Consider the following 237,750-nt stretch of genomic DNA (forward strand, 5'->3'; position numbering starts at 1 on the left):
ATGATATTCCAATTCATTATGAAGCAAGCAGTCAGTAATTAATAGTTACTTCAAATGCTCACAATATTTTATAATCATGGTTGGATTCAATTACAAGAGACATAAAGGGGATTACTGTACTTCTTTTTTTTCCCTGATGGCATAATGAAGTCAAGATCCATAAGTACTGGAGAACAGACAAGTTACTGCATATATAATAGAAATTGGTTTTTTCAGCTGCCTGGATGTGTAGTGTCTTCCTTCCATTTGAGCAGTGACTGGTCCTATGAACCTGTAAGAATACAGCTTGGTAATATGGTGTGATTGCTTCTGATCCAGTAGAAACAAAGAGAATTTCTCTTGGCAGTGTATTTGAATGCCCTGTTCAGCATTAACTGGATATTTCATGGTGGTTCCACATGATTCTTTTGTCATGACACTGGACTGCCTATTTCAGGGTGCAAGTCCCAAAGGCAGTCAGGAGGAGTGTGACTTGTAGGGGAGCATTTTCCCCATTGTTCTGGGCAACAGTATTTCAAATGCAGGGATTTGTCCCTTCTGGTTGCTACTTAAAGGCCTGGAAGGAGGAAAAGGAGACACAAAGAGCTGGATTCCCAGCAGAATCCTGTCCAGATGCTCCCATGCCAGATGCCACAGAGAAATATATATTTTTTTCTATTTTTATCTCTTCTTTTATAAAAAAGTCATTCCGTGTTTATTATTTATTAGCTCATCTCATGGGGAGAGGAGTCTTTCCTTTGCTTTTAGTCTTCTCATCATCTGCATTTTTACTGGTAACAGTCAACTTTTGCCATCCCATCATTCATTTCTTTTTTGTTTTGCCTTTTTTCCTACCAAATTCCACTGACTGTAAATTGATTTTGCCCAGCAGCCATTTTGTAGGTGTGTTTTAAAAATGCTGAAAGAAGGAAAATTTGCAGCAAACTGAGTGTTTTGGTTAAACTTTTGAAATACAATGTATCTGTTCTTCTCTGGGATGAATAACGTTGCTTTCACCATCAGGAAAATGATGAATGGAAAACCAAATGTGCACTGAAGAAGCTGATGCTTTTTTTAAAGGGCTACTGCCCAAGTATGTCATCCAGTGGAGGAAAGTTGGTAGCTGCATTGTTTTTTGTACGACAGCTACCCAGACGGTGATGTGATACCTTTTACTGGGCTAACCAAAGTTAAAATTAGAACTGAGAAAATAAATCCCAATGACTAACAGAGTTTTGTACATTTAACCTTTCTTGCTTCTCAGCAAGATCAACTTTTTCAAGCCTAGCCACTGGTTTTTGGCTTCCAGGTTACATAATGCTGAGAGATGCTAAGACTGGTGAGCTCTCTACCTTCAGCTTGACAACTTGATTGCACAAAAATACAGTCTGGTCCGACTTGTTCAGGATCACCGCACTGGCCAGAAAAACAACTACAAATGCTCTTCCACTTCACTGTCATGTAGAGATATCCAGTACAGAAATCTGAACCCTGAAGCATTTAGCTGAATTAGGTTTCTTACATCTCAAGCCAGTGGGCATGTCCATACCTTGGGGGCTGATCTAAGAAGTGAGTTCAGGCATTTATCTGTATATTTGTTTACTTGGATTGCTGTAGTAGAGTTGGGGGAGGCTTTGTGATAACATTTATGGAAATCCACATGCACTGTGACTTTTTATATAGGGGTTCTTTACCAAATCATTTCCAGACTGACTTTTGATTTGAAAATTCTAGTCTCTTTCTGGTGATTGTCCTCATTACTGCAAATTTTTATTAACCACGTTTAAAGACAAATTATTCTCCATATCACTTTTACTCCTGGCTGCCCATCCTTCAAAACTGGTTGTGCACAACTGCAAGCAGAGAGACCAGCACAGCAGAGATAAGTGGGTGAAACTTCCCATAAATAGCAAAGTTGTATAACTCTCCCTGATTCACCATTCCACGGGTGTGGCAGAGCAGCTCCCAAAATGGTAAACTTACTCACCAATGTGGCCAGGGGACATTTTTGTTCAGAAAAAACCCCAGCCATAGGGTATAAGCAAAATGAGCACCCTTCTCCCTCTTAATTTTTTGTGCCTACTTCATCGTTGCTCGAGGCTAGACTGTTAGTCATGTGGCTTCTATGGTGAACAGATTGTGGGTTTTAGTCTCAGCTAGGACAAACCAAATCTGGGTTCAGTCAAGGCTCAGACAGTGTCCCTGTGCAGCCCAGAGCTGTGCAGTAGCCCTTTTTCCCCTTCCCCACATAAACACAGAGTCTGCTGTGCTCCTGAGCAGAGCAGAAGCAGAAAGGCTCAGTTTTACTTCTCAAGGGTAAATCTCCTGCTCCTGGAGAGGGTAAATCTGGAGCACACAACTCCAGCAGAGGCTGTGCGAGCATCCCTTCCAACTCATCATGGATTCCTCCAGCTCTGTGCCTTCACCTGGTTCATGTCAGAGGTGTATTCTGGCTCCCCTTTATGTATTTTCCACCTTCTGTAAACTACAGCACCAAGTGGTGCTTAGAAAATACTCATAAACTGGTGTTAGAGTTTTTTGCCTCTCCTTACAGTTTTCTACATCTTCACTGTGTGCCTATGGGAATACTATAGGGTTACTGTACCACACTCTGCTAGGTTTGGCTCAGTCCCTGTCCTTTCCCTTGCTAAGGCCTGCATTATCAAAACTAACCAATAATTCGAATTGCACTCATTTTTTAATTAAATTTGAGGCCTGTGTGGGAATCCAGAAAGTGAGAGTACAGATTTGGAGAAATTGGTTGTGTGAGAATAGAGCTATTGTTTGGCTGCTCCCAGCTCATACCTTTGCAATCTGGCTGGATCCTGCTATCTGTAAAAAAAATACTTAGTCTGCATTACCCCCATTCTAGGACAAAACAAAGTATAGTTTTCAGAGACATCTTTTCTTCCTGGTTCTTCTAGTTTGCATCATGTAAATTCAAACTGTCTTGCCTTAATCCTTTTCTGCACTTGGGCCAGCAGCTGAAAGCTTGTGAAAGCATGTGCATTTTATCCTCTATGTGCTCTGCAGAAACAGCTTTACAAACCACAGAGACTATTTTAAATTAAATGGCCATTTTTTGAAATCCTATCATTACAAAGCTGAGGCTTGATTGTTGTCCTCAGTGTGCTTCATGGCAGCAAAATTCCTGCCTTTTGGGAATTGTACTGCCTATTCATTCAGTTGAAGTGGATCCAAAAGCAAAGGGTGAAACCGTTGCAAGCACTGGCTGGTGCTCACAATATTACTTTCTCTAATAGATGGCCTGTATTGTCATTTTGTGAAATGCTCAGATGTCAAGTCATCATCATTTGGATCATGAGGTTGATTTTTTTTTAAATACAGATGCACAGAAATGGTCTTTTAATAAGTCCAGTTGTTTTCTTTACTGCTGGCACAGCAGAACTGAAAGCAGCTCTGCTGTGGGACAGAGAAACCCTCAATTCTGTAATTTATTATTTGGTATTTTTCTTTTTACACAGGAGCATTTATGAAGGTAAACACCTACTTAAAAATGAATCCATCTAAGAAAGTAAATGTGAAAGTTAAGAAATGCCATCCTGGGTGATCTCTGGTGAAAGGCTGAGGTCTCCATCTTGCAGGTGTCCCACACAAGCCATTTTAGTGATGCCTGAGGGCAGCTGTCATGCAGCTTGCATGGTGTAGTCTGTAAACACAAAGCAATCTCACATCTTTTCTCCAGAGGTTTCTAGTTGGACTTTCGGGTTTCTTTCTGTCTAGTTTCCATGAAACCACTGTGTCCCAGGGAAGCCTGGGAGACCCTAGGCACCAACAGCTGCTTAGTTGAGTTTGTGGATTACTTTAGGCCAGTTGCCAGCTGGACTGTGAGGGATAACTAAACGGAGTGGAGTGTCCTCAGTAGCTTCTGGACCATGATCATGTATCCCCTGGCCAGAGGTGTGCCTGGCTGGCTGGCTGGCTGGGTGGCTGCACAGCACTCACTGCTGCCATTTTTAGAGGACTATGGACCCAAATTTCTACTGCTGGGGGCTTCAGGGCTCCCATGGAAGAAGAGACACATTTCTTGGGTAATCCAAAAAAAGTGAACTGTGAACATAGGGGCACCCTGATGCTGCAGTCACCCCACTTTTGAATGGAGTTGTCCTGGCTTCCTCAGGGCACCTGCTGCAAGTGCCTGCAGGAGAGGACCTTCTGCCCATGACAGGATTATTCACATTGACCTGAATTGGACTACTCTAATGTGTGACTATTTCCAAGGAAAAGGTCTAAATTATGTAGTCTATTACCATGGTGAGCAGTTTCCAAAATACTTTCAACACCATAATTTTCTCTGTTTAGTAATAGCTGTCTTTATTATCTGACTTCCATACTGATACAAGCTACCCTACAGCCATACAAAGTGACTTAAATTTAATCCAAACATAAGAATAATAAAGATAATTTGATCAATATTAAAATAATATTCAACAATATTAAAACCAATTAGAATTTAAAGTAACTTGATGAAGAGGCAGCCCTGGGTTGTTTTTCAAGCTAGCTTAATTAAAACCCCAAATCCCCCTAAGCCACAAATTCTGTTCTGTCTGAAAATAGTTTATCACCAAACAGCCTCTCACAAGATGTTTTTTATGTTGGAAGATCTGCCAGCTACCACCTTGAGACTTCAGAGTCTAGGTTTAAAGATACTTAAAATAAATAGCATACACCACATGTAAATACATATTTAAAATCCTGTGAAGCCTTAAAACTGTTGATTAATTGTTCTCTTTGGTCACAAGTAATTCAGCTGCCTCTCCTGGGTTTAACCTGCTAATATATACAAGACATGTGACTGATACTTTCCCAGAGTAAACACTATTCCCTGTCTCTGTTCACCTCATGCTTCTAAATGATGTATTTGGAAGTATGCTACTGTCAGACAACTCAGGGATTTGGCAGAAACTCCCTGCAGATTTGTGTAATGACACCAAAAGCCCACCTCTGGCACATTTAATGTTGCTCTCATCTCTTGAAAGAGCCTTAGATAGCTGAGAGGCAGGTAGATGAATTACACTGCCTTCTGGAAGTACATTTTTTCTCTTGCCCAAGTGGCTCTGTGTTTTCTTTTTGGTGAAAGTCTGAGATTAATCTGACCTGGGTAAATCAGTAGCAAAATAAGATGGGTTTTTAATGAATTTCTGCTTTGTTGCTAGTTTACTTGATTATTTCTGCCCTATTTCTTTTTTTTTTTTTTTTTTTGGTGGGGGGGGGTGTGTGTACACATCTACTTGGTTTAAACGTATGCAGATTATCCAGGCTTTAATTAAACCAGTAAGAGTGTTGGGCAGTTCAGTATAATTATAATATCTTGCAGAATTGCTTCTTTAATAATGGCTATATTACTCATCACGAAACTGCATAACTTGCAGAAATTTCAATGGATCAGTGCAGGATTACCCCAGTTTGCTCAGGTGCATTACTTGAACATATCCTGATGGATGGAGCTTTACAACGCTGCTTATGATTGTCGGATCATTGCTTTCTATATGTGTGGTATTGTCAGTCAGCAGGACAGATCAGGTATTATTGTTTAATTAAGTGCGCTTCACATAAATTAGAAGCCAAGAGGAAAGAGTAGAGAGGAATTCTTACCTATACCAGCTGTAATGTTGTATAGCTAATATACTGAAGATAAAAAGTAATCAGTAAATTGATTAAGCTTTGTCTTTGGAAGATAACAATAAATAGAGGTTCTTTGTAAAAATATCTTTTGTTTCTGGATAAAATAATGCATGTTGTGCTAATTGCAGGGACAGCAACAGCGAATGTCCTTTACAGCCAAAGCCATAGGAATGAAAAGCAAAGCCACATGCCGAGAACAAGCCGAGAGAGCTCTCGGCTGGCTGGGAGCAAGCCGCGGTGCCCCATGGATTCACTCATTCCCTGTCCCCAGCTCCCGCCGCTCGCCTTCATCCCCAAACCTTCTCCCGCTCTCCCAACGGCGCCACCTGCCGGCAGCGCGCCGCACAGCGCCCGCCCCGCGCCCGCCCGGCCAGCGGCGCCTTTGGCTGCGGGGCTGGGAGTTGATGTCCCTGAGCCTCCTCCCGCTCCCTCGGGTGTGAATGAGCGCACCGCGAGAAGGAAAGGAGGCTCCCACCCCTCGTGTTTTGTTCCTCAGACCTCTCCTCTGAGTTTTTAAGCGTTTAGTTGTTAAAAAAAACCCGAAGCCCTATGAGAAATTCTGCTGTGAAAGGAGAGCAGCAGCAAGAGGAATGAACTCACGGGGTACACTCTTAGTAGATGAAGTGATGATCTTATAGGATGCATGACGTGGAGACTTGTCTTTTAGCAAAAATGCAAGCGTTTGTCTTTCTGTGCTGGGTAGAGGCAGCTGGTTCGCAACTGGACCATGGCTGGAGGGAACAATCTTCTGTCACAATGAGCTTATCTTGTCTTTTGCAGGGGCAGGAGGTGGGATGAAGAATCGCTCTAGTACAGAGAGGGTCCATCCTCATCTACAATCAGTCAATTAATCAACCTTCCATTTTACAGAATGTTTCTTGGGTACTCCTTGTTTGTTGCACTCATCAGGCAGTAGAACAGACGGGCAAAACGCAGGGTTTGGTTTGTCTCACAAATTGAAAACAAAGCAGTACTTCATGTGTGCCACTCTTCCTGTGATTTCATTAGCTCTTATCCTTTATCAGGCACAGCAGATGTTCAAGGGTAAGTGGAACAAAACCCCACATAACTCACACACAATAATTTTTATTATCTATGGGAGGCAAGCTATTTACAGCAGCAAAGTAACAGAAAGGAGTACCAGCATATGCCACTTTACTCTGTTTGCTTGGCCTGTGGCCTCTGGAATAGCTTCTGCTGGGAATCCCATCGTTAGGATGGCCTCAGCATTTCTGCTGTAATTTACTTCTTTTGGTGTTGTTTTAGCATATTTGATATGGACTATTACAACAGTCTATTGTCTCCATATTGGAGCCATATTTTCTGCTGCATACAAGCATTTTCCAGTTTGAGGTACTGCTGGCGTTTGTATCCAGTTTAGTTTATGTTGTTTGTTTGGTTTGCTTTTCTATGAATACAGATGATGAGGATAATTTTGAATACTTTTGCAATCAGAAGCTCCCTTTTTAAAGTTTTTTTTTTTTTTAGTTCTTAGAAAATATAATTTAAACAATGGAAGTATGTAAGTATGACTGTGCCAGGACATTCTATGTTAATAAACTTTTAAAATGTTACTCATTATCTTTATCTTGCCACAAATAAATTAAATGCTTTGTATGTTCCAGGGGTTTATGGAAAACTGTCAAAATTATGAGTTGTTTGATAAAATTTATAAACATTTATTCAAGTAAGTCTCGCTGTAAATTTTAGATACTTTCTTGTACTTTCCTTTTATTTAAAGACTTTAACCATATGTGATTCTTAATGCTGCTACAGTTTTGAAACCTCTTGGTGTGGTCTCCAGACCTTGCTTAAATCCATTTAAGTTTTCTGAATATTTTACAGAAGGGGAACTCTGTCAGGAGCACCTCTTTGACACAAGCAGGCCAGTATTGAGGTTTATTAACATAATCTCCTAGAGGAGAAATGGCCATGCAAGAAATACTGTTTGCCCACACTGGTAGCTACTTTGAACTTTAAAACAGGATTTAGCACTGAAATTAATGAATATGCAAAAGCATTTCGAAGGCTGCAGCCGACTTGGTATTGAGGAATGAACTGTAATCTCCCAACTGCTCTCCTGCAGGAAAATGCCATGTCTTCATCAAAATCCTATGAGTTACTACTGAGCTTCTGAATTGCTGTGTGCTGATGCACCACGGTAGTAAAACACTTCCCCAAATTACAGGTCTCTCTGCAAGAATTTTCAGGGCTGAAGCTAATCAGACCCATGCCTCCAACTACAGCAAATGTGCTCGACCTGACCTTTGTTTTGAAGGTGTAAGTTACTGGATCGAGAGTTCCTTATCTTTTGCAAGTTGTTAATAACAATAGAAATGTGTAAGCTTGATCTGATATGTAAACCACCTTCGGTACCTTGTAAATGCATAGTTGTTTAGCAAGCCAGAACTGGAAACACCAAGTTGTGCCAATTTACAGAGGCTGCAATACAGTTTATATCTGGGTGATATTTTCTTCTTTATGCCAAGAATCTCATAAATACAAAGAAACTCTGTTAAAATAATGTATAATGACATAAAAGTAATAAAAGCAGGGACGCTCACAGTGTTGATGTACATGTAGCATGCTTATTGCATGCTTTCTTGCATGGTAGGGAAACCCTAGGATGACCTGTGCCCAAGACCTACAAAAGCGACTTCCTCCCTCAGGAAAAAGAAAATATATGAGAATTCTAATGACACATTGCCTTCTGCCACTTCTGGAAGAATTCCCTAGCCCATGAAGGATGGGCCTCCCAGCGATTTTGACTTGCCGGTAAAAGATAATCATGAAGAGAAATGTGAATGTGATCACTGTCTTCTTCTTCACTGTTGCTATTGTTAACTGTAAAGCTTTGTTTTTCTTTTCTGGTGGGTGCTGGGTGACCAGGTAATGTATGACATTCCTTTATGGCTGACCACTGGGAAAGCATCCCTGGAGAAGGAGCTGAGTTACACACAAAGTGGTAATTGTGAACAGCTACTGCTCCATCAACTGGATGAGCCCAGGCCGACCACTAAACAGAACTAATGAACATGTCCTTTCAATAACAACTGATACCATGTGGTGCTTATACAAAAGAGGTAAGTGGTTTGATGACATGACTTCTGTTTTAACTGCTGGCATACAACAAGGTCTCTGTACATATCTGGTAGCAGGATACTGTTTTCAGTGTGACCCTCTGATTTTGCTGAAATGACCACAGCTTTGAATGTTGCTTGGGAAAATAAGTACCTCTTCAAACAGAGATGCAAAAGGGAAAAAAAATAGCCAACCCACCTTGAAACTTAAGACAACATTACAACCAAAAAGGATGCTGATGCCTGATAAGGCAGGCTTGGGAGAGAGGGTAAGGGAGAGATAAAAAGCCAAGACAAACCTGTAGCACTGAGTGGTTGAAGTGAAGGTGGGGGAGGATTAAGATGGCATATTTCCCTCCCAGGCTGGGTTTTACTTCATGAGAGCTTTAAATGAGTGATCTTCCCCTGTGACATGTCACCATTATCAATATCAAGGAAGCAACAAAGGTTGCTGCTAAGGATGAGTGTCTCTCTCATCTCCCCTCTTCCCCGATGACAGAGGAGATAGAGAACCAGGGAGGCTCAGAGGCAGCATCAGTCCTCAGCATCCTCTTCCACTGGACAGCAAGAGGCAGTGAAGTGTGGAGTAGGCATGGTACAGGGAGACCTAAAGACCCTTTTCAGGACATGCTACAAGCAAGGAAGACAGGCAGATTCCTCACTTCAGCACTGCTGCTGCCACAGAAGATGCACGATGCACTGATGCAGTGAGCTCACCCCCTGGAAAATGTTTTCATGTTGCACATGGTCAAAGGTAAGTTTCAGGCCTAATAAGTGTGTTAAAGGTGCTTAAGTGATGATCACAATGGTTTCTTTCCATGGGAAAAGGAAAATCACGTAGCAAATCTGTACCTATTGCTTTGTGACTGCCCTGCCTTAGGTATGATTTCATGAAGTATTTGCCAAGTGAATGAATTATGGCAGGGATTGAGTGTGGTGCTCAGTTGTTGTCAGCTCTTGTCTTCATTTTGTAAAGAACTTTCCTCTTTGCATTTTCCAGACTATTTTAGCAAGTTCCCTGCTGTTACTTGGATGCCTGGATTGTTATTTGATGCCCTCATTGTGATTTGTATGTTTCTCACACCAGGTGATGTTAATATTTAATGAATATTAGACCAGCACAAAGAGAAGATTCGATGCATTTGATAATATGAGTACTCTCCTGTGGTAGTTGTCACTTAAGAAATGATTAGAGTAGATTTATTTTTCCTATGGCTGTTGCTTTAGAAAGGCTGTGGCTGCACTGTAATTAGAAAAGGGAAATGTAACCACTGATTACAGATAGAGAAGTAAGAAAAAGCCAGTTTACCAGAAGATTCAATACATTTTTTTCAATGAGAAAAACATTTGGATGTGTGAAAATCTATTCTGGAGTAGTGCATAATAATATGTACATCTACAGACTTATCTTTGTTTAAAATGCATGGAAATGTGAAAAAGACATTTTCCAGAAACAAAAATCCAGGTTACATGCAGTATGTTTATATACTGAGTTTGTTATGTATTCTACACAGCACGGAGAAAGCTTTGGACTTCACTTGTATTTTTAGGGAATATAAAACCCTTTTAATGGCATCTAAATTCTGCTATGTGCCTATGTAGCTTCAACCTGTACAGACGGAGGGTGAAACAAAAAAGTAGGTTTCCTTTTCTCAGGGAGAGGGATATTGCTAGTGATGTCTAAAAGGTGATTGGTATCAGTTTTCTGTAGTCCCTCCCATAGGTGCCATTTCAGCTGTTTTAGGACTTTTGCTTTCTACCCTAAAGGTAGGTGACAAGCTGTGTTGGAAATGAGGAGTACGTATCTTGCAGTTTAGAACAAAGGTGTAGATTTACAGAGGTCTTGGCTTTTGTATTTTCCTCTCAAAATGAACTTGCAAATCTAGTTGTCTTGCATCTTACTGGGAAGTAAAATGTATTTGAAGCAGTCCTGTATACACCAGCCCACCATGCACCTGATGTGCCTTTACTTGTAAGCATTTTGGAAATCGCAGCTCACATGAAGCCCCAAAGAAATAAAATAGGAACGTACAGAAATATGAAAGCATTTTCCAGCTCGTTGTCAGACCAGTTTATTTCAGAGAGTGTTCATTTCCCCAAATGAAACATCACAGTTTGAAAACAATCGATTTGCGGAACAGGCTCGGGAAGATGTGTCACAGCAAAGCCTCTCGCCACACGCCACAAGTGTCATCCCGCCCAGACCCCGCGCCTGCTTGGGAGCGCAAAAGCTGGGTGTCAGCGATGTCTATGGCTAACACTGCCCGTGTTTACACCTGGGATGACAAAACGTGGACCTGCAAATGGCAAGTGTCAAGGAGGAGCTGCGAAGGCTACAGCGTTTAGCGGCGGGCCGCGGGAGCCGCTCGGCGGGCCGGGCTCGGGGAGGAGCAGCGCGGCCCCGGGAGCTGCCCGGGCTGCTCCCCAGCCCTTCGGCCGAGCCCCGAGCGTGCCGAGCGCAGGGAGCCCCGAGGGGAGAGGCAGCCCCGGAGCTGGGTGGGGTGGGGAGGAGGGAGCCCTTTCGGGGGGCAGCGGCCCCGGGGAGCGGCTGGCTGCGGCTGCGGCTGCGGAGCGAGAGGGAGGCGAGGGGAGCTGGGCGGCCCCCGCCGGGCGGGCAGCCGGGGAGCAGAGCCCCGCCGCGGAGTTCCCGGCGGACAGCCTCCGGTCCCTCGCTCTCTCCCTTTCCTTCCTTCCCTCCTTCCCTCTCCCCGCTCGCTGGCTGCCGGCAAAACCTGCCCGCGGCACGAAGGGCACCGGCGCAAGCGGGGGACGAGCCCGCCGGAGGCAGCCGGCGCCGCCGCGCTCTGCCCAGGTACCCCGGCCCTGTCCGAGGATCCACGTTTCCTCCCCTGCTACTCGTCTTTTACCTTTTCCTCCTCTTCTTCTTTCCTCCTCTTCTCCTCGATCCCTTTCCCCCGCCCCTCCCGGCGAGCGGCCGCGGGCGCAGCCCCCCGACGCCGCTGCCGGGCCGGGCGGTGCTCGGCGGGGCCAGGAGGGAGTGGCCGGGCATCTCCCGGCAGGGAAACGGGGTCTGGGGCTGGCAGCCTGTCTGTGCGTGTGTGCGCCGGGGGGGAGGGAGGCATGGGGGCCGGGGGGTGCCGGAGGAGGGACTATGGGGAGAGGAAGGTATAAGAAGGGATGCGGGTAGGGAAGGGGGGTGATGGAAAGAGGGGGTGCGGGGCCGAGGGGCAGGCGCTGACAGCCGCTTTCCCCGCACCCGCAGTCCCCTCCCCCGGTGCCGCCGTGGGGTGGGACTCCCCGGCGGGCCGCGGTCTCCCGTCCTGCTCCCACCCCCCCGCCGCTGCCCGGCGCCGGGGGTCGGTGCTGGGGCGGGCGTGCCGGGGGTGGGCGGGCTCCGACACCCGACGGCGCGTCCCGGACGCTGCCCCGCAGCCGGCGGGTGGGCAGCGGCACCCCCGGGACGATGCCGCGGCTCGGCGGGGGCTGGCCGACGGCCCCGCGCCTCTCCCCGGCCTCCGCCGCCGTCCTGCTGGGCGTGCTGTGCCTGCCCGGGGCTCCTGCCTCCTCGCTGCTCACAGGTACGGCGGGGCGCGGGGCCCACCTGCCGGGTGGCATTGCGCGGGTAGGGCGCCCGAGGTGTAACCGCGTGGGTTGGGGCAGGTGAGCACAGTGGCCGTACCTCTCTCCCCCAAAAAAACGGTTTTCGTGTTCTTTTTCTCCCCCCTCCCCATGCTCTCTGCTTCCCCTCGAGGGTTTTTTTTCCTGAGATCTGGGGCATGGAGGGAAACGCTGAATCAAATTCTAAAGCGAGCGAGGAGCCATTAGACTTTGAGGAATGTTTCCAACATGACAGAATACCGGCTAATCAGCTCCAGGGCCGTAAAGGGTTTTCTAATTTGATTCCGTTTGACAGCCTGCTAATTTTGACTCATTTGCCAAGTGGTTGCCGTGCATTAAAAGGATGCTTGGTTTAGGGCTTGTACTGTGCTCCTGGTCCAAGCTGTCAGAGTGCAATGGACAGCTGATTGCAGAGAGCTCTGGATCTATCGTTATAGACGTATCCTGCTTTGCATGGAGTACTCGTTATGCTCCACACGTCATCTGAGAGAAGAAAAAGCGTCCTTCTTTGCTACAACTGGGGCACAAAGAAAGTCTAGGTTTGTGCGGCAATGAAAGGCCACTCATTTCCCTGTTCTCTTTAGAATCTTGCAGAAGCGCTGAACATCCTTGCCTGCTTAAATTGGGCAAATTCAGGCAGGATTTAAAATCGAGGGCTAGGAATGGAGCAAGAGTTAAAGGTGTGATGAGGACAGTTTCCAAAACTGTCAGGGTGAAATGAAATATGCTAGTATTTTAAAATTTTTATTTCTATTTCAGGATCGGTTGCAAAATGTGAAAATGAAGGGGAAATTCTGCAGATACCTTTTATCACAGACAACCCTTGTATAATGTGTATTTGCCTGGTAAGTTTGTATTTCAGCTAGTAAGAACATTGAGAGGTGTACTAAACGTAATTGCACAGAGCGGGGGGGGGGGGGAATGTTTCACATAATCAAATCTTGGGTGACTCTGTTGCCTTTATGTAACACAAGGTTATCTCAGAGCTGAGCTAATGGAAAGTAACCCAATACATGATCTGGCGATCATTTCTTTGACTTTAGAACCCGGGCACAAAGTTGTGCATGACTTTATTTCATGGCATTGTGAAACTGCGTTTACCATGTGAATCTGGGGGGAGAGCTGCTTTCACAGAGTTGGGGGTGCAACCAGAAGTCTTCGCTTGTAGCTCAGCAAAGAGAAGGAAAGGTAAGGTTTGGAAACATTGCTGCTGCTGCTTTGAGCTCCCACATGCTCCCTGTCACAATCCCAGGGGGTGAGGAGCTCCACGAGGGTGCAAGGTGAAGGCAGCAGTGTGACTGTGTGTGCTGCAATAACATGACAGTGAAAGCACAAGGGATGCTTTCGTCAGAGTGCTTTGCCTGCCATACTGGGAATTCAGTGGTTAACAATGGTGCTAACTGATACACATTTGGGGGAGAAACATTCCGCTTCCTTGTCGTTCTGCTTCGGAGTTAAGCGTTTTTGGGAGCAGTTCAGTTGGACAAGCCAAGGCTTAGTAGTTATTGTAAAACAGTCATTCTAAATAAAACTTCCTATGATATTTTTAAAAGAAAGCCATAAACGTTAATTTGCTGTTGAATGCGAAGAAAAGTATAGACTAGAAAGCTCTGTGTTTTACATTTTGGAATTTACAGAGTAGCTGAATGTACAGAATGTGTTCTACTTTAGGATTGAAATATCAACACACCCTCTCCCCGTCATACTATTGCTATTATTATTATTATAAATCTATAAAAGATGTAAAGAATTATTTCAGACGGCAATTTTGGCAACTGTAGGACCAAGATCGTCTTGAGCCTCTCCAGGTTGATACCTGTTGCTGCACTGAGTTCTGTAGATTTTAAGTGAGACTCACTGTTAACTTTTTGGGTAATATTGATAAAGAATATTATGTTATTGATTTCTTATGAGTAGAGTCAGATGGGAAAAAGAGGAGCATGGGATGTGGCGAGTAAAGAAATCAAAGGGAAAACAAAAAAGAGACGAAGCTGTGTTTTATCATGGATCACCTTCCCAAATATGTCTGCCACCACTTTTGCTAATGGAAGCTGGTGTTAACCAGCGAGGAAGCAATTTATCTGCAAAGGAGCAGAAGTTCAGTCTTGGGCATCAGGGCAATAATGCATGAGGGTAAAACACTTGTATTTATAGATCTCTCTAGACCTTGGCTTTATTAAATCAATGAGCACCCTTTTAGTGCATGAGCATGAAGAACTGCAAAAAGCATTGGATGTAAGAACTCTAAATCCCTGTGGTTTGCAGGGCTTACTTTAGTGAAATGGCAACTGAGGGCATTTGGCTCGCTTCTGTGCCAGGAGAACACTACGTTTTATTAAGTGCGCAGATGCCTAGTGAGTTACTGCAGTTACCTGCCCTGGCGACACTCTGTTTTATTTCTGCCAAAGGATAAAGCAATCTCTGTTTCTTGAGCTGGAAGCTGGGAGACTTGGTAGAAGAGAAGGAAACCAGTCTGGAGGTACTGGCTTTAACTCTGTGCAACATCCAAAGCATTGACTTATTGGACAGCCCGTTGCTGAAATCTTTGTTTAGGCCTGCCACAAGGGAAAAGATCAATTTTGAAAGGTCTGGGGAGAGCAGAAACAAAAGAAACAATGGGCTGATTTGTGACCAGGAGGGAAGAGAAAACCAGATTGCCTTACATTCAACTAGAAATATTGATTGTTTAATAACAATTCAGTGAGGAACTTTCTCTGGAAGAGTGATCACACTCTTCAAGGGCAAACCTGAAGATGTTCATACTGTTAGAAGGGAGCAATTAAAAAGAAAACTTGATCAGCTGTTACAGAAAGGAAGCAATTGCTCTTTAGGAGAGGACAGAAAATTCAACAGAGGGCACATGTATTAAAAACACCAGTAAAGAGAGTCCCTGAAATTGCAGATTGGATTATGGCATGTCTTCCTTAGTGGGGATGCATTTCCATGACTACAGGTTGCCATAAATAACAACAGTTACGGAAATCTGAACAGCTCTGGCATGAAGAGGAATATCTAAATAACCCTGGATGCCCCAACCCTGGCAGTGTCCAAGGCCAGGCTGGATGGGGTCCTGACCAATCCGATCTAGTGGTTGGCGTCCCTGTCCATGGTGGGGGTTTTGGAACTAGGTGAACTTTAGGGTCCTTCTTAATCCAAACCATTCCATGATTCCATGACCTCCCTTCCAGGACTTTGCCCGTCTCGCAAATGAGAGGACACAGAATTGAAATACAGGAACTGAATGATCAGGTGTTGGACAGAACTTTGCAGATTGTCCTGTGGAGCATGTGGATGCATCCTAGCAAGAGGGAAAGAGAGAGGCAGCCTAAGCAAAATGATCTCTGGCTTTGCCTTAACAGCCTAAATTGTTTTGTAGGGTAAACCAGCAGGTAGTATTCTAGGAACAAATGTGGTAAAAATTGGAAGCTCATGGATTATGAGTATGCAATAATGAAACAAAGACTGCAAAGAGCAATCACAAAAACAATTTCTTTTACACCACTGGAAAGTCTTGGTAGGTAGACCAAAATGAAAAGTTGTCTTTTCTCATTGATATAACAGAGACAGGGTGGACTGATCATCATGGCAGGAATGTGAGCAGAAACAATGCAGATAGATCACAGACTGCTGTCTGGGGGCACTGCTTTGGTGGAAGCTTCTGGTTCTTGTTGTAGAGTTTTATTGGTAGCATAAACCCCCAAATCTTGAATACAAGAGGGATGCTGGTGGGGATCTCCTAAAGATAGCCAAGTTTAGCTACCAAGCCAGATCTGTTCATTCTTGAGCACCTGCTCTAACATGTGAAAGGAGAAGTTGTGGGTATATGGGAGTTCACATGGAAGGTCATGTGCTGCAGGTTTCATATGTGGTGTGTAGTAAGCCATTTGCTTATGGAATGTAGACAATGCTTTCTAATAAAATTGCACTGCACTCATAATGAAATAGCTCTGCTTTGGATGTCCCTACTTGTCAAAATGAAATGTGTTGGAGTGTGTGGAAGAGCTCTGATGCTTGCCTTTAATACAAGGAAACAGGTAGGACCAGGGGTGTGTAGGTGTGTCTGTGTCCATATACACTGTAGTGCTCTGCGTGCAAGAACAATCAGCAGAGTAAGCCACTGTGGGTAAAATCTCAAGTTCCCTAATTTGTAATTTATATGTCTCTACTTAATGGTCTTAATAATGCCATAAAAATGGTAATTTTTAATATCTCTAAGACAATAGTTTCAATGTGAGCTTTTACAATTACCACACTTTAGCAATGGTATAAATGGTATGAGTGAATTTGATCCTCAAAGAACTAGTCATTAATTACAGCTGACTGCAAGAAATGGCCATTTTATTTTTGTCCTTTCAGAGGAAAACATCAAAGTCAAAGAACAGAATGTGGTTTATCCACAAGGAATTTCTTGTAGGACTGTGATGAAAGCTCAGGTCTCCTAACTCCTGGTCTAATGGTTTGACTACAAAGACGTCCCTTTTCACTTCATGCACTTCCACTTTACAAGTGGATGTGGGTGATACAGTCACAATCTGAACATACATTTCTCTGACAACAGGCAGGCTGCACAGATGCCAGGCTTTTTGTGTGTCAGCTCTCCTGAGCTGCTTCTGAGGTGTGGATGGCCAAAAGACAAATTAAAGCCGTCTTCATAATCCAGAGGTTTGGGAGAGTGTGCTTTATGTCTTGCCATTGCTATCTGCAAAATACTGTTAGAGCCATTGTGCTTTGGTGTGCTGCCCAATTCCACTCCGAGTATCTTGTGGCTCTGCATCTCCAAGGAAATGCACTGTCTTTGGAAAGCTAACATCCTACCTTGCTTTCCATAGGATTTGAGATACTGGAAAAGGGCAAAGAAGGCTAAAGGCAACTTGAAGTAGCTGCTTTCAAATGTATTCACCTTATATACTGTTAAACACAGACACTGGAGAAAGTACTTAGAGCTGATGGGTAAAACAGATATATAGAAGTTGCAGTGGAAAATTGTTCTGATTGTGGCATGGCTGAGCATCCCTCTGCAACTCTGTTTATAGCTAAAGACTTTTCTGATGAAAGGATGGGAAATGCTCTCATCTGCATTCATCATCAAGTTCTGTATCTTGATGATGAAGGTAAACAGTGAAAGGAAATGCTGGATGTGATGGGCATCCAGCATGAATGGATGAAGAAAAACCCTATGAAGAAAAGATATTGTCAAAAAAAGGGAAACTATTATTTCAGATAATGATATGGCCCCTGACAGTACAAAAAACAAGTGAGTGAACATATGATTGTGACATTATCTTATGCTTAATGGTCAATCGTAAAAGTATCTTAAGTGCTGCTGGCTTCTGAAATTCAAAGTAGTGAAACTGTGGGTTATGAAGCTGACTGAAAAAAATTTGTGTTTTAAAGAACTTGTCTGAATTGGCAGTGATGATTATAGGTAAAAATACATAGTTTTCATGGCATTCATAATGGAGTTATATTGATTCACTTTGAGAAATTGATTCCAGTTATTAAAAGCTTTATGACTGCAAGTGATTATAGCTACACTACCTAATGCAAAAATTATCTTCTAAAATTATCCTCCCACATCTGTGGAAAAATGATTTTTTTTTTAATCCATAGGAGCAGTTTGCACATCTTGTGCAGTTTGAGGAGCCCAAACATGTTGTGTATGACAATTTCAGATCTTTCTGTTTTAGATGTGAAATTTTTGCGCTGAAGGTAGTGGAGGCATAAGTAAATTTCTGTTAGTAGAACCAAACAAGAATTCTTCAATAGGAAAGTTTACCACACTTTGTTAAGTTTGGGACTTCTTGGATATTGAGGATTACAAAATGTTGGGGGAAAACGCTATTAACCCCCTCAGACTACCGAGGGAATTTTTGATTAGATTTCTTTTATATGAGTGTCAGCATTCAAAACAGGCATGGAATATTTAAGTTCAGCTCTGGTACAAGTACGGTAAATGATCAAATACAGGAGAGTTTTTGTTGGTACAGCTTTTTGGCTGGAAGGTATCTAACACTCAAAATAGAAGTAGGCTCACAACTGATATTATGGCATTTGCTTTCAAGAAATACATGCTTCAACGTACACGTGGAAAAGACATAAAAATGCTACAGTCCGTCGGAAATAGGTGAAACGAGAGCCTGTGCATAATTATAGGGCGAGAATGTAAAAGAGCACAGAATTAACTTAGTCTGAGTTAAAGTTCTGAGTGTTGAGTTTTTTGAAGGTGAGATGAGCTCAGCAGTGACAACGATGACAGGTGGTGGTGCCAGCAGTGGTGTGGAGAGCCGTGTCATTTCATGCTCATTTGTCATCGTCTCCATGGACCCTGAACACCTTGCCAGAAGTAAGCAGAGATCCAAGAATAATGTATCCATTGGCCAGTGGTGTATGTAGTTTCAAAATTAATGCACCAAAAATGCCAGCTGAAAAGGACAGGGTAGAAGTGAGGAACTGCAAGGAAATAGATAAGTATACCTTAGCTAATGGTGGCCTTGACATTGCAAGAGGTTTTAGAATTTTTTTGAAGAGAATGAATGATTTCAGTTTTTGTATGGTTTTTGTGGGGAGAAAAGGTCTTTTATTATCTTTTTTTTTTTCCAACATACTTTAGAACAAAGTGAGCTGTGTCAAGAAACAGCTGATAAAAGCCAGTAGTGATCTTGACAAACCACATCTAAACCAGAGCCATTTCCCCCCACCTTTTCCCCTCCCCACTTCCCTCATTCTTGTGCCTCAAACTTGCCAGTTGCACCTGAGGAGTGGTAATCATATGTCTCAACCTTTTATCACCTAAATCCAGACCAGAGGGAAGTAAATGTGAGCCAGAATGGGTAACCAAGTGTTGGAAATCTGAGAAAAGTTTGGAGACAGGAGCTCAGGAAACTAGAAATCAGAGCTTTGATTGCCATAAGTTTTATTCAGCACGAAACATCATTCTGTAGTTTAAATTTCCGCTTTTAAATCCAAAAGCATAGTGTAGAATTTGACCTTTGCTCATAAAAAATTACGTTAAATTTGTCATTATAAGACCTAGTGTTCTGCCTAGCCTGAACTAATAAATTGGCGAAACCAAGTGCAAGCAAACCAAAAAACAGAAATAATTTTGACATTAGTTCCCTCCTGCATGCACGCACCCCAAGCCAAAAAGAAGCCCAATCCTAAAAAGCATGTCCTCATTGCAGACCAAAGCAAAAAAGCTACGAGATGTGCTGGGATTCTTTACCTAAAGCTGAGCTGATTTCTGTGGCACAGAGTACAAGTTAAAAGCACATAGCTAGCCTGAGAGCAAGTGTTTGACACATGTTCAGTGAAGATGGCTGTGTTCTAGTACATGAGGATTCAATTGTTGTTGCGTCAAGGTATAATGCAGCCCAGATGACTTTTAGTGGAGTAGTGCATATTAAAAAACAACAAAAAAAAATCATCAAACAATTCTTTCATACCTATTTTATTTAATTTAATTTCGATAGTTTACATACATCAACTACAGAGTCTACCAAGACTGCATCTTCTTTCAATTTAAATATTCTTGGTCTTTATTACTGTATAATACAATCAGCTTTCTCTTCACCCACAAAAATAATAAACAGAGAGACAAAAAAGCCTGTGATACAGTAGTATACTGATAGTTTTCACCCCCATGTTACTCCGAAAGAGAATGTTTTTCTGATCGGTGCAGGAAGGATTCCTGAAACACAAACATGCTCCAACATGATGAAAGTTTTATTAGTTTTTTCCAATTACAGATGTATATGCCATCTCTTAAATGAAAAAACCCAACACCCCCCACCCAAAAAACAAACCCTGAAAACAAAAAGCAGACATAACGCCATGTCTGGTGCAGCAGGGTGTCCCATATGTGCTTTGTCATAGAAACTAAAGAAATGTATGTATGAATATGTGTGTACATAGATTTAGTATATATATTTATATATATAAAAATGAGGTCTTGCAAGAGAGAAGTGACTTGGATCAAGACCCAGGGCTGGTTAATTGCTTTGGTAGGCTCTGCTGAAGGATGATTCTGGCAGTTTCAGCTGTACTTGTTCTTAATTCATGCAAAACACCATGAGACAAGACTTTGACCTGCCTGAGAATGAAACACAAACTCATTACAGCAGGGCATGGTTACTCTGGCTTGATCCTTAAAGTTTTCATCAGGAGTTCTGAGGAAGGTTCAAGTCAGTTTAGTCCCATATACAGGTATGCCCACCCTGGTCAAGCAGTGCCACATCCAACATCTCATCTAATTTCCTCCTCTGGGGAATGAGCATGGGTTGTTTAGCTGTTTGTTGCCTCTGTTCCATCTGGACCTTTTGAAGTCCACTTTCTGCACTTCATATCCAAGAGCTGCCTCAGACTGTGGCAGATGCCTGCACAGGTATGTTGGCCTTCAGGTCACTAAGCTTTGTCGTGACAGTGAGTTTGGGGATGTGGTACACAGTCATGTGTAACAGCTTACGATGAAGCCTTTCGGGAAATCTGCAGGCTGGGAGAAGCTATTTCATGTTGTTCTCAGACCACATGGGATAGTGAAGAGTTCACTACTTGCACATTTCTAACATAGTCAGCTGCACTGAGCAAATACACATATGCACACAGTGCTGAACTGATTATAGGTCTTGGCAAAACCCTCCTGGAAGAGAGCTGGTGATATGTCACTGTAGCGATGATGAAGATCCAATCCATCAAGTATGAAAATGAGATTCTCTTTGGTGTAATTAAAGGATCAGATAACTCAAATACAAAAGAATATGTATAAATAATACATGGAAAAGTAAGAAGGGCACAAAAATGCCATAAACTAAATGGAAAAATGTAATATAACTTGCAAATGTCTTTGGAATGCGTCTACATTAAGTACAAAATGGATCAGTCTAAGTTAAGACTCTTTTTTATTGCCAATAAGAAAAACATTATTAAAGAGCTGGTCCAATATCAAAATGGCATTTTAAAAGCATACGGTTACCTGTATATAGTTTTTATTAGCTTTCAAGTTTCTTCCATTGAGTTGTTAACGGTCCTTTTAAGAATTATGGTCCTGTAAGAGAATGGCTCACAGTGTCAGTACTTCTGCTGTTCCGCTTTGTGCTGCTGTATAAAAATAGATATTTTTTCTCAACCAATATCTGGTTTTATTTCCCCATCATGTTTTAATAGAAAATTTTGAGGGAAGAAAAGTATTAAACAATGACCAAAAAAATCAAATGAAAGTACAGCCTTTTTATACTGAGCTTATGGTCAAATAAAAGGCCATTGTGAAGAAAAAAACCCAATATTACATAAAAGCTTTTACCTGTATTACTACTTTTAAAATGACTATCATACTGGTACTTGCTTATAGTGTACCTAATAACTGCTGTGATTACTTCCTCTGAGGCCTCTTGGCCTCTTCATCTTATGCATTAACCTGCAGCTAAAAAATTCCTAGTCTGACTGTTTGTCCAATTGAGCTCTGTGCAGCGTTTTGCATCCAGCTGACTCAAGCGCTGAGCTTGGGGTCTGAGCTGACCTTGTGTGCTGACACCTGAATTTCATATACTTCTTGTCTGTTTCTCCCATTTATTTATTAGATTTTTTTCCTGGCCTTTTTTCCCATTCCCCTTCTGTGTCTAGAATCCACTTGCTCTAGATAGTTGTCCATAATTGGGTGTTAAAGTAGGACTGTGTACCATCACCTCACTGAGAAAATAATGTGTCTTCATGCATTGTCTATGATTTGCATCGTTCTTACTTGTTTTGTCATCCATTCTACACATCAACCTCCTAGCTATACTTTTCATTTTCTGTATTGTATCCCAGATTTTTCAGAGAGGCAAGCATTGCACATGTGTGCTGTGAAGTGCTATGGCAAAAGGCAGTGCTGTGAAACAACATTAGAGCTGAGATATATTTGTTCTTGTGAGCACTAGGGATGGGAATGTGATAAAATGCCATTTGGAAAAACGATGCCAAAGACCTGATGTTTTTCCCTGGCAAATTGTGGTGCCTTTTTTGGTTTTTTTTGAGTCCCCATTTTAAGTAAACCTTTGCATGAACCTTCAATATTAGAGGCTGAATCAGGTCATCTTGAACTCTGCCTTAGAGCTCTGCTTACCTGGTGGCACTGCATTTTGCTCCAGAGCTGTTCTAGTTCACACAGGGTATCTGCAGTCAATCCCCTGGCAGCAGTGCAGCCTTAGGTGTGTGTAAACCTCAGCATGCAGTACTGAAACTTCCTCTAAGACTTGAGAAGTTGAAGATTTGCACTTCTACTTCACACTGGAAAGCAGGTATTGCTCAGCCCTGGGCAGCTCAGGTGTGCTCAGTGTAACCCCAGGCTGCTCTGTTGGCTGCAGGATCAGCTGCCCCTTTCTCCAGACAGCCATGGTTTGTCTCATCTCCTCTCTCATAGCTGAAGATCTTGCTTGAGGCATGGCAGCAGCACCTTGCACTCCTCCATAACCAAGGGGATGCAAGCCAATATGTTGTGGAACCCTGTCCAGGAAAATCGGATTTCTGACAGCTCATAGGCTAGAAGTCTATATGTTTTGGATTGTGTTTTCTTGCTTGCCTTTTTTTTTTTTCTTTTTTTTTAATTTTATTTTTAAACTGCTCCTGACATGTTTATATTCAGTTATATTAAGCGGCTTTGATAGGAAATGGAGTTTCCCCAAGGTTTGGAATCAACAAAATGTATTCTGATGGCCAGCTAGAGTCATGCACTTGCATCTGTTTTTCTGTTTTGTCTTAGGATTTATTAGTGGATGAAGGAAAACAGACCTTGCTTGTCCTGAGATTGTCTCCTTGTTCTTTTTTATGTCTGGATGTACAGTTGAGGTATGGTTTGGGAGAGATGGAGAAGAGCTGATAAATGACAGCTCTAGGGCTGTGTAGTGGTTATGATCTCATTGTGCCAGTTAGTGAAACATATTGAGGTTGTGTCACCCAGAAACCATTGGGGCAGGAAGGAGCCAGGCAGGGTGGCTGGGTTTGAGATAAGGCCTGTAAGACCTAAAATACTGATAAGAGCAGAAGGCTCTCCTGCCACAGGGAGGCTGTTGATCATTTGCTTGTGACAGAGAATATTTTTTTTTCCGTATATGACACTGCACAGATGATAATTTTCATATGTAGCACTTTACTCTTCTATCCAAACAGTCAGTTCTGGGGATAGGTGACTTGTGATTCAATCTGGAAAATCCTTTTGCTTCAAATAAATGAATAAAATTATTCTGGCAGACAGAATGCATTCTGTTCTGTTCATTAGCGTGTAAACCAAGGGTTGGTGGATGGGTTGTTTGTAAGTGCAGTGGATAAAAAGTGCTAGAAAATTCAAATTACTACACGTTAAAATGTTGAGGGTCTGGTAGTGTGAGAGACCTTTTTAACAGATGCATGTTTGAGGCATAATCCGTCTATGATCTATAGACACAAAGCATTTCTGGAGGGAATTGCTGATGTGGACATTTAAGATGCAGCAGAATGCACTGATATGGAACCAGAACTTGTTTAACATGAAAATGTGGAGGAAACTGAAGAAGGCTGCAATTTGTATGGCTTCTGGAAAAATGTCAGTGTATGTTCATTTTAACTTGGCATGGTTTTCAATCCCCAAGCAAAAATCATTTGACCCAAAAATCAATCTGAAGTTGAAATTTACAAAATATCTAGAACTTGAGGTTATGACAGTAAGAAATTTGAATGGTTTAATGCACTTGTTGTTATGTGAAAGGTACATATTTGCTGCCTAAGACTTTGTATAATCATTTTAGTGTAAAAGGAGTGTCTTTGATATTATTTTTTTTTAAATAAATAAACCAGTCCACATACAGAAACACACAAAGGTGGGAACCAAAAAAGGGAAAAAGAAAGCAAATCACATACCAGAAAAGGGAGTTTCACTGGAAGTCAGCCATCTGGAGAGATAAGTAGGCAGCTCCAGCCCAGTCAGTGGGCACCAGAACTGCTGGTGGGAGAGGAGGATGTGATGTGACTTCAAGAAAGCTATGCATGACTCTGGAACCAGAGGTCTAGAAGGGTTTGAAGTATCTTCTGGAGAATTGATACAACTACTGTGTGTTTGTAGACAACTTGGACTGTGGCCACAAGGTACTGTTCCCATCAGAGGATTTGGGTTAACCCACTGAGTGGTGCTGAGGTTGGGCTGTTGGCCCAGGCAGGCCATGCTTACTGTCTTGTCTCCTCTGTTGAGAAGACAGCACCAAACAGATACTATAGCTGACATGCTGAGCAGAGAGCTGACAGCAGTTGCTGAGAACAAGGCCTTTCCCTAAACCCCCCTCTGTGTTCTGGGGCCAAGCACCTCATGCTGTGCCATTCAGGGTTCACTGCTCTGACCTGGGTGACAGGAGCATCTGCTTCTGTATCACAGAGCTTAGTTGGAGGCTGAGGGAGAACAGCAGTTTTTTGTATAAAGCAGTATGTCCAGAGTCACTGATGAAGAGATCAGTGATCTCATCTTGGTCAGGATATTTCCCTCTCTTCTCCAGGGTAGAGAAGTATGTTTCAATTGCCCATGTAAAATGCATCAGTTGTGGATGGGCTGAATGAAACAGTCTTTCTCTTCCAGCCCAGACCAGGCTGTGATTTGGCAATAAGGACTTTCTCTAATTGCAGAAGAAGGTACAGTTAATACAAAATTAAGTTTCCAAGACCTCAAGTGGTTAGTTTTGGTTTTTCTCTGTTCAGCCCTGGGTTCTCTGTTTTACGCAGCACTTGAGTCTCTCATCATAAAGAGCCCTTCTTGTGCTAAAGGTGTGAAACTTTTGAATTTCAGATCATCTTTCTGCCTCCCCTAGCTGTCCAGGTAGAAAGATCACTGCTTGAATCCTTGCTCAAAGAGAACAGTGCTGTCCCACACAATGAAATCATCTCTGTCTGCCTGCAGAGGACTGTGGACTTTGAGCCAGGCATAATCTCTTTCCTGACATTTGAGTCTCATTAATTGGGTTAACAAGATGCTATCTGTGCTCCATACTTATGTAAATAGAACCTGCTAGCAAAGATCTTAATGGCACCTGATATATCACACTGCCTTTACATCTATCAAGAGGTACCACTGCGGGAGTCACTTCCAAAAGCAGGTTGTGTTCTTGGTCCCCTGGGTCCCTTTATAAGCTGTAAGAAATGCTGGTGGTCAAGGCCAACTGTTCAGATGTCTTTCAAGTGTCCCACTGGTGACCAAATCTCACTTTGTCAAGATGACAAATGACTTGTGCATGCCCCGTTCACCTTCGAGCTTCGCTCCAATGTCAGCTCCATTTACTTGTCAGAAACAGGTATTTTTTTTACTTCCCGCAGTGCAAGTGGGGCAGGGGAAAGGAAGGAGTGAAGGGAACACAGGCTGAGGAAAAATCTGCTTGTATGGCTTCTATTCAATATATTACTATAATTGAGATTTGCAAGCTTTGGACATACCAGAATCTGTTTGTTTGTACATGTGCAAAACAGAAAGAAGGGAATTTGCTTTTCAGAAGTGAGAACTGTCCCTGCAGGGCTAAGATTATGCAAAAACATGTTTTAACCACTGGATTTTTCAAGAAGAAAGTGGTTGTGCAAGATGAGTTTCTTATTTTGGACAACAAATTTTTTCCAGAGCAGCACTTAAAAATAAGTGTTCAATTAGCAGGGTCTACCCAGAGCATAGGCATTGTGCATGTGTCTGCACTGAAGAGCTCAACTCAAACCTCTGAGCTCTCATGGGTGGTTTCATTGACTGCAGTGGTATTGTTATGTGGCTGAGTGATCGCTGCTGTGATTGAGGGCTGTTACATCTCACCCAAAAGCAGCCATGGCCAGGCCACAAAATATGGTCAAAGTCAGCTCAAGGACTGTGAAAGTGACATTGACAGCTTTGGCTTTTAGTTTCTTCTCAATGACTTCCATATCATTTTTGCTTAGTCCACAAGTCAAAAAACACTTTTTCTCCTATTAGCTACAGCGCTGGCTGAAGTTTTGAAAGTCAAAAGTTTTAATTTGGCAGTGTGATTAATCACAACAAAGGAAAGTTTATTCCACCTTTCTTCGTTACATCTGATGCAAAGCATTTTGAGTAGATATGAAGTAGAAACACACAGAAGTGAGATGTGTCAAGTTAAACATCATGGTGTCATAAGCTTTTCTGACTAATTCTCCCATGACCTTGTGCCTTCCTTTGCTGGCAGCAGCTGGATGCAGACAGCTTGAGGATGATGCCTGCCACGAGCTGCCCATGACCTGGGATTACTGTGGCCCCTACGAGATTTTATGAGCAAGCAGCAGTTGCAGCAAAAATGAGTGAGCCTTTGCGAGTTGAAGGCAGCATTAAAAGACCCTGAAATATTTTGCCCCCTCTGTGGAATCCTGCCTGAAACGCTCCTTTTCCTTGTCTCTTCCCACTCTTCTCTATACTGACTGACAAGCTGGGGGCTGCACCTTCTCTTGGCAGACTGCTGTGAATAACCTTTTTTTATTTTCTAATACCACTGAGTAGCACAGGCAAGATCACGTATGAAAACAAATGCAGGGTCAGTGCTCAGTTTTCTTGCAAGTTCATTAAAACAGCAGTGTCTGGAGGCCTTTTGCCTAAATAATTTCGTAATAGGAAACAGACTCTCGTTGCTTCTTTCTTTTTGAGCTACTATTTTTATTTGGTTGTTGTTCCTCAAGCGTTTTGGTCCTATTTCAAAACTTGCTTCAATTAAATGAAGAGAGTGGTTTTTTTGGTGCTTTCCAGTTTAAAAGCTGTACTGCAAAACTTCTAGGAGTCCTCTGGATTATGAAGCTAGGATTGACAAGGATTTTCCTCTCAAAATAACATTTAAAAACCCCAATGTGTAGCTTAGACATTTGAAAGAAAATAAAAAAACCCCTCCCCTTTCTGTCCCCTAGCTGAGATCTCCTGTTGCTGCTTCTGGCATGCATCACATCTTTGAGGATACAGTATCATGAGAAAACTGTCACTTGGTGATGTATTAGGGTAATATATCATGAGAGCATCGTTTCTGTGGAGGATATGGGCAGTAAAAGACATGCTTCTGGCCAGACAGAGCAGCAGGGGACCCTGCTCTTTTTCTTTCCTTTTCTTTAATCTAGCCCTGTTTTCGTATTGTACAGAAGTGAGTTTCTTCATGGGATATGACTTGTTGCAGAGTAAGTTAGGAGGCCCACTGGGCTTTTTAAAGTCTTTAAGAAGTACATGGCCTTAAGGGCTTCTTTGTGCAAAGTTTTTAGAATAGACTGAAGCCCAAAACTGGAGTATCTGCCACCACTGAAGTCTACAGTATAAAGACTGAGTAAGCAGGCTTCAGACAGAGAAGGGAATAAAGATGCAATGACAGGTAACTGTTGTTTGGATAATATATTTGTAAATTTAGCCTATCAAAGCCTATCATCGATTTTGATGTACTTTGATGTACTTAATTATTGTTTTCCTCTCATTGACAGTATCTGCTGGAAAATAAACAACAATGTATACTACTGGGATGACATTAGTTAAGAAACAAAAGCAGACTATTATTGTTAGGGCACTCTTTTGACAAGCTTGGTTAATTTTTGAGATGAGCCAGAACACACCATGGCTTGATCTAAAATTTGATGAATTCAAATGATTTAATGATTTATTTTAAACCTTTGGTGTAATCTGTTTTGCCTTCTATGAAATCAGCTTGAAAATTATTGAGCATCATCTTCAACAATTTTTAGGACTAGAAGTTAGTTAGGAAGTTTTCAGACCAATTTATCTTGGCAAACTTCTTCTCCAAGCCATCCTGGCATGGCAGTTAAGGGGGAGCAGTGTGTTCCAGGAGCTAATACGCTCAGGGCAGCAATGCTGTTCCACATTTGCTGACTTCAGCTGCGTTTGGGTGGATCAAGCTCAGGTAGTGGAAGCTTTTATGGCCCTCAATTGCCTGTCACTTCTGTGGGAGAATGGATTCTCCAACACCTTCAGCCAGGGTAAACCAGACTAGGCTGGACCATGCCTTGAAGATCAGTCATTTAGCTCAAAATACATTGGGCAGTGATCATCCAAAAGGCTTTGCTGACTAATCTGAGTAGCTGAGAACATCCAGCAAGGTGTAGATCATAAACTCACAGGGCTGGGTCAGTGAGCTGTAACCTTTTGCAACAGCAGGGGTACAGGTTTGGCCCAGAGCTTCAAATTGACAGGTTTTGCCTGTGACTACTTTTATCTTAGTTATTGTCATCAGATTTAGGTAACTGATAATTAATACAAATTCTTTATTGACAAAGTAGAAATACCATCCTGTGAATTAAAACTCACAGGAAAATATGTGCATTTTAAAAGTGTGCATCTCATGAAATGTGAAGGTGTGGTCTCCCACAAGAATCCCAATGCATAATCCTTCCTTGAAATCTGGCTCCTGGATTACTATGAGTATTTTTTTTTACTACAGTATGAACTGCTGGGAACTTGTGAAGAGCCTGTCTCTTATTGCTAGAAGAGTGCCAGACTATTCTGTTGACAGGTAAAGGGTGTTGCCTATAACTGTGCAGCTGAAGAACTCTAATCTGAAGCAGCACTTGGAGGTTGAGGTGGAGACAGGGAGGCTGAGAGCTACACGGTCTGGATCCTCCTCTGGCTTTCTCACTGACTCACTCTTCAGTTACAGTAATTTTGTCTGGCTATGTCTACTTTGTCCATAAGATCACTGGAGCAGGGATGTGCTACTACAGTGTCTGATGTTCTGGGACTCTAACCCCAGATGCTGCCTTAGCATTAAGGCAAACAAATGTAGGAGGAAGAGACAGTGCTCTCTTTTCACCAAATACTGGTGCAGACAGCCGCTGTTGGGGAGTGCTGGGATTGCATCAGGCCACTGAGGTGACTTTCCTGGTGCTGGTGAATATCATCAAGCACAGAAAAAAAAAAAAAGGGGTTGTGAATGATTTGTCCTGAATCACTTATACATACTCATGTCTTCCTCACAGCAGTGGGGAATACTCATTTGAAGTGAAATTTGGTTTCATCTTTCAGCAGGGCCTTTTTTTAATCATCTTTCCTAGGGAGCGGGGAGAGCTTGAATTATGAAGGGAGGTGGTTCATGCTGGCTGAGCATCACCACAGGGAGAGCTGCAGCCTCCTCCCTGCTTACCCTTAGAGGCCAGATAAGCTAAACAGATTACAGGGATGAGGGGGCAAATCGGAGGCTACTGAGTGCTCTGCTCAAAAAAGGAAAGAGAGACTGAACTGAACGAAAATACTGTCGTTTGTATCTAATGCAACTCATGCTGAAATCACAGTCATGTTGTGTCATGGGCAAGGACCTAATGCTGAAGGTTCTGAAGCATATGTTTGACTTCACTCCTGTGAGTTTTCCCATTACAACTGAAGACATGCTTAAAATAACAGGACCTTTCCCTCTCTTGGTGAATCATATGCCTTGGTGTTTGTAGGTTTATGTGGACAAATGGAGAGAACTCTATCATTTTGCAGAGAACAGAGATTGTTTCATAGGGAAATATTTTTTCCACCTTGAATTTAAAAATGCATTTAGTGTGCTGAACTGTTTTGGTTATTGTACCCACAAAATTTGTTTTGCAAGGAAAAAAAACCCCAGCAGATAATTGGAGGGGAACAAGGGAAATGAGACCTTATCCTCATCTCCCTTGACAGTGGTTCAAAGTGTCTGCAAACATCTCTCCTTGGGGAGTGGTGTCTCCTCCCTGAAGCCAAATTTTGAGGCTCTTGCTCAGGTAGACAAATGCTTATGGAAGAGAGCAGTCCCACAGTTTCAGCAGGGATCTCTTGCTTGCATCAACTCTGCCAATTAAAGGGAGGTTTGTAAATCGGACCCGAGACGGCGAGTTCCAGGCAGGAGTGCCAAAGAAGCAAGGGTACTATTTTCAGAAAGAGCCTCGGGATTTGTCTAGACCAGGAGTTACGCATGTGTCTGAGCCTGTTCTTGAGTTCAAGTTGGCCCAGCATCGGGATTGTTTGCACATAAACATAGGTGCAGGCACAGGCTTGGGAGCACGGTGCTCCTGAGCTCTGCTGAGGGATGGAGCCTGTGCCAGCCCAAACCTTTGCTCTCATGGCCTGTGTGGTGTGAATGTGGCTTCTTGTGCGTTTGAGAGGATGCTCTGGCCGGGTGCAGAGAGCCCAGCAGCATGGCTTAAGAACATGGGGATCATGGTGGCAGGAGCCTGTGTTTGAGCCTGCCCTTTGCCTTGCTGTGGAAAGGTTGCCTGTGTGAATTGAATACACTTGTTTCATTAATTTTAAATGACTCTTCTCCTAAGGTCCCATGTGCATACTTGAACGCTGCAAATCCCAAACTGCCCCGGGGTAACTTTTGCCATTGTTTGAAAATGGTTATTGTTTTCATGGGTGATTCCACAGGCTTCTCCTAGCAGAAACTTAAGGACACCCTGAACTACTTGGTGAGGAGTCCTACCAGAATTACCAGTGGGACTGTGATGAATAATGGTAAAAAATGAATGTTTTCAGGATTAGTCATTAATGGTAGTCGGTATTTCTACCTAATCTGTCTCTCTTGCTTTTATTATTTTCTCTCCACAGCATTTTTTTCGTTAAATGAAAGTTTAAGCAACATTTTCCCCATTCAGTATAAATAATTAACAACTTCAGGATATCAGAAATGCAGTGCAAGCTTCCTAAAAGCATTTTCAATACATAAAAAGAAAGGAAAAAAGGCCCAACCCCAGACCATCACTATGGACATCTGGCCCCCTGAGAAACCACATCTGCAATGTCTTCTGCAGCCAGCTGTGACAGCACAGGAGTGGGCTCGGGGTACCACTGATGGAGGCACTCCTTGCTACAGTCCTGAATGAATAAAGCAGGCTCCTATTTTTCTTTTTTACCCTCTTGAAGCCAAATCCAGGTTGAAAAGAGCCATCCTCCTGGTGGCTGCTGTGAGCCGGCAGGAGTCCAGTGGGGAACCCTGGAGAAAGTTGGCTGTGTCTTCCAAGCTGTGGTTTGGCACATTTCCTCTCCAAGATCTCTGCCAAATATTCAGACTCCTTTTTAGCTTTTTTTTCTTCTTTTCATGTTGGCATTTTATTTAACTGAACCATATGAGTTTAAGGCTGCTAGTTTGATATAATTTGTCGCCAGAATGGGGTATTTTGTGTGGAGTTCTTTGATGGAGGGTAAAAAATATGAGGTGTATGTAGAAGGTGAACAAATGGTGTTGAGAGGAGGTTGTAGTAAAGGTAACATGAAGCAGTAACAGTGATATTGGGTCTGGTTAGTGTATCTCTCCTGTGTGGGAATTTTACATCACATTTGCATGCCAAGTTAAGGAGACCCTTGGTTCTCACTGGCAAAGTGTGGGAGAGGGGAGAAACATGGACACCCAACAGACTTTCTGATCTTTCCCCAAAGGCATTAAAACATGAGTTCTCCAGCAGCTGGGCTTGGTGAGTGCAGTGAGGAGTCCAGGGTGATCCTCCAGCACTTCCCTAAATTTTGCTTTCCAAGGGAGTCTGAGATTCCAGAGTGAACACTTTGCTGAGCTGAGCGCTGACTGGGGAGTTGCGTCAGATGCAGCAGCATTGTTCTGGATCAGCCTGACCTCTTTTAAAAAAATACGCATTTTTCCAACACTAATAGAAACCTTAGCTGAGGTTCTCTCCCTTTCTGTGTGTGTGCCTGAGCACTAAATTAAAAAAAAAAAAACCAACCCAGATGTGAATCTATAAACCATCTGTTTAAAATAACTATTGTGCAGGACTGTAATTAAAAGTTATTTATTATGAATCTTGGGATCCTATTATGGATTTGACTGACTCCCAGGTTTCTGACTTAGCAAACGGTTTATGTATTTATGAGCCATGTGTCTCTTCCGCACTTCTTGGTGCCAGAGTGCATGTCCTTTAAACAAAGGAAAAAAAATCCCCTACCCTCCCATAACTGTTGGCTTCTGATTGTTGGCCCTCTAAAAAGTTTCCTCCTAAGAACAGCAAAATTCAAAGTATCTGAGAGCTTTCAACAGATTCATAGACACTGTTGACAGCACAGATGGAGGTTTGGTAATACAGCTCTCCTGCATGCAGCTACTTAGCGACTTTCTAAATGTATGTCTGGGACAAGTAATGAAATGTTGTGATTACTGGGGGAGGGAGGGGACATAATTGGAAGGAAAGGCTTTGTTGCTTAAGTCCCATTTGCTCTCAGCCTCCACTTTGCCCTTGTGAAATGGGAGGGAAAGAGGCAGCAAAATTGAAGCAAGCAGATGGACAGTAGACATTAAAAGCAGTGTTTTGGGCAACTGGGTGAAGGAAAAAACCCAAGCTCCCAATGACAATTACTCTTTGTTTTATTTTTGTACTTTTACACCCAGTGGGCCCAGGAGATCTGCACTGGATAATGCCTGACTGCAATAGACTAAACAATGATTTACCAGCCCTGTTTTATCTGCAGCAGGCCTATGATGGATCAGCATGGTGCATTAACCCTTTCCTCCCCATCTGTTGGCCTAGTTTTCCACAAGAGATGCAGCATTGAGATAAAAGAGCAGGACTTTCTGAAAAGAATTTTAGGATAATAGCAATAGTAGTAGTGGAGGCATTAGGAGGTATTTGGATGCCCTTCCCTGGACTTACATTCATCTCTCCTTAGTTCAAGAGGGATTTTGCCATGAGGACTATGCCAGGGCAGCAGTATGTTGCAATTGTGGCTCTACTGTATATTTTTTCAGCAGAAGGCCGCAAAAGAAGTGGTTAGGCTGCAGCCTTGAGTGATGCTGTACCTTACACCCTGGAAGAGCAGCCCAGCCCTGGTGGCAGGGAGTTAGGCAGCTTGGGATTACATCTGAAACTGCTGGTTTTGGAGCTGTCTGGGCCTTGATAGAGAGGACTGAACATCAGCTTTGCAAATCCTACCCTGTTTAAGTGCTTAGCTGCTCTTCTTGTGTTGTAAAAGACTGGCTCTGTTTACCTGGGATACACAGAGCTGTCCTCTAAGGCAGGAGGATGCAGCTTCTCCTCCAAGGGACAGAGCTAACCTTCCTCTTTAATTTGGGAAAAAAAAAAAAGAAAAGAAAAGATGCAGTGGATGAGTGGCACTTCCTGCCCACCTTTTAGCACCGTGCTGTAGCAACTGAGCTTTGAGACAGTGATCCAGATTTGCTGCCCCTCACATCCAGAGGCAATTCGGTGACTCATCTCCTGCTTTCTCCACAAGTATCCTTGCTGTGAGAACCAGTGACTTTTGGGAGCATGAAGAACAAGCCCCTTTCTGCTGGAGCCTGGACACTGAACAGCAAATAATTCAAGGTCTACTGAGATAGAGAAAGGAAATGTGAATCTGTAGCATACTACCTAAGACACCCTCCTAGGGGGAAGGACCCTTCAGTTCCTGTCACTGCGCTCTGGGCCACTAATATTCTTCATGTGGAACAGCTGTGTAATGCAAAACAGCTCTTGCCACCAGCACATGAATTCCAAAATCTTCCCTCCCAGAAAACCTGCTAAATCAGCAACTTTGCTGGTGATAAGGAAAGAAGAGCAAGACCCAAATTTGGCTGCCCCCCGGGGTGGCTCAGTGGTACCAAGCTCATAATTGGACAGAATTTTTCTGGTTTTGGCCATGCGGGGAAAAAAGAAGGCTTCTACTTAGGAACAGCAACTAGTGAGCATCTCCTGTTTGAAATATGTGTGTCAGGTTCATCCCTAGGAATTCTTGCCTCCTTCTTGCATTGCCAGCAAGAAGAAACCATGACAGGGTGTACCTGAGGGCAGAAGGAGACAGACAGCACTCGGGAGAAATTGCCTAGGAAGCTGAGCTGCATGAGGTATTTTCCCCCGTAGTCCCCTGGGAATTAAAAAAAATACAGAGCCATGTTATTCTTCTTGTCCCTCTCGCTGCCATCTGCAAAAATAACGTCTTCCTTTGAGGAGGGAGTCCAATGGGTAGCTGCCCGCTGTCCCTGCTTACACACATCCAGCCCAGCAGGGCTGGTTCTGAAGGGCACTGTGCATGTCACTTCTCTCAGAGGTGCACGATGCGTGCTGCAGCTGGGTAAATCATGTTCTCCTCAGGAACAAACTCTTAACTGGATTTTGCCATTCCTTCACACCCACTTTCACCAAGCAGAAGATTTTCCCCCAGATAAAGGTAATGGGGCAGATAGGCTTATTAAATCTTTCCTTGTGCAAATTCATTAAAGAGAATCAGATCTTAGCAGAAAGATTTAAAATACAGACTGTAGTTGATTTGGTAAACTTGACTCTGCTGCCCTTCATCAGACTTCACGGCGGCAAAGTCAGGGGGCACCATGTCCACGTAAAGGGAGTCAAAATTTCACTGGGCGCTTTAAAAGAGGTGTTGAACCAGTTGCAATGCTGTGCCGTGGCTGCTTTGTGCCTGTCCAGAGCTACAGACCTGCCGTAAATTCAGTTTAACCTGCTGGTTAAATTGCATTTATGGTTGTTCTGCAGTGCTGGAGTGATGCAGAGCAGCCAGCAAGTAGCAGTGACCTGGCTTTTTACAGTAATCATTTGTGTTGCTGCAGCTGTGCTTTAGGGCCTGATTCTCATCTGCTGATTTCACACTGTCTTGGTGAGAGTGAGTCCTCATTTACACTGATAAGACTGAAGTGCCTTTATAGCTCTCATCAGATCAGGCAGTGACTTTGAAGTAAATAAACCTCTGATTTTAGACAAAGGGCTGGAGTGTAATAAAAGCTGTGTGTTATCCTTCACAGGCACCTTGAATAAGGCCATGAGGAGGAAAATAAAAAGACTGGAAAGAACAGCTTCTTTTTCTTTAGTTTTATGATTTACATTTTTCTAGCCCTTTGATTTTTTGGTCTCTAATTAAGTCATAAGATTGGGTGAGGTGGGTACTTGCATGTACTAGATGGCCACCTGTGTCACCTAATGAACTGCGCTGCTAATTATAGGTGGAGGTGACTTCACAGGGCTACTTTAAGTCAGGAATTTGAAGTAGCAAAATTTTGTGAAAAGAAACGCCCAAAGTATTTGTTTTCTGCGCCTATTTAATGGCAGGGATAACCAGAAGGGTTGACACCACTGGGACAAGGTAGGCAATAAATGGAGTATTTCAGCTGCCTGCTGTTGCATATCCTCTATTGACATTACTTAATGTGATCAATGTGCTCCTTGGCCTCAGGAAATCACTGGCTTTTTGCCATAGAAAGATGACACTTTAATGTACGGTGATTCTGTCTGCCCATGGTGTTTCACTGATTCTCAGCATTTTGGGGAGAAAGATGAATTACACTAGTCATCTTTTCTGGTATAGTGCATGGTAGCCTCTTTTAAAGAACCTCTAGGTGAAATTGATTTTGTGCAGTGGCAGGACTTAGTTTTCTCTGAGGTTGCCACCTCTTCCTCTGCCATTTGTCCTTCTGTCAGCGTGAGAAGTGATTCCTGAGCTGTGCAGTTCATGGGGCAGCTCCTCAAGACCCTGAGATATTTTAACAAGCACATCATGTAGGTACTTGTTCATTTAAGCAACATGGATTTCTTCAGAGCAGCCCATTTTCTGTATGAGACTGGGTAGCAGTCATGAATTACTAAGTGGGGTTTAAATGCCATTTACTTGGGCTTCTGGATTATTCAAAGACTGTTTTTTGCTGCGTTCCTTCAAGGGAGGAAAGATGTATTGAATCACAAGGACCTCTCCTGAAGCAAAAGAGCAGACTGTTGGCCCCACATTTTATTTTCTGAATTTCAAGAAATGGTAGCCTTGGGTTTGGTTTGCTTGCAATAGCTTTTGTTTTTGTTTTTGTTTTTCCAGAATAAAGAAGTGACGTGCAAAAGGGAGAAGTGTCCAGTGCTCTCCAAGGACTGTGCTCTCGTCATTAAGCAGAGAGGAGCTTGCTGTGAGCGTTGCAAAGGTGCCCTTCCCTTCCCATTGTTTTCCCTCTTTTTCAAATGTTATCAGTGCACATTTATGTTGCCAAAGAGAGGACAAAATCTGTAGCTTTGCAGCTGGGACTTGACTGTCACCAGAGGCTAGAAGAGGGCAGTAACCATAATTCAAGTATGTATCTTTAAAAAGCTAAGGGAAATGCATAAATTCACACATTTGTCCTGTAAGTATTAGTTCTTGCACAGTAACAATCCTTTAGAAATACATCTTTATTCTTCATCACTATGTTGTCAGGTTTTTTAGAGTTACCCCTGTTCTAATTTTGTCAGAAATATTTTAGGTCAACACCAGTTTGCTAGTAGTCACCAGTCAGTAAGAATCCCTTTAAGTTTTTATAAGGTTAGACAGACTACAAATAATGCTTCTGAGTAATAAAGAGCAGAGTAATTATCCATGGCTATTCCTATTTCTCCTCATACTGGAAACAAACCAAGAAAATTTTTATTCATTTTATGAAACATTTCCTGATTCAAACAATAATATCATGAACATTTTTTATGAAAGCCTAATGAGCAACAGTCTGAACATTATACATTTATTTATTAACAAATATTGTATATTCCAAGCTTTTTAAAATGAGATAATTATCAAATTAAAAAAAAAAAGTGTAAGAATTCATGGCATGTATATGGTATGTTTAACCACATGAAAAATATGCAAGTAGATGAAGTTGAAGTCTCTTTTTTAATATTGATGCAGTAGGTAATATGCTCTAAACCACTAATTGTGCTGAGGGACTGCTGACACAATCAATGATGTGGAGAATGTAAGATTCAGACAGCTTTACCTAATTTTTCCTCTATTGTTTTTAATTCTCCACTGGTGATTGTGTGGTATTGAGAAGGAGATGGGCTAGGATAAATTGTTGGGCAATAGAAGCATTTCTTGCCTCCCCAGAGGAAATACAAATGCAGGAAAACAGATTACGCTGAAATTCAAATGGAAGAGACATGATGGATGTGTATTTATCCTGGAAAGTTGCAGAGGTGTGTTAGATGCTGTGCTTATGGTTTGCTTCTGTGCTGCAGCTTTGGAATAGGTTTGGTAAGCCTTAATTGGAGGATTTGTCTAGAAACATGACACTTAAAAGGGAAGGAAACGAACTGTAAAAAAATTAAAGAATTACTGAAACAATAATGATTTGAAATTACAGATTTTACATAAATTACATGTAATTTATTTATTTTGTCAAATTGTGTTTAGTGTCAGCTTTGTAGGAAAAGGTTGCTGAGTGTCAGCTGGATTAAGATGGAGTTTGATTTTTCGTTTTCATAATGTGCTGTGTATTTGCTCAATGGTCTGAAAATTCTATATACATACATATGCATATGTGCTTACATGCATGCATGCAGAATTAAAAGAATGGATGCTTCAAAGTTAAGGATACAAACAGTGTTTTAATTCACACTCTTAAGATTTTCTGTTTATCCTGACATGGAGTGGGTACCTACAGGACATTATTGATAGGTTTGAGCATGGCATCTGCAGATTGGTGTGCTTGACATATCCAATGGGTCAATTGATAGAAACTGTTCAAAAATAGAATTAGGAGGCACATGGATGCTTGAGATAGAAGAGGAATGAGTAAGCAAGGGTCCTTTGTATCAATGGGCAGAGAGGTCCCACTAATAGACATCCAACAAGATCCCTCGCGGGGAAACTGCTAAAGAAACCAAGCAGCCCTGAGTTTGTAGAGATACTCTTCTCATCAGCAAATAAGTAACAAGTGTATGATTGTTTTCATAGTAAAAAAAAAGGTTGCCAATATATCCTTGTAAAGATCTCAACTTGTCAAAGTGCTCAGAAATGATCTAGAAAAGGGGCAAAGAGGGACAGGAGGTTTGCTGCTGCTGACGTGATCTCTATAGCATAGTAAAGCAAGAGGACTGCCTGTGAGGAGTTGCAGAAGGTTCTCAGCACACTGAGCAACTGATGACAAAGCAGCAAAGGAAGTTAACGTGGATGGCAATAAATGGGTGCACATGGGACAAAACAGTCCTAACTTTACAAATATAATACTGGGCTCTGAGTTGACAATGACTGAATGGCAACTGTTTCTGCATGTTATGAAAGATACTTCTATGGCGTGATCAACTCAACCCTCAGCGATTCTCCAAAAAGAAAATGGAATGCCGAGTTTGTTAGGAAAGGAGCAAGGTACAAACCAAAATGCTCTGTTTTCCCTCTGAGTAAGACAGGCTGCTTCTTCCTGCCCCTCTGGAGCCTAAAGTAGAGCTATGGACCTTGCTCTGTATTTTTTACACTTCCGGAGGTGTCTCTCAGTGGCTGCTATCAGACAGAAGTCTGTTGGCTGGAAGGATGCTTAGTCTGATCTAAGATGGCAGTTTCTAGGTGCTTAAAATTTAAGAACATTAAATTTCAAAGTTTAAAGAAAAAAGCTGTCAAGGACTGAATTTTCAAAGTGGATGTGAAATTTCTGAGTAAGTTTTTCTGCACTTTCTGAAAAGTAAAGCACAATATGCACCCATTTAACTCCCACAATCTTGACACCACACATTATCACCAGGTCGATCTGGTTCCAGGGGAAGAGGCCGATGGAGCCACCTCTGCCTCTGGGGAGGCTGCTTGCTCTCCCACCACTCTGGACACTGCTGAAGCTCCTGCTCTGTTCTGTGTAAGATCTAAAATGAGTGTGCTATGGGAAGTAACTGGGGAATCAAGGCTGCAAATACCAACCTGCCAGCATAGCACTTCAGCTGCTCCCTTTGGTGTCCCAGCAGCTCCCCAGCACTCCCCACACAAAGCTCAGCTGCAGTCAGGACTTGGCCCTGCAGCACTTGTTGTCAGTTACTATTTTGTCAAGCTGCCAGAGTGCCCATGGGGAATGCAAGCAGGAAAAGGGAAACAGGGATTTCTTTTTTTTTTTTTTTTTTACTAGTTGCATTTCATCTAAACTTGAACAAAATGTTACCAAGGAAAGACATCAGAACCTGATGGCTTTTTTCTTGGCTTTGTTCCCAAAGCCTGGAAGAGCTTAATCAGGCCTTACAGGCTCTTACCAGCTCTCTTTGATAGCTTCACGTCTTCCTACCTTGTGAAGAAATGAATGAATGAGTGAGTGAATGAATGAATGGCTGCTGTTGTCTGAATGCAACATCACGAGAATAACATTAAGACCAAAGGGCTTTTTCCAGAATGGGCTTGTGTAGCAAGGAAACCACCACTCATGAGTCATTTGTGACAGCTCAGTCAGTGCATTTTATTCTATCATGAGGAGCATGATAGTATTCCTTGCCCATTGCAGGGGGGTTGAACTAGATGAGCTTTAAAAGTCCCTTCCAACCCAAACTATTCTATGATTCTGTCTGCAGCAGTGCACACAGCTGAACTCTCCTATTTGGAGCTTTGCATGCAGGAGAAACTGAATTGTTGGTAGAGAACTATCTCCTGCAAATGGTTGTGTGCTGAGCATAAGTCCCTTGCTTCTGATTGGGTATTTTTCTGATATTTAGCTAATTTTTAGCACTTCTTTTCTTTCATATTTCTTAGTAAACAGAAAAAGTAAGGAACAGCAGCTCGTACAACTTTTGCAATCAGAAAATTAACTGTGGTGGAAAGTAGCACATGAGGATTTGGCCTTACTTTGTCACAGAATCACAGAATATCCTGAGTTGGAAGGATCCCACAAGCATCACCAATTTCTGACTCCAGGCCCTGCACAGGACAAGAATGTGCCTGAGAGCATTGTCCAAACACTACTTGAACTCTGTCAGTCTCGGTGCTCTGACAACTTCCCTGGCGAGCCTTTTCCTGTTCTTCTCTCTGCGTGAAGAACCTTTTCCTGATATCCAATCTAAACCTTCTGACAGCTCCATCCCCTCAGGTCCTGTCACTGGTCACCACAGAGAAGAGATCTGTGCCTGCCCCTCTCCTCCTCAGCTTCCCCTCGTGAGGAAGTTGTAGAATGCAATGAGGTCTAAGATTTAAATTAAGATTTAAAATTGAAATCCTCTAGACTAGCCTCATGTTTTAACACTATTCTTGACTTTAGGCCCATAGAACCTTGACTATGAATTCAGTGGGGCAAAGCTCACTTTTGCTGTGTGCTTGTGAAAAGTCTGGAACAGAGAATAGTGAGCCCATGTTTATGGCTCCCTGCTGCAAGGAGAATGCAGGTCACTCAGTCTAATAGGAAAAGTTTCCAGTAAGATTATTTTTTGACAGATATTTACTATAGTTTATAAGGCATACCATGTACCTCTAGCATGTTATTAATTTTGAAAATACTAAAAAATTAAGCCGTCTTATTACTTTTGCATAGGATAAATAGGCCACTTTTAATCTCTCATTTTATTTAATATATTTAATGAAAACCTATGAGCTCACCAAGATTATAGAAACAGATTTGGCAGCATTATATTATTTAGTTGGATGGAGACCTTAGATACTTAGTCACTTAGATACAGAGCTCTCTACACATCTAATAATAATTATTTGCACTCTGAAGAAGTGGTATTACTGGCTCAGGACTGCATGAAGTTTGAATTTCTAGAACTGTGCATCATGTTCTACTCTCTTTTCCTAAGAATCTGAATCTTCTATGGATGTGCAAAGACAAAGTTGCTGGGAATTTTTTTACAACAAAGAAAATACATTCAGAATTTTCTTGCACCACCAATGAACAATTTTGCATTTTCTATCCTTGTTAACTTTTGAAAATTACTGTGGTTTTTTTTTTTTAAATTTCTGTGGTTGGTTTTTTTTGGTGGTTTTTTTGTGGGTTTTTTGTTTGGGTTCTTTTTGTTTTCTTTTTAATAATTAATTAATGATCTTAGAAATTCTTGCGCTATGCTCCATTGATCTGGAATCTACCAGAGAACAGAATCACAGCCCAGGCAACAACAGTGCTAGATCCCCTGAATATTGAATATCCAAAGATATCATAGTTAATTGTGCATTTCTTGGAAAGGATATCAAATAGTATGGTTGAGGATTGTAGCCAATTTCAACTATAAGAGCTGGCTTGCAAAGGAGGTTGGAGGTTATGAGATTATCAGTGTTCTGGCTGCTCTACTAATACTCTGCAGGATCCATATGTACTTTTGGCACTTTGTTTGCCTCTGGACACCCCTAGTATGAGGTGCCTGACACCACTTTGGTGTCCTGCTGCAAGACTGACTGGGGGGACATTTTTCTGGGGCCCCAGTGGGGCCCTGTAACTTGCAGCCCACCCTTGCATGCTCTAAGGCAAGCTGTCAGAGACAAGGGATAATGTAAGGATGGTGGGGGATGGGATGTGAAAATTATATGTATTTTTTCCTACAGAAATTTCTTTCACCTTCAACTGAATAATCAAGTCCTGGCTTCTGTCAGGGACTGGCTATGGAAAGAGGTTTAAAGACATAATCAAGTATTAACTTTTCTATTGATGCTTCTTACGGCTTCTGGGTCTCTTGGTAGTGTGTTCCAGCTCTGAACCAGAAGACCTGTTCCTTGAGGCTGGAAGTACAGGTTCATCTGTTCATCTCAGTGTCCATTCGGATTTTAGCTTTGCATTTCAAGAAAAGGCAGAGGTTTTGAAGCAGAGACAAATAGCCACCAGGGACAGTACTATTCAGCATCATCACAGAACCAGCTTTGGTGATTTCTGGTTATGCCTAAGAAAAGGTCTGTATCTCTCCATCCTTTCCTTGAGCTGTCTCTTCTTACAAAGGTCTTAGCACATACATTTGATATCTGTTGAATATCTGGTGTATACTGTTGTGTTCAGTAGTGCCTCAGGTTTCAGATACTCCTATTACCTTGGTTAATACAATTTTCCATTTGTGGAAGAAACTTTTAATAACCAGACTTGTCATGTTGTCGTAAACACTTTTTCAGTCAAACATCAGTTACCCAGGTTTTCACATTGATGGTTTAACATGTTTCTCTGGAACAAAATGATAACCATTTTAGGACACATAGTACTGGAATAAGAATTTTTTTTACTGTTTAATTTTGAACGTGTAAGGTGTACTGATCATAGGCTATTTTGCTGGTGTGAGGAACTTGGGTACAAGAGCAAGTAATTGTGTCACTGAGCAACATCATTCATGACAGACCTCATAACCATGAGAGGTGACAGTTCTTCAGCTGCCAGGCTTACACTACTTACATCGAGATTCAATGTCTCAAGAGTCAATGGCAGCTCTAACTGTATGGCATTTTGGATTGCAAGGTTCCTAGGAACCCTGCAGGGCAACTTTTTTCACCGCATGCATGGAACACAAGACATTTGGGAAGGTAAAACTCAGTTCCAGTGGTGTGCAAGGGGCAAAAACAGCAGTGGGAGAAGTTGATGTCCTTATTTCTGCTGCTATTTGCTCAGTGAACGTGGGCTGCTTTGCATACTACGTGTGTGAGCTGTGTGGTCCCAGCACAGCTCACCCCCACGGCCTCTTCACTCTGCTGTGTTGGGCAGCCTTTACATGGCCTCTGTGCATCCCTTGGGTATTGTAATTGCCATGGCTCAGCTGCAAATAGGCTTGCTTGTACTTGGTTACAGAGGAAAGAGTTGGATTTTCACTGTTTAGAGCTAGACTTGATAAGCATGGGAGGTTTTGTATACATTTTCATGCTTCTGTGTTGACAAATGAAGACCAGGGTTACTCAACAGGAAGTTTAATTTTCTGGTAGCTGTCAATGGCTCTACCATAACTAAGACATGTGAAAATATATTTCATAAAAGGTATATGTGTGATTCACAGTTCTTTTATTTTGGCTAACTGATTTCATGCCAGGGAAATACTGCAGAATGTGCAAGTCAGTGGTGTTTCTTTTTTATTTTTCTTGTTTAGGGTTTTGGGGTTGGCTTTTTTTTTGGCCTAGAACTGGTATTTAGTGTTAGCATGCCTGGATACCTCCCTGAGGATTAATTTATCAAACACTAAATAAAACATGTCTTCTGACTGTTTTCTTTTTCCTAATGTTTATTTTCCATGCCAATAGAGAGGTTACGTTTTTTAAATAGAAAGTGGAGGGAAAGCAAAAAAAAAAGACTTAATAGGAGAAGAAAGATGCTGAAAAAATGAGGGATGAGGAGCCAGTGTATTGTGCACCAATCTATCACTTTCTCTTGGGAGAATAAGGAAATGACTTGTCTATAAAATTCTCATTAGACTAAAATAAGCACGAGTTTCTTCTGGAATCTAATTAGGCAATGTCAAATTGAGTAATAAAGGGTTGTTTTTTAATGAACTCCTGAGGACACTGGCTGAGCTTTAGCACTACTAAACTGTCTCTTACAGTCAATTTCCCTATCTTCATGGTACTGTTATATGCCTGAGTATCTGGGGAAGAAGGAAAAAGGGTCATTTATCAGAGTTGTAGGATTTGGAAAGACAAATGGCTTCCTGATCATCAACTTGTCCACATGCCAATAGCAAAATCTGCTATAATTTGCCTCTTTTGTTATTCCAGTCCAATTCTCTGCGAGGATGCTTGTTTTAGAATGGAATTGTTCTTTCAAATTAAATTGGCCTAAGGTTGGTTTATTAAATTTGAAACAAAGGTGTCCAAGCATAGCATGCACAACATTGAAACAAAGTAGCTAAATAAGTAAATTAGCAATTATTTAACTATTTTAGCATCCTTTTTTTTTTTTGGTGCCAGAAGGACTCAATCTGGAGGATCATTTTGCCTTTGAGAGGTGACTAGAAGGTAATTAGCATTAGTTTCCACTGCATATGCAACAATTGACCAACTTCAAAGTGTTCAGTGGTTTGGTTTGATTCAGATAAGCAACTTTAGGCTTGCATGTTTATCCAGGACTTATCTGAACTATTTGGATTGAAGGAGGTAATGGCAACAAAACCTACAACTAACTGAAAGTTAATATTTTACATTAATGAAACACCAGTTATTTTTAAAGAAAGGAGCAGGAAAGACTAAAAAATTAGGACACACTCCTTGACTGATATGAATCACTTTAGCATTTTTAAAATTGATGTCGACCACTAATATTTAACTTCCTTCCATATGTGGAATCCAAAAGGTTTTCCTTATGGGGTATGAGTCAGGATCAAATTTACTTATTAATGTGAAATCTTTCACAGACTCCTTAGAGCATTCTCAGGCTTTTTGGGTTCCCATCTTGAAAACTTCCTCTGTAGCCCTTTTAAAGTTTTCTTTTAAGTAGGTATTCAGGCAGAAGTAAGTAGATAGCATTTAAGTGATAGTTGTAAGCTCTGGTCTTTCTTGATTTATTATTTTCTTCTGCTCTTTCTTTTGAATAGTGGATGGAGACAGTAAGTTAATGTGCTAATATTTCCAAAGAGCTTTTGGGGGGAAAAAAACGCTTTAAAATGGCTTTTAGGAATTTCAAGTATCTTCCGTCATACACTGTTGTGGAAATTAACATCAGGGACTTTGCTGATGCCTTTGAACAAAAAATATTCAGTGACTTCTACTTTCCAGGCCAAATATGATGGACCTTTAACCATGGATGAGGCAGAATGGTTTGACTGAGTTGGCACATCAAATGAGGCTGGTTTGTCTCAGATGAATTTAGGTGAGGCTCACAAGTTTCCACACTATGAGTAGGGAACTAGGAAAGTCCGGCTATATGTTTGCAGGTGTCAGCTGGGAGATTTGTACTTTGAAAGTGAGGTTCAGAAAAACTAGTTGGTATGTGGGCTTTGTTTCTTTTTCCTTTTGAAGAGTGAGTAGTGGGTGTAGCTCTGGGGCGTCCAAAGGGCAGAGTGTCAGGGCACACCTCTGGTCAGAGACAGGTTAAAGCATCACCCAGAGATTGTAAAACACTCCTTTCTTACCCTTTGCAGTTTTGCCTGATATTCAGCCTTCCCCCATCTCTCTCCAAACCTGTTTGTTTTGCTGACTAACTCTCCCCATCCTTCATGCTGCTCCTTCCACTGAGCATCTGCTGAAATCCTGCATCTGCCTCGCATTGGTGTCAGATGGCTGCTGCTCTCAACCTGCTGGCCCATGCCAAAGCTGGGGAGCAGTCTTGGTGTCTCCAATGCTTCTGCAGTCTTTTCCATCCTGTCACCATTTTTAAATTTCCCTTTTAGTGCCTGCAGGCTCTCCTTTCCGTGGTTGCTTCTGGTGTGCCATCCCCTTGCTGCTTTCCACAGGGACAATGGCAGGTGCTGCAGGACAGAGGACTCTGTAGCATAGCTTGGATATGCACTTCAGCAAGAGCAGTGCTGACTGCATGGGTGCACCACCAGACTAATCCTTGAGCTGAAAATTTCAGTTTAATATGCACATCTGTACATGCAGATTAGCCCAGGGTCATTAGCTTTCTTATAGAGGAAGCATTTTACATTAAAGAACATAATTGCTGAGCAAATATGCAAGGTATTTTGCAGTTGCTGTTTTCAAACCTAGCCCTTGGTTCTGGTAAAACACACACAGAGATATTTAACAGCACAGCTCATTCCATGTTGAGTGTTCTGCACACCTGTAAACTGTTTCTCAGACTGGGACTAGTGTGACCTGGGCTTCTGCAACTTGGGGATGTTAAACATACTGAACAGGCTCTGCATTTGTCAGGGTTTGCAGCGAGCAGTAAGTGAGACTGTGCTGCAAGATTGACTCGGTGTTTTTCAGAATGGAACTTCAAAATGCATAAAAGGAGTATAGGGATTCACACTCCTCTCTTGACATGCTGACCTGCATGCATGAGAGGTCAGGGAACTGTATGTAAATGCACTGAGAACCTGAATATTTCTTAATTATCCAAAATAATTTCAGAGGGGCTTTGCTACTCAAAAAGATGAGATTCAGATGCATACTTTGTGCATTTCAATGTTTGTCAAAGTTGAAATTATCACAGCCAGCTCTGAGACTCCTGATCACCTCTTTTAAAAATATACCTGTTTCAGCCTAGGTAAGTGAAATAGCCACAGCATCTACAAATTTCTCCTGTGTTGCTTTGTATTTAGCCTGGAAAAATAATTTCTGTTTACTGCAAATCCTGAAGTACAAGTCTTCTGTTGTTTAAGAACCTAAATGGAGGCAGTTAACGCATTTGCAAATTATCTTTATATATTTTTTCATTAAATTTTGTGTTAAAATCACAATGATTTTATGGAGATTTTAAGTTCCTCTGCACTTCAGAGCTGTGTTGAGTTTTCGTTTACAATGGGCTCAAAGATTTACTGGTTTTGGGCTGATAAATTGCCTTTATTTTCAGAAGGACATAAAGTGCATCCCAAAGCAGGACAGTGCACCCTACACAGCAGAGAATGACTTAGAGTAGGTAGTGGGGTAGGGTGTGGAAAGAGAATGGTGCCGTGGGCATTGTTTGACTGATTGTAGTTTTGTGATTCTGTAGCTCTATGTGCATGTTTGTGTTTCAAAGTCTTTGGCAAGATTCCTGTTGGTTTCATGGGCTCTTTGATTGAGCTAATTTTGAGTAAAATACACTGGGGGGGGGGGGGACCTAGAAGCAATAAATGGAAAATGGGCATTTTTCCCACAGAAAATGGGGTATGTGTTATTTCCAAAATTTTTCTCAGAACCACTCTAGGTCTCCAAAGAATTATTTTTTACTTGAAACAATTTTGCATTAATAAACTAACTTTTTAAAAACAAATATTATATTTCTACTTTATAAGTATTTTCTGCTTTTGCTTCTCTGGTGAGTTATTTTATTATTTTCTTTGTGTTCTTTTTTGGTTTTCTCTTTTGAAAAATACCTGAAAATGGCAAAAGAGAAAACCTAAAAGGAAGGGAAACTAGTAGGAACATGTAATCAAAAATGTAAAAATTGACGTTTGTTTTGGTGTTTGCTTTTTTCCAAATGGGTCTGTGAAAATTTATTTTGCACAAAAGAAATGCGGGCTGATCCAGTGTAAGGGCAAACAAACCAGTTATCTGTTTGCAAAGTTGTCATATAGCACAAAGACATATAATGCCAAACTCTACGAGACTCCAAAATGTCTCCCCATGGAGATTTACCACACACACAAAAGAACTCGATGGCTTTTAGTTTATGTGGATGGTGATCCTTCCTGCCATGAACATGCAAATGCATAAAGGAGGCATAGCTTTGCCAGTGTCAGCTCATCTATGCTGAGCTGTGCTTGCTGAAGAGCTCTCCCAATGGCTTGGGTTAATGGATGAAGATAGCCTGGCCAAACTAGATGATGAATGCTTCCAGCTCTTCTTTTACCCTCTCTTCTCCCTCTCCCTCTCCCTGTTCTGGTGCTTGAGTGACTGAGTAGTTCCTGAGTGGACTGCAGAATAAGCACTGGCATCCATTTTAAAGTAAACTGTCACTGATTTTGGTTTGTCTTGGAAAGTCAAGAGTTAGTAAGGACTTTGGCCAGTTGTGCATCATCTGCAGGTGTCCAGGGCAGTGCTGCCAGTCCTCCGAGGACACAATCCTTGTTCATCCCAGCTCTCAGCTCTACCTCTTCTTTAACCCATGGGAGAAGGTGGGTTGCATTTAGGATGCTGCCCTGTGATCCTCATCAGCAGCTTCCCACAAGATTGTGTTCAGCTGAACTGATGTGCTTCTCTCTCGTCCTCTAGATTGCAGTTTTGGAGGAAATACGTACAACAGCTCCATGAAATGGCACTTCCCCAGCAATCCCTGTGTTACATACCAGTGCCAGGTAAGGATGTCATAAAAATCGTGCTAATTGAGTTGTAAGCTTTTCCCAGGAAATCCTGAGTCTTCATTTATCCAATCCAAATAACCTGAAATTTTTTATGCCCAGAGCACAATGTGGACTTTGCATTTAAAGTAATTTAAATCCACTCAGATGCAGCCAGCTATAACCAAACATTCAGAAGGATAGGTTTTAAATGACTTGAGTACCCCGATACCCAAACTTTGCTGAAGGAGAGGTACACAGCCATGCCATTTCCTGCTGTCTTGACCGTGAAGTAAGTCCTCTTCAGCATTCTAAGCCTTTTGTGACATATAAATTATTTTAGTAATTGGGCACTTCCATGTGTATGTGTCCATGGGTTTTACCTGGGGTGTTCTTTAATAGAAACCCACAGCCAAATCTTCTTTTCCTAGGCTCCTGTGCTATTAACACAGTGGTATTTTTGGTAGCTTGCCTATCTACAACCATAACATTTTCAAGATTGTCAGGCTCAAACCAAGTAATTAGTCGGCAATTTTAGCTTATATCTGTGAATAGGTCTGCCATTTTTGCTGACAATTTGATCTGGTTTGAACCGTAACACTCAGGCAGCTACTGAGAATGGCAGTTGGAAAAAAGAGATTAGTGAGTATGAGGATCTTCTACTAAGAGGAGAAAAGTTTCAAGGTGTTTTTTCTCTTTTCTATAATACTTCTGCTCTGTGAAACCAACTAATTTTTGAAAATCAGTATACTGAGAAGACTGAAGTTGGAACAGTATTTTGTATCCTTGTACTTAATAAAAAGAAACTCACTACATGAATTTAGATACACTGCATGAAATAATCAGTTTTTTATTGCCCATTTCAGTGTTTAAGTGCAAAACTGGGTGATCCTGTTTACCCTAGATCCACGCATTTAAAAAACGATTTTGCCTTGCCTCAAACAGCTGTAAGCAGAAAAAAAATGTGGCAGCTTTTATGTGGCAGCTTTTATGCATAGAGCCTCACACCCAGGTTTGTTCAGGAGGACTCTTGACTTCTCAAATAAGTACAGGAAATGTTAATTCATTAATACTTATCAGGCAAAATATCAAAGATAAGCATCTCCACTCTACAGAACAAGGTACTTTTATCTCCTTTCAGAGGCTATTTTCCTCCAGTAGGAGACGAAGGAGAATGCCTTGTGTCTGGCCTGATTTCACCAGAGCTGCATGGCAGATTACCGAGGTTAAGGATTCCTGATAAATCAGGATTCCTTTTCTTAAGAGGATGCTTGTTTTTTTTCCCTGATGCATTTTAAGGCAAATCCTGTATCTGGAGTCAGGGAGACTCAAGTGGAGCTTTTGACTGTGGATTAACCTGAATCCTGATGCCTGGCAGCAGGCACAGTAAGAAGTTTTGAAACTCAGTGCTTTGCAGCATGTGCTGGGCTTTGATTGTACTGCCAGTAATTGTGAATTTTTGCTTGTTAAAGCAACCACAATGCTAACAATGAACGTGTCTGATCTGCTTCTTTTTCAGGAAGGAGTGATAGTGGAATCAGAAGTTCAGTGTGTTGTTCATTGCAAAAACCCTTCCAAACTCAGGGGAATGTGTTGTCCTGTGTGTCCAGGTGAGATTTCATGGTTAAGATGCTGTTCCACATGTGCAACTGTATTTCTAATAATACCTATAATCACCTGGGAGGCTGCCTCTAACTTCTCTGGTATACTCGACAAGTTACTAAAATGTGGGCTGGTGACTCAAAATGCACAAAATCGCATTAGATATGTTTAATATGTTTTTGTAGAGGACATGCAGACCAGGGGATGCATAGGCAATATTCTGTACCAATATCCACAGGTGTGTTTATATAATTTTTCAGAGGATCTGTAAGGTGAATTTGCATGACTGATGACCATGATTTTGTTAGGAGGGGAAGGATAAGAGTAATCGTAAAACAAGAGATTCACTTTTTGAAGTGGAATGAGAATAGGTTGCCTTTGTGAAGCACAGTGGCAAATTACTGTGTCTTTTTAGGCTAATTTGATTTTATCAGAGGTTTCGTAGGTAAGCACTGCTTCAGTTGTAATATAATGGACTTATTATATTTTGATTAGTTATAATATCATAATATCTGCTAACAGCTAATATAAACTCGGGGAGTAAGAATGAATTAGTAAAAAGCAAACAGCCTAAAAAACTGTTTTAAAGGCACTTCTGATGGGAGACTTTGCCTAGCCTCGACTTCATTGTTGCAAATTTATCTGCTGTAGAAGGATGTTTTCTTTCCCCCTGCAGAAAAGATATTTAGGGTTTCTCAAGGATTTGTTCAGGATTTTGAAGTGATTTGTTTTCTTCTGAAGTGATTCTCTCTCTGCAACTACCTGAAAGGAGGTTATAGCAAGGTAGTCATTGATTTCTTCTCCCAGCCAGAGGACAAGAGGACACAGTCTCAAGCTGCACCAGGGAGGTTCAGCCTCCTAATGGAATGCCAGGGTATTGGAGTCACTGTCCCTGGAGGTGTTCCATATCCCAAGAAATGACTGGATGTGGCACTTAGTGCCATAGTCTACTTGACTAGGTGCTAATCAGTCAAAGGTTGGACTTGATGATCTTGGAGGTCTTTTCCAATCTAAACAATTCCATGATTCTCTATCAGAGAGGATGGTATGATTTACTTTTTGTATTGTCATATGTGGGGTGTGTTGGAGGGAAAAGGCAGCATTCTGTCTTGAGCTAAACTTATTAAAATGCTGTTTTCCAGGCTGTGTATTTGAAGGGAGACTTTACAATGAAGGAGAAGAATTTAGGCCTGAAGGAAATAAATGTACCAAGTGCTCTTGTATTGTAAGTATTTGCCTTTTGGCATTGTATCTCCCTGTATGAACTTCAAAAGGCATATTATTATTGCCATAACAAAGCAAAAAATATAAGGAATTCCACACTATTATGCATTCTTCTCTTGGAATTCAGGTCTCTCTTGAAGAATTTATGGTATTAATACATTGTATCACTCACATTCTGAGATTATAATTTTTTCTGTGTCTTTACACTGTGTACAGATGGAGCAGGTTATTTGGGAGAGAGCTGATCTGTTGAATTAGTGGTGCTTTTTTGGTGATAGGATCATGCAGGAGGAGACAGAAATCTTTTTGGCCTTCATCTATTGATGAGGATTTATTAGATGCTTCCTTAAGCCAAACTATTCCAAGGATTCCTTTCAGCTGTATGCAACAAGGGCCTTTGCTCTGAATTACTGAGTGAAAGAATGAGGGTAGCCTCCTGAGGCTGTCCCAGGTGGATTTCTGGCTTGACGCTTGATGAAAAGGTCATATCCTGGATTTTATTCTTGACTAGCAACAATATAGAGAGGAAGTAATAATTGCATCCTTTGGGTAATGAGACCAGGCTTCTTTTTCACTTCCATTAAGTTAAAAGATAATGCTGTATGAGTTGGGGCAGATATCTTTGGCTTACTTGCTGTAATCTATGAGATGAGTAAAACGCAAAGCTCAAATCACTGCTTTTGTTGCAATTTGTGGGCTAGTTATCAGCAGAATATGTTGGGCTTTGTATTTCAGTAGAATGCCAAGAAATTTGTCAGTACCAGATACAGTACCAGTTCTCCTGCATCATGAAAATAAAATAAAGGACGAGAGAAAGATAGACTTCAAAAATTAAAATATCTTTATACATATACACACATTCAGTGAAGCTGCTGCAGAGCACTTGAACTGTTTTGTGGGGGAGAACACACCAGTAATCTGCAAAATTAATTTACACTAAGTCATCACTGCTCCTGTGGAGATCAGCGAGCTCAGGTAATTCTTTTTTTCAAGTTTTAATCCTGTAATAATGAAAACATGCCATCACACATGTCACAGTGATATATGCCGTGGGCTCCTGTTCTGCTGAATACCTTCTGTCCCAGGTTGAGAACTCCCTCTGTACTTGGTGGGTCTCCCTCTCACTTCAGCTTCAGCAGTAAAACAGTAGCTTTACACTTCAGCTTTCCTTAGTTATGTTCCTCAGGGGTCGGCAGGACTGAATGGTTGAGAAGTCTGTGGAGACATGCTTGAGTCTTTCTGGGTTCTGCTTTGCTCTTTCATAAGTACTGTACAGATATTGCCTATTGCCCAGTTATTGGTGTGCCAACATCTCCTTGATCAACTTTCCTTTGTTCTCTGAATATCAAAATCTTCTGTGCCGAGAAGAGCATTGGATGTGGGAGATAACCTGGGGAGAGCAACGGAAAGAAATAAAGGAATAAGGGATCACACTGGAAAGTCTGACCTTGAGACTTAGCAGTTTTAGCTGTGTCAGAGAAGGAAACACATCAACTGTTGAGATTAAGATGTTTAAAGCCACTTAACCATCCCTTCCAAGAAAGACAGGATGATTGTTTTGGATGTTAATGACATCTGTATAAAATGTCCAGCTCTCATTCTGAATCTTTCTGACAGCTAAAGAAGGTCCATCTATTTGTAAGCCACACCAGACCTCCCTTCCCTCTCTCTGCAGAGCCTTCTTTACCCTCTTGCCAGTTTCCTCCAGAATTTGAGCCTATGATAATTCCCATGTGATTTAAATTCAAAGTAAACAAAGGGGGCATCCTCAGGGCTGTGATAGCAATTTGCTGCCTGCTTTGCATCCATTCTCTTTTGGGAATGGGTCCTCAGTGAACCTCTTATCTAAGCAGTTGGTGGATGGATGTCTTATTTGAATATACCTATCTAGTCATGCTAAGTGATGGGAACAGGCTTGTGTGTGATGTGCTGTAACTTGTGCAGGCTTTAACAGATGGAGGGAAGCTCCTCACCCCAAATTAGGTTTCTTTTGGGATTTTGGATTGTAACTAGCGAGTCTTTTGTAGAAACGTGGCATAGGAAGTAGCACAAGTTACTGCTAAGGTATTTTGGGGATGTGCATATAAGGATTCCAGCTACTCTCACTTCAGGATTAATTCTGCATTTTACTTGGGAGCAAGCTTTTCAAAAGATGGATGATTCTGGATTCCACAGGCTGTCACTGTCCCAGGGGTGGCTCAAACTTGGGGCTGCAGACATCAGTGAACAAGAGAAAAGTAAAGAGGGATGGCTGTGGTTTGTTTTCCTGGAGAGAAGTAGGGTTGATCTGCACTCGCTAAATGTAATAAAATCAGGGATTATTTAAATAAAGGAATTTTATTGTTGGACAATGATGCACCCAGAAGTCAGTGCACATCTGCAGGTCTGGACTGTGGGCCCCCATCTTGGGAAAGCACATTGGTAGTTCAGGTTTGTGGTATTTTCAGCTCCAAATGGTGCCTAATCGATACTACTGAGCTCCCAGAGAATGTGAAATGGCTGTTTAGGCATTGGGATTTCTTATTTGTTTTTAACACATTTTTTGTGCAAATGAGGACAAAACTGGGATCTTGGGAGCTGGGGGTCCCCATCTTGGTGGAATAGGCTAACCAGTTGCAGGGCTTCCTACATGCTCCATGGCCCTGAAGGGCAGAGAAAGGAATGGCATGGCTACACCTGGGCGATTCACTCGGTCCTTACCTGCCGGGTGCTTAACTCAATACGGTTCCTGTTTAACACCACTTGTGGTTCTAGTTATTGTCTACTGAAAACCAGACCTAACCCACCAAACTCATTTCGTGGAGGTCAGCGAAACAAGCCATAAGCTAATAACTTTTGGGTTGTTACGGAGCCAGGCTGTGCTCGCGGCGGCGAGGCGCAGATGAAAGGCCCTGTATTCCATTACCGCTCTCCTAAGTGAGCTGCTCCTTGGGGCGACTAAGATTTCTTGCTGAAAATGAGAATGTATCACCTCTCACTCAATGCATATTGCCTGTCAGGAGTGAACGAGCCGGCTTTTAATGACTCAGTTTCTCTGGGGAGAGGCATTTTTGTAGGAAAGGTGGATGGGATAATAAGGATCTCCTCGCACCCCGGCTGAAACCCAGCTGTCTCGCAGTAATTCATCTGTCTGGCCTGTTCCTGCTTTTCGTGATAGGCCAGTGGCCTGTTCTAGAGAAACCTTGGCTATTTTCCCTACCATAAGCACCTACTTAAATGAAGGACTGGCTTCTTTAATCAAGTGTTATTTCTCAGATACTACTTTTATGAGGTCGAGAGTGTGTTTCTGCTTGCACAGTAAGAGCACTTGGCTTACATGTTTCCTTTCCTGCAGCCTGCATTAAAATAGTCAGACTGTGATTATCGTAAATGTTTTCATTTTCTCCTTTGATGTAGCACGTTTGGGAAAAAAAAAAAATAGCGGAGGGGGAAGGAGAGAGAGCCAGGGAGGGAGGAGAGGAGGTTTGGCAGGAAAGTGACCTTGCGTGAGAGCGGTAACCATGGTGAAGCTTATCTTTAGGTGGTAGTATCCAAACTCCGAAGTAGCCCCTTTTGAGTGCTCTGAGCGCTGTTGCCCAGACCGTGGGCGCTGCGCGGTGCGGCATGCGAGGCATGCGGCCGTGCGAGGCAGCGCCACGCTGGGAGCGCGCAGCGCCATGGAGACACCGCCGCCCAGCCCGGCCTTTCTCCCACCCCTGCAGCGAGAAGGGAAGCGGACCTGCTTGGGAAATGGAGGCTGGATTACGGCATTGCTGGGATGGCTGAGAGCTGGGAGTGGGAAAGGTTGAGCTGTCTGTCTGTCCTGCAGAGAGGCGCGTCCCGGGCGCGACCATCAGCAGGTGGTTATGTGTGTTTGGTCCCCAAACAGCATCGTTTCACAAGGGCAATGCTGTCGTCTTAGCTGCTCTTCCAAAATGATTTGGAACGAGTGAAACCCAAAAAGATGGAAGCAGAGCACAGGGATTTGAGGCTCTGGGAGAGCTGGATCAAAAAGGAGCCTCTGCCCAATCTCCTTTGCATTTTCGGGGGCTTTTAAACCACTGCTCAGAGGGGCTCAAGAGGTGCCCAGCTACTCATCTGCAGGTGCACTTGTGGGTGAGTGTGTGTGTGCAGGAAATGTCACTGACATTCCTGATGCTAGGATGCAAATACTGAATAATGAAAGTTTTGCACAAAGAAAAGGAAATCACAGCGGCAAAATCTGTTTCTAAATCTACGAGTAACAGGCGTTTCAACTGAGATAAGCAATGAGGAACTACATATGTAAGTGTTTTGGAGGCTGAGGGTGGAATTAATCTTGTCTAGCTCCAGCTATTCAGAAGTAATGTGTCTGATTTGAACTACTTATCTGGGCTCCTCTTCAGTTAATGGAGAGAGAGAGAGGTGGGATGGATTACTCTCTGCAGATGCTTATCTTCCTCCACTGACTCGAGGGGGAGCCTACCGAGCTCCCTGGCCTCAGAGATGGCTGAAGATAGCTAAGCTAAGACCGATCCTGCCCCTGCAGTCAGCTGGGTGATTAAGCACCCTGATACTGCTTTAAAGGCTTGGCTTTAATCGGTATTGGGAGCTGCTGGAATACATTCCCACCACAAAAGACAGTGGGGGAGGTACGGCAGTCTACTGGGAAACTCAGGGGAACACGCAATTAAATGTATCCTCAGTGAAGGCTGAGGATAATTCAAATTCAAATTTCCATCCTTAGTGCAGTGCCAAATGCTGATCTTCCCAAATTTCCATGTACTTCAGCTGCTTTGATTCAGCTCCAAACTGCAGCAGACACTGTCTGCCCTTACTCTGGGGCTAAGAAACAGAGACAAGGAGTTGTAGTGAGGGGTAGAAAAGCAAAGAGTTGGTCTTTTGGTAGGAGCAGTGTTCACATCTTCAAAGTTAGTGACATTAGTAAAGTGGCTGGTTTATGGCTGGATGCAAATAGAGACCAGGAAGTGCTCAGAAATGGGATGTAGAGGGCTGGTCACTGTGTCTCTCTGGGAACACCCCATAGTTTTGTCTGCAGATTTTTTGCAAGGCTAGAGAGTTTGACTTTCTCAGTAGCCTAATTAAAAACCAATCTTCCAGGTAGGTGAACTATTGTTATGGAGGTAGGTGAGGAAGAGCAAGGACTTGGTATGTACTGAACTTTGGCAAGAAAAATAATGCAGCATGGAGCCATAGGCATTCTCCTGTTATTTATTTTTTCTTTATCTGATTTTCTTCAGGCTTCAAAAACTATACCTACATTAATGGGGATTGTACACTACATGGGCCAAGTCTGAAATATGAAATTCCTTTAATTTTGGAAATATGAGAGTTTAAAATAATAAATTGGACATTTAAAAAGAAAAGGTTAAAAACAGTGGGTTTTTTTTCTCTTATCAACATGCATAACTATTCTTAATCTTTCTTTTGATTTCTCTCAGAAAATATGTCTCTGAGAAGAAGTTAAGGATTATTTTAATAAAAGTCTAGAAGTAAATTAAAAATAAAAAGTAATCACAGTTTTTCTGAAATACAACTAAACTGTGGCATAGCAGTGCAAGTGGGTGTAATTCAGTGGAGTTATTCAGTGTAAATAATTTTTATTCATAAGCATTTCAAATCTCAGACTTTAGGAAGCATTTTCTTGTGTCAAGGTCTCTTTTCCTCCATCTGTGGGTATTTGACTTTCATCCTAAATCTCTCCTACCTGCAGAGCTTCCTAGCTCACCTCATCAGTGTGTTCCCAGCTCAGGCTGCAGAAACCCTTCATCGTACTTTTAAGTTTGGTGAGGATCAAATGAGTCTTTCTGTGCAGCAAGAGACTGTGCCCTGTTCAGGCATATTTCCAGGGGAATAGAGGTACTGAGCAGCTCCCTGAAGACCTAGGTTACTCTTTAAAGATCATGGGCTCAGAACACACAGTCTTTTTCTCATATCCCTTCCTTCCTTGGAGCCTTTGTTCTTGCCCCTCCTACTCCTCAGGGTTCAGCTCAAATTTGCCTTCCATGTTTCAGCATGGTCCATGTTCCTCTGGCTGTGCAGTCAGAGGGGTCTGCCTCCAGCTGTTCTTCCTTGTCCATCATTTCATAGAGGTAGCACTATCCAGTTATTATTTCTGAGATGGCATGTATGGGCAGCAGTAAAAGATGAGTGCCTGTTGTGCTTTATATCCTAAGGACATGTATTTGTGTCCCTGAGAGAAAAAAAATGTGGAAAAAGAATGTGAAGAAAGATGAAAGCGTGATTTGGCAGATTTCTGTGGGGAATTTTTCCTGTTGGAAAAGGAGGGTGGAAATGCCAAGGAATTGGAGGAAGGTGCTCTGACTTTATAAGGCTCTTGTTTAGACAGAGACTGTCTTTCCACTTTTATGATCAAAGATGGTATTGTGATAATGAATGAATTCAGTGATACTAGAAGCTATGAAAGACTTAAAGCTTCTTGGGTACCTGAAGGGCCCAAATGAATGCTGATTAGCAACACCCTGAATTGGGCATTGCAGTACAGAGAAAAAGTGTCCAGGACTTCTTGTCATTTAAAATAAATGAATGCACAAAGCAGGGTGGATTTTGCACTTCTAAAGCATATAAAGAAAACAATAATGCAGGCTGACCTCTTTTAAATGGTGATAATAAGGGCTTATACAATGAGTGCAGGTTGCTGTTGTTCCTGAGAGTAAAGGAACAGAGCTTGTGCTGTCAGGTGTCTGTCCCCTGTCTTGTTAAACTTTTCCTAATTAACAAGCTGAGATTGATTATTCTTACTGACAAAGAAGAATTAAGAACACAGAGCTTTAGCAATAAAGGAGAGCTGTTAACAGGCAGCTTCTGATGAGGGGACTATATTTTACTGGCATTGGGGTGCAATGAAGACTGCAAACATCTCTGCTGTAACTCATTCCTTGCAAAGACAAGGATCTATCTTGGAGTAAAAACAAAGCAGTAAGATGGCAGAAAACAAAGAACCTGGTTAAAGTAAGCAAACAAACAAGCAAAAAAAGAACCTGCTGTCCATCAGGGGATGAAAGGGTTGCACGTGGTTCCAGAAGTGCCCAGCGTAGACAAAGGTTTTACGAGAGAGGCTGTAGCACTTCTTGTAAGTGGCTTCGAATGGGAATGCGTGTGGCATCTCATGGGAACGCTTGTGTGCAGGATTGATTTGGGTCTAAAAGATTCCCACAAATTGTGGTAGGAAGCAGTAAAAGCAATAGCTTGTCAATTAACAGGGCCTTTGTTTGCCAAACATTTTATGGAGAGACCAGGACTCTTTTGGCTGGTGGTACAATAAAGGAAAGGCTGAAAAGAGTAGGAGTGCTTGGCTTTCATGTTTGTCATCCTTTTGGTTTAAATAAACTTGAATGTCGCAGGTTTGGGGCTTGTTATCAGATAACAATAGTTAATGATTTTAAACTTGCACACAACCCTCTGTGTCCTTAGACAAGATGGTTTAGTGTACACAATCCTGGTAAATGAATTTACATGACAGCTTAATTAACCACATAACACCTATTTGATTTCCTCTCTCTGATTTTCAAAAGCAAAAAGTAAAATATTGGAGACAATACATTGTTACATGTGGGCCTTTAGGTTTTGTTTTATCATACAGTCATAGAATTTTAAGGGGTTGGAATAGACCTGAAAGGCCCTCTAGTCCTACCTCCCCTCTTACTAGACCAGGTTGCTGAAGGCCTTACACAACCTGGTTTTGAATGAAAATGAATATTAATTCAGTTGATTGGAGCATGGTGCTAATAACACCAGGGTTGTGGGTTTGATCCTTGCATGGGCCATTTACTGAAGAGCTGGCCTCAGTGACCCTTGTGCATCCCTTCCAACACAGAATATTCTGTGATTTTCCACCTTTCTTAAGTCTGACCTCATATGACATTGGGTATTGAATTATTTTAGTTAATCATATTATTGTTGTTGACATTGTTCATATTTAATGTATTTTGTAGAAGATGTAAAGTGAAGCTTGGGATCAATAAGTTTGAATTGCTGTTGAGCTTTAGTGTGTTTGCCAAATTCTGTTTTGACTTACTGTCACTCTGCCTAAATTCTCCTTGCTCTTTCTACTGCATCCTACAGCGTTGTTTTTGCTTTCTGTCCTTGAAGCATTTTGTGTTGATAAGGGAGTAAGTTTCCAACTCTAGCTGATAAACTAGTCTCCAACTGGGATATGTGATAAACTAACATTTCTTGAAACAAACCAGTCACATTGAAAAGATAGCTAAAGCTCCTTGGATTCCATCAACTTCTTAAATGTTAGCAAAAATACTTACTGCTTTTGCCTTATTTAATGATGGGAGACAAACACATTGGATAGTCCAGGGGAGGAAAATGATACCCAACAAATTATTTTCAGGATTGTGACAGGCTGTAACTTTTTTATACAGTTTATCCTGTTAGACTGAGAGCAGAATAGGCAGAATAATTCATTGACTGTCAAAATAGGCATGAGAAACAGAAAAGGAAAAAAAAAAGAGTGCTTTGAGACATGACAGTGATTTACTGAATCTGGTTTAACCTGTCAGAAATAGAATGTGATTAGGTGCCAAACTATCATAACATCCTTGGCACTCTGCTGTGGGTACATAAATGTGCAGCAAAGTAGCAGAAATTCTTGCAGGCAGCAAAGGGTTAGGGTCAGGAGTGGGACATAAACACCCAGCTTCCGGTGTGTGTGCCTGAATATGAAAGGTGACTCCTTAAAAATGCTTTCTAACTCTAGTGACAGAAATTGCCTGAATGTCTTAGCTTTCTTCCAGGAAGTTCCACTCCCACGGTACCTAAACTTCTGTCCCAAACATGACTAGAACACCATTAAACTTAACAACTACAAGGTTCATTGAAAACCCAACAAGTTTTCAGCTCTCTGCCAGAAGCTTTGTAACGAAGCATCAAGATTTTCTACAGAAAGCAGACGTGTGTGTGTGTGTGTGTGGTTTTTTTTTTTTTTAACTGGAGTTACTGGCATTACTTGTTATTTTGTGCTAAAATCATTGGCATGGAAATTTCTTTATTGCCCCTGCTTGAGTGTCAGAGTCAATGCAATTGAAAGACCAGATTTCCAGCACTCAGATCTCATTTTTGAGGCATTGGAGACCAAAAGGATTTGAGTAGCTTGCGTGCTTTGTATCTTTCCCCTTTTTTCTTTTCCTTCTCCAGAACACAGCACCAGGAATTTTCTGAGAGTAGGACAGAAGCTTTGCCAATAGAATCCTTCTTCACAGGAAAAAACAGAGCCAGTCTCAACTCTGAGAGCATAACAATGAGGAGAGTCTTGCTCCTTTTACTACCCTCTGCCTTGCACCCAGATATTCAATATGCTCAATAAAAATTTGAAAATGAATTAATGCATGTGAAAATAATTAACTGCAAAAAGTGTAAGCATTTTGTGCTTTTCAGTGCTCAGACTGTTCTCTGTCCTCTATCCTAGTGGCAGCATAACTTTCCTTCTCCTGGATGCAGCTGAATAGCAATTCTTCCTAGCAATCTTAGTTGCTGATGTACTATTTATTCTTTCAGCAGCCAGCTGAACTGCCCTGCTCCCTGTCTTTTGAGGTCAGTTTTTTAAATTCCCAAAGGTTCCTTCAATTACCATTCCTCCTCCATCTAGATTTTTTAGTGCTGCACTTAAGCAAGTATGGGTATGTCTGGGACTATAGGAGAGAAAATCCTATGTTTATTATATCTTCTACTCCCCACTGTTTTTTGTAGTTGACAGGGACATGTAAAATCTCTTATCAGTAGTACTTGCACAGCATCTGCTACTGTGAGTATGTCTTTTTGACTGCGAGCCTGATTCTAACTTGGTGAGCATTTTATAAAGTAGCTAAGTGGGAATAGGGCCCATAAAAGTTGACACCTGATGGAAACTAAGCCAGGGAGGCATTTTCTTTCCCCGTGGTGGTGTTACATTCCTTGTGGTCTGCAGTAATAGCTCTGCCTCCTGAAGTATGGGCTGTGGAGTTTTACTCCATGTTCAAATTGCCGTCGCTTGAAGCTTTAGCATTTGTGGTATTTGGAGGACACATTTTTGCTTCCTGAATATTCAGCACAGCAGAGGTAACAGCAAGTGATTATATAAAATGCGGAGTAAGTTACAGGCTAGTTTAAGGTGTGAGGGTGATGGAGGGAGAAGAAACATGCTTGTACATCAACAGAAGTATCATCAACCTGTGTAACACATTTGCTGTCATTCTTCTGAGAACAGTATTTTGCAGTGTTTCTCTGAGTCATATAAGAGACTAATGAGGATACTATTAATATACCTAATGACCAAAGGTACTTTTTACAGTTTTCATAATGACTGCCTATTTCTATTTCTAAGTATCTTGTCTGTCTGCCTCTCATTGTTGACAGTCTCTGGGAAATCCTTTATCTCAGACTTTCTTCAAACTTATGGAGAGGTGGTAAAGTTCCCAAAGTAGGCTTGGATTTGACTTGCTTATTCCCTGATACTGCTCTTCAGACTTCAGTGTGTAGCCTTCTATACTTTGATTATAATAAACTTTTGATTCCTTGTCTGATTTTTCTTGTAGGGCAATGGGTTCCAAACAGAGAGGATGTTCCCTTCTCAGTATGTGACAAGGTTTACCAGAGCGGAGCCAAGTCATGCTTTGGGAATAATTTTCTCTTTCATTATGTGGTTGCAAAATAACGTGTGAAGCACACAGTACTGTAATGGAGCAAGCAGGGCTCAAATTGGCTGGCACCCTGGAGCTGCTACAGAAGAGAAAGGTGCTAGCATGCCCATGAAAACCCAGGGGTATCCAGACAGTACAGAGATTAAAATCTGTAATTTCCAGCTCCCCACAAAATCCTTCATCTCACCTTCATTTTGAACTCTATCTATCTTTTTCTAAATACTTACGTTTATTAAAGTGTGGAAGCATGCATAAGGTGTATCCTGAAAGTGGGCAGATGAAAGCAAAAAAGGAATTAATAATTATTTCTGATATACAGGATTTATAAGGCATTTACGCTCTTGCAAACAAAGTAAACCAGTCATGATGGGAGTAGGAGCTTTAATTTAGTGTCTTGAAAATAATTCTAAAATCTCATTTGAAGTTCATATCAACTTTGATCAGATAGAAGACTATCTCCTAGGGATGACACTTCCCTGCAGAAGGAAAACTAAAATAAAACATAGCATACCACACATGCCTAGTCAGAATAGCCTGAAATATTCCTATCTGGAATGCCAACAAGCATATTTGTGGTTCAACTACAGAATAAAAAACAATTTAATATTGTTAATTAAAAATTATTTAAGCACACAATCTCTAGGTAGTGTATAATATGAGAGGTAAAAACTCTCCTTCCCCATTTCCCCTGTGCTAAACAGTAATTTGGATAAAATTTAGTCTTCTATAATAGCTTTCAAAATTACTGGTTTAATAAATCAGAACCAGTACATTGAAAATGTGTAGGAGTTTGACAGTTTGTCTTCAACAGCCGTAATACCAGAATGAGGATGTGTCAGCCCTATGAAATATTATCAAGATGTTTCTTTGCAGTCTGTTGACAGAAATGAAGCTGCTGGAGTTTTTTTTGCATTCAGGATTTCAGCATTTCAGTGCAGAAAGGAAAGCAATGAAAAGAAACAGGATGGAAATTTTCAAACACAATAACTTCTGCTTGTGCTTTTAGTTTTGAAATATACATGCCTTCAAATAAGACATGCTGAATTCCACCACCTCATTCTCAAGTGAGGAAGTCTCCACAGCACCGGCTTTGAAATGCTGGCCCTTAGAGAAGTTTCTTGTAGTCCTTTTAAACCAAAATTCATTTAGACTTGATGTCTCCTCCTTTTATCTGAATTAAACAACACTGAACTTAAAAAGTTACAAATATTTAGAAGAATGTGGTTTTCCACGATAAAATTGAGATAACTTTGTTCATGAAAACGGAATCCGGGAGCTGGGTTGGGCGGGACAAAAATGAGGAACTAACTATGTCCACTGCATAATTTTATCACCTATTGCTAGTGAATTGTCAAAACAGCAGACTGCTGTCTTTGGAGATTACTATGAGCTATCTCTAAATTTTGAAAAACAATCTGGTTTTGTGTGATCCCATACGTCCCACGATTTCCTGGTTTAATTAGGTTCATTTCAGTGGTGCTAACTCAGAGACAGATTGAGTGCTGCATTTGTAACTTACTGTTTTGATGCTCAAGAGCAAATACTGGCAAGCTTTACTTTAACATCTTGCATAATGGCTTGGAGGCCAAATGGAACATTTCATTGAAATGGATTGTTTTGCCATATTGAGAAAAAGGGATATGAATTGGGGGGAGTGGTGGTCGTGGGGAGAGATGGCTTTTTAAGGAAAATTCCTTCTTTCATTCTTTTTCTTGTTCTTCTGTTTGTACTTTTGCTCATTCTGTTGTTCTGTCGTTCTTTCTTGGAACACCCCCAGTGGAATGGAAAAAGCGGGGTGTGCGTGGATCCCTCTCTCTGCGCACACGCGTGTGCGGTGTGTGTGTGTGCATCTGGCATGCGTGCTGCTGCTGCCTGCCCGCGCCTGAGTGTGTTTGTGCGAGGACATGCGCTGGCGTGCACGGCCCTCGGTGCCTTGGCGGCGTGTCCCCAGGGTCCCCGTGTCCCGTGGGCTCCCCGTGTCCCCTGGGATCCCCGTGTCCCCTGGATCCCTGTGGCCCCTGGATCCCCGTGTCCCCTGGATCCCCGTGTCCCCTGGGATCCCCGTGTCCCCTGGATCCCCGTGTCCCCTGGGATCCCCGTGTCCCCTGGATCCCTGTGGCCCCTGGATCCCCGTGTCCCCTGGATCCCCGTGTCCCCTGGGATCCCCGTGCCCCTGGGATCCCCGTGTCCCTGGATCCCCGTGTCCCCTGGATCCCCGTGTCCCCTGGGATCCCCGTGTCCCCTGGATCCCCGTGTCCCTGGATCCCCGTGTCCCCTGGATCCCCGTGTCCCCTGGATCCCCGTGCCCCTGGATCCCCGTGCCCCTGGATCCCGCGCCGCTCCATGGCTGGTGCGTGTCTCCGCCCCGCCGCCAGGCGGCGCTGCCGGGCGCCCGGGGCTCGGCGCTGTTGCCCAGCGCCACCTGGCGGCCGCGGGGGTAAGGCAGCCCGTGGGGGAGCAGAGCCCCGCTCCGCAGTCACGGCGCTTTTCTGAGGCGCTTTTCCACCTCAAAAAACAACATGGAAACCTGCTTGCGATGGCAGATTTTGTGAGAAAGACCAGGAGCCGTAAATTGAGAAGGCGATCAGAGCGATGAAGCTTGTTGGGTGAAGGGTGACCTGTTGCGATGGGTGACACTGACCCTGCCGGGACGCGGCAGTCACCTCAGCCGCGCCTTGCTGGCTCAGGCCGAGCCAGGGCACACATCGCACCAAGGCGCACCCAAGAGCCATCAGCAAAGAGCAGGCCGACAGGAGGCAGGGGAAACACGGAGAATGATCCCCTTGGGCCTGGTGGAGGCACTCCTGGAGGAGCCTGGGCTGTGTCGGGAGCGGAGAGGTTGAGGCTGGCCTGGCACCCAGCCTGACTGAGGAGCACTTGCCTTCCGTAGCAGCACAGCAAGCTGCAGAAGGGGAGGTTTAATGCAGTGATAAAGAAATAGTAGTTACCCCTTGTGATGTTAACTGACCAGTAGAAAGATGCTGTGAAATGCTACAACAGCCTGATGGGCTGTCCTTGAGTTCAGCAGCTCCTAAGCAGAGAAATGGCCAACTATGACTGACTGGGCAATTAATAACAGACGTTTAATAGGAGCTGTATTCACAGATTCCAGCAGCTCTGTTTCTCCATGCAGGGAAACCCTCATTTAAATATAATTCCCTAGAACCTGAAAGTACTTGACCCTTATTTTCTGTATGAGCTGACTTCCCAGCTGGTAGTGTTCCTGTGTGTCTATTTGTGCTAGTGAGGCCTTTTACGAGTGCTCCTGTTCTCTGCTTTTGTCTCTCCCCATCATCATTCCTCTGGTAATGAAACTCAGGTTAGCAGGGTAAGATTGTTGGATTTGATTTCTGGTGACAGTGCAGTTTTTGAAATAAACTTTTGCATTTGCATATACAAATTGATTAAAAGCTGGCAATACTGAAAAAAAAGGCATTAACATATAGCTTTTGGGTTTCAGCCCAATTAAAATGATAGGAAAATACAAAGGAATGAAATCTGAAGAGTTGTGCTCTGCTGAGGAATTAAAAAAGGCAGTATTGAGTTGGAGTCGGGTCAACCGTAAGTGCTAAGTTGGAATTTTTATTTAGTATCAGAATGAAGATAAATGAAATCACCAGTCATTAGCTGACAATGTGTAAAGAGCTCTGCAATGCCTTTCCACACATCCAGACTCCCAAGGGGCCACTGCAACCTCTCTGCCTCCTTGCAGCAGTTAACAGGATACAACAACTTTGCTGGAGGGTTATCCACACTTGACATATTTTCTCTGGGTTAATTTGATGTGTAAGGTGTGCCCACACAGGGAAGAAAGCTGACAACAGTGTGGGATGAGTGGGTTACTGAGCAGAGAGCTTGACTGAGGAGGTGGTGGCTGGTCAGTGGCCGCAGTCCTGCGTGGGTTAACTGGTCAGCGTTCACATTGCCACTGAGGTCACCATGTAGGGGACAATTTTAAACTGCAACTTTAAACTCAGTAATACTTGAATATTTGCAAGGCTGGGAAGGATGTAAGGGACTGGAGGCATTTGTAATCACATGAAAACAGAAAAGGGTTTCTTGGTGATGTGCCTTCGTTTCTTGGTGATGTGCCTTCTTCTTTTAGACCTTAGGGGCAGCAGTGCCAGAAGGCATTGACTCCTCTTGTTCTTTCGGGCTAGTTAGCAGGGAGATCCACCCCATGAAGTAAGTAAGTAAGTAGGAGGGCCTGTGCTACGTGCTGTTATAATTTAGAAGGAGAGGTGATCTGTGCCCTAGTAATTCCCATTCCCATTTTATTTCTGTCATCTCTGAAGTGAAGGGCCTGGGGATGGTGTAGTAGATGTGTAGAATAGAACGAGAATGTTTTATTCCTTTTTTACTTGCCTGTCTCTCCTTTTCACTCTAGCAGAGAATGCCTTGCCTATCCTGAGAAGAGACACCCATGTGAATTTCTCTAGGGGCAGCTCTGTCTGCCCTGTGCTTGACTTTTCATAGGGAGACAAGGTAGTTTTCTTTGAGTCATCAGCTGTTCACTCACAATTGACTATTTAAAAAGGAATATCTCAGCTATTTAACCAGTGCCTTTGTGTTCACTAGGACTCTTGTGGACACCTTTCCATTGTGCCTCTTGCTACATTGATCTGTTCAGGTGCTTTGTATATCTGAATCGTCTGTTTGCTTGTTTGGACATAAAGATCCACAGATTGAGGCAGAAGAATGCTTCATCTGGGCATGTGTGTTGTCTCCAGCAGTTCTTATAAGGAGGTGTTAATTTAATATTTCTCCTTATACAATATATAAAATTTTATCACAGTTTCTTTAGTTGGTTGTGAGAGATGCTGAGGCCAGGAATGTGGTAATTAAAAAGCATAGTAAAACTCTCAATTACAAAACCTTGGCTAGGCCAGGTTGACTTCATCCCTGCAGCATTACATAGAACCTCATCATGCAGTTAGCAGAAGTCAGAGGGTCAAAGGCATTTTAGGGTTGGATGTAGTTAGAAGAAATGCCATGGTTTTGGCTCTAGGCCTTCCCACTCCCCTGAGAGAGCACAGTGGAGGGTAGAGAGGAGGAGGCCAGGCTGTCTTCAGGATGCAGAGGGAGACTGGCTTGATTTAGGAGAAGTAGAAAAGGTGCCTGAAATGTTGGGACAGCTGAAGGAGGTAATTGGTTATTTACTAAAAGTTTAATCATGCTTTTGGGTTATTTGTTTTGCTCCGCTACTGCTATAGCCTGTGCTTTCAGTAGACACACTGTCTTAACCCTTGTTTTTTCTTGCTGGTAAGGTTTATTCTGACTGGTGTGGCACATATTTCCTGTACAGTGGTGTCTCTTTAACTGGGATATAAGGATGCTCTTAGTAATTACCAGCTTTCCAATGAGCTACTGCAGTGTAGCCAGAGCATGGTGGCAAGCACCTTCCTGGGTCACCTACAGGGTTGACTTTCCAAGAACAGGGAGAGGAAAAAGTGTCTCCCAGTGACTAGCAATAACTGAGAAAACTCTGGCAATATGGCATGCTTTGAAAAGCACTTATGCTTTTAAAGAGAGAATGTGACATACAGATGTTGGACTAGCATTAAATAGCTACAAATGAAAACTGGACAAACATGACAAGTTCTGGGAGTCTGCATCCTGTGAGCAGAGCACTTCCTCGTGTTGAAGGAGAGGGATTAAAAGTTATATATGAATTTTGAATTTAACTGTGGGTGATGGAACACATTTTTTGTAGCTTTTACAAATGGGATAAATGATTTTGTGATAGCTTTAATGATGAAAAATTTTGGGAAGTAGGGGAAGGTCCATATGACTCATCTACAGCTATATCCCTGGACTGGTAACACTTCTGGAGAAAATGGGCATTTGGCCAGCCAAGCTTAAGTATGAGCTCACTTTCCACTGGGACTGCCTGTCCTGCTTTCCTGAAAAGCATCTGTACGCAGGACTTATTCACAGTGCTCTTTCCTTAGTTGTGGCTCATCCTGTTGGAGACAAAAGAGGAAGCTTGATCTGGCTTCACACCTTATCCTTTCTCCCCACATGAAGGCAGGCAAAGAGCCAGCAGGAGAGCAGCAAAATACATTTCAAGCTGGAACACTTAATCTCTATGCATTTTCCCAGGAAGCGTGGCTTTTCCCTTTTCTTGCACAGTATTTTCATGATGCTGAATGTTGTCCATTAATCTGATATCCTTGAGAACTGTCAAAAATAGAACACTCATGTGAGTTGCAGGATTTATTTACCTTCTCCTGAAATGTGGAAAATTCTCAAAACACAGGAAATGTATTAGAAGAACGAATCATTATACTGAGGAATTTGGTAAAAGAATGGTACTTTTCCCCCTGCTGCTCCTCCTGCAATTCAGAGCCTTAGGAACAATGGCAGACGTGTATTTAGCCAAGCCTGGAAAAGACAGAGCACAAATGTGTTCATCTTTCTCTGTTGGTAGAAAGCACATAATTTCTGTGTAATTTGCAGTGGTGGAAAGGGATCTGAGAGATGCCCTGAGCTATGCTGTACTGAGCAGGAGGGGAGGCAGGAGGTGAACAGGCAGAATGGGAAGCTGAATGGGATTTAATAGAAGTCATAATGAAGCAGCCAGTTAGAGAAGTAGCTTCTTATGTTCTCAGGCAGGAATTCCCTCCCTAGACACAGTTGTTTGAAAACTTTGTTGGCAAATGAGAGCAAGAGAGTCTCTCGTTGATGTCATGAGAAGAGGAGAGCCTAAAGACATCACCAGTATGAATGTGTGAGTTGGAGTAAAATGAGAATTGATTGCACCGTGGAGTGAAATAAACTGCTGTGAGAGACAGGCAGTGTTAGTGGTGATTTCATGCTGGGTGAAGCCAGCAGTGCCTGGGAGGCATGAGAATAGGATATTTCCAGGCCAGAAAGATTCATGATAAGCACTGAGTGGTGTTTCCATCCCACGTGCCACTGCTCTTTCTGTTGCAATGCTGTAAAACAGTTTGCACTCTCAGTTGGGATTGGCATGACGCTCAGGATCTGCTCTAGGGCTTTGAATTTCCAAATTCTGGAATTCTCTGTGTCTTAACAAACATCCTTCAGTTGTGGTAGTGCTTCCCTCTGCATGATGCAGGCTATACATGACATGGTTTGCTGGGTCTGAGGGGCTTCCAGATTTTCCACAGTGCTTCAGAGTGGGCCCCAGACAGTTTGTAAACAAAGGCTTTGGCTGTGTATGGGAGAGCTGCTTGACAACTTACTTAATAACTGGGTGGAAAACAACTTTAGGCTTTAAGAACCAAACCAGGTGCTATATTCTTTAGAAAAGAAGTGGTTTGAGGTAACCACATTGTTATTATATCCAACATATATGCAGTACTGGTCATACTAAAAAGTCATACAGAATATTCTCCTTGGTGTTGTTTCCCCTCAGGTTTTTTCTGGCTCATTTACACAAAACTTGCAATAAAAAAAGTTTGTGTGCTTGATACTGCAGTATACTCAAGTTAGCATTTGATATCCAAAGGAATCTAGCCATGGCAACACAAACCACTGCATGGGCCGGTTTACACTGTGGACAAACTTAACTATGGCCAAGGTTCTCCCTTAGTGAGGGAGCAGATACTTGTGTAGTATGCAGATGAGCCCGTGGGAGAGAGCATTTTATTTTGTGAAGGGAGACCTGGGCAACAGACAGATGTTCACTTTGCCGGCAGCTGTGCTGGTTAACATGTTACCATCCCCGGATGCTTGATATTCCCATCTTGCATATGTTCCTGTCTCCTGAGCTCTGCCAGTGGAAGGGAGCCAGAAAGCACTTGCTAAACGGCCTCCAGGCAAAGTCAGCTGTGTAAGCTCAAGCAGCTGGTATAGGTGGCTTGAGATAACCGGGCCACCTTTTCCTGAAGCTCGTAGTCTTGGCAAATGTCTGAGTATGGGATAGCCTCCAGCTGGCAACATTAAGTTCTGGGAGGCAACCAGCAGCTGGTGGTCTTAGAGTCACAACTTCTGCTCTTATTTGTGCTTATCCCTTTTCTTGTGTTGGTCAGGACTGAGGTAAATGTTGTTTTAAACCATCTTTATGTGTCTTACATTTTTGAATTGGTGGGGGCTTTGCTTGGGTAATGAATCTCACTCAGGGCTTCTCTAACTTATTCCCTGGCTTTTAGGTCTCACTGTAAGATTAAAATTCAGTTATTGTTCCTTACTTCCATCACTCAAAGCAAAACTGGAATGGGAACCCTAAGCTGGAGCAGCACTGAGTGTGGAGGACCTTGTAGTGATGGGGCCTTGGAGAGGCTGATTTTGCTTGCAGCATTTGATGTCGTGAATTCTTACCAGAGCAACACATGATCCAAACTAACCCACACTCAGCCTTGCCTGCAGCAAAGTGGATAGATGCCTCCTGGAAGAGAGTGGGCAGAAGGTTACCAACTTCTGGTTCATTGTTGTAGGCATTTGGAGGTTTGCAACGGAATTCTCCTGTGTACTGGGAAAGCGTTTTTCTAACTAAACTTACACATTCTGGCTACCTCCCTGAAGCTGTTTAGCCATCTTGCTAGATTTGTCTCCTGGGGAACAGACAGCTGAGTGAAAGAAAACAGAGGTCTGGTGTGGCATCAGGGAGAGAGGACTCAGCTGGGGCTGGCTCCAGCACAGAGAGGGAAGAGAAGAGCATCATGGCATTATAACTGGTGCTGAAGTCATGTAATCTTGATGAATCTCAGCTTTTAAGTGTCCACACAGTACAGCCTTGTACAGCCTTGAGTTCCTGCTTGCGTGATTGTTCTTTGCTAGCAGACATGACCTGTGTGAGCTTTGTGTTGCTTCTGTGTTTCTGTGAGCCATTTTGTCAGGACTGTGTGTAGGCTGCAAAATTTCCCTTTCCAGGTTTGCAGTCGTGAGGGATCTTTATGGCCTTTGGATTTCCAAGAGGGATAGGATAAATTGAAAGGTTCAGTAGCAAGGATGAATCAGAGAGGATTTTTTTTTGCCAGTGCCAGAGATTCCTAAGGAGGAAATGCCACACAGAATGTCTCAATTCAACTGTCTTTGTTTTTAAATTTCCAGTCCAGATAAATGTTATTCAGAGAAGAGTTTACTTTCCATTCTGCTTGTTTCACTTCCATCTGATGAAATGCTCCATAGAAAAGAATTATTTTTTAAACAATCTTTGTGGATTAGAAACAAGGAGAAGTGGAAGTTACAGATTTGCTTTTGAGCATTACTAGTGGGAACAAGAAGAGGGAGGAACTGCTGGTCTTCCTTTGAAATTTCACAAGTAAAATCTTTTAAAAATACTTTAACTGTTGATTTTATTATGCTCTTGGTTCTTCTAATTTTTAATGAAGAAGGACTTTACTAATTTGCTTTAACATATACTGCAGGCAGAGATTTTTCCTTTGTTTTGCATTTAAAAGTAGCTACAAATACTGGATATCTTTTTCATTATATTTCACTCTAAACCCACTCGGAAATCCTGCTTGCAATTCAAAAGTTTCACTCTGGGGGAAAAAAAAGTGCTTTTTCTCTCTGTCTCTCTTTTAATGAACTTGCAAATGGGACAAATGCATGGTGCAATCTGCAAAGAATTGACACCAAAATAGAAGAATCCTTCCTTATGAGTTTTTCTCCCTCTTTTTTTTTCTTTTAGAAATGAATAGTGAATAATTACTTCAGAAAAAGAATCTAATAAAATAATTTCTGTCAATTTCAATTTTGATATAATGTAAGCCACTGCTCTTCCACTGTGTTCAAATTGCCTTTACTAGAATAGCATTACTTTATGTTGTGTGTGAATTTGACTGTAAAATCTTACCTGTCTAGTCTGGGAAGCTCCTGGATCTTTCTTGAGAAATCCTGGAGTTAGGAAATGCCCTGTCCATGGCCTCACTTGCACAGAATCCATTGTATCTATGTCAGAGTTCTGGTGCATTTGAAAATCCAAGTTGATTTTTTTTTTTTTTAGTTTGCAGTAAAGCTGAAAGAAAGGAAAAAAGGAAGAAAAACAGAAGCATAACTCAGAGCTGTCTTGACTTAATGAGATTATTATGGAATAGACTGATTTGGTTAGAATTTGCCAGAAAAAAAAGTAAAGGGGAAAAAAAAAGAAAAAAGAAACAGTTACCGTCAAGTTAGAAATGTGTGTAAAATTTACGCGAGGAGTCCGGAGATTGCCTCAGATGCCATAATTGTCTCGTATTCTGGAGTGATAACGTGACTGATTATCCTTCCTTGCTTCCTCTTAAAAAGAAGGGAGGAAAAAGAAAAAGAATAGTAATATATCTTCTGTTTCTAATGCTGATATGCAATCCAAAGGGATTTGAGCCAACTTGAAGTGCTCTTTGAAACCAGTAAAATTAATTAAGAAAGTTTGAGAGGACTATGGATAGAAGGGATAATACATAGAAGATTTCATTTAGCTTTGAAGAGGAGCCTTTCTTAAGCAAGTGTTTCACATTTGGGAAGAGGATGCAATTGCTAAATAATCCCTTTCTCTTTAAATTTTTTGTAGTTGCTCCTGACTTTTTAAGACAGAAATGATTTGAGGGGGAAGGTCTCACACGCAAATTGTAGTGCTGTTATCTAGAGTGATGTATTTTCTTCTGTGTCTTCACTTAAATGACAGTTCTCTTACTTCTGGTACTTAAATATACTTAAATGACATGGAAAGAATAGACAGTATTTTGAGGGATGCTCCTGGTAGGAATTGCCTTTAATCCTTATTTTGCTGCTGCTACGACATTTATGTCTAAGGAATGAAGCTGAGTCATGCCTGTGCCAAATCAAGAGCCCTATCCTGCCTCTCCAAGGATGCCTCTCTTGCTTATGCTGCCTCAAGAACACCTGGCACACAATGGCCATCCTTCCTTGAAAAACATAGTAGATTTCTAAATAGATTTTGGGTTGTTTTTCTCTTTGCATAAGTCTTAGTGCTGGGGAAGACAGTTTGTGCTTGCAGGTTACCATCTGAACAACCTTATTGCATGATTTTTACAGAGTCCTTGGGAGAAATGAAAGTCTCAAAGTTGAAAATGACCTTTTTGTCTAATTGTGTTTTCTCAATACTAACCAGGACTTGCAAGTGTACAGGATTTGGCAGAGTTGTGCTCACGCTTTCAAAAAGTTCAAGCCGACCTTTTTCTGCAATCTGAAAATGCATGAAAGAAAAAACATTTTCTCCTAAAGAAATCATAAAAATATTTTGAAAATAAAGTCCCTGCAGAGTCTTTGAACTACAAACAAAATGGTGTTGCCAGTCAGACTCCCCTGGTGTTACTGAAAAAATACAAGCTTAATGTCAGTCAAAATAGCTGCATGATTATATTCATGATCAATCCTAATAATTAAGAATTCAGGAATATGCAGCATAGCAAATAGAAAAAGTGCTTGTCACCCACAGAAAATAGTAAAATAGAAAGCCCTCAGCAAAGGGTGCTCTAGTATCAGTTTAATTTGGACACAGAATTGCAGAGACCTCGTTCAGACCTCACTTGGCAACTCTTAGTTTCTTCAGTCCTCTGTTTCTATCATTGCTATTTTTAGCCCCATCTGTAAAAATATGTTTTTGCCAAGGAGCAAAGGCAGGATAAATTGCAGAAAGCATGTAAGCAAACAACGAGATCACAAAGCTTACAGGACAGTCAGAGTTGCAGTTTTCTTAAGCTGCTTCCCATTTGTTCCCTGGCTTTGTGTTACCTATTTTGAACGTAAGGCTGCCCAGGCAAGAACTTGGTCTTTCAGCTTCTTTGTTTATGCTTAAAGCCTGCAGCACATTGTGTGTACCTATGTAGATAAATGACTTACTCTTACAGGAGATCTGCACTGCCCCACTCCAAGGGGAAATTTCGTTAAGTCATTTAGTAACAGCACTTTGTACAAGCCCTTATAGTGGATGTGGGCAGCCTCAAGTTCTCAACTCATGGTCTGCTCTTTCTGAGACGTATTGCCTCGGCACACTGCCATGCTGAGAGGTCAGTGTGGCCTGCAAGCAAGCCAGAAGCAATGTCTCATCTCTGGCCAGCTCAAATTGCTGAAATATAGAGATTTGTCAGCACCCTTCTCTGCAGCTATGTTGGAGAGGTTTTACTGCCACTGAAATGTTTAAGGTAACAACCTGAGCATCATCTGAATCAAAAACAGCCAGCTATGGAGAGCAGCTACCAGCTGGGGTAGGACAGCTTGTGGTTATTCAACACAGGCATTTTTGTGCTGTTGAATAGAACACCTGGCTGCTTGCTGTTGTGCCAGGAAAGTATGGAACTCGAGTGGTAAAATCCTTTAGCATGTCTGCCAGTGCCATGTGATTGTTGTGGATAGTCACTGGGCCTGATGTGGCACATGTTTGTGACTTGTATGTGGATTTTGCCCAGAGGGACTTTTTAGCTAGTGTGGTCTATTCTTGCAGCAGCTCTAATTTGTTCTAACTGGTCACTAATTGTAAGATGGTTTATCTTGAATTGCTGATGGTTAGCAGACACCTTCTAGTTGCTGTTTATTCATATGTCTGTTCATGGTTTGATTGTGCAGAATTATCCTTGAGTGATGATTTCTATTGGCATGGATTTATCTAGGAGGCAATATGAGTACTGCAGAGCTTCTCTGTGATATAAGGCAAAGATGTAGGAAGTGTTTTTTGTGTGTGTGTAGTGAGTAAGGTATAGGGCTTCATCTGTTGTATCTACTAACAGCACTATGTAAATGAATAAAAGAAGAACAATTAATGTACTAAATACATGCAAATGAATTATAGAATGGTAGCTGGGTGGGCCAGAAGGCTGGACTACTTGAATTCAGTAGAAAAATTTGCTTTGTGGGTTTTTTGTTTGTTTTGCTTTGTTTTTTTTTTTTTGTTTTTGTTTAGTTTAGTTTAGTTTAGTTTTGTTTTAATCTCTTTTAATCTCCAGTAGCCCCAGGAGCTACATACGGTATTTTTGTACTACATCTCATAACTTTAGCAAATATGGATTTGCAGCAATGGAACCGTCAGGTGGGAAATTCCTGTCAGGAATTTCCATGGCCCACTCCCTCATTGCATTGGGAGTGGGCTGTGGAAAATGCTTTCTATGTCTAATCAGACCTAACACGTGTAGCACCAGTGACGTGCTAATAAAAGTGTCAGGCCTTGGGACCAGTAATTTACACCCATGTTTTCAGATTCTTGGTACAAAAAAAAAGAACCTCTCGTTGTGGATGAAAAATGATGTGTGAATCCGTAAGGCTAGGCTGAAAAGAAGCAGATGCTGACATTTCTAGAATTAATATTTTTGCCTTAAAGACGCATCTGTCATCAGCCTCCACTTTATAAGAGTGGAGGACCACTTATCTAAATAAACATGGCAGCTGTTTTATATGATGGGTCTGTTTTTCAAATAGTAAAAAAATATTGTATCATTTTGAAAGGTATACCGGCCTTTAATGTTATCTTACAATAATAGTTTGGAGTGTGTAGCTATTCTTTGCTTTAGAATAATTTCAAATGACACTTCCTCACATTATCAGAGAACCACCCTGCCTGAGTAGAGGGAAGGTTAATAACTGAAAGTACGTGCGGCTGAGAGCACTGCAAATGCAGAAAACTTGCTGAGAAGAGAGTTCTGGATTGTAATCTCAGGAACATGTTAAATAAAATTAAGAGTAGGGGAAAAAGACAAGAGCTTTTGGAGTTATAAATTATCAAAGTTCTCTCCTTATGGATGAATGTTGCAATATAAATAATTCACATTTTTCCAAATGTCTTTGCTTGCCTAATTAATATACCTTTTTCTAGTACTTCAACAAATCCTACACATAAAAATGTATGTTTCTGTCTCCTATGAGAGTCTTTAAAGAGTCACTTTACACTGATTTTAAGACCATTTCACATAATTAGTCATGTACAAAGAAAACACTTACACTTGCAACCAAACCCAGATTTTATTTGCTTGGTTATTGTCTCTTTGAGGGACTAATAATGGCTTTTGATGATGAGGCAGTAAGCCAAGTATGAGATTGCACTGTAATTTGCATTTCCAATTGCATGTGGTGTGACCCCCAGTCTTAGTGTTAATATAAGTATCTTCTGAAATGTAAAATGCAGAAAGATCTTCCTGTGTGAGAAGTCCCAGATGTGAAAAATTCTTTGGGTATATGCCCCTTTCACTAGGTTCTAGAAACATACTCCTTCTTTCTAGACAACCTCATGGTTTATATGGTTCTTTTCATTTTTTACTGCTAAATACTTCTATTTTGAAGTGATTTGGTTAGCAGGATGTTTTTGGAAAGGTAGGTACAAGTGGTTCCACCTCTTCCATCCATCTTTTTGAATGAAGTTGGCTATGTGCTGTGGTCTGAACATGGCCTGTATACAGGGCCTTGCAAAAAATTTAGGGATGGCCATCCACTTTGGGAATGTCATGTGAGTTTAGCTTGGAGATAAGTTCCAAGCTAGTTGGCTTGCCATAATGGGGCTGACCCAGACCAAGAAGAGCAGCAGGCCTTTAGGCAGATGCCAAAAGAGCTGTCCTGCCCAAAATATAGCTAGGCCTGATGTGCTAGAAATGCCTGAATGGCACCACACTGCTGTAGATGCTTCACTATGCCTAAGCTGTCCCTGAGAAAATGATAATCTGGGCATCAGCCTTTTACAGATGCTTTGCTGCCGATGAGAATCCATTAATTAACAACAGGATCTCATCCATAAAGTAACAGCAGGAGCTAGATATTAACTTTATTGTGAAAAAATTGGAAGGAAAGATTGGGACAATTTGAGTGTGGGTCATGGTCCATGCAGGGATGCAAAGGAGGAATGAATTTCTTAGGGTTTCATTCATCCTCTCGCCATGCTTGTCCAGATTGATTGCAAGCTAGGAATGAGAGAAAAAGCCCTCATTATTCTTCTATCAGTCTTGCTAGCCAGGACTGGGCAATGTCAACATTTGCTGCTGATGCTTCTGTAAGTAATTACCCCTGGAGGAAGGAGGAAGTGGCAGAGGATCTCTGACTTGTAAATGATTCCTAATCAAAATGCTTCCCAAGGCTATTTGTGGAGTACTGCAGATTCCTCAGCACCCTTTGCTCAGACTTGTGTTTAAGACTAAGACATGTTAATTTACCTTGATCACAAGCCAGAGTGTGCCCTACCCTGGAGTAGAGCCAAGTCGCATCTCTGGGGATGGACAGCTCTATGCAGTACAAAGCAGTGGAATTACGCGCTGTGGTATTACAGATGTTACCATGGATAGGTACCATAGACTGACAGTGAGCCTAATCCTACACCACTCTGGGCGGATTTCAGTGACTATTTGACTGTAGGAACAGTTTCATAACCTACTGGTTTCATAAAGGTAGCCTAGTTTTCCTGAGACTTTATTTTCCAAGAAATCCTCTGAATGAGCAACACTTTACCACTTTCTCATGCAGTTTACCTCTTTCTCACATAGCATTTTAAAGTGTATTTTTAACTCGCTTTGCTAAGCGTATAGGACAAACAGGATCTCCTGTTAATGAAAACCTTTGATGGATGCATTAAGAAAGCAGTGTGTATGTAATCCTAAATTTCCTTAGGTCACCTCACCAGTGTATGTGGACCATAACATTTAAGGAGGGTAGATGCATGTCTAAAGGTCTTGTAAAAAGCTAGAAGTAGTGTTCTTACTATTACTACTACGACAGTGATTTATTTTACTGTGAATGTTCTACAGATATCAGTGTGCTTTATCATCAGACCTTGAGGCAAGGTCATCCATAAATTGTAGAAATAGCTGGTGAAGGATTAAGTCTCAACCTCTCCAATACTTCACTGTCCCGAACCACAGAAGGAGATTTGTTCTCTTTGCTTGTGAATGGCACAGTGAATAGATGGGAACTATTCAGGTAGGTTTTGACCTAGCAACAACTTTTAAAAGTTAAGGTGTGTAGGTATCTGCTTCTAAATTGTGTGCTTTTTTTGCTCTTCTATAAGAAGAACAACCATAATTGGTTTTATTCGTGACCTTTTTTACACATTTGTACCCGAAAACCCAGTTTCAAACCATGTGATGAAATGAAGTTCATATTGTCTACGAGAAAGTATCTGCTAAAGAGAAAGTCTTATTTTATATCTAAATGGCAGCAGATGTCAGAATTTGGGCATTTGGAGATTTAACTTACTCAAGTCTTGCAATTTATTCCTGCAGATAACTTAAGGGGAATTATTTAAAACTAATGTTTTAAGGCAAAACTATGTGTATACATCTGTGGAGTTTCTGGTTGTGACCAAGTACTTTAAAGAATGATGATGAAGTGTGAGTCAGAATTGTCACCTTTCTCAGGGCCACAATGGTACTAGTATTCTGTGTGTGCAAGAAACACGCTGGGGACATTGGAGGGATTTAATAACTGTATCTCTGTGAACAAACTGTTCAGAAGGAAAAGCTGTTCTCAGAAGGGAGGCCAATACTGCACTGTAATGTGGGAGTTGGAAGTGGGGGTGAAGGGTGTCATCGATAGCTGCCAAAGTGTGGGGTTTATAGGAGTACGGTTTACAGTAGGATGTAGTAAGAAAAGCTTGTGAGGTACTATCACAAAGCTTATGCTGTAGAAAAAGAAGCGAAAAAAAAGGAAAAAAAAACCTTTGTGCAAGTTTATCTTATGAAAAGCAAATGGTTTTTATATAAATACATTGTGGTAGTGGCTATCATTTTGCAGGCATTGAGTTAGGACTGTGAAACGTTATGCAAATGCACTGGTGGTGTATACACAACTGTACACCCACTGGACTGTGCTTCATGTGTTCTTGATGCCAATGAAAACAGAGCAGGCTCCAACTGATTCAGGGGAAAAGTCATGGCTGCAAGAAGCCAGGACCTGTTTTACAGAGCTACTGCTCTGCTTCTAATAAGTGAAGTTAGGAAAGTCCCTTGGATTTAACCCTAACTTTCTTATTATCTGGAATGGGACATGAATAAGCTGGAGAAGCTTGTTAGTGGTTTTTAATAGTTTTTCTGGCCACAGACAGTTTCCAGCTTAGCATGTTTTATTGCAATTTTTCATAGAAACAGTTCTTTTTAGAAGAGAAATAAATAATCATGTGGCTCACAGCAAAGCTTCCATAGTCACTGGAGACCTTTGGTGCAACAGCTAAATTAATCATGAATAGCTGAACTCTCTGCTGCAGTGGCGTGCCAGAATTGTTTCCTTGCCAATGTCTTTGCTTCCCATCTGCTGTCCCTGCAAAGCTGCAGCTCTTTACCCACAAGATGGTGGAGAGCCACTTTTCTGCTGGGTGCAGCTGCCCTCCTGGCCCATTCCTGCTTAAGTGGTTATCTTGGCTCATTTTTCACCATTGCCTGTGCAACTTCTGGGACTTTTGTTCAAAGTGCTCTCATCCAAAGTGGACTGAAAATCAATGGAAAGACCCCCACTGAGCTGTATGACCTTTGGGACAGTCCTTGCCTACATCCTGCTTTAAAATCCACCTCTTCCACATGGTGTATATGTTCTAACCTACAACATTATAGAAAGGCATTGTGCTATGTTGAGTACTGTATGGTGCTAGATCCCTATCCTGGTTTTCCCTAGCAGCAGAGAGATGATTGGCTATGTTTGAGAGTGCCCTGTGCAGCAACCAGTGGGGAGATTAGAGGGGGAAGCATAGCATAAAGATGTCTGGTTGATTGGAAACAGAAGATATGTGGTACCTGTGTTTGTGGCATTTCTGTTAAGTAGCTGCCTATTAATAATGAACTGTTTTTAATTTGAGAAGTCTAAAACCTTTTGTAACTACTACCCAGCATGGACTATATAAAGCACAGTGACAGCAGTCAGATTAATGAGACCTGCAGCAAGAAAGAGTTTGATTAGCAAGTGCATGAAATAGTAGCAAGTGATGGAAGTGATGTGAAAGGGTTCAGACTAGAGGAAAAGCTGGATTTGAGGTGCTGGCAAGTCATCTGCATGTTGAAAGCAAGAACTAACCTGCTATGTAGCATTAAGGCATTAAGTACGGTTGGTAAAGTTGAGAAAATTAAGGTAAGTTTTTAGATAGTCTCTCACTGGGAAAAAATATATAAGAAAAGTGTTATCTGTTGCTGGAAATAGTGCCTGGGATAATTAAACAGTCCACAAAGGTGCTTGTGGTGCAGTGTGAATCCAACCATCTCTGAGTTTTTGAGAGATACTGTTGTTTCTGGTTTCTTCTTAACTCACTATAAACTAGCAGAAGAAGGAATAGGCACTGTTGTTATATTTTCGGAAGCTCTGTCTTCTGGATGTAACTTCAGAGACATTAAAAACTACCTAATGAAAGACAGAATAATTTGTGAGACACATTACTTCTGCTTGCAGGAGATATTTGTTGAGAGAAACAGGTCTAACCCTGGAAAAAGCCTCAGCTTTTGTTGAACTGTCCAGGAGAAGGATCAATAATGTAACAGCTCTCACAACAGAACAAATATATGGGCTGCATCTGAAAGCATTCAGCCCTTAGGAAAGTTGATGGCCAGTCTGGAGCACAGGTACCATAAATCCCTATGTAAGTACTGGGAATAAAAAAAACAACACAGGAAAGACATGAAAAAAATTCCTCATCTCATGGGAAAAGTGCATTAGGTATGGGACACAGACCTGTCTTATGTCCCACTGTCCCTGCTAACCTAGGAATAAAGATTATGTTCCCAGAACAGCAGCAGCAGCAATGCTCTATTTCTATAATGTGTGGCTCTTGATCTTTCCTATCTGTGAAAATCTGGGTTTTTCTCCAGTACCTCCATGACACAAGCACTGAATGAAAGGCAGAAGGTCTGGGAGATGCTGACTGGAAGGCCAGCTGCTGCGTAACACTGTAGGATGCTTTCTGGTGCTACTTCTTCGAAAGAAATTGGGGGCTCTTTACTCTTTGCAGCAGTCTGGCTTTGAAAAAAACTTGTAGGAACTTAATGTCCTTGAGATCTTACTGTCATTTTGATTTTTGCAATTTTATCTCTGTATACTTTCTTCAGAGTAGTCTCTTGATCATTTGTGGCTGGAGCTGGTCAGTGATTCACAAACTACAGGTGTCCCTGGTTTCTGCCTGCATAAGCCTTCTCTCCTTAGGAAATCAGCCTGAAAGGGAAAAGTACACATGATAATGAAATCTTTCAGGGCTTCCAGGAGAAGAGAGGCTATTTACAACTTTCAGCAGAGCCAAGAGCTCAGTATGTAAGCCTTGGAGGGGAGAGGGCTGGCTGTTCAGCTGTGTGACTTTGAAAGTAGGCTGTTGGGTCAGCAAATTATTTGATTTCAGCTGCACTGTGAGGCCAGATGCAATATCATCCCAGCAACACTTCTGCATAGTGCTATTAGACTGGAGAAATGTGGCCAAGTGCTGGTTGCACTGTCCCCAGCTGAGAGCAGAGTGCTGTGACCTCCCCCGAGGAGCCCTTCTGCAGTTCCAGCAACTGTGAAATTTAGGACCAGCATCTCTGCCTGTGTATACCTTAAAGAAATTTACTGTGCAACTCTTAATTTCATGTTGCAGAATGCTACCTTTCACCCAAGGCAGGAAATACCCTGGTCCTCCACGTTCTCTTGCAGGACACTCCATGCAACTCATGTTGCACTTTGGTTTTAGGTCAAGATGTTCTAACTTTGTGACATTTTCAACTGGACTTGCAATTTTCTAGGAACTCAGGGACATGAATTTACATTAGTTGGAGACAACTAGTCAGACTTCCTTATTATTGTGGCTTATGGATGACACAGACTGTACACCTAATGAATTGAATCATAAGGGTGCATATGGAGGAAGAGGTGGTGGAAGTCAAACTTTCACCTGCTAGAAACTGGTGGAGTTTTTTTATGCTTCTTCTGCTGTGTCAAGAAATGCCTTTGTGTCAGACTGAGATTAAAAATTTAAATAATTTCAAGAATTGTGCCTTTTCTTTGCCCCAGGGGTGGTTTAGTAGTTTATTCACAAAAATCTTTCATCTTACCATTTGTAATCTGTATAGACTTTTAGGTAATTTTTAAGATATTTAAGAAGAGTTATTTATGTTCACATTAATCTGTATGACCTGGTATTAAAATGTATGAGCTCTGTAGAGCACTTGCGTCACATCCGGTTCTTAGGACACCACTTCAGACTGTCACTAAGGCCACTTTCTAAAGCCTTCCCATACTAGTGATATTGCAAAAAATAGGGTTTGAGATCTAGATCCAGAGTTTAAAAATCTGGCACATACAAAACAGTATAAATACCTGCTGTTTTGAACTGAAGCTCAATATCTCCCTATTCTGAATCTTATCCAATACTTTCTAAAGAGGCATTTTAAAAATCCTAATCTAAACAATAGATCAGGCTGCAGGGATGTGGGAAGCTCTGGCTTGTCTGTCTGATTGATGTGCTGATTGCTTTTATTCTGAGAATTGTATTGCTACTTCGTGCATTTCCTAAAAATCTTCTTCCTCCTGTGACCCTTCCAGGGAACTCTCACTATGCATGACATGGCTGTTTCAGGGGCCCTGAAATATTGTGTAGGGGTGAAGTTATTTCCAGAAGCTGTCTACCACATGCTGCACCAGCATTCTTAGAAGAATCAGAGTGTCTTTCATCTGATTTGGGAGAGAACACCTTTTCCAGATTAAATTTCCAGATTAAACCCACACTCTAAGTACAGTATCCTCTCCCTTTTGTACCTGAATTCTACTTACATGGCACATCAGAGACATCAAGCCAAAACACCATCCAGTTCACATAGGAAGCCCTATACACTTCAGCCAATGTGGTATAATGAAACAAGAGTTCTGGAATGCCTTAATAATTTTTCGATTCCAGAATGGTAATACTCATCGTTATTTGAATCTTAAATAATAGATCTATCTCTTTATTGGTATATGTCTATTTATGCCTTTATGCCTTTGCTGTCACAGAAATGATAACGACTCTTAATATGTTCACAGTGACTGTAGTTACTTGCACTGGGGTAGAGTAGTTGAAGACAAGCAGTCACACAGTTGTGTGTTTATTTGGCTTCTCTTGCCACTGGCATGGGGCAGACTTGCTCAGTAGTGACCCTGTTGAACTTTCAAAGTTTTTTTTTCATGCTGGTGGCGTAAAATCTTTCTTCCTAGCTGGAGACAACCTTGAACATCTGTCTTAGTTCTTACAACAAGCCTGCTGAGTCTACAGTGTGTGTCTGACCTTGCTCTTAATGTCTGTAATATGTATCCTGGAGTTGAGAGAAACGTTATTTTAATTTTTTTTTTTCTGTAAGGATAGACTGACTGGTAGCGAATGAAACCTTTAAGATTTCTTCTAGAATTAAAGTTAAAAGTAAATTTCTAAAATCCACTGAATCCTAATGCCATGCCACTTAGACAAAATATTCTGCAAAATCAATGAAAATTTTACTACTGTTAGAGAATGAGCAATCTTTCAAGCACAAGGTGAACATAGGGCAAAACTAAGGAGGAATCTTTTTTAGATGCTTTATAGCTTCACTAAAGCACAGAGATAAAACCTGAAAATGAAACAGAAAATGAGATACGCACAAGAAACCTGGTTCTTGATAATACCAATGCTAACTTTTAATCTTAAATAACATGTATTTAAAATATTATTAAGTTTAGACATTGCCATTATCAGTAGCAAACAAATTGGGAGTGTGGAAATCTCTATCCTACTGGGATTTCACGAGTGCTTTAAAAATCTGCTGAAGACAAGCTGTTGGTAGTGGTCAGTTTCTTGCCCTCATGGTACATAAAACCCAAGGTTCTTGGTAGTTACAGCAGGCTCTCAACCTGCAGACATTTTGCTCTCTGTCTGTCCCAGCACACAGACTGCACACGTGCTGTGCACCAGGCATGTGGGTAGCCTACCCAGAAACTGCACTCTGCCCTTCATCCAGTGTGTCCAGCAGTTGGTCATCGCCTGGATGGGTGTGTCTCTCAACTCTGCCAAGTTACTAGTGTCCTTTTTGAACACCAAAATATCATAATTGAGGTAGGAGCTGAGCAGAAGTGAATGGATGGCTAGATGGACCAGCTCCATGCTTTCATTTAAGGAAAGATTTGTTATCTGTCTTTGTCTCAAAGATGGACCTCTCATGGGAGCATTAGAAAGTGCTATTTCATCTCCCTTTCTCTTCTCTCTCTTGAGAAAGCTGTTGAGACAAGACAAAACCTCAGTCCGCATCACCTGCTGAGCTGATGCTTCAGAGCCTCTTGGTTTGTGTTGCAGATATGAGGTGGCAGCAGGAACTACAGGGTTTTTATTTGTGTACAAGGGGGAAGGTGAATCTTTTCTTTGTAGATAGTAAATTTCTTACAAAACCTGTTACCTCCAGAAGACTGTGAACCGCAGCAGCCTCCTCTGATTAAAGCTTCATGTTAACTGTTGCTCAAGGATTTATTTGCCTAGCTCTTGAATAGCATATCTCACAGGAAGCAGATGTCACTTATACTTTATTGGTCTGTGCTGGCTTCCAATTCAGGCTTGGTTTTACTGGAACAACTGGAGAGTGTTGCTTCTGACCTGGAGCATGCCGGCTGCCTGAGAGATATACAAAGAAATGTGAGCTAAAAGCTGTAGATGTAATTGAGAGGTGGAAGAGGCAAGGTGTTCACTGTGCAGTTCCCACCCTAGCTTAGGTCATCCAAAGACAATCTTCTTCCTCTCCAGAGTTATTTTTTCCATAGATTTTGGTTTTTTTTGTTGAACTTTTGTTGCACTGAGTTTTTTCCTACACAGCTCTATTCCATGCAATTTAAAGCACTGGCTGCACCACCTGCTTTGGAAACATGTATTCTGAATGCTTTGTGAGTCTTGAATTATGATGACTGAGGCTTTTAAGAAAGTAGAAATATTGTGTGTGTTTTGACATTCAATGAGTGTCCAATGAATTATCTCTCTAAGTTCTGTAGGGCAAGTAGAATTATTTAAATGGTACAGGTTGATTTGTTTCAGACTGTTTTTGAATTTTTACTAGCATGACATTCAAGACTGGGCGAGTCTATTTGAGACAGCAGCAAGAAAATAGTTTGGTGTTAAAAAGCAGCATTCCAGCTGGAAGCAGGAGTAGCAGTGAGGTGAAGGGACAGGTGGAACTAGCTTAATTTTGTGCAGAGGGGCCAGTACAAAAAGTAAAGAAGGAGTTACAAACAAAAGGCTGAAAAGAAAAAATACTTTACATTATTTGTGGTATTTTGTATTTAAAAAGATACCTATGCAAGAGGTTGAAAAAGCAACATCTCAATAGTGTGCTAAGCCTGAGCCTTGATTAAATTTGTCAGAGAAGCAAAACTCCATGGTAGTTCTGCAGGGCCATAGGTTATGTGAGTATTAAATGCAGCAGCAAGATTGCAAGAAAGGACCTGTGCTCACCATGTGTTGGAGTATTGCTTTATCTTCACAGAATCATAGAATACCTTGGGTTGAAAGTGACCTTAAAGATTATCTAGGTACAATCCCCTTGCTGTGTGCAGGGACACCTTTCACTAGACCAGGTTGCTCAGTGCTCCATCCAACCTGGCCTTGGACACTCTCAGGAATGGGGTACTCACCACTTCTCTGGGCAACCTCTTCCAGTGTCTCACCACCCTCACAGTAAAGAATTTCTTCCTAATACCCAATCTAAACCTACCCTCAGTTTAAAGCCATTTCTCCTTCTGTTGCTAGATGCTCTTGTAAACAGTCTCCTTCCTTCTTGTAGGTTCTCTTCTGGTACTCAAAGGTCGCAATTAGGTCACCTTAAAGTCTCTCTTTCCCAGGCTGAACAACTCCAATTCCTTCAGCCTTTCCTCATTATCTTCCATGGATGTATCCCTGATCCTGTCACCAGTCTGGCTGAGACATCCATGCCCTACTTTCCCTTTTGCTGAAGTGTCACCGAAGTTTAAACTTTGGCTTCTTGTAGCCTTTTTCTCTAGGGTGAATGACGGCACTATTTCAGAGAGCCCTTCTCTGTTTTTTTCTTTCATTCTGCACCTGCGTCTCTTCTCACAGAGCTATTCCCTAAGCATACTGAGGAACATCACTAAAGAATTAATTTAGTTTTGTCAAGTTTCTGGTCTGACCCTTATTTTAGAGCAGTAACTTCAGTCTACAATAAGCTCTGTGTTTCTGCATGCTGCAGTGAAAGAATTATGAGCAGTCCTCAGCCTTGTGCATTCAGGATGCTTTGGTAGCCCCATGGGACAGGTAGACTTCAGTGCCTGAAAACTTATTATAGAATGAGGGTACAGTCAGTATGTTATTTTCTGTGCAACAGTGAGTCTGCCTATATGTAAAAGCTTTTACATGATTCACTGAGGCCATTAGGAGTGGAGTGGTATACCATCATTTCATGCACAGAGCTCTTCAAAATGAATGGCTTTTTCCGTCTTCCCCCAGGGAGCCCTGAGAGCCATTCAGCATGTAGGTTGGAGGAGACTGTTCATAAGGCTTCAATCACAGCATCAGGAACACAAAGCTTATTGCTGGGATGAACCTGCAGCTCTGAGTGGTAAATAAAGCAAGACAGCTAGGTGAAAAAAACTGACTTTCTTTGCTGAGACAAAGGTGGACTGATTTTTAAAGTTTGGCAGCCTGGACCTCCGTAAACAAATAGAGCACATATTGGTAGAGGATCTAGAGCTAAACATAGTATTCTGAAGGTACGATGAAGTAATCAGACAATAGAGCAGTATGAGAAATAATATCTTCTTTTGACTGACTCAATCTTAGACATATTTGCTGTGCTTTTGTCTTTGCCTCTGTTTTTGGTATTCATTGATACACCAGGATATAGCCAATCTAGTTTGCTTTTTTTCTGTTTTTTTCCCCATCATTCATTGTCAAAATTTCATATACCCACTTGGTTTTCAGTCCTCTGAAGAAAGCAGACCTTCTGGGTTTGCATAGTTGGCCTTGGAGGTTAAAAAGAATGTGCTTTCTTAAGTGATTTTGGCTTATTTGGCTTCTGAGGTCATAGACATAGTGGAAGAACACCTGCTCCCATCTTGCTTCAGTACTTAATCCCTGTCCCAGACAAGCCTAGAAGGGCACGACACAGGAGATGAAGAATATTATTAAAAGTTCCTTAATAACTCTCTGGAACATCCGGAAATGTTCATGGATAATGGTTTTATTTTCCCTGGTTTTATCATATCCACACCAAAAAATAAGATTGAAGGACACTGTTTCTTTGATTATTACATTCATTGTTTAAGAGATTGAAAAAATATGGATAATCCAAGGTCTCTGCAAGCAATATAGAAAGTCTTGAAGGACAGTTCTGTATGTCCTGTACACCTGATGCAAGCAGAAATTTCTGTTGGCAAATACTACTTTGGTTAAGGCATTTCAAGACCTTGGGGTGAATGTGTGTGTGTGTGTGTGTGTGTGTGCATTTACTTGATATTTTGCTATTTAAATTTGATATTTAACTTTTTTTCTAATGATGCCTATTTTCCTTCAGGGTGGCAGGACACAGTGTATCCAAGAAGTCTGCCCCATTCTCTCATGTCCCCAGCACCTCAGTCACATTCCTGCTGGACAGTGCTGCCCCAAATGCTTAGGTGAGTGGTTTTTCCCCTAGGAATTTTGTAATTAATAAAATATGTTTGTGCATAACATCTTATAGACCAGTATTTCACAATACTGGTATATTCCAGGAGGTGAAAGGGACTCTATCGCTCATTGGAGTTTACAGTCCACAGATTTTGAACAGTTACTCAGGGTCAGTGTTAGGGTTGTGGTGGGTGGTACTGACCAAGCAGCTGCAGAAGAGCCTTTGAACATAGACCATTTGCCTTGCTTAGAGGGACAAATACGGAGATGCTTCCCGCCTTCATGATATATTTTACAAAGGAGGTTGAGGCGGGAGGAAATGTTCCTTTGGAGTTTGCCACAAGAAAAAGGCCTCACCATCTCATATTATTAATTCAGTAAGCATTTGCATTCTTGTTTTTGAGGAAATGCAGGTCAGAGGAAACTTGCATTCTTAGAAACTCTTGTCAGAGAGGCCACAGATCCAGGCATCCATCTCATGATTGCCGCCTTAAGGTGGAATCACACTGTCATCCAGGAATATTTTCAATTCGATCTTTCTAACCCGTTTTAAAGTTGTAAGTCATAGGTCTCTAAGAAGGGCCAGTTCTTCCAGGACATGACAAGAAATGCAGTGACAAAATAAGGCACTGTCTTGTTTTGCTCTTACTGTGCGCACAGATCCCACAGGTTGCCATTCCATCTGTTTCATAAACAAGGAGCCGCTTACATCCTAGCAAGTAAATTAGCTTTAGTTTGGTCTATGGGGTTATAACTAGGTTTGGAAAAATTTCAGAGCAAATTACTCCCAGTTCTTCAGTGGAAACTTTTTGTAATTTTGACTATATTTTTATCTGCAATCTCTCTCCAGGTCTAGGTTAGGGATATAGAGAGGTCTGGCCTTGGAAGGCAGCAAAGCCATATCGAGTTCCAAGTTCTCATAATACTTAACATTTTTGACTGCTTGAAACAAACCTGAGTTTATTTATTTACTAATTGAGAAGTGCTACAGATAAATGTCTGCCTGGAACATTTAACCACAGTACCAGAGACTAACGCAGTAGAGAAATGAAATGGAGAAGAGAACAGTCCAAATGCTGCGCTTCTGTTTTGGCTGAGGACATTTTTCCTTTCCTTCTGTAAACTCCCCTTGTCCTCTCCTCCCCATGCTTTTCCCAACTGAACTTTCCCCTCCTTGAAATAGGCATTCAAAATGCAGCTTTGATTTTTCACTGCTTCAAGAGGATCATTCTACAAATTCTTTTTTCCTTTCTTAGAATGTAAACAAATTCACTAATAATAATGAGTTTCATTTTATGTAGTTTTTACTCCAAAGCACTTCATATAGCTGTGAATAGATTATGTCTATTTACAGGGAAGTGTTAAAAATTTCGGAGTAGAGGTAAAGCCAAGAGATGAGTAACACACTGTATGGCGGTCAGGAAAGAGAAAAGTTTCCGGAGGTGCTGAGGCATGGTTTTTAAAATATCATGTGGAGGACCTCCCTGCAATTGAATTCCTGATACTCAGCGTACATAGCTTAGAAGAATGCTGTGGACTCTACTGGGACTTGAATTATTACTTTAACTAGTGGTTATGAGCCAGCAAAGACAACCATTAAGCCAATATCTTCATCACCAGATCTTTTAAAGTGGTGCCTCCTTTGACAGTGGTTTTTAACCAACTATTTGAACTGGTTTGGCCACCCGGAATTGTGCTGAGTGGTTAGCAAGGCACGGCAAGAGGGTGTGGGAGAGAACTGGACTTTTGTTCACTTGCTGACATAAGCTGTGCAGTTGAAATCCTGGCCCCACAGAGAACAGTAGAAGTGGTGTTACAGGCAGGACTATGGCATGGCTTTGCCCCTAAGTGGTGCATGGATGTAGAGCAGTTCCTTTTAGGGCTACTGAGCATCCTCAACTCATTCCTTATGTCAGTCCTGCAAGAGAAATTAAACCTTTTGAGAAAGATGCACATCCAGTGGAAGGAAGTCTGGCTATGCAAGCAAAGGTTAATTCCAAGTATCTAATTTGCAGGAGAGGGATGTTTAAATTGTGTCTAACTGAACAAAAGCAATTATTTCTTAATTTTTGTTTATCATTTGATTTATAAAAACTGAAGGCAAACCCAATGGATTTTGCTGTGTGCTTATCCTTTTTGTTCACTTATATCTCAGAGGAACATGGAACCTTTTTCTTTTAAAATGCTCTACATTTATCAAGAATTACTGAAAAATTAAGAAATTACAGTGTGCCAAGACTTGATGGTTTGAAAGATAAAGTATTGGCCTAATACTTTGTACTTCTAGCATGTACTTAGAGTGGGGATTCCATACCTTGGATTTGATGCCTATTAAACATTAGACCTCAGAAATTATAATGTAGGAGAGTGACAACCACTCATAAAGAAACTTCTTTGTTGGCTGCCTCCAAAAGTAAACAGGACAATTAAAAATTAGGAAGGTAAGTATAGTGGGTTTGGGAAGAGTTCATGTGTATATATTATAATGGTCAATTGTTTAAAATTACCTACTGGGAAAGAAGCTAAGGAATAAGAGAAGCTTACAGAACCTTGCAGCAAACTCTTTTGTAACTGGGGTCTGAAATTGCTTGCAGAATTGCAAGACTTAAGGAAGGATTTGATTTTGGTGCTACCTTCTCTGTATAGTGCCTCAAACCCCAATGCCTTGTTCCCATTAAACCCAAATTTTTACAGGTTATGGAAACGAAATACGTTGTGTTGCCTTCATTCTATTAATAAATGATGCAAATTCCTGTATTTCTTGAAGTCTTGTGTGAATATGGTACGCCAACCTATCCTAACAAGACTGGACAATATCTATCTTTTTTCGCATCAGTGTCACTGAGTTGATTTAGCTTGGCTGCTGTGAACCCCTAAGGTAGATATACTAAAAGAAGTTAAGGCTGCTTTATTTGATAAGTTATTGCTTTAAGTTAAAGACTGTTTAAACTAGTTCAAGTGTACCTACCTTAAGAGTTTGCAGTGCTTACTTTTTATTCCTTTAGCTGCACTGTGCACTTTATGATGAGAAGATTTTTGCTATATAAACATGGAATAAATCATTTATATTCCCTCCCAGAGCAGAATTTGTGCAGATAAATGTGTACTAAAAGAATAGTGAACTGTTAAAAGTAAATATTTTTTTCACACTGAAGTGGAAATATATAGCAAATGACACATTGCACATGAATTTTGTCTGGTGACAATAAACTGTACTATTTTTGTTGACAATGTGGCATATTTTCAACCACATTTTGTTTCTATTACTGTTTATTTATATTCAGGACAGAGGAAAGTGTTTGACCTCCCATTTGGAAGCTGCCTCTTCCACAGCAACGTGTATGATAATGGCTCCTCATTTATGTATGACAACTGCACAATGTGTACATGCAAGGTAAGTCCATAGTGCTTTGATATTGTGTGCTGATGGTTGTCTGGCTTAGCAGTAATTTGTAGGGCTGTGCAGTTGTAAACCTAATACTGTTCTTTGGCATCTTGTGTGGTCTCAAAGAATCTAATCTAAGAGCACTTGCAGTTGTGCTAGGAAAGTTTAAAAGTTACTGATTGCCTCAGCTGAGACATGATTCCTGACCCTGTGTGACGCAAAATAAAGTTGCTCGGATTATGTGATCCTCTTTAGGACTCCATTAGAGTCTAAGAGGAGCTTCTAAATGATGAATTATGTCTCTGCTGAAGGTCAGTGATTTTTATTTAGTTCCCTAACATAATTGCAACAATTTGCTCTTTTTTATGGAGACAAAATAATGAAAGTGCCACCAAATCAGTGAGATTTTGCAGGCCAACAGAAGTACAAGTTGGGCTTTAGCTTCATAGACCATGAAAGATCCCCTTTATCTATAAATAATATTTATTTTCTCTGAGTGGACCTATTTAAAGCAGTTGGGCTGTAGCTTGGGTGGATGCAATGATTGAGCAAGAAATAATACTATTGTAAGGACACACAGGAGAACAAACATCTTGGCGATGATTTTATGATTTTCTTTCACTCTTCTACCTAGGATTCAACAGTCATATGTAAGAAGAGGTGCGTACTTTCTGGTGAATGCAATAAAAACAAAGACCAGTGCTGCAAGGAGTGTGTCTCATATATCTCGCCTGAGGAGGTGAAAGTGTGCAAGTTTGGCAATAAGATCTTCCAGGTATGGTTTCAGGTGTGGCTCAAAAGTAGGTGGCATTGCAACAGCCAAAATACTATGAGTTTGCTGTAAATTAGTGTTGTGGCTTGTTTTTAGCACAAACCTCACCATCCCGCTCAATGATGGAACAACTCAGAGGCAAAGCTTTGCAAAATTTGGCATCTATTTTTTTCTTTTTTCCTGAGTTTGCATAAATTCTGCTGATAGGCAACAGTTAAGGATTAGCTCCTCCTTGAATGTTACATGTTTCCCCCTCTGTATACAGATGTTCAAGCTGCTGTTTCATGACAATTGATGCTTTTTTAGTAAGAGATAGTAATGCTCTGCTTTCCCAAACAAATGCTGATACTCATGGAGGAGATATTCTGAGTCGCATGCAGGCTTTATCAGCTGAGCCAAAGAGTCTTTTCCATAACTGAGCCAAGAGGAGCTTTGTGAAGTTCGTTTTGGCTGGAAGTTACTTATCTTGATTTACTACATTTCATGTCTCTGCTAAGGACAGCACCCCTGACATCTTATACTGGGATAGCCATGTAATAACTGTTACCTACTGCACTCTCACCCAATGTATTCAAGTCACAAGGGATTCCCTGCAGAACACTTCTGCTGTTCCTGAGACCTCATTTGTTTTTCCAAGTGGTGCAGCTTTTTTTTCACACTGTGTCAGAAAAAGATTCTGTCACCTCATGGGCCATCTGTGAATTAAGAGACCCTTGAATCAGATCAAATGTTAAGTCCTTTGTGAATACTTGGTTTGCTCAGCCAGAATTGCTTCCCATTTATTCCATCTTTTGTGTACATAGCAGAAGTGTTTATTCTGGAAATTACATGTGAACCTACTGTATGCTGAGACTATGCTCCATCTGATTGGCACTTTCACACTGGTGCCATTGTGCTTCAGGAACAAATGCCTACTTCTTAGGCACCCAAGTAAAATATTCTGCTTCTTGTGAAGATTTTATTATATTACTAGTATTATATGGGGTGTGAAAAAATAACGGGACAGTACACCCATTTCTGGCCTTGTGTGCAAAAAAGTAAATTCAGTGTTGCTTGGTTGAAGTCAATGGTCTAACTCAGGTAGAATGGGCACAGCGAATGTGTTTTTGCACTCCCGTGCAAAACACAGCAAAACTAGCTGTGAGACAAAAATTCAGGGCAGCTGCATGCATTCAGCTGTGATGTATTCTGGTACCTTGGCAGATGCCTGGTGAGTGATCATTAGAGACCCAAGAACATCAGAAACACCAGGCAATAGAAACATGCCCTGGAAACAAAAAAATAGGAGAGACGGCCTTTGATGAAGCAAGCTGAGCTGAATAAGTTAGGCTCTTTGGCATTTCAGATATAGTCTGTTTCTGTTTCTGGTCAGAACATCATGCTGAGGTGGGCACATAATTATTCACAGCTGTCTGGTTGAACTGCCTGTTCCTGTCAGGTCTATCCTCACCCTTCCTTCCCAGCAGCCCTGTAAACAGAAAACATGCACAGTTTGGCTCTAAGCAGACTAGCATAAGACTGTAAGTGGGTGAGACAGAATGTTTTAGGAATCACACTTGGCAAATGCAACACCATGTAAAAAGGAGCCAGGGCAGTTCCACAAGCAATTCATCCCAAGTGGGGACAAGACCACAAGGCATATTACGCTCTGCACTTCATATTTTCAGAGCTATACATCGGCTCTTGTACCTGCTCTGCTTTTGAGAGCTTTAGCACTATATCTCTTCTAAATATTTTGAGATGTTTAGCACATCAAATATGTGTGAAAGTGCTATAGTAATCTAAATTAGAATTCATTATATGACCAACCCTAAGTTGAAATGATGCTGCATATGGGAATAAATTCACTATATGCTGACATCTTAATCAAATATTTTCACGTGCAATAACTTAAAGACATCATTCAATCCAGTGAATTGGGTTTTTCTAATTATGTGAACTTAAATGAAGATTTGTGGTAGGTGTGATCACAACTCAGATGCTTATTGAATAGAAAACAATACAAATAATCAGGACACAGTTGAAAAATGCAAATATGATTTGGTTAGCTTTGGAAAAATTAATTTCTGACCAAGAAAGCCAAAGGGAAGAAAACCTGGCTGAATTTGGTCTTTGTCTTGAATCCAACTGGCCACAGACAGACACCTCAAAATAATTTAGACTAAACAATGACACAATGCCAACAGGGAAATTCATCCTTTCTTGTGCAATGATACATTGCAGAAATAACTTCTTGTTGCCACCCCAGCTGATACTACTATCATGTTCCTCCTTGCAGGACGGAGAGATGTGGTCCTCTGTGAACTGCACCATCTGTGCTTGTGTGAAAGGCAAGACAGAGTGTCGCAAGAAACAGTGCATTCCAGTCAGCAGCTGTCCTCATGTGAGTTTTTAAAAGAACTGAGATTTTTTCTCTTCTTTGCTCCGCCATAGTCTTTTCCAGTGTTTCTTGGAACTGTGTGCATGACAGTAGGGCATGCTGTTTGGAAAGAAGGGATCCTCTGGATCCTCTGGTTAATTTAGGTTGGCATTTCCCAAATGGGCTACTGTTTTCCTGAATAACAGAGGTCTTCCCACCTCTGTCCTTGCTCTAAAGACTCTGTGTCCCTCCCATCCTTCTCCCTTTATCTATCTCTGTTGCAAGTACTTGCATTGGAACAGTTCTTTTTGATTTTTATTTAATAGTTTTATAGAGTGGTGAGGTGACTATGTTAATATTTCAGTAGTGTGAATATTGCTAAGGCAAGCCACAGGAGGTTGTTGTGCTTGCATTTCTCAGTGCATATGATGTTTAATACTTGGTTGAAAATGTAAACTAGACAAATCAAGGAAAATGAGTTCAACCAAGTCATGCTGCCTTCTATAAAGTTGTGGCCTGGGTATTTTTTATTAGAAAGTCTGAAGTTAACCCAAAGAGTGGTGTAATTGTAACTTAATGGTGTCAAAAATAAGCTTTACTTGAAACCCCGAGGTAAATTCAGGCTTTGTTTCTTGGATTTCTGACATGGCAAACGATTTTGTTCTAATGGCTCAAGCTTTCACAAGATGGAGCTCTAAACAGCACCTCATGGAGGGGCAGATCTTTGAGTAGAACTGCAGAAGAGAGAGCCAAGTTAGCATTACACCTTCTCAGTGTTTCCTTCTTGATCCTGGAAGCCAGTGGGGAAAATGTGAGTCACAGATGCCTAGATATAAAATTTTTAAATGACAAATTCCTAGTTTGTAAAATTTTATACATGTAAACTTTTGACGGAAGTGGTGGTAGAATAGAGAAGCCTGCACCTTGGCACTTCCAGTTCTGCTGTGACAGAGGGCTTCAAGATCCTCAGAAGAGGGAACATTCTGTCACTCTGGCACTCACTGCAGAGGGCAGTTCTCCTCTTGATGGGCCTCACATGAGATGCTTTATACACATCAAGAGGTGTGAACAAATGGAGCCGCTCTTCTGGGAATGTTATGTGGCTCATGGCAGTCGGGCTTGCTACCTTCATGCCATTCACAGTAGAAGCAGGAAGTGAGAGCTTGGTGTCTTCTGGGGTCTTCTGGTTTCTTCAAATTCTTTGTTGGCCAACAACCTTGCACACATTGCATCACATTTATATTCTCCTTGTGCTGATGCATTTCAGATGTTTAAGATGCTTCTGAGCTTGATTCTGAGATCAAGCAGATAATATGACTAAACCTAGATCTTCAGTGAAGTACATCACTTATGCTGTATCCATGCATAAATTTGAGTGTTGAGAGGATCAGTTGAAGTGGCTTCTAAAATGAAAATAGTCCTGGGTAAAAATTCACCATTGCAGTGCTGCAAGTTTTAAGTGAGACTGATTGACAAACTCGTTCAGCACTGCTAAAGGTTAATGTGAAGTCCTAAAGTGCCCTTGGCCTCCCAGGTGAGTCCACAAACAAGGTCTGGTGCCTTAGGGCTGGAAAGACCAGCTTTGTTACCCTGCAGCACCATTCCCTCCAGTATATAAACAGTCAGCCTGCTCCCCACCTTAAAATGCAAGCTGCAAGCAAACCTACCCTCCTCCACATTACATTTCTGGTCTTCCAAGGTAAATTGGAAGGACAGGTAGGAAAAAGAATGTCAACTCTAGAGTAATATTTATTTTCCTATTCCAAGTGGGTACCACCTAGTTTTAAAGCAAATGATATATGCTAATTGATTTAATTCTTTTACTTTTCATCTCTGCTCCACTCTCTTTGATGAGACTTTCTGTCACAAATCTATAAACATCAATTAAACACACCACATTATTCAAGATAAAGATATTTAGTGGTTCTGATACTGACAGTGTGAATATCATGGAGTTATTCTGCTGTCTCTGCAAACTGTAGAGGTCTGCACTCCATTCCTTTTTTCTCTTCATAATATTTATGTCACTAAGCAGTCTCCACTGACTACTGAAGACAACAGTGGAATAAAATGTGGTTAATGTCCCTTAGGTGTCAGGCAATATAAAGTTATCTCATTAGAACTGTATTATTATACAGACAACCGAGTGTGAAAGGGTTGAAGATTCACAAAGAGCTTAGAATATTATTCCTTGACTTAAATGCTTTACTATGCAGTCATAATACTCTGCATGATATTGTGGGTGGCTTTTTTTGGCTATGAAATTTTATTTTATTTATCATAATATATTTTGTCCAATTATCTCTTGAAAGTATATGTTTCAAAATGGTAATTTTGCAGAAATTTCCAGTACTGCACAATGATTTGTATTATTCAATCTACTGGTTGCAGGCTCACATATTTTGTAAGACTCTTTCTGCCATTTCTTTAGTTTTCTTTGTAGAGCTGGGCAAAAATTTCTGTTTCTTTTGTTCTTGTCCTTTTGGCGCATTTAATCCTGTATCAGTAATTACAGGAAGTGCCTTTCTTAGATTCTATTCATCTGCAGCAGAGGCAATACATTTCTCAAATTCAGTCTCTCCTGTCCCATTTATTGTAAAATTGGTCCTCCCTGGTATTCCTAGTGAGTCTTGTGGCTTGTGGTTTCTGTTTCTTACTTTCTGACCACTGACTCCACAGACATATTCCCTCTCCCAGGTTACCTGGAGTGTCAGCCTGCAAGGTGTAGTACACGCTGGCCCTCATTCAGTAAAGCTGTTAAGCATGTGTCCAGTTCTGCTGAAGTTAGTAGGCCCTCCATGTGTGCTTAAACTTAAACACATGCTTAAATACTTTATAGAAAGGGAACAATCTCAACATTTGGCAAGACTGAGTTTCAGAGATCCTTTAGACGTCTTCTCACTGAATTTGCTATTTACTTGCCCTAGCTCTGCTCTAGTCTGTTTCTTGCCTTGTGCCATCTCCTTTCTGATTACCCATTCTTATAATTTTCCACCTTGGCTCCTCTCCTTATGCCTTTGCATTCCTCACTAACATCTTAAGTCTGTGGTAATGATCAGTGGTCATGAACATGTCTCTTTTTGTACTGCTAGAGGAGAGCTTGGTTAATTTTACAGCACATAACCTTTTCTGAGCTCCAAGGCTGTGCAAAAGTTAATAGAATTAAATTCATGGCAGGTGAAGACATTTTCAGAGTTCTATTCTGTGGGTAAATTTTGAACCCGTGAACTTCAAGTGAGCTGAAAATTTATTCAGAACACGTTCTCCCATTCTCTAGCACAGACTGCATTTAATGTTATACACATCTGTTATTATTACAAACAAAAAGTTGCTGTTTTTACTCTAGTGCCAAATGAGGCACAAAAAAACAACAGCTGTTGCAATTGCACAACCAAACAACCCCTTCCCCCCAGCAATTAGTCTTGCCTTAAAAAAAATAGAAAATAAAAACCTCAGACACAAAATTGAAAACCCCATATAAAAAGATGAAAAATCCCAGAAAATAAATAGACTCAAATGTGGTCTGCTTATAAATATTCATAGGGAAAAATGGGATCACATCACTTAGCCCACTCCTAAGGGAACCCTCAATGCTAACGAACTCTTGCAGCACATGTTAGCAATAATGGGTTTCCTTATTCTACAAGACAAAAACAGGATCTCGGGCCAACATGGTGGCTCAAGTAACCAGCCTCAGCAGGCTGCCTTGGAGATTCCAATTTCACTTGAGTTCTTGCCACTTCCAGCTCGGCTGATGATTTAAACTCTTTTATTGAAACAGAGAGGTAAGGCTGTGCAATGCAGTGTGTGGCATTCAGATGCATGTCTCTGTTCCTACAAGTATATGTTGCCATGCTCCCTGTTTCTGTGTGGTTTTAAGGGTCCCTCCTTTAAGGGGTTTTGTTCTAGCAGGTGCTTGGTAGGTCTCCCTGTTGCAGCCTGGTCCTCAAGCTATTCTCTCTGCCCAGCAGCCTGGAAGCCACACAAACATTCATGTGCTGCCCAATCTGCCAGTGAAACTCTAACCCAGCGCTTTTCTTAACTCCAGATGTGTCTCAAGCCTGTTCACATGCAGTTGGATATCCAAAGCCAAGCTTACACAGAGCTGTGCCCTGCAGATGATATGCTCAAGTGCATTCATGACCAAGGATACATTCATGCCATCTGGGTACATCAAGCAAGAGCAGGATAGAGCATGCTGCACTCCAGACTGCTAGCAGATACTTGGAGTTCAATTACCCCCATGCATATCGTCAAAGCTTGGCAGCACTGTAGGCAGAAACCAAGGCAGACAGCAATACGGCTGCCTGTGCCCGTTTCCCCACTCTTTGCATAGACCTGTCACCAATTTTTTGTCTGTTTTCACAGTTTTCTATACTGTTTAGTGGGCAGGATAGCACACCTCCATTTGCTTGCTCTTGCTGTCCGCACCTTGCTCACCTGCTTGGTGGGGAACAGAAGCAGTAGTCCCTCAGGGGGGACTTCCTCTGTGTTCAGCTGCTGTTGGAGCAAAGGATCAATACTGGGGAGCAGCACAGCTCCATATCCCTCTTCCTTCCCTGGTGGGAATATGGGTGAGCTGCAATATCACCGTAAGTTCTGTTATACCCAACACCAGTTTTTGCTTGGAAAAACACATTGCTCAGTCTGAAATTTTCCAGGCTTATCTCCTAGCTTGCTCATTAACTTCAGATAATTTAAATAAAATAAAATAAAACATATTTTTAGTTGATGAGTGAAAATGAGCATGAATGTATGTACACAGACACATTCCTCTTATTTCTAGTCAGCCTTGTGTAACACTCAACCATAAATAGAATTGACCCAGACAGAGTGGTAAATTAATACATGAACCAACCTTCCTTCCTTCCTTCCTTCCTTCCTTCCTTCCTTCCTTCCTTCCTTCCTTCCTTCCTTCCTTCCTTCCTTCCTTCCTTCCTTCCTTCCTTCCTTCCTTCCTTCCTTCCTTCCTTCCTTCCTTCCTTCTTCCTTCCTTCCTTCCTTCCTTCCTTCCTTCCTTCCTTCCTTCCTTCCTTCCTTCCTTCCTTCCTTCCTTCCTTCCTTCCTTCCTTCCTTCCTTCCTTCCTTCCTTCCTTCCTTTCCTTCCTTCCTTCCCCCTTCCTTTTCCTTCCTCCCTCCCTCCCTCCCTCCCTCCTCCCTCCCTCCCTCCCTCCCACTTTGTTTTAGGAAAAATGAATGATTTGGGAAGACTGTGAGGGCGGAGCTGATTGCCTCTGCATAGGAAATGTATATATTTTGGGAAGGTGGGGGAAAAAGTAGTGAAGTGATCTTGTTAACCCTGTAACTAGTCTGCTTTAGCAATCTGTGAATCTGAGTGCAAAATTCTCTCACAGTTTCTCTAAAGAGAAAAGTGGTAACAGAGAACCCTTTTGGTATTTCATTTAAGACTGCAAGGAAGCTTTTTGAATTGTTCTGTTTTTAGCACCTGATATTTGAAGTTGTAACCAGGGCACTGAGTTCAAACACAACTATTTTCAAAGGCTTATCTAGTTTACAACATGACACAGTCATTGCTCCAAGAACTCTTTCATTAAATCAGCCTGTCTTTCTCCCAATTAGGGTAAAATCCTGAACAGAAAAGGATGCTGTCCAATTTGCACTGAAAGTAAGTTCTTTTTTCACATTCTTTAAATTATTTTATTCTGTGAAAATAAATATATAGAAGTATGGTCACTTTTCTGCCATTTTTTTAGAGGCGGCTAAAGGACAGGTAATTGTATTTGGCTGTGGATTTTGCCTCCTATAAGTCTGTAAATTTAAAATGAAATGCCTGAGTATTTTGGTTTTATTTTATTTTTCAAAATGGCACTATTTTTGTCAAATCTGAGGTGCTGCATTTTGAAAGATGTAGTTGGTCTGTGAAATCTGTAGGCAATAAAGTAAGAAAATGAATAAAGTTGTAACTTTTAGGACTTGGGTACCTTTTACACCTGTAACTAACAGTGTAGCTATGTGCATATATAATCACACCTTTGCAGATGATTTTTGAGAGTTAAAAAAAGGTGTGCAGAAATCTGAGACACAGTCTGGCGCAGCAGGGGAAAGTAGAATAGACAACCATTCTTTGTTTATGATATTTAGTTCAACTCTTACCTTGTTATCCCTTTACTCATCACTTCAGGAATGATCATTAAATTTCAATATCACCCTACTAGTCAGCAAAGGACTTACACAAATACTTATCTTTAAGTTTGTCCTATTTAACTCAACAGGGAGACCTGACGTTAACAAGATAGCATTACGTATTTCCTTCAGTATGTATTTAAGTATTTTACCAAATAGGTAAAATGGGGTTTTATAATCTATAGGAAGGCTTCTGAAAGAGTAAAGTGTTCCTGTTCTTTTGTCTAAAATCAAATGATTTTGCTGTTCAGCTCAGTTTTGGGTTCTCTTGAATTGTACAAATCCCACATGCTAAATATCTGTTTCTTCACTTGGCGGCTCCATCATTTTGAAACATGTAACTTGGGATAAAATAAATCTAGCTTGCAAGTCTTCATTATCAAAATGAAAGTAAATACAAGTGACAACCTCAGAAACACTTGAAATAATACTGAGCAGAGGAAGAAATGAAAGAGGATTCAACGGACCAGCAGTTGATTTGATGTTAGCTGAGTTTCAAGGGAGAAGAAATTTCCATAGGCCTTTGCTAAAATATGACATACCGTTAGTGTAATGAATTTATCGATCTCTATCTCAACTCTTTTCTTATGTTTCAGTCGCATTTAATCTTTCTCAATGTGTTCTTATGTAACACAAGAGGGGAGGAAAATAGTGGGGCCAGCCATTCCCTCAAAGCACAGGAGACCCTCTATTGTAGGAGGTTAAAAAGAAGACAGTACAGTAACTCCTTCAGAAATGCTGCCAGAGAGCAATGACTTGTGGTAATTGTTTCATGGGAGAAGGAGGCAAAAAAATGGAGGTCTTCAAAATTAAAATATCTCATCTAGGAACCAGGTTATCTAAAAATTCAAAACTTTTTGATGATATAAGAAGGGAATAATCATGACTACAAACATGTGACATTAAGGTCAGGTCATTATTGCTTTCCTGCCATGCAGATCTGTAAAGATCCTGGCTCCATCTTTCCAGTGACCACTTTCTAGGTACTGGCAGGCTGCTATTAGTTCTCCCCAAAGGAAAAACAACCTGTTCCCTTATGGAAAAGGATCAAGGGTCTTACGGGTCCTCATTGCACTGCCTGTACTTGAGCCTGAGAGGCTTGTTGTTGTGTCTCACAGTCCCATGCTCCACCATGGCACATGAAATAGAGGGGTCCTTTTTTAGACAGTTGTCTCACTATGAACCCATTTAGTATTTGGAGAAGAGATGATTCCAAACTTTTATGATTGAAAGGGCATTCTTGGCTTTTACAGGTAATGTAATCAAGGAGCTTAAATATCCAGTGTCATACAGCAGTGGTGGCTACCTCTAGCTGCTTTAACATTGGTGTTTTAACATTTGCCATTTGCAAGGAATTACTTCCACCTTTGCACCCGAAGTGCTGTAAATCTCATCACGACTATCATGCGATAGGATTTGGAAACTTTTCCGATTCAGGCAATTTTTGATAAGATGTACACACAACCCCTTCCCTCACCTACTTACTCATGTTGATCCTGATCCTCTCCCCACATACTAACACACCAAACATTTCTGGCGGTCCAGCACATATTAATTTTCCAAAGTAAAAACAACATAGGGAGGTACAAGAACATACTGTACACAGGAGAGCTTTGAGTACAGTTTAAATGCAGCCAATTTCCATGAAGTGGGTCAAAACCAGTCACGTTGTGAAAAGATACACTTTAAAGTTAAAAAAAAAAAAAAAAAATCAAAGGATTATTTTCAAAGCAGTTTGTTGCAGAGAGAAAAAGTACCCCGTCTCCTAAAAGGCTGGAGAGTCTCTTTTGTCTACTGTTGCTGAAGTTAACTATAGTTAGTTTTGGCATGTTGCTGTTTAAGCTCCATGGCTGGCGTACAGTTATCACTAATTAAACACAGTGGTCATACCAGTGGAAAATTCAACAGTTTAGTTTATGCTGCTGTAAAAAATGTAATGAAATGTACTCTTTTGGGCTTGATTTAGAAAAATCACCACTGACGTCAATTCCATAAATTAGTAATCCTGTGTTAGACCAAGGTCATTTTCATATTAAAAAAAAGAAAAAACTAAACCTGAGTTCAAATAACATTAACAGACTGCTCTCGACTTCAGACAAAGATAGGAACTTGCAGTGGAGGTTAAACCTTTGGTCTTGACAATGAATTCATAGGCCCTGCTGAAATTACAGTATGCAGGATGAAAACTTCCTACTAAAACCACGTAGATATATTTTAATCATTATCAATAGTCCTAGCACAGTCTTACACAAGTCATTGTGAGATTCTGTGGATGAAGTTTTTTCAAAGTGGACTGCAGTCATCTAGGTTTACACGTACAGTACACATGATTAATCTTGCAGTAAAGGCTGCTTTTGGGAGAGAAAATTTTGTTCATAACAAATCGTTCTGCAGCTTTTTTACTTTACAAAATGATCAGTGGAGCTAAACCAAATTCAAGGGCATTTGGACCCACCTTAGGAGTAAGACGTTGGTACTTCCAGTTGGTTCTGCATCCTTTTTATGTGTTTTTATAGAATTACTGAAAAAAGTGCTGACTTTCAAAGAAAAGAAGAAAAAAAGAAAAAGCAATTAAGTAAGGTTATGCATTGTAGGTACCTGTGAGAGCAGGAAGTGGGACTGAAGGACCACATAGGTCCCTGGTTTTTGTGTTATTTCCTTTCCATGGAGAAATACATCAACAAAAAGACTGCAATTGTTTATTCATACTGGAATACTGGTAATGATTTACCTCCCATTTCCGCTGTGATGGTCTACTGTATAAATATGTATTTGGACAAATTGAAATATCTATTTTATTTATGAAATAGACCATAAAGACTCCTGTGGAGTTTTTGACACCACACCTTGTAATGTGTATTATATCAGGCTGCACTATGAAGCAGTTATAAGGAAAGTCCTCTATGGCAATACATTTTTTACAGAAAACCTAATGAAATTCTATTATGTGTGTTCTGTAGCTAGTTTTTAAAAGTTAATAATGTGTTCTGTTTGATTTAGGGCTTAATTCAGCATATGGGCTAATTACATTCAAAGTTTCATTTTATTTTTAAAAGGCTGAGATATTTTTGAATTATAGATGTGCAACCCAGAACACCCTTCACTGGTAAACGTGTATTTTTTCCTCCCTCTCCTTACTTAGAAAGTGTCCAAACTGATTTTAGTTACAGTTTAAAGTATATTTTTCTTGGCCACTCTTAACTACCTACAAACTCAGAAGAGTGTGACCAGACATCTGGACATCTTGGACTTCAATTGACTGCTCTGATCTCCTGAAAAAACAAAACAAGCTATTCCATGAGCACCAGAGCTAACAGAGCCTGGTTTCCTATGGATTTGTGTCCCATTTCCTTTATATCCCAACAAATAATAAACCCAGCTAGAGACAATATATCCTGTGGCTAGTCTGGAGCTACAAGTGTGCTAATTGCCCAGCCAGTATGCTCGTGCTCTCGGCTGGTCAGGATGTATGTGCTGACTGTCTGTCTGGCCTCCACCACGCAGTATATATATTTTGCCTTTCTAAAAAGGCTAAATACTGTCTGGGGGAATGGAGGCACTGGGTGGAAGGCAGAAAGGTACTTTCTGGCAACCACTTATTTTAATAAGTGGTTCTTACCTGTACTCATCATACTTCTTACTAGAAATGAGTGGTCTTTCAGACTTTTATCCCTCCGCATTGGCCAAAACAGGTTGTGATTTTTTTTTTCTTTATGAGAGTATGTTAAAACTTAGGAAATACTAATGTGTTCTTTTCCATGCTGTTGCTTTTTTAACTTCCTTTTTTGTACAGCTAAATGTGTTTTCAAAAACAGCGCCTTTTCTAATGAAAGTCGCTTTTTCATTTGAATTGGGAGCATGATTTGAAAATTCAAGGAAAACATGCCAAGAGCTCTATAGTATTCACTTTTAGCACTTAACTACTATTATTAGTTTTTAGTTTGCAAGTAAGCTATAGAGCCTTAGGTGGGAGCTCAGCAAACTGCATTAATCACACAGGTAGTTTAATATTGTCAAATGTAGAAGTGTGAAGTCTGTATTTAGTTGCTTAAAAAACAAATGTGAAAACTGCCAAGCTCCCAAAAGCTTTTATGAATGCCAGAAGGTTTGAATATTGATTTCAGAGCAGCATGCAGGATTTCCAAAAGAGGTTTAGTGGTGTTTGCATCCAGCTCTCAGTAATGTTTAAATCAGAGTTAAGTGCCTGAGGTGTTTTGAAAATCACAGCCTCCTGAACATAGCTCTGGGGCTCTCCTTTGAAAAATCTGTGTTTTTCAAGGAGAGAGAGGGAATGGGTTAATTTGGATTTATGCGCGTGTGTAGATGAGCAAAAAAAGACACCAAAGATCATAAATGCCAGATTCAAAACAAGGAAGAGGCAATGATTCTTCATTTCCTTTGCCCAAGGTTGTTGTAGATGCTAAAAACATTTTTGGACTGGAAAAATTCACAGAAAATATTTCTGTCAAAGGTTACTAAGTTAAAAGAAACCATGTCTAGCTCAGAAAGTCCCTAATCTGAAAGCAGTTGGAGGTTGGGGGAGTCTTAGGGGGAAGTATTGTATAGAATTGCCCTTTTCTAGCTCTACCTCAGACAGCTGACACAAGGAGTGTTGGCAATAAGCTGGGAACAATTTACTGTAGGAAAAAAAGGGAAAGACCTACACCTGTGATGCTATGCCTTGTTATCATAAGCTAGCAAAATTCATACTCCAGGGCTGGGGACCATAACTTTGGTGATGCACCAGCACCTCTCCATGTGTTATGTCCCAAAAGAAAAGCAAGTCACACACAAATCTAGCTAGAAATCAGTGCTTCCAGTAAATGTCCAAAACTGCCAAGTAGAAAGACTGGTTTGTTTCAGAAGGGAAAAAGAAAAAAAGAAAAAAGAAAAAGAAAAAGAAAAAAGAAGCAAACCATAAAATATGCTGTGATTGAAACTCTCCCTAAAGGAAATAAACAACAACTCAAAAGCCAAAAATGGCAGGAACTCTTTTCATGTTGACTGTCTTTTGCAGTCTTGTTACACCCGGTATTTAAGGTTTATTTCCAGGCCAACCAGTTTTTCTTACTGGCAGTGCCTGAGTTATCGCACACACTCTTGCAGGTTGTGGATTTATTTTTAAACCCCACAATTTTAACAAACCTTTCAAGAATGTTTTACACAGTGATATCAGAGAATCAATTATTCAGACTGTTTTTAGGTGGATTTTCCCTCCTCCATTTCCTTGGTTATTAAAGAAAACAGCGAAATTTGGATCAGACCTTCAGCTATCCAGTCCAAAATACATTTTTAACTGCATGGCATCAAGTTGACATATGATGTGACACGATGTAACATAACATAAAACAACATTACTCTGCATAACACATTAGAAATTAAAAATAAATATTTCCTTTGGATCCCATTGGTACAATCAATTTTACTTGCACATCTCTAAATTATGTTTGTTCCTCTCATGTCTTGCCTCTTAGCTACTTGCTTAGGTGAAGAATCAGCCTCCCCCTCCCAATAGGTTGGTTAAAAACATGTATAACATGTCCACATTCTTGGCCTTTAGAAACGAAGACAAAAATAAGATCTTTCCTCTGGAATCTTCATGTTTGGCTGATTTTTTTTTTGTTGATAATTTCCTTGGATTCATAAAAGTTGTCATTAAGCTTAAGGAGAAATTAAAGCTGGAAAAGCTGGTGATAACATGTATCTTAATACTCATCATGCAGATGCGTAGATGTGTACATAAGGAAATCAGAAACATGTTAGTATGATTTAATAATGGGTAAAAGTCAGATGGTCTCCATAGAAAATCTATAGATGATTTTTCCTATTGGTAAAAATTATTTTGGTGATTAAAAGCTATTTGGTTCCTGCCGATTTATGAATAATCAATTAATATTTTAATGAAGTTTGGAAAGCGGTTATTAACATCATCACTGGTATCAGTGAGGAAAAGAAAGCTCACAGAAGTGCACAGTTTTGAAAGCACTCTCTTGCCTACATATCTTGGTTTTCAGACTCTGCTTAAAGGCTTTTAGGCCTGTTTTCTGGAAATGTTGATAAAATATGGGTCATTCTGACTTCTGATGGAGCTGTCAGTATGATGTCCTTAAAAAATTGAAACTTTTGGTCCCTAGTTGCCAGACACAGTAAAGAGGGGTGATAATGATGCCAGGATTAGTTACTGGCTTAGCTAAAGAAGCATGCATGTGACTAATTAGGGGTAAAGTACAAATCACCCAGGTACTAGCTCTGTGATAGCTCTGCGCCATATGGTGAGGGGAGAGTGAGGTTAGGCTTTAGGAAGACTTTTCTCACAGTAAGGATAGCCCAAGTGCTGAAACAGGTTGCCAGAGGTGGCTGTGGATTTGCTGTTACCACTGCTCTTCAAGGGCAGGTTAGATAAACGTCTGTCAGGAATAATACAGGTACGGGTGATTCTTCATTGCAACTGGAGAAGAAAAAGGTAATGTCTCCTGGAGTGCCCTTCAGCCGCATTTTCTGTGTCTCTGTTTAGGTTTCCTTGGGTGCTCTTTACAGCAAGAAAAACACCAGAAGGGTTACAGTTGCTTTAGCATAGCACTCTGCTTAGGCTGAAAAACTGTTGAGAGAGGTGTATTGTGTAGTTAGAAATGTATTGCACTCCACGGAACGAATTCCCTTCCCCTTCTCCATAACATTAATGTCTCCTTCTTTTTTGTAGATTTGAATTTGCCTTTTTTAAAGCTGCTTTTTCAGGCAAGCTATTGTTAGTTAAACAGGCATCATCTTTCAAGAGCAGCCTTACCCTGTGGGTATACAGCTGGCAAGAGCAGTGTGTATTTCTCTGCCTTGAGACTTCTTCTTCCAGGAACAGCAGCAATGTGGTTAGAACCTATTGTTATACCAGAAGACGGCAAGGCAAATATATTTGCTGCTATCTTTGGTTGTAAGGCAATTCAATCTGTTGCTGGGTAGCTGCAGGGTAACTCAGCATCATTGACATGAACATGGAAATGTTCTGTCTTTGGGCTGTGACTTCTTTGACCAGCATATGGGTGCAATGATCCACAGGAAATCTCCATCCATTTGTAATGATGCAAATGATTGGTAGAGGCACCATGCTCTTTGACAGTCACTGCATCATGTTAGTCATGTACTACTGACTTTTAGTTGGTAGTGTGATAACAATAACAACTACAAGTCGGTTGTGTATAAACAACATATACAATAGCTTGTAACAGTGAATGAAGATGGTGGTTCTACAGCTTTTTGGAAAAAAAAAAAGACATAAACACACCTAGCTTATAAATGTACAATATTTATAAGTTTGTATATGTAAAATATGGACAGAACCAGCTCCTGCTGAAGTGATCTGATGGCTTTTAATTTCAGGGAGTCGCTGAAATTTGAAAAAGTTCACAGGCATTGTAATAACCTAAACTGTATATTATGTTTAAGGGACAAAGCTACAGCTTAGCCCTCCTATGCTGCCCCAGGGATCAGCTGGCATTTTGGTTACCACCCACTCTGGGAAGGACTTTTACTAAAGCAATGAAGTTTTTGTTTTTCAAAGATATATTTATTCCTAGTGGGTGCCAGCCAAAATCTGCCCTGTAGAGCAGATAGATTAGGTGAGAGCAGCATCTCAAAATTCTTATCAACTGCTTTTCTCAAACTTTGATTGATCCTGATATGGCGCTTTTGTTTCTCACTCACCTGCAGAGCCTGGAGTTTGCACTGTATTTGGAGATCCTCACTACAACACTTTTGATGGACGGACATTTAACTTTCAGGGAACATGTCAGTACGTTTTGACGAAAGACTGCTCCTCCTCTGCCTCGCCCTTTCAGGTGCTGGTAAAAAACGATGCCCGTCGGACCCGTTCTTTCTCCTGGACAAAATCAGTGGACCTTGTGTTGGGCAGAAGCACAATCAGCCTGCAGCAGCACCTCACAGTGAAGTGGAATGGGACCCGAATTTCACTACCTTGCGAGACACCACAATTTCAGATCGATTTGGATGGTTATTTGCTGAAAGTGACAACAAAAGCAGGTAGGGCAAGTATATGTATGTGTCTGTGTATGTGTTTGTGCGTGTCTCTTCTTTCTCCCTAAAGAACTTCTGAAGTTCAACATGAACAGTAGTCAGTAAAAAAGCATTATAGCAGTAATAAATACAGTTATAACTCTTTAGAGATCAGAGAAACCCACAATGCTTTCAAAATTCCTGCAGCCCACAAGCAGACAGAAATCCCAGCTATGAGTTTGAAGTCTGCAGGATGTTGGCTAAGCTGTGTTTCATTCTGTGGCTGACAATTAACTGCCTGAGTAGACAAATGTGCCATGACTTTCACTTCCAGTAACTTAAAAGTGGCTTATACAGAGTATGGTGTGTTGACCCTGGCTGGACGTCAATCAAACATGCCCACCATAGCAACTCTATTGCTCTTCTCCTCACCTGGACAGGGAAGGGAAAATACAATGGAAGACTCGTGGTTCAAGATAAGGACTGGGAGATATCACTCAGCAATCACCATCATGGCCAAAATAGACTCAGTTTGGAGAAATTGGTTTAATTTATTGTCAATCAAATCAGAGTAGGATAATGAGAAATGAAGCCAAATCTTAAGAAAGCTTCCACGCTCCCAATCCCCTTCTTCACAAGCTTAACTTTACTCCCAATTCTCTCTACCTCCTCCTACCCTGAGTGGTGTAGGGGGCAGTGGCGAATGGGGTTTGCAGTCAATCCATCACGTATTGCATCTACCACTGCTTCCTCTTCAGTGGGATGAATCCTAACACTCATTACTTGTTCCAGCATGGGGTCCCTTCCGTGGGAGACAGTTCTCTGCAAAGTTCTCCAAAGTGAGTCCCTCCCATGGGCTGCATCTCTTCAGTTCTTACAGAACTTCACAAATGTGTTCTTCAGGTGCAGACTGGTGGAGTCCTTCAGGACTAGACTCCAGCATGGATTCCCCATGGGCTCACAAGTCCTACCAGCAAATGTGCTCTACTGTGGGCCTCTCTCTCCATGGGTCCGCAGGTCCTGCCAGGAGCCTGCTCCAGTACAGACTTCCCACAGGGTCATGGTCTCCTGTAGGCATCCATCTGCTCCACTGTGGGGTTGTCCAGGGCTCTAGGTGGCTCTGGACTCCAGCATCGACCTCCATGGGTTGCAGGGGTACAGCCTTGCCTTACCATGGTCTTCACCATGGGCTTCAGGCGAATATCTACTCCAGCTTCTCCTTTCCCCCTTCTCCACTGACTGCAGGATAGTTTATTTTACACTTTCCCTCCTCTTCCCAACTGCAGTTGCACGGGCCTTTTCTTCCCCTTCTTAAATATGTTATCCCAGAGGTGCTGCCACTGTTACCAAGGCCGAGCCCATCTTGGAGCCAGCTGGAATTGATCCATCTCAGCACCAGCTGCAATTGGCTCTGTTGGACATGGGGAAACTTCTAGCAGCCTCTCACAGAAGCCACCCCTGTAGCCTTCTGCTTCCAAAATCTTGCTATTCAAACTCAATACACAGCATCACTGTTTGATACTTTGAGATAAGAACAGAGAGGAGATCAGTTCTTAAACATAAATTTCAGATTTTTCAAAGTTGCAGCAACATATCTTGCAGTTTAAGTTGGCAATTACATAAATTCATGGTTAAAAATGGCTGGAATGAGTTTTAGTTGTCAAATTATGGAAATATTTCACTGGGGCTACCCAGCAAAATGGAGGCTCTGGTTTAAGAATCAAGGCCTAATTTCCTGTTCGGTGCTATCTTATTTGGCTTGCTTTGTGCCCAAGTAAGAAGTTGTCTACCAGGAACAGAGTTTACAGCACCACAAGCAAAAGGAAATTAGAAACTTTATAGAATATGTTACCTTATTTTTAGAAACAGGGAAGGGAGATAGCATTCTCTCAGGTCTTTTGAGTCTTAGAAAATACATTAATTTTCAAAATGCTAAAGCAGAGGACTTGATTTTGTTTTGATAAACTGTTCTGGAACTATAGATATATCCTTCCATAGATAAATACTGAGGGGAAGTTTAAAACTTTCTCATTAGCATGTGTTAGTTACTCATGTAGTCCCGAGAGATTTCACTTACACAGTGAAGTACTGTTTCAGTGAGAATACTATTTACTGTTAATTCAATTAAATACCATGTGACAGCAGTGAAACCAGTCTTTCTTATGGAGTGATATGGTTGCAGGCTTGATGCATAGTCATACTCATTATCTAGCATAATTTTATTTTCAAGGGGGACACTAGCACCCAGTGTTGAGATGAGAATTTAGACACCTGTTCATATAGCCTTGGGAAATGTGAGTCTGCATAATGTGGATCCCAGCTCTGGGCTCACTCCTCAAAGTGGCAGTGCAGATTTTTGTGGCTGTCTGTAAAATGCACACAAGATGACCATTATTCACAACTTCTAATTAGAAGCATCTTGAGGGTTTTTCTTTGCAGCCAGCTGAACACCATGAATTCAGGCGATGTGGATTTCATTAGCCAACCACAGGCCAAGGAAAGGTTTTCAATTGAAGATGAATGACAGCTAATCCTGCTGCTATTCCATTTGTCTCTGGTGCAAGCCTAATAAATGACTACACACATCCTTGTCCATGTGTTGGCAGAGGAAGTGCAAACATGGCATATGACAACATACCAAACAGTGTGTAATCACTGCAAATTATAGCCTAAATAATTCCTCCCCTTAACGGAGAAGGATCAGGTTTCTCTCACTGAATACAACATGATGGGCCAAGTTCTCCTTTCCTCAGCACATAAGGCCTGGAAAGCAGCAGAATGGCCTGGCTGCATTTTGCTGGGAGAGGACAAGCAGCAGAGGCTGTAGAAAGGAAGAATGTGCTGAGTAGAACTGGTTTAGAGGCAAACATGTTGTTCCACAGGAAATTCGGAGTGCCGGGGGGAAAAAATTGGAGAAATTTCTGTTTCAGAAGGAAACACGGATTTTTAAAAAATATATGCATTCCCAATGTAGGGTGAAAAAAGAGAGGGAGGGAGGAAGTAATGAAAAATAAGCAAAACTGCTGCACTAGAAGCAGTAAATTCTAAATAAAATTGGGCTGGGAAATGCAGGGTCTGGTGCTTACAACTCAGCCAGCATTCCCACAGATTTTGGTTTTCCTTTTGCAGAGCAGGGAGTTGAGCCTTGGATATAACAGGGAAGCCCAAAGCTTCAGGAAGTCTTGTGGTCCCTGGCTACAGGGCAATGTGCATGGCAGGGCAGTCCTGCAGTTTCATACCCTGGCCGTTCAGGCTTCCAGGCAGCCCACCAGGCGAGCTGGCAGGAAACCATCTTGGAGCCTTGCCTGTGTTGGAAGTTCATTGAATACGATATGTCTCCCTGAAGCATTTCAGTTCTGATGAATTGGCATTTTCCAGTGAAAACCTGTTTTGTTGCTAAATTCCTCACCAGCTGTAGCCCTGGATGCCACGCTGCAGCAGTCCTTGCACTTCGCGCTGGCAGCTGTGGGTGTGCTTGGGATGGTGTTGAGTCCTTATCCAAAATCTGTATGTTAGAAAGACAAAAGAGTACAGGTTCATGGGGCTGGTGTTACTTATTTATTCCTCTATTGAATGGGCATTTTGTTGTTGTTGTTGTTTCTGTGCTATCTTTTGCACAGAGGCACTTTGCTGCACTTTTTCTGTACAACTGTGGCATTGCATCTTTGGGGAAGAGTCATTTGCCAGTTCTCGAGGATGCTTTTAAATCTTGAGGATGCCATGAAAATCATCCAGAAAAATTGATGAGAGCTCCCAGCATGGGGAACTCAGTGTGTGATGTACATAAATCCAGAAGGACTTTTTGAAAATGGAGTAGAGTGCATAATGTGCCAAGTTAAGAAATCAAGTAACAATTTAGTTAAGCATCCTTCAAAGAGAGGGGATAATTGGAAAAAAAGAGAATATTCCTTTTCTGCACATCCCCAGATGGGACAGATGTTGCATCCTTTGGCTTCACATCTCTTGAATTCTGATTCTTGTCCAAGTGAATGGGAAACTCATCCATTTTGGGCGGGGGGAAGAAAAGGGGGGGTATAGGCACCAAGAAACTCTTCCAAACACTTTCTGCCTGCCAAGGAGACCATTTCAAACACTGCTCTGTAGCATAATCCTGTCTGTCACAGCTCTTGTTGGTTTACAGAAACTAACTGGATTTTCTGCTTGTGAACAAACAAAAGGCACACACTGCACAGTGTGATCAGGCTCCAGCAAAATTATCATGCATGTAGGAATAAATACCCTTCCTTGTTACTCCAGAAAGGAATAAGCTCTGTTATGGACAGACCCATTTAGGCTGTTCATCAAAGCCAGAAATTAGCCTTCCATCTGAGCAATTACAGCAGAATAAAATGTAATTAAGCCATACCATATAGAGGAAAGTATGTCCTTGTGGTAGTTACGCAGTGAGTCTCTTGAATGAAATCCAGTAACCAGGCAAGAATCTCTAGATTTAAAAATGTGCATTTTTATATGCTGAGAAGAAAAGCCATAATTTTATGTTATTCGTCTGCATACCTGCATGCCTTTTGCAGGTCCACAAAAGCAAAATGTAACAAGTAAATTAACTCAGGTGAAGAAGACATAAATATTCAGAAAAATTTTCAAGCTAACCCTTCATAATCAATGTATTTTCACTGAAGGTCAGTAAGTCTTATCTTGAGGAAAAAAATAATCATAAAAGGAAAATAAGGATAGAATCCTTAGCCAGTCTTTTCTGACTTTGTTTAAAGTAAGGAGCTTCTGATGGAGCTTCTCTGGGGGAAAAAGTTGAACACAGCCTTAAAACTAGTTATTTTCTTAAAAGAACTGTCTGAGAATTTGGATCTTGATACATTCAACTTTGAGAAAGTTTACATGATTTTGAAGTCTGAAGAAATCTTGGTTTATAAGTTAATAGCAAGTTTTTTCTGAATGCCAGCACGGCAGTATTAATCTTGTGTCTGCAAATCAAGCTGTGTTTTGTTTTGTTCAGTGTTGTCAGAAGCAAAGACAGCTGGATTTTGAATTTGTCCAGCAATGATAATGTATGAAGCAGCTTAAAAGGCAGCTTTCCCCCTTGCCACTGTGCTGGCCTCATTAACAGTTGTAGTCTTGCACAATTTCTCAGTTGGCTGGGTGTAAAGTGCCTTTGGAGGAGGAGACAGTGGCCCCATCCATGCTGGGTTTATGAGGTAATTTGAAACTGAGTTCAGGCGTAGTTAGCTCAGGATGTATTTGCACTATCATTGCTAACCTAAGGTGCTAAGAAAATGGTTTTAATAGACTGTTGTGACAGGTGATGGAGAATTATCTTCACAGCCTTGACGAGTAAATCATTCCCAAAGTTCTTGTTGACAGGGTGTAACCTCCACAGGCACCAGGGCAGGATGTTAGGATGGCAATGCACCCCTTCTATAGCCATAATTGTTGCTTGAGCCTCACCCTGTTCCTCTGCAGCACGGATGGGAATTGTCATAGGAGACAATGGGATGTGTTGCTGAAGGAAGGGTTCCAGCTTTGAACTGAGTCACTGGTATTTTAATTACTTACATGAGGATAGGGCAGAATTTGGATCACACAGTGACAAGCACTGATTCACAAGAGGAAAGGGTGGTGCAAAGCCAGCCCACACAGCAGATGAAGAAAGCTGGAGTGAAGCCCTTGTTCTGCACCAGAGTGATGCACTTTGGTATTCTTGGCTAAGAAGGGAGAATAGGGTAAAATCTGGATTATCCTGTTTGAAAGCAGGATTCTGTGTTTACCCTTAACTAATTGCTGCTCATAGGTGTTTTATGAGAATACATTAACATCATCAAAATGATTTGTCATCTTCAGATGCAGGATTACTGCAGATGTGGCATAGAAGTGTTCATGAGACATTGGAAGTAATTCAAGAAAGACGATTTTTGGATAGAAGTTAAGCAGCAATGTTTCTTGGTGTTTTTATCCCAAATTATTTTCCCTTATGAGATTCCCATTTACTCCTCAAAGAATGGAATTAATTTAATTTACCATCACTCAGGTGAAAACTAGAAGTTTAGTCTCCATCTGATCTCTGGCCCCTCTAGAGTACTGCTGGGACCAGAAAGATGTTCAGAAAGTAGTTTATTCGCTCTGCATTAGATAATCCTGTTGTGATCCAGTGCTGCGTATTTTACCCCACCGAAGTACCTAGACAGCTTGTGTAAGCTAGACACCTAGCTTTTAGATGGGTACAGAGAAAATAGATTTCACCCACAAAAAGTAAATTTGATTTTGATATACCAGAAGTGCCAAAACTTCCTGTAAAACAAATTGTAGCAGAGGGCTCACATCCCAGGCAGTAGATGAAGGTTAGATGTTTACCAAAATTTGTCAGTGTTGCTAACTTAGGCAGATGACTTCAAAAGATTCATAATTAATGCCTTTTCAATGAACATTTTGAATCCAATCCGGAATACTTTGTTACAGCAGTTTTGCCCATCTGACATATCTTTGTTGTAATTTTTGTAACTGTCTTTACTCCCACAAAATAAGGTACTTGTATTGGAACAGTTGCATTCATCTCAATGAGCGATCAGTGTCAGCTTTGTAGGCAAGAATGGGATGTTTCCCATAAGGTAGTCACTGCTGGAGACTCATGGGGCATGGACATCTTTGTATGCCCTCAACCTGTGCAATGGGTGACAATGGCTGAAATTCTGGGGCCCCCACAAAGTCAGCTAGAAATTTACCATAGCAAATTCAATTTTGCAGAATTTTGCAAGAGCCTGCCATTGATGTTGAGAGTAGTCCTGCCTTGGCTCCATATGTTTTAGGAAAGCCCCATTCATCAGCAAGAAGGACCAAAACTAAGCAGAGATAGGCATGACTGCATTGTAATTGTGATTTAAGAAACAGTCCACTTGCCAGAGGCACTTATAGGGAACTATACAGAAATCTAACAGCATTATCAGAACAAAGCCAATGGCTTTCTTCAGGTTCCCATGAACCTGAAGAACACTGTTTCACAAACATAAGGTGCAGTTTGTTATTCTCAATTTCTCTTTTTTTTTTTTTTTTGTGTGTGTGTATTTTGTGCATTTTTGTCTTACCTTTTTATTAGGCTTGGAAATCTCATGGGATGGAGACAGTTTTGTGGAAGTCATGGCTGCACCGCATCTGAAAGGCAAACTCTGTGGTCTGTGTGGCAATTACAATGGGCACAAGCGAGATGACCTGATTGGGGGGGATGGGAATTTTAAGTTTGATGTGGACGACTTTGCCGAATCCTGGCGTGTGGAGTCCAATGAGTTCTGCAGCCGCCCGCAGAGGAAACCTGTACCTGAGCTCTGTCATGGGACAGTCAGGGTGAAACTCCGAGCTCACCGAGAATGCCAGAAACTCAAAGCGTGGGAGTTCCAGAGCTGTCATTCAACAGTGGATTATACCACATTTTACCGGTAAGTGTGGCTTGCTGTGGAGGGACATACTAAGTTACTGTATGAGGAGAAAAAACACACAATAGGCCCAGTTTTAGTAACATTTGAACACATGTATTGAGATGTTTTTGCTAAGAATTAATATACAGGCTTACAGTTACATTATGGGAGGTTTTCTGAGTCCAGAATCAGAAGATGGTACTGAGCTAATAGACATGAGTAGCCAACAGTGAGAAAGGGAGGCAGGCTTGTGATCACCTAGAGAAAAAGTACTTTTGGAGACTGCGGAAAGAGGAGGAAGAGACTTCAAAACATTTTTGTAAACTCACTCTGATTTCAAAGTCAGTTGTGAGGTTGACTTTAATTGCTATTGCTTGTGATCTAGAGAAGTGTGTCTTCCCAGAAACATTTTGAAAATTATTTTATTAAAGCAGGGATACTAAATACTGCTAGTGCCTCTTGGATGGTGTGGTTTGTGGGTTGAGAGTCTGAAAGGGGAGAGTTAACAAAAAATTCCATGCATGGCCCATCCTGCCGTGGGAAAAAAGAAAGAAAGACAAGGATCTAGAATCCTTGTCTGAGTGAATTATTGAAGAATTTTTATCTTTAAAATGCTTACAGTTTAAAACACTGAGACATATTTTCTAATCTTTAATTGCTATGAATTTATTTACTCCTCACTTAGTAAACACAATTGTCTATTCTTTTGAATACCTGACATAAAAGATAAGTGCAAGCTGAGTCACAGTTGTATGGTTGTGGATGGAGCTGCCTGATCTCTATGCTCCAAGCTTTCCCCACTTGGGCACATTCACTGAACTATTTGATTTATTAGGAAAAGCTTTTTAGAATGACTCGACTTCCCTTATGAATTGCCTTTCCTCTTTTTTTATAATGAGACAGAAAGACTTTTATCTACTCCAGCACAATATGTCTGGGACTGGGAAATGGTGGAAGAATACACACAGCTTGGCTTGTAGTCTGTGTGCCTCTGTACTTACTTTGCTGTAGTGTATCCCCATGCTAGGAGCCTGGCAAACAGTAAAGATTATATCGTGCACAGGTTATAATACTTTATCTTTTCCAATGGCTGAAGGCACAACAGAGAGCACTAGAGAAGCTAACACACACACAGGGTCTGTTGAATGCATTTCAGCAACATTCCCATCTCACTTCCATCGTCCTTTAAAGGTAAGTGATGACAATGCAAATGGAAAACAGGCACAGAGAGATTTGTTTAATTTTGCAGTGGATTTTTTGTTCCTTTTTTAAAGTAGCTCATGATTAATTTAGTGCAATACACTTCCTGACACCACAGCAGAAAGTGATTTATATTTTGGCTACAACAGTCCAAAAAAAAAAAAAATTCTACATACTTGCACACAAGAATTACCATGGAGTTTTTCTGTTCCTTTAAAATTATGTCTAATGTGTAGCCTGGAAAGTCAATGAAATCAAGCAAGTATTTAATTTGATTGTGTCCTTTTATTAAAAAGTGTATTTTTCCCTAAGGAAACATTATATTGAAATGACTATCATATTCTGTCAGAAGTAGCTGTTCATTTGTTTCCATTAAGATGTTGCTGGCTGTTAGAATGCTCAGCTTCCAACACAGGAATAAAGGTAAACTATAATTTATAGTTAAATAATGGTATGAACTAGAATGCTGCTTCTTGTAAGGAACTGATGAAACGGTAGCAAGGAATTTAGTCAATGACCATGGCCATTTTTCTTACCAGGAAGTTTCCGTAAGGAGGTAATGATTATGGGACACACATTCAAGAAAATTCTGGAAACCCTTCTATAATAAATCTTTGCAGATAGAAATGTGTGTGTGTGTGTGTGTAAGAATATTGCAAAGATTTGCATTTTTCATTAATTACTTTTCAAATAACTCATTACTGATGATATGCTTTTGCAGGAGATTTAAATTACCATTAAAAGAAATTCAAATTAACACAGTTTCTTACTGAGATATTTTTGGAAAAGCATATTTAGTCAATGTTCTCTAATTTCAGGGTAAGTTTAACTAAATTTTTTTAAATTCTGCTGTTCTAGCTCTGAACAGGCTCCTAGCAGTAAGAAAAGTGAGGAGGCAGAATGATAGGGTCAGATTAATTTATTTTCTCCTGATGTATTCATTGAATTAAATAGCTTCTCAGTTTTTACCCTCCAACATTACATACTATGGAATTTTTCCTTTTGAGATATTATATTCTCAAGAAATAACCTTTCTTGGTCATTCTTGCCTATATAACTGACATTGCTTCATTTTTATTCTGCTGCTTGGGTAGTGACCTGCTGTTAATAAAAATTCTCAGAAATAGAAATAAACACAGCAGGAACATTAGGAATTAGGGTGTGTTTTCTCCAAATACCAAAAAAGGCATTGAACAATGCATTGCAAACATTTGTCTGACATTTTGTTACTGAGGAGATTTCTGTGAAGATATCTCAAAATCATTTTAAGTCTCATTCTTTTTACAGCTGTAGTTTCTCCTTTTGTTATCCATCCAAAAAACATACAGCATGATTGTTAAGTGAAAAAGACACAGTTCATGTTTTAAAGAGTAGAGACCTAGCTTCATGTTGACTCCTGAGCTTGACCTTGGGAGATCTGTGACACTGTAGGTTATGCAACTTGCCCTTAACTGGTTTTTTTTGATGTTGTGACTCTGGTGACTTATGTTTCCCTGCAAAGCATATGGCAGAAGAAAGCACAATGTAAGTGCAACAAAGGTTTTTGAAATAGTTCTGACTGTAGCCTAACAAACTTAGCATCTAATTTTACACCACTCTTTCAATTCTTTGTTTTGTAACTAGACACGTTTTATGTTTTTTTAATTGTGGTTTGCTTTGTTTAGTTTTGGGCTGGTATTTTTTGTTTGTCTTTAATGCATTGCTAGTTGTTCAGTACTCATGAGTAATACTCTAAAAATAATCCTTAGGGTTGAACTTTTTGGGGGCAAGTTCATTAAGCAGGGAAATGATTTTGAATTTCCATGAGATTTTTGTAAAGTCTGTGTGAAGAAGAGATTAGCAGTTAGTGTCATCACCATTGCCACTTGTCTGATTTGGTATTTCAATATGGCTAAGCATCCTAGAGTGGTCCTTGAAAAGAAAAAGTTACCAAGGTTACTCAGTAGCAAGTTTTTAGACAAGGTATTTAAATCATATATGCAATAAAGCTGTCACTCAAACTTCTGAAACTGCTCTTGACTATAAGCAGAACTAAAAATATGTGATACTATCTCAATATCTTGTTCTGGTGTTATCAGAAAGAGCTCTATGACATTATTGGGAAATATTATGGTATCATTTAATCTTATGGAGGAGGATTTGGGGATCTTGGGGAACTTGAGGAAGGAGAAGAGGACTTTCTGTGCTCACCAAGGCTCTATCCCATGGCTGATCTCGTTGTGCATCTTTGAGCTGTGCTGTGCTGTAGCTGTGACACCAGCCCTGGTGATGCCAGGGAGCAATGTAACAGGGCAGGTCACCAGTGTGTCCCCATGCCTGCTTTGCTTGATCATGACTGACACCTCTCAGGAGTCTCCTTGGGAGCCAAAGGAGCAGGCAGCCCCTACCAGGGGTCTCAGGACTGCAGTGAGAGAGGCACAGAAATGCTGCTTTATACAGGGAGAAATTTGGCTGCAGGAGACACTGTAGCGGAAGACTCAGGTCTCATACCCCCAGAACACCTGCCTTCATTAGCATCCATGGCTTCCAGGTAGGTTGATGGGGATTTTTTCTGTAAACAGTTGCATTAACAGATTTAGAATGTGACATCAACATATCAGTACATCAACCATCTCTAATACACCTACAGAACAGCTGAGTTCATAAATGAGTAATTAGACAGTGCTTGAGTCTCTTACTACTGCCATAGCTTTGGAAAAAAATTTAGTATATTGGTTTTGCCGTGCAGTAGATTTCTCTCCTTCACATTGGAAAATTTCTGTCCCTAACTCTTAAGGCAAGTCTTTTTATTATTATTACTTTTCTTCTTATTAATATATATATTTTGCTGTTGTTGTTATTATTATATTTTTAACAGATAATAGCACACTGAATTATTCATTACTCTTTTTCTCTTTTATATTTGTCCTGGGATGTGTTTTTCTGTTAAACACTTGAATTTAATCATCTTCAATATTTTAGGGCAAGCAATGATTAACATAGTAATAGCATAGTTTGTTTGAATCTGTTAATCACATGCATTCAAGAATTACAAATCTACTTTATTGCAAGTGTTCCTTGTGATGTGGTGACATTACTCCATCTATAGTTCTTGGTTAATCAGTTAATAAGTTTCTATTTCAGTTAACCGATTGACTTTATGTAGTTAACTGCTTCAGTCTTGCAGTTTTTCTAAAAATTTCCACTTAACTAAAGAAAATGTTACTGCTTAGAGTTAAAGCATAAATTACAATGTTGTGAAACCCGTCAGATCTCGGTTATTAAGTTTGGCAATGATGCCATAAGTGGCTGCAGAGAGCATGTGAGCCGCTGCATTGCAAAGATAATTACAAACTCATTTGAAAGATGGGGACCAAGGGTTTGTGGCTTTGAAGAAGAAGGTTTGAAGGTTTTTTCCCTGTTAACAATGATGTCCTACAGCAGTAAAATTAATGGGGTTATGCCCCTATATTTACTCAGCATGATGGTAGAGAAGAAATGTAGGCTGAAGAATGACTTCAGAAAATCCTGTTTCAAATGTTTAAGGGGTGGATGGAACTGGGGTATCTGGGACCCTCAGTTTACTGTGAAGGGTGCATATTGCAAAATTCTGCCCACGAAGTTTTCAGGTCCTGGCTGTGAATTAGGGCCCAGCAGTTGCTCCTGCTGAGGCCAGGCTGCTCCAGGGCTCCTCTGTGGTGTAAGTCCAGGATGACTGTAGCTGTTGCTGCTCACCAGGGTGACTCCTGTTCTGGTTCCTGCTCCTGAACCAGCCTCCACATGTTTCTTTCCACCCAACCCAGGGCAGAGCTGGCCTGTGTCCCCCTTCAAGACAAAGCCAGTGATGTTGGCTCAAAAAAAGGACTGATGTTATGAAACTGTGGCTGGTCCCCTTACAGACCTGGCACAGAGCAGGGGTTGGCTCATGCTTCCACTGGCCCTTGTGCTGAGGAATGGATGTTTCTGTGCCTGTCAGAACGCCTGCCTGAAGCTGGCCCTGAGTCTGGGTACTACCAGCAGTGTAACCACAACAGAGAGGAGCTCAAGATGAAACAATTTACTCAACTTCTTGGGCAAATTGTCATTGAGCAGCTGTACGACCTGGGGAACTTCTGGTAAGAAAGGAATTTAAAAATATTTGAAACTATTACTGGTGCTCTTTTTATTTTTAAGCAAATCTGCACCAGGATGTGAGTTTTCTATGAATCACAGAATCACAAAATGGATAAGGTTGGAGAGGACAACAGTGGGGTCATCTAATCCAACCTCCCTCATCAAGCATGATCATCCTAGAGAACATTGCACATGATTATGTCCAGATGCTTCTTGAATATCTCCAGTGAGGGAGACCTCTCTGGGCAATCTGTTCCAGTGCTCAGTCACCTGCACAGCAAAGAATTTCTTCCTCATGTTCAGGTAGAACTTCCTGTGCATCAGTTTCTGCCCATTGCCTCTTTTCCTATTGATTGACACCACTGAGAAGAGCCTGGAAACATCCTCTTGGCACCCCACCTTTAGATATTTATACACATTAATGAAGTCCCTTTTCAATTGTCTTTTCTTGAGGCTTAACAGACCCAGCTCCTTTCAGCATTTTCTCTTAACAAAGATGCTCCAGTCCCCCAGTCATCTGTGTTGCCTTCCCCTGGACCTGCTCCAGGATCTCCATGTCTCTCTTGTACTAAGGAGTCCAGAGCTGGACATGGCACTCCAGTTGTGGCCTCACCAGGGCTGAGTAGAGGGACAGGATCACCTCCTTCGACCTCCCGTCAGTGCTCTTCCTAATGCTCCCCAGGACACCATTGGCCTTCTGGGCCACAAGGGCACACTGCCAGGTCCTTCTCCACAGAGCTGCTTCCCAGCAGTTTGGCCCCCAGCCTGTGCTGGTGCCTGGCATTATTCCTCCCCAGGTGCAGGACCTGGCATTTGCCTTTGTTGAACTTCAGACAGTTCCTCTTTGCCCATCTCTCCAACCTGTCAAGGTCCTTCCAAAGGGCTGCACAGTGCTCTGGCAGTAGATGCATAGGCACTACGAGAGCCAGTGTGTCCCCAACCCTTGCAAGAGCTGTGGTGCTTGGGAACGAGTTCTCCATGAATATCTGTCCAGGCTGTCTACTGCCTTTCCTTTATGCCTCTATATGAATTGACATTGTCCCCCAAACCACTAAATGTCAACCTGTGCATCTTGTGTAAGGCTGTGATGAACTCACTGAAATACAGGTAAGAGGCACCCATGACTTAGACTGCTGATGGCTGACAGTGCTAACAAATAAGAGAAAATGGACTTTGTGGTGTCTGATACATTTTGGGATTTCTATCAGCAAGCATCAACTGTCCTGCCTATATGCTAGGGGTAAGGAGTACTGCATATATGTAAGTCTATAGATCACCACTGTTTTAAGTCCCCTCCTTGAAGAATTTTTCATCTGACATAGCCAAGAGTGAGTGAGTGCAAGCTGCCAGAAAAATACTGTTTAGATTTAAAGATTAGAAGTTTTGATTTGGACAAATGGGTTGAGTGGTCAGAAAAGATAAATCTAAAGGCAAACTGAGCTCAATTATCTGCAGATCATGATTCCTCTTCATTTTTCCCCACACCCCTGACCCTGGTGGGGTATTTTTCATTTAACCAAGTCCCATCCACTTGTGTCTGTTTAGAAAAGTACCTCAGGAATTTGGGGCTAGAAAACATTCTTCTCTTTGTATCAGTGGTTATTACAGCTGTAAAACATCGAAGCAGTGCCAGAGGATTCACAGATGTCTCCTTTCCTGTTGAGGTATTGGGATTCTGTGGGGGGAGGGATTAGAGTGGAGCGGGCTCCAAAATCTGACAAAACAGTGGTGTTGGATAGACACCATTCACCTGGGACTGGCCATAGCTTGCTTTCAGGCAAGGAACACATGCTTCCCCAATCACCCACTTTGTACTTCCCTATATGGAAAGTTAATTTTTTTTTTAAACAAGGAGAGATCTGTTATAGGAAAACCAGATGAAGCAGCATACTACCATGTGATTAAACCCATTCCCTTCCCTTCCCTTCCCTTCCCTTCCCTTCCCTTCCCTTCCCTTCCCTTCCCTTCCCTTCCCTTCCCTTCCCTTCCCTTCCCTTCCCTTCCCTTCCCTTCCCTTCCCTTCCCTTCCCGGCATGGCATGGCATGGCATGGCATGGCATGGCATGGCATGAATGTGTTTGTTTTGCTTGCCTAATTACATGATCACAACCCTATTAGTCCTTTTACACTGAATGAGATGTTATTTCCTACTGGTTGTGACCACATAACGAAGCTTCTTTTCTCACTTTTCTGGGAAAGAGCTCCATTTGTGATTATCATGAATACAGGTATATAGAGACTTAAGATGAAAACCTGCTTCTGCCAAGTAAAACTTAATTGCTTTCTGGTTTATTCCCTGGCTCAATGAAATTCAAGTCAGGTGTTTCATAACCAATGGCTGTCTTCCTCATTGTCCAGTGTCTGACAGATGTGAGACTCTGCATGGGAAACTGTAAGATCAGTTTGACTGAGACAAAAGTGATCCTGGAAGGATTGTAGGCACTGTGGAGTAGGGAGGAGGGGGGACACATCTAATAGAAAAGCAGGGTACCGCCAGTGCCCTTATAATTTGTCAATATGGACTGCATCCTCAGAACTTGTTACTGGATTACTTTTAATAGAGGTTTGGTACATTGGTTTTATTTGTTTTTCTCTGGTGCCTTGAAGTCATGAGGTAAAATTCTGATTCATTGAAGTCAATGGGAATTTTGCTGTATTTGCATGACAGGTTTTCATTGTGACTTTTCCTGTCCCAGGCAGCTGTATTAGTCTAATGTCTTGCATCAGTTAGTAATCCTTGTTTTGTCTTCCCACCATTTGTACCACAGATAATTTCAGAAAGCTTCAGCTAGTTGATTGATCAGCATTCTTTACTGAGGTAGAAAAAAAAAACCACATTCAAATTCGGACACCCAGATCCTGTTTGTTTGTCTCTTTTTTCGTACGAGAAAACTAAAGGGTGACTTTCCAAGGCAGAAGACCTAATTAGTCTGGCCACAGAAACTGAGAGATACTTTCTCTGTTTTGCTAATTAGAACTCACTTGCAGTTGTTTTTCCTTGTCTCTAAGGAGCTTGTAGAAAAAACCTGCAATGATAGGTCTGCTGTCCCTCACATTTTTCAAAGCTTTACTGATAGGCTTTAAAACATGCCCTAGGCATAATTTCTTTAATATGGAATTCCCCATCATAAATATCCTTATTAAAGCTACGATATTCAAATGCCACTGTTTCACAGTGATCATGAATATGCCCTAGGACTACCATGGTAAAATGCAACCACATCCCTGTTGCATGCACTAATAAATAGTTTTTGAAAGGGCCCTTTCCCATTCTGGAAAGCACCACTGATGTTTCAGTACTATAATGAAATGCATGATTTTTAAAAAGAGAAGGTGTGGAGAGGAACTGCTAGAAAAGCAGAGTGATAGCCTCCTTTGTGGAAATATTTTAAAATATGCTGCCTGCCATTTAGATGTTGTTAATCCATTGCCAAAGAAAAAATACCTGCTACACTGAAGTATTCTTTCTAGCTGCAAAAATAAATCCCATTTTTGGAGAGATGCTATTTGGAAAAGTTATACATATCATCAGAGGAAACTACCGTATGTCTTTATCAGGTACCACAGATTTTTAACTACAGCTGCTACAAAATCCAAGACCTCTATTCAATCTCATTTTAATTAACCTCTACAACAGGTTCTCAGCAGGACTTTCTTTGCAGATTTGTTTTAATTTAATTTTAGCTTTTTATGCTTTAAGCTTTACTGCAGTATTGATTTGAAATGAAATCCAGAGATACTTAGCTGATGGCAATATGTCTATTTTCGTAAATAAATAATTCAAGAAACCAACACATCAGAATTCATATTCTGCCTTAGGCAGAGGTCAGTAAGTGTTGCAAGAAGAGGAAACCCACCCATACTGTAGCTAGCCAACTGTGCCATGTCATATATGGGGGAGAAATCCTTTCAGGCCCCTGAGATCAGTTTTCATCTCATAGCATGAAATTTTAATTACCTTTCCTTTAGCATGCATAACTGCAAAGCTACTATATTTCAGTTCCTATTTTAAGCCACCTGCAGTATATCCTTCCTAATTAGACACACAGCAAAGATGAGCAAGGGTGTTTATAAGCAGGCAAATAAGATGAATTTGTGGGAAATGTTTTAAAAATAAGCTTAACCTAATCCTCGTGTTATTCTTATGAGTTCATTTATGCTTCTGGCAGGATAACCAGACAAAGCAGGACGTGAGCTGTGACCAGCACAAAAAAAAATTTCTGTAGAAAGTTTGCCTTAGGAAGGTTTTGACAGCTCCAAGGAGCTTATCGGGCTTGCTCTCCCTGTGTTTTGGAGAGCTGACTTGCTGCACGTGAGGGGTCCATTCCAGAGACATTATATGGGTGAGATTTAACTGAAAGCTTTCTTTTGGGTATTTTTAATAGTTGAACATTTTTCCTTCAGTTTTGCTGTCTTTTTTTCTCAATCTCAGAGGGCATCCAAAAAATCTGGGATGTTCCCAGGTTTTGAGATCTCTGTGGACCTCTGCATTATGTCAGCTTTTAAGTAGCTGTCTGTGGTATAAAGCAGCAATCCAGGGTATAGGCAAATCTCCTCCTTTCCTGTCTGTTCCCATAAGGGCTTGCTGTACTGAGAGGTGTGTGAAGGTCCCATACTCCACACTTGCTCTCTCAAGTGTACAAATTGCTAGTGTGTGAAGCAATTAACTTTTAATTATTCAAGCCTCATTTTTCTATTGTTCTTCATAGCACATGAAGGAATCAGCACTTCACTGGACTGATGATTTACACAGTCCCTCAAACAACACAGCAAAATCCATTTTGGGAGGCCTTTCCTGTTGCTACTCAACCTGCAAAATGTTCACACCATGGGCAGTGAAGCTCTGAGAGCATGAGCAGATCAAGCACCATGTACCAGCAACGAGATGAGAGACAGATGCAGTCCATGATTAACTGTGAGCACACAGGTCCTACATATGTGGCAGGGCAAGTGCTGGTGAGGGCTTGAGGTATGGCAACAAAAGGTCATAGCCCCCCATGGCAAGTTTTAGCACCTGAGGATTATTGTACCCTCCGGCATTGCAGCACCAAAACAAAGAGCAGACTCAGTGGAAACAGACAAGGATGGTGACACAGGTACTTGTGCTTATCCACTAATATATAATAATCCATTTTAAATATTTACCATCACAATCCCTAATCTAGGGTAAAGTATGGGCATGTGTGTCAGGTTCACTCCTTAAACTGTTGAGACTGGAAACACACATGTGGCTCTGTCTCTAGTGGATTCATCAGAGCAGACACAGACTTAACGGAGATTGCTGGCATCATCCTGGAGCAGGGTTAGAACTAAAATGCCACTGGATCCAAAATACACTATAAAAGAGTACCTTTCTCACCCAAAGGGAGCAGTAGGGTTATATTTTCATCCAAAATGGAGGCATCTGCATATGTGATAGTGGGTGCTGTGATTTCACCTCTTCATCATGATATGCAGAGGATAAGAGCATTTAAGTCTCTCTCTGACTCCTTCACTTAAGCCAACTGAAATTAAAATTGTTGGTAAATGTGCTGGGAGTACTGAAGGGAGTTGGAACCATATGTTTTCTTGCATTCCTGCGTACTCCTACAACTAACATTCTGTTTACATAATATTCCTGAAACATAAAAGCTAAAATAAATCCAGCATGTGAAAATTAATAACAAGTACTTTCTCTTATGATCAGTCCAGAGGAAGCTGTTGTAAGTGTTAAGGTATTCAGACAGCTGATTTTTGTACATCAGCTCTCAAGTGAGGTATGTAGTTTACAGAGAGTGAGTGCTTAAGGTTATGCAGTCTATGAGTACATGAAGTAAGAGCTTGTTGAGGAGGGTGGATACCATGGCAGCAAAGAAAAAGATTACAAAGTTCATTTCCTAAGTGCTCCTTCTTAGCACTTTACATTTTCAAATCGCAGTGTAAACATTTAGTTCTCACTACCCTGGTTTAAAGTTGTTGAAATGAAGAAAGACTTCTTTGCTGTGCAGGAAGCCAAGAGCAGAGTTGAGATTAGAATGTGAAAATGGCTGGTTCCTGGGCTCAAGCTCAAGTCCTTCTGATGGGATTTAAGAGGTTTCACATGCACAAAAAGGGTATTGTCTTATTCTTGTCAAAGCACAAATTCTCAAACTTTCAGAAAAAAGTACTGCTAGTTTTTTAAGAAGGCACTAAATCTTGTCTGTTCCTTTAAGGCCCAGTAGAGATGACAACCTCATTAATATTCCATGCAGCAATGTGTCTTTGGCAAGTAAGAAGGTTTTGACTTAAAATAAGTCAAAACTTAGTAATGAATTGAGGCATGGGCTATAAAGCACTTGCTTTTGGAGCAGGAGGAGACAATATGCAAGAAAACCAATCCCCACTGAACTCTGTGTTAAGATATCAAAAATTTGGCTGAGGTTTGAAAGCCCATTTTTGTTGTTCTGCTCATCAGTCTGTCTACATGGTTTTTCTCTGTTGTATTAATTTTTCATCCCATTGTTCATGAAAAGAATTTTCATACTCCCTGGAGTATGGCAAGGTGATGACATAGATTATGTGTCCTCAAAGGATGACGTAAACTTTCAGTGATTTTAAGATTTGCTGTGGTTGTAGAAAACATTTTCAAAAATGGCCTTATGGACTGGTTGGCATGTGGAATACCCTTCTTAGTGTTGTGTCTGAAGGCAAAGATGATTTGCTGACAATATAGAGAAAGATCACCAAGATATCACTAGAAGGGGTTGAATGTTGCTCTGTAATCAGAGAAGAACTTATACAAATCCCACAAAAAAGTGCCTGTTTGCCATTGAGCTTGTTAACATGATCTCAGGCTCTATATGTTAATTAGGCTGTGTTTTGTCAATATCTGAAAAAGGTGCTTCCCACTTATTTGCATCACGATTCCTCACTTTACAAAAGGCCCAAATCTTCACTGCAACCATTAGCAGTAAAGGTCTGACTTTAAAATACCTGCTAGTCCAAAATCGAAATACAGTATACAGGCATTTCAGCCCATTTGTAAGGCATATTTGGTTCGTATTCCAGCTCTCCTTTAATCACCTGCTCTGGTTTCCAGACAGTTTGTCTCTCTGGTTAGTTTAATCTCTATACAGTCATTTCAAACTGGTGTCCACTCATAGCCTGCAGATGAAGAATGCAATTATCAGGCATCTGTGAGCCGTGTACTTGGCACAGCTGGGTGAGATCACACCAAACATGGTGGCAGAGAGACACTGAAGGAACAATTTTCTCTGTCAGAGTGTTCTCTCATGAGCCTGTGCTTTCTCCCAAGATGTCTAGACTGCTGCCTGACTTGACATAATCTATTCCATAGTCACAGTCTGTATTGCATGGTAGCCAGTGATATCTCTGGCCAGGATTCCCATCTGGCTTTTGAGGGAAGGAATTCACACTGCATGGTTCTTTTTATCAGCTGCATGCAAACTGTGCATTGTAGTCCCGAGAATTTTCTTCACCTGTCTCCTTTATTTATCTTTGTCTCTCAGTGCTGTTCATATTTCTCTACAAATGATAAAGTACTTGGCCAGGAAAGATTTTTAGTTATGGAATACCACAGGGATTTTTGTCAACATTCTCCATCTATGGAAGTTAAAATTTTATATGGGCAGAGGAAATTTAACTGCAGCACTGGAAGTAATAACATAAAAAGATGCTATTTATTTTCTTCACTGTCCTTGCAGCAGATGCAGGCTACATTCAAAGTCATGCCAGAGTTTAAAATGTAAATGCTCAGAGAATTGTTGATGAAATATGTTTTAGTTCCATAACTCTGATGGGCCTGATTGACAGTGGTCTGTGTAGAATGTTTAAAAGCCTTTCCATATGACTAGGAAATCAAGAGTTGACAAATTTCCTCAGTGTTTATAATTAAAACCCAGAAGAAGATATTAAACATTTACTGGTTTCTGTGTTGTGGTCAATATTAAGATTTATTGACTTGAGGACCAATATTGACTGGGGGAAAACTGATTTTTCCCTTAAGACCTACTAAATCTGGATGGTGACTGAAAACAGAAGGTTGCATGGTTTAGACATCCAATAGCAACCTATTCCAAGGATAAGAACTTTGACTTTCTGAAAGACTCCAAAGTTTAGTCTCATGTTTTTTACAATGCTTTAGGAAAAATGGTATTGCAATAATGCTTTTAAGAGCATTTTATTTGTAGAAATGCCCCTTTGACATCTGATTGTTGGGGTTATGTGGAGTGCATGAAAATGCTGGATTGGCAGCCTGAGGGAGAGAGCTTTGTGTGTTGAGTTGGTAGAGTGTTGAGCAGGTACAATATGAACAACAGCAACAGAAGTTTCTTGCGGTGTCCTACTGTCATGTTTCCAGCTCAGGGTGTGACAGCACAGCTTGCTGAAGTCCACAGAATCATCACTGTATCTATCCAGTCCTTGACTGTCTCTCTGTTGCTGCACAGAAATGATGACTTTTGTGATACGAGCCAGTCCTTCCTGAGAAGCATGAAAATGCACCTGAACTCATTCCAGGTCACCATTACTTATGCTTTTGTGTTAAAAGTTTTATCATTTGAAAACATCAGATGCCTGAGAGTTTGAGCCAGGAAAGTCAGAGATCAGAGACTGATCTCATAAACCAACATATTACGTGACTATCACTCCTACATATACAACATATGTATTTTTGCCTGCTCCTAACTGTTGCCTGAATTATATGCATTGCTAAAGATCTGAACACAGAAATTAATCTCTTGCAGATGCTGACTTGTGGCTGGCAGCATCCTTCATTTTCAAGCTTAAGGTACTAACAAAATTCCTAAGTCTGCTTTCCATTTAGATGTGAGAAAGTCTTCCAGATTGACATGAACCAAGTCTTTGATTCATTTTTTGTTGGTGGAGAGAGTGGACCTAGCTCATGTCTCCGGGTTCTAGACAGGATGGTATTTCATGAAGTAGCCCAATAACCTGCTCAACAGTTAGATCCAGCAAAGTAGTTTATCCAGCAGCCTTTGACACCTCTCTTCCTGGGCAGCTTGGAGCCCATCAAATTATGAGTTCAGACTGAATTTAGACTTCTTGGTGGCTCAGCAAAAGGATTTGTTATGAGCTGAGTGTGGAATGACCCAGAGAGGATTACTGTGCTTATGTGCAATAGGAACAGAAGCTATTTTTGTAATATTGAGTGTCAGCTGCAAGAAAACCAGCTTTATCTTAAGGTTAGTGGTATTTCTGAAAGCAGGCAGAGACACGGGGACTGGTTTTGAAGGCTTGTATTGGTTTTGTCCTCCTCTCCTGCAGTGTCCACTGTCTGATTTGAATGTAAAAGTGACACCTTGCTTGTCCTAGGAAAAATGCATTATGTTCAGGTAGCTAATGTTTCTAGAAAACAGTTATAACTTCTTACAGAGTTTACCAGAAGCCAGTTGCCTCAATGTTAAAACTTTTTAGTGTTCCTTTTTATATCTTGTAAATAGGAATGCTGTCTTTCTGTGCAGCAATCCAAATGAAAGTGTGAAAGAATATATATTTCCTTATTTTTTGGTTGACCCTTTGTTTTTCCCTGTTGCAGTACAGGTGTGATAGTGATGGAGGAACACGTTTACAGGTCTGTGGGGCTGCTGGAAAAAAGATCCCTCCCAGGGCTGTTCACAAAGTGAATCACTAGCCTGACTGTAACAATAAATACTATGACAGAGAACATGCAAGGATTTATCCAAAGGTCACATTCACCCAGAAGGTTTCTTTGCTGAAAGAAGCTTGCAGCTGTGTTAAGATTAAAGAGTGTCAGAGAACCATAATGTGTGTGATTTTTTCACTCTGAGTAAAATATGAGCTGTTTGTCTAACAGCCCCAGGTGAGGGATGCTGGTGTCAGACTGCCTTGGGGCTGTCATATATATTTCCAGTGGGTTTTTAGTGTTCAGGAATAATCACCTCTTTGTACATTTATCTGATACATCCTAAACTCCTGCTATGCCCAGGAGGAGAGCTTTGTCCTGCTATTCTGACTACTTTTAATAGTCACTCAGAAAAGGGAAGCGTAACAGGAACAACTCAGACAGATGACTGAAGTCTAAGTTATGTCCCAGAAATGGAAGTAGTCCAAATGAATCACTTACCTTCTTACTTGAATATGCTAGTGTGCCAGGGTGTGATGTGATAAGCATTTTATCTGCAGCAGCAGGCGGCTGCTTGGGTGACTCATCACTGGTGGGCTTCAGTGAAAACCCCTGTGTGAGTTTTTATGCATGCATGGAAGGATGCAGTCATGTAGTTCAGTAGCTGGAAACACCTCTGTAGTTAATCTTGTTAACCTGCTTCATCTTTCAATGATAATATTTTTAAGTGAGGAGTAGCGTCATGAGTTTAATACTGATTTAGAAGCAAGAGTTCTGCCTTTAGTGGCATAGAGTGCGCTGTAGCCCATGGTTGCATGATGTCTCTCTTTGGTCTATCCTGAACAGATCACATCAGTTTTCTCCTCTCCTGCTAACAGTGAGCATGGCTCTCTGAGCTCAGGCAGGACACCTTGAGCTTTCAGGACCATTCTCAGCAGTGGCAGACCCCAGTAGATCCTGTGGAAAAACAGTCATGGCAGAGAAGGACATGGAGTGTTGCTGTACTGAATTTTTCTTGGGAAGTAATTTTGGTTATTTTTGCCTCTGTGGACAGTAAACAAATTAGTCTTCTGATATGTTGCAGAAAACACCAGAGAAAAACCATGAGAAAGTTTTACATAATTTTAATAGTGCTTTGTAATTTCCTACCCACAAGTAATTTAATTTTTCGTCAGGGGACTCAGCATTGGAGGTGCGCATGTGATGGATGTGAGGAAGATCTGCTGGTCTCTCCTCCTGGGTTTCCATTGTGAGTTGATTTTTCTGAAAACACCTAAATGGCATTTTTTTCTCTGTATTTTGTAGAAGCTTCAAGTGATCACCTCGTGAGAAGCGGACCCTATTAAGGACTGCACAACAGGTTATAGGCAAATATTTTAACAGCCCAGCCAGAACTCTTTAGCAGGTTATGTATTTACAAGTGGGATTAGCAGTGACCATGACTGACAGCTCTTTCAGCAGTGTAGCCATGCTGGTTGTTTGGATCATCTCTGAATCTGCTTTCTGACACTGAGTCCACATGGTTCTTATGGGCTTGATCTAGGGAGTCACATAAATGATTGTGGATTGTTATCAGAGATGGGTGTCCATGTATCATAGCTTTTAAATATGAAAAGTTGCCATGAAACACAACATGAGGAAAGAGGAAATCACCTGGAGCTGAACTGGTGTAATGTTTCTGTTTGCTTCTGAAAAACCGAAGACTATATCCAAATTGCACAAAGTAAAATACCTTAAATTAGTTGTCTTAGATGGAAGCAGCGCTCCTAGAGGACATTAGTGAAAGTAGAGCACACAGCTTTTGACAGAAAACCCAGAGATTTTTGTTGTTTGGGGTTTTTTTTCCACTCGTTTAATACAAAGGTGATTCAATCCTAGTGGAGAGAAGTAACTATAGTGTAGTATTTCTCTGTGTTATTACAATATTAAATAGAAAATCTGTAAGCAATGTGATTATACTCTCAGCTGTAGCCTAGTTAGACAGAGGAGAAGACCAGAGTCCCATTGTAAGGAAGTAATCCCTTTACTTCAGGTGGCCATGGTCTTTCATTTTGAATCTCCAAGGGTTTTTAGCAACTATAAATTTTTTTTAAAGCTTCAAGAAGTGGCTGGTGTTTTGGAGGTGAGTGAATTGGAAGCATGAGGCTTGGTCTCAGCTCTGTCCTGTGTCACATATGAACCATCTCAGGGATGCATCAGTCAAAGTTCTCAGTATTTGAGTACGCAAGATAAAACCTCAAAAATCAGAGAGAATTGGTTGTCAGGTAGTATTATAGAGTCTGTCCATCTCCACTGACCTTTTGGTGCAGGTGGGATATCAGCTGTCCAGAGCATGGGCTGCCATTTAAATGTCTGCTATGCTCATCAGTGCGGAGTTTTGCAGATGCACACATTGCACCAAAGGCTGAAAATGTGTGCCTGAACAACCCAGGCAAAAAGTACTTTAAAATTTATTTTGATTCTCTTTTATGAACCCACTTCTTCTCTGCTCTCGTACTCTAGCTTTATTGATGCATGCATGCAAAAGAAAAACCATAATGAAATCTCTCTGTAGAAAAAGATTTTGAAGCAGTGACCTTCTGAACTTTATATCATGGTTTTCATTTGCCGTCATGCTTGGTGCAGTTTGAAATTTCCTGGCATCTTATCCATTGGCTCAACACTGAACTTTGCCTTCATTGCCCAGTTAGTGGGCAGAGACCAGGACTGTGCTTCTGGAGTGGCTTGCTCTGCTGGGTATATCCAATGAACAAACCCAACAGCTTTGCTAATGTCAGTGTCCTCTGCTGAGGTTATGGGAGTGTTGCCGGAGAGCGTGTTTCATGGAAGACAAGTTGGAGAAGCAGACTGTAGAGTTTAGATTTGCCACCTTTTCAGTTTGATGACTGGAGCAGTGAGGTTAGCACCAGATTTCAGTTGTTGTGAGCTGAGGGTAGAAGGTGGGTCCAGTGCTGAGGGCAGCAGCTGGCAGCTTCATCTCGCTTGTACTCACAAGTGAGAGGTATTTGCCACTTAGCTGATCTCTGGTGTCTGCATTTCCTGACTTGCATGCTATGTGATTGCTGTGATGGTTGGAAACAGCAATAAAAGTGGATTTAGAATGAAAAGGTTCCATTCTGCCATGTGGTCTTTTAGAGTGCCATGGAGTTTCCTACGTAGGTTTCTGGGAAAAGGGCTGCTCTAGAGGCCAGAGGTGTTTACTTCATGTTGTAGGAATTTGCACTCCAACCATAATATAAAGCTGTTGGAAGTTCCCCGGAGATAAGACCATGAGTGTGACTGACAATGCCAAGGGGATATCTAAATGGAGAAATTTACTTTGACTGTTGCTGTGTAAATGGATATTTTTACAGGGACTGTCTCTTTGAGGGGCAGGATATGCAGAGAGATAGGACTGTGTATTGCCAGTTTCACTGGCTCCAGGGGATGCTCTGAGTACAAGCATGTGGCAGGGCAGTTTCTGCAGGTCTCTTCCATCTTACATCAGCTGTGGGTCAGACCTTAATGGCACATTTTTCATCTGCCTCGTTGCCAGGGAGATATTTGCTTGAGGCCACCTCAGAAAATCCAGTATTAATAAGGAAATGTGTTTTAAGCCTACTCTAGACTGCTGTGCAACTGCATCATAGGGCCTGTGACTTCTGCTGCATAAAACAATAGAGGTATTTTGATTGGTAATACACTATTATTAACAATAATTATAAATAATTATAGCAGGGAAGAAGTGTTTCTCCTAGCCAAGTTCTTCTATTTAGCCTTTAACCTCACATTTCCCTATTTTGTCTCATGAATGGAAAAACATCTCTGGGTTTATTGCACAGAAAACAGGAAAAAGAAAATAGATGCTGGTATTGTCATCATGGTTGATGAAGTCTAGTCAGTTTGACAGATTTTTCACAAAGTTGCTGGAAAATTAGTGCTGTTTTATTTCGGATTATAATATGGGATAGCACTTGCTGCTTCTGTTGTCAAGACAAACTCTATGTTTTGAATGTCACCCCTCATGACCCCCTTTTTGACCTGGATAGCTCAGGCCTGATTAATCTAAAATGACACTGCCAAGACCTTGGGCCAGAGGAGTGTAAGTCTGTAAAATCTGGTAAATACTAGACAAGTAATATGATAACAGTGATGAGGCACCAGTGATTCCACCTTTGTGCATATTCACCGTTGCTTTTGAAAGTCAGATGCAGCAGACTGTGTGCTGTGCTTCCCCCTGCAGAGGGCTGCGATTTGGAAAGGCCAGTTAGCACATGTCTGCAGTGCTTGAGGCAGCATCAGAGGAAGCCCTAGGAAGCACGTGAACCCCAGAAAAATAATTTACATATCACTCTGTGGTCACAGAATGTGATCCGTGCATTTTGTTCATTCTCATGAATGCACTGGAAGTAGAAATAAAAAATGAGAGACAGGCTCTGCTTCACTCAGATAGTCTGAGGCAAACGGGGAGGTCAGGAGGTGGGCCATTCCCCCACTGCTGAAGATATGACTCGTGAATATGTGGGACAAATCACTTCCCAAATTGTCACCATTCCTGTGCCTCCCAAGAACTGGGGTCCTAGAGGGGAAGGTAGAGGTTCCTTGGTTGGGTCTACCCACTGCCTTGAACTTGGAAAGAACAAACTTAAGATCTGGCATAATTTCTTTCTTGCATCCCACAGATGTGGGATCTGACTGTAAATGAAAATAATTTAACAATGACCTCTGGTTTGAATTGAGCCTGGGGCTAAAAGATGTTTGCATTCAGCGAGCAGTACGCAAGTTGCATTAAATGAGATGGTGACTTCCCTCTGTTATGGACATTTATATAAATAATTAGTAGCAAAGTGGTCTCCTCAGAAGAAGCTATAAAAAGAGGCTGGAATATTTCCCCACCTGTACAGCTGGATCGTTATTAATACTGTGAAAATACATTGCTTCCCTTCATTTCTTGTTAAATGGGGGATCTTAATGGTAGGGCTCTTACCTTGCCTGTGTTTTGTAAGTACAAAATCAGGATTTTTCACAAGTTGAAAGGTACACAAGGTGCACAAGCTTAGCAGGAAATAGATGGGGCAAAATGGCATTTCAAGCTACTTTGACTTTAAAAATATTTACTGTAATAGCACATTAATGTAATTATGATGTGGGGCTGTAAATATTTTTTACAATGCCTTGGCTTGAGCCATGCATTCAGGTTTGAGGGTCCAGATTGCCCACTTACCTGTGTGTAAAACGAAATATAAAAAGAGAATATGGAACCATGAAATGCATTTGAGGGTTTACCTGCTGATTTCAAGCATTCAGGGCTACTTGGTGTCATTGCAGCTTCTGATAGGCATAAAACCCACCAAGTGGTACACTGGCTATTACCCTCATGGAGTTCGTGGTGCAAAACCGCAACCTATTTGTGTGTGACCAGCTCCCTCACTGCCTTGCAATTAGCAGCCTTTGGAGCACGTCAGCAATGTATTTCAAATTTCCTCAGCTTTTGGATTCTATTTGAATGTAGAGAGATTCTGTTTGAGTGTAATGAGAAGAGCACTTTCTGAGAAGAAGCAGCTGAGGCAGGGAGGAGGTGGGAGGACTCCTTTATCTGGCACCACCATGAAAACAGTTGTGTCAGGGCCTGAGTTTAGTTAACTATGAGACCACTGCAGCTCCCTGGTGAGCATCCCAAACCAGCTGGCTGCCTAGCTGGAAGGTGCTTCAACCCTGGCTCCTTGGTGCTGCTTCACCAAGCTGCTCCACAACTGGGCAGCAAGGGGCTGACTCCAGCCACACAGTCATGGGCTCCAGTGTCCCCAGTGCAGAGGTTCAACCTTGCTGTCTTTCACAGCTCTTCTTATTCCTCTTGCTACCATATTTCTAAAACAGCAGGGGTTCAAAGCAGAATTGGGAAAAGATGTGGTTTTCATGTGATTTCTGAACATGGATACTAGCTGTGTGAAGGACCAGATGTAGAAGGGTTAGGGGGAACAGACTCGTAAATTGTTGCTGCTGAGACTGTGATTGCATGTGATACTGTTCCACTGCTGAAAACAAATATAATGTATTGCTGCAGAGCCACGTTTGGGGTTAGGAAAGTTGGGTAGAGATTCTTGCCTCCGGCTCTCTGTGAATCTTCGCTCTTTCTAGTGAAACTGGACTGATTTATGGTTGTGTCTGGAAACTAGAAATGGCCCAATATGGATCCAGAGGCAAATGTTCTTAAAACTGAGTGTTCTATTGTGCATATGTGCAGATATACATATGGGGGATGGAGAATGAGTTTGGTTTTTTACTAAGTTGGAGCAGATGTTGGGTCTGGGATTGGAGATTTCAGTTCTTCTTGTCTTGTGGAAACATTGCAGTGCTATCGTTTCAGCTGGTGAGTTGGAGCTGGTGTGCAGCTTAGGTCTCACAGCTTTGTTATTGCCTGAGCTCTGAGGTTTGTCTGAACTGAAAGGCAAAATACAATTCAAATGTTATGATCTCCAAGAAACAAAATGGAAGTAGATGGGAACATTGATACTTCTGTGGACAAGAACCTTTCAAAGTCCCTCGCCCTTACTACTGTTCTTCTAAATGGGTCAGTCTGTGTGGGCAGCTTAATATCGTATATCAAAAAGTAGATGAATTGCTTATCCTATGGATGATAGAAATGAAAATGAAGAATTTTTTAAGATTTAATCCTTCTAGTCACCATTTTGAACTATGGCTAAGGAAAATCCTGTGTGAATCAAACAGACAAAACCGGCATACAAGAGAAAAACTAATGAACATACATACTGAAAGGGAACATTTTATTCTCCCCAAGTAACTCATGCCATTTTATGGTTTATTTGAAATGAAGTAGTCAGTCCTGGCGGGATAGTGAGCTACTTGGCACATATGTTTGATTGCATCTATGGAGAAAAGAAACAGCTCTTTCTGGAGAAAAGTCAGTTTGTGAGCATGAGAGAACTTTTTCAGAGCTGGTCGTGTAGGATGAGACGTCAAAAGCAGGTGGTGCTGGCCAACCATACCTGGCATTACAGACAAACAGAATTTTACCCTAGGCTTCAACAGGCATGGAGTTATACCAACACCAAGTGTTTCTGGAAAATGTTAACCATGAAAGAGCCTTCTTTTCTTAAGCCAGGCTGTGTCCTCCTGTAACCAGCTTTTCAAGAGAACGGAGAAGTTGGCCTGAGGTTAACCACCATAAACCCAGCTGGGACAAACTCAGAGATGGTGAATGTAGAAATTCTTAAAATATAATCCTTAGCCCCAAAGCTAGTGCTATTTGCCCAATATCCAAACACCCCTAACAATTTCTTAGAAATACAATTAGTCATGTGTAAGTCCTAGCTAACATTATTATTTAACTATTATTTAACATCAAAAAGCCTTACTCATTGATTAAGATCCTAGGGTGCTAGTGTCAAGCACATGTTAGAATCTCCTTTCTGCCCTCAAAAAGCTCAAGTACTGAAGACGCATGTTTATCTAGCTGTCAGGGCAGCCTGTCTTGGCATTGTTCTGCCAGTACTGAACTTCATTTGATAAAGAACCAGCCTGCTTCAGTGCAACAACTTCCCTGTCAAAACGCTTCCTCCACTAGCGTTTCAATGGGATTGAAAAGTGAGTGTATTAAGAAGCAGAAAGAGGGAATCATAATGGGGTCTCTGTAATGTTTCCTATCTTTATTGGATATAGGTCATGTTCTCCAGCTTTTTTTCTTGTTCTCAAGAAACAGGCAGATCTCACTAACTCAGTGGAGTCAGGTCAGAATCTGCTTACGTGGAGTACCCTGTGGGGTTGAAAGCACACACAGCAAGAAGTTTGTTTTAGGACTTACTAGATGGCATGCTGCCTTGGAAGGCAGTGCTGTAGTATAATCATCAAGACGCCTTATAAAAACAGATCTGAAGGAGTACAAAGGAAAGCTATTTGCAATGCACAGCAATACATTTTATTGAGCGTACACAACCAAGAAAGGCATTTTTCTGTACTTCTGAGCACATCTGTAGACACCCCTACAAGCATACACCCGAGGAAGTTCTCTTTTCCCAATGAGAAATAAAGACCAAAGACTAACAGCATGTGAATATAAAAATTAATGTGACGGTTTGCATAAAAATAAGGGGTGGGGGGGAGGGAGTGTTAATACTATGTTTTTCTGAGTTTCTTTTCTAAACATTTAATTCTGACCACCTCAAGTGTTTCTCCATTTTAACTTAACTACACCCTTTTCGTCACTTCCCATCTTGAAAATTGGATAGCATTTCTGTGAGATGATAAACAGGTGTTACTTTTCATTCTGGCTGCACTGGCATTTAGTGCAGGATGAAATAATCCTACCATTAAATAAGAAGCTCACAGTGGTGTTGTGAAGCTTAATTTGTTTGGAAAATGCTTTGCAGTATTCAGATGAAAGGCACTTTGGATATTCGAAGTATTATTACTGCACAGCTGGTGGTCTACATGCTGCAGATGTTTCTTCCATGCTGTTGCATGGTAACTTAAGTGGCTTCTTAGTGCAGATGTTCATGAGTGAGCATGCACAACCTCCTCTGCTGATGTTTTTTGACACGGATTTTATTGCTGCTTGACTTTTGATCTTGAAGAGAATATTCTTCCACTGGTGAGGTGCTACGTGTGTGTATGACTACATCCCTGTTGGTTCAGCCCCCACTGCAGACAACAGCATCTGCAGATACTTACTGTGGGCCTTTCTCTTTAGCCCCCGTTTCCTTCTGTGGCTTTTACTCATTCCCACAATGTTTGACTCTGGGGATTCTGACTCTTCTGTTAATACTCTATCACCATCACTCTCTTCATGCAGACGTGATGATTCCCTTTGTACTCTTTGCCCAGATGGGATCAAGAACTTCATTGCATCTTGATTCGTTCTTTCCTTGGCTGCTGCCACTGTTACTTAAAGGCATCTCTAAGAATTGCTGGGCTCGCCGTTCACAATCTCTCTGAAAAGATTTGAAGATGAACTTCTAATTTCTTCATGTTCTGTGCTAGTCTTTCTTAGAAGTGAAGAGAGTTAAGGTATGACTTCAGCTGACATCGACATGGCGTGTGCTGAACATGCACAAATTTCAATGGCTGTATGATTTCATCAACCTATTTGGTGAGAGAACTAATGCTAAAATTTACCTTCCCCTTGCTTTGCTGTATTTTCAGTGCACACAGAGAGAAAGAGCAAAGTACAGCAGAATGGTACTCGTTCTGGTTAACATAGATTTTATTTAAAAGATTCACATGGAAGACAGAGGATTTGGTACAATATACTGGAGTGTTTGTTCTGATATGTATTAAAGAAGCAAGCTCTCTGGACAGCATGTTCAAGAGTCATAGTCTTGCAGCTTAGAGGAGTGAGTCCTGGGCTTTGTGAGAATGCAGGCACTTAAAGCTGACTGCATCTAGACAAATAACTTCAGAAGAACAAAGCCTACTACCTTCTGTTACATTTTATGCAGAATTCAGCATAAATCAAAGCAAAAGTCTCAGTCTTTACCTGTAAAAATTAGATCTGAAAGACACCTTGAGAAGGCTACACCCTGGCTACATTGTGAGGTCAGTTGCACCTTAAAGACTTTCTCCTTTCCCCTGATCTTTAAGTGTGTGCAATTTGTCAGTGCTCATGAAATCTTCTAAATGATGTCCCTGGAGACCATGGCTACCTTTAATACACAGAACTGGTAGGGTTTATACAGATACATACCCTCTGACCCTACTGAAGTGGCTCTTCCTTTCTCTGGGTTCATCTTGATAGGCATAAGTTTCATTCTGCCTCCCTAGTGTCTCTGAACTGTAAAAATTGCTACAGGATTTGTAATAGAATTTACACTGCCTAACTTCCCCATCATTGCTGCTCCAAGAAGATAGATGTATGGTATTGCTACTTGTCCAGATTCCCATATTTTTTCATCCTTGACTGCTTGTACTGCAGTTATTTATCTTCTTTTGGTGCACCTATTTCTAATATTGATGTGCTGTGCATCACTGGAAGGGTAGTGGGAGCAGAGAGGAAAAGGGGAAAAGGAAGGAAGGAGGGAAGGAAGGAAGGAAGGAAGGAAGGAAGGAAGGAAGGAAGGAAGGAAGGAAGGAAGGAAGGAAGGAAGGGCTTCTAATGTTCTCTTGTTATTCAGTTCATCTCCCCTGTTTCATGACCGATACCTCCTCCCTTCTTTTGGTATATTCCTTTGCTCATTCTGGTTAGGTATCCCAGCTGAAATCAAGTTATCAAATGGGTAACATTTGGATTCACATAATCGCATCCATTATGGTATGATCATTTGTGATTTACTATTGCTGGATAACAAAAGATTATTTTGCTCGTGATAAAAATTACATTAAATCACTGGCCCCAGAATGGAGGCTGAAAATCAATGAGGAGGGGCTTTTACTCCTGCTACTTTGGCTTGAGTTTGAAATGTTTCATACAGTAGCTCTGCTAGGAGTAAGCTGGGCTTCCTAACTGATGTAATAAAATGCAGACCATCCTAAGGGGATGAGGGAGTTGCATTCCAAAACTTGCACTGCAAGCGACCAAAGTTTAATGGAAAACGTTGAAAAGATTCTATTAAAAACCAGTTTTCCTCCTATATATCATACATTCTATTTTATGCTTTCCCCACTGCCTCCTTTTTTTCCTTACTGGCACAAAAACAGGATCTTTGTTTTGACAGAGCTAATCCGCTCATGCTTTCATATGGGCCCTCAGGCTCCCCACCTGTGGAAAGATCCATGGGAGCAGAAAAACTACCAAGTGAATTTCACATGCTCCCCTCAAAGGGAAGAAATCGGTGGCCTCACAGAAGTATGGACTGAAAATATCGTGGTTGTCAAGGACCCATGGAGAGCATGAACACAATCTCCTGCACAATCTGCACAACTTCCAGCAATAGCTTTTCCTTCTTTATTGCCTTCTGGGATTTCTCTGTCTATCAGCTGGATTTCTTCAGGAGACGTGCTGGATGGGCTGCTTTGCTGCAGTTGCGCTGCCTCCCTTTTCCCAAAGTCTGAAAGGCACACTCGGGGCTGACAATTTCCACCCGCAAACGTTGCTGGTGAGAAAGGATATAGTAGCTTGCAACCACTGCCAAGTTTGACAGCAAGCTTCATAACAAACTGGTACAGCTCCGAGATCTCCCTGCTGCTTCTGTAGGGAGGCCAGGGAAGATTTTATGGGGTGAAAAGTGATGGAGAGAGAGTGAGTTGCTTTGCAGCTCCATCAGGCAACATGTTCCAGGTGGCCAGCGTTGAGCACTGATCTGTTCCACAGTCTCTGCCCAGCCAACAAAAAGAGGCAAAACCATATTTAGACGTTTAGTACTTTGTATACAAGACTAAGCCCAGACTTTATCTTTGCCATTGGACGTGACACGCAGATGAACAGGAAAAACAACCATGATTATTCTGTGATAGGGAGAGTGTTCTCATGTGGCTGTAATTTCTCATTAAAATCTGCTGATTTACATCAGAGATGCCTTTGTATCTAGCCAAGTAAATGACCATGCCCAAACCAACTCACTGGAAGGTAAGTTTAAAGAACAAACCTTGGCTCTGTCTGCTTATATCTTCTCATCCCACTTCACCCAAAATTAGGTCATTTTGGCTTTGTAACATCTATGTGGGTTTCTGTGGTTCCCAGGCCAGGCTGATATGTCTTGGAGTCACTATGTCTAGTACAGGAAATTTTAATTCATAGCATTTAAATTCAGAAAGCTTGAATTTAATGTTCAGTGGTGTCCTGAAAGAGTCTGGATCCTTCAAAGCCTTGAAGTGCAGAACTGAAAGGAAAAAAAAAGGCTGATGACAGTCTTGGCTCCCGTGTTGTCAGCAGGAAAATCCCCATCCATTTCACTGAAGCCAGCTTTTCATCCACTGTGTTTCCATGCTCTGTATGATGTTTTGCACTTGAGACCTTGCAGTCAGGAAGGTTAAAGAACTGTGGGAGTATGCAAAGCATACCTTTTCCAAAGCTCTCTGCAAGTGAAGTAGCAGGCTATGTCAAACTAACCAGAGAGCAGAAACCAGGTCTCTGCCTCCTGGGTGAATCCCTATCACTCTGCTTATCCTCTCCCTCTGGTCTGTTGAATCTTGAATGGGACATGGCAGCACTTCCGCTGTTTTAAGACAGCCGTCCTTGGTGGGCCTCAGTGTTGGGGTGCCCGTCAGGCTTTATGTCTGCCAGTGCTCACGTGGTCTTGAGAACATACAGAGCAAGAGCAGAGGTGCCTGAGGAAATGTAAAGGGAGGAACTAAATATCCATCATGAAAAGGTCAGCCTTTCTGGAGTCAGGGTAACCCCGCCAGGACTGCAGTTTCGCATTCATGTGTTTGACTCCTGCCTAAATCATGCTTTATGTGCCTATGTCTTTGTATGGGTCTGGGCCAGGACCACACAGGAAGCCATGAAACCCAGAAACAAAGTGGTTTTTTAAAAATTTTTCAATTCAGGTAAGATGGCTGTTGTATCACTTTATCCAAGTCTTATTTTTAGCAACTACTTTGATGAGAGCAAAGAGGGAGACCTCAGAGATGAAATGTACTGTGAGGATGTGACTAGCTAGAAGGCAGCATTCTCAGTGAGTCTGTCTTTGCTGAAATGAGAGTTTGGCTCTTGTTTTCTAAAGAGAGCAAGATGAGGGAGAAAGCTGTTTTCTAAACAGCAGTCTCCTGTCAGGTCTTTTCCTTGCTCTCTTTCTTACTCCATCTGGAGCTAGCAACTTTTTAAATGCTCTGCAGCCACCTAGAGGAAAAAAGCCTGCTTGATTGAAGTTAATTTTGTGTGGATTAAGCCAAGGACTGGGCTCTGCAGAGTTTAAGAATGTGAGTTTCTAAACTAGCCAGCCTGTTTATTATTATATCACAAGACCTCCTTGGGAATGTATACAGTGAATCATCATCAAAAGCTGAAGATAACTTCAGTTTATGTTCATAGTTCAGAAATATTTCCTGCTTCGTGTTCTCATTGTGCTTGTTATTGGATATGACATATTTTTATGACAGATCGTATGGCAGGGCCACAATACATTTTGTCAGTAGACAGAAGCAGATGATCTGGTTTGAATTTTTATTTTGAAGATTTAAAACCTGTATCATTTTATATGTTTATCTAATGACTATGACAGTATGCTTTTGGTATATCTACATGGTTTATGTTTCTGTAGGGCCATGACTTCAAAACTTCCCAATAATTTTTGAGGTTCTATCTAGGATGTTTATAAGCTCATGCAAAACCTCTGGCTTTTTTCCGATGTGGGCTGTCACACAGAATACACTAATGGGCTCTCTGTCTCCCAGAGTGAAAGTTGATGCAGACATATTAGAACCATTTAGTCTATGCCATGTTCATTTGCACTGTATGAAACAGAATAACAAAGTTTAACTGGTGATTGAAACTACTTTAATGTATAAAGTTAGATATTAAAATGTGTCTGTCTTTTTGAAATTGAATTAAAATTACTAGTTTTTTTCCTTTTCTAGATAAGATATGGCAGTTAAGTCTCCATTTGTGCCTAAAGAACTAGAGAGTAGGGGGAAGTATTCTTTTAAAATCAAGTCTAGACATGGAAAAAAAGATAAAATTTTGTGTCAATTACATAATGCAAAAGATCAAAACGATGATGGATATTTCTTGGTAGCTATGCGAGAGGATACTGAAAATTCCATTATGATGGAGTGTCTCTGTCATAAGTCAAATTCACTTTGGCAGTGCAAGTGCTAAGCTAAGCATTGCACGCAGTTAATGGAAATGTAGAATACTAATATGGATATTGAAAAAGTCCACTAACACATTCTCCATTTCTTTTCCTCTCTTCAGAAAGGCTTGTTATACGCTTATGATGTGGTAAGTTGAAGTAACTTAAATACTGCTGTGTTATGTCAGAACAGGATCTGTAATAAGGACTCTTACTGGCTTAAGAAATCCTAAACATGAAATCTAGAAATTTTTCTAGATTGTGGCTTGGGAGGGAGGCGATTCTGCCCCTCCACTCTCATGAGACCCCACCTGGAGTGTTACATCCAGCTTTGGGTCTTCAGGATATGAAGAACATCAACTTTCTTGAGCAAGTCCAGAGTAGGACGACCAAGATGATCAGAGGAATGGAGCACCTCTCATATGAGGAAAGGCTGAGAGAACTGGGATCGTTCAAGTCTGGAAAAAAGAAAGCTTCAGGGAGAGCTGAAGGGAGCCTACAAGAAGGAGGGAAAGGGACTTATTATAAGGATATGGAGTGGCAGGACAAGTGGGAATGAATTCAGACTAAAATAGAGTTGGTTAAGCTTAGTGGGACTGAAGTCTTTACTGTGAGGGTGAGAAGGCCCTGGAACGTGTTGCCCGAGAAGCTGTGGATGCCCCATCCCTGGCAATGCTCAAGGCCAGGTCAGATGGGGTTTTGAGCAACCTGCTCTAGTGAAAGATGTCCCTGCCCATGGCAGGCAGGTGGAACTAGATGCTTTTTAAAGGCCCCTCCAACCCAAGGCATTCTAGGATAAATGATGGGGTACTGGAAACACAAGGTAGGTCAATTTGGCCATAGGAAATCAATGAGGAACACATAAGCTGTAGATCTCAGGCCCCTGGCCCATGAAATATAGGATTTTTGGTAGAAAATCCTTTAGGAGTTGACTTTCTTTCTGAACATCAAACCCGTAGAGCACCTGTAGTGGGTTTTTCCAAAGCTTTGCATAAATGCGTGATAAGCGTTACCATATAGCTTTAGACATACAGCTACTGTTACCTTTGCCAGCTATACGATGGATGTTTGCAAGTGGATGACTATGGATATTAGTTAACTGAAGAAATGCAAGTCTTCAGGAAACAGGTTCTAGCTTTTGAACCTTCAGCATCAGATTCCGGGTCATACTCCTAAATTTGGTTCTCCTATCTTTTTGTTGATCTGAATACTTTTTTGCAAATGACCTCTTTATAAGGGGTTTGGAAACTCTGTTCCAGTGCAGATTTATTATGGTCCTTGTATTTTCCAGCTAGATATGCAATCCACAGATCATACAACATACAGGCAGCCAAATCCGTTTTGTGGTAATCTCTTCAAAGAGGGTGGAACAAATTGTATTTATACCACTCCAGTATGCAAGTAAAAAGAATATTTTTGATGGGTACTTTTCAGTGTGATCCTGGGCAGTTGTTTGAAATGGGTTAAGAATCTTATGCAGTATTTCCTCTTTACTGCAATAATTTCAGTTACAGGGTTTTATGTAGTGTGCACAGAGGAGTGTTTTTTAATTGTTTCACTTCAAGTGAACATACAAACTCAAACCATTAGAGTTCTCCTGCATACAGATATTTCTTTCAAATGCCATGGCTGCACAATGAAGGTGAAACTCTGCATGGTGCAGCACAACTGAAACAGAAGAAGAGGTGAAAACTCTCTTCCACTTTCTGAAATTATGTAAGAGTGAAAGGGGTCACCTCTTCCACAGCTGTGGGTAGCATTTCCATATTCCATTGGGAGATTTTTGAGCAAAAATCTGCTCTTCGTAAAGGCGGCAAGTCAGCTGCTCAGCTGTACTGTAACCTTCAGCTCTAGGAAATATTCTGAGTCATACCAGATGCTTCTTGGAGTCCAGCATGGGACTACATTGTCTTCCTTAGTCATTGTTCAGCTATTTCCCCATGGGGGGATTTTAGCCAGCCTTTCCATTCTCAGGACCAGAAAGTACAATTAAAGCCACAGATGCCTGTAAGGATCCAAGCACAAGATGCAAAAAGCCTACTTGACACATTAGTAGGACAATTATCATAGAGAAAGAAGTAGGTAAGGCTAGTGTGCCATTTCATTCTTTATTTGGTTCTTCTTCCTTCCTTCCTTCATTTTGAATGCATTTACCGCTGACACTACATATTGAGAGAGATTATAAATAATAGGTGTCAGGGTAGCGCTGTCTTGACAACTTTTATTTTACGCGGTTTTAGAAAACGTTCCAGAATGTTTCATTGTTAATTTTGCCATATTCTTGTGGGTAATGTTGGTTAAGGCAATGAAACACAATTCTGGCACAGCATGCTCTTTGTATAAAGATTAAAAATACATACAGAACACTCTTTTTGGCTTTATACAAAGACTTTAGTATAATATTTTTAGGAGCACATAGTATAGGCTTGTGGTGATATTGTGCAGCACAATATGTTTTTTTTCAGAGATCTACATGCACTTTCATTTATTCAGTGTTTGGAAAATACCATTTTTGCATATCCTTTGTGAGAGAAATATGGGTTCTGATTGTTTTTTAAGAAGATGGATGCACAAAGAAATCAAAATTGAATTGCTGTCTGTCTTTGCCATGTTGGAAATTACCAACAGTAATTACGAATTGCATTAAAAACACCTTTTTCCCATGTTGACTGAACTTCTCTAAATAGCTGCTTTGGAAGGGCTCCTTGACAAGGCAGGGATGGATGTGGGTATCTTGTGTAATTCTGTTTACTTACATGAGTGCCAAGTCTATATCTGGACCAGGAAAAATGACACTCAAAATAGGACTCTTCAATGTGTGTGTAACATGACTGCTATGCCCCAAAAATCTAGTATCACATGCAGCTCTTGCCCTTTGGTGGAATTGTTTATTTTATAAATCTCTCTGCTTAGCTCAATGTGGCCACACAGTCCATGGTTGACTCAAAGCTGCACAAAAATCAGGAATCAGGATGAAATTTGAATGCGTGATTCAAAGGCCTACTACTGCAAACTCCTCCTTTGCATTCTGCCAAAAACAGCAGTCATACTCTCAAGCATTATGGCCAATGCTTTCTTTATAGGAATGAGATTTCCCCATGGAGAGCGTGTGGCTGCAGTACATTTGTTATGTACTGCTCGCTGAAGATGAGCTGTGAGTTCCCTTTCTGCTCCCACACATGTAGGGATTTTTTGGAGCCCATTCAGCAGTGTGGGAGTTCTTCAGCATGGGGCAGTCTCCAGTACAAAGTGCACGTGAGCTGCTTGCCAGTTTTTGTGGGCCCTTATTTTGGACTTGCCAGAAAAAAAGGGTTGGGGAACTGATGATTTAACTTTGTTGTGGATGCCTTTATCAGTTCCCCAATTTTAAGGCAGTGTAACTAATGTGAAGATGTGTGGGAAAAGCACAGAGGGAGTACAGACATAGTTACCTGGGCTTGGAAGAAATGATCCTTGAAAATGACTGACTGCTGCATGAAACAGTTTGTTCCCCAGGCAAGTACTTTGAATGAATACTCAATAGATTTAAGAATTTCTGTGTTTTCAGCAGCCTCCAAAATTACTTTCTTTGAGTTATTTGCTGGTTTTGCATTAATATTAGTAAACTCTGGAGAGAGAGAGAGAGAGAGAGAGAGAGAGAGAGAGAGAGAGAGAAAGAGAAAGAAAGAAAGAAAGAAATAAATAAAGAAAGAAAGAAAGAAAGAAAGAGAGAGAGAAAGAGAGAGAGAGAGAGAGAGAAAGAAAGAAAGAAAGAAAGAAAGAAAGAAAGAAAGAAAGAAAGAAAGAAAGAAAGAAAGATAGATCTCAGGCCTTTGATCTCAAGCCTCAAAGCCTTAAATAGTCTCCAGCTCTACATACTATACTTCAATGATTCAGTAAAATTAAACATGCATATGCAGACAAGTGAGAGTTTGCAATAGCAACAGCGTGAGACTTTGCATTCTACATTGGAAAATGGTTCATCTTCTCATCTTCTTACCTTGTGAAATGTCTTTTCTAGCTGGGGCCATAAATTATGGCAATTCATTGAACTTAGTCAAAAAACCAGCCCAAACAAACTTTCTCATAAAAACCTAACTACTGACAGAGGCTTTAAATTTTCCTGTCAAAAAATTAGGCCAAGTTACTACTAAAACTCTGATTTGGCATACCAAATAAAAACTAATCCCAAGAAGTCATGTGTCACAGGATGGTGGGGCTGGAAATTAATCTTCCTCTCTAGGCAATGACCCTTCAGGCTTTGAAGTTTCCAAGTGTACAGCTTATCCCAAGTGTAGAGGACAAATCCCATAACCACCTGATGCTCCTTCATATACATAAAATGTATGCAGTGGTGCACTGTCTCTAAATGCTTTTGTGAGATCTGTTGAGATGTATTGATGGAAAGAGTAAGATGTTACTGTTTTCCATCTGTGTGGAGCAACTTGAAGGTACCTAAAGGTTTAAAAAATGCACTGCGTCAAACTCCTGTTGTGAAATACAGGGGGAAAAGTAAAAGGAAAAAGCCTGAAATGGTTGATTCTGGGTTTGGATTCATGTGTACTGCAGAGGAAAAGGAACTGCTGATGTTCAGCAAGTGAACATCTGCAATTTCAATCCTGTGTGGCACAGACTAAGTCGGTAGGCTTCATTGCTGTGATCTTTTTTTCTTCTTTTTTTAAATACTGCATGTAGCACAGGACTCTGTTCTTTGCCCTTTGTGGGACTTGGAGACTTTCCATGGTTTAATATGAAAAAGAGCTGTTGCTGAAGGAGTGTACTCACCCAGTTTGCTTTGAAGATGTGGCAGCAGAGTGTGTGTTTGTCTCCTTCAAGGGTGTGTCTCACAGCTGCCGGATGCCTTCACTTTCATGGATTTCCCCTTGCAACAGTTTGTGATTATATGCACCCAATTAACGCCATCTCTGACACACACCCTGCAGGCAGCACAGACAGCATCAAAAGGGATCACAGTGAGGCTCTTGGTACCAGCTGAGGACTCAGAGGTTGGCTGTGCTCCGGTGCTTATTTGGAGCAGGGATGCCACATAAAGTGCATGGTCACATCCAAGTGTTTTTCTAAATTTATGTCCTTAAACTAAATGTAATTTTCTTTTGGACCACAAGATTATTGCATCTCTTTATGATTTCACTGAGGGCTGACCTAAGGCTGCCTGGAGTATCTTGTTTGTATTTCCATAGCTAGTAAAATGGCTTCATTTTATGAGTGACTTGTGCTGCAGTCTTCTTGTGGGATTATTTCTGTCTGCCTGTAATGTTTTGATGTTTAAGTTTCTAATATGTTTTTACTTCATTTACGCAAATGCTTTGTTCTTGGTAAAGAGTCAGAATACCGTGGAAGACCCAAAGTATCCATTGGCATAATTCCAAAGTTTTACTAAAATGGGTTTTTCTGTTGTTTGAGCAGTCCAGTCCGATTAGAGTACAGATAAGCTTGTGTATACATGCAGTTAGTGTCACCAAATCTCTTTATCAGATTCAAAGGAAGAATTATGAGAAGGCAGAATCTGGAGAAGCAGAGAACATTTTCTGAAATGTATCACTGGAGAGGATAAAAAAAAGAAAAAGCTATGGGCATACCAACGTTTTTTGCAAGGGGAAAGGATTAGGATAGCACACAAGAATCAGTTTTTCAATTTACCTAGTAAATCATCCTGTAATAGCCCTCCAACACAACTGTAGCAATAGTAATTGTGAGAAATGTAATTAAGTGCAAGATATAAACCACTTTTGATAAAAAAAACAGACCCAAAGTTGAAGCTTGGCCATGGGCCATTGGCAGGTCGCCCTCAGAGCCAGCCCCCAGAAAATTGACATCTTTTGCTTGCATGTCCTTGCACAGAACTACCCGTTCATTAGGAAATAAAAGAAAGTTTTATCTTTATTCACTAGGCTTGACAGCTGAGGGTATTGGTTTCTTTACTCACATTTTTGATTTAACATTAATTAATTAAATCAACCATACAAATAATTAGAAATGGTAATTCATTAATAAAACCACCGCAATCTGACGATTGCCACTCAGATAAGCCTAAGGCTCAAGCCCAGCATCTGTCATCAGGATTAAAGACCTAATGAAAATAAAAATTACACAAGCAATTAGGTATGCAATGAATCAGCGGATTGTTTGTGTTGCACAAGGCGTGCTACCTTCCTCAGTGGACACCTGTGCTGAAAACTGTAGCAAATCGTGCTGATCCCAGCCAAAGGTCAGATGTTTTACCCTGGAGCCTGTCTGGCCATTTCAATGCCAAGGGTTACTGGTTAGTGTTGCTCACATGTATATAGGAGCTAAGCTGTGCGCTCTCAAAGAGCATGGCTGCCCTCCTGCAGACTGGGAACAGTGCCCTTCCTTCCCTAATCCCTCGGACTATGCCTAGGCTTTACCAGGGTCTGTGCCAGCCTTGCCATGAGCATGTTAACTATTAAAAAGCTTGGGTGATTGATGGGGGTGCCTCGAGTTTTCCTGATCTTGCATCTTTTCCTGGTATACCTGAGGTAGCTGTAGGTTCATTGGCAAGAGGTGGCATGCCTCTCTGAGTAATGTTAAAAAAAATTTTATGCTCTAAAAAGCAGAGGAAGTACCTCAGACTTAGGGTTTTATAATTTCTAAGTCAAGGAAGTTGGTGAACATATAGCCAAGCTAATAGTGGCAAGCATCCCTAAACACTATGAACATCAATAACAACTAAATCTGAGAGGAGAGCAGTGAAATGTGTTTCATAACGGGGACTAGCACAGAAACAAAAATGGTAGCTTGATAAACAACTATTTACAGTGGTTATATACAGACTTTCTTTGTGATAATGATTTGTTTCAGTAGCAAGCAAGCATCTACTTCACTGTAAAATGAGACATGCACCTCTTAAATTGCATGGGGTATATGGAGCAGTGCCTGCTGCAGGGATACTAGGAAGAGATCACAAAGAGATGTTGTGACCAGAGGAGACAGTGTGAAGTTATTTAGTGTGTCACATAAAAAGGTGACCCTTTGTGCTTATACAAGGTCTTTTATCAGCTGACAACATCAAACCAAGCCAAGGATGTTGTGATAATCTGTTCCTTGCCTATCAACTGTGACATGCATACAGCAACATCTGTTACTGGAAAAGATATAAAGGGACCTACCACAGAACTAAAGTGAAATAAAATTACATTGTCCCTAGAAACTGAAGCTATTTAAAGTGAAAACAACTGGTCTGTAAATATGAGCATGTTACATATTTGATCCAAAGCAATTCTGTTTATTCACAGCACATATATTTCAGTGAATCAAGGACAGGTAACCTTTTTACATTAGCACTTGTGTTACTTATTTGTCACAGGGATTTTTTAGGCAATTTCATATTGAGGGTCCACTAAGAGTAAAATTATTGAACAGTCATGAAGGTGTCAAGCAGAGCTGTCAGGTATAAGCATATGAATGATCACTGAAGTAGCTGGTGACTTTGACAAGGGGAAATACTCCTCTTTAAGGGGCATTGTTGGACATATAGAAACAGGCTTGTCTGTGTTCAAGGGATCACTAATCCTTTCTCCCAGTTTTGAATAAGGGGTTCTTAATTACTCTAGAGCATTGTGTGGTCATTAGGGCTCCAGATTACTTTGACTGAGATTCTTGCACCTTTTCCAAGCTATTACTGCTTCTGCTGTGGCGAAAGTTTTTGGGAAATTAAGTCTATATCCATCCTTTTCCTAAAGATAATTCAGATTATGGTCCACAGGAAGAGCGATTAATGTGAAGAACTCATTTTTCATTTCAACCCTTCATCTTTCTGGAGGATTTGTTCCTCTTGCAAGTGTTTCCTTGTCCTCTCAGGAATGGGAAAGCCCCTGAACATGTATGGAGCTGGGGGGGAGCCTTGAGCATTGAGACACCCAAGGTTTATGCATAGAGCACCTTCAGTGGAAAGTAGAGAAACTGAAGGCATGATTTCCAGAGTTTGCCTTCCCTGTACCTTGTCCCCACCTTTTAATGATTCTGCTCAGGGCAGTAAATACTCGACATTTCTGAATTCACATTGTTACACGTGCAGAAACATCTACACATTTCGCATATGCAGAAATCACCAACTGCAAATCTGCTGGCTTTTGCCAGTTATATTTTAGGTCTGTGCCAAATGGGCACGTGTTCTGAATGAGCTAACTTGAAATACAGTGGTGACATCCACAGTAGCAGTTTCATGTAGGGCCATGTTAGAAGCTTTGCTTCCCGTCATTGTGGTGATTTCACATAAGAATGCACGGGAAGAAGACACTGAGTGGTATGAACAAGTGCTTGGGGGATTTCCTAGCATGAAACTGCTCAGTTATGCTGCACCACCCCTGTTCCTTTGGAGTATCTTTAGGTCTGGCACTCAGTAGTGATGCTGCTGAGAAAACAGGCATGTAGCTATTTTGGGGCCTTCAAAGCAAGAGGAGTCTGAAGGTTCCCTGGAGAGAGGGACGTGCTCATTAGCCACAGAAGTCACACGCTTAACACTACTACTTTTATTGTTGGTGAAATTATTAAATTATTACTTTCTAGGGAATAAAAAAGAAGTTTTTATGTTATGTTGACAAAAAGTCATTGCAAAATTGGAGTTTGCCTTCTCCCATTGTGGTCCTTTCAGCCTGATATTTCTTGGGTCTTCCCAGCTCCCTGTTTCTGTGTGGTTCCATGGTGCTCTGGAGACTTCTCTGCATTGGAGCAGCACACCAAAAAGAGAGGAAGCCCTTGGGTTGTAACCACACAGATGCCTTTAACTTTCTTGCCATTTAGCACAAGTTGCTGTGGCATTGAATGCCATGTGACTGGAAAATAAACAACTCCAAACCTCAGACAGATATCTGCCAAAGCATTCCTTTCTTATTTGTTTTGGGGCTTTGTTCTGCAGGTCCTGTGTGACAGACATGTGTGAGTGTCCAGTCCATAAAAACTGCTACTGTGAATCATTCCTGGCATACGCCCGAGCCTGTCAGAGGGAAGGGCTGAAAGTCCAGTGGGTGCCGGAGCAGAACTGTGCAGGTAAGCATTTTGTGACAGCTTCTTTTTAAGCTGTTGCATTGCCTATCCTTTTAGGCTACTATCCTTTGACTGGTGGAGGAGGATCAAAAGTAATATAGGAATTCTACCAGCTTGGAAGTTCTTGGAAGTTTTTCTTGCAGGATATGTAAACTGCTGATTACAGAAAATGTTTAAACTCCTTTGACCTCCTGTCAAAACATAGTTATATTTCTGGAGACAATATGTGCATGTAATTGCAGTGGGTTCAACGAGGAAAGAGGAAGAAATGTATTTGGGAATTTTAAAATGTAAGCCTGCATTAATTTTTGCATTTAGTCCCTACTCCCTGTGTGATTAGGAGTGCATTAATTGCAAGTGATTGTAAGTGACTGGTTCCATGAAAAGCAGTGGTCTGTGGTTATGGTCACTTGAACTAAAATACGATATTGCAGATGAGTATTTCACCTGATTATAGTCTCATTAATTTAGTACACTCTTTATTGGCATTGGTTTGCCTGGTAATGTATTCAGATTTATGTAAAGCAATTGACAGTAGATGAAAAAAACAACAAAAAATGAGAGGAGGATACTCAGTGCTGGTCAAAGAGCCATTACTCTGTGGTCCATTTTGGTGATCGTGAATGGCTCAGGGTCTACTCTCTCAACTTCAATTTCCTTTTCTGTTGAAGGCATTTTAGCAGGGGTGGGTGAGTGACAGCAAATTATTTTAGATTGACTGCTCCCAAAAGGCTCATTTTTTTTCTTACAAAGGAACAGGACAATCCAAACAGGGTGTCACTAAGTGAAAATCCTATTCAAGGATGTATCTTAGACAGCAATAGTAATGTATATAATTTTAATCTATTGATCTGGTAAAAGATCCATGCAGAACCTGAAGCAAGCATCCTGACTTTTTTTTTCTAAAGCACTTCAGACTGAGACCTCACTGTGGCAGATGCTGTAAAAAGAATAAAAACTACTCGCTAGCAGCCTCTGCCTTAAGGAGTTTATACAAGTGTTGACATATCACGACTTAACTAATTGAGGCTTCATTTCACAATTTTTTTCTGGCATCTTACCAAAGACAAGAAAAATTTCTGAGGCAAAAACAGTCCTTGAGAGAACATTATAAAGGAATTTAAGCACACAGCCTCCATTAAAGCTAATGAAAGAAGTTTTTAAATCCACATGAGTTTTTTAATCTCAGCACAGACTTCTAGAGGGAAATGGGAAATCTTGTTAAGCAGAAAATATAGATAAGCTGTATAAGGCTAAGTACCCTCAAAACACTTATATAAGTATCCAGTGTCAGATAAGTAGCACCATCTTCTACAGTAAACATTAAATTAAAGTGCATCACTGCATTCCATATGGTAGCAGTGGTCAGCATAAAGATTTTAATCTTTAACTTATTTTTTTTTCTCTCCAAAACAAGTAGTTGCAATTATTATTGTGTCCTAATCACAGATAAAGTTTCCTAGGTGGGAAACAACATATCTGTAATAAAACTTTAGCATTCTACGACTTTCATTTCCTGCTTGACATTTCATAGCTGGTGGGATACTTGCAAGAATTGTGTTTTGATGAAAATGGAGTATACTTATTAGTAAAGTCTCAGGTTTTAATTACACTTTTGTGTGTTTTAAAACCAGATCTTGCTCTACCCTGACTGCTGTAAGCTTAGCTCCTTTTTGTAATTTTCAGGAAACCTGTGTAATGCAGTGGGGGGAGGAGGGGTGGAACAGGCTTCTGTGTTTACCGAAAGTGTCTCTAAGGCTATCGAGAGATCACTCCAGCCAGCACTGCTCTGGTGCTGTACAGAAAGGCCCTTCTCACACCCATGCCAGTGTAAGGCACAGATTCTCACTCACCCAGAGAGCTGGATAGCTCACGCGTTACCAGAGACACAGAATCCAGAGGCTCAATCAGCTGGATGTTCCAGATGTTTATTCCAGAGGGTTCCCAGGGTGAAAGAGGAGGAAGAACCCCACGTGTCCCTAGAGGTCAGGGGAGAGGAGGCGGGGGGAACACCACAACCAATGGGGAGAGGGGAGGGATGGAGTCAGGGGTTAGGTTACAGCCAGGGAGATTTACATAATTTGGGGAGGGACTTATCATGTTACTCAGACTAGGATGTTTCCCACCAGTGAAGCCCTGCTGTACTGAAACCACTTGGCTCCCCAGCAGTTCCTGAGGTGGTATCACGCACCACCACCCTTGTGTTGGCTAGTGGGCCAGCCAAACAGGAGGCTCAGGAGGCTGAATTGCATATCCTGCTTGCTGCAAACTGTTCTCTCTCCCCTAGTGCAACAGCTTCTCCTCTTCTACATTCTTCTGCAGAATACTGCTGCTCAAGCTTTGCTGTCCTATGAGGTTAGCTCACTAAGGGGATGTCAGCTGTCATTTACCTGGAGGAGTAGAAAGTAAAAGAAGATGAGTAATGAAAAGGGTAGGGTAGGAAAAGGTTGGTGAGATAGACATGGGAGCTGAGAAGGTTAGGAATAGGATATAGGTTGCCATGGAAAGTAGTGGGGAGTGAGACCTCTTAGGATAGGGATAGGAAAAAATATTATTTTTGAAGGGGAAATTAAGAAACCAGGAGACCCAGCATGAGGGAAAGAAGAAATAATAAAAAGTGATACGTGGAAGACAGAAAATAAAGGATAAGAATGGAAGGAAGACGTTTGAAAAGGAAAAGAGAAAGAAAAAATAATTTTAACCCAAAAAAGTCTAAATAAGCAGTTTATAAAGTATAATTAAGTGAACGGAAGTGGTAAAAGGCCTTGGGACATAATAATTTAACACTGCATCTCTGAGGACACCAAGAGGAAGAAGGCTCAAGGATGGTAGAAGGCAATAACTCCCTGCAATGGGCATGAAAACACATGCAAAGAAAAAAAAGATAAGGGCTATAATATAGTGCAAAGTGCACTGATGTGCTAACATGCTACAACAGTTTCATAAAATCGGAACAATTTTCTTTTTCTCTGTGATCAGTTGAAGTGGAGGAAGGTGAGTGTATATCTGATTTTGACTCTTCTCCTTTGGTTTCCTTCTCTAGTGTAGAATTTTCTGGCCAGTGTCACTCTTTTTCTCTTCTATATGTTACTTTCCTTCAACTGCTTTATTCCATGTGTATATGTTTCAGGAGGGCTATTCTGGCTTTTCGGTGGAAACTTACTGAGAACTGAAAGTTGAAAATATTAACAGGAGTGTATCGTGGGAAGGCCAGTGCCCACATCCATTGCCTTTAACTATGTTAGAAGGAGATGTTGTGAATTGCAAGCACTATGAGTGACATTCTATTTGAAATTCCTACAGAAGACCTTCAAACTGTGTAACACTGACAGAAGAAGCTAGAAGACTCATTGATGCTCAAATATTAGTTCAGATTTTTCTGTGGAATCAGATTTACCAGATATTGTCAACCAAGGGAATCCTTTGCCAATTGTGTTATATATTTCGGTTTTTGTGTTGGGGAATAAGAGTTCCTCCTAAATAATTACAGCCATGTCTACAAAGACAGGCGCAGACAGATTAAAGCCTCCTCTGTGAAACTGCCAAAGTGACTGGACTAAACCAGGTCTAGTCTGCAAACTGTAGCCTTGTTAGGTAGGGTTTATTAGCTCAGGCACAGTGCTCTATTTATGTGACTATATGGCTTCTGGACTGGAGCTGGATATTATCCCGCCAGCTCAGAAAGTGGTCTGAGGAAGCTCACATCTGTCATGCCAAACACATGTTCTAGAAGAAGAGTGGAAAAATCCTGTTGGGACTGGTAATGTTTCAAAATACAGTATTATTAGTAACTTTTGTACGTTGGGGTTGGGTTTTTGATTTTTTTTTTTGCTAGTGTACTAAGGAAGTTATTAGTAACAGAGCTCAGTTCTTTAAGAGAGGAATTTGCCTTAAAAGACGGGTGCAAAGACACTGCTTCTGTTTTCCATGTTTACATGGTAGTGAATCACTTCAGCAGTCCCTGGGAAGCCTTCTGCAGAATGTCTTTATTTTTATATTTTAAACTGTTGATGAAGTGGAATGTTCTGGATCAATCACACCACATGTTAACAACTGAATCACTCAACAATAAAAGCCATCCAGGGAACTTAAACAGCAGCCATTGTACTTTTCTGATTTTTCCCCTGACAGCATGTTAATAATGCCATTATAGGCTGCCTACAGCAGAAAGTAGTCATCATATCTTCTATATGGCATCATCAGAAGGAAAAGGAGGTGTTTTGACATCCCACATCCATGTGTGGTAGAGCAGAGCTGGGGAGTACTTACAGATGCCATGGCTGCTGAGGGCAGGCTATGATACATTCTCATTTACTCTGGGGCAGAGATGAGGAAGTGGAAAGGAGACCTTAGCCAACTTCCCTCAAACCCACCAGCTGGGGAACCAAACAGAGCTCAAGTGGAAGGAACAGGCCAGCTATTGCTGCAGTAAAGCTTTGCGGGATGAAACCTGTGCAGCCTTAAAACTGAAGCTCGTATTCCTTTCTATATGGAAACCACATGTACTGAAGTCTAATGTTTGTTTTTGGTTGGTCAGTTAGAGATCCTTCGAAAGGAAGCTCATTTTCAGAGAGGAAAGACAAAACCTCCTAGTAAACAGCTCCCGTAAGATAATTCACGTTGTGTGTGGACGATCACTAACCATCTTTGAATGTCTTTGTCTACTTCTCTAGACAGTTAATACATTGTTTGCAAAGCTCCTGGGAGATCTGCACGTTTTTGTTTCCCCTCTTACAGAGATACAACCTCTATTCTTAACACATTGTGTAAGCGTAGAGTTTCCTGGGAATCTAACCTTTTATTCTATGCTTAATATTGCTTGCCTGTTTTCCCCACATTCTAAATTTCCTGTTGAATTTAATTTTTTTTGAGTTTTTACTTTTGTTTGTTCCTCCTTTATTATGCATAGAAGTTATTGTGCAGAGCAAGATAGAAATGTAAAGTTGGAAAAATATTCTCAAAAGATCCATGCCCATAAACTGAATAAGCCCATCTTGAATATAATTGACATAGGTTTGTTTCCAGCCTATTCTAAAACAATGTTCAATTAAAGATGTCTCACAGCTTCTAGGTGGGTTGCTCTTGGTGCTTTCTTATGTTTAAAGATAAAAAGTTGTGGTATTTTCTCCCCTGATATTTAATATTCATTTAATATTCAGCAGATGATTCTCTGTAACTCCAAGGTAGTTTTCCTCTGTACTATCCATTTTTTACAATTTTGTGTTTGTTTAATAATATCTGTGTCCTGAGAATTGTGTACTCATTCTTGCTATAATTCCTTCTTTGGGACTGCTTTTCAGATATGCATAAATTCCATAAAATACACAAGAAATAAAACTTGCAAGGAACTGATACTGTTTTGAAGATCCCTTAGTGGTAAAAAGGAGCCCCTTAAATTTATGATGCCTTAGCAATAAGACTTCCATCCTCTTTGATACACTCATATATATATAATCAGTTTATTTGTTTTCTCTTTGTGAATTATGGCAATGCTGTAATGACATTGTAGACCAATTCTCACAATAAAACAGCATTTTCTGTCTATAACAAAGCTATTACTTAAAAAATCTTGACCTTCAATCTCTCTCAAGGTCGAAGAAACCTTCCTAATACAATTACCTCTCTCAAAATAGCATGAGATGATTCTGGATGCTTGAGAGTCCCTTACCCTCTATGAACTGTTTTATCCGTACTTGTTTTTGCCATCAGCGCAGCTGTTAAAAAGAAAAACAGACTTATTTGCCATCGAACCGTGTATTATTCTCCATACTAAAAAGGCAGGATATAAAATGTTGAGAGTTTAAGTATTGATCTGGAGGGGTTTTAGTGCTTTTAGCTGTGCCTTTAGTGGTCTTTTATGTTGAAAATGCATTGAACTGTCAGATACATAAATTAATGAATGGATTCTGTAATCATTAAGTACAAGAATCCTCACTGTCAGTGATCCCTTGGTAAAACAGGACAAAACATGGATACAATTGATTTTTAAGTTTGTTTGTTTGTTTGTTTGTTTGTTTTACAAATGGTGCTCTTGAAGGAACCTCATTGATGTGGTTTGCTGCAGTATGAAATTTAGAAAGTATAATCTTAGGATCAGAAATTCTAATGTGGTGAATGACTGTCCTTTCTCATCTTCTTTCTGTGGGACTGGAACTGATAACAGCTGTCTGTCCTTGTAAATGTTTCAGAAATCTTTGATAAAAGGCATTATAATAAATAAACAGTGTTAATGCTTTAATATAAAATGTAGATCTGCCTATAGATAGAAACCTTGCCAAAGCTGTGTATACCATTAGCTGTGTTAAAATTCTCAAAAGGTTCAAGACTTCTGTGGACTTGATAGCTTTTTGTTAAGGAATTTTGCTGCATTTATATTTATGATGTAATACAGTGGAATATTTTTACAAGTAATTTTTTTCTCTAGATAATGCTTATGCCAAAATGTGCTTTTTGATATTTGCAGTAGAAATGAAGCAAACAGATAAGTAACTTTCCTTGTGGGGCTCTGTGTAATATGCACATTTTGTTCCTTTTGACTCCTTTCAGCAACCCAGTGTAAACACGGCGCAGTTTATGACACCTGTGGTCCGGGATGTGTCAAAACATGTGACAACTGGAATGAAATTGGACCATGCAACAAGCCCTGCGTTGCAGGGTGCCACTGCCCAGCAAATTTAGTTCTTCACAGAGGAAGATGCATCAAACCAGTCCTGTGCCCACAGCGGTGACGTTTGTTCTCTTTACATGGACACTAATGCGGGTGGTCACTGACCCCTTTGATGCTCACAGCCAGTGAAGGACTCTAACTGTTTGTGTGCAGATTCTGCAAAGTACATGTCTACTCAAAGAGTGTAAATATGCTCCTGTGTGTTTGTTTGTGTGTCTCTGAGGATGCACACATGGCACCTAGAAAGATATATAAATGTATACTGTGTGTGTGTGGACACACGTGCCCATACACAAATGCCCTAAACGTAAGTACAACCCATATATTTATATATATGTCCACACACAAATATACATAATTTCTATATACCATGGAAGGATGAATTATAATATGTATATTTTTTGGTATAAAGTTTATGTATTATTATTTCTAGGACCCTGATCTGTAAGTCATTGTATAAATAAACCAGGTGTTTTTAATATAATATAGTGGCATGAAAAGATTGGATGACTTTGCCATTGCCTAAGTTTGTCGTTTCCAAGGAAACTTTTCTAGGGCCATAGCACTGCCAGACTGGATTAGTTTCAACACAGAACCTGGATTTACAGTTGTACAGGAAACACATTTCTCTGGAGATGGAGGATTTATCTAGGAATATTTCATGCATACCTTAGAGCTGCGTAGTGATTGGTGACAGTGCTTAATCAGGCAGAGAAAGCTGGGGATTGGCTTTTATGCTTTACTGAAATAACTGTGCAAAATGATTTCCAAAGCTGGTTGGACGAAGGCCAGGATAGAGACATTTCTTTCTGGAATGGCACCAAAGAATCAGGGGCCAGATTTTCAAAAGTGTTCGGCACCCAACAGCTCACTTTGAAAATCTGACCACTTCCCATTTCATATCCTAATGCCCCATCTCTGTTGTTGTGTTTGGCAGTAGCTGTGAATACACAATGAGGAGCTTGAAGAAAATATTCATGTACATATTAGCCCCTTAAACATGTTTGAAACGCCTAGGTTTATTTCATGTCGCCCCAAACATGCAGAAAGCAAAATCCCACACTAAAGCGTTTGATTTCAGTGTGCTTTAAAACATAAAATAATTCCAGGCTTAGTAACTCATTTAATTTATCAGCATGGTTTAGAAGAAAGACAAATTCACCCCACCAAAAAACAGCAGAGAATGTTAAATGCTAATTGGAGAACTGCATTTTATTTCCTTAGTGGTCTTTTGGCTGAGGTTCGCGGACATGTGGGCTCTGTGAAGTTTGCATGACTTTTGAAGTCTCCCAGGGGAGAAGCAATAATAAGGGATTTCATTAGAAACTGTTAAAAAAGACATACAACTTTCTAAAGCCTGAAGGGACAGGGAACTATTTTTCTTCACTGGAAAGCCTCTTGTAGAGCCTTATGGAATGAATGGTCTCTGGAGATGATAGAAACCTTTGTGCATCTGATTTAGGTTTATAATGAAGTAATATCCTCCCACACAGCTACTTCCATCATGCCTTGCATTGAAATTGCACATTGTAATGCTTTGAACAACTTTCTCCTTTAATTCTTTTCTCTCCAGGAAGTTGAGCAGGGCCTGAGTTTACAATAAGTGAGTAGGTAAACACACTTGAGTTATACAACCCATCTGCGATCCTGCCCTGGAGGAAGATGCTGAGTGAACCTGGTTAACTTAGGCCAAAATGCTGTACCACCACAGTGTTAAAAAGAGATGGACATATAATGCCAAGAGTGTTCCATGGATGTTCATCCAAGTCTTAAATAAACTCAGCTTGATCTTTTAATGTTCTTTTGTGTTCGTTTTCTCAGAACAGTCAAATAATTCAGTTTTACAGGCAGAGAGGGTTTTGAAGACTCACACAAGGGCACTAGGAAGTGCACTTATCTGCAAATATGCAGATCCCATGACAGCAGGAAACTAGAAGAGTTTTATGTGGCTCATGTACTAATTGAATGGCAAAGTTGAAATTTAGAACAATTGCAGTTGGCTGAAGGAGTTAAAATATAAAATGGCATTAAAATCACTTAAAGCATCAGTTAGACCAAAGAACATTTCAGCCTGTGAGCTTTCAATGCTGAGATACGGGGTCTAAACCACTAAAGAGAATATTTCCCTACCTTTAATTTAGGACAGATTTTAATTGCTTTCTGTTCAGTGTTTCCAAAATAATACAGCCAACATGAATTGCGTACATGAACGGTGTATATGTCTGTCTTTCTCTTTTCTCCTGAGTTATAAAGGTGAGTGAAAGGTGGAGGGAGAGCCCTACAGCTGTCTCAGTCCACTGAGCACATTCAAGCAATGCTTAATTGATTCTAGGTGAAGAGGTGACTGGGTTGTCCTGTAGGATGAACTCTATTTTTAGATCTTAAAATGGTTCAGTTTGAAACCTGACCCCACAGGTCATCTCAGACTGAGAGGACTCATTCCTTGGTTTAACTTTTTCAAATCTGCGTAATTAACCATGCTTTTCACTTTAGTGATGTAGACTGAGGAAGAGAGGAAAGTGGTTTTATCTCTAAGTCAAGTGATTGTGCCCTTACAGTGCTTTAGAGCTTTTTCCTTCAAATCCAAAGTTTTCAAGGCAAGAGTAAGTGCTATAATCTGTCTGCTCAGTTCACATGTACCATCTAAGATAAGGGAGTTCTGCTTTTCTAGAAATTGTCCCCAGATTTTACCTTGGCAGGGTTTTGTATCTGTTTCTGTGGTTACCCTGTGCCTAACTGAGCTATTGAGACCAGATCAGGCCCAGGTGGGCCCGTTGCACTCCACTCCTTTCTTTGCCTGTCTCCTTCAAGGCCCTTCACAAGCTGAAAGTTTAGCCCAATACTGTCAATAACATCATTATCTCTGGCTTCACAGGGTTTGGGTTGCAGCCCATCTTCATCCTGCTGTCTTTGCTCATGGAATATTGCCCCTAGGATGGTAGAGCTGAAAGTTTCCTGTATATCACTGGGGATTTTTTTGGATGAAATTCACTGATAATCCAATTTTAGTATGCTTTAATATGTTTAGTATGCTTAATATGCAAAAATGTTTTTAAATAATAACGTAACTTTGATAATTCACATGTCATATTGTGTATTCACCATGCAAAACTGATGGTTGTATAAATTTTGATCTTGATAATGCTTATGTCAGTCTGTGTATTGACATAACTTTGGGCCAATTTGTAAGGTGAAATATATTTGAAGGAGCAGAGGTTCCAATCAAAGAATGATCTAAAAGAGAAGTCTGAGAAACACCTCTGTAATCCAATTGACAGAGTCAAGTAGAGGCCTGGATTAATAGTTTCACCATTAACCCACTGTGTGTTTTCTGGCAAGTCATTTAGTATTTTGAACCTCATTGGGGAAACAAGGCTCTGGATTTAAGAATATTTTTTAAGTTTTTGAGTGGAAAATGTTCTAAAATGCCATATGCCACCAGGGTTATATCAGTTGATATCTTACCAATCTACTCAGGTCTGCTTTGCATCAGGTTGTCCTATCTCTCCCAAATCATTATCACTTGGAAATCAGCTTTTACTTGCTGTATGTGATGGTCAAATGGATTTACTTCCTCTTCATGTACTTTCAGTTGTGTCTATTTTTGCAATGTATACTGAGTTTTATAAACTGTGGACACAAGCCATAGCCAAACAGAGCAATTTGAGTTGTAGCCCTAGACTCCCACATCTTCCAAGAATGCTTTTCTCTTATAGAGTTATGTTGGTTGCTCTTGAATAAAAGGAAAAAAAAAAAAGAAATTATTCTTAATGTCTGACCCAAATGCAAACCCATCCTTGTATCACATAAAGAGTTTCCATCAGGTGACCTGAAAGAAGTAAGTTCTCATATTTTCTGGGTTTTTTTGAACACAGGATTAAAATACAGTTTGGCAACTGCCTGGCTTCTCTCTGAGAGAACTTGACAGCTTCAGTAGTTGGTCTGATCTTGAACAACTGTGTAGGGCAATGGCGGTTTGCTTTTTTTTGCCTTCATCAAAAATGGACAAGGTGGTATCAGAGCTAACAGGTATGAGAACAACAACCCATGCATTTTCAGCTGGACAGACTGAAGAGAGAATCAGTCAGCAGCATTTAACACTGAAGTGGTGAGATGTTCAACTATTTCAGGAACAGTCACAACTAGAGGGATGTTACACCAAGGTCTCAGTATTTGATAAACAGGAACTTTACATAACACTGATCAAATGCTTGTTCTTCTAACCCCGATTTTACCATTTTTAGAAAGCCCTGTGGCAAGAGAGATGTTTCCGCTTCCTTACAGAACCATTTCTAGTCTACGGCTGCAAATGTTTCAGGACACAGGCCTTACTATTCTGCCATAGCAGTGTTCCTTTTCTCTATGTTAAAAATTGTTGCACAGATTAGTATTTCTATGCAAAATAACTCTGACATCTGAGCATCAGAATTTCTAACAACAACATAAGGTTCTCACCCTGTGAACACAAGGTAGCTCTTGACCCCTCACATGGCCATGGCAAAAATCCCCCACCCCAGCAACCACTCAAAACTCCTATCCCGTGGCAGTGGAATCATGTGTTGAGACCTGATTGGAATAGGTATATTGTTAGGTACAGAAATCCATAATTGAAATAAGGTTATGGGAGTCTATTCCTATTTTTCTCACAATTGTTATATCACCTTTGAGGAAGTCACCAAAGTTAAGGAAAAGGATTTTGTTTCTGGGGTTGAGATGAGAAATTCATTTCTCATGCTTCCACTAGCACAACAAACCTGCCTTGGTTTCCTCCAGGATACATGTTTTAGTGAACACACATTGCCACAACTGTCAGAACAAAAGCTACAAACGCACTTTTATAACTAGTCTTGTTCCTGGCTTTGAGATAAAATTGCAAGTTCTCCTTACTGCTGAGAGAACAAGTAATTTTTTTGATAACACCAATTTTAGCTGGCAGCGACATTACTCAGCATCAAGCACCATTTTAGAAACTTCAAGTGATGTTAAATACAACACGTAGCATTTACTATTTGCATGACATTACCCTTTTAATAGTGAGCTGAGTTGATGCCAGCCCTGCACACAGGACTAAGTTGGCTCTAATGGTGTGCATATGTATGGTGGGAGAGTGGTGACATTGCATAATCATCATCATCATTGATAGCACTTTCCCTAAGTGATGCTTACACCTGGGCAGCAATATAGATTGGTTTTGCACATGAAAGTGAATTGATGGGAATATGGGAAAGTCCTGCCCAGACAGACCCACCTTTTTTTTTTTTTCTTATCCAGTGGTGAAGAAATGCTTCAAAGCACACTTCAAAGAGCATTTGTAAGCCTAATAATGGACAGCTCTGCAACAACCTGCTCATAGAGGCAATTTAGCCTTATACTCTGGCAGTAAGTGGTTGGTACTTTAATGACCCAATCTTTCAAAGCACTTAACTGTGCTCAAACTTTGAATAATCTCCTTTGCTTCAGTGGGGCAACATGCATGCTGACTTCTAACCACATACCTAAATGGTTTGCTGGGCCAGGGCCAGCGAGTTCGGCATCTGGCAGGATCAAATATTAAACCTTGTGATATTTTGTGTTTCTTCATGATTTCCATGCATAGATCTATTTTATGATCATGCTGCTATCTACTGCTAGAAAAGCATACAAGGTAAGGCTTTTTGAAGCCTTTTTTTTTGAGACTGGAATATTTGAGAATTTTTTCTGTTGATTTCCTGTGTCAATGTAATAATTTCCTACATCACGTTGCAATTTTCTACTCTTTTATTTGTTGTTATTGTTAAAACAAGGGGACATATTCGACTTGATATTTTTTCTTTTGCACTGGTAAAAGTAGGGAACAATTTCAGTGAATTAAGTGTTTCTAACTATACTAGTTTTAAACTGGGCTGAGCTCATACTAACACCATCCTGACTTGTAGTTGTGGAAGTAATCCACAATCCTGGTGTGGCTGCCCTCAGTTGTTAGACTCCAATTGCTTCTAGCTATAGTTCATTACAAAACTCTGTATGGTCACACTGTATTAGAATAAAAGCATCTGCAGCCCAAATCAGTATAAATAATTTGCTACAAGAGATCACAGTTTGTAAATGAAGGGGGAAAAATAATTTGTTTTCTTATTTGCACAATAATTTCTATAAATTGTATTAATAAGGAAAAGGAAATTGTGACTATAGAAACTGATGAAGAAAAGAAAACTAAGATTTTTGGTTTTAATATTTAGTGCAAATATTCAGCTTTTTAAACAAGGATCACTGAATAACCTTCAAAATCCCTAGAAAAATCTTGATTGGGCTCTACAGAATATGAATCAAAACTCAGAAGTGGATATGTGCTGATGCAGTTCTACAGGTAAAATTTCACTGTGTCTTGACTGGAGTGAGATAAATGAGTAGAGTTTGGAGGAAATGATTTATCCCATCTTAGGCATCTGAATGTTTGTAAATATGTAAATGTAAATGTCCAGGTGTTTGAACTCTGCCATGTTGGATATACAACCCTGACTTTCTTCATATTGGTGTGCATCAAGAATAAATTTAGAGGAACACATAGAATAATATCTATGTCAAAAGACATGTTTAGGTTTTTTTATTTATTCATTCCAATTAACTATTACCCTGCAAATCATCAAGGGGAAGAGAAGCTGCAGGGAATTGCAGAGTGTATCACATATATTAGATGTTTGAAGTCATTAATGTAAGGTCTGGTTACGTGAAATATTTTATATGCAATTTGTGGAGAATGCTCTGTAGTGTCAAGAGCATCACTGCAGAATGTTTACATTTTAATGTTTAGAATTCCTTTGCTTACTCATGCTAAATTTTTTATAGATTTCACCTGAGGTGCATTAATGTAAAAATGGAATATATTTAAAATTTTACTAAATTTCTGTCTTCATCTGTATATCTCAGTTTATACCTTTGTTGAATTTAAATTTATTATGTAGTTTAATGTCTCTTACAAAACTGCAAACTGTGCAATAACCTTGCTATGTCTTGTCTTTGAGACTCCATACAATTTTTGTAAGAATATTGTACTAATACACTTTTGTAAAAGTAGGATTGTGATGAGTATGTTTGTAAATACATTATTTATTCCCCTTAAACGGAATATTTATTATCTTCAGGCAGATAAATATTGATGCCTTATTATTTCATAGCTGTCAGTGAAAACTGTTGTTATTACTTGCAAGATCTGACTCAGAAAAGCAACGTCTCCCACACGGTGGTTGATACTGTGTTCTCCTAAGAATTTAAATACTGTGATTTCTTGGGATGGGACGAAGGAGCCATGCAAACTCTTTTTCTTTACTTTTACCAGTGATTAGGGAGATGGAATTTTGGGACCCTTGGTTCAGCTGGTGACCCATGTATGTGGTAGTGCTTGGCCAAGTTGCTTCATTGCTATTTGCCTTAGTTTTCTCACTGGTGAAACAGAAATGATGATGCTTTACAAAAATCCCAGAAACTTCAGGAACAACTAATTTGTTAGATATCCACTGGGGCAAGGCTCCTATTAACGTCCATTGGGCTCCCGATCAATCCTTGCAATTGTCAAGTATTTTTACGTTTTTTTCTTTGCCAAGAGCAGCCTGTTCTGCTTCTGAAAATGTAAGTGGGTCATGAGCCCAAATGGCCAGGACTAAGGGCTAGCCTTGCTCTACCCCAAGCAAGAAGTCCTTCTCTTATGGGTTTCTTCCTTCTGGAGGAGGAGATGAGAGGATGAGGAGAGCACAGAAGGTAAGAAATTTGGCACTTTCCTTGAAATTCATAGGACTACTGGTGCTACATCTTCTGTAGCTGTGGGACTCCTTGCTTGGTCTGTACTAAATTCACGTGAAGCCCCCAGTGACAGGCTGCTTCAATATCATGAGACACTGAATGTTCATTTTGGGGTGTGAGGGCTCGTCCCTTCAGGCTCTGTCCCGTTACTGAGGTGTGAGGGCAATGCAGAGATGGCAAGGGCTGCAGTTCAAAGGCTGTGTGATCAGGCCCTGCGTGCTACTTGTGCCTGGTGATGACCTACATGGTGACACAAAACTTTTACCCCAGAATAACTACTCAGTGGTTACAGTTATTATTTCCCCCACCCATTTTGGAGGAAGCCTCTTCACCAAGAATGCTGCATTATTAATTCTCCTTCAAGACAGTGTGCATTTATGGTTTTTATCCCCACTTCTCTCTTACCAGGCTTCACTTGGCTCTTGGTGAGATCAAGCCTTTAAACAATCAGCATTTTGTCTCTGCCCAATATAAGAGCTTTGCACACAGACCTTTTGCAGAGCACTTGCACTGTTTGTGGAGGCAAAGTATAGGTGTCATGGGCACCTCTAACAGAGCACTTGTTGGGCTCCTCTCCTGCTGTCTTGTTCATTTGGGCAGCCTGTGCCTTGCACATCGCAGCAGTAATCCTTCCTCCCTCCTGTGTGACATTTTCTGAGCTGAACAGCTTTTGACACTCATTTTTTTCATAAAAATGCCCAAAGAGAAAAATCTTATTTAAGAAAAATATCAAGGAAAGAGTTTACATGGAGAATGAGAAAAAGTGGTGTCTGTTTTTAATTTAAACAATCTCTAGATTTATTTATATCTTTCAGGCTATTTGCTTAATACAGGCTAATAATTGGAGTACTTTTCTTCATCATTTATAGTTCATTATCAATAGAATTTTAATGTTTGAGAGTATATGGTAATATTTTTTTTTAATTAAACCATACTGAAATGCTAATAATCCTCATTTAGAATTTTTAACTGGTGCATAATTTCTGCTTTTGTGATTGTGTCCTGTGGTTAGCACATGTTAAATTTTCTCTGGGAAGACAATGCTTTGTCTTCAGTTGTATTCATCCTGTTTTATTTAGTACATCTGGAAATCAGGCTCAACATCGCTGTTATTTCCCCGTCTCCTTCCAGTGTTCTGTTATAGAACATAGTGTTTTGTAATGCAGTTTCTCCCCCAAGTGTCTGTCCTAGTCTGTGGTGTATATGTAGCTTTACATACATAGAAAATGCATTTCTAGGACTATATAAATACAGTTTTGACATTCCAGAGCGGAAATAATTTATTAGATAGTAACAGAATTTAAATAATTTAAATTTGTTTAAAAGTTGGAAAGAGGAGAACAATTTTGGTTGCTGTTTTCTGGACATACAGCAGATGGTGCTTAACAAATACGCTTTACAATTAACGTCTGAAAACAGCGAAGCCTGGCAACTTGAATTTTAATGATGCTTCTCAGTCTTTTCAAAGATGCAGTTTGAATGGAAGGCCCCCAGCAGGATTGACTTACATCAATGTACACCATGTGCACATTGTTCGATTGATGGGGATACAACAGCTCTTCAAAAAATGTCTCTTGTGTGCTATGAGGAACTATACATTTGGAAAGGAGTTAGGCATTAGCAGGATTATTTCACTCTTGATCGTTGCCCTCTTCCTCTAGGCTTATCGTAGTTCACTTAACTAATGGGAAGGATCCAAGCCCCCAAGTACTACTTTCCACATGAACAAAAGAATATGAAGAAAATGGTGTGATGAGACCTGGTCTGATGTCCCTGGACTCTCATTCACACACCTCTCAGTGAGAGAAGTTACTTTTTCTTCTGGCACCAACAGATGAGCCTGTGCTGCGGTTCTGGCCAACCCTTTCCCAGCGTGGGTGGGACCTGTCTCAGGACTAAGCAAGAGCTTGCGTCACTGTTTCCCCTCTTGGCATCTTATTAGCAAGATAAGGAAGGTGCTACAACTCGGAGGTGCTATTTACATTCTGCAGTGTCAAAACCTCAAGATTTATCTCTAATAAGGCAGCTGTCATTAAGAAGAAGCACAAGTTACCATGAGCCAAGGGAATAATACGATGGGGGGCAGTGAGTCAGAAAGCTAAGGAGAATTTACTGACATGCTTAGTGAAGTTTTAACTAATCTTTATTATTTTTAGGCCTGTTTTTTTTTCTTCCAAAAGCATTATTTCTTTTTAAATGTGCATTTTTTAAATTGCTGATTAAAGGGCTCACAATGAACGCAATGAATGTCTCAGAGAGGGAAGTTCCTCCTGCACAAACATTGATAAGGCATGAACAGCAGGAATACAAACACTTACACCAGTGTTTAGTAGTGTTTAGTTTTCTACAGAGTCAAAACTTGATTCCCTACTAGAGCTGAGACAACTGGCTGTCCATAGGAAAACAATAGATCTTATGGGCAGCTGTGGGGGATGCAGTCCTTATCCTTGCCTGCAGCAGTTTTAAAGGCAAGGCAGCCTTTAAGTCGAGTTAATGCAGCTGGAGGCTTAGTGCCAGTGTTAAGACTCCTTTAAGAGCTTAAGCACATGAGTTGGGTGCTTTTCCAACACATCTGCATAGGGATGCACATGATGACCTGCCAGTTGGACTTGGATGTAGAAGTCTCACATCTGCAGTAGATTTACTGGGATTCAAAACCAGAGTGATTTCAAATACAGACCTGATCAGATTAACTTTGCAAAATACATGGTGCCATGAGACATTATGAATCATACCTACTAGTCCATACGGGGAAGAAAAACCATCAGCTTTGCTGTTTAAACCAAGCCAGAATCAAGGTTTTAGCACAAAGGTGAGTGGTCCATTAATGACTCAGAGCCCCTGAGACTTGAGTGGAAAAGCTGCCATCAATTCAGCAATGAGGCTGAAGATCCACCAGGACCTTACATATGCAAGCCTTGTGAAGGGGCCCTTGTTCCTTGCTCCAGAGCTGCAGAGGGAATAAGAATGCATCTCTCTGGCATATGACAGCACAATTGTTTATGGGCAATGGGAAATGATGAGAAGTTATCTGAGGTGTTGCCAGACAGAAATGGCCAAATTCTCTCTGAAACCTTTATAATATCAGACAATTAAAGGAGCCTATGCTTCCTGATCCTAAGAACATTTTGAGGAGTATGCGATTACAGCCAAGATTGCTGGGGGCCTGTGTGCAACTGAGTGTCTGTTTAAGCACCATCTGCAGCTGTTGGCCCACCTTCTCCTTTTGTTTAGATTTCTATTCTCCACAGGCTGCTGTGAGCAGATCGCGGTGCTGCTGAGGCAATAATCAATACTGCTCTCATTTTAACTGGCTTGCTGTTGAGAAAGCCCAGTCTAATATTGAAGTTTCTAAAAACAAACTTGGGTAACAGACTGCATTGTTGAAGTTGCTACTTCATTACAATTATAAAGCTGTAGGAAAAAGATTAATTGATATAACAATCTGTCACAAATTTATGGCATCTACTCTCCTTTCATCAGTCCCATTTTGTAGAGTACTGGGTAAATGCCAAAGCAGACTGTAAAAGAAATATTTTATAGGCTTCAGTAAGAAATTATGATTTACCTAGTCCTGAAAAGGGTGTGCTCTCAGGCATGGAGTCAGGTCAGCCCGAGACTTTGTGCCCATGTGTGTTGCATGTGTACATTCAGTCGGGATGGGGGAAGGCAGAGAAGTGGGATCTCAATAACTGTGTTATAGGATGTAGGATGCACTGTCCATTTTAATGGTGAAGGCAGTTTCTCCTTTCCTCCTCAAATCAGAATATTCCTTTTTGGTATGGACAATTGCAATGCTTTTCTACTGTGAGTACTTGAGCCAAAATCCTTCTGGCTACTTCTGTCCCTACCACAGTTAGTAATGTCTTAATGAGAGTTGAACAGAAATGTAGGTTTAGCTCTCTATAGACCTCCTTTAAGGGATAGTTAATACTAAAATAACATTAGAAAACCACTAAGAAAATCCCTGAAGGAGCTAAAAGGAACAAATTTTACTGCTCTACCTATGAGTACCTGATCAGAACTTGTACTCTAAAATTTAATATTTAGGAAATTTCAAAGCTGCCATCCATCTAAAGTGAGGTGTGTTCAGCACCACAGTTTCCCTTGGGGAAAAAAAAAGAAAAAAGAAAAAGTGAAAATGAAACCAAGCTAGTTTGCATCATCACTTCTAGTCTAAAACTTGTCCCATTGGCCAGGGAAAAATATGTTCAGACACTGTGAGGGGAGGAAGTTCTTGGCTGTAGGTGAACTTTAGAAAGATATAAAAAGTGTCCTCTTATTTATAAGGTTGGTCGCTGTAAGGCTTGCCTAAATGTACCTAGATTTCATGTGTTTGCCCTATTTTCTCAAAAGTGGAAATGGTAATGTGGAGTTGGGTGTAATAAGGCTGTTCTCAAGAACAGAAGGTATTGCTCTCTATCATTTAAAGACTAAAGAGCTGCTGTTTCTTGTCTTTGAGTTTCACTCTACCACTGTAAACTGCACCAAGCAAACTGAAAGAAAGTGACTTACATCAGTGAATCTAAGTGTAAACTCCAAAAGACTTGCAGACATGGTAGAAATAAATTCTTACATCTACTTCTCTGAACAGTGAACAGGCTCTTGGGGTGTAAGGCTGTACATAGCTGCCATTCAATGTATGTCCAAGTTCAGCTCTCACTGGCACTAACAGGTGTGCCACATACTTTTTATTCGGAGAAAAGAGAAAGGCAATTACACACCTTTGTTTAATTTCACTTGGATCAACAGAAATCCCTGTCCCAAGGCACAGAGTGGAATGGTTAAGGTCTGAGCAGGAACTCTGCTGTGTGTCCTTTCAAACTGGCAGCAAGAAAAGGCACTGGGGCACTGGTTTCATTGTGGTTGTGTGTGACAGGAATCTGAAAGTGAGTGAACAACAAGCAAAGGCAATGTGAGAGCAAGACTGATGAGAAAAGCTCAACTGAATTGTGCCTAAAATAACTGCTTCCTGCCATCTGTGTATGTAAACAGGACCACAGAATTGAAAACAGTAACTCCTTACTCCAGCCAGAAAAACTTGTCCTACACGAGAAATTCCTAAGAAGATTCCTATTGTGGCTAACTGCTTATGGACTAGTACTTACAAAAGCAGATGCTTAGCCTAGATGTTTAGTAGCATAAGTTCACATAACGTGTTTCTTGCACAGCTCCAGTGAACTACTAGAAACTCTACCAGCCTATATCAGCTGACATATTCCTTCAGCTCCTTTCATTAGTAACCAGCAAACCATCTAGGGCCTCGTCTACATCTCATAAATGCACCTGACCTGTCAAAACAATGATCTTCTCCCTGCAAGGGGTACATTATGATCAGGAATCATTAGAAGAACAATAGATTCAGGGCTGTGATGTTTCATGTGTCTTCTACAGTCCTCCCACACACAGGGCTTCCTTTCACAAGGAAAGGAAAACTTGGGGTTTTTTTGGTTGGTTTAGTTTGGTTTTGGTTTTTTTTGGTTTTTTTGTTGGGTTTTTTTTGCGTGGTCTCTCATTGACTCCCATCTCTCATTTACTGCTGTGACTGTGTTTGGGGTTTACTGTCTGTGATTCAGTTTCACAGGAAGAAGATGGAAGAGTAGCTCGTTCAGATTGATGCTATGTAGTATCCACTGTGAGTCAGACATGAGGGCTTTGTATCAGTACTCTCTGGAAAGACCATGAAGAAACCAGTCCAGACTCTTCCTTTGTGGTTATCTATAAGCTGGACAATGAACAGGATAGAAAGAGATGCCTTTAAGATTACTTTCCAAGAAGAAAGGCCTCCAGTTTTCAGAAAAGTCAGAGTTATTAGTCAAATAATCTATTTGCATAAATCAGTAATATTGACTCCTCCTGACATTTCCTGTCTTAAGGAGCTGCATTCCATTTGGATGGAAAGCTGATACAAATCTATCTTTAAAGCAGCCCAAACAACCAGGCTGGATTTGGACACTGGTCTACTGAGAACTTGATTGAAAAATCCATCTTTACAGCTGTGGGACTGGCTCTGTAGAGGCTCTGTTGGCAGCTCTGAGCCAGAATCAGGAAGTTTAGGTCCTGCTCCAAAGCTGCTCTGTTTACATGTCCTGTTGCTATACCACACATGTGCAAAGTGCAAACCTCAGATTATTCTCAAACCTGAGATCCTTCCCAAAAATCTTGACCTAGTAGCCATGAAAAGAAACATTCTACATAAAGTTCGTGCATTCTTGTATTGCAGTACTTCCCAGAAGCCACACTCACCTATTTTAACTCCTAAACCGCTTCCAGATAGTCCAGAAAATCTAATTCTGGACAGCTTAGTGAAAAAGGGGAAAAAATTCTTCCACAATTGAGGGTAATTCCATGAGAAGAGATTCCTGAAATTTATTACAAGCAATGTCTAAAACCTAGGAGAATGCCAAATATTCATCTCCATAGTGGAATGAAAAATCTTATTAGAGTGATATGAAATATTGACTACTAACACCTTGTAAATACATTTCCTCCTGTACTTGTATGGGCAAGCTTAACTGAAGCTCTACACAGCAGCTATATTTTTTCCATGCTCTATTAATAAGTTACCTATACTAAGAGGAAATATACCGGAACAATTTTCAGTGGAACCATAAGCCACTGATAGTGCATTACTAAAAAGCTTTATACATTGTTTGTAGCATTTAAAATTAAAATTCAATGATTTTTTTTGTTATTTTAAAGAAAAGTAACTTTGTAAATTACACTTTGCAAATTGTTTCCATTAGCTGCAAACAAGAATTTCATAGCCATGCATTTGACTATACTGAAAATTTGATTAGGATAGGGTTAAAGTACATTTATAGAACACAGTTCCTCCATGAAGTTGGTTTTAAGGTTTCCTTTACTCACTGCATAGAATAAACAACATATATAAAATTTCAGATGTGAAACTTTGAAGATTTTATGTATACAAACTGCTTTTATTAGATGTAAACTATCGAAAATTTTCCTCTGAATACTAAAAGGCAGTTTAAATTGTTCATAAACCAATTAGTTTTCAACAAGTGGTAACAGTCAAGGGGAAAAATTGTAAAAACTACTGACTGATTAAGGTTTAACTCTTGTGGTTTTTTGGTGAATATCTTCATTCACAAGAGATGAATACTTAAAGAGATTTTGCTTTGAGTACAGTAAGCTGAGATAATCTATTTTGAAGTCTCTATCTTCAGCTGTACATCAAGTGTGTAATTGTTTTCCTTTGAGGACTGTCGGGCATAGATGGCCACGTCTCAAGGAGCAGCAGCTCCCGGTTTGGTAAGCATTTCACTTCAGGGGTTCTTTCAGCAGATGAAAGGATGCTACAGGCAGCACAGCAAGTCAGAAAGGCTCTCAAGGTAGGAGCTGCCAGCAGAGATGGCTGAGTGGGTGTGTGAGTCAGATGAGGTGTGCACATTTCCCTCTGTTAGATGCAACCGGCGGAGATGTCCAGCCTCATGGCCAGAAACATCTGTATGGGGGAATAAGAGGAGCAGGCATTGCCAGTGGCTTCACACAAAGCAGTTTGTGTTTCCACTGTCTCTTCACACAGAGCTGCTTCTCCCTGCTGTGCCAAGACTTCCCTTTTTTCTCCCCACCTGCCCTCAGAGCTAAAAATCATCTTCTGTCTTGATTATTGCCATCTGTTTTGCTGTGATCTCCATCAGGGTGTGCAAAATAATTACCAGGCTCATTTTCTGCTGGTCTGAAAATAAGCGTGGTTTCTCCCAGCATGTTGAGGATTCCTCTGTCCTGTGGAGTTCAATTGCTTTTTTTGGAAGGCCCTGGCAAGAAATTAATGGAGCCTCCTTTACTCAAGTTTTCAGCTGGAGTGAATATTTTAAAAATTCAATCATGCTGAATAAATCTCAGTTTTTTCTCTGAAGATTTTTTTATCTTTTATTTCCCTGTGCATTCAGAGGCCTTTTGGTCAACTTTTCCATCTGTCTCTGTGGGTTTCTGCTGCTGGTAATGGTTGAAATTTGGAGTGAAAGTGGATGCCTCAGAGGGAAGGAGACAGCCTCTTTTCTAGAGAAGATTATTGCAATTTTAGTTAAGAGCATTTTGACCAACAGTTGTAAAACTGCCAGCTACATCACACGTTCATTTTCTTTCAGCTCAGGGTCACTGTGAATATGTATCATGATGTTCTCCTCCTTAAGGGGGAAAAGAAAAGATTGTGGGATACAGAAAGACAAGTTTTGCATAAGTGCCTCTGTAGAGTTGAAGGGGTACTACAGCATTTCAGTATGACTCATTTTATTAGTCAAAAGCCTCCAGCAGGATGGACTGCTATGAAGAGCAAAAGGTCTGAAGTGAAAGGAAAGAAAGGTTTCCGGAACGAAATGGTTCACCATTGGAAGAAGAACACTTGTTATAAACTGTCATCATTTGGTATAAAGTTGTTGGAATATGTACAGTTGGTGTGTACATATGGAGCACATAGGAGAACATAACAAGGATTCCACAGAAATACTACAGCATCTCGATATTAAACCACTCATCACTGTTACCAGAGCACTAGAAATTCACAACCTGAAATTACTCTTTATTTCCAATCAGCAAAGAAGGACCCAGTATGGCCTACTTAACTTGGTGCAGAATAAATTTTAATTTTGGATTAATCTCTCTGGGAATAGGTTTTTTAAAATCTCTCTAGCCTCTGTGATTTGAATTAATATATGCAAAGCATTGTAACAGCATACTCCATCCAAAAGCAGTTCTCTTCAAAATTAAATGCTCCATTTTGAGAAAAGTAATTATTTTTTGTTTCAATAAAATCCCTAATTTTTTTTTAACCCACAGTAGTCTAGTTTTTACCGCAAAATGTACAAAGCATCTAGAAATACCAAAGTTTCATTTTGCCTGTTATTAAACTGGATAATTCCTTCCCAATGTATGTATATGTGTTGGTTACATTGGAGTGTTATTGAGAGTAACTACATGTGTGTGTGTGTGTATTGTCTACTTATTCTGTGTAAGTGGCAGATAATGTTGTTACTTCCTTTAGTAAATCTGATTTTCAATCCTGAATTTGCTACTCAGACTATTTAGGACAATTTCCTGCTGATTTCACTGAGAATTTTGCTCACTTGCATCTGAATAGGAAGTTAATGCTATGTTCAAATTCTGACTGACTGTGACTTGTTCCTTGTGGGCTTCATAGACCAGCTACCTTCATGCACTTGGCACTGGTGAGGCTGCACCTTAAATCCTGTGTTCAGTTCTGGGCCCCTCACTACAAGAAGGACATTGAGGTGCTGGAGTGGGTCCAGAGAAGGGCAACAAGCTGGTGAAGGGTCTGGAGCCCAAGTCTGGTGAGGAGAGGCTGAGGGAGCTGGGGGTGTTTAGCCTGGAGAAAAGGAGGCTCAGGGGAGACCTTATTGCTCTCTACAATGTCCTGAAAGGAGGGTGTAGCCAGGTAGGAGTTGCTCTCTTCTCCCACGTAACAAATGATAGGACAAGAGGAAATGGCCTTAAATTGCACCGGAGGAGATTTAGATTGGATGACAGGAAAAATTTCTTCACTGAAAAGATGTTCAGGCATTGGAACAGGCTCCATGGTGAAATGGTGGAACCACCATCCCTGAAATAGTTAAAAAAAACTCATATGAATGTGGCACCTGAGGACATGGTTTCGTGGTAACATGGCAGTGCTAAGTTAACTGTTGGACTCAATGATCTTCGGAGTCTTTTCCAAACTCAACAGTTCTATGATTCCGTAATTGTTTCACATTTCCTGGTATCCAGAATTTTTTTGTCCTGTTTGTATGGAAATGATCCCAGTTCATGTTTTTTTCAGATTTCAGCATATGGTCAGCCTGTATGTTGCTGTGGATTCCTGGATCATGAAGGATTAAAAAAAAAAAATTCAAAGACCTCGTGGACACTGTGCCCTGCTTTTCTTTTGTCTCTTGTCAGATTTGAATTAGTCTTAACTGCATAGATGCACTCAAAAGGTCAGAAGAATGGCCATTTGGAAAGGTAGAATGGTCTATTTAAGGCGGTATCAATTTTCTTTACATCTTTTTGATTGTTTAGTTTCTTTTCCGTGACTGCAGTATTCATAGTCATCTTAACATTTCCCACACTTAGCTTCATGAAAGAGCCCCACGGCCTGTAATTAATGAGAAATGCTATAAATGTCACCACTTTGCTCATGAAACAGTTCTATTTTTACTTGATTCTTGACATTCAGATTTGTTAGCATGCTGACGTGTGTTTTACAACGTTTCTTGTTTTACAGCTAACGCAGCATCTCAACTGTGCAGGCTAAATGGCAAATACCTTTTCACAGATTGGACAAATGCAGCTTAGAACAAGATTCTCTGTGGTCTATCACATTTCCTTTGTTATCAGATTACTGGGACTTTTGTAGTCCCTTTGACTGTAAGTTTAAATGCATCCCTCTTCTGGTGTCGCAGTTGCTGGAAATGTGTGACAGAAATCAGACCAATTCTCCTCAATTTCAGATGTGGGCAAGCAGTGCCTTCCTCTTGCAGGTGAGATGTGCATAGGGCGCTTTAGCCTCTGGACACAGAGAACCATATCAGAATTAAAAAACCCAGTTTTCAAAACCTCTGTTTTTCTTGGTCCTAGTTGCCAGGGCAGATGCTTTCATAATAGAATTTGAGAAGTGCAAGTACAAAAATGTAACAGTTTTTGTATCTTTCAGCATCAAATTGTAATTTTTGAAAAAAACCAACCTAGGTATTATGGTCATGGTCTGATGACTAATGAGGGATAAATGCATAATTAGGCTAATTAAAGAGTGAAAGAATCTGGACTGGATTTTAGAAATCATTCACATTCAAAATCACTCCTTCCTGTGATTTTTTCCCTTCTGTTTACTTACTCTGTTTCTCTTGTGAAGGTTTTAAATCCCTGTTGTGCCACTTTGCCTGGAGATTATATAAAATATATTAAATTTTTTTTTCTGTAACAGGTAATGGTAGATCTTCCCTTCCTCTTGTATGTCTATTTGCTGTGTAGGCTCATCGGGTTTCTAAAGCAATGTCTTTTTTTTCACATTTTAAATATGGTGTCCTCTTATTTTACAGGATCAGATAAACTGTGCTGTTTCTTCTCTTGCAGATAACTGGAAAAGAAAGATTGCATTTGTATTTGAAATTGTGGCTGAGACAGCCACATTAGCAGCTCACCTGGAATAAGGATAGTATCTATAATTGGAGTATTATTGCCATCTCATATTTAGAAAAAAGAAATGTGAAGGAGGTTCCAGTACCAATGCCCTCCTAGGGGCTGATCTATGGTGGGTCTATGGCTGTGCAAACAATAATATCAGATACAAAGTCCTTAAAGGTGAGGAGAGGGGTGCAAGGTACCCAAAATGGGACTAGTTGCAGCCCAGAGAAAACAAGACTGTTTCCTGATCAGTATATTCAGAGAGATTGTTTTAAAAAAAATTTTGAAGGGGATCACTCAAACATCTGAGCTTCTTAAACAAGCTGCTTTAGTCTTAAGTAGCTTCTCTATGATGAAATAATGGTATGCTAGCTCTGAAATTTAGAACATGAATATGCTCTTGATACAGCTATTTTTATAAAGTAGCACATAATTTTTTCCTATTCTAAAAGCATGTATTAAACCCTTCAAAATGGAACATCTTTTAAGATGACATTTTAAACTATTCAATCAGCTGAGAAGCTGTTTTCAACAGAACTTATGGTTTAAAACACAGGAACAATGCAATGTATTCATAAATAACTTGCTGCCATTGCTTAATCTGGTGGTGATTTACAAGCAGAATGTTTCTCTCTCTTCGTGGTGTGTGTTTCTAATTCCCTTTCTATTAGAGAGGGAGAAAGAAGCTAAATTTTGACTCAGAAAATATATAAAATGATCACATAAATCAATACTGTGCTTCCAATTAGTGTTGCTAATTTTGCATCCCTTTTTTCATCATTTGCTCTTAATGAAAAAGCAAAGATTTCAGCATGAGTTTCATTATTTACTTTGGTCATTTAAACCAGTCAGAATTTCCTGCAGGGACAGTAAATCTGGTAAAATAATAGTGCCTGTCATTCCTCTGGGAGAGCTCAGAGAAGGGGGCTTTTCCCCCTAATATCTCCTACCTTCAGATTTTAGCAATGGGTTCTTCTAATATTTTCATCCTTCCCTCTGTTTTCCCTGTTCAGCCACTGGAATAGAAAATAAACCAAAAAGGCAAACCAAAGTGTATGCTTCCTCCAGCCCAGTGCCTGTGTTTGGGAGGGACCAAGGTAGGGACAAAAGTGTGTGTTTGTGTGAGGATGTTGAGTACTGCTGGATTTGTGAAGGGCTGTGCAGGGATGCAGGATGCACATCCAAAGGGAGCCACTGTCTTCGAATTCTGCTTCTTTAGGTTTCTTCTGTATCTGGCTTGCTCCTACCAGCTCCAAGAAAAGTCTGGTGGGGTTGTTGCTAGCCCCCTGCACCTTCTAAGGAAACAAAAAGTCCTGAGATACTCGGTAACACCTTGTTTCCTGACAGCTGCAATTCTGATGTTCAGTTTCTGAGAAACTTTGTAGAAAATCAAATATTTTCCTTGGAATTCATCAGAGAATATTTGCTTCATTTAGGACACCCACTAGAGGGAGTGCTGATAATGTTTTAAAGTTGAAGACATTTAAATTGCTTTAGTAGCATTCATGTAAATCTGGGGCACTGAGTAAAGATTTGGGTTCCTGCCTCTCTTGGAAGTCCTATTATGTATTAAATCAGGAATCAGAAGGTTTCTCAGTGCCCTGGGACACTCTGGATGAAATGGTTTTGAAGCAAGGCTGATGCTTCCTTTCTAAATCACACAACTGCATTGTTGAAAGACTGCTCTGAAGAGCATTTTCAATGATAAAATGAGCTTTAATTGCCATCAGGAATGGCTTAAGGATGGAATATAAAAGATCTTCATGGGTAAGATTTGTGTGTCAAAGTGTTGCCCTTCCAATCTCCAAAAGCAATTTTTAAAGCTGAGCTTAGAATTTAAAATTACATTGGCAGTTAGATATTTGGTTTTTCTTCTCTCCAGGGTTGAAATAATTTCTAGTTGGAAGAGGGAAAACAGATGAAATCTTTCGTTCTTTCTTTTCTTTTGAATTGATTTTTTTTTAAGCTAACAACTTAATATTATTATGCTGTGGATGAAAAAGCAAGGCAGCTTCTGAAGAGTGACTAGACTGAGGAGGGGATTTAGGGACTGCAATGCCTGAGTATTTATGTTTGTTATGTGTGCATCCAGCCCTGTGGGAAAGCTGACAATCCAGTGTGGGATACTTACACTCTGCATACAGATAGGGGAACAAGTGATGCATTCAAACAGGAGCTGTAAAAATTTGGGCAGTGAGTAGGAACCAGTTAGCACAGGTTGTCATCTGCACAGTGCTGGTGGGAATGCACATGAGTAGCTGTCACAGTAATTCTTTTTGCACTTGGTTGAAAACCTTTTACATCTTTGGGAAGAGTTATTTCTGTGAATCAATTTTTATTTCACTCCTGCACTTCTTTCTCATCCCTCCATCATTTGGTAGTTGTGTGAAATGTGATTTATATACCCATAGCTATAATGCATATTTGAGTGTTTTCTGTTCTTTTTTCTTCTTTTAAAATCCCAACCCTGTGAAATACTATTTTATTAGTATAATGGCTGAGCCTGTGTGATAGCAGTAGATTACTTCACAAGACAGATCTGTATTTTTTGGACACTCTTCTACAGCCAGCAGACAGAGGGAAACATGTAAGCAGTGATTTACTACTATGGGATTATCCCTTTAACCTGTTTGATTTCACCTTCCCTCTTCCCAGGTACTCCTCCTCTCTTAGGATTTCTGTCTCTGGGGGTGTGCAGGCAGGGAGAAGGGGATGTGGTGCTACTTGTGCTGTGCTCAGCCTGGCAGAGAAGGTGGGAATTCTACCACAGCTGGAGAGGGGGCCCCAAGCACCTTGCCACACACTGGGTTCAGAACAATCCCAAAGCCCTGAAATTTAAAGGCAGCAGTCAGAAAAGTAAGCGTAAAACATGGCACAGATTTTTCACAGCAATGAAAGATGGAAAATAATAAAGTGCTTGTCCTGACATTTTTTATATTTAAATTCATAAAATATTTTATTCTGAGATATGGGGCAACTTATGCATAGTTACTGGTCTATTTTTGACCCTGTATCAAAAGTTACTGGCATGGAATTCTATGGATAACAGCAATAAGTGTTTCTTCATGCCAAGGAGCTTCACCTTCCTTGTTAGAGATGGGAGCAGCATCATCTTGCTTTTGACTCTTCTTTCTTTGCAGAGTTTTAATCTCTCAAGTTTCTGTCTGTCACATTTGAACATGGACCAGTCAGAAGATCTGCACAGCATAGCAGAACCAAGTAAATGCTGAGGTTGGCAGGGACTTCTGGAGATTTTACAGTCCCAACTTTTGTTGAAAGTAGGGCCTTAAACTGAGTTATCCATGTTCCTGTCAAATCTTGCTATTCCCAACAAGGGAAATCCTATAGGAAAACCTATACTAATGTTTATTTTTTTCTCATGTTGCACATTTTTTTCCTTATAATATTTTCTGTCCCTACGCATCCTCATGGAAGGAATGTCTGTCTTTCTTCTGTAATTACATTTCAGGTATTGGAAAAACATGATTAGATTAGATTTTCCTAGATTCACTCAATGCTTCTCTAGGTTGAACATATACAGTTCCTTCAATTCTATTTTATCTGTCAAGTTCTACTACCCTCTGATCATATTGGTGGCCCTTTCCTCTCCATTTTTTCAGTCTCCCTGAACTGAGGAGACCAAACCTTGACCTAGTGTTAGAGGTGTGACAAGTGGACTGGAATAATCACAGCCCTCGATTAGCTCTCTGTCCTCTTGTTGATGCACCCTGTGATGGGTTTTCTCTCACTGCTGCAAGGGTGCACTGCTGGAACACATCCAGCTTGTCATCCATCAGGAGCACACAAGCTGTGTCAGACATCCCTTCAATTGCTGTGTGGGATTGCTGCAGGTACAGCATTTAGCATTTGTCTTTGTTAAACTTCATGCAGGTCTTGTTGGTTTGCTCTTTTCAGACTGCCAAGGTGTCTCCATGAGGTGGGCTCTTTCCTCCAGCAGATCTGCCTCCTCTCCCAGTGTGGTGCCATTTGTGCCCTTTGTGCATCGCAGTCTGATATATGAACATGTACCCTGGCAGGAGGCTCTCTGGGATGCTCACAGGGAAAGGTTCAGTTTTCTGAGGGGACAGGCAATACCCAGTTGGGTCAGAGCTGTTTCATGTGGTACTCAAGTGTGAGTTTAATGCTCAACTTCTCAGAGAATTGGAAGAAGGAAGAGAGCCTTGTGACAGAAACATAAATAGCCAAATAGGTTTTTATTTTCAAATCTGACATAAAGTGACTTGATTTTACAAAACCAAAATACTATTTGATATTGCTGTCTTGGAGAATAAACTTTATTAGTGTAGCTTTCAAAAAGACTGAGAATGTATGCCATTTTCCAGCTGCCTTTGTAAATGTACATAACATTATTCTGCTGTCAAAGACTTCTAATCATAAAAGGAGAGAACATGATAGATGGGGAAAACAGCACTCAGGCAAGTTATAATTTGAAGACATGAAAAAAAGTCACTGGTAGGAATAGATTGTGTGCCCAGAATAGACCAAATAAGTGAAAACTGAATTTTAAAAAAAAAAGGATCCCATAAACAAACATACGTATTTGCAACTAAATCTAGATCTTTGCATGAAAAGTGAAGCATTCTAGAGTTTATAGCCTAACAGGAATAATAGCAATAGGGGTGTTATTTTCCCATTCTTCTAGTAGGGATAAGAGAAAATCAGTCTATATATTCATGTCTGCTCATGTCACTAATAGTCTCCTTATTGTAAATTCAATCTGATCTGAAAGAACTGTAATCTGAGTGTCAGGTCTGCATTTTGTCAGAATTGCTGTATCTGTATTTGAGCTGGAACCCTTCTTGGAGTGTATCTGGTGTGTCCTCATTACAGGCTGAATGTCCAGCTGAATGAATGGTACATGCACCAAATCACAGGCTCCAGTTAATAGATGGCATCTTGAGCTATTTATTGTTTAAACTGCCTGGCTGTTCTCTTTTCTTTTTTCTTCTTTTTTTTTTTTTTTTAAACTCTGGATGATGTGTGTGGACAGCAAGCAGGCTGTTGTATTGCCAGATGGCATCTGACTGCCTACTTTCTTATCACTACAAGAAGACTGTAAATTTGGGGGGTGAAAGAAACTGGTTAAAAAGAAAGAGAATTATTATGTATTTGGAGGAATAAAACAAGGTTAAATGCAATATGGTCATGTCATAATTATTGAACTAATGATGCAATAAAATCTCTCTGAGAAGTCTTCAGAGTGGGAGAAGAGGGAGTTTCTAGTACATCACAAGTTTAATATGGAATGAGAAACACTAATACATAGTAATTGTTCTGCAGCCATCTGTGCATAAGCTATATTTTTAAGCATGAATTTATTTGCTGTGGGACTAGTCATGCACGAAAACACTCCCTCTCATCTATTTTCAGAACAAAACCATGAGACTTATCAAATGTTTAACACTGATGCTTTGTGCCTAAACTAAAAATTCCTGCTGTTGAATCTTTCTTCTTCCCCAGCAGATTTCATTGCTGTTTTCCACTTCTCTTTATGGACAAATGTTATAAATGTTTTTGGTTTCTTTAAGACGCTTGCTGTTCTAACAATAATTTGTTAGTCATGGTCTCGTTGAAGTTTTGAATGCCTTTGGATAAAAGTGGATTTGAAGCTGGTATGAGATTAAAAACTCTTGCTAAATGTAATAATTTTGAGAAAGAAAAAACGCAGTCTGAATTATTGAGTATTAGTGATTGCAGAACCAATCCAGCAGCTTGCAAATATTTTTCCATTCACTATCACAGACACACAAGCTACTGCTCTTTTTTCTGCCCTGGATTTCTTTGCAGCTCTTCAGAATGCTTTTCTCCATTGGCTAGACCACTGTAAGGGCTTCCCAAAGAGTTCCTGCCAGAGCTGCCTTCTGCCCATCCTGAGCACCTAAGTGGCACAGATGCACTGTGCCATCTCTGCTTAGAAATGTGTTAATGTGTTTCTCTTTATCCCAAAAATAGGTTCTCCATTACACTGCATTTTCTTTTTAGAGGAATCTCAGGGGCCTGCTTCTCACCTCTGATGAGCTAACAGGTTTAACATATACCTTTAAGGCCACTGATATCTATCTGTTATGCCATGAAACTGCAGTTTTGATTTACAGAACACAACAGTAAAATTCTTCTAAGTACTGGGTGATTCTAAGTATCAGTGATTTTAATTTAAGAATAGGCCATTTTTAAGGCCTATTCTTGAGTTAAGGCTTAGTAAAATACCCCATAGCCAGCAGTGAAAGGCATAAACTGTGATGTGTATGTTGATGAGGTGGGTGGTAAGTGTATCTTAGCTACATGTTCGATCTTTTTCTCCATCTCCCTTTGTCTACAACAGAACTTTAAAAAATGGTAACAAGGTGTCAAAAAAAGATTTTTCCCAGAGAAGTACTAAAAATATCCACAGATCTGTCAAATTGCCATCGCCTTTCATACTGAAAGCAGAAGTCTCTAAGAAGATAATGCTAAAGGGTATGAACAGGTATGCTGAAGGAGCACATCTCTCAATGCTGCTTCTCAAGAAGCTTCCCTTGTTTCTCATGGAGGAAGAGGGTGATGGCAGGGTTTTCTGTGCTGGATTTATAAGTCTTGTACTGCACTGCAGCTTCCATAGGTGAGTGACATGATCTGAGCAACACTGAGAAGGGTATTGCAAAAGGTATTGAGAGAAAAAGTACTGTCTCTTCTCTTAGTCCTAGTACGAATATAATGTTTATGCACAAGGATGGAAATTTGTTGATTTTTTAAAAAAAATTCTTTTGGGGAGTGTAATAGGCTGGCAAAGCCCCTGAAAGGCAGTATAAATAACTATACTGAAAGTAAAAAATCCCTGACATTTTCAAGTGTACAAATAGGATTTTAACATAGGATGTTGCAGGCCATGTTATTTGCAAGTTGATGTCTCTGTACACCCTCAAAAGCTGAACAAGAACACTTACCTTTTATTGAACACAGAGTTTGTCTGTGTTCAACTTAAGTGGTTTTAGTTGTTACCCTTGATAACATGGGAGTGTTAATCAGAGGATAGCTAATACCACAGTTCTTGCTCAAGGTTTTCTATGAGCTACTGACATAAACCTGTGTGCAAATACAAGTGGAAGCAGACTGTCTGGCTTTCTGCATTGCACTTGGAAAGAGGTTTGTTCAAGGCACCAGGATGTCTGACTAACAACCACCCCTTGCAAGGACTTAAGGTACAATTAGCACTGATGGCACAAGAAAGCACAATTGACTTGCTCTGCCCAACACTGCCTCCAGCTCATTTAAACTTTTAGTTTATGATGGATTACTTGGCTGCAACACTGAATTCAACTACCTAGGAGGGATTTGCTGGTGGTAAACAGGGCTAGATCAGTTTATGCCAGATGTGGAGGGTGTGTATTTTATCGTTCTTAGGGCTTCCCTGGCTTGTCACAGGGGCAGGGAGAGCTGAATCCTACAAGGTTGGTAATGATCTCAGACTAAGAGGGGGTGGAAAAAAAAGACTTTTGATTTGTGCACTTTTAAATTTTAGGTGCAGAGGAATTCTGGAGTCTGTCCAGAAGACTAAGTGGCTTTCCAGAGACTTAATAGACTACCTACAGTTAAACTGGGGTATTGCCATGTACTGATTGGAAACATAAAAATCTTGTCTGTGTTCACTAAAGTCATCCATTATTGTCATCTTCCCATAATAGTGTCTTGAATAAATTAAATCACTATTAAAGGAGGGAAAAAAGGATTAGAGTATTACATGTCCTGTTTTTTGTTAGACACATTTGAGGTGGGAAAGATGTTAACAGTTATGTAGATCAGGGAGTGATTTATTTTAGAATGGACTTTTGGCAATTAAAGGAGTGACATACCTCCTTTCACAGAAAGTGAAGACATGCCCCAGACCCACTCCCCTCTCCCCTGTGAAGTTGGGGTTCCCATTAGACGTCTGTTAAATATCATGTGGAAGAGCTGCTGTGTTCTGCTGTATGGGAACATAGCTCTTTGTTTCCTATGTAGAAATTTGGATGAGAATTAGGGAGATCTGCTGGATATGGAAGGAAAGTTTTCAGTGTGAGAGCCATGTACTAGGGCTTTATAGTTTCCAACATCTGAGATTTCTATTAGGAAGAATTAATAATATTGTGATGGGACTTTTAAAGGTTTTTACAGGTTGGATGGCCCCCTTCACCACCTGAATAATTAGCTCAATGTAGCCATCAAATCATAGGAGAACGTCTCTCCTGAGCAAATTATCAATTTCCTATCAGCTTAATTGATGCCTTATTAATAAATCAAATTTGGAAAACTGCTATAAGGAGAAACTTGATCCCCATTATCAAATCTTACCAGAAAAAAAACAAAACCAATTTTGTCTATTTTATAAAACATTGACAAAATTCCCAAAGTAGACATTTTACCCTGTGTTCAAAGGCATCATGAAAAGGAATTTTGGAGGCATAAGTTAATTGAAAGAGACCTGTAATGTAAGCTGTGGCAGAGTCTATACTAATACTTCTAGAACTGCTGGTCATCTCTTACAACCCAGAATCTGCAGATTTATTTAATAATCAGACACTGATTACACAGGAAGGAGGATGGTTGCCAGTGCATGGTGCCAGGGATTTGTCCTGGCACTGCAGTGGACTGTGATTCTGTTAAATTCCTGGGAAGGTCTTTGACAGCTGTAAGTGGCACACAGAGCTCTCCCAAACAATTCCTGAGCAGGGACCAGAGGCTGGCTTGGACCAGGGGCTACCCTCAGTAGGCAGTTTAGATGGGGCTGTCTTGCTTTGGAGGGTGGGAGAGATGAAGAGTATAAATGCAGGTGCTCCTTTGCATATTTGGACTGATATTTAAAATAATTTTAAAAGCAGCTTGTCTAATAATATTTTAAAACTTTCTGCCAGTTTTCCTTGTGCAACTCCATAGGCTTCACTGGGCTTCGCAGACCTTATGGGGAGAGACAAGTGTCTCTTCAGAGAAGATGTTGGAACCAAATGTATGTTCACTTTTTTCTTGGATAATACTGGTTCTAATACTAACAGTAAGTACCTACTACTACTGCTGCTGCTGTTACTCCTACTATTATTGTTGATATTATAATAATTATTATTATTAAGCAAAATTAATAAACTATAATGTAAATTTCCATTACATTATAATTAATCCATTTTTCCTCTTACCTATAAGAAATGCTTCAAGAAATGCTATTTCTAACCACAAACCAGACCATGTTCATTTGCTCATTTCTTTGTTCTGACATTACACCTGCACTGCACTCTTTAGGGAATTCCTTCCTCCTCTCAAGCAGCTTATTGAAATGCTGTATTGTGGCTTCCAAACTATTGCAGTATTTGGGTAAGAAAAAGTATCTTATCAGGAAATAAGTTTTGATACCAGTGGGTTGCCTGTTGTCCCATTCCCTGACAGCTGGTTTCACAGGGCTAAGCAGTAACATTTCTCTGCATGAACAAATGCTGAATTTTTTATTTGTTAACAGAGGCTGGGAAAGTGATTTGAAATAAAAATTCTGAAGTGAAGACTTTGACTACTTTTGCCCTTGACCTTTCTCCATGTTTTTTTTCCCTTGATTTTGGTGTGGAGGCTGCATTCAATGCTTCTGCAGACAAGAGACGTCAATGATGTGCCCTCCTTGTATCCTTCTGAATCATTGCAGTATATTCCTTTTTTTTCCTGGTTTTTATCTAGCTAGGTGAAAGATTGCTTGAAAGAGGAAATCTAAACTTTCTGAAACACTGATCAGTTTAAGCATCTCTTGGTTCTCCAGCTATTAAAAGATTGTGTGCTTTGTTAAACTTTCAGCAGCCAAACTGTCTGTAATGCACCAACTTTTCATATCCAAAAATCAGTTCAATAGAAACATATAAGAAACTCTGCTTGGCTTTCCTTTTGACTTCTTGGTGAATTCTTTATTCTTCCAGCCATTTCCTCACTCTTCAAGCAATTTTTTTTTGTTTCATCTTTTATTGTATTTGTGAGTATTAAACAGATTAAGGAATCCCTTAATGATGAAGAAATCGTGAAGATTACTAGTAATTGGCAGTTAAGGTGGGGATAACTTCTAATCTGTCTGTCTAGACCAGTAGGCCTGAGTGATGAACCTTGGGACAATGTATGATGTAATGTTTTTTACCCACTTGCTATGTCTTTTCGCTTTTGTGCAACCTGAAAATTAGGTCAGAGACAGGAAGAAAAAATAGCAATATCCAGGCAAAAATAATATATGTGTTGAATGCATCTTTTTAGTTGGGAAAATACTCTGTGTACCAGACTTTTACAGCAAGAGCATTTTTACCTACAGCTCTCCTTTCTGTGACAACTTCCTATACAATTCCTGTTCCTGACATTTCCTCCCATCCATCTCAGCTAAACTCTTTTGCCATCCCAAAAAAGTACATCTAGTCCTTCCTCTGTTGGTTTTGGGACATAGAAATGAGATCCCTGTCATACCCATAGTGCAACATGCCAAGAGCATAACCTGTGATGCTGAAAGGGTTCCATGCCACAGATGATGAGTGGGGTCATTTCCCTGTGTGTCCACAAATCCATGAGGCCACCATTCAGCATAGCTGGAATAAGCAGCTGCCTCAGAGCATCTCCTGGGCTACGGGAGCAGCGAGCCCAGCAGCATCTGGCTTACATAGAAGTAGTATCCTTCAATCATCTACTTGAGTGTTTTATATTATTATCTGTGAAGTGTGTGATCAGCACACATAAATGTATAGCCTGTGAAGAAAAACTGTAAAGATGATTATTGCTTTCACAGATCTGTAATTTCTGTAATTGGATATTTAATCTGAAGTATATGTAACCCCAGACTGTAGAAAGTCTGTGTCTATTGGAAACATAGGCACTGAGGGAGGAGGAAGGATGCTGTAGCTGTTGAACTGCATTTCCTTCACTTCAATTGACTGCTACTGTAGTTTTTGGGTTTATTTAATGCAATTTTAAATAGAAAAAACAATTGTATGGGTGGATTTTCCCCCCAAAACTGACAACAGAAATTTGGCAGTTGAGAGCACGCTGCATTTTAAATTGATCTCCTAGCACCATGTGCATCGCCTCCAGTTGACAAGTTGAATGGTTGCCAAGAAGTACAGCTGGAAAGTACCTGCTGTTACAGTGCTGCATGTGCAAAACCAGATGGGAACATGTGCTTTTAGAAACAAGTGTCTTTGAGCCCACTCATTATTTACTGCTAGCCATCACAGCCAACTTCTGGGTGGCATCTTGCTGTTTCTAAGTCTGACTACTGCCAACTTCACTTGTTTGCTTCTCTGTGGTGGCGTCTTGATTGCCTGTTTCCTGTCAAATGGGAGTTGAGTTAAGCTAAGACTTTTTAAGCTTAGGTTCTTGTCAGAATGAGACAGTTCTGGGAGACAAAATGTCATCTGTCTATACTTCACTATCATTTGCCTTTTCCAGAAAGCCCCAAGGCATGTCTGCTTATCACCTGCAAAATTCTAATTATAAGGCTTTTGATACTCAGCGACTATTCTAACAGTGCCCACATTTACCAAACATTTAATTAGAACTGTTTTAGTGCAAATCCCTTGGTCATAGAAAGAATTCTAATGATCCATGTCAAATTAAAGAAAAAGCTATTGCACTGTGCAAATATGACAACATGATTGAAGTCCCTCCTGGAAATGCAACAAGGAATGCTCCTGTGTGTTTTATTATGGTATCTACATTTTAAAATATAGTATTATTTTACCATAAAATTTTTATTTGAGAAGCTTTTCATAACACGCAGTTTTGCAGAATGTTGATTTCTGATGCTACTAAGCTTTGAAAACAATTACACAAACTACAAGTTTATATCTTTCCATTCCACTAATCTTAGAACACATCCAAAAGCATTTTAGAAGACAGTTATGTATGCAAATGTTGATTAACTGATACAGTTTTCTGTGCATTTTACTGTCATTATTGCCTTCCTCACATTTACAGTGTTAAAGTGCCCAAAACGTTAAACTGAGATTTTGGGGAACTGATGAGGAAACTCCTTGATCTTCATGAAACTGCTCTGTGATGCTGTCATTAAACAACACAAAGTGATGCTATGGAGCCATTTGATGTGGGCTTGTGTAAGCCAGCATATCTTTGATTTGATCTGTCTATATGTGGCAGTTTGCTTGACCTTCTGTTCCATTTTATGTAGTTATGCCATTTTAATTGCCTTAGTAGTCCAGTACAACATTCTGGATGGAAACTTGCATTGGATCTGTGTCTTGCAGTAAGTTTGACAAAACTTGAACTTGACACAGAACCATTGTGGGTCAAACATGAGCAAACTTTGATCCATCTTTTGTATAACTTTTTGTAGTATATTCAGCTAGAAAACCATAGAATAAAAGGTGGCAGCTGAGGGTGTTAATGATGAAATACTTGATGATCCGCGATTGAGATTATGATGGAGACTCAGGATTAATTTACAAACATTGTGGATTTAGGCAAATTTCTGATAGAAATGTGTCTATCTGTGAAGGTATAAACTTGTGTGTTAGTGTGGATACAGATGCTGGTATCCCAGTACATTTTCCTGATGCTGACTCTTGAGTCCTACTATGGTACTCTGAACTAAGTGTATTCTTCTCCACACCTGCTTAGTGTGGGTGTCCCACAGGAATATCTCACAGAGAGGGATCTTCTAAAATCATAATCCCACTAGGATGAAAAGACGTAGATGCCATGTGGAAGCAGGGTTATCAAGGACAGGCTGCTTTTCTCACCTGCCTCTCATGGGGCCATGTAATAATCATGGCCATTTGCACTCCAGATGGGGGAAGCAGTAACATCCATGCACCCCTGCTACACCTCTTGCTCACCCACCAACAGCTCTCTCCTTTGGTCAGTGTTGCTTTTCTTTGGGATTCATGGCATCCAAAACAGACAGGTGTGAGGAAGACTTGCATTGTGCAGGAGGCTGAGATACCAGTTTAGTTTTGAAGATGGTAAAGCCTGGTCCAGGTATAAAATCTTTCTGTGGCAGTTTCTCAATTTGAAAAAAAAAGAATGAAATTTGCTTTTGCTCTTTCATTGTTTACTTGGTTTAGGGGGAGTTATATATCCTTAAAGAATTCTCTGCCTGCTTTTAATTCTTTGAGAAGCAGCTACCTCCTGCATGTGGTAGAGTTAGTTATATGATTCAGGAGAAGTCCCTGAAGTCCCAGTTTTGCTGGTCCATAGCTGCACCACATACAACTCTCTGCCTTCACTGCTGGAGGACTTCCAAATACATGGCAAATGGCCCCAGAATTTCCTGTGCTTTCTGCATGGCCTTCTGTGTGGCAAGGCACATGACAAGCATTCCATCTGGGATGAGTGAAAACCTGCCACCCATTTGCTCCCTGTCTTCTCCAACACGGGCTATGCAGTCCTGCAAGGTGCCAACCACCTTCTCACCCCCATGAGGCTGATGGAAGCTGTGAGCACTTGGGAGCACTGAGGCATGGCTGGAACTTCATGAAATGTATAGAGAAGAGACCAGCCCATGACAGCTCTCTTCGCATAACCTTCAGTTTTGATTGCTACAAATACAGATCTAGCTTTTTTTTCCCTTTCAATTTCATGCTACTTTCCAATTTTCATTGAAAATCAGTGCTTCAGGAAAAGCTCCAAGTTTCTCATGCCTTTGGTATAGGCACAATAAATTGGCATAGGCTCTGAATCCTGTGAAGAGTCCCAGAGGAAATTCTAGACTGACACGCAGCCAAAGGATGTAGGGACTGCCAGTCTGTGGACCTAATTTTTGCACAGCAAGTATCAAAACACCACTGTTAGAAAATTGGGTGGGAAAGTCATTACCAGATACTGTAATAAATCACACTCCCTTTGGTGGTTTTTATGTAAGCTTTTAAATGAGTAGGAATTTAGTGGTGACCCTACCGCATTGTGGGTGATGTTTAAAATCCTACCTTCATCTGCAGTCCTTGCCTGAGGCTGGTTTCTACACCATTTGGGTTTGCACAATGACATATGGGACTGGAATGCTGGGTTTGACACTTGCCAGTCAAACTCTCGTTGCCACCATCACCTGTAATGATGCTGCCTGTCAGCCTCTCCTTGCTGTTCTGTTGTCTCTGGTGTAAATTGCAGAACACCCCACCAGTGCTCACTGGCACGGAATAAGCAATAAAATGATCACCACTCTTTGCAGCCAGACTGGCATGTTCCCTCTGCAATAACATGGCAAAGCTGTACTGTTTTGAAGAGATAGGTTTGTCTCTGAAAGAGCCTGAGGAGTGGCAGAGCTGAAGGTGGGGAGGAAGCAGGACCATATGGCCAGGAACAGGAAATGATGAGCCAAAAAATGTGGATGCAGCATCATTCTCTTTTGGCAGCAGGGAGCCCCTGTCCTGGCTCTGCTGCCTGCTGAGTCCAGAGTGGTGCAGTGGGTGCCTGAACCCCTGCAAGGCAGATAGGAGGGCTGTGTGGCCCAAGTGGGAAGGAAAGGCCCTTTCCAGCAGCAGCAAGTATCAAACCCTCTTGATTCATTCAGCTGGTGGTCTTGAACTTCCCTAAATTCTCCCTAGGCTCCAACTATGTCATGATCTTAAATGAAACAGATCTGCGACAAGTCTGAGCTCAACTCCAATGAACAGCTCTCTCTGTTTTCCATCTCAGGAAGTCTGTGTCCCTGCTTCCTAATATGTGTATGTACAGAGCATAGACATCTGTCAACTGCATATTCATTATCTTGCTGCGTCACATCTGTCGGGCATATTCAATTAAGTGAACATGCTTCCACCTCCAGCGAGACTTTCTGTGCATGCAAAATGCATCAATGCCAAATGAGGCTTTGGTAATCAGAAAAATGAGCAGAATGAGCCAGGGGGAAAATGATGAGTAAACAGAGTTCGTTAGTGTTTCCAGGTTTGATGCTGCAAAGGTTGTCTCCAGGTTTTTGGAAGTGTTTGCGAATAGTGGGCTGTACAGTGTTGTGCAAAGAGAGGATGCTGGAGACCAATTGGGCAGTTGGAAACGTTTAACTGTTTATTATCTGTAATTTCCTTCTTCTGGTAATTCTTAAAAACAATGCAGTTTAATCTTAGAAGCTTCCTCTATTAATGACTAAGTGCTCTCCATCTTTTTGAAGCCTGAAGTGCAGGTAGGGTTTTGGGCACATGTGTATTTGATTTTTACACTTCACAGCTCAATATTCTTACAAACCATCCTTAATGTAGGAGGTTGTGCCCTGCCTCCAGAATTTTTTCCAGATGACATGAAAGTGAGAACAGCCTTTGCTACCTCACAGGGCAATACATTGCAGGAGCAAGGCTGCCTCCTCTTGAATCACCTTCTACTGGAAACATGGCACGAGAGACTTCGGCACCTGGGTGAGCAACAATCACTGTAGGGTCAGCTGGGGTCAGGTGATGGAGACACACTAGCATGCACAAGTTGCCTGTGGTGAGCAGAAATGCAGAAGTGGCTCTCTGCACCTTCAACAAGCTCAGGGTGGCTATCAGAGCTTGCCCCAGAGCAAGGCAGAGCAGCCTGTGACTACCCTAGCTTGTAGCAGGTAGTGCCTTGACTTACTAAATTAACTTCTGCTTTGAACTCTGAAAAGCAGAAATGCAGCCCTGAATGTCTGAGGAAGCAAAAGAACTAACAGGAGTCAAATGCTGAGCTCCTGGGTGGATTTTACGTGTTTTGGATACCTGCCTGTACTCACTCTTATTGCTTTGGACTTTGAATCCTTGCAGGAAAGAAATTCAGGTAGCTGTCCCTGATTAGGAAGGACCAAGACCTGTAGACAATAGGAAGGCAGACTTTTGTATTAGGACCTTCTGGAAAGAAATTTGCATTATCAAGTCATAGACTAATTTAACACTGCTGCAGTCCAACAGTTTGCTTAGATGCAATAATAACGTATTTATTATTAGTGGAAAGATCAGTCCTCAACTGCCTTATATTCAGGCTGGTTTTCAATACCTTCCTTGGCTTGGCTTCTATATGAACAAGATAAAGGTGCCCCATTTCATTAATTTTTACATTAAATTTATTTGACAAGTCAGTTTTGTGTGTTTAAAAGTCTAACTCAAATACGGAGGTTCTGAAACTCTTTTGTAAAACCTGTTTTAAGATCTAGAACTGCTAGCAGGTTTTGGATTCAGGAAAAAATTTGTGGCGTCTAATTATAATGCAATCTCAGTATCCTTCTTGGACCAGATAACTATTCAGAGGCTGGCACAGGAACTTAATTAAACAGTTTTTCCCAGTGGATCAGCCATGAAAAGGTTGCTAATATCCAGCAGAAACATTTCTTCTGAAGAGGAAATTTCATCTGGCACATTCATACCAAGAAAATTCTCCACTCAGCAGGAATTGGGGACTGAAGGGCAGAGGGGTCTCCTGCTACAGTAGCAGTGCTGTATCGGGAGCCTAACCAGTGTAGTCTGTGGTGGTGTCCTTTTAAAAGTCTTTAGTCTTGTGGTATTTGGTGTAGTGTTTTTTGTTGTTATTGTTAAAGTTCTAGCAGCTGAATTTGTGTTGTTATGTGAAAATCACAGTCACAGAAGAAGCAAGTTGCCTGTTTTAAAAATTATGATAAAATTTGAAGTCTGAAAATGAGACCAGGACCTAAAAGCATTACCTGAACCAGAGACTAACAACTGCACTCCTTTTCTAGATTTTACCATTTTTAAATGTTCACACTTTCCAGAGCTCTGTGAAATTTTATGAAAAAAGAAGAAATCAAGATAAATCTTGAAAAAAATGAGTGTAGCAGTACTACCAATTTTATCTCATCCAAAGCACAGTTGGCAGAGTTCTTGCTCCTGAACATATGTAGGGTTATGTTCCCCACCCCTGCCTTTTTTTGTTGTGGCACAAAGATAATTTCACTAAATGTCCACCTGCCAAACAGCTCAGGAACATTGAACCCCCAAAAGGAAACAAAACTGTGGAACAAACCTGTCCATGGACCAGCTGTGACATGGTCCCTGGGAACTCTTGTCCTGCCTTTCCTGTCTCTTCCTGCTACAAGCTCTTCTGAAAGTTCACAGGAGCTTTTAAACATATCTCGGTGCCCTGATGGGGTTCCATGCTCATCAGGAGAAAGAGATGTCCCATTTTCAGCTAGATTTTTAAGTATGAAATGTATTATTAGGTAATTTCAGAGCAAACTTAAGAGACACTTGAAATCAATTTAAATAGCTGCAGAGATTTGAGCTAAGGTGTTTTGACATCACTCTCATCTTCTTCTGTGTCTTTATGAAGTTTAAAGGCTTAAAATACGAAGCCCAAGTGTTTGTTTGTTGTAGGAATATGCATGTGCTGTACATACACTCATTCTGTTATGTCTGCAGCTGCAGCCCTGTATAAATTGCTGTTTCTTGAAGTCTCCCATTCATGGTCATGGTGGTAGATTACACATTTTCTTTCTGGAGAGCTAATTAAAGTCATCCAAATTCTGAGCAGTTAATTCCTAGGTAGTCTTGAGGCAGCTGCAACATCTATAACCAAAGAAACACTCTTTACTTTAATAAATGGTCCGTATGCTCTGATATTTTATCAGGCTGACTTGGGAAAGGCAGATGTTTAACACTCAGATACTGCTCTCGTGGATGGGGTTCATCTGGTCCCTGCTGAAATCAAGAGGATTCTGCTTAATTTGTGAAAGTGTGAGATTAAAATCACAGGAGGAGGTAAGTGAGGCAGTCAATTCAGTATTTGTTTTTTTAGGCAGAGCTCTTCCCTGGTGGCAGTTCCTGTTGAATGCGTGGGGGGAAAGGGGTTGTGCTGTCAGAGCAGTTCAGGGATCCTGACAGCCTTTGTGTCTGGGCTTAGCACTTGGATCTCCGTGGCTGCTTCAAACCAAGAAGCATACCTGTAATCAGAGAATTCAGCAAGACATCAGCTCTTTTTTTTTTTTTATTTTAAACCTGCCTATTGGGAGAGGGTTTCCACAGCCTGTTTCCTTTGGCAAACTATTTGCTTCCCTGAAACAGCTGCCTTATTGCAGGTGAAAGAAAAGATTAACTGCAATGTGCACATACTTAATGTTTAGATTTAATTTTTAAGTTTTAAAATGGGTATTTTTTATGAACCCTGCTTGCATGTTGTTAGTAAACAGATTCCTGTCTTGATTTTAGCAGTCTCTTTGTTTCATGCTCTCCTTTTGACAACAGTAAATTACCGGCTCTTTCTCTGGCTTAGCAGATCACCATATTTTTCTTTTCTTTCTTTTCTTTTCTTTTCTTTTCTTTTCTTTTCTTTTCTTTTCTTTTCTTTTCTTTTCTTTTCTTTTCTTTTCTTTTCTTTTCTTTTCTTTTTTTCTCTCTTCTCTTCTCTTCTCTTCTCTTCTCTTCTCTTCTCTTCTCTTCTTCTTCTTCTCTTTTCTCCTTTCCTTTCCTTTCCTTTCCTTTCCTTTCCTTTCCTTTCCTTTCCTTTCCTTTCCTTTCCTTTCCTTTCCTTTCCTTTCCTTTCCTTTCCCCTTTCCTCTTTCCTTTTTCCTTTCCTTTTTCCTTTCCTTTTTCCTTTCCTTTTTCCTTTCCTTTTTCCTTTCCCCTTTCCTTTCCTTTCCTTTCCTTTCCTTTCCTTTCCTTTCCTTTCCTTTCCTTTCCTTTCCTTTCCTTTCCTTTCCTTTCCTTTCCTTTCCTTTCTTCTTTTCCCCTCTCTGTATTGCCACAGAATAAACAGAACAACCAAGCTGTCAAGTGGCCTTCCTTCTAGTATATAGCTCCACTCATGTTTTTTCAGCAGTGCAGCTGACAGTAGCCCAGTAGCTATTCCTTTCCGTAGCTGTCCTGCAGGAACAGGCTGCTGTGAGTCCAAGGAACAGACTGATCTTTTTCAGTTTAGCATTTAAAAGGTGGGTCTCCAGACTGTTTTCATCTGGACTGTCTCCCTTGGCTAGGCAGAGAAAGGCAATTTCCAAGGTGACCCAACACATCCAAGAAGAGGATGAAAAATTTTCTATACAACTTTTTGTTTAAACCTGTGGTTTGTGTTTTTTTTTAGTCTGGAGATTTCATTTCCTATCAGGGTAGCATTAAGTAGGGTGAATGTTTGTTCCTTCAGTCCTAAAATGAAACCTTGTTAGGCTAGATCTGTCATAGCTGAAAGAAAAGAGGAACAAGGGAAACTATTTTCTTTACCTCATTGGTGGAAAAATAAGCCCTATATCAGAGTGATAGAACAAAAGAGTGTTTAAGATTTTCAGTTCAGATTTCACCTGAACTTGCACCACTATCTTCATCAGTGCAATCAAAACAGGAATTTGTATGAACTCATCAGTAACAGCATCACAAAAATCCTTGCACATCAGAGCTCTTTAGCCTTGCCCTCTTCTTATCTAAATGAAGATAATAGTATTCAGTTTTTATCACTACATTTTGAAATTGATGCACTTCAACAGTGATTGTAGTTTCAAACTACAGACCACTAGAGATGATAAATCTGCTGGGCAAGATGTTAGTTTTTCCAGAAGTTTTCTTACTGTACAATAAAAACAATTCCAGGCAATATTGATATGTTTAAGTGCTACTTTAACACAGTGTAAGAATTGGATTTCCTTACTGGGATGTCTGCAAGAAAGGAGATAGATTGTTTGAGGCTGAGAAAATACTAAACAACAAAGCATAAAAGACAAAAATAGTAAATCTGATAGGCTGTTTTACAGATCTCTGGAGGTAATTTCATCTCAGCACATGAATGCCTTGCCTGTGAAGACGTGAAAAGTAGAGTCATATCAGCAGATCTCCACTTGATGAGGCCGCAAATTTCGGTCAAACTATTATAGAAACAGTTGCTTTGGGAATAATTTGCTTGTGGCAGGAGCACTGCTGACATAGCTGGCACTGGTAAAGCAGGAGTGTCAGCAGTGGAAGGGATCAAGACCAGTGGGGTAAAGAAGACACAGAGTTTTTATGTATAAGTCAGCAGGAAATCTGTTGGAGCAGAAGTGCAGGTGTGTAAGTAATAGATGCATAATGCTCTCAGTTCCCCCATGTGCTGCAGATCCAAGTGTGGAACACAAGAATACTTAACCTGTCTGTATGTTGGTCCCCCCTTTGTAAATGAGAGATGGTTGAGTTTCTACATCCCTGTCAGAGGTATGAATTTGGACTCTCTGAAGGCTGTGAGCTATGTGCACTGGAATGCTTGGATGGATTGTTTTTAAATGCCAGGGTAAATGCAGAAGTAGTCAAGTAAGCTGCTAAGTTTCCGAAAGGAAACATATGTTCATTTTATGTATTTGTTTTTCCCCTGAATATATTGAATTCATGCTTTGTTTTGTATTGCAGCTTACACTGTGGCATATGCTTTACTGATTACAGCAAGTTGAGCCTGCAAAATTCATTACCTAACGGAGTAACGATATTCAAAGCAAAGGTAAGAAAACTGGAATGAAAGGATAGATGTCCAGGTTACTTTTAAATATCTCATTGCAAGATTAAGTTGATTGGGAAGTTCAGAGTACAAATCTGAGCCTACTTATTACCAAATCCATTTCAAAAGGCTGAGGTAAAGTTTAAGAGTTCAAAGCTTTTTGTTAAGATTGTAAAGCTGTGCAAATATTGGAGGCACTTAATGCTTCTAGGCAGGATTTAGTGGACTGATTCTTTACCAACCAGATGATCCTCAGCAATTCTGCAGTGACAAAGCTTTAATCTGGATATGTCCACTGAACCACCATAGCAATATGTAGTTGGTTACTGTTCCAACGAAAAAATAGTGTGGCCATTTATGTCAGCTGTTTGCTGAATTTTTGAGCCACATGGAAACATTTGGTGCTGAGCTCCTCAGTTATGGAAAGTGGTAGAGTTCTTTGATGTCTGGGGCAGGGAAGAGAGGAATGGCTCTTTGGCAATAGTGCAGGAAGCTAAGCAGGCATTCTTCCAAGACCAGCTTGGAAGAAAAAATTTACAGCACCTATAGTTCATTCTGGCATAGCTGGGAGTACTGTGAGAGGCTGTGCGTTGCACTCCCAGAAGAATTTCTACCATGGGCAGCAAAGCTGCCAACTGAGTTCTCAGCTCTTTTTTAAAGAAAAACTTCTCTTTCCTTTCTAAACAATGGGATTCACCTATTAGCTTCAAACAACCTATTAGCATTTCTTTCTCTTGATGAATATGTACTCAGGATCTTTTAAAGTAAGGTAATACAAGCATTGTGTGCTATTCGCATACTTCAGGTTCAACCTCACAAATGGGTCTCTGGAAGTTAATATAGTCCTGGGGACAATGGGTGTTACCAACACAGAGGTGTTACAAGGAACCCCACTGAAACTTTCTGGCAGCATGGTGTTTGTTATTAGAAATAAATGCAATTCTGCCCACTGAAAAATATTTTCTTTTTCCTTTGTCAAGGTTGTATGTTGGTATAATTGAACTTAGGCAAATTAAAAGTAAACCACCTTTCTCAAATCATTTGTGATTTGATCCAAAATCCTGAAGGCATGTAGCAGTACTGATAATTAGATAAATGGGTACAATTAATAAGACACCAGTGGAGTCCAGGCGATCTATCCCACTTCAGACATCCCAAGTAGACGACCAGCAGACCATAAAACTCAGAACCATGGCTTAGGGTTTAAATAACACCCCAGAATATTGCCCAGCTCTGGCAGTCAGGGTAATTAGATAGAGGGAAAGGTCTGACCTCTCTGCTTTCTTTGCTGATTGCTGCATGTCCCAAGGGCACTGGGAGGGGGCAAGGTTTCATTAAGCGAGTTTTTGGGGCTGCTCCATTGCACCTTCACAGCACTAATTTAGAATTTGCTGTTTCTGGCATTTGGTCACTGAAAGGACCAACAGGATCAACAGAAATAGCATCACTTTAATTAAAAAATAAAACTGGTGCTTGGCAGGAAATGCTAATGACTTGTATTCCCTTCAGCCCAGATTTTAAAGGTATTTAGATGCTTAAAGATACAGATAGGTACTTGGAAGATTTTTCCAAAGTAGCTGTATGCTCAGCTCCAATTATTTTTAATGAGCCTTTTGTGCCTCCTTATTTCAAAGATGCCTGATAGGAACATGTGTGAGGGCTAAAGCACTGGAGAGCCTTTACAAATCTGCTACAACGTCACTATTGAAAATGAGATTCATTATTTAAGCATTACAAGACTGATTTGCCATTAAAATGAACTGTAGATTGTATTGATGCCTTTAGCCTTTTAGTGGGCTTGCAGCATACAACATTGAGTAGCCAAAGTGAAAAAAAAATGTGTTTTCCAGCAGCTCGGAAGAATAATTGTATGTTATGGATATGATCTGAAACTATGCAACTGCAAAAGTGTGAGGGAGGAGGAAGGGGCATGTATGTCATAAAACATGAGAGTTTGTTCTGAGAGCACTGCAGGGAGCCATGGTATTTTTGTGCTCCTGTCTGAGCAGAAGTGGACCTCAGGTTTGAAGAATCTCCTTTCAGTGGCCTGAAGGTAAAGCTTGGTAATGTGGCACATGGGCACGGACTTGGCCCCAGGAGAACCAGGCTTCTGCCTGATCACAGGTACTCTTCTTTGCTGGTCCAACATCACCTCCCTCGGAAGCTGTTATGAGATCTCCTGGTGCATGAAGCTACTTGCAAAGAGCCACCTTCACATGGCAAAAATAGTCCACATGTGGAATAGGCACATCATCAGCCAGAGGCCAGGAAGGTCTGGATGTCCCCACAAGCAGGGACTGTGAGAGGTTTGCCTGTGCTCACCCATAGCCATGGTTCATTTTACCCTCATACATGCACACACAGAGGATGCACAAATCCTTTTCCCACCCCGGGATGCTCCCTTGCATATTTACCAGTGTAAATATGAATTTTAATGCTAGAAAATAGGTGTGCTAATAATGATGCTATTAAATGCTATGGCTTCTCAAAAGCATGTTTTTTTCAAATGATAAATGAAAAGCAGTGATGGAGGTGGGGAGGAAATGTGGTTAAAAGCAAATTGTACTGGTAAAATATAAAAGCATGAACATACACAGGAAATGCATGCATTGATTTGGTTCTAATTTTTTTGGAAGAAGGTTCTAATTTTTTTTTGAAATCTAAAATTGAAGACAAATATCAATGTGCCACTGAATAATAACAGAAATTGTTACAAAGATCATGTTGGTAATGGTAGTTAATGAGACCATAATGCTCATGGCGATGATTTCTTTCATTACTTACTTAATTTTGACGTGACTCTGAAGCTGCCTGCCACGTTTTGCCCTAAAAAAAATCTTCTTTTTCCCTAAAATAGTGACTGTAAGTTGTATCACTGTAGCTAATTACTTAGTCACTAGGTTGCCATGGGTGCAAGATGTGCTTACAAAGATGTGGCAAAGGCTGTGGTATTGGTGTATTAGCATTGCATGTGCCTGTATGGAGTTTGGTGAAAATTGGGATCAAGCAGTCTGTTAGTTTTAAAAGAGGTGTACTTTCAGACTAGCTGAAAGAATTTGTGCAGAAGTCAGTGAATAGTTGTAGCTGTAAGTGAAAAGAAAAATGAAAGCAGAAATATGGGTCTTTTAAAATAAATCATTAATATACGATGTGTCAAAATTGTATTCTGCAAAGCCTGCCCTAGTGTGCCCTTGGAAAACAGTGCAAGACCCTCCTGTCATTGGTGAAACATTTTGGTTCTGTATGAAACAAAATATGAGTAATGTTAACATATTGTTTACAATTTTCTGTCTTGATCAAAGCACAGAAATCATGGTTCTGTGTGCCAGAGTGTGTGTATGCAACAACTGAATTAAACCAAGTTGATAAAGAGCAACGTTCTGAAAAGGATGAAAGCAAGAGTAGAAGCTTATGATGGTTTAGCTGATGCCTTTGTTTTTTGATTCCTTTTTGACATTTGCTACAGACCAAACCTAGCAATTAGCTATTCCTGATTTGCTTTTTTTTTTGTCTCTTATCTCAGAGGGACTGTCAATATATCCCTTTGAAATACTACAGCGCAGAAAATAATTTTATACTTTTTCAGCCTGGTTTTTGTTTTCATATAATTGGCATTTAGAAAAAATGCAAAACATTACCATAACAACAGTCCAGTGCATCTCTTTAATTCCAAGGACAAGGACAGATCTCTTTCTATTTCCATAGGAACACTGTAACAAATCATTAGTGAAATGCTGGGGGTTTTTATATATCCATAAGCAGTAGTTGGTAGTTTTCTGTACAGGTAAAATCTGAGAATCTGGGCATTTGAAAACAAGGAGGACATTGGAGTTGGGTTAATCTTCAGGCAGTACTGCTTAAAAGCACTGTGAGATAGTGTAGATCAGTGATCTGGTAAGTACTGACATTACTGGGAGGCTGGTCTAAAACTTAAAAGATATGTGGCAGTTTACAGTGTATAAGGAAAGGCATTTGCATGTTCCCAAGATAGTAGTGTTATTCCCAAAGACAGTAATCTGCTGCTTGGCAAGCTGGAGCAATAAACTTTGTAGCAAGAGATGTATATCCAAAATTGGAGCTAAGCCCATGAACATCTATCTGTCTGCCAAAGAAGGGGGCAGGCAATGACTTATGAGATGAGTTCTGTCTCATGCTGTGCTTTGAGTGTCCATAGCACTCATCCAGATAAGATGCAAACCCACCACTCTTCCACTCTGAGAGCAGAAACTCACTTCCTTGTGTGTATGAGTGAATTGTGCCTCATGCCCTTTACTGATTTTGGGCTTTGAAGCAGTCCTTATGGAGCTGGGAGGGACTTTATGGTGGTAGTCCAGCATTGTAGACAATGATGTCTGGCAGTTGCCTAAAGGAAATTATTGAATTTTACCTGAAAAATAGCGTCCTGGATTCTGCTGGAAACTAGTTCCACATTTCTAATTCTCTGATGATTATAAATCTCTTGTTTTTTTCCAGACTGCTTGCTCATTGTCATTTTGTGTCCTCTTGCTCTGGTTCCAATGTCATCTTTTAATTTAAAAGCTCTTCTTCCTGGTGGAGAATTAGATGCCGCTTTCCTGTAGTGTGATTATTGAAAGCAATCTTATTCCCTCCCAGCTGTATCCCAACAGTCTTCAAATGCTTGAGATTGAGTGTGATTTTTCTACATAAAACACAACCTGTAGTCAATGCAATAAATAACATGAAAAAAAAGTGGGGTGGCTCAGTAGAGGAATAGATATACGGTGCCATTATGACCTGTTTGATTAGTTCTTCAGTTCTTGGCAGAAAGATTTTCAAGTTGGCCAGACTTCCGAATGGATTCCTCTGTTTTGGCCTCTCTCTCCTGTACCCTTTCTCTGTGGCACAATGTCTATCAAAGACTAAAGCTGCATTTTGGTAGTGTCAAATAAGCACTTAAATTAATGTTTTTGTTTGGATCAGAGTGAAGGTTTAAGTACCTCCTCGTTTCCCAAATTTCTGCTATGATTTTGTACCATGGGGTGTCCTCAGAGCTCAGGAGCTGTGGTGTTTCAAGAGGAAATGAAGGTTGAGTATGTGCTGGAGTGAGACACTTCAGCCACAAATGGGCATCCTGGCCAGGAGGCCAGACTAGAAATAGTCTGAAAATAAAACCAAGCACAGTCAAATTGGAAAATCAAGTCCTCAGCACCAAGTGTTTCATTCTACAGACCTACCCCCGCGGGTCGCATTTCTTGCTACTGCAGGCGTAGGCTCAGCCATCTGCCCCTGTTTCCTGGCTCTCTGAAGGGTGGTATGAGTACATCATACCTGCATGAAGCTTTCCTTTGCCCTTATAACATCTTTGCATCAATCTTTGTCACTTTCCATCTGCTACAGGGATTATCCTACCTTTAGGCAAGTAGATGAATCTATCAGAGGAGTGCAAATCAGCTACTCCTGCCGTGCATGAACGCAGTCTCACAGAGCATCACTGGTAATCAAGATTAGGATCAAGCAACATATTCACCTCCTTGAAACTGAGTCCTTTGGATGGTATCCCTTGGTAACATACTGATTCATAAATAGCAATTTGGGGATAAAGAAGACAATTGTACTACTAAAACACTGAGGTAGGTTAATATTTAAAGGCTTGAGTTAATATGACAGACTTAAACCCTGCCTTTGTATATATTGACTTTTCTTCCCTTGGTACTGAAAGCATAAAGATTTGTCTTTAAGTCTTCCTTATTAGCTTAAAAATGCTGTCTTTTAGCAGAGAGAATAACAAACTGGTTTTCTGTGTTCCAGGCAGGTGCATTTACCAGAGCATAGAGTAGGAACAGGTACTTTATGATGGTTTTCCATCTCATTCAAGGCAAGCTGTTCTTGCAGTCCCTACATTTGGTGAGATGCAGAACAGGGCTTATCTGACTGCAGTGCTCAGGACCTGGTCCTGCATTAATGTACTCTGACTTGAGAAAGAAAGGCTACATACTGAAAGAATGATTGAAAGACAGAATACTTGTACGAGCAGCTGATTAATTAGTGTAAGACAAGCCATGGCCTCTGGCTCTAGTCCTGCAAGTTTATCAGCTTTCTTTTTCTCTGCCTGTCGGGAGGATTTGTGATATATTTTAAATGGAGATTTGAGATCTCTGTGTGTGGGCAGGACTTGGTGTTCCTATGGCAGTAATGACAGGATTGTTCCTGGTGTTGATACAATAGTGAAGACAAGCCTGAAGCAACACTTTATACTTCACTTAATATAGCTTCATTGTGGAATGACCGCCACTTCCAGTGAAAATGAACCCTATGTGCAGTAAGTACATTGTTAGTTGGCTGCAAAATTGTATTATCAGTCCTTCTTTCTTTCAGTTTATTAAGTTTATGGACTTGGTTATGAGAAGAGAATGAGTGATTATGGAGGATATGAACAAGTTGTATACTTCCATATATACCCCTGTTCATGTAACTTCTGCAAAAGTAATTTATTCTTGCATGCAGAGAACATAAGCATGTCTCTCTGTAGAATGTCTTAGTTATGAGTATTGCCCAAGGTAACATCATGTTTAAATTTCAGACTTTTGTACAACTCTTTTCTTGGAGTATGTTGTGTTTGGCACACTAAATCTTTGTAGATTTTATTTCATTGTTAATAACACTTTGTTTAGGAAGAGCAAATACTCTCCCTGTCTTGTCATGTTGATTGCAGAGGCTTGTGACATACACAGATACATATTTTGAAGAGCTCTCCTCAAAATCAATTTAGAAAATAATGAATCAAACATGGAAAATCTTATTGTTAATCCCTGAAAAACTCTTTCTCTTCACTTCCTTACCCAAAGCTTAGGTACGGGATCGGTGGCATCCTGCCATGGGTGAGTCATTTTATCTTCTGTAAACCTGAATTGTAAAACTTGGCGTGAATGTTAATGCACTGAATGCCATAGGGAAAGGACTCTTCTTGGTTGACATACTCCTCCCTGAGTATCAGTTTGTACAACTTGTGGATGCCCAGAGCCCTCAGGATGGGCCCCATAGGAAAGGCAGTGCTGACTGGTGCTTGCTTTGGGAGCCTCTCAGAGCAAGACAGCATCACTGCTCTCTCACTGCCAAAGGCAAGGCAGAGGAAGAAAGCACTGGTGTGAACCTGTTCCCTCCTCATCCCCAGGCCAGGAGGGGGTCAGCCTGGTGGGGGCTATGGGGGTCTCTGCATTCTCGTGGGTTGGCTTTGAGGTTGGACAAAGAGGGAAAAGGGACATAGGAGGAGAAATTTTTCTCCAGTCACCTTTGCCTGGCCCTTATCCAGTTGGGAACAGTTTCACAGAAGCTGCAGTGAAGGGTGAAGGGTCTTGAGGTGAAGCCATACAAGGAACTTGGTCTGTTCAGCCTGGAGAAGAGGAGACTGAGGGAGACCTCATCATAGCCAGAAGCTTCCTCATGAGGGAAAGTGGAGCAGCAGGTACCAATCTCTTCACTCTTGGGACCAGTGGCAGGACATGAGGGAATGGCATGAAGCTGAGTCAGAGGAGGTTCAGGTTGGATAGCAGGAAAAGGTTTTTCACCTGGAGGGTGGTTAGACACTGGAACAGGCTCTCCAGGGAAGTGGTCACAGCACCGAGCCTGCCAGAGCTCAAGAAGCATTTGGACAATGCTCTCAGGCATGTGGTGTGATTTTTTGGTTGTTCTGTGCAGGGCCCAGAAGTTGGGCTTCGTTAATTGTAGTGGGTCCCTTTCAGCTCAGAATATTCTGTGATTCTGCGATTGCATGGAATTGTTAAAACAGAAACTGTCACTCTTTCCCCAGGATACAGCTCTAGTTTAAGTAACTTTCTTATATGCTTTTTAGTGCAGACACTATTAATTTGGAGCCATGTCTTTCATGAAATATTTCTCCTCTTTCCATTTAAAGATTCCTTTCCGGTTACTATAATCCTGCCGGCTGGCAGTTCAAAGGACAGCTTATTTTCTTACCTTCTGAACAGGCTGAACAGGTTATATCCTTTGAGGAACAACCTGGGAAAAACAAGAGGGGAGGCGTGATGGCAGAAAAGAAAGCCAAGTGACACATTGAAGATGGTGTCTCCCAATAGTTCCTAGCTGTCCATGGGTACTTGGCTCCCTCTGCGCTGAGGCTGCAGACTTGGCGTGGGAAAAGTCCCTGTGTTTCTTTCTCTGTTGCTTGGATCATCAGAAGTTTGGAAATTTCTTCTCATGAAGACCTACCTACAATATTTGTTCCCCGATTGCATGCACTACTTACAGCAGCAGAATTGTGAAGAACATTGGCTAAATATAAATTAGGGAATTAGATACAGCTCCCAGATGTGCTTAGATTCCCAAAAAGTCTTTTAATGTGTTCATCTGTTTCACCACTTACTGTACTTGATAATTTTCCTAAGCTAGATATTTTCTTGGAGTTCATCCTACTGCAGACTTTGTAGAAAGCTTTGCTTTGTCACGAAGCTCATGTGCAGCATTCTGGCAGACATCCTGCCTTTTATTCCAAATAAATACAAATTGACAACCTTTACTGAGCTCCCTTTTCAGTCACATTACTTGGTGTCCCCGCCCGTGTCTCACCAAGTCCTGGAATTGCACATAGCCACTCTCATGTTATTAGTAGGAGAAAGGTTAGGTACTCATAAAAAAATCAGTAAATTAATGGTTCTGCCACCCAGATGTTAACTTTGCTTGTGTGCCCTATATGTTACTGTTGTTAAGTCCTCGGATGAAAACCAAGATTTTCAGAACTGATGGGTGCTTTCTAAATTAGGTGGGTTGAATTCAGGATGACAATTTAAAAGGCATTCATTCTCAATGTTTGGCAGCACTTTTTGGGCAGTTAGACTGTTCCCAGGTAGCTCAGGCTGAATAGGGAAAATAGAAGTATCCTGTTTCCTACGGGTTTCTCAGACTGACATCCAAAATTCATTTGTGGGAAGCTTTCCTCTCTACCTTGTCCTTATACAGTAGCTTCTGAGATGTGAAAGAGACATTTTAATTATTTCATTTTTTTAGATACTTATTTTCAGCTGGATGATATTTGACTTGGCCCAGTACCCTGAATTTTACTTGCCATGTTTTCCTTTGCATTTTCAATGCTTTGTAAATCAATTCATTCATTTGTTCTTTATGGAGCTATTTTAAGAAAGTTTGTCACGTGCTGCTCAAAGGGATACATGGCCCTGCTGTGAGAGTAATCTTGCAAAGATGTATTAGCAAATGCATTTATAGCAGTGGTGTTCATGAAGGACCCTGAGAGAAAGCAGAAGTTACCTGTATGGACCCTCTGGAGCAAGTCCCTGGTCATGAGTGACGAGTGCTGGATGCAGCAGTGGCCCCAGTGTGCTGCCAGGGCAGTTGCTCTCCGGGACTGGGGCATCATGTGGCTTCATTTTGGGGCATCAGGCACCCCCATGGGAATAGGGATGGGCTGAGCCCAGTTTGGGACATCAGCTCACACCACATGTGGGGGACAGGATCAGCAGGTCCCATGGCCAGGCAGCTTAGGGCAGTGGGGAGCTGAAGATTGGCATTGCTACACATTGAGAAAAGGGGTAAAATGGGGTCCTGGGCTATAGTCAGAGGTAGGAGCATCACCAGGAGAGGCCAGGAAGGGACAAAAAGGGCTGATCATACACTCAAGGCCCTGTCTGCAGCTCTAATGTTATCAAGAGTTACAGAGCCATCAGTAGTTTGGGATTTATGGATGTTTGTATGTAACATACTGGCAGCAAATGAGGATGAAATTTGCTAAAGAAGTTGGCCACTATTAATAACTTCCCTTGATCAAATTAATGCATTTCAGGATGATAGCACATGGTAATCTCTCCTTGGAGACTGTTCTTGGCAGGGAATAGATGCATGTAGCTCTAGTTTCTCTGTGTGTGACAGGATGGGATGAAATAATAGTGGTGAGCTGCTTATATGTGGTTATATTTGTATTCCCTTGCTTAAATGAATAAGCCCTTCTGCTTTGAGTTTGGCATATTGGTGGTATTAAAAGTGCCTCATAATGCTGCCTATCTGAGTCTTTCTTGTGAGAATTATCAGGCTGTGTGGCTTGTGCCCAGCTGCTGCTTTTTGCTGTACACTTTTAAGCTGCTGTAGCGCTTCACCTCAGAAACTGCTGCCCATTGATCTCTGATACAAGTGTCCCTGCTGTGGTGTTACACCCACCAGAATGTACATTCATCCCTCTGAGCCTCGTGATAAAAAAAAGTAACACAGCACAAGCCAAATGTGTGCTCAGAGACGTCCATAAGGGAATTGGTTGACTTAAATACTCACAGTCTTCTCAGCATTTGAAGACTTCAGGCTGATCCTAAGCAGTTCATGGCCATATATTTTTCAGCTGGGGACAGAATATGAGCAGGCTTATGCATTTCCAACTTCAATGTGTATTAGGATTCTTTCTAGACAAACAGTCACATTTTATTTGATTAAGAGATGTTAGTTATTTCTGGTATATGGCTTTGAGTTCATTCCTTTTCTAGGTGTGGAAGGAGAATTGCTCAAACTTCAGAAGGTTCTGCTTTTTGTTACCTCCAGCAGAAATGCCACATTTCTGCTAAGTGGGTAAATACATCCAGGACTTTTAGTCCTGTTTTGCTGCCTTAACAGGCACAGATGCATTTAAAGAAAGACCCAACCATTTTGAGGCATAGCTGAACTCCAGCCCTGAAATTTCTAAATGAAGCTAAGCGGTAAAATGGAATGCTTGAGGAGCAAGCCAACTGGATTGACCTGGGCTGTCCACCTGCAAAAGTAAGTATGGTGGAACAGTAGCAGTGGATCTTCAGAGCCAAACAGCTGACACTGCAGACTCAGCAGGCAAGATACACACATTTCAGGGGGCTATGCTTTGGGTTAGTCTCATCCTGTAGAGTCCAAGTCTGTCAGTGACTGGAGTACTCTATGGGCAGTTGTGGAAATCTCCTTACAGATAAGTTTTATTTGAAAGACACCCAGTTTGTGTTCTCCAGGACTGTTCAGCCATGTGAACCAAAATGTGGCAAGTGGGAAAAATTCGGAAGTTCACTTCAAAAGGGCACCCTTGATCTGAACTAAAAGGCTAGCACAGATGCACATGTAATCTTTACCTGTCTGTCACAGATTTCTCCTAAGTAGTGTAGGAAACTGCTGCTTCAGGAATCTGAAAGCTCCACAGAGGTCTCACATTTATTTCTTATCACAGTAATGGCAAAGGTAGTATTTTTTTCCAAGCTAAATGTCCAGTTATGGCTCAAGTACTTTACTTAATTGGTGATAAAACCCACTGTGTGTGTTGGGGTTTTTAGAAAGGCCAATTTGCTGCAGTCTAGCAGCCCACACAGACTGTTTGCTTGAAAGCCAAATTACTGGTTTTATTCAAGTATCATTAAGGACATGTGAAAACTGAAAGAATTTCTTAAGACACAGGGAGTAGAGAATCTGCATTAAATGAAATTTGCCAGAGGAAGAAAATTCTGGTTTATGTTTTCTGTGGCACTGTTTCTGCAATGAAATTTCCAAGGGGGTCCTACAGAATTGTGATCCAGAAGCAAATGGATCAGCTTTAATTGTGTTTTCCTGTGGAGCAGAAGCACAAGCTCAAACACCTGCCAGTGTTTCTTGACTGAAGCTTTCATCTGTTTTATATGGCAGGATTTTTTCACCAACTGAAGTGGAACAGATTTGAAGAAGTCTTTCAAACATGTAAGAGCTGAGGGAGGTGAATGGGGTGCAAGGATAAATTAATGTTTATATGCTGAGCTTGCTGGAGTTTTGTGCGTGATTACAGAAAGTTATTCTTTGTGTGTCATGGTCTGGGTGGTAGGAGGAAGATGAAGCCACTGATCAGAATTCAGAATGTGAAATCGTTTCCCTACTGTAAGTTCAGCAGGGTTTTGCTAATGACCTCTGAAAGCCAGGATCTCATGTGGAATATTTAGACAGTTCAGTCATGGTATAGTGGCTTGAAAAAGGTGCAGTTAGCTGGGGAGAAAAAAAGCAACGGAGATAATGAATGCAGTTTCAGGGGCAGCTTTTTAACAAAGACAGGGAAGGAGATTGGATCATGTGATAAGACACTTTAAGATATTTTTGGGACAAATGTGTAAACTTGCAGTCTTTCCTCTTGAAAGAAAAATTTGGACTGGGACAGTCACAGAAGGAGTGATTGGAGCAGGGAGCCTGATGTCAATGTAGAGAACATAAAAGAACATGGTTTCTTTAGCTGAATTAAATAAATACAGTGGAACATTAGCATACAAATACTCATGAGTGCTGACTTCCCATCCAGAAGGACAAATCTAAGAGAAGTTACAAGAGAGGCACATGAGCAAATGGTTATTGAAAAGCCATGAATAAAGTGAAGATGCAAATTGGATTCCCAACCATCAGAAGCATGAGGTTCTGAACGAGCATTCTGACAGTAGTAAGGGCAAAAATACATGTCAAAGACTGAGCTGGATAATACTTTGTGAAAGGAATAGTATAAGGCTGCGCCTACAAGAGGAGAGGACTGGATATAATGACCCTTCAGTATGCTCCTTCAAGTTCTGTGATCTGATATAGAGCTTTTAGAACACACTGAAGAAAACAAAGGGAAAATTGAATTAGTGTAAAAGCAGATATTTTTATAAATAAACAAGTCAATAAATGTGGTTCCTTAGGATCATGTTGAGAATGTAAAATACCATCACAGTAGAGGCAGAGTTGTTATCTTTACTGATAGAGGTGCATTATCCCATACAAGAGGTCAAATGATTATTGTAGTCTTGCTTGTGCATTAGGTTTGGATATGTTCCAGTTTTACTTGTCTGAAATTTTTATTGAGATGTGTACATGTTGTAGCAATGCTAGGCATGCCTGTAAATAGGGAGGCTAATTGTTCCTGTAGTATGGATGAGGTAATGGAGTGTTACTGTCAGGAGCACAACTGGGGAGCAGGCAGATAGCAGGCTAACGACTGAGACTTCATCAGAAAACTGAGAGTTCTGCGTGAGATGCCTGCAGTGTTGTGCACTGGGGATTTGGAGGCTGGAAATGGCCAAACACAGCAATTGAAGACACATGGTTTAAGTTGAGCTCATGCTGCTGGTGATGATGCAGGCTCAAGTGTGTGCTTAATGAAACAAAACATTTTAACTACTGGGAAAGAGCAGGATGCAGTGTTTGAAGATTTGATTAAATATGTGCATACAGGAGCTGTGGCTGCTTTCTTGGGTAGCTATATCTGGACCCTCCTACATGCTGTTTGATCAAACAAACATAGAATCACAGAGTCAGAATGGTTGGGTTGGAAGGAGCCTTAAAGATGCTTTAGTTCCAACATCCCTGTTATGGACAGGGATACCTTTCACTACACCAGCTGGCTCAAAGCCCCATTCAGCCTGGCTTTGGACACTGGCCAGGGATGGGGCATCAACAACTCCTCAGGACAACCTGTTCCAGTGCCTAATCACCCTCATAGCAAAGAATTTCTCTCTGACATCTAATTCTAAACCCGCCGTCTGTCAATTTAAAGCCATTTCCCTTGTCCTACACATGTAAAAAGTCCCTCTCTAGTTCTCTTGAAGGCCCCCTTCAGGTACTGAGCAGATGCCATAAAGCCTCTTGTCCAAACTGAGCAATCCCAGCTCTCTCAGACAGTCCTCACAGGAGAGGTGTTCCAGACCTCTGCTCATCTTCCTGCCCTCCTCTGGACTAGCTCCAACAGGTCCACATCCTTCCTATGTTCAGGGCTCCAGAGCTGGATAAAGCACTCCAGGTTTGATTTCACTTGGGCAGAGGGGCAGAAACAATGCCCTTGACCTGCTGGTCACTTGCTAGACATTGAACAGACAAAGGCTTTCACGTGAAGATGGTCTTGAGGGAAGACTGTGGTTAAATAGAACTGAGGATGTAGGATCTATCGCTTGTCAGTGAGAGATAGACAGAGAATTAGTCTACTAACTGTGGCTAGTGGGTATGCATTTGTGGAAAAACCACTGTTTCACTGCTGAGCACCAAGAAACACTGTGGAAGTGGCATATACATCAAAAAGTAAACTTTGATGCACATTTGGTTTAATAAGAGCAGGTTTCTGTAAAAGATGGCTTTCATTGTCCCTCAAGATATCTGCAGTTCTTGCACTCTTGGTATCTTGAGGGAAGAGTAATTCAAAACACACCTAAATCTCAGAGAAGGTTGTACAGTATTAATTTATATTGAAGAGGTCTTTTCATGTTCAGTACCATGGAAAGAGTTTTAAAAAAAAAACCTATTTAAAGTAGGATAACAGCCTTTACCTCTGACACTAGAGGAAATACATGTCCAGCACGTTAAATTGCACACAGGTAGAATTCTAATGATTAAAGCCCAACACAAATAAGCTCATCAAACTTGTTAATGAAAGCATTCCTTTCATTAAAATTGCTCAGTAAGGTGGTCATGTGGCAATTTGAACGGGCAGCAAGGCTTGTAAAAGTAAAGGAAAAGATGCAAAGGTTTTGTCCAATATTGGTTTCAGGTGAGTAAAGCACAGAACTTCAACAGACACAAGCTGGAATGTGGCAGCATTGTCCCAGTAGGGGCAATGCAGCTGTTTAACTTTGATAGTATTATTAAATTGCAGTTTCTTGTTCCCTAAGGAAGAAGGGCACAAGTTCCCTGAGGGAGAATGTTCCCAGAAAGTTGCTGGAGGAGTATTCATAGAATCATAGAATGGTTTGGGTTTGAAAGGTCCTTAAAGACCATGTGGTTCCAAGCCCCCTGCCATGGACAGGGACACCTTCCACTAGACCAGGTTGCTCAAAGCCCCATCCAGCACCATCCTATATTGCAGCACAGCTGTCAAGTGAATTACCTGAGGAGGCAATTCTGCAAGAAGCCCCAACCACAGAGGGCATGCAGGCTTGCCAAGGATGGGGGAACAGATGAAGGCGAGTGTTTGTGGGTTTTCATCAGAGCAAAAGTGAAGTCTTCCCTCTCTTTCCATCCTTTGGGGTCCCTCTGGGGAATTGCTGTGCTGTGAGCAGTCTGTGGAGTGAGTCTAGACTTTCCTCTGAGGAAAGTGAAAACAAGCACTGTTTAGGCAGCAAACCTGGGTATATACTACCGGCATAGCAAGTAGGATGCTGCCTGGCTCATTAAGAGGTGAGTTTGGGGGACTGCAGTTTAATGTGGCACTGAACAAGCTGTTTGCTGGGTCCCATGTGCCTGGGGAAGAGGCAGCTTCTCACCTGAGAAAACCTTGGTAAAACTGCTGAGATCAAAGACCAACCCTTCATCCAGGGTTCAGTGAGTCAGGGCTTTTGAAGTTATCAAATACTCCTGAGCTTACAGTCCAGCAAGGAGTTAAAGCAGAAAATCAAAGGGCTTGCATGTTTTTCTTTAGAACTCAGTAAATCTACTAAATCTAAACCAGAAAGAAAGTGTGTGTGTGTGTGTGTGTGTGTGTGTGTGTGTGTGTGTGTAGGGAATAACATTTCAGATGCATTAAAATAAAAACAACCTCAAAACTATCTTATGTTTGAAAGTAGGTTTTAGTGGTGGTTGTGGTGGTTTGGGTTTGTGGGGGGTTTTTTGTTTCTTTGGGGTATTTTTTATTTGGTTTGGTTTTGTTTGGTGGGGTTTTTTTCCTTTAGTACCATCAAGTAAAGGCTACATTCTTCAGCTGTGCTAGGAGTGACAGATGCAATAGAGGTGATATAGAAAAGCACATGGCCACCCATTTACCATTTGAGGTGCAGTGGGGAGGGCATTTTTTACTCAATCCACTCCCTTGGCTGTGCAAGGGTAGGAGAAATCTTTTGTACAGCACTGGGTTTTGAAGTGGAAGGACCATGCATGGATCAAGACCACTCCACAGCATCTCAGACCCCTTCTGTTATTAAAAAAACACATTGGTATCTTTAATTAAATTATGTGCAAATGTAAGCAGACATCTCTCCAGCCTCTGGTTAATTCATAAAATGGTGCATGCAGTGTAAGTTACAGCAACAGTTGAGCTGAAGTAAGGGAGAGAATGGCAAAAAAAACATTTCACAAGAATGTTTTTAGAGGTATAACAGTGATGAAGCAAAGAAGTAAAATCAGTAGTTCAGTGAGGGAACCAGTCTGTAAAAACTTGCTCAAATACATCATCCTGAGAAAACTGTTGCACTCTCTTTCAAATCCTAAGTAACTTTCTTCAACAACACATTCTCAGTTACATCCTTATCCAAGGATACTGCAACACAAGCTTTGTATTTAATGGTCACTTCTTTGTATTTTATAGACACTACTACAAAAAGTGCAGCAAATTGCTTCTTGTCCTTGATTCAGTAACTCTGAAGTGTTTATGAATCATTATCCTGCAAAATAATTGATTCAATGCTGTTAGGACTTGAAACTTTGAACAAATGCTGAAATTATGAACACTTGATCTATATAAGAATAGTGACAATGGTCATTACAATTGACAAAAATAAAGAGAAGACAGATTTTACTGATTGACCATTTTGCCTCAAGACTAAAATAAGTGTGCTGTTGCAGGACAGAGTGTTATCTGGGCATTAAAAATGGTGCATTTTAAATAAGAGGGAGATGTTTCCCCTTGATTTTTTGAAGTTAAAATTAGTGCAATCTCCCATATAATTCTTAAGGCATGATATGTATGTGTCCTTAAAATAATTGTTGTGAAATACCATACTGTATTTGCTACACTGTTCTCCTGTATTCCCTTCTGTCTTTGGCTGGGCAGAAGCCACCATGTGCAATAAATTGTTCATGCAGTTTGGTGGCTGTACCATATATTTTGGTAGATTCTGTGTGTGCTCATTTGTGTATATGTTGGGTGGCCTGGTGTTGCTCAGGAAAATGGAACATCATACCAGCAGAAAAAAAACCATTCTCCTTTGTAAGTCCTCTGCAAGTACAGCAGCACTTTCTACAGCGGGTGTTTATGGAGTCGTAGGGTCTTTATGTCCTGGGCACATCCAGCACTCTGTCACAGCAACTTACCAGCAGACTCAAAGAACTGGAAAGGTGTTCAGTGTGATTATAGGTTTTGGGTTTTTTTAGAAAATTAAGCTAAAAGCCCTCTTGGTATGTCCTATAAATAACATTCAAATTAAAGTATTTTTAGCAACATTTTGAGTCCATGGATTTCTGCCATCTTTTAAAACACATCTGCAACATAAAATGACCTGAAGTACAGATCCTGAAACAGAAATGGGCATGGGATACCACTGAAGGAATTAGTGATGTAGCCTGCTAAGACAGCTACAAAGACTCTCCAGTGTGAATGGTGCTATGAAGAACCTCATGGTATTTTTATGAAAAGGTCAGCTGTAACCATTGGGTTGTTTCTTCTCCTGAAGCTTTATAAATGTCATTGAAAGAAAGGTAAAGAGCAAACACTGTATGAACATATGCATTTCATCAGATGTGTACAGTGGTCACAGATAGTAGTCCTACTCTCAAATTTGGGCAATGATGGCACAAAGTTTTGTTCAACACACACGTAAATGAAGAGAGACATCCTTTGCTCAGAAAACAGAGATAAAAACTTCACAGAATCAATATTAAACGTAGCTGACCTTGAAAGTACAGTTAAAGAACTGAAATTTCTTTCTTCCAATTTTAAGATTTCATGAGCTTTATACAGAGACCTGGATGCCCTGAAAACGAATCCAGCCAATGCATTGCAGGTGAACAAAGTCTCAATAAGCAAGAAGCTACACTAAGTCTCTGAAGACGCTGATGAAAGGATGCAACTTGGCTGTATCAACAAGCACAAATTATTCTGTCTAGTCCAGGTATGTTGTAAGTACATGTTGCTGGCATTCACTAATATCAGTCTTTTTGACAGGTAAAACAACTGAGCAAATAAAAGAGATGCTGTATCAGGCTCCTTAATTTGCCTATGAATTTTTCAAGTACATTTTCTGTTGCAAAAGTCTTGTGACTCGTGAAGTTTAAAAATAGTCAAAAGGACTGTAATATTTCCACTTTAAAATCCATCTATATTTTAGCTGAATGGGGACTGAACCCGAATCCATTAAATATGAATTAACTAAAGTCTGAATTAAACCTAAATAAATGATTGAACTCTTTCCTCCCTTATTTTATAATCCCAGCCTCTGGATATCCTGGCTCAAGACATCCTGGCATCTATTGCTCTCCAGTGGAAACCATTTGCATCCTTGACTTCAGCTGAGGTAAGATGTATCCTGTGGCCTGTGCTTACGTAGTGTCACAATGCAGAGCTCTCAGAGCTTTTAACAAACCTTGCATAACTTTCACAGATGCCTTGCCCTGTCAAGGTGCATGAGCATGAGTTTACATTTTCATTGAAGCCAAATGAACTTTGTGTATTTTGAGATTCCATTCATGTAAGTTCTTTGCTTGATCATATCCAAAAGGATGTGTTGTATGTTTCATGGTTTCACCCCGGCTAGCAGCCAAGCCCCACGCAGCCACTCGCTCAATTCCCCACCAGCAGGATCAGGGAGAAAATCCCAAGGGTGAAAGCCAAAAATCTCATGTGTTGAGAGAAAGGCAGTTTAATAGGGAAAGCAAAAGCTGTGCACACAAGCAAAGCAAAACAATGATTAATTCACTGCTTCCCATGGGCAGGCAGGTGTTCAGCCATTCCCAGGAGAGCAGGGTCCCATCACACACACTGACTGCTCTGGGAGACAAAAGCCACCACTTCAAACATCCTCCCCTTTCTCCTTCTGCCCCCCACTTATATACTCAACATGAGGTCCCATGGTCTGCTACGTCACTTTGGTCGGTTTTGGTCACCTGAGCTGGCTGTGTCTCCTCCCAACCTCCCATGCACCTCCAGCTTCCCCGCCAGTGTGGCAATAGGAAAAGCAGAAAAGTTCTTGGCTCTGTGTAAGCCCTGCAATAACAGCAATAACAAAAGCTCTCTATATTATAAACCTTGTGTTCAGCACAAATCCAAAACACAGCACCACCCTGCCCCTTACCAGCTACTGTGAAAAAAATTAACTCTACTCTAGCCAAGACCAGCAGAGTGTGAAAGGGGTTTGGTTTTCCCTTTCCTTACTTTTTTTTTTTAATAATTTTTAATCTGAGCTTGCTTATGACCCTTAGGTTGAAAAGAGGACATCCTGTCCTCTTCCCTTCAGCTTCATGGTACATTGGGAACCACAGAGATGTTTTCTCTGTGAACATCTGAGACTCAAAACTTTCACAGCCTTGTATCATGTAAGCCCAGCCAGTTTGGTAGACTGGAGAAGGAAGGAAATTCTTGGAAATCCTCACTCCAGGTTGAACCAGCTGGTTAGAAAGCAACGTGCCAAAACTTTGGACTGAGTGTAATAACTGTTGACTTAGTGTTAAAGAAATGATGACAGACCACTTAGTGTCAAAGAAATGGTAACAGACAGCAAACATTTTTGTCACACTCTTTTGCCCATACCTTCATGGGGGGAGAAAGAAATAGAGGGAAATAGGAGGGATAAAACAATATTCCATTGCAGAGAAATGATGAAAAGGTTAGGTTTGCATCTTAGCAACTCATTTCAAGATTGATGCCTAGCTGGAGGGGAGCTGTTGACTTATGGCAGTATTTGACTGTGGCACTGAATTTATGTTACTTGGCAACGGTAACACATTAAGTAGGAATGCAGCACACCTCCTGGCTGGGCCAGCCTGCATCCCTTCAATCACGCACACCGGCACGCGAGACAGGTTGGATCTGTGGCTTCTGCCAAATTCTTTGGAAAATTTAAGTTCAGATGCTTCTCACAAAATTAAATGTTATTTTAACTATATTTATTTTCCAAAAATATTTGTCATAACACAGGGAGGACCCTTTCAAGGACATGAAATGCTTGGCACATCTGGGGTTATAATATCTCTCTGCAGGACACAAGGCACTGAGTTACACAAAGTCTCAAAATGGAGCTGATGTTTGATGTGCTTTTGCCACCTTACAGGAATTCGTCTTTTCCATTGCAGGTGAGGAGGGTAACGTTTCTTACAGTGTTAAGGGACATTCATAGATGTATAAAGAAAGTCACAAAAGAAAGGAAAAATAAAGAGTACTCGCTAGGAACAGGTGATGTTTATCAATTTGTTCAAAAGGTTTGTTCAATGAATTTTCTCATTATTATATCAGACCAATTTGCTTAGGTTGTATATTTTAAAGTTTGTTGCCCAGAGTAATGAAGAGCAAGCAAGTGTTAAAAGCCCCACCATAAACAGGTACTGTTCAGAGCAAGAAGGAGAAGAGGAATCCCATGCACATCTCTAGATGAAAGCAAGTAAAGAGAGATCCCTCTATCAATCCTCCACTCCTCTCTCTACCTGTGATGGTTGACTTTGGCTGGTTGTCAGTAGCCCACCAAACTACTCACTTTTTCCTCATCCTCAGTAGAAGAGAAAGAGAAAATAAAATTTAAAAACTCATGAGTTAATATCAGGAAAAGGATGTCACTTATCAATCACTCTCATGGGTGACTCAGCTTGGGGATTAGTAATTTTCTAGTTAATAACTAAGGAGGATAATGAGAAATTAGACATAATCACCTTCCCCCCACTCCCCACCTCAGTCTTCCCAGGCTCAACTTCACTCTTGACTCTTCCACCTCCCCTTCACTCCCCAAGAGTCACATGAGAATGGGGAATGTGTATTGTGGTCTGTTGACCACTCTTCCCTCTCCTTTTCCTTCCTCCTCTCACATTATCCCTGCATCATATAGGGTTCCACCTATAGGAGAGAGACCTTCTTCAACGTGAGTTCTTCCCATCTGCTACAGGTCTTCAAGAAGTGCTCTAGCATGGGTCCTTACTGCAGGGAAGGATTTCCAATTCCTTGGGAATGAACTGCTCCATGGGCCACAAGTCCTGCCAGAAGAGTCTCTGAGCAGAGTATTTAGAAACAGCCCTGGGAAAGGTGTTGCAATGATGCACCCTTGTGTCTCTCTGCCATTGGTGAGAAGGAACTGCCTGGAAGGACAAATAAATTGAATCTGACACTTCAGATTGGCTCAGTGTGCCATTTAGGGCTGTATAAAAAACATGCCTCCTTGAACAGAAGAGGAGACAAAATTCAGGAACTTCAAGCAGTGACAATTTCAGCAGCTGAGGGTATCCATGTTGGAGGTTTAAATTGAGTGGGCAGAGAACATAAATAGCAAAAAAACTTCCACATGTGGAAGAGAAGGGGTATCTTGCCTCTCAAACCAACCTCATTTGAAAACATTTGAAAAATATTTAGTAGACTTGCAAGCTAAAAGAGGAAGACACCTCTGTTGAAATGTAGCAAGGAGTGCAGAGCATTAACATTTCTCTCTTGTGCCATTGCATGCACAAACACATAAACAAACTACATTCTGACAAATTGGCTTATAGCAGTGGATTTGGAAGAAATGGAGAAGGAGAGAACCATGACAAAACATTTATTTTGCTTTTGCTTTGCAAAATGAGAAAACTATGTAGCAGTTTAATAAAACATAATTCCATTATAATTAACTAAGCTTCATTTGCATTACAATACAGTGCAACTTGAATGCTCTGCATATGTCCTAAAGATTTCATGAGAAGATCAACTTTTAATCAGCTAAGGTCTAAATCTCTACCGCTGCTCTGAGCCAAAGTCACATTGCCAAGGCTACTCAATTGAAGATCTCTGAATGTCATTGCTCTTATTCATTCATTAAAACACATTGCCTTTCAGTAGAAGCAGGACTAAGCAAAGCACTTGACAAACCAGAAAGCCAATGATTCAGTCTGAGAGGCTGAAGAATCAGAATTTCTTGAGTTTTGCTTGCATTATCTCAAGGAAAGTTGAGTATGTCATTTTAACTTAGAAAACCAATTCATTTTTATTTTATATTTTTTCAAACAAAGAATAAGTATTTGTGGTTAAATTCTGGGGACTTGAGTTTATAGAGACGCTCAGTAAATAAAATAATAGGAACAAGACTAGTGCTGTGAAGCACTAGTTAATAAACCTTCCCCCCTCAAGTTAACCACGAATACAGTGAGAAAGAGAAATAAGGGGGGGAAATGCCTCCAAAACTAGTAAAACAGTAAAAACCTGATAGTAAAAGATGCTCATTGAATATATTCTTAAGATACCACAGCTTAAGGGAAAAAAAATATGGTTTGTAAAAATAATGACAATATGATGTGATTAGCCAGAATCCGTGCGGGAATTTTTTGCTCCTTTGCTGCAAAAGGATATTTCTGTACAGGTTTACCTTACCTTAAAATGATCTCTAGTTCTAAACTTTCAAAGAAAAAGACTGGTTAGAAAAACTAATGGAAAGATGATGCTTCATGATGGCAGATTTAGGTTAAATTGTGAAGTTATGAATATGCAGCTTTTAAATTAATGGAAAAAATACCTATCTATTTTTAAAATACAGTACCTGTTTCTGACAATACTGTTTTCACTGTGCTCTTTCTTGCTCTTTGACTGACTTCTCAGAAAGGAAGACAGAACAGAGTAGGAGAATGGAAGCTGAATAACAGTACATCTTGTTCTTTGGGAAAGATAAGTGAACAAACAGTTATACATTAGCTACAAAATAGGCAGAGAAAAATTGCCAGGAATGTGCAAAAACAAAAGCAATTTAAGAAATGTTATAAAATGAATCAAAATTGTATCTTTTTCTTTTTCTTTTTTTCTTTTTTTTTATTTTGCTATGTAATAGTTTGTAGTTGGATGATTATTTATGATGGGGGCAATTGGGCACCAACAGAAAGCAAAGCAATGTGCTGGTGATGTAACAGTGCTGTTATTGTGTTTCAGGGCAAATAAAAGGTCTTTGATGAAGAGCTCTGCAGCTTATACAATTGATTTGGGCTCTGGGAAAGCAAAATAATACTGAAATTGTCTTCCCTGCTCAAAAATCTGTACCTGCCTCTTGCAGGGCTCTTGTGGGAAACTCTCTTTGGCCACTAGTGACTGTATGACAATGACATTGTTGTGGCAGGGCAAGGGTTGAGAGGTAGGACTTTTTGATGTCCACGCTGGGTTGTTTCAGTGAGGGCTGCACCCACACTAAGGACAATGAATGCCGCCACAGCAGTTTATAAAGGTCTGTAAGGAGCTCCAGGGTATGTGATGCCCCTACAAAAAGGAAGAGATGTAGCAGGTCAGTCAGTAAGGGTGCCTTTCACAGCTGTCCAAGTACAGAAAAGAGTCCTTGTCTCATCAGAGAAACTGCTATGCCAATAATGTGTATTAACTGGATTGCGTGGAGGTAGAGGAGGGAATCTATGACATGCAAACTTTGTCTGTTAACAGTAAAGTGCTATTAGATGGTACTTCCAAATATTTTAATGGTGGGTTTTTTTGGTTTCTTGGATGGTAAGTTAATCTCTCTCTATGAGTGCCTATTACTGTTTTAAATTCAAATAGTATGTACATGGAGACATTAAGAAGGACATATATGTCTAAAACCTGGTGAAAAAAACATATCCATGTGTGTCTAAAACCCTATCCATGCACCAGCACTAGAAAATATGCTGGTTTTTGCAGAATGATATTGTCACCCTACTGAATTTGTTGGGATGTTTTCCACATATTTCAGAAGGCCCTTTAATTTTTTGTTGTTGTTGTTGGAAGATAATTCATATTTTAATTCTAGATCTCCTGTGAGAAGCAGATTAAAAAAAAAATAGAAAACTATCAAGAATCACTACCCCATAAAAGATCCAGAAGAAGGATGAGGTAATTTGCATAAAGAGAGAAGACCTAGATGGTGTCATGGGTTAAAAGTGTTTTTTTTTTGAAAGGAGGAAAGGAATTTGTTTTGAAAGTGATTTGGGCAGCACAAAACACATGTTGAAAGATGGAGGGTTTTGAAATAGAATTTACAGCTTGGATATGAACCTGGAAGTTTGTTCTGTTTAGGTTTTGACCCAGTATGTGAATGGAAAAGCTCTAAATTGAGTAAATTTGAAGTGAATTGCTAAAGACGGAAGAGGGATTAGGAACGCATGTTCCTTTCACTGCAAGACAGAGAAATTCGATAAAGAAGGATTACTAGCCTGTCATATTTTTGCTATCAGCAACATTACCTCTAAAAATTAAACAGTTCTAAAATGATCTCTAATATTTTTGTGCTGCTTCTGGGTGAAAATTGTCAAATATGTACATAGGTTGTGACATTTAAATAAAACGGCACCACATTTAAAATGAATCCTGAGATATAGCTGAAGAAAATTACAATAACATTTTTCCTTTGGAAAATAAACCACTATTTACTAAATTAAAATCAGATGCATAAGGTATGTCCTACTTGCAGGAAGGTCAACTGCTGAGAGCAGTGTCACTTCACCTAGATAATTTCAATCCTGTTATGACTGCCAAGCACAGACCATTTTTACAGCTTGGCATAAATAATAAATGGGTGGTAAAAAGCCCCAGATGAGGGCACAGCAAATCTCATTGTCTTCTCTTTGCAGTGTGTTGTTGTGTGCAGCTGTTCAGAGCATGTAAAAACAGCTACCATGCCGTCCTGGCTGTGTGGTACATCACTTCTGTCATGTCAGTGTAATGGGCTGATCAAAGCACCAACTGGTGGAGAGGTAATGTCTGATAGTTGAAGTGTGGACCTTTTTGTTCATTGCAAAAGCTCTTCAGAATGCTGCTTTGGATTCTTTCCAGGGTTGCAGACAAGGTTGCAGGCTTTGGTGGCCAAAGTCCTACAGATTTGCACACTGAATGAAGCAAACTTTGCTGAAATAATTTTAAAATTGGGCTAGTTGTAATTGCAGCTGGAATTTCTTAATTAAAGAAGTACCTAGCATAGAGCAGATGTGAAAAATTGCCTGGAATATATTGGTCTTTAGCTAATTGTTCACAGAAAACTTAAAACATGCTAAGCCTGCAACTACTTGGTCTTTATTCTTCATTAATATCAATATCAATACCACTGACTTCAGCTGATATTGGAATAGTAGCCTAAAAGCCTTCTGAAATTAATTTAATATGAAAGCATAGGAAAAGCTGCCAGCACAAACTGGACTTGGAGCCTAATCCTGCTCTGAAATATTCCTGTTCTTGCATCCTTAGGTGTCTTTGAGGAGAAAAGGTTGTTCATTTTATATTACTTATGCAGAGCGGGATGTGTTTTCCTTAATTGCAACCAGAACAGCAAGGTAATTGCAAACATTTTCAGGCAGACTTGTAAGGAACATAATTTTTGTTCCCTTTTAAACTTCACTGGCTTCAAGGAATTCACATATACCTGTGTTTTTCAACTTCTAAGGACCAGTGGGAGTACTAAGCAAAGCAAAGCTATCAGCAGAGCCTGAAATTCACTGAAGACAGTACACAGCTTCACTGGAAAACTTTTATGGGGTCTTCAAACTGAAAAATACCAGTGACTTACATCAAAGACCAGAAAACATTTTCTCCTTCTGGCCATTTCTCATTTGATTCACAGAGTTCTGCTTTATTTCTGTGCAAAGGAGGCTGTCTGCTCAGATTCATTATATAACTGAGCCTGAAACTCATTTTATGACTCACACTTTGATGCTGACCTCTGCAGCTGCTTGGATTCTCAGCATTTAAAGAGGGAGTATGAGTCAAAAGGCTTTCATTGCAAAGATGCTGTCACATTATTATAGATTCAGGCTGAAACTAATTTAATGAATGAGGATGCTCTCTGTATCAAAGATTGCTTCCCATGGTCAGATATATTACCTTACATCACCAAAGACCAGCAGCAGGGGCCAGTTCTGCTAAGCTGAAGCACATATGTATATGAAAATGGCAAGGAAACCTATGGTCCCCTCTTGAGCACAGAGCAAGCTTCCAGAAACTCACAGGAGGTACATTTGTATTTAACTTAAAACGAAATTACCTAGTGGCTGTAGACTTCTGTCAAGTTATCTGTGGGAGATGTCTGAGCTTGTGCCAGCCCTGTGGGGTGGTTTGTAGACTTCAGGGCATCCAGGCAGCTGATACCCACTGCTGAGGTGATAAAAAGGTGTGCATTGTAGAGGGGTACTCTGAAGATCCACAACTCTCCAAGAACAACATAACATCTGTCTCTTTGGTCTGGCATAAAGAAACTAAAATGATTTCTCCTCCATTTTCCTTTCTCTAATACTTTCTAATTAAATTTTACCCTGGAATTAGAAAAAAAACCTTCAAAAAATGGATGAGCCACATCCTCATGGCAAGACAAATTTATTCCTAAACTCTTCATGATGGATGTTTCATTAAGTGAACCAGAAAAACCCCTAGGATGGGCTTACATTATATCCCCAGGCAACCTGTCTCAGAGATCTCCATTGCCTTATAACTAGGGAATGTTTTTTGCCCCTAATATCCACCTTAGAATCCCTGCTGCAATTTGTGTCCACCATGTCATGTCCCTTCCTATGCTGATAGATGTGAAGATGGGTTCAGTGTCTTTCTTCACTCACTTTCATATCTTTGCATAGGCCACATGCTTTTGATCAGTTTTACTATTACAAGTAAATAGTTTCTCTTAAATCAGTGAAAAAGTAATCATTTGTATATAGTAATAGTTCTAAATATTGTAAAGACCAGATCCTGATGGCTTGATGAACAGATCTTTTTAATGAAAGTGATGATTATGGAGAATTCTTTAGATAGATGTTGAAATGTTATTTAAGGTAATACAAATGCATGCACACACACAAACACACACAAAGAATTCCACACATATGAAAATCATAGGCAGTCTGCAAAGATAGAGACCAAATACATAAATTCAATGTTTCATTCCTGACTGTCTTGAATTGTTGCCCTAGAAAGGCATGAAAATGATGGGTAAAGAAGAAAAGCTTATCTGTAACAGCTCTTAGATATATTTAAGCCTCCTAAAGCAGTTTTTCATGAGCAAAAGCACTTCAGTGGAAGGTGAAAAATGAATGCTTACAGGAATGCCACTTATGCAATCTTCGAGGAATGCTAATAGAGTTTATTTTGTCCGTGATATTTGTTGTTATCAACTGAGATGTGCCTATGTGTTTGATGGCTTTATGAATTTCCCTGAAAACATTGTTTATCCTGCAGACTTGGATGGAAATCACCATAAATGTCATCCTCCTTTAGATCCTGACTCTGCAGAACCATTAAGAACATAGTTAATTCTGAATAAAAGCTTCATTTTCACCACCTCTGTAAGAAACAAGTATGTACTTAGCATTAAGCACACCTTAAAGGACTTCCACTAAATCACAGTGTTATTTTCAGGTAGTATCCTTTTCTTTAGCATTCAGTGATTCAGTGCTGTATGATTTATTGCTTGTTACAATGCATCTTTCATCACTACCTTTCCTGCTCCTTTGTTGTTCAGATGTGCACTGCTGCTATAAATAATGCTGTTGTGCAAGTATGAGAAAAGAGTTGCCTCCAGCAACTATCATTGTATGCTGTCACAAAGTTTGTGAAGGTTAAAGATTAATGCTTAAATAAGGTACTTAATAATGTTCACATTATATATCATATATCTTCTATGCACAGGCATTATTTTTTCCTCTTTTGCTAAGGGAAGATATGTTATTGAACAATGATGGTTGCAATAGCAATTTGAAAACATTGAACGGTTGTTTCATAGCTGCAAATGATTCAGACCTTTAATGTTTGGACAATTTACTGAAGAGATGACAGGCTTGTCTTGCTTTGCTCCTGCTTATTACATAGAATTTCTGGATGGAGAACTCATCTTGCTATGTGCTAATACTCTGATGCTTACCTGCATCGCAAGGAAGGGCTGCAAATTCTAAATTGCTTGCAGCTGAGAATACATAAATATACCTGAGGTTTAAGCAACACTCTCTCCTCTCAGTTAGCTCAAGTGTTCTGTCATTTTGCTTGTTGACTTTTAAGATTTTTGCCTAAGCACTTATTTCTTCTGTCACAATATGTGTGGATCTTATCTGCTGGAATCAGTGCAGTCTGCCCTCCTAACTGGGTGTCATATGGGCTTATGGAGAAGAGCACTGCAAAGTCCTCTTGTGAGTTCATAATTGCTCTGACAAAGCTGGTTTATTACTGCACTGAGTAGGATCTATAGGTGAGAACACGTTTCCAGCAAACCCCTGATTTAGGAGACACTGGCTTTTATGGAATTGACATATTATGGACAGTAAAAAGGATCATTACTGACTGACAGGCAGAACTTGACAAAACAGCTGCTGGTAAAGCAGGAGGTAGGATCCTCTTTTATTAAAAGACAGTGATTTATTTGAAGTGCTGGATCTCACACACATCAGGCTTAGTGTGTGTTTTCTGAATCCCAGGCCGTTCCTGCAGAACCACACCAGAGCTTGCAGTGTCTCTGTTTGAGTTTAGGAAATCGAAAGCTCATTAAATTTTGGCTCTCAACAGACAGCTGCTCAGCAAAGAGCCTGGTCAGACCTTTGGCTTGTCAATTTGTACAAAAGTTTGGAAACACGAAGTAGAAGAACAGGGAATTTGGCAGTGAAGGGAGGAAAGTTTCCATGAACTAGAAATCCTGCTTTTTATCTTCCTCCATTTTAAGCAAGGATAAGGAAATATGTCTGTGCAGCAGCTGGGAGTACTTGAAGGTATAGGTATGCCTATGGATATGAGACAGTGGAAAATTCAATATTATGGGAGAACTAGCTGTGCAGTAGTGTGACTAATACTCTGGTGAGAGTCATGTAAATTGTCAGCTGTGTCCTTCCTCCATCTTTTTGCTGGAACAGTGTGGGCAGGATCAGTGTGTCAGTAATCTGCAATCACCTTGAGAAACTCACCCTGCTGCCTTCTGTATCTCTAGGGTATTTTCTTCTGTTTCCTATGGGCAGCACATAGAGCTCCTGCTGGAGATACTGAGGATGAGCGCTGTTGCTGATTTTTAAACATCAGCAGAGATAGTTTTAATTTATCTTTTTCACAGGAAAAAATGGAGTACCTGCTCTTCCCGCTGTCACTGATGCTCTGTCAAGCTTCTATTAACTTTTCAAGGCAACCCATCAAAGTTTAGCTAGTTTTTATATGCTGGATTTGTCCACTAACTTCCACCTGAGTTCGGAAAAAAGTAGGCCTCTCACACACAGTCAGCAGCTGATTTCTGCCTTTAAAGTCCAGACCTTCTACAGTGTGCTTTATTTTCAGAGAATACATGGAATTAAAGTGGTCTTTAGAAAGCTATTTGGAAGGAAAAAAGTGTTACGATACTGCAAAATGCTAGAATCTGATCAGCTGCTTGCAAGCTGCCTTATCTAAGGTTTCTTATAGCTGATTGTAGCAGTGGACATCTGGGAAAGTTGGTTTTGGTAGTATCAATTTACTTTAAAATAAAAGCAAGCCACAGAACAGCTGTAGCTATTGATTTTTTAAAATATAATTATGGGACAACGATTGCGTGCAAATAAAGTTTCATCTTGTCTCTTCAGGCTGGGGACCAAACTGAGTTTTCACTGTGAGACAGGGAAAAAATTCACATTTGCTTTGGTTTCCAGGAGAAAGGAAGGTGTCAATAGGTGTGATGCTTCGTTTTAAAGTCATGCTAGTAACATGCAACCTTTTTCCCACTGCACAGGTGTAGGGGATCCACCAGGACAAGCGTGACAATTCACCTCCATGGGTGGATTTTGTTTGTTCACTCCTACAAGCAAGTTCTCTGTCCCCAGAGAGTCTGCCCTGCTGCAGCTAAAACCCTGACATCAGCAATGAAAAGCAAATGTGTTAATTAATGAGGTGTCTTAATGGAGTGAAGTGTATCATCAAGATGTGGCCACTTGGGCAGTGTGGTCACTACATAACCTGGCTCCACTGGCAGCTGTTTCCTTGGGTGGCTTTCAGGGTGCTCCATGCTGTAAAATTAACAGTTGCTCACCTCTTCCTTTTAATTGGTGGTGTCAAATTGCTGGGCTTACTCTTCCATTTCAAAGGCAGCACTGAAGGCACAGAACCCGCTGATAACTGAACTCATTATTTATCCACTTTATAGTGCTCTGGAGGAATATTCCATGGCTTAATGGTCTCTGCTATAAAAAAGCATTTAAAAACCCAGACACTACATTGATCCTGTTGGTGGTGGCCAAAAACCTTAACCTACTTGCCACTGGAACTATGTCCCTAGCCTTGCATGACTGTGTTCCCTGAGCTGGAACACCTGAGCCTACTGGGGGACACCCAGAACTGGAGGTGAGCCTTTTTACACTGTGGGCAGAGCGGCTGAGCCCAGGTGAGAAAGGCAGGAGGATACTCCCTCTCTGTTATCCAGCTCTTCTTACCCACCAGCTTTGCTGATACCAGGAATAGAGGAGGGGAGGAAAAATATTCTGCCTCTGACCTGAACTGAAGAGTGCTGCTCTTAAGTGATGACACGAAGATAAGATCTGGGCTCACCTGCAGGCAAACCACTAAGAACCAGTAAGAGGCCAATGTGTTAAAGTCTTAATGGCTTTTTGCTTTCACAAGTAGTGCTCAACTTAGCAGAGTTTCAACTAAAATAAAAGGTCAGAGAAATTACAACTTCAGCACTTTCCCTGAGAAATATTTGTCTTCATTTTGCTGGTTTTGAAACATTATAACTTCATCTACATTTAATTAAACTAAAAAATCAGTTACCTGACCTAAAGCAACACAGCTGAAATTTTCAATTTTCATTTTGGTACAGGAGCTGACTTGCACCTCCTCTCCTGATACTTTATTAGCAAAGTTCCAAAAAATAGTGTAGGAAAAAAGGTATAGAAGGTGAAATGCCTGCCCAGTCTCAGCTAGACTGAGCTCTGGATATCCTGTGATGTGGTACAGGCTCAGGTTAACTTTGGGCAGGTACCACAAAGATTTCACTATAACTTATTTAAAGTAGTTGCTGACCTAATACTGAGTATGTAGAGAGGCTGGGATGAATTAATAAAACATACATTCTTCTTTTTTTTTCTTTCCAATTACAAAAATGGAATGAGAAATTGTACATAGATATTATACTTATGTATAATTTACTGTTCAGTCTTTGAAATATAATCTATTTGACAGTCTGGAACAGTAATTTTAAATGTACCTATGCCTAATTATTTGATCTTCTCCTTTGACTCTCTCAACCTTCTTCAAACAGAAGAAATTTATCTTTGGAGCATGTTGGGATTTGAACAGAGCAGATTAGATGTTGATATAACTTTTTTTAAGTATAATTAAAATGCAGGACCAAGTCACACTTTCATAGCTTTAAAAAACCACTTTATTACGTTAAATATTGAATGCAGTGAAGTTAATCTATATTCATCTTACAGAACAATGCAGTGACTGTAAAACTGCAGGCCACTGATCCTTTCTTGAGCTCCTTGGGTCTATGATAAACATATGGGCTAAGATTGCCATATAAAGTTCAGCAAATACTCCTTGAAGTTGAGCTGTGTCTAAATCAATTAAATTAAACCAGATCATCCAATACTGTTCTCTACTCCATGCAAGAGATGCTGTTCCCTGTTATAATAACTATTTGGTAATTACTCTAGTGTGCTCATCAGGAGGAATATCAGCTGCTTTTTTAGACCTTACCCATGCTGTACTGCAGGGCAGAGATCTTGACCACTTGAGCAAGGGACACAGATGGCCATCAAACAGGGCAGCAGGAACTGACAAGCTTTGGCTTAGACTTCTGGAATGTTTGGGCTGAAGAAATTAGACAGATGAAAGCCAAAAAAATCCAGTTGAGGTCCCAGGCTTTTAAGGGCAGAAGCCATACAAAGTTTGTAAAGTTCTCCAATACAGCCTTTGTTCTTGTTTGCTTCTCTAGAACTTACTCTCAGTTTGTCATTCATTGCTTCTTACTTTCCTACATTTCTGGTACAGTCATGCATCGAATACATAGTGATTTTGTGATTTTGGTTTTGGTTTTTTTTTTATTTTGTTTTGGTTTGGGTTTTATTTGGTTTTGGTTTGGTTTGGTTTGGTTTTTTAATTTGATTATTGGTTTTGTTTGCATTTTTTTGTTTTTGTTTTGTCTTTTTTTTTAAATCTAACTATCTATTCATTGCATGTAAACGATTTTCAGAACATGAAGCTCTGATATTTAGTCTGAGTGATCTAAATTTCTACTTATTTTTTATATATATACATATATATGTACATAAATATATACACATATGCATATATATGTATAAATTTGTGTAAATTTGCCAGATATTTCATGTCAAAAAATGGTACAGTTTAAGGGTTGCTGGTGTCAAACTCCTCATAAAAGGAAAGGTTAGTTTTGACAAAAAAGTTAAGAATCATAATTTTTTTACTCTTGATGGCTTAAAACTAATATTTTTAGGCTTTTTCAAAATTACATTTGTTCAGTAAAATTCCTATTTATTTTATATCAGTGCTGGAGGGAATTCAGACGTGTCTACTGGTATTTCTATCATGGAACAAATAATGGATGATTTTTATTTTTTTTTCACTGCAACTGTCATGGATTGCTGCTTTATAGAGAGAAAGAGAATGCAGGGGGCCAAGCACCAGCAGGCATCCTCTGAGATGCTCTAATCTGTGTTATTCCTCTCACAAGGTGGTGAAAGACATTTCCAGACTTTCACACCCTGAGGCAGGGGCAGATTACTTGGATTTTCAGCCAAATTCTCTAGAACACCAGCTGCTAAGGTCTGCAAATAAACAAAAAATGGTTGTGGGTGTGCACTCTTCAGCACTTGGATGACAATCAAGACCTTTTGTGGAAAGAGAAGTAAAACTTTTCACAACATGATCATGAAATAAAAAATGAAATTATGTCTATCACTAGCCAGTAGACTTTCTAACCAGTTTTACTGTTCATCTTAGTAAAATATGTAACAAAAAGACAGATTCTTAGTGATATTTAAGCAGCATTTCCTCAGTTCCTAACAGTAGATTTTTGAAGTTTTCTAATGGAGACTCCCATGATTCAATTTTTTTTTGACATTTTAAAAACATGTTAAAATCCCTTCAGCAAGTTCTATGAATAAAAATCTGAAATTATTCCTTTTTTTGAAGCAAAAGATATGAAACAAGAAATCATCAAATACATTTCATTTCCGAAAAGAAAAAATTCAAAAGCTCTATATGCATATGAAATTATTTTGCTCATCACCTTCCCAACGAAGACAGATTTTAATTAATCCTTTCTCTGAGAAAGATATTAAATCCTCATCTAATCCCCAAGCAGCAGTTCATACAGAGTCTGGAATCTTTTTGCGTGTTCATAGGCACAGAAAACATTATTTTCTCCTGAAGCAAATTGTGCTACAAAAGCTTTGAATGCTTTGAGTGTAGAGATGTTCTGCTTTTCCTTCATTTAATCTCTCACTGGCTTGTTACATTTGGATGCATAACAATAATTTTCTTTCCCTTCCAATTTTCTTTCTGTTGCAAAGATAAAACCTGAAGCACTCTTCAACAATTTTGGTCTTTTTAAAAGTTCTGAAAACTTAGCTCTGAGCAGCAGGCACAACGAATGTCTCCCACTCTGATTTCTGGTTTGTTTCAAATGACTTCAGCAAATTAGGTATTGTATTTGCTACTTCATATATTCCACCCACACCACTGTTATGCACTTGAAACTTCTCACACTCCTGCTTCCTAGATGATACTTATTATTATATCCTGTATTGCTTTATTACAAGAACAATTACCTGTTTATTACCTGTTCCGGAGCTACGTTTGGACAAGGACTGGAAACTTCTCAGGTAACTAAAGGAGATGTTGTTTTATCTGTATAGACAGTAAATCATCTCTGCTTATACATACACACGTATCTTCACTAATGTGAAAGAAATCCATAGCTTGTGCCCAAGTGCAGTCAGCAAGCCAGATGGGCTGCTCACATGCTGGGGCACCACCTGTGAGCTGAAAAGAGCTGAGCCCATTTATTTGCAGGAAGGTCCACAACTTACTGCACATGGAGCAGCTGTCCTCTGCAAGCTCGAGAGGTAGCTGTGTGTAATGCCACCATGAGGGGAATCATTCCCATTCTGAAAACAGCACTCTAGTTCACATTTCCATGAGCATTTGTATCATAATGCTCACTCTGACAGTGGTGAGCAAAGAATCATTAGCATGAGATATCCGCATCATTGTCATCTTATTGAAATGCTGATGATCTGAGAGACACAACAGTCCATTAAAATGTGGGGACATAAAAATACTGGAATGAGTTTATCTGCCTAGTTACAATTTGCTGCAAGTTTGGTCACTGGGGATGTGAATGCTTATATCAACTGTATCAACAGCCTTAAGCTGGTTGCTAAATTTTGTATTTTTCTTTGGACAGTCTTGTTTCACTCCTTCATTGGATTAGAACCATAATTGAATGGTTTTATTTGTGCAGAAATGGAAATAATAGCAGTTGATTTCCACATTTTTAATGAAAATATGTTTCACAGTGTGATCAGGAACATCAACGTACTGCTAAAGATTTCCAAGTAATACCCCAAGAAGTATATCTGAAAAATATATTAGCAAGAGACTACAGTACGTTGGAAGTGAAGGTTTGTATCACACCAGACTAATTTACATCTATATTATAGTCTAAAAAGAGCTGGCTTGCAGAAGGCTACTTTTTTGTATGCAAAATATATTTTATAGACATTTTGTATTTATTTTTTGCTCTTGTTGGATCTTTTTTTTACTATTCACCCAACACACACAAAAAAAAAAAAAAAAAGATTTGTTTTATGGCATTTTCTCTTCTGGCAAAGTAAGTTATTAAACACCCTGTGCATCCCAATGTGCAGTGACAGATAAGCATGAACAAAGCCTTAGAGATTTGAGCCAGTGATTAAGCTGATATGGTTTCTTCAGTGGGTATTTCTTCACTTCTTTCTGGTTCCTCTTCCTTTCCACTGCTTTGCAGTTCAGTGAATTCAAAGTAAGAGCTGGCACGAAGCTTCTGGGGCTTGAATTACTCATACCTTTTGCTGCCTGAAAATATACATAATCCTTCTTTATGGAGAGGACCTGGGATGCAATTGCATATTATGGCCAATATTATCTTTGTCCCCCTAACCCCAGATACTAGTTCTGACCTGGGACATGTCATTTCACAGGTTTATTTTCTGTCTGGTTTAGAATGAGAGAGCAGGGGGTGAAGTGTATCTTTTTCTGAAGATCATAAAAAACTAAGCTTCTGTACTTGAGGAAGTTACCCTGTCCAAACTGCTCTTCAGGTGCAGTGATAGTAGCAGTACAGTACATTTATTTTACTCTACCTTAGGCTTTTTTAGAGGGAAATTGGGTGTAACTTGTTCCTCTTCCATACATTGACTTTTTTTATTTCTTTGTGTGTGTGTGTGTGTGTGTGTGTGTGTATCCATGTGCAGGCAGTGAGAAGGAAGTCTGCTACTCTAAAGCACTTTTAGTCTGCTCTGTGTAATTTCTTCAGCCTTTTTATAAGTGGAATTAAACCTAAAAGCAGTTAGAATTCAACTGGCTGCTTCTATATTTAATAAATAATAACTCTGCCATGAAATTGCAATTGGTAATAAAAAGTCCTGCAATTCATCTAATGGCTTTCCACCTCTGTTGTAAATCTGTAATTCCACTCTGGTGCTCATCGCCACAAGACAGAGTGTATTCATTACCTTAGGTACAGCTTCTTCCATAGAAAGGAGAACAGGGATGCAGGCAATTCAAATTTTTTCTTCCCACACTTACTTTTATTCTCCTTCCTCTCCATGGGCAGATTTTTTGGCCTACATTGTGGTTCGTGCTGGTCTTTTCCCAAGCTTTTAGTGTTGATGGATTAGACTAATTCCCCTTGTTGCCCTCTTCTCTCTCTGTAGCATCTGCAGTACTATTTGATCAGAGATTAAAGCTGGCAATGTAGTCTGAAAACATGTTCTTATGTGTTAATTACTATCTTTTTGCCATGTTTTGAACTTTAATTTTAAACTTCACTTAGAATTGCAGTTTTTTTAAATCTTCAGCCCAACAGAAATTCATAGCAAAAGTTGAGTTTGCTGTGAAATGAACAGCTCATTTGTTGTGTGGGTTTCCCTAACCCTTCTTTGCAAAGGAGTCTTGGCACAGTTTCAGCTCACTGCTGATTTCACTGGTTCTGATTCGGCGTTCAAGGACCAGTGGTGCTGTGTACTCCCTTTAAAACAGACAACCAGGACCCTGTACATATAGGGTCTGTCAAAAATTGTAGTTGAATGCCCATCTGGATGCTCCAAGTGCTCTTCTGTGCCCAGTGCTGGGGTAATTACACAGCCAGGAGCATCCAGGTGAATGAGGAATGACATCCAGAACGATCTGAATTTCAATCAAATCTTCACTTTCCAAAGCTCTGTCTTATGGGAGGAGAGATATCTTGGCCAGGGTCAAAATGGGAATGTGCAGAAGAGCAAGATGCTTAATATCCTCCCTGAACTCCAACCCTGAGTCTTAGCCATTGAATCCTTCCCTGCAGAAGAAGAGAGAAGTTTATCAGATCTAGGCATCCTCTGAAATCTAACAGGGGAGAAATTCCTATATCAATGGAAATAATGGAAATGACCTCTTGTGTGCACCCACCAGAGGTAGTAGACAGAAGGGTAACAAATGGTAGAAGTATTTCCCTCCCAAAGCAGATATGATGTAATTATCCATACTCTGTAGCTTAAGATGAACTAAGAATTGGTATATAGAAGAGACTATACTAGACTGTTTTCAGTTGGAAGTGACCTACGATGAGCATCTAGTCCAACAGCCTGTTAAATTGGTTTTAGTTCAATTAAAAGGGCAAAGGAAAGAAAAACGCTTTTTAGCAATGATATGAAAACTGAATTGAAAAGGATTCCTATTTATATATGTTAAATGCATTATGTGTCAGTAGTGGCTAAGAAGTTGGCTTGTGGAAATCCTGAACCTGATTTTCCTCCGATGGCCTTCCTGTACTATGCAGAACAGAGCTCTGGCACTGCTGAGGCTCTGGCTTGTGGCTCAGAAGTCTGTACAGCAAGCTGCTGATGCCAGCTGCAGACAAAATGGGAACCAGTACCTGTGTCTGCACAGCCTCTTGGCCCCCCTCTCAGTGTACATTGGTGCTCCTTGTAGCTAAATGGGACCTTAACCGCAGGGAGGGGCAGGGCAGGACGAGCATATGGTTGGTGTTTTGTTCCCTGCAGTTGCCTTGTTAAGGAGCATAAGGTGTGCCGGGCGATGCAGTCGGGCAGGCTGGCTGCATTCCTGCCGGCTGTGCTGGGAGCTGGCCAGGGCTCACCTGAAGCCACCTTTCCCTTTTGGCAGCTTTACTTTACTTCTGTGCTCTTTTCCCTTTCCAGCTGCAGCGCTTTGAGAAGGGCACACAGTGCCTTGGCAATTGGAAGTGGAAGATTTTGGAGGCAAAATCTTTCTGGTGGTGACGTGAGCTGTGAATTTGTTCTACCTACTTACTGGCATCTGTACACATAACTACATGCCAGCACCTGATGGATGCCATACATTTTGACCACCTGCTCAGCTCCTTAAAAGTTAGAACATTCCAAGTGACTATGTTGACTGCCTCAATATTTTATAGGCATGCACATTCATCAGGCATCTGATTCAGTTCACGGGGCTTGGCTCTTTTTTTGTGGAAGCTACTTGGCATTCTAGTCACAGAACAGGAAGAAATTCTGCTCTGCAACACACTAAATGAAAGGAGAATCAGGCCCTTACAAAATATATGATTTTCTTATATTGAGGGGAACAGAATGAAAGGATTTGAAATCTCAGGGTGTCTGACAGTTCCACTAACACAATATTCATATTTAATGGCATTCCTCTATGTGTTTTCTTTGTCTGCTTGCTTCTTTTCAAAGATAATTCCTTAAGGATTGCTTATCTTCTGCAAAAGTTTCTTAACAAGAGATGAGAAATAGCTGTGTATCCCTTTTGCAAAATGAACCAATCTGGAATAAGACTACAAACAGTAAAAAAGATGAGGAAAAATATCCTCTTTAAAAATCCTTTAAGTTATATAAAAAGAGAAACAACCTGCTCACATTTTATCATTTATTATGAAAACATTCTGTGATTTTTATAACTCAAGTGTTTTACTAAGGGTAAAATCTAGGCGTTTGCAAAAGATCTGATTCAAAACTGACATTAAGAGGAAAATTCAACTTGCTGTCACTTTGGGGATCTTATTCAAAGCTGGACAGAGACTTGACAGGTGAGAGATCAGCCTGGAGCCTAGCATAGAGCAGTTGTCTCATTCTGTGATGCTTTTAATATTTCAAAATTAAGTTTGTTCAGATTCTGGATGAAAATCAAACTCAAATTGTTCCATCAAAGAGAAGGGCTCTTCAGGTGTAGTTGCTAGCCTCTAACTCCAGAACCCAGAAATTTGGGGATGCAGTGAAGGCAGTGTGTTGTTAGCTGGCCCTGTGGCCCAAGGTGATCCATGTGGTCCAGATGGGACAGAGTCTCAACCCTGGAGTCTCTGCAAGTGTAGCTGAAATTCACACCTCACAAAGAGCAGCCTGGGGATGGCTAAGTTTGGCAGTGTCAACATGCTGCTGCCAGATCCTGCTTTGGGATACAGATCCTGAAATAAAACACTTGGGAGGAGCTTGAAACCAGCTTCTGAATCTTACTTTGACTCCTGAATTTTCAAATCCAAAGTTACAGCCACCTCACTCTGGAGGGTGGAGAATGGGTGTTAGGGGTTTCTGTCAAGAAAACTCAGTAACTGTATATTTAGCCTGTAAAAGATCATTGCTAGTTCAAGTCTTTTAAAACTTAGAAACTTGATGTCATCTCCACCTGGAGGGACTAAAAACATTGTATTAATATGAATGCAAATGTGTGGGGTAATACTTGCATCCTAAGCAAGCCACATACGGAGCTCTCTGCTTCACAGATAGCGGTGACCTCCAAGAGTCCAGAAACATGGGTGTCCTCTCTGAGCCACATCCCAGGCACTGGGACCACGTGCAGAGTTTTTTGGTTACAGATTTGAGGGCATCAATCAGCCTGTTTGGGTATTGCCTACCCATGATGCACAGGTCTGCATCCCCCTGGAGGCAAAGTGCCAAAGGAAACCAACACGCGTGCTAAGCAGCTTGTAAGTTAAAGAAGAGTGAGTTTCTGACAGACAACAGGAGTTGTGTCACTAATATGTCAGTTCTGCTCTCCTGTGCAGCAGGGATGAGGGAACACAGCTATGCAGTGGTGCTATGCTGCCAGAGCTGGCAGCTGAATCCCTCTGAATTGCCCCAGATGTTCAGCTTTTGGGGAGAAGACCTGTGCATTGGTAAGGGCAGGCTAACCTTCTTCTTCCAAAGCTGGCATATAATAATTTGGATAAGCATGGCTTTTTGCAGAAAAGCAGTGAACCTACTGCTTATTTACAAGTATGAAATACCTCATTCTCTTCTTCCTACAGCCTGATATCTTTATTTGTTCTTTGCTTTTAATATGATTATACACAACCACTCCAGGGTGCAGAAAGCTCCAAAGATCAAAAAACCAAATATTTTTTCAATTTACTCCAAATGATTCCTAAATACAGCAATGAAAAATCTACCATAAATTCTCAGTAACAAATAATATAGACTTAAGCAGACTTCTTTTCTTCCTGTTTCTGATGTGCCTAATCTTTTCAACAATTAGACACACCAGAACATTTACATTGCTGACTTTTGGCAGATTATCAACATCATGCACAAAAATACTGCCAAAAAATAGCTTCTGTCAGGGAAGTCAAGATACAGAAATGGATAGCATGGGAGGAACCAGACATTGCTGCATAGACTCTCCTCCTACTGCTGCTGAGTTTTGGGGTGTAACATCCCC

The 237,750-nt window shown here is 40.7% G+C and overlaps 1 protein-coding gene across 2 annotated transcripts; it reads left to right on the forward strand.

Annotated features, from left to right (window-relative positions):
• The first annotated feature begins 12,109 nt into the window (after positions 1–12,109).
• Positions 12,110–160,645, forward strand: BMPER (BMP binding endothelial regulator). 2 transcript variants are annotated; one of them, XM_085051396.1, is made up of 15 exons: positions 12,110–12,244; positions 13,044–13,129; positions 36,016–36,115; positions 47,650–47,732; positions 49,234–49,324; positions 50,459–50,541; positions 86,506–86,605; positions 89,882–89,991; positions 90,617–90,757; positions 93,033–93,137; positions 98,694–98,739; positions 106,959–107,288; positions 114,325–114,661; positions 152,055–152,185; positions 158,729–160,645. In XM_085051396.1, the coding sequence occupies exons 1-15, from the start codon at positions 12,130–12,132 to the stop codon at positions 158,908–158,910; spliced, it is 2,040 nt and encodes a 679-aa protein (XP_084907522.1). In that variant the 5' UTR covers positions 12,110–12,129; the 3' UTR covers positions 158,911–160,645. The 2 variants fall into 2 exon arrangements, with proteins under 2 accessions (XP_084907522.1, XP_084907523.1); XM_085051397.1 differs by lacking the exons at positions 12,110–12,244; positions 36,016–36,115.
• Positions 160,646–237,750: the final 77,105 nt, after the last annotated feature.

This window comes from Lichenostomus cassidix, chromosome 2 (assembly GCF_008360975.1).
Source record: "Lichenostomus cassidix isolate B80296 chromosome 2, HeHo_3.0, whole genome shotgun sequence".
Lineage (NCBI taxonomy): Eukaryota > Metazoa > Chordata > Aves > Passeriformes > Meliphagidae > Lichenostomus > Lichenostomus cassidix.

What these genes read in the sequence shown, in the direction of transcription:
- BMPER (XM_085051396.1), top strand. Translation starts at nt 12,130, where the DNA reads ATGCCGCGGCTCGGCGGGGGCTGGCCGACGGCCCCGCGCCTCTCCCCG. An exon ending in GTGTTGTCCTGTGTGTCCAG is followed by an intron (nt 49,325 to 50,458) that starts GTGAGATTTCAT and finishes GCTGTTTTCCAG; the next exon opens with GCTGTGTATTTGAAGGGAGA. An exon ending in GCCGGAGCAGAACTGTGCAG is followed by an intron (nt 152,186 to 158,728) that starts GTAAGCATTTTG and finishes GACTCCTTTCAG; the next exon opens with CAACCCAGTGTAAACACGGC.